The 288,358-nt window shown below is 40.1% G+C and overlaps 6 protein-coding genes and 1 non-coding gene across 29 annotated transcripts in view; 6 read left to right on the top strand and 1 right to left on the bottom strand.

Moving 5' to 3' along the window:
* The window catches only part of FRMD4B (FERM domain containing 4B), a 373,681-nt gene extending 297,967 nt beyond the window's left edge, over positions 1-75,714 (top strand). For 5 of the 7 annotated variants that reach the window (XM_009445839.5, XM_063806907.1, XM_516575.9 and 2 more), the window contains 16 exons: positions 21,552-21,635; positions 24,328-24,393; positions 27,926-27,983; positions 29,939-30,025; positions 47,517-47,593; positions 49,251-49,389; positions 49,898-50,039; positions 50,926-51,059; positions 51,149-51,268; positions 52,416-52,641; positions 56,344-56,400; positions 58,080-58,227; positions 63,251-63,370; positions 64,263-65,074; positions 69,319-69,451; positions 73,996-75,714. In XM_009445839.5, the coding sequence (XP_009444114.1) occupies positions 21,552-21,635; positions 24,328-24,393; positions 27,926-27,983; positions 29,939-30,025; positions 47,517-47,593; positions 49,251-49,389; positions 49,898-50,039; positions 50,926-51,059; positions 51,149-51,268; positions 52,416-52,641; positions 56,344-56,400; positions 58,080-58,227; positions 63,251-63,370; positions 64,263-65,074; positions 69,319-69,451; positions 73,996-74,116 (2,524 nt within the window). In that variant the 3' untranslated portion in view covers positions 74,117-75,714. The remainder of the gene's footprint in view (positions 1-21,551; positions 21,636-24,327; positions 24,394-27,925; positions 27,984-29,938; positions 30,026-47,516; positions 47,594-49,250; positions 49,390-49,897; positions 50,040-50,925; positions 51,060-51,148; positions 51,269-52,415; positions 52,642-56,343; positions 56,401-58,079; positions 58,228-63,250; positions 63,371-64,262; positions 65,075-69,318; positions 69,452-73,995) is intronic. The other 2 variants (XM_063806908.1, XM_009445838.4) reach the window with 1 other exon arrangement.
* A 47,192-nt stretch (positions 75,715-122,906) lies between these two features.
* LMOD3 (leiomodin 3) lies at positions 122,907-140,667 on the top strand. Of its 3 annotated transcripts, none has more exons than XM_054680791.2 (4): positions 122,907-123,003; positions 123,463-123,779; positions 125,873-127,234; positions 136,807-140,667. In XM_054680791.2, exons 2-4 carry the CDS (start codon positions 123,486-123,488, stop codon positions 136,831-136,833), a joined length of 1,683 nt encoding a protein of 560 aa, XP_054536766.1. In that variant the 5' UTR covers positions 122,907-123,003; positions 123,463-123,485; the 3' UTR covers positions 136,834-140,667. The 3 variants fall into 3 exon arrangements, with proteins under 3 accessions (XP_054536766.1, XP_009444111.2, XP_054536765.1); XM_009445836.5 differs by lacking the exon at positions 122,907-123,003 and adding an exon at positions 123,269-123,368; XM_054680790.2 differs by lacking the exon at positions 122,907-123,003 and having other exon boundaries at positions 123,279-123,779.
* On the bottom strand, positions 139,825-165,462 carry ARL6IP5 (ADP ribosylation factor like GTPase 6 interacting protein 5). Its single transcript, XM_516574.8, has 3 exons — positions 160,706-165,462; positions 143,834-144,051; positions 139,825-141,426 (listed from the first exon to the last, which is right to left on the bottom strand). Exons 1-3 carry the CDS (start codon positions 160,879-160,881, stop codon positions 141,254-141,256), a joined length of 567 nt encoding a protein of 188 aa, XP_516574.2. The 5' UTR covers positions 160,882-165,462; the 3' UTR covers positions 139,825-141,253.
* A 43-nt stretch (positions 165,463-165,505) lies between these two features.
* On the top strand, positions 165,506-191,155 carry UBA3 (ubiquitin like modifier activating enzyme 3). 4 transcript variants are annotated; one of them, XM_516573.5, is made up of 18 exons: positions 165,512-165,601; positions 165,782-165,823; positions 168,011-168,131; positions 170,418-170,498; positions 174,316-174,398; positions 177,923-178,003; positions 181,765-181,808; positions 182,378-182,442; positions 182,744-182,899; positions 183,702-183,804; positions 183,956-184,069; positions 188,574-188,627; positions 189,069-189,105; positions 189,191-189,272; positions 189,602-189,702; positions 189,822-189,885; positions 189,980-190,034; positions 190,360-191,155. In XM_516573.5, the coding sequence occupies exons 1-18, from the start codon at positions 165,582-165,584 to the stop codon at positions 190,446-190,448; spliced, it is 1,392 nt and encodes a 463-aa protein (XP_516573.2). In that variant the 5' UTR covers positions 165,512-165,581; the 3' UTR covers positions 190,449-191,155. The 4 variants fall into 4 exon arrangements, with proteins under 4 accessions (XP_001137269.2, XP_516573.2, XP_009444109.1 ...); XM_001137269.5 differs by lacking the exon at positions 165,782-165,823 and having other exon boundaries at positions 165,506-165,601; XM_009445834.3 differs by lacking the exon at positions 170,418-170,498 and having other exon boundaries at positions 165,533-165,601.
* A 215-nt stretch (positions 191,156-191,370) lies between these two features.
* On the top strand, positions 191,371-228,456 carry TMF1 (TATA element modulatory factor 1). Of its 8 annotated transcripts, none has more exons than XM_063806905.1 (18): positions 191,371-193,943; positions 197,317-198,521; positions 201,287-201,390; positions 201,999-202,125; positions 202,960-203,065; positions 206,180-206,322; positions 206,864-207,030; positions 207,153-207,309; positions 210,766-210,858; positions 212,177-212,333; positions 215,861-216,053; positions 217,565-217,634; positions 217,868-217,960; positions 219,768-219,869; positions 220,153-220,305; positions 221,681-221,806; positions 222,537-222,712; positions 226,210-228,456. In XM_063806905.1, exons 1-17 carry the CDS (start codon positions 193,802-193,804, stop codon positions 222,678-222,680), a joined length of 3,282 nt encoding a protein of 1,093 aa, XP_063662975.1. In that variant the 5' UTR covers positions 191,371-193,801; the 3' UTR covers positions 222,681-222,712; positions 226,210-228,456. The 8 variants fall into 8 exon arrangements, with proteins under 8 accessions (XP_063662975.1, XP_054536762.1, XP_024211324.1 ...); XM_054680787.2 differs by having other exon boundaries at positions 197,317-198,530; XM_024355556.3 differs by lacking the exon at positions 226,210-228,456 and adding an exon at positions 223,879-226,027.
* On the top strand, positions 196,833-196,943 carry MIR3136 (microRNA mir-3136). The gene has a single exon (NR_106649.1). It is a non-coding gene; the product is annotated as a microRNA mir-3136 (primary transcript).
* Positions 228,457-231,916: 3,460 nt separating the features above from the next.
* On the top strand, positions 231,917-271,832 carry EOGT (EGF domain specific O-linked N-acetylglucosamine transferase). Of its 5 annotated transcripts, none has more exons than XM_063805274.1 (18): positions 231,917-232,285; positions 233,060-233,256; positions 233,868-233,923; positions 235,999-236,222; positions 237,331-237,431; positions 238,038-238,146; positions 240,622-240,716; positions 241,373-241,477; positions 244,956-245,062; positions 248,575-248,678; positions 257,637-257,729; positions 258,082-258,153; positions 258,278-258,364; positions 259,146-259,214; positions 263,801-263,862; positions 266,867-266,986; positions 268,214-268,316; positions 268,887-271,832. In XM_063805274.1, exons 4-18 carry the CDS (start codon positions 236,013-236,015, stop codon positions 269,031-269,033), a joined length of 1,584 nt encoding a protein of 527 aa, XP_063661344.1. In that variant the 5' UTR covers positions 231,917-232,285; positions 233,060-233,256; positions 233,868-233,923; positions 235,999-236,012; the 3' UTR covers positions 269,034-271,832. The 5 variants fall into 5 exon arrangements, with proteins under 5 accessions (XP_063661344.1, XP_009444097.1, XP_009444098.1 ...); XM_009445822.5 differs by having other exon boundaries at positions 232,191-232,285; positions 233,060-233,344; XM_009445823.5 differs by lacking the exon at positions 231,917-232,285 and having other exon boundaries at positions 233,140-233,491.
* Positions 271,833-288,358: the final 16,526 nt, after the last annotated feature.

The raw sequence follows: 288,358 nt of genomic DNA, 5'->3' as shown, positions 1-288,358 counted from the left end.
ACCCAGGAGGCAGAGGTTGTGGTGAGCCGAGATCGCACCATTGCACTCCAGCCTGGGCAACAAGAGTGAAACTCTGTCTCAAAAAAAAAAAAAAAAAAAAATTAGCCTGGCACGTTCGCAGATGCCTGTAGTCCCAGCTACTTGGAAGGCTGAAGCGAGATAATTGCTTGAACCCAGGAGGTGGAGGTTGCAGTGAGCCAAGGTGGTGCCACTGCACTCCATCCTGGATGACAGAGTGGGACTCTGTCACAAAAAAAAAAAAAAAAAAAGAAAGAAAATCAGCCAAGGCCAGGTGCAATGGCTCACTTCTGTAATCTCAGCATTTTAGGAGGCGGAGATAGGCGGATCACTTGAGGCCAGGAGTTTGAGACTAGCCTGGCCAACATGGCAAAACCTTGTCTCTACTAAAAATACAAAAGTTATCTGTGCATGGCAGCACACATCTGTAATAACAGCTCCTGGGGAGGCTGAGACACAAGAATCGCTTGAACCTGGAGGTGGAGGTGGAGGTTTGCACTGAGCTAGAGATCGTTCCACTGCACTCCAGCCTGGGCAACAGAGCAAGACTCTGTCTAAAAAAAAAAAAACACACACACACACACACACACACACACACAAAGAAAGTCAGGCAAAATAAAATACCATGAGGCAATGTTGTAGTGGTTAGAGCAAAGACTGTGGAACCAGACAGCCTGATTCAAATGCCAGGTCGGCTACTTATTACCTGTGTAATCTTGAACAAATTACTTAAAATCTCCAAGCCTCAGTTTCCTCATCTGTAAAATGGGACTTACAATTATAATACACACTCCATAGGATTGCTGTGAGGATTAAATGAATTAATATTGCATTTGTAAAGTATTTAAAACAGTTCCTGTAATCCATCTTATTTTACCAAATTGATGGACATGATGGACTCCCCTATTGTTACAAATATTACTTGTTTCCCATATAAATAATGGGAAAAAAGATGTTCATCATGGCCTTATTTATATTAGCTTTTTTCCCCATAAAGCTAATATAAATAATGCTGTGATGAACATCTGTGTGTATTTATTTTTAGTCTTGCTCTGTCATCCAGGCTGGAGTGCAGCTCAGTGCAACCTCCACCTCCCGGGTTCAAGCAGTTCTCCTGCCTCAGCCTCCCAAGTAACTGGGATTACAGGCACATACAACCATGCCCGGCTAATTTTTGTATTTTTAGTAGAGACAAGTTTTCACCATGTTGTCCAGGCTGGTCTCAAACTCTTGACCTCAGTGATCCGCCCACCTCAGCCTCCCAAAATGCTGGGATTTTTGTTTAAACAGAGTCTCGCTCTGTCGCCCAGGCTGAAGTGCAATAGTGCCATCTTGGCTCACTGCAACCTCCACCTCCTGGGTTCAAGAGATTCTCCTTCTTCAACCTCTCAAGCAGCTGGGACTACAGGCATTGAGACTGTGTCTCAAAAAACATGATAAACAAAAAACATTGACCAAAATATGTCCCCAAATACCTTCCTAGGCAAAGTGGCTTTTTCAGTAAAAACAATGACTGAACACCTAATTCTTAAGGCTGCTCTGGTCCACTCCTTGTGAATATCCACCTCTTTCTTGAATTGAGCATTTCCGAAGCTGACCTCACCAACAGCCCAGCCTCCAAACCAGCTCCTCTTCCATTGTCTCCCTTTGAATTACAGCTCCATTCTCTCTTGCATGCTGTCTGAGGATTTCCCCTTTCCTTTCCCATCTTTTTCCCACCTGTCAGACAGATTTCCTTCTGCTGATCAGCACCGCAACTTTCTCAGCCCTCATTCCTTCCCACTCAGCCTGACTGTAAAAGTGTGTGTGTGTGAATTATGTGTTGAGCTAATAATTGGGTATTACAGTGTTACTTTATATATTATTTTTTGAGATGGAATCTCACTCTGTCGCCCAGGCTAGAGTGCAGTGGTGTGAGGTTGCTCACAGCAACCTCTGCCTCCCGGGTTCAAGCAATTCTCCTACCTCAGCCTCCCAAGTAGCTGGAATTACAGATGAGCACCACCATGCCCAACTATTGTTTGTATTTTTAGTAGAGACGGGGTTTCACCACGTTGGCCAGGCTGGTCCCGAACTCCTGGCCTCAGGTGATCTGCCCGTCTAGGCCTCCCAAAGTGCTGGGATTACAAGCGTGAGCCACCATACCTGGCCTACAGCATTATTTTAAATGTACATGTCTGATTTCATTCAGTCTTACCACATTAGCTATTATCTCCATTGAACAAAGTAATAAATGTAAAATTTAAGCCCAAAGAGATTGTTACATTGCTGGTGAGTTCTCAGATCTGTTCTGATTCCACCACACACTACTGCCTGTGCATAACTTCCAGCTACCTTCCTACGACATAGATTTGATCATTGTTTATTTCTAAAAATCTCTTAATTTCTCATTGCACACAGACACCTGCCCACCAACACCAGCACAACCTGGCATTCAAGGCCATACTTGGTTGGCATTACACATTTAATCTCCCATTCTCTGCTGTGCATACTCCTTAGTATCTGCTCATGCCTCTCTTCATTTTTTCTCCGCATAGCCCATGCTATCTGCCTTCATGGCTTTGTTCAAACTCTTCTTCCTAGAATACCTTTAAAAACAGCAATCCTCCCCTTTTTATTTTGTTTCCTGCCATGTTCCCTTCAGAGTATTTTAAGTTAACATTATCATAACCAGTAGGAAACCCTGCTCTCTGAAAGTTAATTAAAATAGTGGAGTGGGGACTTCCATTTTCTTTAAATAGATGACAGTCTAAATTTCCAAGTCAGCCCTTAAACCGCAAAGATAACAGGCTACTTGGGTAACACAACACAGACAAACAGAGAATTCCTGAAAGCTGACACGGCAAGGAGGCAAGGCTTTATCACCCAGCTGCCAGCCACAAATGAGTTTGTAAAAGCAAAGCTTTTTTTTTTTTTTTTTGAGACAGAGTTTCACTCTCGTTGCCCAGGCTGGAGTGCAGTAATGCGATCTCGGCTCACTGCACACTCTGCTATCTGGGTTCAAGCGATTCTCCTGCCTCAGCCTCCCGAGTAACTGGGATTACATGTGCCCACCACCACGCCCGGCTAATTTTTGTATTTTTTAGTAGAGACGGGGTTTCACCATGTTGGCCAGGCTGGTGTTGAACTCCTGACCTCATGATCCACCATCCTCGGCCTCCCAAAGTGCTGGGATTACAGATTACAGGTGTGAGCAACGAGCCCGGCCTTTTTTTTTTTTTTAAGATTTTGAGAGGTGAAAATTACCAAGTAACTATGTGATTAGGGTGCTTCTACTTGTAAGAAAAAGTGAGTGACTACATTTTGCAATTCAGTGCTGGGTCAGAATGAGAGTATATTAACACCCAGCTTCAAGTGGGAAGAGAATATTCACAAGTTACAGCTGTGCTACAAAAAAAAAAAAAAAAAAAAAAAATGCAGCTGTTTCCCATGGGAAAGGAATTTCTTTGGATGCCCTGGAGAGTAGTTAAGGAAGGGAGGATAAAAACACTTTCAAGAAATTTGCCCCTTAGTTATTACACCTCTGGAGCACTTAAAGCTCTAAAATCTAATTTCATTTCCAGAGTCTTTACCGTCAATGATAATAATAAAAATATCATCTCCCATGGGCAAGGCGCTATGCTGAGTACCCACTGGAATCAATAGGAAGGCTGTAGTGAAGAGAGGAGTTTTGGAATTTAACTGCCTGGGTTCAAATCCAGGCCCAGCCTCTTGTTATGTACCTGTGGGTAGTTTGCCTAGCCTCTCTGGAACCATTTCTTTGTCTCAATAAACAATATTTGCCATTGTTACTATTATTAATATGTTTAATCCTCACAGCAACCCTGTGATGGCACTGTCATTGTCCCCATTTTATAGATAGGAAAACTGAGATTTGTAGCTGTTAAGTAGCTTACTATTTAGGTCACATAGCTAGAGAGTGGCAAATTAGGGCTCCAAACCACATGCATTTTACCACTGTTAGAGGTTTCCTTTTTTGTTTTTTGGGGGGTTTTTTTTTTGTTTGTTTGTTTTTTTGAGATGGATCCTCGCTGTGTTGCCCAGGCTGGAGTGCAGTGGTGCAATCGCAGCTCACTGCAAACTCCGCCTCCTGGGTTCAAGCAATTCTTGAAATTAGCCACCATGCCTGGCTAATTTTTTAATTTTTAGTAGAGACGGGGTTTTACCATGTTGGCCAGACTGGTCTCAAACGCCTAAATCTCAGATAATCTGTCAGCCTCGGCTTCCCAAGAGTGCTGGGATTACAGGTGTGAGCGACTGCACCCAACCAGTTTCTTTTTTTGTATCCCAACACAAATTTGTAAGAATCATTACCTTCCTGGCCAGCAGAATAAAGAAGCCTTACTTGACAGAAATGAAACGTTTTTGTCTTATTTCAGGTCGGGCCTTTGATGAATCAACAAAACACTTTTGTGAAAACTCTTGAGAAGTGATTTTCCTCTCTACAATACTTGGTTAAAAGTTAAACAAAGTTTCCCAAGTTCTCTTGGCTAAGTTTTCAATCTGCTCATGAGCGCTATGAATCTCCCAGAAGGGGACACATAAGCAGCATTTTCCACTCTTATTTCAGCCTCTTGCTGGACCACACACTCTACTCTATGAACCATAGAATCAGAGTAGGAGTCAGGCTTCTGCATTTCACAGCTTAAGTATTTTGCATTTCAAAACCCCTTGCATTTCACAGCTTAAAAAAACCTGATGCAACTAAATGAACACCTAATACATCTTTAAAACCCTAAGCCCTTTAAAAACCCTAAGCCCCACCTTAATACATCTTTAGACAGTTACTAACACCACATAGCATCAGTCCTATACAGGAAGTAACTCTCTTGACCCATTTGAGTTCTCAGTTTCTTTCTCCACTGGAGTGGACCAGGCCGTTACACCCATCACAGCTACTTGGTCCTGAAATGAAACTCAGCATACTTGGCCTCTTCAGGTAGCAGCTGGCTGAGACACAGGCATGCGTGGCATTCGGTAGGAATAGAAAGCAGCATGACATGAACTACTTCCACTTCTCAAAGTGCAAACCATCCAGAGTCTACAGGAGCTGTGAGACGGCATTGTCGAGGGAGAATTCTACATTCCCCCACTGATAAGCATTTCCAGGCCTTTTGGTTTGTTTCTGGAAACACACTAAGTGATAACATAACACATAACAATACAGTCTTCTTATCTGTGTTCAGATGGCTAATGCGGTTAATCCATTTTTTTGTGTGATCAGGAAAGACACATTGAATCACACATACAGGAAGAAGGATTAAAGAGTTGGGGCTTCAAGTTGACCATAAATAATTTTTCACTTGTCTAGTAGGAAGTTTCCCAGAAGAGAAACACATTTCTTTGACTTTCCATTCTTTTGTAGGAAAACATTATCTGCATTGATTTTCTTTTACGTGTTCTTTTTTTTTTTTTTTTTTTTTTTTTGAGACAGAGTCTTGCTCTGTCGTCCAGGCTGGAGTGTGCAGTGGCGCTATCTTGGCTCACTGCAACCTCCGCCTCCCGGGTTCAAGCAATTCTCCTGCCTCAGCCTCCCAAGTAGCTGGGACTACAGGCACATGCCACCACGCCCGACTAATTTTTTGTATTTTTAGTAGAGATGGGTTCTCACCGTGTTAGCCAGAATGGTCTCGATCTTCTGACCTTGTGTTCCACCCTCCTCGGCCTCCCAAAATTACAGGCATGAGCAATCATGCCTGGCCTATGTATCCTTTTTCTAACTCTAGATTTAAGAATAAATTTTTTTAAATTGTAGTAAAATATACATAAAATTTATCATCTCAACCATTTTTAAGAATAGAGTTTGGTAGTGTTAAGTAATGTTTATGTTGGGTGTGTGTGTGTGTGTGTGTGTGTGTGTGTGTGTGTGTGTGTTTGAGACAGAGTCTTGCTCTGTCGCCCAGGCTGGAGTGCAAGTGGCATGATCTCGGCTCACTGCAACCTCCGCCTCCTGGGTTCAAGCGATTCTCCTGCCTCAGCCTCCTGAATAGCTGGGATTACAGGCACGCACAACCACACCTGGCTAATTTTTTGTATTTTTAGTAGAGACAAGGTTTAACCATGTTGGCCAGGCTGGTCTCGAACTCCTGAGGCAATCCACCCGCCTCAGCTTCCCAAAGTGCTGGGATTACAGGCGTGAGCCACCACGCCTGGACATGTTTATGTTGTACGGCCAATCTCCAGAACTTTTTCATCTTGGAAAAACAGAAACTCTGCACCCATTAAACAGCTCCCCATTCACTCCTCCCGCAGTCCATGGCCACCACCATTCTGCTTTCTGTCTCTATGAATTTAACAGGAGAGAAATAAAATATTTTTATTCTAAATATTTGTAGATTTTCATGTTAACCTGCTTCCCAACCTAAGTCATTCTTATGGATGATATTTCTTCTACCCATTATTAAGAGAGTTAAAGGTTCAAAGTAGACATGATCGGAGTCCTCAGGGAGCTGGCTGACGTTTAGAAAAATCTTTCATCACATTTTCATTCTCATTAGGAATTCCTTAGACCTAAAAACAGATAGCTTGACAGTTGATCCCCATCAAGCATGCAGATGGGCAGAGTAATTGTCCCCTGTTACAAGTTAGGCCACAGACAAAAATGTAATGACAAAGGAATTCTAGCTGAGAGGACACTGCACTTCCCAGAACACAAGCAGGTTTCCTGCTACAGGATGCATCTTTGGTAGAATGCTGAGAAAATAAAAGGCTGACACCATTCCTGTGGATCAGTCACGATGTTGGAAAAGTGAGTTTCTAGGCTGAACTTCCACTGGTTGCCAATAGACTCTGTCAAACCAAGCCCCAAACTGCTCACAACTCGGAACTTGACAAGTTACTTTCAAAATTCTTTTCCCAGGCAGTTTATTATAAACCCTTAGAGTTGCCAGATTTAGCAAATAAAAATATAGGATGCCCAGTTAAATTGGAATTTCAGATGAACAACGAGCAATTTTTTAGTATAAGTATGTCCAATATATTAAATCTGCCAACTCTAACCTAGATCACCCCTTTAGGATTCTTCTCAATAGTAATAATCTACCACCAGCCTGGGCAGAGAGTGGTAGGAATAAAGTGTTTGGTAAAATCTTTGGTTTATTATGCTACCTTCAGAAAGGAAGGAACATTTTTGTTGTTGTTGTTTTGAGGCAGGATTTTTCTCTGTTATCCTGGCTGGAGTGCAGTGGCATGATCATGGATCACTGCAGATCATGTGCCCCCTGGGCATAAGTGATCTTCCCATGTCAGCCTCCCGAGTAGCTGGGACTACAGGTGTGTACCCCACGTCTGGCTAATTTTTGTATTTTCCATAGAGATGAGATTTCACCGTGTTGCCTAGGCTGATCTCAAATTCCTGGGCTCAAGCAGTTTGCCCACCTCAGTCTCCAAAAGTGCCTGGATTACAGGCGTGAGCTACCACACCTGGCCAGGAAGGAACATATTTATTGAACATAGGCAAGTGCCTTCATTGCATTCTATTGTAATATACCCAAGAATCCTATGCAGCAGGTCACTATTCGTATTTTTATAATATGGAAACGCAGGCTCACAAAGGTTAGTATATCTAAGACCACAAAACTCCTAGGAACAGGGAGACCTGGGACTGAATGCAGTTCTAAAGGCCAAACCTTATTACTGCAAATCATAGGCCTAGAGCTGATTGGTTGGTTGGTATTTTTGATTTTTTCCTAGGTATGTACTGGCTGCCTGTGTACTAGCTCTAGTAAAATGATGGGCAGCTAGGTGATCTTTCTAAATCTCAGTTTCCTTATCTGTAAATTAGAGCACCAACATCTTGGGTGCTATGAAGACTAAATGAGTTTGTGTAAGTAAAATGCATCCTAGGCACTTGTCACACACAGCAAGTGCCTAGGATGGCCACCTTAAGAGCCCAAAGTGGATGGGTGCTGTGGCTCACGCCTGTAATCCTGGCACTTTAGGAGGCCAACACCAGCCAATTGCCTGAGCTCAGGAGTTTGAGGCCAACCTGGGCAACATGGTGAAACCCTGTCTCTAGTAAAAATACAAAAAATTAGCCGAGCATGGTGGTGTGTGCCTGTAATCCCAGCTACTCAGGAGGCTGAGGCAGGAGAATCACTTGAACCCAGGAGGCAGAGGTTGCAGTCAGCCGAGATCGCGCCACTGCACTCCAGCCTGGATGACAGAGCGAGACTCTGTCTCAGTAAATGAATACATAAATAAAAGCCCAAAGAATATCTTTTATCATCCTATGAAAGAGGAGCTGAGAGGTCTGAGGAAGCTGGGGACCAGAGATGGTGTAGAAATGCATGCTCGCACCTGAACCCCCGTGAAGGCGCTAGAAATGCATGAAGCCTAGAAATGCGTGCTCACACCTAAACCCCCATGAAGGCCTTCTTTGCATGCTCACACCTGTAGCCCTGTGAAGGAGCTTCTTAGGATGAAGGATGGGCCAACAACTTCCCACCTCTCACAGAAACAGTGGGAGGCATCCCTAGATTTGGCCAGAGGCCAGGAGAAAGGCTTATATAATTCTTTCAGTTCTCACTTTTCACTCTATAAATAGCTGCAACCTGACTTGGTTTAAGGTCTGATCAAGAAAGGTTTAAATCAAGAAAGGTTTAAAGGTAGGGAGGAAATTCCAAAAATGAAAGACCCTGTGGCTTAGGAGGGGAGGAGAGCAAGGGCTGGCACAGCCAGCTGGGTGTTTCCTTTCCCAGCCCCTCCCTCCTCTTCCGTTCCTCCCTAGCTTTCCAATTCTCTCCTCTTCCTCTTCCTCCTCTTGTGCTCCGGCCTGCAGTTGTCCAGAGAACAAACCTCTGGTCCTTTAGATCTGTTGCCACCTACTGTGGGAACTTTGGTAAGTTTTCAACTTTCAGTGGGTCTTGTTTCTCTCATCTGTGCATTTAGGGGTTGGACCAAATGAATTCACCTCGCTTACCTGGCTAGGTGGAGCTGCTCTCTTTTAAGTTTAGTCTGGATGGGTAGAAAGTGAAAAGGGCGTTTTCTTTTAGCTGTTATGCAGTTAGCTCAGTCTGTAATCAGTTTTTCGGAACTAATTTGCAATAATCAGGAGTGGCATTAGGCATTGAGTGAACTTGAGCTCTAGCTTTCTGCCTTTGCATATGATTGACTGTGAATGAAAGTGTCAGCTTGTTTTTTCTTTTCTTCATCCCATCCCAGGCCTTAGTATCCCCTAACAGTAACAGAGATAACTCATCCAGGGTAGAGATCTTACTCTGAGCTTTTTGAATCAGTATAAAAAGTAGGGCTTCAGGAATACCTTGTGTGGTTTAAGGAGCTTTAATTGATATATTGGACTTCTCACCTGTAGCAGTTTGCAACTCCCTGTTTTAAGGTTCTGCCGAAAATGACTGGAGTCTGGTTTTGCAGCTCATGTAAAAGTGTTCTTCAAAAACTAAATTTGGGGCCGGGCACGGTGGCTCATGCATGTAATCCCAGCACTTTGGGAGGCCAAGGCGAGCGGATCATTTGAGGTCAGAAGTTCCAGACCAGCCTGGCCAACATGGTGAAACTCCATCTCTACTAAACATATAAAAATTACCCGGGCATCGTGGCAGGTGCCTATAGTCCCAGCTACTCAGGAGGCTGAGGCAGGAGGATCTGTTGAACCCAGGAGGCAGAGCTTGCAGTGAGCTGAGATTGTGCCACTGCACTCCAGCCTGGGCAACAGAGGGAGACTCCATCTCGGAAAAAAAAAAAAAAACCCAAAACAATAACAACAACAACAAAACCCTAAATTTGGTGTCCTCACTACTAAGGGACAACTAGGCTATGGTTTTTGTTTGGTTTGTTCTGGTTTGGTGTGGTTCAAGAAACACTGCTAACACATTAAGTCTTGTTATCTATGTTCAGATCCTTGATGTGGTTAATCCAGTTTGATCTAGTTTAAAAAGGCAGACTGTCATCACCTAAGCAATACATATTTTGGTGGAATTAATCAGTGGCTACCATAATGATAAATGCTGAAGCCTCAAAGTTAAAATCTTTCCTCTGCTCCTTCCCTATTCCCTGTCCCCTCTTCCTAGAATCCTGGAGGAGTAAGGCAAAGTTGTTAAAGCACAGGTTTGGAGTCGTATTTGCTTTGTGAGTTTAAATTGCTTAATCTCCCTTAACTCTGTTTTCACATCCATGAAATAGGGACACTGATGTTAATAGCATAATATGCCTGTAGAGAAAGGGGTTAGCCCACTCTCTGCCACCTGGTAATACCCAGTGAGACAGCTGTTGTCCCTTAGAAGTATTTCTTTTTTTTTTTTCTTTTCTTTTTTTAAATTTGATATGGAGTCTCACTCTGTTGTCCAGGCTGGAGTACAGTGGCATGGTCTGGGCTCACTGCAACCTCCGCCTCCCAGGCTCAAGCGATTCTTCTGCGTCAGCCTCCTGAGTAGCTGGGATTACAGGCACCCGCCACCACACCCAGCTGATTTTTGTATTTTTAATAGAGACAGGGTTTCACCTCAAAGCCAGGCTGGTCTTGAACTCTTGACTTCAGGTGATCCACCCACCTCTGCCTCCCAAAGTGCTGGGATTACAGGCATGAGCCACTGCGCCTGGCCCTTTAGAAGTATTTCTTTTGGGGGATTAGATAACAGCACTCATGTTTTGTCACTGCTAGGTCAGGTCACTTGCTAGAGTCTCCTAAAACAAACCTCCTGAGCTGTCCACTGAAAAGCTTTGCTTAGGCTCCCTGACCATCTCTACAATTTAAGGAGTTGATTACAGTTTCTTTCTTGAAAATATTATTATTATTATTATTATTATTATTATTTGAGACAGGGTCTCGCTCTGTCACCCAGGCTGGAGTGCAGTGGCATGAGATTGGCTCACTGTAAACTCCGCCTCCTGGGTTCAAGCAATTCTCCTGCCTCAGCCTCCTGAGTAGCTGGGACTACAGGCACACACCACCACACCCGGCTAATTTTTTGTATTTTTAGTAGAGGTGGGGTTCCACCATGTTGGCCAGGCTGGTCTGGAACTCTTGACCTCAAGTGATCCGCCCGCCTCAGCCTCCCAAAGTGCTGGGATTACAGGCATGAGCCACCACACCTAGCCAAAATCTCTGTTTTATGTTGTGTTTATCCTATTGCAGTGGTTCTTAAGCCCTTTGTTAAAAGCAGATTGCTGAGCCCCACCCTCAGCCTTTCTGATCCAGTAGGTCTGGGGTGGAGCCTGAGATTTGCCTTTCCAGAAAGTCATCCGATAATGTTGATGCTGCTGGTCAGGGTACGAGGGTACAATGATAATCACTGTTTTCTTTTGTTTGTCACCTTTAATATTGCTTTACCTAGGAATCAGTAGAGAGAAACTTACTGTTAGAAATTTCTAGTTGTTAAGTCCAGCAGATAATACGCTGAATTCATGGTTGAAGGCCAGGTTCTACAAATAACTGAAAGAAACATGATATTCTTTTTCAATAAAGGGCAATTTGAAGGCAAGCTAGCCAGTGAAAAGCTCTTAAACTGCTAATCACCCAGGTCTTGGTCAGTGCCAGTAGATTAGTTGAGGAAATTGGTGTTTGTTAATAGTAACCAAGATCCTTTTTAATAATTACTTGTTTATGCAATCTGTCATCCTTCAATAGAAGATCCAGCTCAAATGGTTTGATTAATAGTTAAGTTGGCACCTGTTACACCTATTTAACAGACATTTAATACACTTTTTTTTTTTTTTTTTTTTTGAGACAGGGTCTCACTCTGTCACCCAGGCTGGAGGGCAGTGGCATGATCTCAGCTCACTGCAGCCTCCACCTCCCAGTGCAAGCAATTCTCCTGCCTCAGCCTCCTGAGTAACTGGGACTACACGCATGCGCCACCAGGCCCAGCTAATTTTTGTATTTTAAGTAGAGGCGGAGTTTCACCATTTGGCCAGGCTGGTCTGGAACTCCTGACCTCAAGTAATCTGCTCGCCCCAGCCTCCCTAAATGTTGGGATTACAGACATGAGCTACTAGGCCCGGCCTAAATAAACTTTTGTAGCTGCTATGATCACTAATCCTGTCCCATTCGTTCAGTGTAGTTCAGAACCTTGATGGGTCATCACAGGTTTCTAGTAAGCATAGACAAAGAAATGACTTCTCATCAAGGCCTATACAAGGCAACACCAGAAGACTGGCAAATGTTTCCAATTAGCTCCATTCCTAATAACAGTAAATCTTTGGTTTGCATGGGACACAGTACTAGACAGAGTTCTCGGCTGTGATGACTTGCCCAAATCCTGGGAGGCCCCTGTCATGATCTTTTAATTTCTCATGATATATAAGCTGTATGGTACATATACACTTAATAACAGGCTTTAGACTTTACTGAGTGTTCAAATAGGCACCTAACTATGGCATTTTTACATCCACATACACATTTTCTGAAATAAGGATTTTGAGTTACAATTATGTGTGGGTGAAAAAAGAACTCCAGACCCAAGTTAATCTTTTTTTTTTTTTTTTTTTTTTTGAGACAGGGTCTCACTCTGTCACCCAGGCTGGAGTGCGGTAGGCGAGTGTGGCTCATTGCAGCCTCGAACTCCCGGCCTCAGGTGATTCTCCCACCTCATCCTTCCAAGTAGCTGGGACTACAGGCGTGTGCCACCCCACCCAACTAATTTTTCTGTATTGTTCATAGAGACGAGGCTTCACCATGTTGGCCAGGCTGGTCTCGAACTCCTGGGCTCAAGTGATCCATCTCGCCTCCCAAAGTGCTGGGATTACAGGTGTAAGCCACTGCACCCAGCCCCAAGTTAACTTTCTAAACAGCTTAGGTTTAGAAAGTGAGGCTTCTGTAGCTGTTGCCATTTGGATATTATATTTAATATACATTTTTTATGCACCTTTGGTTTGGGTTTCAGGTAAGGAAGCGCTTTGCTTGGAGAAGAAAAGTGAAATGTGGAGCTGGTATGGTGGTTCATGCCTGTAATCCCAGTACTTTGAGAAGCCAAGATGGGAGGATCACTTGAGCCCAAGGGTTTGAAACCTGCCTGGGCAACAAAGGGAGACCTCATCCCTACCAAAAAAAAAAAAAAAAAAAGTGAAATTTGCAACTTTGGGGCTTGGGCATTTTTTTTTTTTAAGCTGTTCTACAAATGGAGGATGCCCCCACACCAAGCATAGACAGCAAGGGTCTTAGTTTTCTCTAGGAAGTACTAGCATGCCCAGTGTGCTAACTGCCTGCACTCCCTTCTACGCCAGTCTCTGATAGCAGGTGGCTGATTGTTGCTGTGTGCAAGCCCACAATTAGCCACAAGCAGGTGCACCCATTTGCTGGGGGTGGCTTTTTCCACACAAGTGCTCCAGCACACACAAAGAGTAGCCTCAGTTTTGCCAGCCATGTGGCTTTCTCAAAAATGAGTGAGGTTGGCACATTCCGTCAGGGTACTTGGGGTCAGTAAAGAAAAACAGGCTGTGAAAGGGGGCTTCAGAATGACCAAAGGAATTGTTGCCTGAGAAATAGTTGTAGTAGCTAAATAGAGGGTCATGGGCAGCTTCCTTCTGGAAAGTTATCGAAATAGGAATCTGGAATGCCTAAGGGAAGAGTTCAGCCTAGATAATCAGATAAAATGCAAGCATGTTCTTCATTGTGACATCTGAATTCCTGCTGAAATTATGGAGAGAAGCAATTTCTGGTTTGGTCACTGAGAAGTAGCAAGTGATGTAGATTTATGGGCATTCTCTCTGGCTAGGACCCGGAGAAACCAGTCCCTCATGGCAATTCTGGTCAAGTGCATCTTTAAAATAACATATCCGTTGCCATTAGGGTCAGGAATGTCCAGTCAGTTTGAGTGTATTTATTGCTGGTGAAAGGCAGAGACATCCCGATTGAGGCTTGTTCACCTCCCCTACTACTTTAGGGCCCTCCCTCTGAACTCTGAGGTTGATCCTGACTCATAAATCATGCCTCCTGCCCAGCCGGCCAGGGAGGGGCCTTCTGTGCAGAAGCCAGACCTGGCTGCTCCTACAAGCTCCATAGATCCCTTGCAGCCTCAGGCTCCCAGACAAACTCCCCAGGAGGGTGAACAAATAAGCACTCAGCTACTGCCAGTCCACTCAAACGTGAAATCCTGTTTGATCCTAAACTCTGAAAATGATCGAGCTTAACCTTCTATAATAATATGCCAGTGTTTCTAACACTCCAGTGGATTCATTTTTGGTTTAGTAGGTTCTAACCTCTTACGTTACCATTGCAGCACCTCCCCATAACAGGGCAGTGAGCTTGAACTTCCGCTTTCCCCACATCCACTCAACTGGCCATACTTGATTCCATTTTTGTTGTGAATTATATCACATAGAATAATGCGTAAAACATGTATATTGGTATAAAGAACAAATTAGAAGGATGCAGCTGGGCCGGGCACAGTGGCTCACGCCTGTAATCCCAGCACTTTGGGAGGTGGAGGCGGGCAGATCACCTGAGGTCACGAGTTCAAGAACAGCCTGGCCAACATGGCGAAACCCCGTCTCTACTAAAAATACAAAAATTAGCTGGGCATGGTAGCACATACCTGTAGTCCCACCTACTGGGAGGGCTGAGGAAGGAGAATCGTTTAAACCCAAGAGGCGGAGGTTGCAGTTAGCCAAGATAGTGCCACTGCAGTCCAGCCTGGGTGACAGAGTCTCGGAGAAAAAAAAAAGGAGAAAAAAAGGATGCAGCAATACAACCACAGCCAGTGAGGAATGTTGCCAGGACCCCAGAAGCCTCCTGCCCCCCATTGTATATTGTACTTTCCTACCTCCAATAAAATTCCCTCTTTCCTCATGGGCATTCTGACTCTATGGTAAATATTTTCTTGTCTTTGTTTTGTTAAGCCTATAGCACCCAGTATTTCCGGGCTGTCTCCCATCCAAGAACTAACCAGCCCCAACCTTACTTAGCTTCCTAGATGAGATGAGATCGGGTGCTTGTCTTTCCTCATAGTTTTATCACCTATGTGTGATTCTTTCTAGTTTCATTTTGTTTGTTTTGGACCTTTTATGTACTTGAAGTAGTGATTGTGTTTCTTATTTGGGGTCTTGTATCTTTGCTCAATATGTGTGACATTCATGATGTGTGTAGCTATTGTCTGTTTTCTTTGCTGCATGGTATTCTATTACATGAATACATTACAGTTTAAGCATTTATACTGTTATGGGATATTTGAGTTGTTCTTTTGTGTGAACAATGTTAGTGTAAATTTTTTTTTTTTTTTGAGGCAGAGTCTTGCTCTGTTGCCCAGGCTGGGGTGCGATGATGCGATCTCAACTCACTGCAACCTCCGCCTGCCGGGTTCAAGCGATTCTCCTGCCTCAACCTCCCAAGTAGCTGGGATTACAGGTGCCCACCACTATGCCTGGCTAATTTTTATATATTTTTTAATAGAGGTGGGGTTTCACCGTGTTGGTCAGACTGGTCTCAAACTCCTGACCTCAGGTGATCCACCCACCTCGGCCTCCCAAAGTGCTGGAATTACATGTGTGAGCCACCACGCCTGGCCCTAAATCTTACTCTTGTATATAAGTTTCTCTAGGGAATATACCTAGCAGAGGATTACTGGGTTATAGGGTATGCAAATTTCCAAAATGATTGTACCGATTGACACTCTTACTAGTAATGGATGAGAGTTCCTATTGCACTTCATCTCCATATAAACTAGATCTTGTTGGAGTTTTAAAGTTTGATAGTCGCCGGACGCGGTGGCTCATGCCTGTAATCCCAGCACTTTGGGAGGCCGAGGCAGGTGGATCACAAGGTCAGGAGTTCAAGATCAGCCTGGCCAACTTGGTGAAACCCCATCTCTACTAAAAATACAAAAAAATTAGCCAGGCGTGTCGGAGGGCGCCTGTAATCCCAGCTACTCGGGAAGCTGAGGCAGAGAATTGCTTGAACCTGGGAGGCAGAGGTTGCAGTGAGCCAGCATCGCGCCACTGCACTCCAGCCTGGGTGACAGAGCGAGACTCCATATAAAAAAAAAAAAAAAAAGTGGCCGGGCACGGTGGCTCGCTCCTGTAATCCCAGCACTTTGGGAGGCCGAGGCGAGTGGATCACGAGGTCAGGAGATCGAGACCATCCTGGCTAACACGGTGAAACCCGTCTCTACTAAAAATATAAAAAATTAGCTGGGCGTAGTGGCGGGCACCTGTAGTCCCAGCTACTCGGGAGGCTGAGGCAGGAGAATGGCGTGAACCCCGGAGGTGGAGCTTGCAGTGAGCCGAGATTGCGCCACTGCATTCCAGCCTGGGTGACAGAGCCAGACTCCGTCTCAAAAAAAAAAAAAAAAAAAAAAAAAGTTTGATAGTCTGGCCGGGTGCGGTCTATCTCTTGATCATGAGGTCAAGAGATAGAGACCTTCCTGGCCAACATGGTGAAACCCTGTCTCTACTGAAAATACAAAAAGTAGCTGGGCATGGTGGCGTACACCTGTAGTCCCAGCTACTCCGGAGGCTGAGGCAGGAGAATCACTTGAACCCGGGTCCTTGTTTAGGACCAAACAAGATCGCACGACTGCACTGCAGCCTGGTGACAGAGTGAGACTCCGTTGTGTACTGGTAATTAATTGAGGATTTAATTTGCATTTCCTTGATAACTTATGAAGATGAACACTTTTTTCTGTTGGCCATTTGGAATTCTACTTCTATACACGGCTTGTTGAAGAGTTTAACCCATTTTTCTGCCAAGCTATCTGTGTCAGTCATCTTTCGATTATTCTGCTGGCTTTCTCTTTTAGTGTTATAGTCACGTCCACAGCTCAACCACTTCAAATATCGGTGATGGCTTGGTGGAAAATTCCTATATTAAACAGGTTCTTACAGGAAAGTGATGTTATATATTCACAAGGGATATTTTGCAATAGTACAAATGACCAGATTTGGAGGATTAACAGGAGCCTTTTCTAACGTGAAGAAATAAGGCCATGTTCTTCCCTGAAAATGTAATTTTGGGGGGCTGGCCATGGTGGCTCGTGTCTGTAATCCCAGCACTTTGGGAAGCTAAGGCAGGAGGATTGCTGGAGGCCAGGAGTTTGAGATCAGCCAGGTCAACATAGTGAGACCCCATCTCTATGAAAAATTAAAAAATTAGCCAGACATGGTGGCACGCAGCTGTGATTCTAGCTACTTGGGAGGCTGAGGGGGGAGGATCACTTGAGCCCTGGAGGTTGAGGCTGCAGTGAGCCATGATTGAGCCACTGCACTCCAGCCTGGGCAACAGAACAAGACCCAGCCTCAAAAAAAAAAACAAAAAACAAAAAAACGTGATTTTGAGGGATAGTCAAGATTCCACAAGTAGCGAGACAAGTAATTTGCCTAAATTACTTGTCTCCTTTAATCAATCACTATTGACAATTTGCAGTTAGCAAATTATCTGATTATCTGAAACTAGAAACCAAGAAACTGAGAAGGCATCTTCTCTCCATTCTTTTTTTTTTTTTTTTTTTTTTTTTTTAAATAAGAGAGTCTCACTCTGTTGCCCAGGCTGTAATATATTGGTGCAATCATAACTCACTAGAGCCTTGAACTCCTGGACTCCAGTGGTCCACTTCAGCCTCCCAAGTAGCTGAAACCACAGGCACATGCCATGACACCTGGCTAATTTTTAAAAAATTTCTTGTAGAAACAAGGTCTCACTGTGTTGCCCAGGTCGGTCTCCAACTCCTGGGCTCAAGAGATCCTCCCAGCTCAGTCTCCCAAAGTGTTGGGATTATAGGCATGAGCCACCATGCCCAGCGAGCTCTGACTTATGTGAAGAGAAATTAACTAAAGTTTTGATCTCTATCACACACAGTCAAATCTGTATCTTATATGAAACATGGGCAATGTTCTCCTCTCTTCAGAGTTCACACCATATCTCAGTGTCCCCAGGTCTGATGGTGAGTTTGACTTACGTTTCTCAGCTCGCTTACCCAGTTGATTTTCTAATGCCTGTCTCACTTGGCCCCAAGATATTTGCATCTGAGATGTCTAATATTCAGAGTAACATAAGAGAAAAATTCTGTAAGTCTAAAAGATATGCTTTGTAGAGTATTAGGGTAGAATTTTCAGCATTCTTATCATTGAAGGCAGGGTTTCTCAATCTCAGCACTATTGACATTTTGGGCAGGATCATCCTTTGTTGTTGAGGGCTGTCCTGTGCAATATAGGAACTACCCAGTAGAAGCCAGTAACACCTCCTTCCTCAGTTGTGACTATCAAAAATGCTTTCAAACATTGCTAAACGTCCCCTGAGGGGCAAAATTGCCCACGTTGAGAATCACTAATCTAAAGTATATTTCTTTCTTCTTTTTTCTTAATAAACATTTTTTGGAGCAGTTTTAGATTTACAGAAGAACTGAATGAAAGTACAGAGAGTTCTTTTATACCCCCTCTCCCCACCCCCACTGTTTCCCCTATTATTAACATCTTGCATTAGTGTGGTACATTTGTTGCAAAAGTCTATAGTCAAATTAGGGTTCACTCTGTGTTGTACAGTTCTACAGGTTTTGTCAAATGCATAATGTCATATATCCACCATTACAGTATCATACGGAATAGTTTCAGTGCCCTAAAAATCTTCTGTGCTCCATCTTTTTAAGAATACTTTTTTTCTTTCTTTCTTTCTTTTTCTTTTCTTTTTTTTTTTTGAGACAAAGTCTCACTCTTGTCCCCCAGGCTGGAGTGCAATGGCGCGATCTCGGCTCACTGCAACTTCCGCCTCCTGGGTTCAAGTGATTCTCCTGCCTCAGCCTCCTGAGTAGCTGGGATTACAGGTGTCTGCCACCACAGCCAGCTAATTTTTGTATTTTTAGTAGAGACGGGGTTTCACATGTTGGTCAGGCTGGTCTTGAACTCCTGACCTCAGGTGATCCCCCTGCCTTGGCCTCCCAAAGCGCTGGGATTATAGGCTAAGCCACTGCACCCGGTTAAGAATAGTTTTTTTCAAGGTATTCTAAACTCTCCTTAAAATGATCCTAATCCACTTCCCTATTAACGCACATTTTACTTGCTTCTCAGTGATTGATTAGTACTCAAAAAAGGTCTTAATGAATGAATATTCATCATTATCTCAGATACTGGCTCATGATTAACCTATAGTAATTTATTGATTTATTCAGCCAGAATTTCTAAACAAATAACATCTTATAACTGGAGTAGATTCTGATTGTGTATAGTTCAAATTACTCTTGAAAATCGCTGGGAAAATTATATGCTGAAGACTAAACTTCATCTTTCAATAAATCCAACACAGGTGGTATTTTTCTCCAGTTGAAACACACAGCTATTTCTTTAGGCACTAGATATAAAGATTGCTTGAGTTTAGCAGACATGTATTAAATGCCTGAATGCTGGAAAAATCTCAGTGTCGTGAGATACTTGTGCTTTGAGGGACATAGGACTAAGGACAACAGCTTCAAGTCACCTGTTTTGTACTTACTCTCAACCATGAGCTTATTGAATGGAATGACAGATAAAATTTCTCCCTCACTTCTTTCCCTATTCTCCTTTCCCTTTTGGCTGACTGCATTTGTATGAGTTAAAAACAATTCTATCATATGACACTCGTTCTACATATTTTTGTTAACTGAATAAATAAATTTATGATAAATAGCAACTTCTGATCTAGTGAGGTCTCCATTGCCACAGAATTAACTGTAATCCAAGTAAGTGAATGCTAGGCTGGGTTCTTGAAACATAGCCTGTGGTTCACCTGGATCCAGAAATAACAACATGCATGTGGTCGATGGGGATGATTTCATAACACGATGTTGTCCTGAATTTATCATTTTTGAATATATGCATGCATTTGCCCTTCATTAAAAAAACTCACAATTTAGAAGTAAAGGTATCTGACAGTTTTAGGTTTGAAAAAAAAAAAAAAAGTAAATGTGGTATGCCAGACAGAACATAAGAGAGATTATTAAGAAAAATAAATATACTGGGAGTTGACAGTTGACCTTTAATACGAATGAATTGGATTGTGGTATATTTTGATTTTCAGGAAGCACAAACCAGTTTCCCAAGATTGTCAGTGTGGTTAAGCCATAACTCTCAGATTTCAAATGAATAGAGAGATTTATTCTTACGTAAGAACAGGAGCCAAGTGACTTTTTATTTCCTGTAGTAATTTGGAAAGCTAGATCTTTCACCTGTAGGAAAGGCCACAACCCTGGCTTTGAAATGTAATAGCAACAAGGAATGGTTCAGTGTTTGGCCCTCCAGCTGGGGGGCTCGTCTACTTAAATAGATAATAATAGTATCTACTGCATGGGAATGCTTGTGGTGAGCCTTACATGAGGTAAATAATGCCCAAGAAGTGTGTTGCATGGTATCTGGCACTTGGGAGCCTTTCATCGAAGAGTAGCTAGTGGTAAAGATAGGAAGAAGTGGAAGGTAGGAAGAGTTAGCATTATGCTGTTTGATGAACACCAGTTTCATCAGAATTTTGAGTAGCTACCCTCTAATAGGCTTTAGATAATCATGTTCATTCCCTCATAGATTATGTCCTTAAATACTCAGAGTATTTTCTCTCATAACCAACTATGACTGGGTAGTATTACGTGTTCTCCCTCTTTTTTTTTTTTTTTTTTTTTTTTTTGAGACGGAGTCTTGCTCTGTCGCCAAGGCTGGAGTGCAGTGGCGTGATCTCGGCTCACTGCAAGCTGCGCTTCCCAGGTTCATGCCATTCTCCAGCCTCAGCCTCCCAAGTAGCTGGGACTATAGGCACCCACCACCAAACCTGGCTATTTTTTTTTTTTTTTTTTTTTTTTTTGTATTTTTAGTAGAGACAGGGTTTCACCGTGTTAGCCAGGATGGTCTCAATCTCCTGACCTCATGATCTGCCCGCCTTGGCCTCCCAAAGTGCTGGGATTACAGGCGTAAGCCACTGTGTCCGGCCTGTTCTCCCTTTTTTAAAGTTCTGTAAAGACCACAACTTTCTCTTGACAACTAGAATTTTGCCATTTTATAATTAGATAATAGCTAACCTTACATGAGGTACATTTTAGTTCACTTAATGTGACTTAAGAGATACCTTGGGTTTCATTAGAAACACGTTTTCCAGTCATCTTCTATTCAAGAGATTTCTACAGGTGGTTGAGTTGGTCTGCTATATTTCAGAGCGTTGTAAGGAAGTAACAGAAGAGTAATATAAAAGACTACATAAACCTTTTCATTGCAATGATATCTATTATGAAAAATTGTTGATGCTATGTGAATGGTTTCATGATAACCAGTATTCCACCATGATGAATATTATGTAGCCACTAAAGATGATTAGTAAGATACTGTAGGAACATAGAGAAAGTGGATAATGAAATGCGAAGAATATTCTGTAAAAATACAACGTGAAAAATGTACAATTATAATCATAGTTATGTGTAAAATAGACATGTGCAGAAAATATTATAAACTTCAACATCTCCTCATATAACTCAGTTGTTAAATTTGGGGGCTGCTTCTAGTTAGAGTCCATAACCATGTATATGTTGGCTCCAACATGCTGTAAATAGTTATTTTTTTTATCTCATTCATTTGGTGACCAGCTTGCATAATTTTTTGGATAACAGTACCTGACATTACCATATTCCATTTCTTTTTAGTGATGAAAATGCCAGGAAAGATTTAAAGACATTACCAGCCTTTCCAACCAAAACTCTTCAGGAGCATCCATCCCTTGCCTACTGGTAAGCCAAATCCACATAACAGGTGACTCATTTTCATAGCCTCCATTCAGAACTACATGCTTTTCAGGGCATTAAAAGAAATATAAGTGAGAAAAATATCAAATTGCCAATCAATTGTATAAAGTAACCATAGGTAGACCTTGATCCTTTCAGTGAAAGGATCTACTCAAAGCTTACTGGAGATCATTGTACCAAGATGTGTCTTGCAGTCATTTGCAAAGAGCAGCTGGCTGATGTTTCTTTCAAGTGTGTGAAATGTCTGTAGAGTATGCTCCTAGGTGAATATATAATATTCAATATATGTGCATTCACTGTGTAATGCAGCTTTAATCTAGCAGAATGCAATATAAGTGTTATAAAATACAGATTTCCTTGGATCAGAGTTTTTCATAATGACCAGAGGTTTCTACTACAGCTAGATATTGTATATATTGAGTTGGTTTAGTTGTTTGTACTTTAATGAATCCATAGTATCTATTTTCATCCCATATTTTTTTTCTAAATTACGTTTTCCCTTAAAATACTTACATTCTTGTTAAATGTATTCTCCTTGGTTTCAGTCTGAATCCTCAAGATGGTTTTTCTTTCCACTAAAATGTTACAAATAAAGATTACAAAATAGATATTCAATATTGAGACATTTAGTATGAAGTTGGAAGTATATTCCCAAATATATAGTGAAAGTAAGTACTGAGGCTACATAGCATCTTGACTCTGGAAACTTCTAGCCATGTCATTTTCGAGTGATAGTTTTTTGTTTGTTTGTTTTGTTTTTTTGAGACAGAGTCTTGTTCTGTCGCCTAGGCTGGAGTGCAGTAGCATGAACTCGGCTCACTGCAACCTGGTTCAAGTGATTCTTGTGCCTCAGCTTCCCGAGTAGCGAGGATTACAGGCACCCTCCACCAGGCTCGGCTAATTTTTGTATTTTTAGTAGAGTCGGGGTTTCACCATGTTGATCAGGCTGGTCTCAAACTCCTGCCCTCAGGCAATCTACCCGCCTTGACCTCCCAAAATGCTGGGATTACAGGTGTGAGCCACCGGGCCCGACCAAGCGCGATAGTTTTATCTATTTTTATTTTATTTTATTTTTTGAGACGGAGTCTCCCCCTGTCGCCCAGGCTGGAATATAATGGCACAATCTCCGCTCACTGCAACCTCTGCCTCCTAGGTTCAAGCAATTCTCCTGCTTCAGTCTCCCAAATAGCTGGGATTACAGGCACACGGTACGATGCCCAGCTAATGTTTTGTATCTTCAGTAGAGAAGGTGTTTCACCATGTTGGCCAGGCTGGTCTCGAACTCCTGACCTCGTGATCCGCCTGCCTCGGCCTCCCAAAGTGCTGAGATTACAGACGTGAGCCACTGCACCCAGCCTTGATAGTTTTTTAATTTAAAAAAAAGACATTACTAATGAGAACTAGTCATATGGAGATAGAAATACTTCATCTTCTAGGTTATACTTGAGATTTCCTTTCCAGTCAACAGGTTTTACTCTAGGGCAATAAAAGGGTTTTCTCCTAAAGCAACATGTCTGTAAATGGTGATAGTAGAGTATTTTAGATTGCACACAGACTCAGAAGCAGTTTAAATTCTTGTAAAATCTTTCTGAATCATTCAATGAGAAAGTCTTTAATGCCTAACACTTGCTGATCTCCCTGTTTTAACCAAAGAGAGGATAGGCCTTAGGCTCAAAATTTCTTCAATAATGTTCTACAGCTAACATTTGATATCATTATTTTATGTGTATTATATTCCATCCAATTATGGCAAAAGATCATTTCCCATTTGAGAAATTGATATTGTTTCCTTTTCTAGTAAATTAAGTTTTTTGTTTGTTTTTTGTTTTTGTGATAGAGTTTCGCTCTTGTTGCCCAGGCTGGAGTGCAAGGCGCAAGCTCGGCTCACTGCAGCCTCCACCTCCTGGGTTCAAGTGATTCTCGTGCCTCAGCCTCCTAAGTAGCTGGGATTACAGGCATGCGCCACCACAACCAGCTAATTTTGTATTTTTAGTAGAGACGACATTTCACCATGTTGGCCAGGCTGGCCTCAAACTCCTGGCCTCAGGTGATCTGCCTGCCTCAACTTCCCAAAGTGTTGGGAATACAGGTATGAGCCACTGCGCTTTAAGTCTTTTTTTTTTTTTTTTTTTTGAGATGGATTTTCACTCTTGTCACCTAGAATGGAGTGCAATGGCTCAATCTCGGCTCACTGCTATCTCCACCTCCCAGGTTCAAGCAGTTCTCCTGCCTCAGCCTCCTGAGTAGCTGGGACTACAGGCACATGCCACAACACTCAGCTAATTTTTTGTATTTTTAGTAGAGATGGGGTTTCACTGTGTTAGCCAGAATGGTCTCAATCTCCTGACCTCGTGATCCCCTCAGCCTCCTAAAGTGCTGGGATTACAGGCATGAGCCACCACGCCTGGCTGTGCACTTTAAGTTTTAAAGGTAGTAATATATATATTATATAAATATGCTACATAAAACATAAGTTAAAGATGATAATGGAGGCAGTCAAATGTCTGAAGTTCAGGAATCCATCTCCTACAGAAACAAAAGCCAAGCTCTATCTACCAAACAAGTTGGTGAAGGCTTTCTCTCTCAAGTTTCCTGACAGCCACCTGATACTGTGGAAACTGTGCCTGTACCTCAGATAATCATGCATTGCAATCCTTCTCATTTCTTTGTTTTACAGTGAGGACAGGGTAATTGAGCATTATTTGAAAATCAAAGGTCTCACTCGAGGTCAAGCTGTGGTTCAGTAAGTATCTTTCCTTTTGCTTAGATATAATTTTAATATCTCTCATTTGAAGGTGTCACTTGAAATGATTTCTGTTGTGTAGTTTTTGTGAACATAGTCCTTATCTGGTTAGAAATATCTTACTGTGAATTAGAAAATGTCTTTGGTCATTCTATACATTGGTGTCACCAACTCAGATACCTACCAGTGTCAGGCAGGTAAAAAAATGAGAAATGTAGGCCAGATGTAGGGCAATAGAGAATGGTGGGGACTGTGGTAAACAGGTGAGCTTTCATCCTGAGTAGAGGCAAGGTTACTCAGCTTTAGAATTCAGGCATAATGTTGCCAGATCCTTTGTTTTCCAGGAGAAGCTGGAAATTCAGATTTTTAAATCTTATCTCATTGGGAAGTAATTTAAAGAAAATTTAATGCAATGTTAGCCAAATAAAACCTATCTAGAAGCCATGTTTTGTCCCCCAGTTTGTGATTCGAATTTGAGTCGAGTGTATAGTATATTGGTGTTAGATAGTCTGTTTCTTCATGCTACTAAGAACAAGCCATTGTAATGTATTTCTACGTTTTGTGACTTATAGAGTTACCACCCATTATTAAGAACAGGCCAGCACAGTGGCTCATGCCTGTAATCCCAGCATTTTGGTAGGCTGAGGAGGGCGGATCACTTGAGATCAGAGGTTCGATGCCAGCCTGGCCAACATGGTGAAACCCCATCTCCACTAAAAATACAAAAATTAGCCAGGCATGTTGGCAACCACCTGTAATACCAGCTACTCGAGAAGCTGAGGCAGGAGAATTGCTTAAACCAGGGAGGCAGATGTTGCAGTGAGCCGTGATTGCACCATTGCACTCCAGCCAGGTGACAATAAAGAAACTCTGTCTCAAAAAAAAAAAAAATTGCTACACTAAACTTTTAAAATTATTTCTATGCCTGTGAAAACTGAAATAAGGACTTGGAGATTGTAGATTTTCCTCACACTCCTACTTCTTTGCTCTAATCTCTCTTTTTGAGACAGAGTCTTGCTCTGTCACCCAGGCTGGAGTGCAGTGATGCGATCTCATCTCACTGCAATTGCCACCTCCTGGGTTCAAGCGATTTTCGTGCCTCAGGCTCCTGAGTAGCTGGGATGATACAGGCGCATGCCACCATGCCCAGCTAATTTATGTAGTTTTAGTAGAGACAGGGTTTCCCCATGTTGGCCTGGCTGATCTCAAACTCTTGACCTCAAATGATCTGCCCAACTCGGCCTCCCAAAATGCTGGGATTATAGACATGGGCCACTGTGCCCAGCCTCTAATCTTGTTTTTATCAAAACACACCTTCTGTTGTCTTTGCAGCAGAAATCAGAAGTTAGCATCTTGAAATTGGATCCTTGACATTTTAATTCATTGTGCCTGTTTTCTGAACTGAAAAGTAAAAAGAAGTAGTGACAATTTCCATTAAGGGTATTAAGGTAAACGAGTGAGTACAGTCATGTACCATTTCTGTACACATATACAATGGTGGGCCCATAGGATTATAATGCCATATTGTTACTGTATCTTTTCTATGCTTAGATACTCAAATACTTACCATTGTATTCCATATTGTTACTGTATCTTTTCTATGCTTAGATACTCAAATACTTACCATTGTATTATAATTGCCTACAGTATTTCAGCCCAGTAACATGCTGTACAGGTTGGTAGCCTAGGAGCAATAGGCCATACCATACAGCCTAACTGTGTAGTAGGCTCTACCATCCAGGTTTGTGTAAGTGCACTCTATGATGTGTGCACAAGGACAGAATCACCCAACAACACAATTCTCAGAATGTATCTTCATTGTTAAGCAATGTGTGACTGTATATTACAAAGTTCCCATGCTTAAGACATGGAATCAACCCAAATGCCCATCAATGATAGACTGGATAAGAAAATATGGTATATACACACCATGGAATACTATGTAGCCATACAAAGGAATGAGATCATGTCCTTTGCAGGGACATGTATGAAGCTGGAAGCCATTATCCTCAGCAAACTAATGCAGGAACAGAAAACCAAACACCACTTGTTCTCACTTATCAGCAGGAGCTGAACAATGAGAACACATGGAGACAGGGAGGAGAACAACACTTACTGGCCTGTCAGGAGAGGGCTGGGGTGGGAGAGAGCATTAGGGAAAAGTGCTAGTGGATGCTGGCCCTAATCTCTAGGTGATGGTTTGTTAGGTACAGCAAATCACTGTGGCATACATTTACCTATGTAACAAACCTGCACATCCTGCACATGTGCCCTGGAAACTAAAAAACAATTAAAAAAAAAAAGTACCCATGCTTAAATGCAGAGTCTTATTCTTTCTCCTGATCATTATTGTGTGGCTTCATCTAAGAGACGGTTTCATTTGGTAGCTAAGGCTCTAGGATGTGGAGTCTGACTCATTTTGTTAGAATTCTGGCTGTGCAGTTTAGTTGCTGCATGACCTTGACACATTTAACCTCTTATATTCATTTGCATGCGGGCCATTTACTTTTAAAAAATATGTCAAATTATTCATTACACTTCCTGGAGAAATTGATCATCAAAATGTCATTAAAAAGTCTACTTGCGTTAAAACAGGAGCCTCAGTTCCTTGAGGGCAGAGAGGAAGCGTTACAAAATTTAGTCCACCCCAAAGCCTTAAAGGTGTACAATAAACACTACTGAATTAAAAATAGCAAGTAGTGGCATCGTCGCTTTAATTTTTATTTTGGGGGGACTTTTTTTTTTTTTGACAGATTCTCACTCTGTCACCCAGGCTGGAGTGCAATAGTGCAATCTCGGCTCACTGCAACCTCCACCTCCCGAATTCAAGCAATTCTCCTGCCTCAGCCTCCCATATAGCTGGGATTACAGGTGTCCGCCACCACACCCAGCTAATTTTTTTGTATTTTTAGTAGAGATGAGGTTTCAGCATGTTGGCCAGGCTGGTCTTGAACTCCTGACCTCAGGTGATTCACCCGCCTCGGCCTCCCAAAGTGCTGGGATTACAGGCGTAAGCCACTGCGCCCAGCCTGGGGGGACATATTTTTTAAGTCAGGTTTACATACCCATAATTCATAGTTTTAAAGTATATATTTCTAGGAGTTTTGACAGATGTTTCTAGTTATTTAACCTCTACCACAAGCAATATATGGCATAGCTTTATTGTTTAACTTATGAGTATGACCCAAAAGTTGGTGCCCATAGCTTGCATCATTAGGGGCTTACTTTAAAAAATACTTGCAAATGGAGTTTATAATATGGTACATTCCTAATCCATAAACATTTGAATGTGTGGAAAGTAACATTTTCTATAGCTTTATGAAATTGAGGTTCTATTAGCATTTTCCTGACATTTGGATAAGCTAAAATATATTACTCCCCAAAATGGTTTATTCTGTTTCTACTTGAGTGAAACATATTAATTATTCTTATAATAAGGAAAGTAGAAACGTGGTGTTTCTTTAAATCACTTTTCCCAAAAGGGTCCTCTAACTATTTTAATAAGATTGTGATACATATTTATTTTCCATAGGTATATGAAAATAGTAGAAGCTCTACCGACTTACGGTGTCCATTATTATGCAGTAAAGGTAAGTAATTTTACATGACAAAGCTTTCATGATGATTGAGAGTTATTGCACAATACCAGCTTTTTTCATACTATATAAAAGGCTGATTATATCTTGCCATTTGTAGCAAATTATAAAGTACATTATTTTTGCAAAATACTTGCTACGTTAAAATGTTTTTCCAAGACCTCTCTTCATCCTAAAATGTTCAGATCATTCTCTTTCGAAACACCTCTGCTTGCTGATTGGTCTTTTTTCCAGTTGGTCACCTTTCTAGCACTACCAGATCTTCATTTGAGAGTGCTTTTGTTTGAAAATTATGCAGTCTCCAGCGTTATTTCAACAGCTTCATAAAATTCTGAAATTTTTACAGGATTTGCAATACCATGTTTTAATCAGTGTATTACATACACTGTATTTTCAGATGTTTTATAAGCAGGGAGAGATTGACAAATATGAAAAGTATTTTCAGATATTTATAAGCAGGGAGAGATTGACATATTTTGAGATGATGAGATGAAAGTGTTAAGGGTATCTTGTTTGGAAGAGAAATAATTTTATAATTGATCAGTTCTTGATTGACTTTTAATGTTATGATAATGTTCATATCTCTATACAATTCAAAATGATGGGGAATTAGAAAATTTACATAATGAGAATACCTGTGCTAAAAATCGGTACCAATTTAACTTTTTTTGTTGTTTGTTTTTGAGATGGAGTCTAGCTCTATTGCCCAGGCTGGAGTGCAGTGGCGTGATCTCAGCTCACTGCAACCTCTGTCTCCCGGGTTTGATCAATTCTCCTGCCTCAGCCCACAGAGTAGCTGGGATTACAGGCATGCACCACCACAGCTGGCTCATTTTTTGTATTTTTAGTGGAGATGGGGTTTCACCATGTTGGCCAGGCTGGTCTTGAACTCCTGACCTCAGGTGATCCACCTGCCTCAGGCTCCCAAAGTGCTGGGATTACAGGCATGAACCACCACGCCTGGCCTCCAATTTAACTTTAATTTCTACTGACTCTGGTGTGCATATAGGTATCTGTCTAAGCCTAAATTTTCCTTTTCCTGTGTCAGTATATTCTTTGCTTTGGCAAAACATAAAAGATAAATTTATGAAAACAATATTACTCACCTCCCCATATGTACCTCAAACCAATTATTCAAACATCCTGTCATTGAATTGTACAGTTCTCCAAAAGGGTTTTCGATATTCCCATGTTCATTGTTAATTGTTTTATAAACATCAGGAATTGGAACCACTTTTCTCATCTTTGTAATTCTTTGGAAACGTCCCCAACCTTTTATAACTGGTTACTAATTAAGAGGCAAAGAGCTTTTTTTTTTTTTAATGGATAACTGGCTTTTTACTGGATTAATTCTTAGTTGAATTACTTACATTTTATTTATTTTCTCCAACTGTTTAATCAAAACAGTAATGCTTTACTCTTTTTGATGGTATTAACAGTCCTGGACTATTTCAACTTAAAGATTTTATTTGAAGAAACTCCAAGTAGGTGTTTTAATAACAAGTTAGGTTTTTAAATGTTTTGTTTATCAAGACAGCTTTATTTTGACTTGCTGATACTTGTTAAGAGGTGAAATTGCCAGGTGTGGTGGCTCACACCTGTAATCCCAGCACTTTGGGAGGCTGAGGTGGGTGGATCATGAGGTCAGGAGATCAAGACCATCCTAGCCAACATAGTGAAACCCCGTCTCTACTAAAATACAAAAAAATTAGCCAGGCATGGTGGTGCACACCTGTAATCCCAGCTGCTAGGGAGGCTGAGGCAGGGGAATTGCTCAAACCCAGAGGCAGAGATTGCAGTGAGCCGAGATCATGCCACTGCACTCCAGCCTGGTGACAGAATGAGACTCCGTCTCAAAAAAAAAAAAAAGAGGTGAAATTGGTAAATTTTATTCACTTCTAGAAGAGTTAACAGCTAGGTCTTGGTTCTCATGCTTTTTCATCTTCTAGGATAAGCAAGGACTTCCTTGGTGGCTTGGAATAAGCTATAAGGGAATTGGCCAATATGATATACAAGACAAGGTGAAGCCTCGGAAGGTAAGTGTGGATCACTTTAGGAGAACTTTGAACTGTTCAAAAGATGTTAATCACAACATAGTTGAAAAGCACACACCATTAGGTTGTTGGGGTTTTTTTGGTTTTTTTTGAGATGGAGTCTCGCTTTGTCGCCCAAGCTGGAGTGCAGTGGGCTGATAGTGGCTCACTGCAACCTCCGCCTCCTGGGTTCAAGCGAGTCTCCTGCCTCAGCCTCCCAAGTAGCTGGGATTACAGGCACACGCCACCACACCCGGCTAATTTTTGTACTTTTAGTAGAGACGGGGTATTGCCATGTTGGCCAGGCTGGTCTCAAACTTCTGACCTCAAGTGATCTGCCCACCTTGGCCTCCCGAAATGCTGGGATTATAGGCGTGAGCCACAAGCACACACCATTAGGTTTCTATTTTATGTTAGTATGAACAGGATGATGCCATTTATTTTATAAATTTTATATGTACATTTATGCATATACATATTTGAATTGGATGGTAGACATATAAATGAATAATAAAGACATGACCCAAAAGTTTTGGTGCTAGTGATCTCTCAATGATGCAGGTATAAGTCATCTTTCTTCTGCTGCTATTATCTCTGTTTCACCATTTTCTGCAGTGAACATGTCTGCTTTTTGTAGAGAAAAATCAGTTGTGTGCTATTTATTAAAGGGTCACAGGCCAGGCATGGTGACTCCTGTCTGTAATCCCAGCACTTTGGGAGGCCAAGGTGGGTGGATCAGGAGGTCAGGAATTTGAGACCAGCCTGGCCAACAAGGTGTAACCCCGGCTCTACTAAAAATACAAAAATTAGCCACGTGTAGTGGCAGGCATCTGTAATCCTAGCTACTCGGGAGGCTGAGGCACGAGCATTGCTTGAATCTGGGAGGCAGAGGTTGCAGTGAGACAAGATTGTGCCACCGCACTCCAGCCTGGGCAACAGAGAGAGACTCCATCTCAAAAAAAAAAAAAAAAGAGGGTCACAATCTATCAGATTTGGATTTCCAGGGTTAAGTAACTAACATTAATGTCCATTTAAAATTTTATTATGAAGCTGTTTTTTTTAAAAAATTCATTATTAGCTGGGTGCGGTAGCTCACACCTGTAATCCCAGCACTTTGGGAGGCTGAGTCGGGTGGGTTGCCTGAGCTCAGGAGTTTGAGATCAGCCAAGGCAACAAGGTGAAACCCCGTCTCTACTAAAATACAAAAAATGAGCTGGGCATAGCGGCATGCGCGTATAGTCCCAGCTCCTCGGGATGCTGAGGCAGGAAAATTGCTTGAACCTGGGAGGCAGAGGTTGCAGTGAGCCGAGATCACGCCACTGCACTTCAGCCTGGGCGACAGGGTGAGACTTCATCTCAAAAAAAAAAAAATTCATTATTATTATTATTTTTTGAGATGGAGTCTCGCTGTGTTCCCTTGGCTGGAGTGCAGTGGCCTGATCACAGGTCACTGCAGCCTCGATTTCCCTGGCTCAAGCAATCCTTCCACCTCAGCCTCCCAAGTAGCTTGGACTACAGGCACATGCCACCATGCCCAGATAATTTTTAGAAAGTTTTTTGCAGAGACAAAGTCTGACTATTTTTCCCAGACTGGTCTTGAACTCCTGGGCTCAAGCGATCTTCCCACCTTAGCCTCTCAAAGTGCTGGGATTACAGGCACGAGCCACTGTGCTCAGCTGAATCTGCTTCTCTTGATCCAAGCTCAAGTGTACAACACGTTTTTGCCCATATTAGAGTTGAAGAATCCATATAGATCACCATGCAGCTGCTCTTGGCTTCCTTTGGTATGACAGTGACATCAAGACTGACTCATGCTGCCCTGGTTGGTTTTGCCACTCTCCCTGTGCCATCCTGCCATCACTGAAAGCACAGGAGTAAAACAATGGCCTCTAATAACAGACCATGGTCAGCTACCTGCATTATCACAACCTGACATCACAGCCTTAAATAACTCCTGTAATTTCCGTCTGTCTCTTGCTTTAATGTGTGTTAGAAAAACAGCCATTCTCTTTATAAAACAGCCCTATAATCATACGTACTCTTCATCTTCTAAGTGTCCATGCAGCTTGAATCATTGCACACAGTCTTCCATGAGTTATGAAAATAAATAAAACCCCCTCTTTTCCCCATTTTATGGTTGTGAAACTGACACAGATAACACAAAAGGGTAGATTGGGGAAAGCCATATCCCCTCTGCCACCCACCTCCAATACTGATCCAGCTTTCCTGGATCAGGCTAGTAGGGCGTTGAGGCTTCTTACTAGAAATTATTGATAAGGCCGAGGGTGGTGGCTCATGCCTGTAATCCCAGTGCTTTTGGAGGTCAAGATGGGAGGACTACTTAAGGCCAGGAGTTCAAGACCAGCCTGAGCAATGTGACAAGACCCCATCTCTACAAAAAAAAAAGAAAAAGAAAACTTAACAAATTAGCCAGGCATGGTGGCAAATGCCTGTAGTCCCAGTTATACAGGAGGCTGAGGTAGAAGGATCACTTGAGCCTGGGAGGTTGAGGCTGCAATGAACTATGATCATGTCACTGCACTCCGGCCTGGGTGACAGAGCAAAACCTTGTGTCAGAAAAAAATAAATAAATAAATCAATGAAAACAACAGCGCATCATTCAACAAGCAGTAGAGGACAATGAGAGAGCATGTTTGTAATCATACTGTTAACATTTTTATTCTATAAGCTCTGTGACCAAGATCAATTTAAGGAATACTTAATTAATTTCCAGGAGGAGTATAAGTACTCTTGTTCCTGCTTGTATTTCAAAATTGACTTCTAAAACCTAATTTCTAATCAATAATATTAGAAATGAAGGATACCCAATTTTTTCAAATATTTTTTAAAATCAATTTTATTTATTGTTAGCTTTTTTTTTTTTTTTTACCCAGAGTAAGAAATACTCATGAGGGCAAGGAAGAAAAAATGGCAGCAAACACTACAAAAAAATGCTTTAGGGGAGAAAGGCTTCTGCAGTCCCCATTTTTCCTCCATGACAACCAGCAACTGTTAAAAAAATGGTACCAGTTCATTTAGATTTTGTCAGCGTATATTCTAAGCATTTACAAAGACAGAGAAATCTAATATATACAGTGTTTCATACCTTGCTATATTTCTCTAGCTCACTTATAAACCGATTTCTTTTCACTTTTTTAAAGCTGCCTAGTGCTTCATGATGTGGAAATACATAATTTATTTAACCACTTCACTTTTGATGGACATCATACTTGTTTCCATTTGTAGGAGTGGAGAGAGTTTGCAGAGCATTAAAAAAAAACCCACTCAAACAAATACCTTACCCTAGTTTATCTATTTTGCAAGACCAAAATGCTGTCTATCATGTTTTCTTAAGGTAGACCTCACTTGTATTGAGATTTTTTTGCTAACTTATTTCTCTTCTGAATTTTACTTAAGAAATAACACTCAGGAGTCTTACTGGTTTCTCTGAATCTTCCATGTAAAATATTAGGGCAACTCACAAGTAATTTATTAGCTAATGTGGCTTGATAAGATTGAGCTTCCAGCAGAATGTAAATGCATCCGCTAACAGCAACCAGGCTTTGTCCCAAAACAGTAGTGAATCAGAATCTGCACAGTAAATATTGCAGTTAATTTCCTCTCCTGTACTTATGACTCACAGGCCTTTCTTTACGTTCACAGTTTCATACAAATTGGCAAATATTTCTTGACACTGATCATAACCAGGTTTGCTTGTTCATTCCAGAGTCTAGAAAAGGGTCAGAAGCTACTTCCTTTTTTGGATTTGCAGGGTTTTTTTATTTCATTTCCAAAACATGCCACTCCATTTTTAAAAAGACCCTACACAGTCCATCTTTTGTTATCGCTTTTTTTCTTTTTCTTTTTCTTTTTTTTTTTTTTTTTTTTGAGACGGGGTTTCGCTCTGTTGCCCAGGCTGGAGTGCAATGGCACGATCTTGGCTCACTGCAACCTCCACCTCCTGGGTTCAAGTGATTCTCCTACCTCAGCCTCCTGAGAAGCTGGGATTACAGGTGCCTGCCACCATGCCTGGCTAATTTTTGTATTTTTAGTAGAGCCAGGTTTTCACCATGCTGGCCAAGCTGGTCTCGAACTCCTGACCTCAGGCAATCCACCCGCCTTGGGCCTCCCAAAGTGCTGGGATTACAGGCGTGAGCCACCATGCCCGGCCCATGTTATCACTTTCTTGCCTTCTCTTTCTCCATTTTTTTTTGGGGGGGTGTCTACTCTGTGCCATTGTTTATTTCTTCCTTTCTTCTTTTGTTAAAATCTGACAATGGATTTTGCTTCCATATATTTATTTTTTATGTCCAGACAATGTAAGGATTGAGGCTGTTTTACAAGTCCCTCTCCTGGCCTAGTTTGCACAAATGAAAGAATGCATAATTTAAAGGACCATGAGCACAGCCTTCTATTAAAGGAGGATCATGCTTCAGCTGTTTGTGTGGACCTGTGCAGGCTGCAAGTTTACCAATGGACCAGCAGGAATGAAGGTCAAATTGGCAAACTCTAATGAAACAAAGGCTATAATGAGAGGCCTTAAGGTGCTCAGCCTCTTGAGCCACATCCCGTCTTGTTACAATTATGTGGCTTAAAAGCAGGCCAGAAGAAGGGAAATTTACTGAGAATAAGTACTAAGAATAAGAAAACTGATGCTAAAAGGCTGTTTTGAAAAGGAGTTGTTCCAAGATCTCCCAGCAGTGACCTTCAGACCTTTCTGTATCAGTTATCACCTGTGAATGTTAAGGGCAGGGAGGCATTTGTTTGACCTCCCAGGGCATCCAGCAGATGCTCTTCAAGTCTTTTATTTATATGGCTTTTTTTTGCCAGTCTGGGGTGCCAACAAGTTGTTTTCAACCAGTGTGTAGTGTAGTACAGTGATGCAGGGAAAGAGTTTGGGAGACATCTCAACCTCTGTCCCTGGTGTCTATTTACTGTGCCACCTTGAGCATGTTGTTTAATCTGTCTTTAAAAGTGGTTTTCTCATCTGCACAAGGGTATTGCCACCAACTGTGTAGGGTGGTTGTAAGACCTAGAGGACAAATTTAGCACTATGGCTGATACGCCATCATCATTAGTAGTAGTGAGAGGACAGACAATAAAAGAGTATGGGAAATATTCTTGGATCACTGGTTAGAGAGGGACACAACGTTGCTACAAGCCCACAGCTTTAGTGTACTAAGAATCTACTCTCAAATTTTCTTTCTTTTCTTTCTTTTTTTTTTTTTGAGATGGCATTTCACTCACTCTTGTTGCCCCGGCTGGAGTGCAATGGCACGAGCTCAGCTCAGCTCACTGCAACCCCTGCTTCCCGGGTTCAAGCAATTCTCCTGCCTCAGCCTCCCAAGTAGCTGGGATTACAGGCATGCGCCACCATGCCTGGCTAATTTTGTATTTTTAGCAGAGATGGAGTTTCACCATGTTGATCAGGCTGGTCTCGAACTCCTGACCTCAGGTGATCCACCCGCCTGAGCCTCCCAAAGTTCTGGGAATAGAGATGTGTGCCACCACACCCGGCCTCCACCCTCAAATTTTCTGTTTTCGGAGATGTGTGAGCACTTCTTTCACCTCCTAATTCATTAAGCATCATGCCTGAAGGTGTGACGCAAATTAAAGGAAAAATTTTTAATCCAAAATTACAAACCACAAACATTCAGGGTATTAAAAATTAAGACAATAAGCAGCTTTACTTTTTAATCCTCCCTTTGTGTATGAATATGTCATTGCAAACTCTTAGAGAATGTGAAAACGTACCAGAACTCAACTGAATTCCAAATGGTAAGACATTTGGACTTAGAGACTGATGAAGTTTCACTTAAAGAAAAAAAAAAAGCAGCCTTGTGTTCCTTCTAAGTATTTATTGTTCAGTATTTCAAGGAAAAATGTCTGTTCTTCATAAAGAAGCAGACAGTGGGTCAGAGACTGAGCCAAGTATTAGTCTATGTCATGACAGATTTGTATCCCCTCGGCAAATACTTCCCCTGGAAAACCAGAGCCTGTCAGATGGCAGAGATAAAATGACATACTGTCAAGGTGTCCATAGTGGGACAAAATGCTTTTCAAGATAAGTATCTTTTTGCCTTATATCATGCCAAGAAAGACTTGAGGTGAACTTCATCACCACAGGGCATGTGAAGGTGGGAAAAGTTTCTTAGCTTTCTGTTTCTGTCTCTATATGTATTGGAATTCCCAAATCCCTAAAGCCAAATGAATTAAGTAACAAGCACAAAGGTCTTCCTGTTTTCTTCTCATACAACTACAAGGTTATTTTATTTAAAGACAGTGACTTGGTTATTTCTTTAAGCACAGCTATCTTGAGCATTTCTAAGCTCTTCTTTCCACCATGACCGTACCACCTTGGACCTAGATTAGAAGCTACTTCTGACACTGCTGAAATTCTAGATGAGATTAACTGTAGGAGAATGGAACATGGGTTGTTCTCTTTCTACATTAATGCCAAATAAAGCATGGTATGGAAGAAAATAATTGGATTTTAGAATGTCAACCAGAGACTGGTCCATCCTGTTTATAAAGTGTGTATCTAAGCTTTAACCACACCAGTAATCAATCTGATTGTTAAAACCTTCTGCAGAGTCAGTGGGAGGAGAACTCCCATCCTACAGCATGGATTTGAAATAAGAACCAGTTCTGCATTTCCACTTACCAGCTGGCTGACTCATAGCTGTCACTCAACCTTTCTGGGCCTTCATTTTTTTCAGCTATCAAATTGAGATAACTCTTGTCTGCTGTCCACCTCACAGATCATTGTGAGGACCCAATGAGTTAGTGAGTTATTTCACTGAGTGGGTTATTTTCCCCTCCACACCATACTTTAATTTATAGAAAGTGTATTGTACAGCATGGTCTTTCTCTTCCCCTCCCATAGTTGATCGCAATTAGAATTTTAAGCAGTTCTCGTAAAACATGGAACTTTTAGAAAATTGGTTAGGTATTGGTGAAGAAGATGGAAAGAGGGAGGCCTAGGCAGGCTCCTCTGTCATTTGGAAAGTACCAACTCTGAGTGCAAGGGCAGCTGGGTGGTATTGTCTCTAGGTGGGTGGCCCTGGGCAAAGCTTTAACTCAAGATGTTCTTTTTTTTTTTTTTTTTTTTTGAGATGGAGTCTCGCTCTGTTGCCCAGGCTGGAGTGCAGTGGCGTGATCTTGGCTCACTGCAACCTCCACCTCCCAGGTTTAAGCCATTCTTCTGCCTCAGCCTCCTGAGTAGCTGGGACTACAGGCGCACGCCACCACGCCCCGCTAATTTTTGTATTTTTAGTAGAGATGGGGTTTCACCACGTTGGCCAGGCTGGCCTCGAACCCCTGACCTCCTGATCCGCCTGCCTCAGCCTCCCAAAGTGCTGGGATTACAGGTGTGAGCCATCATGCCTGGCATAACTCAAGATGTTCTATTACTAAAAATAAGGAAAAATAGATCCTGGGGGAGATCAGTAGTTTCTGTCACACTGTATTTGTTTCCTTTGAAGTCTTTGGAGGGATGGTTGGTGAGAAACAAGTAAGCAAAGAAATAAAGACATAAATTTGTAATTATCTTTGATGGAAACAAATGAGATGGGGGACAGTAATAGGATGCAGGGAGGGGACATTTGGTGTGTTCAGGGAAAGCCTCTCTGAGGAAGGTGATGTTTAACCTGAGACCCGAAGGGCAAAGCTCATAAAGAACGGTATGCCTTGTTCTCATCAAAGAACAGGGTATGCCGATGGGAAGGAGATAAGCATGTTATAAAACCAGGAGATGGCCGGTTGCAGTGGCTCAGCCTGTAATCCCAGCACTTTGGGAAGCCGACGTAGGCGGATCACTTGAGGTCTGGAGTACCAGACCAGCCTGGCCAACATGGTGAAACCCCATCTCTACTAAAAATACAAAAATTAGGCCAGGCGTGCTGGCTCATGCCTATAATCCCAGCACTTTGGGAGGCCGAGGTGGGTAGATCACCTGAGGTCAGGAGTTGGAGACCAGCCTGGCCAACATGGTGAAACCCTGTCTCTACTAAAATACAAAAAATTAGCCGGGTGTGGTGGTGGGTGCCTGTAATCTCAGCTACTCAGGAGGCTGAGGCAGGAGAATTGCTTGAACCCGGGAGGTGGAGGTTGCAGTGAGCCAGGATCACACCATTGCACTCTAGCCTGGGTGACAGAGTGAGACTCTGTCTAAAAAAATAAATAAAATAAAAATAAAAATACAAAAATTAGCCAGACATGGTGGCGGGTGCCCATAATCCCAGCTACTTGGGAGGCTGAGGCAGGAGAATTGCTTGAACCCAGGAAGCGGAAGTTACAGTGAGCCAAGATGGCGCCACTGCACACCACTGTAGCTGGAGCTTACGGAGTTCCGTGTAGAAATGGAAGATGCTGCTAGAAGAAAAGGAAGTGGCTGCCGGACAGGCAGAACCATCAGATGTCCATTGTTTTTTCTTTTTTTTTGTTTTGAGATGGAGTCTCACTCTGTCACCAGGCTGGAGTGCATTGGCCCGATCTTGGCTCACGGCAACCTCTGCTTCCCAAGTTCAAGTGATTCTCCTGCCTCAGCCTCCTGAGTAGCTGGGAGTATAGGCACGTCCCACCACGCCCAGCTAATTTTTGTATTTTTAGTAGAGACAGGGTTTCACCATGTTGGCCAAGATGGTTTCGATCTCTTGACCTCGTGATCCACCCGCCTCGGCCTCCCAAAGTGCTGGGATTACAGGCGTGAGCCACGGTGCGTGATTGTCCATTGTTTTTTCTATTCCTTTACATGTCTAAGCATTTACCACGTGGTTGAACTGTTGGCACATGAAGAAAAATGAAAGATAGCTCATAAATAGGATTGACTAGTCTGAATGCAGGGAAAAGCAATTAGTACATAAAGCACTGTAAAAAATAGTTCTATGAAGAGGCATAAACAGTAAAGATTTATTTTCTTTCTTTCTGTCTTTCTTTTTTTTTAAAGACACAGGTTCTAACTCTGTTGCCTAGGCTGGAGTGCAGAGTCATAATGATAGTTCACTGCAGCCTCAAACTCCTCAGTTCAAGCAATCCTCCCACCTTAGCCTCTCAAGTAGCTAGGACTATAGGCATGTGCCATTGTGTCCCACTAATTTTTTAAATTCTGTTATGGAGACAGGGTCTCACTATGTTGCCCAAGCTGGTCTTGAACTCATGGCCTCAAGTGATCCTCCCACCTCAGCCTCCCAAAGTGCTGGGATTATAAGCGTGAGCCATTGTGCTTGTCCAAAGTTTCTTTATTATATACTTGTGACCAATGATTGGCTGGTTTGGGACTTTTTTTTGGTAGCAAGGCTTCACTGATAAGCTAAAGTTGTCAAATTCATCTATCTTTACATTTCTAACCATAGAGTGCCATGTACCTGATTTTATGCTCCCCTCCACCAAAAAAAATGTATTAAGCCCAATGCATTTACAGGGGCCCTGAATGAATACTTTATATTCTTTGTCTCATTTAAGAAAAAAGCCACAATCCCTGCCATCAAGTACCTGCCAATCTATCTGGAAAGAAAGAATGTATTCAAAATTAGGTATTTTATTGAAAATATTTAAAAACCAGACTAGGTACAAAACCACAAGAAGGGATACCAGTTGTAAATATCCATAACAGTTATACAGGTGCCCAGAGCAGTAGCTCAGCCCTGGTGGCATCAAATACATCAGTGAGCACGCTAACGAGAATCTTAACAGGAAGTCATTACATCAGCTCTGGAAGGTTAGAGATTCGGCCACAGAGGAAACTTGGGTGTGATGACATCCTTTTAGGTGTTCTCGTTTTTACGTTATACATTTCCCAATACCCAGAACTTCTTCGTCTAAACTTTTCTGAAAATACTCAAGAGTTTTACTCCTTGCATTTAAGATATGGGTTTTTGTTTTGTTTTGTTTTTTTGAGACGGAGCGTCACTCTGTCACCCAGGCTGGAGTGCAGTGGCACGATCTCAGCTCACTGCAACCTCTGCCTCCTGTGTTCAAGCAATTTTCCTGCCTCAGCCTCCCGAGTAGCTGGGACTACAGGTGCATGTCACCACGCCTGGCTAATTTTTGTATTTTTAGCAGAGATGGGGTTTTACCATTGGTCAGGCTGGTCTCGAACTCCTGACTTTAGGCAATCCACCCACCCCGGCCTCCCAAAGTACTGGAATTACAGGTGTGAGCCACCACACCTGGCCAAGATATGGTGTTTTATTTGTAAGGTTATGAGATCATATTTGAAACATTCACTACCACAGCGTATACCATTTGGGTACTTTTATGAGATTTTAGTTCAGCACAGCTGACTCTTCTAGTCTGGTCAATTGTAAGGCCCTCTAGTGGGTAGCATTTGCATATGTAAAGCAATGTGAACAGGCATAGTTGAAAGAAATAGAACTCCAGAATTAATTGTTTCAGAGTAAAAATTGTTATATCCTTCATCAGCACATTTCACCTACCAAAGCCTAGTTATATCACCAAATATTATCCTGTAAGTCAGGGTTTCCCAATCTCAGCACCATAGACATTTAGGGCCATATAGTTCTCTGTTGTGGGGGGCATCATATTCTGTGCACTGTAAGATGTTGGCAGCATCCCTGGTCTCTACTCTCTAGATGCTAGTAGCATCCTCCCCTCCAGTGTGTTAACCAAAAATGTCTCCAAGCATCACCACATGTCCTGAGGTTGATGGTTGGGAGGAGTGGGAGGGGTGCAAAAATCACCACAGGTTGAGAATCACTAAGAAGAATTAAAGGGACTCAGGCTGGGCATGGTGGCTCATGCCTATAATCCCAGCACTTTAGGAAGCCAAGGCGGAAGGATTCCTTGAGCCCAGGAGTTCAAGACCAGCCTGGGCAACACAGGAAGACCCCATCTCTACAAGAAATTAAAAAATTAGCCTCCAATGAAATACCCCCAATGAAATAAACAGAAATATAGTCAGGTGTGGTAGCATGTACCTGTTGTCCCAGCTACTCAGAAGGTCGAGATCAGAGGATCGCGAGCCCGAGAAGTCGAGGCTGCTGCAGTGAGCCGTGATCATGCCACTGTACTCCAGCCTAGGTGACAGACCAAGACCCTATCTCATACAAAAAAAAAAAAAAAAAAAAAAGGTGGGGGGGGACTCAGTCCTATCCCGCAAATGGCTGCTGTAATTGCTTTCTTTTTTATTTGAGGAAGAAATAAGAATTACTCTTTTTTTCTCTTTTTCTTTTTTTTTTTTTTTTTTTTGTTAAAAACATAACAGATACCCATATAGCACTCTTCCCAGATAAGAAAGGCAGGATGACATGCTGTGGTTATACCTTGAGGATCTTGGAGCCTGGCAGTATTTATGTATCAATATCTGCCCCTATTTCGCTGTGTGACCTTGGTCAATTTACTTTAACCTCTCTGAGCCTCAGTTTTCTCTTCTGCATAGTGAGACTAAAATAGTACTGCCCCATGTGGTTGTTGGGAAGATGCCATAAGATAATAGATGCAACATCTTAGTGCTCCAGCTGAGCACTTAGTTTATGCCAGCTGGCACTGTTGGTGTTAACTGCGTATTTGTTGTATGACTGTCACTTCGACAGCCTGTACCCTCCTTGAGGGCAGAGACTTTGTCTCAGTCACATAAACATTTGATGGAAAGAAGGTAGATCAATTGGGCTTTATAGAAGCCTATAATTCTGTGAAATTCCAGAAAGTACTAACAGTATATGTATCACATGTAATCTTTCAAAATGAAAAAAGAATAAATCAATAATATAGTGATTTTGTTTGGCTTCACGTAGTAATAGCAGGGGGATCCCCCACCGTGTGAGTCGTTGATGTATAGTCATACCCTGCAGCTGTGACTGTCTCAAATGTAGTCATTTCCAGGCGAATTTGCAGTTAAATGATTAACCTATAGGTACTATGAGTTGCCATTAAAAAGCCAAGCCTCTCCTGATGTCTTTCCTGTCCTGGCCTATTGTGAAGCCTTTAGGTGGCATCTACCTTCAATTCATCAAGATTTAAAAAGACAGTTTGACCCTTTTTGTCCAAGGCTTTCCCAGGGTCTTTCATGCCCCTGGGAAGGTCCTCCTAGCACGTGGCAGGTGCATACTTCTCAGCATTTTTGTACATGCTGGGACACATTCCTCCTTTCCTGGGTACCTGGGGCAGGAGGGAGTTTGCTTTGTCTGCCTGTGGGGCATGCCGTGACCAGCCCCTCCCTCCCCATTTATGTCCTCCATGATACAGAAACGGTGAGCAAATTTCCTACCTAGAGGGTGTATCAGGAAACCCCCAATGAAATAAACAGAAATAGAGCAGCCAGTTTTTATAAAGCCTGAAACTCACAGAATTGGAAGTCTGAGTGACACAGATGTGTTAACAGAATAACCCAATTGTTTCTCAACAATGGAAAGATGTGGGGTCCAGAGAGCAGTTTTTGCTTTTGTTTCTGCTATTAAGTGACTGCCCTCCATGTGATAAAATTGGAGAGGTGAACTGAGAGTTCTTCATTACAAATACAGCTGACTTTATTGCTTACTGAATTTTGATACTGAGCCAGGCATTGGGCTGAGTGCTTCACAAACATAGTTTCCCTGATCCCTTCCGACAACTCTCTGAGGTGGATGTTGGTGGTCCCATTTTACAGATGCAGACACTGAGATTCAGGAAAGTTAAGCAGCTTGCCAAATACAACACAGCTAGAAGTGGCAGTACCAGAATGCTAACCAAGGCAATCTGACTTGGTTCACTTGGCTCTTGTGAGCCCCACAATGGAAGGGCTCTGTCCGTTACTTGCTGACAAGAACAAGACCTCAAACATACACGGCACTCAAGAAATATCTGTTGATGGAAAAGACATGGATAAATGACTCTCAAAGCTACTGAAATACATATCTGAAATATAAGGACCATGTCTCCTAAAGGTCCCTCTGCTTTTCCTTATAGTATTTTTCTTTCTTTCTTTCTTTTTTTTTTTTTTTTTTGCTAAAGTTTGACAGTACCCTCAGATATTTAGGAACCATTATAATAGTGGGGTGGGACAGGGAGCAGGTGATTTCTTGTAGTTCTTTAAGTCTATAAAAGTGAGTGGAATCTAACTAAATATTGATTATAGATTTCAATAAAGTGGCTTAAATATTCAACACATTCATTTCATTAAATAAAGTGTAATCATCTGCAGCAAATTATTCTAAAACCATCAACACTTTTTTTTTTTTTTTTACTTCATCTTAGGGTTAAGGGAATTTCTTGTGATTACAATATTTTATACAGTTCACTTTCAAAATACAGCTTGATTCCACCATGATTTTCTGTGTCAGTTTTAAATTTTTGTCACTTTGTTTTTTTAAGATAAGGTTTGTAACCTTAAGACATTCTCCTCCTGTTGTAATTTCTTGATTATCTCTTTGTTAATGTTATTTATGCTGCTCCTCTTTTAATATTTTATCTTTCTATTTACTTTTGCAATTGCAAAGTAATCCCAGATATTATTCTTCAGTCACTCTCTACATCCTTCTTTTGATATCAAAGGGCACAACTAGTGATTCAAGATGAGTGTAGAGCAGAAAGAAATCTGGAAGACCTAATTTACAGTTTTATTTTCACCTTACAACTATTTCCCTTTCATCACTAGCAGCATAGATTTTGTCTAAAAACAACATAGTGTTCAAACTCGTAGCTTCTAGTAGGTGCCACACAGACAATTATAAATACTCATTAATGATTATTATCATGCTTATATAATGATCACTTTAGAAAACATTCTAGTTCCATACTCTTAATTGTATTGCAAGACAAATAAAGCTCCTCTTTTTTTTTTTTTTTTTTTTTAAGTCTCTAATAGTGAAAATTTTGGCTTGGGCAAAATACATTTTTCTGTTTTAATATGAAAATTACAAGTGTATGTGTATATACACATGCATATATTTTATATATACACACACACACATATATGTCATAGTCCTACCCTATGTGGACACCAATATTGTCCAAATAATAGAAAATGGGAAGCATACTTAGCTTCCTTGTATCTTCCTTTAAACTTTGATTTCTTTCCTCAAATACAGACCATTGGTCTGAAATCCCTTCATGACTTTTCTTTTTTTTGAGACGGATTTTCGCTCTTGTCGCCAAGGTTGGAGTGCAGTGGTGCGATCTCGGCTCACTGCAACCTCCGCCTACCTGGTTCAAGTGATGCTCCTGCCTCAGTCTCCCAAATAGCTGGGAGCATAGACTCTCGCACCATACCCGGCTAATTTTTGTATTTTTAGTAGACACGGGGTTTCACCATGTTGTTCAGGCTGGTCCCGAACTCCTGACCTCAGGTGATCCACCCGCCTCGGCCTCTCAGAATGCTGGGATTGCAGGCATGAGCCACTGCGCCCGGCCAACCCACCACGCCCAGCCCCTCTCTTGATTTTGACCAGAGGGTGCCTTTTATTTATCTTCTAAGATAAACACTGGAGAAAGGGAGGAGAATGAACACCGTTCAACTGCCTGCCCTGTGCCAGGTGCTGTCTGAGGCAAGGTGCATGAGCTATCTTTCAGCAAATGAATTCACCTCAGCTCCATTGCCGTTTGTAGAGCTGCATCCTGGCCCTCGGGTATGAAGAGTCCAGAAATAAAAAACACAGTAGGAGAATAATTTCAGCAATTTCAAAAGAAAAACCAGCTTATATCCAGCTGCCAGCTAGATAAAGTACCACTACAATTAGAAATATTTTCCTAGCAACTTCAAACATTGAAAACAATTAAAATGGTAATAATATTTAATGTTTAAAACAGGGAACTCCCAACTGATTAGATGGTGAAAATCTCACTCTTGTATAAAACAGACCAACCTATATTCATTTTATATATATAAACTTTTATTATTTTAATTTTGAGAAATTCCAAGAGTCCTAAAAATATGACAATACCTGTAAAACCACTTAAATAGCTGTTACTAATATTTTGTCATTTTTCATCCTATTTTTATTAATAAAAGAAAACATTACTAATGATATTCAAGTTTCTATACAACGTACCCCCCATACCATCTGCCCCCAGAAGTAATCACTGAATTTTGTATCATTCCAATCCACATTTATATTATTATATGCACATATATGAAATCATACTTTGCACAAACTTTTAAGATTTCAGGCGGGGGAATGAACTGCTCTCTGCCTTTCATGCTTTAAACCCAGTCTTGTTCCCATAACCTTGTGCAAACCCAGTTACAATCCAGTTATTTCAAATTCTCTAAGCTGAAGTCCTTCGCCTTTTAAGTAGAGTTTTTGCTTGCAGGGAGCGTATTTGCTCTCAATGCAGGGACAGGCTGAATGGAGTCCAAAGCGCTAGGGTTTCACATTTGTAAGTGATAAGAGGGGGAGGTGGTGACTTTCAGAGATCATGTTTCAAGTCCAGCCCTGGTTTTTATGTGTGTGGGAATGGACGCAAAGGAAAACACAGCTGAGCTGCATTGTAACTCTTCCTGTAGAACCTGTTCATGTCCAGGGTGAGTAAACTAGGGTAGAAATGTCTTCCTAAAACAGCCTCCGGTGAAATTCGTCCTTGGATTCAAAGCAACTTACTTCCTAGGAAGAATCAGGCAAATCCCAACTGCCCTCCATTTTAGACAGGTCTCTTTTCTGGGAAAATCTGCCACTGAGAACTTTGCCCTCCTCTCACTGATGGGAGGAAGGAGTAGAATTAGGGAGGTGTCACTCAGGAGAGTTGCTGATGTCAGTAGTGTGTCAGCCGTGGGAGGCTCAGTTTGTGAAATTGAGTTACACCTAAGTGTCTTATGAAACTCAGTTCAGAACTCACCGGAGCTGCCGTCTGGGAGGGGGGAGGTCGGAAGAACCCTGAGGTTTTCCCTCACATTTCTGTCCCATTTTTGGAACCTCTGGATTTAAAGAAATGAAAACCTCAAGTTTGTGGAGATTTTAAGAAATGGGTATGTAACTTTATACTTTTATTAATTCTTCTTTGAACCTGAGTGAGTGTTATAGTTACAGACAGCTATGTGTGCGGACCACGGAGGGCTGTGTTTTTAGGGTGTGCTGGTTTATTTCACTGTTTGGAATTGGGGGGTCCAGTCTGAACACTTCTTTCCCATGCCTGCCTATGTATAGAAACCTTCAGCTCATTTTGTTCCTTTACATGATGAGGTTTACATGTCTGTGAAAAGCCTGGGTTCCCGTATGTCAGGAAATGGTTTTGCTGATAGTGCATTGCAGAGAAGTGCTTATTGTATAGACTATTAAAAATAATCTTTTAAGATTCTTTGAACGTAATTTTAAAATCCAGCCAAAGTCTAATTATATAATGAAACCTCTCTGCTGTTATTTCCCTAATCAAGTCTGGGGGCAGAGAAGAGGAATTTGACCACGAAGTCCAAGTTGACAGGACAAACCAAGGCTCAGGATAGTACAATGTCTTATAAAGAGCTTAGGAAGCAGCCCAGAAAACATAGCAAGGCATCCTCAATTCTGTGAATGAGCTGCTTTCTATCAAATTATTTGGTTTTCAAATGCACATTGCTAGTAAAGTTTGTTCCTCCCAATCAAACTGACGGCACTGAGTGCGGCAACAGAGTATCAGTAGTGTGTATATCAGAGTGTACAGACACTGGGAGCTAGCTATGTTCAAAAACGAGGTTCTAGCTCAGAAACCAAGAAGAGGCTCTGGTGTTCCCTCCTACCCCTTCTCTGCCCCCAATTACTGGTGCTAGGTTTCTGTGGCATTCAGGGGAACTCTCTTCATAGGTAGGAAAGTGGTATCTCAGAGAATCACCCCTGCATGGGGGTTCCGTTTTACTTTCACTTTGCATTCTTTTGAAATTCAATCTCTGATGTTATTGAAATATCCCTTTGAATATCTTTCCATTTAACTATGAAATCAACATCTTTGAGAAGGCTGGTGCTTACTGGAATCTGTGCAGATTTCCTTATTATATAGTTGAGTCAGAGGAAAAATAGTGTACATGTTCTTCCACAGATGGTTGGTTTTATTGTTCAAGGAAGATTTATTGGTGATGTGAATCTTGTTTTTTTTGAGACGGAGTCTCGCTCTGTCGCCCAGGCTGGAGTGCAGTGGCGCGATCTGGGCTCACTGCAACCTCCGCCTCCCGGGTTCACGCCATTCTCCTGCCTCAGCCTCCCGAGTAGCTGGGACTACAGGCACCCACCACCACGCCCGGCTAATTTTTTTGTATTTTTAGTAGAGAAAAGGTTTCACCGTGTTAGCGAGGATGGTCTCGATCTCCTGATCTCGTGATCCGCCTGCCTCGGCCTCCCAAAGTGCTGGGATTACAGGCGTGAGCCACCGCGCCCGGCCGAGGTGAATCTTAATAGTTAAAGATTGCTGCCAGAAGAAGGAATAAAATGGTTTCAGGTCATAGTTGATTTGTAAAAAGGATGAATCACATATTCATGTTTCATCGTATCAGTGTACCTTCTTGGAGCTTATAATTGTTTGATTATTAAGCTGATTTATAGACTTAGTAAAAATAAGAATAAATAACACTTCCTGGCTTTTCTGTTTTCTTTAGTTATTCCAATGGAAACAGCTGGAGAACTTATATTTCCGTGAGAAAAAATTTGCTGTTGAAGTTCATGATCCACGAAGGTGAGGATCAAAGACTTTTCTCTGTATGACCCAGTTACTATACAAATAACGCTGCTATCAACATTTGTGTACAAGTTTTTATATGAACATATGTTTTCATTTCTCTTGGGTATATACCTAGGAATGGAATTGCTGGGTCAAATGGTAACTATCTTTAACCCTTTGAGGAATGGCAAGGCTGCTTTTCAAAGTGCTGCACCATTTTACATCCCAAGCAGCAGTATATGTGGTTCCAATGCCGACACATCCTCACCGACCCTTGTTATTTTTAGTTTTGTGTGCATGTATAGTTTATGCCATCCTAGTGGGTTGAAGTGGTACCTTCTTGTGGTTTTGATTTGCACTTCCCTCATGACTAATGATGGCTGAGCATCTTTTCATGTGCTGCTTAGCTATTCCTATATCTTTAGTAGAGAAATGTCTATTCAGATCTTTTGCTCATTTAAAATGTTGGTGTTCTTGGTCATTTAAAAAAAAAAAAAAAGCCAAATTACCAACATGAACTGAAGTCAGGATGTGGGTTCTCAAATATCTTAGGAGAAATCCCGCCCCACTCCGCCCGCCCCCAACTGCCAGACAGAGTCTTACTCTGTCATCCAGACTGCAGTGCAGTGGCGCAATCTTTGCTCACTGCAACCTCCACCTCCCAGGTTCAGGTGATGCTCATGCCTCAACCTCCCAAGTAGCTGGGAGTACAGGCATGCACCACCACGCCAAGCTAATTTTGTATTTTTAGTAGAGACGGGCTTTCACCATGTTGGCCAGGCTGGTCTCAAACTCCTGACCTCAGGTGATCCGCCTGTCTCCGCCTCCCAAAGTGCTGAGCCGTGGCACCTGGCCTTAAGAGAAATTCTTAATCAGTCCTTAGTGGGTACTTTTCAGTCCCAAGATGGTTATGGATGTTTAGAGGCCAGAGGGATGGGAGGAAATACCTGTGATAAAAAGGTGACCTGAAGAGATAAGCCAAATTCCTACAAAGAACATTAGTACCACGTCACACACACACAGTCTGTCTGCCTCTTGCCTGTTCTCTCTTTCTTTCTCTCTGTCTCTCTCTCTTTCACTTCCCCTCCCTCCCTTCTCCCCGCTCCCCCTCTCCCCTCTCCCTCCTCTTCTCTCCTCCCCGTCCCCTTTCCTCTTTCCATCTGGTGTACAAGCAGCACTCTGGACAGTTTTGGACTTGCATATTTTCAGCCATTATCATTAAGTGCATTCTCTGATAATGTCAGAGCCGGCCAAATCTACCTAGATCTGAAATGCTCTTTTACCTTGAATTAGGTGCTCATCCCACACTTGGTTGCTGTTTCTTTAAAATCTTATCCCATTTATTCCTTACCACTTGTGATGGCTACACATCCTTAGAGTTTCTAACTAAATGTTTTTGTATAATCTCTAATTTGACTGATTCTTTATCAGCTTTTGAGTTCATGTGTATGTGTTTTTAAACATGCTGTTTATCCAGAAAGAGATTACTTAGGTCTGAATTGTTTTGTTGTAAAAGGAGAAAATCAGAAACTTGGTCCCCATTTGCATAAGAGTTTTTGCAACAGAAGACAGGTAAGAGGAACATGCCTTGTTACAATGCTGCTCGCAGGGTACATTTTGCATCATGCTGGGCCAGAGGGGAATTATTTGAGTGCTTTCTTTAATCTTTCAGGATTTCAGTTTCAAGAAGAACCTTTGGGCAAAGTGGCCTGTTTGTGCAAACATGGTATGCTAACTCTTCTCTCATCAAGTCCATTTGGGTAATGGCGATTAGTCAGCATCAGTTTTACTTGGACCGGAAGCAAAGCAAAGTAAGTAACTGGCATGATTTCTATAGGGACAGATTCCCCTTTTGCATTCTGTTCAGAAGATAAGCCTTCTCACAAAAGATGCAAGCACATATATTTTTGCTCTCTGAGATTTTTTTGCGTTTAACTCCCAACTATTTCAGTTTTTTTATATGTTTAAATGATGGGCAATATATAAGCTGCTTTAAAAGTTGTCAGACTGGCCAACTTTTTGGCATGCACGTTTGTATATACTAGTGACACTGCTGGCGGTGATGTTGCCGGTGACACTTCAAAGTTAGTAACTGAACCACACCATGAGAAAATCATGTATAGTTATTAAAACATTTTAACTACTTGTGGGGTTTTTGTTTTGTTTTGTTTTGTTTTTTGGTCTGAAGAATGCCACTTGAATATGTGAAAATTCTAAATTATCCTCTGTGCTGCTATTTTTATTGTATGTTAACTTAATTGTTTCATTAATTTGAAGTATGTTTGAGTTAATTCTGTTTCATTGTTGTATGCCTCTTAGGCAAAAATTCCTTCAGCCAGGAGTTTAGATGAGATTGCAATGGATTTGACAGAGACAGGAACACAAAGGGCCTCCAAGCTGGTGACACTGGAGGCGAAAAGTCAGTTCATCATGGCAAGCAATGGCAGTTTAATCTCCTCAGGTAACATCTTGGGATTAGAGAACGTGCAAGCCATCTTTATTTCGTTTGTTTTTTCGGTCATAAACCACTTCGAAATTCATCTTTTAATCCATTATTTTGGGAATAAATAAGTATGTCAATAAATATGTATGCAACAGCTTTGAATAAAATTTTAAGGCTAATTTTTTAAAGAATATGTAGAAAGTCAAATTATAAATAGGTTGTGCATGTCATATGAGATGCAAGGATGGTGAGTACCAAGGTGTGGCTTGAAAGAACATTTTCCACAGCAGCTGCTTTTTCCAGCATTTAGTTTTTGACACAGATAATTGTCTAATTCTCCATGCAATATAAAATGCTATACAAACATGATTACAAGCATACCCCTCAAATGTGGTAGCTTCCCCTAAGCCCTTCCTCTGTAAAAATTCTGGAATCTCTTATCATTAAGTATATGTAACTTTACTAAAATGATTCATCCCACCTAAATCTCACTGTCAACTTGTGACTCTGAAGCATGACCTTCCTTCACACTGATTTTTCTTTTCCTTGCTTGCTTACTTTTTAAAAGAACGCTTGAAACAACTCTTCAAGGACCATCTTACCTTCTCTTCTGCTCAGAAAAATGAAATTTTTCTTTGGGTGTGTCTGGGACGTTAAGCATTTTATCATTACCCCCAAAATGACTGAGCCAGGATGCAAAAAGGCACATTTTATTACCAGGTTCTGTTTGATGCCCAGAAGAATGAGAAAATGTTTTCCAATTTCCTTTTATTATGTTGAGAAACAAGGAGAAAAGAAATAAACTACCATTTAATAGCAGCTTTAGCTTAAAACTCCTTTGTCCCTTAGAAAGGAAGGAAACATCCCTTGTATAAACCTTCCCTGCCCTTCCCTCATCCCCTAGGTTCTCAAGACTCAGAAGTTAGTGAAGAGCAAAAGAGAGAAAAAATCCTTGAACTAAAGAAGAAGGAGAAACTATTACAAGAAAAACTTCTGAAAAAAGTTGAGGAGCTTAAGAAGATCTGTCTGCGGGAGGCTGTGAGTCTGCTTTTTGGGGCTCATCAAATTGTGTTTAACAACTTTGGCCAGTGTCAATTATCTGCTCTTGATTCTGTCCTGTTTCACAGGAGCTCACAGGCAAAATGCCAAAGGAGTATCCCCTGAACATAGGCGAGAAGCCTCCTCAGGTCAGAAGACGTGTGGGTACTGCGTTCAAATTAGATGACAACTTGCTGCCGAGTGAAGAAGTATGAACAACGCCTCTGAGCCTTTCAATTAATCATAAGACAGGAAAGCTGTCTGAGTGTAGTGGACTTTTTCCTTTGGTTTTTGAGTCTCTGCTGTATGTTATCTCACCAGTACAGATGGATCGTGTTGACCAAATTGAACTCTTTCTTTCATGCCCACTCCAGTCAAAATTGAGTTACTTCTCACTACTTTACTCCCCAAATCATAGGCATTCAGTGAACTCCAAATGTTTCTCATTTGAGAGTCAGTATTATAAGAATTAAGAACTCCAGCATTAGGTTCGTTTACTTAAAACTAAATATAGCCTTTGTCAAATAATTTAGCCTCTCTAAAGTCTCATTTCTCAGGCCTCAGTTTTCCTCATCTGTAAAATGGGGGTAATGATTGGACTTCCCTCCAAGGGATCCAATGAGTATTAAATGAGATAATACATGCACAGCACTGAGCTACAATCAAGTTAAAATATTTGTTAGCCAATATAGAATGTATAATACTTTCTCATTTGCATGTCATCAGCCAATATAACCATATCTATGTTTCTTGTAGAAATTTGACCATCTTAGCTTTAGAAAATTGTATCTGTTTTCATCTTTGGAAATCTTTGCTATTTACTGAGTGCTCACTGTGTACCCGTCTCTGAGCTAAGCAATGCACATATACTATCTCATTTAATCCTCATCCTACTTCATAAGGTAGGTGTTATCTTCATTTTACAAATGAAAAAAACTGAAGCATTAAAAGATGAAGCTGTGTATCCAGGGTCATGCAACCGGGAATTACCAGGAAGAAGATCAAACCCAAATTTATCTGTCTCTAAAGCTATGCATATAAATATAATCTTCTGCATCCATGAGCTTTGAGTTGAGAATATATCTGTGAAAACTGTGATCTTCTCCCAACCAACTGAATGAATGAAAGGCCATTCCCTTCCTTGAAAAGGGAAGAGGTTTGGACTAATGAGAAGTTGAAGTTAAGACGAGTAAAGGAAAGTGTTTGACAAGGATGTCTATGCAGTAAAAGTTGGGAAGATAGTGTTCTCAAAGAACATCTGATTCAAGAAAGTGCACAGGAAGTTTTATTACACAATGCATGTAAGAGTTGATCATATGTGTCCATAAAAATAAAACTATCATTGTATAAATGCAGGATCCTGCTTTGCAAGAACTGGAGAGTAATTTTCTAATACAACAAAAGCTGGTGGAAGCTGCAAAGAAACTTGCCAATGAGCCAGACCTTTGTAAAACTGTGAAGAAAAAGCGAAAGCAAGATTACACAGATGCGATGAAAAAGCTTCAGGAGATTGAAAATTCAATAAACGAATACCGAATTAGGTGTGGAAAGAAACCCAGCCAGAAAGCAACAGTGTTACCAGGTTAGTAATAAGTAAGGTTTTTTTTTGAGTCCCCTACTCAATACTTCACGGTATGTAGCATTTCCAAACCAGTTACCAGTTGATGAGAGATAGAAGGAAGAACCAGGTGATCAAAACTAAGTTTTCTTTTTTATTTGGAGACAGAGTTTCACTCTTGTTGCCCAGGCTGGAGTGCAATGGGGCAATCTCAGCTCACTGCAAACTCCACCTCCCGGGTTCAAGTGATTGTCCTCCCTCAGCCTCCCAAGTAGCTGGGGTTACAGGCATGTGCCACCACACCTAGCTAATTTTGTATTTTTGGTAGAGATAGGCTTTCACCATCTTGGTCAGGCTGGTCTCAAACACCTGATCTCAGGTGATCCACCCTCCTCAGCCTCGCAAAGTGCTGGCATTACAGGCATGAGCCACTGCGCCTGACAAACTAAGTTTCTTAGGATAAAAATTGTTTGGAATTTCAGTTTTATAAGTATGTAAACTTGATTTAAAATTTCTGTGATTCGTGAAGGCTATTTAAAGATATGGGCAGCACAAGCATGGTGCCCCACACCTATAATCCCAGCACTTTGGGAGGCTGAGGTGAGCGGATCACTTGAGCTAAGGAATTTGAGACCACCCTGGGAAGCGTGGTGAAACCCCGTCTCTTCAAAAAATATTTTAAAAATTAGCCAGGCATGGTGGTACATACCTGTAGTCCCAGCCACAGGGGAGGCTGAAATGGGAGGATCATTTGAGCCCAGGCAATCGAGGCTGCAGTGAACTATGACTGCACCACTGCACTCCAGCATGGGTGACAGGGCAAGACCCTGCCTCAAAAAAAAAAAAAGTGAGCAAAATTAAAAAATAAAGATATGTGCAAATGGTCATGATATAACATGAAATGCAGAAAAGCCAGATATAAAATTGTTACCACAACATGATCCCAATTTTATAGAAATATGCACACACGAAGACTGGCTGAGAAATATTTCAAAATACTAACAGTTGTGAAATTTCAAGTAACTTAATTTTCTTCTTAATATTCTGTATTTTCCAAGTTCTCAACATTATGTATTTATGACTTTCATTTTCAGAAAAAACGTAAACTGAGAAATCCCAGGTAGATTTAAAGTCCCATTGACCTTACATGTTTATTGGTATGGTTTTCAGCCTGGCGATTGAAATATGATTGTATTTCTTTGATTCTAAGACATTTTTTCCTTTACATTTTAACATCTATGAAATTGGGATAGTTTGGGGTTTTTTTGTTTGTCTGTTTTTGTTTTTGTCTTTTTGAGACAGGAACTCTTTCTGTGGCCCAAGCTGGAGTGCAGTGGTACCATCAAAGCTCACTGCAGCCTCGACTTCCTGGGCTCAGGTGATCCTCCTACCTCAGCCTCCCTAGCAGCTGGGACTATAGGCATGCACCACCATGCCCGGCTAATGTTTTGTAGACATGGGGTTTCACCATGTTGCCCAGGCTGGTCTCAAACTCCTGAGCTCAAGCAATCCTCCCACCTCAGCCTCCCAAACTGCCAGGATTGCAGGTGTGAGCCACCACGCCCAGCCTTGGGTTAGTTCTTAACACACTAGATGGTGTATTACAGTCATACTTGGCAGTACTTTTTTTATTATTTTTTGCTGGTACTCAAAATATTTATCTTAGATTTGATGAAATAAGGTAAGTGAGTTTAGAATATAATTGAGTGTAGAGCATATGATTTACAAAGCAGACATGGCTTTTGGAAAGGGAATGTACAGCATCAACACACAAGTGTTAGTCCACTACAGCTGGAGAATATAGAGTAGCTTTGGTTGAATGTGAAATCCAGGCGGTCTTGGGGGTGGTTAATTTCTGGACCTACAGATATGGGTGATTAGCGTTGTGCTTAACTTCATGGCCATTTGTTATGGCCCATTCATCCTCAAACTGTGCAAAATTCAAATGTTCTCCTTTACAGTGAAAGTATGCCTAACAGCTGACTATACTGGCAACTTGCCTTCAAGGTCCACTGTGTGTCTGATAGAGATAGTTCACTTGTTTCTGATACAGATTAACATTAGAGATTGGTTGGAGAGCTTCCCTTCATAATGGTTTTGAAGTTTACATTGAAGGATTATATTTGCCTAGAACCTCATGCCAAAACACTCAGGTGAATATGGAATGACTTTTTTTGCAAATGCAGATCAACACATCTGAGATACTTTTCTTTACTGAATACGTTTGTTTTTTTGTTTGTTTTTTGTTTTTTTTCTTTTGAGACAGAGCTGTCTCTGCCACCCAGCCTGGAGTGCAGTGGCATGATCTCGGCTCACTGCAACCTCCACCTCCCAGGTTCAAGCAATTCTCCTGCCTCAGCCTCCCAAATAGCTGGGATTACAGGCATACACCATCATGCTTGGCTAATTTTTGTATTTTTCATAGAGACAGGATTTCACTGTGTTGGCCAGGCTGGTCTTAAACTCCTGACCCTCAAGTGATACACCAACCTCGGCCTCTCAAAGTGCTGAGATTACAGGGGTGAGGCACCGCGCCTGGCCACATTATTTAACATTTGATGGATACCAGCAATAGAGTGTTATGGCCATTGCCAACCAGAACACAGTGTCTAGTTAACTAAAGATTTAAGTCTAGCTAACATTTACTGAGCATTTGTCATGTAATGCTGGGAGCTGGGCTAGGGGCTTTACATCCGTTATTCTAACGCCTCACCCCAGCACTACGTGATAGGTACTGTTGTTATCCCCATTGTGGGATTGAGTCAGGTGATACTTAGAGATTAAGTAATTTGCCCAAGGTCTCATAGTCGATAAATGGCAAAACCAAGACTTAAACCTAATTCAGTGGTTCTCAACCGGGGAGGCTGGAAATCCTATAATGCACAGGACAGCTCCCCAGGACAAAGGATTATCCAGTTCAAAATGTCAGTAGTGCCACTGTTGAGAAACCTGTTGAAAAGCTTGGCCAGTCATAGTGGTTCACACCTTTAATCCCAATACTTTGGGAGGCCTAGGTAGGCAGGTCACTTGAGCCCAGGAGTTCAAGACCAGCCTGGCCAAATGGTGATACCTGATCTTTACTAAAAATCCAAAAAGTTAGCCAGGCGTGGTGCTGCATACCTGTAATCTCAGCTACTCAGGAGGCTGAGGCGGGAGGATTGCTTAAGCCCAGGAGGTTGAGGCTGCAGTGAGCCACGATCGCACCATTGCACTCCAGCCTGGGCAACAGAATGAGACTCTGTCCCATAAACAAACAAGAAAAAAAAAAAAAAAGGCCCTTTCTTTCAGGGAGGGGTCAAAAGCCAAGTTATATTAAGAGTAGATTCTCAAATGAGGATTCAAATGTGTTTTATTTAACATTTAGCATTTATGATAAGAATGGCATGATTTTTCTTTCCAGTTTGTTGATCATAAGCACTAAATATATAGGTAAAGTTTTATTCCAGTGTAGAAGAGACACCGAAAACTAGTTTAAAACCAGCACTCCCTTGAAGTCTGTTCCATTTTAAGAAATAATCTAATGTAATATTCGTACAATATGTAAAATGTTTTGATTTTTGTTAGTATATGAGTCCATTCTTACTATGGTAGTTAATTATTCTTAATGCACTGTAATTAATTACTTTTATTTAAATGAAAATGCACTCCATTGAAAATTGTTTCTCTAAGCCCCCTCTAATTGTATAAATGCACAATTATACTAAAGGCAGTTATTTTTATTCACAGAAGACATAATCCCCTCAGAGAGTAGCTCTTTGTCTGACACCACCACCTATGATGATCGTAAGTGGCTCTTCCTTTTTTGGTTTAAAAATGTTAGATATTCTGAAATAATTAAGATAATTGTCTTAGTTAAGTAAGGCCTATTTGTTTTTCTTTTGAGAAAAAGTAGAATAAACTAACTTACATTTATGCAAAATGGTTGGTAAAGGAAGTGTATGATTAACACCTACTCAGGTTAACTCAGCGTTAATAACAGGACCACAAAAATCACATGACCTCAGGGAATCAGAATGCCCTCAGGGGAGTATCTAAGTCTCTCAGTAAGGACTTTAAGGCTCTCTAAAGTGTTTCTTAACTTTTTATTTTGAAGTAATCATAGACTTACGGAGAGTTGTATAATTAATACAAAGATTCCTTCACCCAGCTTTTCCCAATGGTGACATCTTATATATCTGGAGTCTAATATCAAAACCAGGATATTAGATTGTACACGTTATCACTGTATTCATCACAATATGAAATAAAATCATTGTATGTTTTACAATGTGAAATAAACTTTCATATTCTAGATAAAGGAAAGTTTATTTTACTTAGGAAGAAAGGCACAGTTAGACATTGGGCTACCTGTCATTTTGTTGTTTCATAGAGGCAGGCTGTATCGATTGTAATGGCCTGTATTTGTTCAATACATTTCTTGTCTCTCTTTCTCTCTTTTTTTTTTTTTTTTTTTTTTTGAGATGGAGTTTCACTCTTGTTGCCCAGGCTAGAGTGCAATGGTGCGATCTCAGCTCACTGCAACCTCTGCCTCCCAGGTTCAAGCAATTCTCCTGCCTCAGCCTCCCGAGTAGCTGGGATTACAGGCGTTAGGCACCACTCCCGGCTAATTTTTGTATTTTTAGTAGAGATGGGGTTTCACCATGTTGGTCAGGCTAGTCTCGAACTCCTGACCTCAGGTGATCTGCCTGCCTCGGCCTCCCAAAGTGCCAGGATTACAGGCGTGAGCCACCGAGCCCAGCCGTTCAATACATTCCATTATAGAATGGGTTGACTATCAACTAATAGAGTGTTTCTTTGTCATCTCTTGTACTTAATCATGATTGAGTTGGTGATCTCTGTGGTATGACTTGAAGAATTCCAGGAAACCACACCCCCACTGCTTTATCTTACCCAAGTTTTATGGTGCATAAAATTTCACCACTGCAGAATTCTTCATGTGAGGTGATGTTTGGTCATGCTTGCCATCCCTCTTTGAAAATGTAAATATCAGTGGAAAACATAACAAGCCTCTAATGATGCAGCATAAGTCAGTTTCCTTACTTTCAATGACAGGATAAGCCTTTGGCCAAAGAGGCCTAAAAACTTTAAAAGTAAAGGTGAACAAAAATGATCCAGGCCAACTTCCCCTTGGTTCACACTGGGGGTTTTCTTTAATATAGCTTTTTAAAAGCTGCGGTATTACCCATTCCCCTTGAGTGATTTACTCACTCTAAGTGACACCTGTTGGATTTGGCAAAAGATGGTTCAGGTCCCAGAAGAGTGTTCAGTAATTTCGTTTTTTCTGGTGTATAAAATATAAAAATTAACTTCTTGAAAGAGTTATGTTCTTCTAAAAATATCATCTTTGGAAGAACACTTTGTTCACTAAACCTTCTAATTTCTTTTTTGAGGTATTGGCAAGATATTTATTTACCTATTAATTTGCCTACTTATTTTTTCATTCACCCATTTACTTATTATAGCCAGTGATGCCTTCACTCTTCCTGGGCAGCGATCAAGTTCAGTACCTCATTCTCCAAGAATTCTTCCCCCTAAGTCTCTTGGTATTGAGCGAATCCATTTCAGAAAGTCGTCCATCAGTGAACAGTTTGTGGATACCAGGCAGTCCAGGTGAGAGGTCATATCATCAGTAAGGTTAATGCCTCACAGCTAGGAAATTTTTCCTCCAAAATGCAATGTATGGATGATACATTTTCACATGTTTTTATTTATCCTTCCAAAAGATGTTATCTTGTAAAACTGGGGCATAGAAACTAACCCAGTTTGTTGTTCACAGCAAACGAATATACATATATATATATATATATATATATATTTTTTTTTTTTTTGATGTGGAGTTTCGCTCTTGTTGCCCAGGCTGGAGTGCAATGGCGTGATCTCCAGCTCACCGCAACCCCCGCCTCCTGGGTTCAAGCAATTCTCCTGCCTCAGCCTCCCGAGCAGCTGGGATTACAGGCCACCACACCCAGCTAATTTTATATTTTTAGGAGAGACGGGGTTTCTCCATGTTGGTCCGGGTGGTCTCGAACTCCCAACCTCAGGTGATCTGCCTGCCTTGGCCTCCCAAAGTGCTGGGATTACAAGTTTGAGCCACCGTGCCTGGCTGAAAATGTTTTTAAGAAGTCTTTTAAAATGCATTTGACCATTTCCTTGACTTTAAAGTCTATTTGATCTATATTAACTTATAGGGACATTAATTATCATCTGGATTTAGACATAGTGTCCACAGTTCAGTTTTATAGTCACTGGTCTAAGGAAATTGTCGTTAAAGTCCACTCTGCAAAACCAAGTAGCAGGACTGATTTCCAGTCCTACAAATAAACATGGGACTTAAACTCATAATCTGTAAAATAGATAATCCAAGCATTTTCTCAAATATCTCAGGTAAATATTATCAGGGCAATGAGACCAGGTTTTAGAAACATGACAGGCCAGTGGTTCCCAGAACTCGGCTGTATGGATCAATCTTTAAAAAGCAAACAAACAGTTACCAGCTGTTTGCTTTGCCTAAAAAGAAATTTTCAAACAGGCTGAGTGCGGCAGCTCACACCTATAATCCCAGCACTTTGGGAGGCCAAGGTGGGAGGATCACTTGAGCTCAAGAGTTGGAGACCAGTCTGGGCAACCTAATGAAGCCCCATCTCTACAAATTTTATAGACAGAGTCTCTTTGTGTCGCTCAGGCTGGAGTGCAGTGGTGCAATCTCAGCTCACTGTAACCCCTGCCTCTTGGCTTCAGGCAATTCTCCCACCTCAGCCTCCCGAGTAGCTGGAATTACAGGCACGTGCCATCATGCCCGGCTGATTTTTGTATTTTTAATAGAGACACGGTCTCACCATGTTGGCCAGGCTGGTCTTGAACTCCTGACCTCAGGTGATCCACCTGCCTCAGTCTCCCAAAGTGCTGGGATTACAGGCATGAGCCAGTGTGCCCGGCCCAAAATTTCTTTTTTAATTAGCCAGACATGGTGTTGCCTACCTGTAGTCCTAGCTACTTGGGAGACTGAGGCAGGAGGATTGCTTGAGCCCAGGATTTCACAATTGAAGTGAACTATGATCGTGTCACTCCACCCCAGCCTGGGCAACAGAGCAAGATGCTGTCTCAAAAAAAAAAGAAAAAGAAAAAGAAAAAAAAAAGAAATGTTCAAAAAAATAGCACCATGAATCCATGAAAGAAATGACATTTTGATATAAAAAATATATTCACTATCTTTGTGGCAATATTAATCGAATGAAGTTAACATTTCACTTAATGTAATGTTAATTTCATTTTATATTAATTTCATATAACATTTCTATTGAGCACTTACTCTTTTTTTTTTTTCTGAGACAGAGTCTTGCTCTGTCGCCCAGGCTGGAGTGCAGCGGCACCATCTTGGCTCACTGCAACCTTCACCTTTCAGGTTCAAGCAATTCTCCCCCCTCAGCCTTCCAAGTAGCTGGGACTACAGATGCCCGCCACCACACCCGGCAAAATTTTTGTATCTTTAGTAGAGATAGAGTTTCGCCATGTTGGTCAGGCTGGTCTTGAACTCCTGACCTCAGGTGATCCGCCCACTTCGGCCTCCCCAAGTGCTAGGATTACAGGCAGGAGTCACTACAACTGGCCGCTATTGAGTACTTACTGTGTCCCAGATACTGTTTATGTTTTTTCTATGTAATTTATTAACGAACTTAATCTTCACGACAACCCTGATAGTGTTACTACTGTCATTACCCTTTACAGATAAGCACACTGAGGGCCAGGGACCATGAATAACTTCTTTGGGTTCATCAACTAGTAAACATGGGAATCAAGGTTTGAACCTAGGTAGCCTAGAACTTGGCAGGATCCAAAGCTTGTGATCTGATTTCAGTGAACATGTTATACCACATCTCAGCAAAGATGGGAAGTATTTGCTCTACAAGGGCTAAAAATATAAATTAAAAAAATTTAAATAAAGGAAATTATTCTCAAAATCAAGGTAGATTATTAGATTATTCAAGGTGGATAAATTGTGACTTATGAAAATATAACCTCCACATTGCTATGTTTCTTTTTTTTTTTCTTTTCTTTTTTTTTTTTGGAGACAGAGTCTCACTCTGCCACCCAGGCTGGAGTGCAGTGGTGCCATCTCAGCTTACTGCAAGCTCCGCCTCCCAGGTTCACGCCATTCTCCTGCCTCAACCTCCTGAGTAGCTGGGACTACAGGTGCCTGCCACCATACCTGGCTAATTTTTTTGTGTTTTTAGTAGAGACGGTGTTTCATATTAGCCAGGATGGTCTTGATCTCCTGACCTCGTGATCCACCCACCTCAGCCTCCCAAAGTGCTGTGATTACAGGCATGAGCCACCGCGCCAGGTCACATTGTTATATTTCTAATTTGTTAAAGAGCAGTGAAATCTTTATCACATATCGGCCCCAGTTTGTGGATTAGCATTTAGGCACTTTTGCCTGAAATGGTAAGAGATCCAAGGAGCTACAGCCGTGCTAGCCAATTTAATTAAAAGTAAATAAAATTTAAAATTTGGTTCCTCAGTCATGCTAGCCACAGTTCAAATGCTCAGCAGCCACATGTGGCTAGTGGCTATCATATTGGTCAGAACAGACCCAGAACATTTTTGTCATTGCAGAAAGTCCTATTGGATAACATGAGACAAGTGGGCTTCTTATGTTAGGGAAAACAAAGCTATTTCAGCAAAAGGAAGAATTATAGCTGGGAATCATTGTCTTAAAAATTATTATACCCACATCTCCAATCACTTAAGATGGATTTGCTCTTTTATCCAGCAATTTCACTTAGGAATTTTACTACTGAATTAACTAACTACATGTAGGATGCTCATTACAGCATTGCTTACACTACTGGCAAATTGAAAACAAACCACATGTTCAACTAGCTGATTATTTAAATAAATTATGGTAAATCCATACAATAAAATGCTATGCAGTCATTAAAATAACACTGTAGACAAATATTAAGCAACATAAAATGTTAGGTACAACTTAACTTTTTAAAAAGTGAGCATTGAAAAAGAATATATAGTAAATCTCATGTTTTGTTAAAAAATAAATATGTATGTTTATATATAAATACATGCTAATAAGTTTATGTGCTTAGGAAAAATAATCTGAAAACATTTAATGTTGCCTGGCTATGTAAAAGATACCAGATTATACAGGCAGCGGCTCACGCCTGTAATCCCAGCACTTTGGGAGGCTGAGGCAGGCAGATGACTTGACGTCAGGAGTTCGAAAACAGCCTGGCCAACATGGTGAAACCCCATCTCTACTAAAAATACCAAAAAAAAAAAAAACATTAGCCAGGCATGGTGGCGCACACCTGTAATTCCAGCTACTTGGGAGGCTGAGGTGGGAGGATCACTTGAACCCAGGAGCTGGAGGTTGCCGTGAGCTGAGATTGTGCCACTGTCCTCAAGCCTGGATGGCAGAGTGAGACTCCATCTAAAAAAAAGATTATAGACATTTAAATTTTTCTTTTTATCTGTATTTTTAAAGTTTTCCTAATGAACTTAGACTTGCTTTTGTAGTAAGTAAAATTTGATCAAAATTATTTTTAGTTAAAAAAAATTAACTTCAGGCTGGGCGTGGTGGCTCACGCCTGTAATCCCAGCACTTTGGGAGGCCGAGGTGGGCAGATCACAAGGTCAGGAGATCGAGACCATCCTGGCTAACAAGGTGAAACCCTGTCTTTACTAAAACTACAAAAAATTAGCGAGGCGTGGTGGTGGGCACCTGTGGTCCCAGCTACTCGGGAGGCTGAGGCAGGAGAATGGCGTGAACCCAGGAGGCGGAGCTTGCAGTGAGCCAAGATCACGCCACTGCACTCCAGCCTGGGTGACAGAGCAAGACTCAGTCTCAAAAAAAAAAAAAAATTAACTTCAAATTGTGTTGTCACCGTGCTGGGAAGTAGACATAGTGATTTAAAGCTGTTGTTCTTTGTCCAGGGACCAGCAAACAACAGTCCAGTGGCCAAATCCATCCTGCTGCCTGTTTTTGTGCAGCCCGTGAGCTAAGAATGGTTTTTATATTTTTAGGTAGCTGGTGGTGGGGGGATCAAAAGCAATAATATTTTACAACCTGTAAAAATGTTATGAAATTTAGCATCCATAGGTCATTTTCTTGGAACACAGCCACACCCATTCTCTTACATATTATCCATGGCTGCTTTTGCACTGAAAGGGCAGAGCTGAGTAGTCGCTCTAGAGACCATCTGGCCCACAAAGCCAAAAGCTATTTAGTATTCTAGACTGTTTACAAAAAAGGAGTTTGCTGAATTATACATCCATCCCTGTTCACCACGAAGATTTGATCATCTAAGGACTGTTTTGAATGTTCAGGTGCCTACATAAACAGCTCTAGTTGCTTTGAGTCTTTTTATTCAGTGTACTCTTTATTAAAAGTCCTTTTTTCCCCTACATATTTGTGACTCAGAAAGTCAGACCATATATGCTCCCGCTGTTTTAGCGGGTTTTCTTTGTGGTTTAGTGAACCACAAAGACACCCTTCCTATCTTTCTCCCTATTTTCCCTTTCCTTGGGCTTCTAGTAAGTTTTGTATTTGCTTATGACAAATTTGCCAGAGATGTTGAGAGACTCATCATTTCCTGAATTCTTCTTTTTATCACCACAGAGAAATGCTGTCCACACACAGCAGCCCTTACAAAACTCTGGAGAGGCGGCCCCAGGGAGGGCGAAGCATGCCCACCACGCCAGTTCTTACCCGAAATGCCTACAGCAGCAGCCACTTGGAGTAAGAGAGCTTCTTTCTCACTGCTTTAGCTGTCTTGATTTTTGCTTTGAGGTTCTGTCTTGCTTTATTGTGTTTTTTAATCATTTCAAGTGACTTTCTGTAGCAGGACCTTGTTTTATGGTTTTACATTTTCTGCTAACTTATGGTTTCAAATATGTTGGCAAAGAAAATGTATTTGATTTGTTCAAATATACATTAGATTTTTAGTACCTTAATTTCCCCAGTCACATATTACCATTCATTATTCAATGGTAAGGATGAAGTTAGTAACAATAGCAACATTTTGAAATGTTTGAAATGCTGTGCTAAATGTTTTATATTCACTGGATTATTTAGTCCCTACAGCAAGCCTTTTGGGAGGTAGATATTATATATTGTTTTCATCCTCATCTTACAAAGGAGGAAGCAAGATTCAGAGAGGTTAAATATCTGGCCTGAGCTCATACAGCTGGGAAATAGCAGTGCCATGACTCAGCCCAGCCACCTCTGACCTCCACTCGAATGTACCATATCTTCATATCCTCTAGGAAGACAGGACCCTCCAAAGACACGTTGGGTTTTTTGTTTCTGTTTTTGTTTTTGTTTTTTTTTCCAGGCTCTGATGCAAACTGTGCATCCTCAGTCTATGTCTTTCCCTACCCTCAAGGAAGGATTTGACTTGCGCAACTAACAGAACCCGGTTCTTTTCTCATTTTGACCATGGTCAAAATGAACCTACGTGTGAGCCAGTAGATTTGGAGAACAACGGATTCTATTGTGCAGTCAGCTTTGGCAACTCAAAGTCCTATTGTAATTCACGAGCTATTCAGTCACTCAGCATGCTATTCTTTTTTCCTATTTGGGTCCTCCTTTTCTTCTTGGTGTTGAGAAGTTTGCCTTTCTCCTCTTTCAGACCCCAATCTTCATCTCAGCACTGCCGCCAGCGGAGTGGAAGCCTGGAGTCCCAGTCCCACCTGCTCTCCGAGATGGACAGCGATAAGCCATTTTTCTCCCTCTCCAAATCCCAAAGAAGCAGCAGCACAGAAATCCTCGATGACGGGTCTTCTTATACAAGCCAATCAAGCACAGAGTATTACTGTGTGACACCAGTTACCGGCCCCTATTACACCACCCAGACCCTGGACACTCGCACCAGGGGTCGGAGGAGGTCAAAGAAACAGAATGTTTCTACTTCAAATTCAGGAAGCATGCCCAACCTAGCACAAAAGGATAGTTTGAGGAATGGTGTTTACTCAAAGAGTCAGGAGCCACCGTCTTCCAGTTACTACATTGCCGGGTACACACCCTATGCAGAGTGTGACTTTTATTACAGTGGTGGTTATGTCTATGAGAATGACACCGAGGGACAGTATAGTGTCAACCCTTCCTACCGGTCCTCAGCCCACTATGGATATGAGCGCCAGAGGGACTACAGCAGATCCTTTCACGAAGATGAGGTCGACCGGGTACCCCATAACCCATATGCAACTCTCCGGCTGCCAAGGAAGGCTGCTGCAAAATCGGAGCACATCACCAAAAACATCCACAAGGCCTTAGTTGCCGAGCACTTGCGTGGCTGGTACCAGCGGGCCTCTGGGCAGAAGGATCAGGGACACAGCCCGCAGACCAGCTTTGACTCAGACAGGGGATCACAGAGATGCCTGGGGTTTGCTGGGCTGCAAGTACCTTGTTCTCCAAGCAGTCGTGCATCCTCGTACTCTTCAGGTGAGAATACTGTAAAAACACGCGACACCTGGATTTTATTTACATCGTGTTTCCTGCCCACCTAAAACCACCTCACGGATCATGAGACCAGTACTCAAGGTCAAAAGTGGGGCAACCATTCGGTGGAACCCCACAATAAGAATTTCCAACTTAAAAACAGTTCTTTCCAGCTCTCCAAAGAACTCAGTACACATGAGTCTAATGAAGCAAATTGTAGATTCAAATCCAGCAAACATTGATTGAGCATGTACTCTCTGTGCTGCCCTGTTTTAGGGGGTTTTTTTGTTTGTTTTTTTTTTTTGTTTTTTTTTTTGAGATGGAGTCTCGCTCTGTCGCCTAGGCTGGAATGTGTTAGGGGTTTCACTTGCTTTGTCTTTTTAGGATTTACGTTGACAGGCACATCTCTTAAATGTGTTCACGTCATTGAGGCTTGATATTTTAAAAGAATAAACCCTCAGGTAAGCAGAAAACATTAGAATTATACATCCATCCTTGTTCACCACCAAGACTGATCATCTAAGGACTGCTTTGAATGCAAGCCTGGGATTATGCAGGTACTTAGGCAAGTGCCTGCATAAGGCTCGTAAGAATCCTGATAGGAGCTGGCATTGATTAAGCACTGTTCTAAGTAATTTGCTTTTTTTTTTTTTTTTTGTAGAAACAAGGAGGCTTAGGTTGGGTCTTGCTATGTTGCCCAGGCTGGTCTCAAACTCCTGGCCTCAAGCAACCCTCCTGCCTTGGCCTCCCAAAGTGTTGGGATTACATGCGAGAGCCGCAGTGCCTGGCCATGCATATTGTAATTCAGTATTCATATATACCTATGTTGTGGTTGACTTAAGGGATTTTCAAAGATAATTTTGATTAGAGATGTTTCCTTTATACTCTTGATGTTGACTTTGGCCCCTAACTCTGCTAACATTTGTGGAGGACTTCCTGCCTACGCCCAGTTGTGCTAGGTACTTTAAGTAGAGAAATAGAAGATAGGGGAGGCTCTGTGTATGGTTTTATTTATTCAGCAAATGAGCAGCCACATTCAAGATGTGGAGGACCCATTGTTGAACTAGTTCCTGGCCACGATGAGCTCAGAGTCAGCAGCCAGAGGAATGTTTAAAAATTAAGCAATTTTAAAACTCTAAGAAATGAATGAATTCTCAAACTGCCAGAAAAGCTGTAGGTCATGAGTCTCACCTTCTCCCTTATTAACATGACACCTTAGTGAGACATAGTATAAGGATTCCTGAGTCATTGTATAATAGTCAAGTGAAAACTACACCTTTAAAAGTTTCATGTACTTGTTGACGAGGCGTTTCCATGGAGATTTCTATTTGGGTTCAAGTTCTCTCCTATTTGTGCAGGACTTTGGACTTCCACTAGAGCTGTCCTATCTATTACCACATCTAACATATGAAAGGGCTTTGGTAATTATTTCTTATTTATGGCTCTGACCTAGAAAACACCTTTCTTCCTCTTAAAGTTCAAGATGTGAGAAACTTTCACAGGTCAAACCTGGGCAGAACAGGGAGAGTACTACAAGGGAAAAACCAAACGAGGAGGGCTGAGATGCATGTGGATGGTCACTACGGCACAGGGCTGGGGTGGTGCCTGGGGGAAGCAGGTGTTAACTGAGGAAACTCAACATTCCTGGCTGCTAGCTTAGTAAAGGTGAGATGGAGGTAAAGCTTCCTGTTTCAGACCTGGTGTGAGCCTTGCTGACACCAGCAAGATGTGGCCCCACAGACCAAAAGGCATCACTCTTTAAAGAACTGCAGGGGTGGAATCAGTACTCCCAGAATTCCCTGCTGGAATTCCCCTCATTTCTGTCTCCACTTTAAAACTGCAGAAATGTATTACAACAGGCAGGCGTCATTCTCATGGAGTGATAAATTTCCGGTTATTTGCCAGATTAGTCCTGGCATTGTAGTCCCTTCCAGCCACCTGAAGGATCTCTCGGTGACTCAGTTTTAGTAATGGCAACTACCATTTGTTGGCAGCTTACTAGATGCCACGCACATTCAGAACATTACATGCACTCTCCTATTTAATGTATGCAACAGTTCTATATAGTGATTGCTATTGTTATGCTTATTGTTATCATCCTAATTTTGTAGCTTAGGCAACTCTGGCTACAGAGTTTAAATAACCCAAGTTCCAAAGCTACTAAGTGGTGGGATGGGGATTCTGGGGATTCTATCCTAGCTCAGCTCCTTTTTTTTTTTTTCTTTTTTAAAGAGACAGTCTCAGTCTGTCACCCACATTGGAGTGCAGTGATATTATTATACCTCACTCAGTCTCAAACTCCTTGGCTCAATGCGATCCTCCCTCCTCAGCCTCCCAAGTAGCTAGGACTACAAGTACACACCACCATGCCTGGCTAATTTTATTTTTTTGTAGAGACTGGGCCCTGTTTCCCAGGCTGGCCTCTAACCCCTAGCTGCAAGTGATCTTCCCACCTCAGCCTCCCAAAGTGCTGGGATTACAACCATGAGCCATCACACCCAGCCCCACAGCTCTAACATCTTAACCACCAAGGCTTAGAGCCTCTGATTTCAGTTTGGAAATGGCTTGGAAGCTCAAACTCAGAGTGTTGCATCTATTAGTCAACACCTCATGACATCCAGGGCCACAGATGAGTTTTGAAATGCGTTTGTCCCCTAGTGATCACAGGTACTTTGTGTGTATGAGAGAGAAGAGGAGTAGGTCTGAAGCCAGAAACAGGAAATGGAAAAAGGGCAGTGCTGGTTTTTGAGTCTTGAACGAGCATCCTGGCGTTGTGGTTACCTTGTCCATCCTAGGCGTGGAGCAGAACTGGTTTTATAGAGAGGACAACAAACGCCCAGTGATGAGGCATTTGTTGGGCTTCGCTCCCAAATTATGTCCTTGTCTTGTTCCAGTTCAGTTCCTCTGTAGAACTAAATCCCTTCTTCCTGAATTCCTTCCTGTGCTACTTACCACTTCGCCTCTTCCCCCAATCCACACCCCAACACATACACACTTTTTTAAGACAAAAAATAGCCTTGATCTTGCTAGCGGCCAGTGTTGTCTTTGGCTGAGGAATAGTCAAGTCTCAATAAGTCAACTTATGGAACACATTTCCTCCAAGGCCTCTGACAAACCCCGACTCATCACCTTACCTTTATAACACCATAGTGTGAATGGGAAGATTCTCGCAATATATGAGAATTGTTTTCTTGCTTGTCTTTTCAGTTATTTTAAAAATTATTTATGTGTTATTATTATTTTCTTTCTTGGGATAGGATCTCACTTGGTGGCCCAGGCTGTAGTGCAGTGGTGCAAACATGGCTCATTGTAGCCTTGACTTCCCAGGCTTGAGTGATCCTCCCACCTCAGCTTCCCAAGTTGCTGGGACTACAGGTGTGCACCACCATGCCAGGCTAATTTTTGTATTTTTTGCAGAGATGGGGTTTCGCCATGTTGCTGAGGCTAGCCTTGAACTCCTGGGCTCAAGCGATCCTCCCACCTTGACTTCCCAAAGTGCTGGGATTACAGGCTTGTGCCACTGAGCTGACCTAAAATTATTTTTATTTATTTATTTATTTTGAGACAGAGTCTCACTCTGTCACCAAGGCTGGAGTGCAGTGGTGTGATCTTGGTTCACTGCAACTTAAACTTCATGGGCTCAAGTATTTCTCCTGTCTCAGCCTCCTGAGTGGCTGGGATTATAGGCATGCGCCACCATGCCCAGCTAATTTTTGTATTTTTTGGTAGAGACAGGGTTTCACCATGTTGGCCAGGCTGGTCTTGAACTCTTAGCTTCAAGTGGTCCTCCCGCCTCGGCCTCCCAAAGTGCTGGGATTACAGGCATGAGCCACCACACCTGGCCCCAACCTAGATTATTTTTTGAATTGACAAATGTATCTTTCAATTAATCTTATTCTCAATAATAATATTAATAGTTATTTATTGAGTGCTTACTCTGTATCAAGTACAGTGCTAAAGATTTTCATAATTACCTTATTTAATCCTGGCATCATACCTATACAGAATATATTAATATTATTATCCCTACTCTATAGATGAGGAAACTGAGGCTTAAAGAGGATAAACTACCTGCCTAAGGTCACATAGCCCCGAAGTCACTAAATTGGAATAGGAACTCTTATTTCAAACCCTCTTAAATCTCTACTCTGACAAAGCTGATTGCAATGTAACTCTGAATGACCTTAACAATTTTTCGCTTTTAATATTTCCATTAATTTTATCTCTTTTTCCATTTTTATTTCCAGTGTCTTCTACCAATGCTTCCGGGAACTGGAGGACCCAGTTAACCATAGGGCTGTCGGATTACGAGACTCCAGCACATTCTTCTTACACCAGCTGCTATGGCAATGTCTATAATCCTTTACCCTCTCCAAGCAGGTGAGGAAGCAATGCTCGAAAATCCTAGGAGCCTGTTCCAGTTCAAAAGAATTCAGGGATCCTAATTTACAAACGTCAGATAATCTAGTTCAGGGGTTGGCAAACTCTAGCCTGTGGGCCAACTCCAGCTGCCACCTGTTTTGGTAAATAAAGTTTCATTGGAGAATAGCCACCCTCATTCACTTACATGTTCTCTATGGCTGTTTTTGCACTATGAGGGCAGAGCTCAGTAGTTGCACCAAAGCCAAAAATATCTGGCCACCATCAGCCAAAAAGTATCTGGCCTTTAAGAAAAAGTTTGCTAACCCCTAATCTAACTCATTGAAATTTGACCCTGGTCCTCAGTATTACATTGAATTCTTGTATATTTCCTCTGATGTTTACAAAGAACTACTTGCACAGACACCAAAGCCAAAAATATCTGGCCTTTAAGAAAAAGTTTGCTGCCGGGCACGGTGGCTCATGCCTGTAATCCCAGCACTTTGGGAGGCCGAGGCGGGCGGATCATGAGGTCAGGAGATCGAGACCATCCTGGCTAACACAGTGAAACCCCATCTCTACTAAAAATACAAAAAATTAGTTGGGCGTGGTGGCGGGCACCTGTAGTCCCAGCTACTCGGGAGGCTGAAGCAGGAGAATGGCGTGAACCCCGGACGCAGAGCTTGCAATGAACCCAGATCGCGCCAGTGCACTCCAGCCTGGGCGACAGAGCGAGACTCCGTCTCTGTCTCAAAAACAAAACAAAACAAAACAAAACAAAAAGAAAAGAAAAAGTTTGCTAACCCCTCATCTAACGCATTCTGTTCTTTAGTCTGTACATTGAATTCTGAGTCTGAAGCTTTTATTTTTTAAATTATGGTACTTGAAATCCTATTAGTGATATGTCCATTTAAGTCTCTTTTGAAACCTTGCAGGCAAAATCTCTCTACCCCAGGAAAGGCTGTTCATACCAAGGTTCCTTAGACAGTTGGTAGGCTGGATTTCAAACATTTGCTGCGTTTTTTATCTGATCCTACGTTTGTTATGAAGCAACAGACGCAGCCAGCTGTCCTGTTTGTCTGTAAAAGTAGTTCTTTGTAAACATTAGAGGAAATGTAGAAGAGCAATTTGTTAAAATTGATTTTTTTAAAAAATTGCAAACTCTGAATTACTTTTTAAAAAAATTCTTGTTATACACAGGAATTAAGTTTGAAGAGGTCATGTCTCCCTTTTACTTTCCCACAAAAGATAATCCACACCCATGGTACCAAGAAGTAGAGCATTTTCTGCTGTTTTTAGAATGTGTAGTTTTGATTTAAGTCATATTGCTTCAGACACAGACTACATACTAAGTTATACAGACTACAACTTATAAAGGTTTCTATGCTGGTAAATTTGAGAATTTAGCAGTTTCTTATTAAGACACTCACTGTTACAAGCAAATTGGAAATATTCAGCCCCAAATGCCTTTTTTTTTTTCCTCCACATTCAGTGGGAGTTTTTCTTGGCTTGAAATATTAAGCCAATTGTCTCAGCTAAACAAAGGCTATACTCAAAATAGAATTTTAATGAAAATATACTTCAGAGGATGTCAAATAGCTTGGACTTCTGTAAATAATGTTTGAAAATGAGTTAGGAGCAAGAACCAAAATGACTGGCCTAAAATTTGAGCCGAGCCCTTTCAGTTTACTTCTAACCATTTTTTAATAATATATTTGCAAATTATTTTCGTGTTTGTGTAATTTTACTTGCCTTTTTGTTGACTCAGAAATGATTATACAGTTTTTGGTGCATTACTCAGTTCTAATATCCTTAACACTACTGTCATTGGACTCAGGAAGTGTTAAGCATTTTTAGAGAAAATCTGTTTTTACCAAGTCTGCTCATATAGATCAGACAGCCCATGATGGCTTGATAGGGGATCAGAGGGGTCATAACACACAGGAAATTAGAAGCTATTTAAAGATCCCTATTGTGTGTTTGTGTATGCGTGTGCATATGTGAGCTCATGGTGGAAAATTTATAATAAAGAGATAAATAAGTAGGAAATAAATTAGCCATAATTCCACCATCCAGAGATAGCAGCTGTTAACATTTTGGCATATTTTCCACGTTTTTCTCTGTCCATTTAACATGGTTATAATGATATTGTACATACAGTTTTGCGTCTTATGTTGTACATGAAATTCTACATCTCCGTTTTTTAAAAAACTTAACATCATAACATAACCATGTTCCCATGTGTTTTAAAACTCTTTAAACCTTATTTTATATGACCAATATGATATTCCACTCAAATATACCCTACTTTACTTAGCAGCTCCTCATTTTTTGAAGGTTTTTTTGAGAGGCTTTTAGATTTTTCCTTCTTTTTTTTATAAAAGTACTGCAGCTATTTTTTTTTTCTTCCCAAGACGGAGCCTTGTTCTGTTGCCCAGGTTGGAGTGCAGTGACACGATCTCGGCTCACTGCAACCTCTGCCACCCAGGTTCAAGTGATTCTCCTGCCTCAGTCTCCCAAGTAGCTGAGATTACAGGCGCATACCACCACGTCTGGCTAATTTTTGTATTTTTAATGGAGACAGGGTTTTGCCACGTTGGCCAGGCTGGTCTTGAACTCCTGACCTCATGATCCACCCGCCTCAGCCTCCCAAAGTGCTGGGATTACAGGTGTGAGCCACGGCGCCCAGCCCAGTATTGCAGCTGTTAACATCTTTGTCCAAAATATTTGTCTGAATCCCAGATTATTTTCCTAGGATACATTCCAATAAGTAGAGTTAATGGATTAAATTGAAAAGTGTATTTTTTTAAGCTCTTGCCTTCCAGAAAGATTTGCCACTTTGCCTTTCCAGCCACGGAGATACAGAAGTACTTATTTCCATCCATTAGTTTATTTAGGATTCTTTTTAGGATACAGTCTGATCAATTTAACCTATTAACAGGGCAAGGATAATAACAATCATTCATAAAGCTTTATAAACTTGCTCTAAAATTCTGTAAATTGTTTTTATGAAATCATGGTTTTTAAAATAAGAGAGAAATTAGGTTTTACGATAAAGATGAAAAACTAGATTTTCCCGTTAAGCCAAAGATTTGAAATGCATAGCAACATATTAGTGTTTTGTTGTTTTTTTAAATAAAGTGTATATTATTTAAAGATCCTTTGCCCTAGAGTATCCAGGTCTTAAAATTATAGAAAGGTACTAATTTTTACAAATAAAATTTTTTTTCTAGTACAATTGGCATAATTGTCATTAGCATAAACTTTCCAAAGTAGAAATGTTGAAGCTACCTAGTATATAATACAGTCAAATTCTTGGCTCTACTGCTGCCAACTGTATTTTCAAATAACTTTTTTCTTTCACCTCCTATTTTCCATTCCCTTTCTCCTTTCCTATCTAACTCTATTACTAGGCAAAACCAAGGGCTTCTATCCCCAAGAATGGTTGTGTCTCCAGAAGTGAGATCAGTTGTAAATTCTCTTTTGCTAAGTGTAGCCAGCTGTAGTAAGTACAGTACCTCCAATCTGTGTGTTGCTTCTTGCATAGCAGGAGTTTTGCTTGCACTGACTGATGTGTGAAATTATGAAATCTGGCTTTGTTTTTTATGTTACATGAAAACACTAAAAACCTTTATTTCCAAAGCTCTTCTTCCAAAGACTTTAAAAAAAAAATCACCTTTACTAAAATACTTTGGAATGTAAAATAAAAAAGAAATCAACTAACTATCTAATCTCTCTTAACCTACCGTTACAATAATGGGGTTTTGCTTATCGGAATGGTTTGTATGATAGGATGCTCTCATTTGGAATTGCCATCTAAATATGCGTATGATTTTTAAATGTGATGCTGTGTCCTGGGTCACTTCCAATTTATGCCTGACCCATAAACCCTAGGGATATCATATATGTCCCTATGTGCCCCCGCCACCTTCTAAATACATTATTTTGTCCCTGAGGAAAGCATCTAGCATATTCCCTCAATTTGAAGAGTACTTAAAATGTGATTGTCACAATATACTTTTTAAAAAGTTAAAAATATAGCTGTCACACAAATAAAAATGGACATGGGCCGAAGATTTGTTTAACTCATTAATAAGTGAACTAGCAGGATGGTAAAGCTGGTTCAAAGAGACTCCGAGACACTGAAAGAGAGAATGTTGGAAAAGACTACTAAATTAGATACAAAACCAGTTAATGTCCTGTAGGTCAATAAAACTGTAACCATAATCTTTTTTACTAGACAAGTTATTTGTATTTCTTTGAGACAAAAATCTACAAGTTAACATGTAACTTAATACAATCTGGGCCCTGATCAATGAAACACAAGTTAAACAAAGGTATATCTTTCCAGAGAATTAAATAATCCTTTTTATGGGCCTGTTAAACAATGCTCCAGTATGACATTGAAAGAACATGCAGTCACCCTTCTCCTTTCCCTTATCTCTACGTTTTGGGAAATTTTTCTTAACAGTGCTTCCTACTAACTTCTTTAAATGTAGTAGTCTTTGTGCTGTGGGGACAAAAATATGGCCACAAGTAGTAACTTTTCTGGTTTTCTTTAATAGACAATACACAGAAATCAGTCAACTGGATGGTACAGATGGAAACCGGCTGGAAGACAACCTGGAGAGTAGTGAGCAGAGACTCTTTTGGCATGAAGATTCAAAGCCTGGAACATTAGTCTGAACTGCAGTTGGACCTCCTGACCAAGCACTGCGTTCTCACACTAGTGTGCCTTGCAAATTGTATTCGTCTTCCGAGAGGATGTTCGTTTTAGAAACCTAAAGACATCAAAGGTTGAAGAGAAGACTTAGTTGCCCTGGAAGTGAATCAGTGAATCACACACCAAGCCCCACAAAGTCCCTAAAGGAGGATTTGGCCTTTCAAACTCTAGGCACTAACGTAACTGTAGGGTCTGCCCACATGTTGAAGTATTGCCAAGAGAGGACTCAGTGTGAAGCCTTCATCAATAGCAAGCACTTTTTAAGGGAGTAAAAGTTGTTAAAGGCAAACCTCAAAAACATGAAAGGGCATTCAGGATGTACCATGGCAATAAGGACAGGGGAAATCTCAGAGCACAATTCAGCAGGATGAGAGAAGGGGAACCAGAAGCTCCGGAGTCATTGCTCACTTCAGAGTTTGAATTCGTGAGCTGACAAAGAGTAACATGCTCTTTCTACACAGACATGGACAATTTAGACAGTATTGGAAATTACTTGAAGCTGGATTTTCATGAAGTTCTGAATGAGTGTAAATGTTTTTTAGGATACTATAAAGAGTGATGTTTTTCATAAGCACCATAAAATGGGTTCTGGAAAAACTGATTACCGTAGCATCCTGTAATATAACTTATGGTAGCAGATTGGGGAAAATGAAGCAGCCCACTGAATAATTGACAAAGTCTGCTTGGAGAACGTTCTAAGGTACAATATCATGGAGCTCCTTTTTCCTTTCTCCACTAATTGCGTGATGAGCTATTGTTCTGGCTGGTAATTCTCCAACTCGGCTGTCATTTGAAGTGGCAGACTTAATATGGAAAGTTTTTATAATTATGAGTTTGAAAAAGCATTTTAAGATGATACAGAAAGTATCCAAAACAACAGAAAAAAAAAGCCACGTCATTTTAGATGAATTGCGTGCCTTAAAATGGTGAACGTTAGAAAATTAAACAAGTCTGGATTCCACAAGTAGTTCCAAGTCACCAAGTGACAAAAACAAGGTTAACGTTAAAAAAGAAAAACAACAACAACGACAAAAAACTCCAAGCTGCAGTGGATTTAATTATGAGGCTAAAACTACCTCATACTTTCCTTGGAAGAACTAATTAGCTATGGTTTATTGTAGGGTTTTGTTTGTTTGTTTTTTAAAGCAAATGATTTCCATATTCCAGACTGATCTTTTTTGTCATCTTTGCTTCAAAATTACATAAAAGGTGCTCCTTTCCCCCTTCTTTTATACAAGTTTCTTGTTCATATTGTGAATAGAAAAGTTTCTGAACAACTTTTTTGGAACATTTTCTATCTATATTCCAAAGCATGTAATATATACATAAAAACGATTTGTTAAACTGGTCCTTAGTCATTTGTATAATTAGAAATGAAGTTTGGGAAAAAATTTTGGAAAAAAGACAAGCAAAAAAAAAAATAACTTATTCCTTTTTTGCATATTTGTATAGCCTTCTAGAATCAGAAATAACCTTTTTGCATATTCTTTTATTGTTCTGACTTTTCAAGACCTATTATTTTTTTACATAGGTCAATAAACAAAAGGTGTGCTACTGAAAATGTTTACGTTTTCTTCCATTTATGTCAGGGGTTCATGTGAAGCAGGTCGCAGTGCTCTACTTCAAGTAATCATATTGGGCAAGGCTTCGGATTTTTATTTATAGTATTACCGTATTTTATTAATTCCGGGATGTACATTTTTAAATATTTACATTTAAAAACATGGTTCATCTTTTTATTGATGGCATATTCTACTTGAATTGGCAGTTTTTTCTTAATAGTACATTAAAAATAATGCTGTGTCTTACAATAAAGTTGCCTTAGAATTGATGAAATACGGTAGTTTGTCTCACTGAGGATGACTGATGAGAACTTTTAGGTTTTTTAATCTTGGGAATGTTGTTTATTTGTAGCAAGTAATTTATACTAATTTCACAGACTGGCAAACAGGTCTTCTAAATTCAAGAAATTAGTTCTCTGACATCCTTTAATCCTACATAATGTAGAGAAGGGAGTGGAAATGAAATATATTTCCATACAAGTATCTTGCATAAAATAACATTTTTCTGTTCCCGAAATGGTATGGTTACACTTGCAAGCATGCCTTGAAAGGGCAAATATAACTTGGCTCCCAAAGAGGAAAAGAAGGTATAGAAATGGAAGCTCAGGGCCAGGCATAGCGGCTCACACCTGTAATCCCAGCACTTTGGCAGGCCGAAGTGGGAGGATTGCTTGAGCTCAGGAGTTCAAGACCAGCCTGGACAACATGGTGAAACCCCGTCTCTATGAAAATACAAAAATTAGCCAGTCATGGTGATGTGTGCCTGTAATCTCAGCTACTTGGGAGGCTGAGTTGGGAGGATATCTTGAGCCCAGGAGGCGGAGGTTGCAGTGAGCCAGGATCGTGCCACTGCATTCCAGCCTAGGCAATAACAGACCTTGTCTCAAGAAAAAAAAAAAAAAAAAAAAAAGGAAGAAAGAAATGGAAGTTCAGCAATCCTACTGCATGGTTTTCTTCGTCTCTTTTGAGAAACATTTCTCAACTGCATTGGTATTAAACCAATTAAACTACGTTATTTATTAAAAGCCAAAAGTGACAAAAGTACATTATTCAACATGTACGTTTCCTCTTTTTTATTACAAAATACCATGGTTAAATGCAAAACCAAAATAGTACATAACAAAAACATAATCGTGCCCATTAGCCTAACGCTCTCAGATATAATAGTTAATTTATTGTATATTTGTTTGGATTTTTTTCTATGCATATAGTAATTTTTTAAAAGTCCAGCATATTACAAGTACAGTTTTACAACTTAGTTTTTTGTTTGTTTGTTTTGTTTTCTGCCTAATATATCTTGGGCCTCTGTATCAAGACATACTGATTTACCTCATAAAGATATATGTTTAACAAGGTGGATTTTTAAAATTGCCTCACCCTACTAGATGTTTATCTATTTTTCTATATTTGACAAAAATTTTCAAAATTCTTCCTTGTACTCACAACAGCTTAAATATTACAAGAAATAAAGATTCCGGAATTGTTTTAAACTATTAGTTTGGTCTGTTCTTAGGAACAAAGGCTCAGACTAAAGAGTTACTACAAAGGTGAGTCCTTAAAGAGCTTCCAGAACTGGAAGAATGACTTTCTTTGGTACAATAGGCAAGTTTAGATTATTTTCTAGAGTAGTGCTTCTCAAAGTAGTGAAAGACCAATTTTTAAAGATTCCAATCCATTGTGTACCTATAGTTTTATAAAGTAAAAGCAAATTACTAGAGGAGAAAAGCTAATTCAGAAAAAAATTGCTAGATTATTGAAAAAACATAAGAAAATACACATCCCTATGTATTATTAGATTCAGCAGACATAAAACTACTCTGTCAAGTTGGAATCAAAGTTTCTAAACACCAACTCTCAATTTCTGTACTTACCTTGCACCACGTTACAGACCACCCTTTAATAAGTGCTGACTTGGAGTTACGTCAAGGGAGGTACTTCATCCATGCTTATCAAGACAAGACAAACAGTAGTTGTCTCCTGTTATGTCACAGGGCATGGAGATGCAGTCCATTTCCAAAGACAAAATCTTTTGACATGTACACAAAGCCCAGAAGGTAATGAAAAGCTTCACTCCTTTTTCAGCTCAAAAGTTTAGCGAGCCTCTTACGTCCTGTTTCTCTCCTTTCTTCTTCTTTTTTTTTTTTTTAGATGGAGTCTCGCTCTGTGGCCCAGGCTGGAGTGCAGTGGCACGATCTCAGCTCACTACAACCTCTGCCTCCCAGGTTCAAGCAATTCTCCTGCCTCAGCCTCCCTAGTAGCTGAGATTACAGGTGTGCACCACCATACACGGCTAATTTTTGTATTTTTAGTAGAGATGGGTTTCACCATGTTGGCCATGCTGGTGTCGAACTCCTGACCTCAAGTGATCTGCCCTCCTTAGCCTCCCAGAGTGCTGGGATTACATGTGTGAGCCACCAGGCCCGGCCTGTTTCTCTGTTTTCATATGCCCCTCCTCTGGACTTCCCTGGGTCTTTTCTACTACTCTGTATCCCTTCCACCCCCATCCTTGTGCCACCTTGGAGTAGAAAAAAGAAAGTATGTCCTGCTGCAAAAACGAGTTGGCTTTTGTTGAATTCTAGTTCAGTGTGCTCCAGGCTGGTGTGCAAAAGTGCTTTATATGTATTTTCTCATTTAATCCCCACAACAGCCTAATGGGGTGTATAGTGCTAGATAATCTCCATTTTACAGAGAAAGAATCTGAGAATTAGAAAGGTCATGTAATTTACCACTATTAGGAGAAAAGCAGGAAGTAAATCCTGAGTTGGCATACTCCAAATACTAAGCTATGAATTCCTCATTCCGTGAATGCTATCCAGGAACAACTTCTCCATAGGAAGAGTGAAAGTAGCAAACATAACTTTTTAAACGGATTAATGAAAATTGAATGTATACATGCTAAGCCCAGTTCTTCTTGCTCATTGTTACTTCTTAAAGGTAACAGTCCTAATTTTCTTTCATTTACTAGTGGCAGAAGGGCTGAGTTAGGTCTAAATCCAAGCACAGGTCAAAATAACCCTTACCTAGGAAACTACCCAGTTTCAGGTGGTGCCCACTGGGCTGAATTATTGATTGCTAGTGGATCAAGTACATTATTTATTTCTAGTGGATCAAGTACATTTCTTAAATTGTTTTCTAGTCAATAAAATGTCTTACACTAGTAAATATACTTGTTAAAATCACAGATAATGATAATGAACTAAATATTGATCAGTGGCACTGTAAGTATCTATTGATCCTTCCCCATTTTGAATTGTTTAGGGGCAGTGTGATAATGTGAATTGTGAAATGCTCTTCTACAATGCCCTTGAGAAGCCCTCTCAAAATTCAGCCCTATCAGATGTATGGACCTGTGGGCTTCACCTTGATTCTCTTTGGAAAGAGTGCATCTGAGATTAATCTCAGATTGGAATCTGAGCCCACCATCAGAGTGTCCTTATACCACTGTCATCCTTTTCTGCCTTTGATGATTCTGGGAGAATCTGTCACCTCTGCAAAAGAAAATAGGAAGTGTGCGAAAGATCCATTTTGGCAATACTTACCTGATTGCTCTTCTTAACATTAAACACACACACAAACACATTCTATTTCCTTTTGCTTTTGAATATCAGATGCCTTGGCAAGAATGGTGTACTGGGACTAGGAGGGGGATGGGAGTTCACCTAACTTCTGAGTTTCATATAATTTTCTCTTCTTGAATGGTTATAACATTCATGTGAAGTACCCAAGGTTTAAAAGATCTGTGATTTTTCAACTGGAACTGTACCACACCCTGTGGGGCATCTGGAGACATGTTCTGGCTTCTCCTAATGATTTGAAGGGAACGAGGATCATTAAATATACTGCACCTAGGTGTGGTGGCTCATGCCTGTAATCCCAGCACTTTGGGAGGCCAAGGCAGGTGGATCACTTGAGTTCGGGAGTTCAAGACCAGCTTGGCCAACATGGTGAAACCCCATTTCTACTAAAAATACAAAAATTAGCAAGGCGCGGTGGCATGCGCCTGTAATCCCAGCTACTTGGGAGGCTGAGGCAGGAGAATCACTTGAACCCAGGAGGCAGAGGTTGTGGTGAGCCGAGATTATAACACTGCACTCCAGCCTGGGCAACAGAGCGAGACTCTGTCTCAAAAGAAAAAGAAAAACCATGTGTCCAACAAACATTAGGATACCAACTATGTGGCAGTCAGTCACTGTCCTAGTCAGTGGGGATACGATGGTCCCTGCTTTCCTGAAGCTTACAGGCCAATAGGGGAGAAAAAGAAGTAACCTCTCTCAGTAAGTTAACATGACAATCCTATGAAAGCCAAGGGTGGTGAGAGGGGTGGGGAGCTATAGCTGAGATTGTAGGGACACAATGGGCCCTTTTGGAAAGGTGATGCTTAAGCTTAGACTTGAGGATTGGTAAGAGAAGATACAATTAAGCAAAAAGAATAGAAGCTCTCTAGGGTTTAAGAGAATGACATATAACATTCGCCAAGGCTGTAAAGCCAGGAGAAGCTTGGCCAGTTTTAGAAACTAAAAGAATTTGAAGACAGATTATGCCAGGATTAAAGAAATCTATCAAGGTAAGAAGACAGAAAGCTGCCATTTTTTACCTCTCACCATGAACAGTGGGTTACAGGCATGCATTACCCATCTAATTCTCCCTTCAACTGTGCAAGAAAAATGGTCTTATCCCCAGATGAGGATATAAAAAGGGAGGTTCAGAAAGTTTAATATTCCTTTGGTTACATGGCCAAACAGTAAGTAAGTGGTAAAGCTAAAATTCAAACCTATGTCTGTTTGGCTCCACATCTCATGTTATTTTATTTTATTTTTTTTTTGAGACAGAGTCTTGCTCTGTTGCCCAGGCTGGAGTACAATGGCATGATCTCCGCTCAGTGCAACCTCTGCCTCCTGGGTTCAAGCAATTCTCCTGCCTCAGCCTCCCTAGTAGCTGGGATTACAGGCACCTGCCACCACGCCCAGCTAATTTTTGTATTTTTAGTAGAGACGGGGTTTCACCATGTTGGCCAGGCTGGTCTCAAACTCCTGAGCTCGTGACCTGCCTACCTCAGCCTCCCAAAGTGCTGGGATTACAGGCACGAGCCACCACACCTGGCCATCATGTTTTTTATTAACCATAACATTATAAAAATGCAATTGCTCACTAGGTGCAGTGGCTCATGCCTGTAATTCCAGCACTTGGGGAGGCCAAGGTAGGAAAATTGCTTGATCCCAGAAGTTTGAGCCCAGCCTGGGCAACATAGTGAGACCCCATCTATACAAAAAAATTAAAAATGAGCCAGGTATGGTGGTGCACACCTGTAGTTTCAGCTATTTGGGAGGCTGAAGTGGGAGATCATTTGAGCCTAAGAGGTCAGGGATACAGTAAGCCATGATCATGCCTCTGCACTCCAGCCTGAGTGACAGAGCAAATCCCCATCTCAAAAACAAAATAAAACCCAAAAAAGAAAAAAAAAGCAATTGCTCAACAACCACCTCTCTTAAATGGAAATCAATGAAAATGAAAAGGGAAGGGAAGAAGCAACCAAAGTAGGCCTGTGGAGGAAGAAAGAGGGAAGGTCAAAGGGAAGGTTAGAAATCAGACCAGCAGGGTGAAAATAACCAGGGGGAGAAAAAACAGCCTAGGGCAGCCTGCAGCTGGTGGATTTTCAAGCTGTGCAATTGCAACACTCCTGATCAGGGCATGGCTTGAAGATATTCCTGATGCAGGGCCCATTAACACTGACTGGGCTGGAATTACCTGTGCAGACAGGCTGGAGGAAAGGAGCAGTGGTGTTTGTTTAAGGAATGTACTTGGAAGACAGGAGATGTAGTTAACTAGATGAGCATCACAGCACCTGGCCTCTTCTTCCCAACACACACATAACTTCACCAGAGAAACCATTGTCTATGTGACCCTCCTCATTTTCAGAAGAAAATGGCTTCATAAGAAGATCAGGGCTGGGTACAGTGGCCCAAGCCTGTAATTCCAACACTCTGGGAGGCCAAGGCAGGAAGATCGCTTTAGGCCAGGAGTTTGAGACCAGCCTGGGCACTATAGCAAGATCCTGTCTCTACAAAACAATAAAAAGGAGTTGGGAGTGGTGGCATGCCCCTGTAGTCCAAAATACTCTGGAGGCTGAGATGGGAAGATCACCGGTGCCCAGGGATTCAAGGTTACAGTGAGCTATGATCACACCACTGCACTTCAGCCTCGGTGACAAAGTAAAACCCTGTCTCTAAAAAGAAAAAAGGAAAGATTAAGGATTGGAAAGCAATGATGAGAAATATATCATCAAGAATACTGACAGTCCAAGACTGGGAAGGGCATTTCCAGTAGCCCTTCAATTATGATGGAAGAAGCCTTTCAGGGATCTGATAGTGGGTGTCTAAGCAGACATCCCCATCTTTATAAAGTAGTGGTTAAATGTGTAGGCTTTGAAGTCATGCAGACCTGGAGACAGACTGCTGTGCTTGGAATATTTCCTGGCCTTTCTACTGGCTGCTTATATGAACTATGGGAAGTTTCCTGACCTCCCTGGGCCTCAGTTTCCTCTCTAGTATTTATCTCACAAGGATATTGTGTGGGCTGAACAAGATAATGCACCTAACCAGCTCAGCATAACATCAAGTCTCTAGAAGGTATTTCATGATATAAACTATTTCCTGAGGGAGAAAAGGCAGAAGATGTTGTTGAATATTAAGATAATGTTTGGAGGATTTGCACTGCCTTAGTTTAGCCACTGAAATGACAATACTAAACTAACTCATCACTGTTGAGGGCTGATTCACGTCTCAGGCACTGCTGTAGGTACTGGGAACACTTTTTTCTTATTTATTTATTTAGTTTTATTTTATTTTTATTTATTTATTTTTTGAGACAGAGGCTTGCTCTGTTGCCCAGGCTGGAGTGCAGTGGCACAATCTTGGCTCACTGCAACCTCTGCCTCCTGGGTTCAAGTGATACTTCCACTTCAGCTTCCCGAGTAGCTGGAATTACATACATGCACCACCATACCTGGCTAATTTTTGTATTTTTAGTAGTGACGGGGTCTCATCATGTTGGCCAGGCTTGTCTCGAACTCCTGACCTCAAGTGATCCTCCCACCTTGACCTCCCAAAGTGCTGTGATTACAGGCGTGAGCCACCATGCCCGGCCACTTTTTTCTTGTTTAATCCTCACAGCAAGTTTGCAATTATTAATTCCAAACAGAAGCTCAAGAAGGTTAAGTAGTTTGCCCAAGTTACATAGCTAGAAGGTACACAGGCCTGGATTCCAATTCACAAATGTATAAGACAGAAACTTTGTAAAGCATGAATTTGTTCCACTCTGGAGTCCACTGTGCAGGGAGGTTTCACACAGGTCTAACCTGAGGAATCAAACTGATTAAGGCATTTTCCTAACAGTTCAGCTACAGCTCTTCTGCATAGTCAGGACTAGGACAGGCACTTGAGGCTTGTCCTAGGACAGCCCTGCTGCTGGCTCAAAGACAGGTCCCTACCTTTTCTATGTTCATATGAATGCAAACAAGCCAGCCAATAGGACGGTCAGATTTAACAAATGCAAATACAGGAGGCCAATTAAATTTGAAAAACAGCTCCAACCACCAAATTTTTGTAACTTAATTTTTTAAAAAGCTGAATATAGGACATTTAAGGCATCCTGGAAAAAAAATCCATACAGGACACCAAGCAAAATCATTAAAACAGGACATGTCCTGTAGATGCAAGACACCCAGAAAACCTAGTTGCCAGACCCCTGCTCAGGAGTAAGTAGGACAATAATAGATGTTTGAGAAACCCCACACCCTTGGAGATTGTAGGCTGAGCAAATGGGTGTCATATCCTTCCCATCCACAGAGAAGTTGGCCCTGCTTGATCCCAGAGCTTTCTTCAAACTGAAAACCTTCTAGGACAGGCCCAGTTTGGTCTGTAATCTTGCACAGAATATATAGAAACTCCCCTGGAAGAGTTTGAGAAAACTCAAACTCTTGAGAAAACCTGAGAAACCTGAAAAATGCCTGAGAAAACCTTTTCTTTCTTCTTTTTATTTATTTAGAAATGTGTTACAATTTGGACTAAGTGGGCACAGTTTTAAAGGTTCTTAAAACAAACATTTGGGTTCCATCACATCTACATAACATTGGTCAAGAATCCATCCATCCATCAAATCTATTTGCAGCCAATCAAAATCTCAGTCCTTTAGGACTCTATTAAAATCCAGCGATCAACCTGTAGCCAAGGAGCTGAATATTCATAGAGAAAATCACATAAGCAAGCGGATTTATTTTATTTTAGAGTCATGATCACCATCTCACACGGACACTCAACGCTGCTATATTTCTCATAAATGTGCACTTCCATGTCACACAACTATTTGAGAAACCCTTTTCTAAAAGTAGTTTTTCTCTGGCCTAGAATTCTGGAGCTTGGTCAATGAGGACATCTAGAGGCCTATCTGGGTTAATGCAGGCAGGAGTGGCTGAGTCTGAATTCATACTTTAATTCAACACGAGGTGTACAAACAAGTTTCAGCAGCCCTGCAGAAAAAAACAAACAAAACTTAATTTCTAATGCCCAACAACTCCATTTACTAGCTATGTCTTCTAGGGGAAGTAGCTTAAATTTTTAAAAATGTCACTTTTTATAAAGTGGAAATAATCGTAACAATCTCATAGAATTTTAAGGATTCAATAAAATGATGTACTTCAGGAGCTTAGCACAGTTCCTGGGACAAAGTGAGCCCTTATAAATGTTTGTTGTCCTTATTGTTTCTAATGGGATACTACAAGGAAATGGAATATAAGAGGGTTAATAACATTTTTCATTTAAATATTAATTAAATTAAATACAAACATTAAATATTAATATTTAACAGTCATTGAGTGCCAAGGCCAGGCTTAGGGTTAAATGAGTGAGGTACCTGCCGAAGTGCAAATTTTAAGAGTGCACCCAAAAACGTGGTTGACAAGATAAATAATATTTCAATGCAGTCTTTTGAAAAAATCCAACTTCACGCAATTTTTTCCCATGATTAAAATAATGTCACCCCAGCACAGTATCTCACACCTGTAATCCCAGCACTTTGGGAGGCTGAGGTGAGTGAATTGCTTGAGTCTAGGAGTTTGAGATCAGCCTGGGCAACATGGTGAAACCCCGTCTCTACAAAAAAACACAAAATTTAGCTGGGTGTGGTGATGTGCGCGTATGATCCCAGCTACTCAGGATGCTGGGGAAGGATCACTTGAGCCTGGGAGGTTGAGGCTGTAGTCAGCCGAAATCGTGCCACTGCACCCCAGCCTGGGTGATAGAGCCAGATCTTGTCTCAAAAATAAATAAAATGGAAAAAAGTCAAAATTTTATATAAATACGAGTTCAGTATTACCGATTTTTCCTTTTGCTTCAGACTCCAATATGACTCAGAACTGCACTGCACTGAGTTAACACTTCATCTTAAATAACCAGAGGAGATATCTTTCTCCCATCTGTAAAATAGACGCCCATTTTACAGATGGGAGGGGGAAAGCAAGCCTGGAGGAACTGCTCAGACACACTGCCCAAGGTCACATGATCAAGTAGAGGGTCAGAAATCAAGCCCAAATCAGAATAATTCTAAAGCTCATTCTTTCCCCTTTCTCTCTCACACATACCTGTCCTTCATCATGTGACTTAGGCTACAGTTTTTCTATTCCAGGGTGTAATTTTACCAGTGCTGTAATTAGATTTGCCAGGTGAGCAGATAAAAATTTAAAATGCCCAGTTAATGTTAAGCTGTGCTGGCGATGACATTTTCCCTGAATTAAATGTTAGAAAGATATCGTCACACTGCATTCTCAATTCCTTTGTTGTAGAGCATTCTCTGAACTATCAACCACAAAATCATAGTTGGATCTGATTTTTGACCTGACATCAAATGCTGCCTTTGTGGTTAACAGACTATCTAAAGCTTAACTAAATTACTGAGGTGGGGCTATCAACAAGCCATATGTAACAGTGTTTTTCACCGTGTTATATATAATAACACAGTGGTCAGTCTGCATAATCCAGAGATCTAACTGATGAAGATCAGCTTTCCTTCTGTAGTTTAAAAAGTTTAGGCATGGGCTGGGTGTGATGGCTCACACCTGTAATCCCAGCACTATGGGAGGCCGAGGTGGGCGGATCACCTGAGGTCAGGAGTTCGAGACCAGCCTGACCAACATGGGGAAACCCCATCTCTACTAAAAACACAAAATTAGCAGGACATGGTGGTACATGCGTGTAATCCCAGCTACTCGGGAGGCTGAGGCAGGAGAATTGCTTAAACCCAGGAGACGGAGTTTGCAGTGAGCGGGGATCACACCATTGCACTCCAGCTTGGGCAACAAGAGTGAAACTCCATCTCAAAAAGACTAACAAACAAAAAAATTAGGCATGCTTTCCATGGTGCATCCTACCCTTGTAATAAGATTCAGCTTCGATATCAGGAAGCAGAAGATGGAATGAAGGTTTTCCTTGGAAAAAAGCATGGATTCAAATGCATCGCATTCTAGTAATGTTTATTGATAAAAGAGTAAAATGTTCAGGCATTTATGCTTACATTGCTTCTCCTTTTTCTTCAACCATTATGCCAAGGTTACTTTTTTTTTTTTTTCTGAGACAAAGTCTGGCTCTGTCACCCAGGCTGGAGTGGTGCAATGGCACGATCTCGGCTCACTGCAACCTCCACCTCCCGGGTTCAAGCAATTCTCCTGCCTCAGCCTCCGGAGTAGCTGGGATTACAGGCATCTGCCACCATGGCCAGCTAATTTTTGTATTTTTAGTACAGACAGCGTTTCACCATTTTGGCCAGGCTGGGTTCAAACTGCTGACCTCAGGTGATCCACCCACCTTGGCCTCCCAAAGTGCTAGGATTACAGGCCTGAGCCACCCCACCCAGCCAAGGTTACTGTGTTTCAAGATAACTAGATGTAACAAATGAAACATATCTGAGTTACTTCAAAATAGATTGTTTGCTTTAATTCTTAGAAAAATAAAAAATAAAATTCCCAGTTAAATTTGACTTTGGGATAGTAGCTGGGACCACAGGCACACATCACCAAATCATTGTTAGGATTCGTAATGTCCCATGCATGTCTTTATTTTATCTGACAGTCTATCCTCCCCTGCCTCATCACCCAGGCGACCAGACATTTTAATAAACAGAGCTCACGATTTCAAAATGTTATGGATCTGCTGGATCAGGCCTGCCATTTCTGTGCTGAGCACAGATCAGAAATAGTAAATGGCTCTAACAGAGTAACAAGGGCCAAAGAAATATTGAAAACTGGCTTGGTATCTATGTAGGCTTAAAAGCAAAGGGACAGTGTGAGCTTCATTTGGCTTTCCCAAATCCCCTTTCTGGCCTTTGCTGAGATGCTTTGGTATGAGAAATTACAAGCCTGACTTAGAATAAAATACAGAAAATTCTTTAGGTGCACTGTGTTGTTTGGCCTGCAAATGTTATTTGTTATTTTTTAGGATCTCCAGCTCCTGGCAACGTAAATTATTTTGTTGGCAGAACAATATTCTGAACCCCAATGATTTGCTTCCATTCACAGAGCAATGAAAATGATTGAGAATGTGTGAAATTCATTCTTTAAAAATACTAGTGATCATGCTGCCCAACTGAAGCTGAAACATTAGCAAGGTTCAACTCCTTGGAGTTCAGTGAATGGAATATATTGTCAACAATTGTTTCTTCTAATAATGTTGCTCCATGCAGATTAAAAGAGGGAAACATTTCAAGGCTAGCCTGAACTTTAGCTATTATTTAAGAAAAAAATTGAGAAATTAGTTTTTTTTTGGGGGGGACGAGGGGGTTGTTTGTTTGTTTTTTTGAGACAGAGTCTCACTCCGTTGCCCAAGCTGAGGTGCAGAGGTGTGATCTCGGCTCACTGCAACATCCGCTTCCCAGATTCGAGCAATTCTCCGCATCAGCCTCCTGAGTAGCTGGGATTACAGGCGTGCAACACCACGCCTGGCTAATTTTTGTATTTTTAGTAGAGATGGGGGTCTCACCATGTTCGTCAGCTGGTCTCAAACTCCCAGCCTCAAGTGATCCACCCGTCTCAGCCTCCCAAAGTGCTGGGATTACAGGTGTGAGCCACCACATCTGGCCTCAACTTTTATTTTAGATGCAGGGAGTACATGTGCAAGCTTGTTACATGGGTATATTGTGTGATGCTGAGTTTTGGGGGAAAATTGATCCTGCCACCCAGGTAGTGAGCATAGTATCCAACAGTTATTCAACAGTTGCCCCCCCTTTCTCCCTCCCTCCTCCCATCCTCTAATAGTCCCCAATATCTATTGTTGCCATCTTGATGTCCATGTGTACCCAGTGTTTAGCTCCCCTTTCTAGGTAACAACATGCAGTATTTGGTTTTCCATTCCTGCATTAATTTGCTTAGGATAATGACCTCCAGCTGCATCCATGTTGCTGCAAAGGACTTGGTTTTGATCTTTTTTATATTGGCATAGTATTCCATGGTGTATATGTACCACATTTTCTTTTTCCAATCCACTGTTGAAGGGCACCTAGGCTGATTCCGTGTCTTTGTTATTGTGAATAGTGCTGCGATGAACAGACAAGTGCATGTGTCTTTTCTGTAGAGCAATATATTTTCTTTTGGGTATATACCCAGTAACAGGACTGCTGGATTGAATGGTAAGTCTGCTTTAAGTTTTTTGAGAATCAATTTCTGATTCACACCCTGCCTATCCATCTAGTGAAACTTTCCTAGCTCCCTCTCAAATAAATACATTCTCCCCAGAGCACAGCCTACCACTTTACATGGTCTACCAATTTCAGGATTTCTGGGATCTGTGTGTGAGTTCCTTTCCTAGTAGACTTCTCTCCTACGCTGCAAGCTCTTAGAAGTCAGGGCCCATGTGTTATCTATATATGTGTTCCACACAGAATTTAAAACCTACTTCCCTTTCCAGCAAGTGCTTATGGAATTGTGTAGTATATATATACTGCGTTAGTTTGCTAGGGCTGTAAACAAAGAACCATAAACTGGGTGACTTAAACAACAGAAATGTATGATCTCACAGTTCTAGGGTCTGAGATCAAAGTATTGGCAGGGTCGGTTCTTCTGAAAACGTGAGGGAGAATCTGCTCCATGCTTCTCTGTGCCAGTTCCTGGTGTTTTGCTGGCAATCTTTGGTGTTCTTTGGCTTTTGTAAAAGCATCACCCGATCTTTATCATCATCTTCACATGGTGGTCTCCCTGTGTGGGTCTCAGTGTTCTTTTTTTTTTTTTTTTGTAAAGACACAGCCATATAAAGATACAACCTGGCTCATGCCTGTAATCCCAACACTTTGGGAGGCCAAGGCGGGTGGATCACCTGAGGTCAGGAGATCGAGACAAGCCTGGCCAACATGGAGAAACCTTGTCTCTACTAAAATTACAAAAAATTAGCCAGGAGTGGTGGCATGCATTTGTAGTCCCAGCTACTCAGGAGGCTGAGGCAGGAGAATCGCTTGAACCCAGGAGGTTGAGGTTGCAGTGAGCCAAGATGGTGCCACTGTACTCCAGCGTGGGCGACAGAGCAAGACTCAGTCTCAAAAAAAAAAAAAAAAAAAAAAAAAAAAAAAAAAAAAAAAAAAAAAAAACCTAATTGGTTTAGGGCTCATCCTAATGACTTCACTTTAATGTGATTATATCTATAAAAACCTAATTTCCAAATAAGGTCACATTCTGAGATACCGGGGTTAGGAATCCAACAGATCTTTTGGGGGGACACAAATCAACTATAATACACACCAAATGAAAGGAAAAGTTGTCCAAATCTGAAGGCAATTTAGAATTCTGAAATAAAATTATGCACTAACAGACACAGACACAGAGAGAAAATGAGTCATTTGACTATGGATGCAGCTATTGGAGTGACACATCCACAAGCCAAGGATGCAAGGATTGTCAGAAGCCACCGAAAACTAGGAAAGAGAGGCGTGGAGCATGTTTTTCTTTTTAGCTTCTAGAAGGGATCAACCCTGCCCACATCTTGATTTTGAACTTCTGGCCCCAAAATGCTGAGAGAATAAATTTCTCTTTCATCTCTCTCTCTCTCTCTCTATCGAGAGAGACTAACATGTTCTGATTGTTTTAAAAATCTCTACTCAGCAGAGATTCTTGAGGGGAAGGACTCGGGGAGGTAAAGTCTTATTCAAAATTACCCTGAATAATGACATTGAAGTAATGATAGCTCTACTAGATCAGGATATTGACTGTTGAGAACAGAGTATTAATCAGATGTTCTCTCTTTTTCTGTTTTCGTAATAGCATTTCTCAGGTTTTATTATAATTCTGTAGCCCAGTGTTTGTCAACATGGAGCTCTCCAGTCACTCAGTCACCTGCCCCAGAAATGGCTGTTAAAAATGAAGATTCCTGACCCCTTCCCCACACCCACAGGATCAGAATTTCTGAGCTAGGAATGCTGGGGCCTTGCACATGAGCAGGTGTCTCTGGTGACTCTACTGCATGCCGAGAACCCCTGATGTAGCTCCCTGCTGCTCAGAGTGTGGTACAAGGACCAGCTGTAAGCACCCCCGGGAGCTGCTTAGAAAGGCAGTGTTCCAGGTCCCAGCCAGGACTACCAAATCACAATCTTCACCTGCACAGGATCCTCAGCTGATGCTTAGGCACATTAAAGTCTGAGAAGCCCTGCTCTAATACCTTTCCCTCACGCCACACTAAAGTAGGAGAGTAATTGTTAAGAAGGCACGCTCACTCCCCACTCCTGTCTCCACAGAGGGACTGAAGCTAGACCAGTGTATGTTATATCCATCTAAGAAGACTTTTTAAAAACATATTGTAATTGGCCCACCCTACAATGTGCCAACTAAATAAGAATATTCATGGCAGGTGTGGTAGCTCAAACCTGGAATCCCAGAACTCTGGGAGGCTGAGGAGGGAGGATTGCTTGAGGCCAGAACTTTGAGACCAGCCTGGGCAACATGGAGAAACCCCATCTCTGAAAAAAAAAAAAAAATTAGCCTGGCATGGTGGTGCATGCCTGTAGTCCCAGCTACTCCAGAGGCTGAGGTGGGAAGATAGCTTGAGACCAGGAGGTTGAGGCTGTAGTGAGCCATGATTGTGCCACTGCACTCCAGCCTGGGTGACAGAGTGAGACCTTGTCTCAAAATAAATAATAATAATAATATATATGAGGGTGAACCCAATTATTGATTTTTTTTCGTTCCCAGGTGATACTTTAATAATATGCAGTGTGAGGCAGGAGAACCGCAGAGCTCTCTCTGGCCCCTCCCCGCCTCTTCCCCTTGTTAGAGAATCCTCTTCTGCCTATTTCAATCAGCCTGGCTGCAGAGAGGACGCATTTTCTTGAGCTCCCCAGCCCTGGGGTTAACTGAGCTTGGTGGTTCCTACCAACAAGAATGCTGAGAGAGCCCTGCCATTGTCTGGAGCTGCTTGTGAAATTCCAGGTAGTGTCGGTGAACCCCAACCCTTCACCTGGGGACCCTGGGAACATGGAGATCCTGACGTACCAGGTCTGGAATACAGACAAGGCCCAGGGCATGCTGGCGAGGAGTGGGCTTCTAAACTGTCCCACAGACCTTGCTTTTAGCTGCTCTTCATGCTATATATACTTTGGACTCCTATGTGACATCTCTGTCCTTTTTCTGAAGTTGGGTGGAAAGAGGGGTATTATTTATTGGGGAAACCATAAAATTTCAGTAACCTAACTTGTTCCCACCTTTTTTCACAAATACTAATAAAGTGGCTATATAGTCAATCTAGGGGCCAACTCCAGGTGACAGTGATTCCTCTTCCTGTTAGAACTGGCCTCCCACAAACCCAAGGGATCCCACTCTCCTGGCCAAATCTTGAAGTTGGTAGAACACAGGAGCTCTAGAGTCAGGCCGTGTGGCCAAAGACCAGCTTTTGCACTCATTAACAACTGGGCTTCTCTAAACCTCAGTTTTCTCCCCTCACTTCAAAGCGTTAACTTGCAGATTAAAGGAGATAATGTGTATGAGATGCATAGCCCAGGGAAAGTCCAGTTGTTAACATTCATTACGTGCTAGCGGTGGTGATAGTGATTTTGCTCTTTCTTGACCTGATACCCCTGGATGTCGTGGATGGATCCAGGAGTGGTAGATGCCTGACCCAAACTGGGGCAATCATGTCCCCTCTTGGAAATCTGAAATTGGGAAGTGAAAGTTTCAGAGACTGGGTTGTTATCAAAATAGCTGCATTTGAATCTTGCTACTCAAATTGCTGTCAGGGTCAGTGGCGTCAACATCACCTGGGGGCTTGTTACATTATATATAATCCCAGACCTATTGAATAATGATGTGCCTGTTTAACAAGGTCTCCAGGTGATTCGTATGCAGTTACAGCTCGAGACTCACTTAGAGGAAAGTCTATGATCTTCTTGGAAGGCAGTCATTGCTTCCTTTGCATCCTCACACCTGCATGTACAAATACAGTTTTTTATAAAATACCCCCAACCAGTATCTTCTTTTCTTTATGCTTCAGCTAGCTCTAGTTGGTTTCTACTATTTTCCAGTCCTAAATCTCAATAGCACTGCAGGTTATATCCAAGAAAACTTGAGGGATGCTGTTGCTTTTCCATTGTCTTCTACAATGAAGATGAATCTAGAATCAGAGGAGAAGTTAGGTTCTAAAGTCAGCCCGTAAGGTGAAAATCGTGTCTTGTTAAAATTGTGCCAGAAAATCTATTAGATATGTGCTACATTAAAAAGCGATATGCCCTCTTTCATTAAGTCCAGCACAACTGACTTTGGAATACGTTGATTCTTCATTTGAGTCCCAGATGAAAAAGACTTTCTTTCATGAACATGTTATATGAAAAGTACATATTTTTAAACCCTGGACTCATGCTCTTGTGCAACATCACACAATGGAAAGTATGAAAATCCATGTGCATTTCCCAGGTCACATCAACTCTGGGACATAAACTCATTGAGTGAAATGGCAACCAGGATCACTTGTACAGTTTAGTTATTTTTCTGTCTCTCTCTCTCTGTCTGTTTCTCTCTCTCTGTCTCTAGCATGTAGAGTTGACTTTTTACAAATGTGAGCATGTTATGACTCTAGGTATATTTGTTCTTAAACTTTTTGTATATGTAGCATGCTCTCCAATTCTAGCATTTTTGGCAACCACTAAAATGTATCAAAAGCTCTATGCATTGTGACAAACCAGAAATGATTACCACGTGGCCACTGCTGCAGCACAATGATGCTCACCTCTAAAAGCAGCCACAGTTATCCCTCTCTTGGCTTGTTTTCCGATTTGATGTTTATGACTCCTCTCCCTTCTCCCAGCAATTGTATCCCATGTTTCGCCATGTCATTATAACAGACATCAACATCGAACAGGTTTCACTATAAACTATGCATGCCCTCAGTCATAGCAAATGTAAGTTGTAGATACTGATCAAAATTTGGTGACACACTTGTAATATGTTTAGGTTTCCAGCCCGTAGAAATTAATAAAGGCTCTCTACAATAGTAAACAAGCCAGCAAGGTGCTGAAGCAACTGGAATGAGGTGCTCAACACCTCACCCGTATGCATCTTCCAACACTGTCTTTCCAAGATGTCGGTGGCTCTAAATCACTTCTCTACTTAAAAATGCCACAGCATAGATGAACCTTGAAAATGTTTTGCAAAATGAAATAAAACAAATACAGAAGAACAAATGCTGTAGGATTCACTTACATGAAACATCTAAAATAGGCAAATTCAGCCAGGCATGGTGGCAAACACCTTTAATACTAGCACTTTGGGAGGCTGAGGAGGAAGGATCGCTTTAGTGCAAGAGTTCAAGACAAGTCTGGGCAATATGGGGAGATCTCATCTCTGCAAAAAATTTTAAAAATTAGCCAGGCATGATGGCACATTCCTGTAGCCCCAGATACTTCAGAGGTTAAGGTGGGAGGATCACTTGAGTCCAGGAGGTCAAGGCTGCAGTGAGCTGTGATTGTGCCACTGCACTACAGGCTGGGAGACAGCGCAAAACCCTGTCTCCAAAGGAAAAAAAAACAAAAAGCAAATTAATGGAGACAAAAAGTGGGTTAGAGGTTACTAGGGACTCAGGGAAGAGGGAGAATAGGGAGTTACTGCTCTGGGGTGATGAAAAAGTTTTGGAAAAAGATTGTGGTGATGGTTGGATTATACTGTGAGTGTAATTAGTGTACAGAATTATATATTTAAAAATGGTTAAAATGGCAAATTTTATGTAAGACATATTTTACTGCAATTTTTTAATTGGAAAAAAATGGTTCTTTACTGTCTAGATCACCAGGCCTGAATACTTAAAGTCTCCATATTCTAGCCCACCTTACTGCTTAATGTCCAAGGACCACAGTCCACCCCATCGAAAACTCTCCTCTTGTCTCCAACACAGCCATGCCCATGTAAGTGTGTTCAAACGCATCACGTATTCATTCTTATTTCCTTGGTTTGTCACATGTTGTTTGTTTGCTTATTAAATGTCTATTGATTACCTATAATGTGCTAAGCAGTGGGAATACCACAGTCTCAGACACAGGCTCCATCTCCTCGGAGTTTACAGCTTAGTCAAGGACTAGGTCACACAGATAGGTAATTGTAACATAGCACAAAGTGATATGATTAGGGACACAATAGACATCTGGGCGTGGGAAACCAGTAGGTGAAGTCAAGGAAGGGAACTCTGACTCTGTGCGTGTGTATGCACATGCTCAAGGTTGCTATTATCTTGTTAAATATGATAAAAAGGAGATGTACAATCATGAGTGGTTTAACGATAGGAATACAATCTGAGAAATTAGGTGATTTTGAGCATCATAGAGTGTACTGGGAGGTTAAGGCTACAGTGAGCCATGATATTGCCCCTGCACTCCAGCATGGGCAACAGAGCAAAATCCCATCTTAAAAAAAAGAGTGTGTTTATACAAACCTAAGTAGGATAGCCTACTACACAACAAGGCTATGTGGTATAGCCTGTTGCTTCTAGGCTACCAACCTGTACAGCATGTTACTGTCCTGAATACTACAGGTAAAAGTAACACAATGATAAGTAGTTGTGTATCTAAACATAAAAGGTACAGTAAAAATATATAAACAATGAAAAAAGTAAAATATAGGAACTGAACACCTGTATAGTGAATTTATCATAAATGGAACTTACAGGACTAGAAGTTGCTCTAGGTAAGTCTGTGAGTCATGAAAGAATGTGAAGACCTAGAACATTATTGAACATTGCTGTAGACTTTATAAATACTGTACACTTAGACTATACAAAATTTATTTTAAAAATTTTTCTTCAATAATCTTACCTTATTGTAACCTATTTCAAAACATTTTATTTTTAACTTTTTAACTCTTATAATAACATTTAGCTTAAAACACCCTATAGTTAGAGTTTTGCTCTTGTCGCCGAGACTGGAGTGCAATGGCACGATCTTGGCTTACTGCAACCTGTGCCTCCCAGGTTCAAGCGATTCTCTTGCGTCAGCCTCCTGAGTAGCTGGGATTACAGGTGCCCACCACCACGCCTGGATAATTTTTTTGTATTTTTAGTAAAGACGGGGTTTCACCATGTTGGTCAGGCGGGTCTCGAACTCCTGACCCTCCAGTGATCCACCTGCCTCGGCCTCCCAAAGTGCTGGGATTACAGGTGTGAGCCACCACACCTGGCCAATTTTTTTTATATTTTATATCTTTATATTTAAATGTTTTCATTTTTCTATTACTCTTTAACCTTTCCTTTTTAAAACAAAGACATGGACACAAACAAAGACACAACACACGTATTAGCCTAGGACTGCACAAGGTCAGGATCATCAATATCACTGTCTTCCACCTCCACATCTTGTCCCACTGGAAGGTCTTCAAAGGCAGTAACACACATGGACTTGTCATCTCCCATGACAACAATGCCTTCTGGAACACCTCTTGAAGGACCTGCCTCAGGCTGTTTTACAGTTAACTTTTTAAAAAATAAGTAGAAGGCATGTACCCTAAAATAATGATAAAAAGAATAATAATTTACTATTACTATGTAATTATTATACTATTACTATAGTAATTACTATGCTTACATAAACCAGTAACATACTCATTTATTATCATTATCCAGTATTATGTACTGTACAAAATTGTGTATGCTATACTTTTACATGATTAGCAGCACAATAGATTTGTTTAAACCAGCATCACCACAAACAAGGATAATGCGTTGCATTGTGATATGACAGTTATGATGTCACTAGGTGTTAGGAATATTTCAGCTCCATTATAATGTTACAGGACTACTGTGGTACATGTTTTACACTGAAACAGTTTTAGGCCATGCACGATTGTATTACTTTTGTAATTACCACCAAGTGTCAGGCAATAGCGGGCAGTAGCTTTCCAAGAGCAAAGTCAGCAGGGAGCAGTTGGTGGTAGTCACATTACAGGTCACCAGCCAAATACAGGTTTCCTGTCTGGGAACCTTAAGGATCATCCTTCCTCTAATAGAGTTCTATGCTGCTGTAATCCAAGTACATCACACTAAAATGATTGTGATTTTCTTAAAATCTGAAGGAAAGGATGATTTAAGATTAGGGAAGAGCATGTACATGTTGCTTGGTCTGCAGGGTTTTTTTTTTTTTCCTTCTGTTTTAGGGGCTGGAGGTGAGTTCTGGAAATTAAATAGTTCAAATTGGGAGACGAAAAAAAGCCAATGTGTATGGTCCATCTGAGGCAGGCCTAAGATTGCATGAAAACATTGTTACTGTAGTTAATTGCTACTGTATGTTACTGCAGTTAAAAGGTTGTACTGAAAAAATTGTTACTATAGTTATTTGAAGGTTATGTGGAATTGTGAAAAAAAGAAAGGCTCTGGAGTCACATTCTCACACTGTAGCCTTATTAGTAGAAATTAATAACAAGACCTACCGGGCTCAGCGGTGGCTCACACCTGTAGTCCCAGCACTCTGGGAGGCCAAGGCAGGTGGATCACTTGAGGTCAGGAGTTCAAGACCAGCCTGGCCAACACGGTGAAACCCCAGCTCTACTAAAAATACAAAAATTAGCCGGGTGTGGTTGCTCATGCCTGTAGTCCCAGCTATTCAGGAGGCTGAGGCAGGAGAATCGCTTGAACCCAGGAGGCAGAGGTTGCAGTGATCTGAGATCACAGCACTGTACCCCAACAGAGCAAAACTCTGTCTCAAAAACAAAACAAAACAAAAAACAATCAAGACCTAACAGTATTTACATTGCCATCATGTACTTTAGTTCTGCATGTGTTATCTCATTTAATCCTCACAACATGCTCATGAGGTAGGTACTATTATTACTCCCATTTTGTAGATAAATAAACTGATGCTTTATTAGGTTACATGTTCAAGGGCATTTTCTGCATCCTTAAAATGGTAACGAGGAGTTGATTTTTTGTCATGAGAAGTAGACAGGGAAAACATGCACAGTACCTCACAGAGCAGATGATTTACACTTGCTGGTTCCTCTCCCTGGGTTTATGCCATTGGGCCACTTTGGAAATGAACCCAGTTTCTTAATGGTCCCCTTTGGTTACTTAAGTAAACTTTTAGCCAAATTATCCTTTGGCTAAAGTCCCATTTGGAAAAGCCTCATGGAACTCGCATCATTAATAAACTTAAAATTCTGGTTCCAGCTAACACGAGCACTTTGATCATCAAATGATAATTTATAGATTTGATATATAAATAATGCTAGACTGGCAATGACGGTGCAATCGACTCTTCACAAGCTGTTGGCTTGACATCCAGTATAGATCTGGCACGGTTTCAACAGGGTAAGGTTTGGGCTAGAGATCTGGCAAGAATCTCAAGGGATATCAACATCTTTAGCCTAGCGTCTGTGTTGGGGAGTATCAAAAGATACCATGCATAGACTAGCAAGATAATCAGATAAACATTGGAAAAGAAAGAAAATAGTTCCAAACTAGATTCTGATCAACAATATATTTGTAACAGGTAGAACTATGGCTCAATTCTAGCTCTCTGCTCTCATGCATTCATTAGTGATATCAGTAAAGCAACTACTATCCCTTTGAAGATAATATGTGAAAAGGAGCCTACATGCAAATTTAAATCAATGAACATTTATGAATGGTCATTCTCTGACACAGGCTATTCTTGAATCAAAAATGAAGCCAATCTGGGAAGATTAAATGTGTGTGCATGCTGGCCTTCTAAATTTGTATCCAATATAGTGAGAAGACAACAGTAGTGCAGTTGATCCAAAAGAATCTAAATAGGCCAAGTGCGGTGGCTCACGCCTGTAATCCCTGCACTTTGGGAGATTGAGGCAGGAGGATGGCATGAGCCCCAGTAGTTTGAGACCAGTCTGGGCAACATGGTGAAATCCCATCTCTACAAAAAAATGCAAAAAATATGCAGGCATAGTGGTGTGCACCTGTAGTCTAAGCTACTCGGGAGGTTGAGGTAGGAGGATGTGGACGATGTGGAGGGGCTGCAGTGAGCCATGATCACACCACTGCACTCCAGACTGGGTGACAAAGTGATACCCTGTCTAAAACACACACACACACACACACACACACACACACACACACAAAATAATCTATACAGAATCTCTGTTTGGCTTTACAAATATGATTTTAAGCATCATATTCTACTTTTTTATTTATTTTTCTTTTTTTCATATCCCCAGAGATGGTCAGGAATACCTCTACTTTTAAAAATTTGTTTTTACTTTTTTAGAGACAGGGTCTTGCTCTGTCACCCAGGCTAGAGTGCAGCAGCATGATTATAGCTCACTGTAGCCTTGAACTCCTGGACTCAGGCAATCCTCCTGCCTTGGTCTCCTGATGTGCTTGGATGACAGGTGCAAGCCACCATGCCCAGCCTTTACTTTTACTTATGATTGGCTTTAGTAAAGAAGTATAGTCATGGGCTGCATAATAATGTTTCAGTCAATGATGGACCATACATGGATGGTGGTTCTCATAAGATTATAATACTGCATTTTTACTGTGCAAGTTCTATGTTTAGATACACAAATGCTTACCATTGTGTTGCAGTTGCCTACAGTGTTTAAGACAGACACATGCTATGCGGGTTTGCAGCCTAGGAGCAATAGGCTCTACCTTATAGCCTAAGTATACACCATCTAAAAACATCATAGAGTGCATAAGGGCACTCTATGATGTTCACACAATGAAATCTCTTAAGGACACATTTCTCAGAATATATCCCTGTCGTTAATAATAGCATGACTGTAAATGATGTTAAATTCCTTGGGCACATACTGCTGTTTGTTTTAAACAAATAGTTCTATAATGGCAGTCATAACTGTTCTCATAATTTTGAATTCTAAAGTCCCTTGCAAGGGCCCTGGTCTCTCTGGCTGTAGGATATTTTTTCCTGACATATTTATTTTTGTTTCTATGCTGTAGGAAAAGTTAAATTTCCAAATCTAAGCAAGAAAATAGCATGTGATCAGTTGTACTCTCAGATACAGATGTTAGGGAAATAAGCAACTAGGCCTGTCTGCAAACAGGTATTATGCAAACTGCTTACTGTTTCAATAAACAGCCAAATTGATCTCAGGATTACATCCAAGAAAAAGAGAATTTTTGGTTTTTAATATTATTTTTAAAAGATTAAGAACTAATTTCACTAATTTCAGGTTTATAGTACAGGTACCAAATTAATTTTTTCTTAAAAATATATGTGCATACCATATACTAGGCATTGTACCAGTGAAACAAATTGAGGACATTGTTCCTCGCCTCTGAGAAGCTTACAAACAAGTGGGAACTGTAAGAATAAATACATTACAGTAAGATGTGCATAATAAAGAAGATGTTAAAGTAATGTGGGCAACTTGGTAAACTTGTTTGTTCCCTCATATTGCAAAAATGAGAAGAATGCATCACCTGCATTTTTATTGGCACAGTTTTAAATAAAATGGTTGAAATTTTTTAAAAAAAGATATAGATGTTAGGGGAAATCTTCTCACGTATGGGCCTTTGCCCAAGGCTGCTTTGTATTTGGGGGATATGTACTAGGGATACTCTTCTACACTTTCTACTCATTATTTCCTTTAGAATCTCGGCATTTTGGATCAGATGCTTCTTTGCTGTGAGGGAGTGTCTTGTGCATTATGGAATATTTAGCACCATCCCTGGCCTCACCTTTTAGATGCCAATAGCACTCCCCCAAGTTGTGACAACTGAAAATGTCCCTAGCCATTACCAAGTGCCCCTCTGTGGGGTGAGGGTGGGGGGCAAACTTTCCTTTCCTCAATGGAGAGCCACTGCTGTAAGAGGTGTAGTTGCTAACCTGATTGTCAACAATCTGACTTCCATAGTGACAATCTGGCCTCTATTAGGCCATATTTCACTGGTGGGGCAGTTACTGTGTTAGAGAGCTCTTGACCTCTCTTTTGCTTTTCTGAAGCCTCTTAAGTCACAGAGGCTGATAATATAAATGCTAAAAAGCACTAGGTTTAACCTAACCAGGATCTAATTCCAGCTTCAGCACTTATTAGCTATATAACCTGGTTAAATTCCTCCCTTTCTCTAAGCCTTAGCTTCTGAAACTGTCAAATGGGAATAATAATAGTACTCATCTGTGGCAGCTGCAGCTCATTCCATACTCAATATTTGTACCATCCTTCTTCCATAGTAAAACCCTCAATTTTGTTTGGGTGGCAATGTGCCCAGGTTAGGGTTGCCAGATTTAGAAATAAAAGTATAGGGTTTCCAGTTAAATTTTATTTTAAATAAACCATGAATAATTTTTCAGTAAAAGTATGTCCCATTTACTAAAGAGTTATTATTTATTTGAAATTCAAATTTAACTGGGTATTATGTATTTTATCTGGTGACCCTAGCTCAGTTAAAAATACTTCCCTCCCCAGGCTCCCTTTGCAGCCAGAAAAGAACCCATGACCTGGGTCTGGCCGATGAGATATAAGTAAAAATGTCCTGGGGACACTAATTGTTTTCCTGATAGACTCAGTTAGAATGTGGCTTTTGCTCTTTGCCCCTCCTCCTTTTTTCTGCCTGGAGTGTGAGTGTGGTACCCACAGCTGCAGGAGGTCTTTCCAGCATGAGCGGAGAGCTTGCAGGAGGCTGGGTTGCTAACGACTTCCCTGCTGAGCAGCTGTAACTTCTCTTTTCAATAGAAACCTGTATGGTTAAGTCACTGATGTTTGGGTTTTCTGCCACCTGCCTGTGCTGGATATTCTGCTTGCCCCTCCAGATCCAGTTCTGCCTGTGCCCTTGTGCTACGTTGCAAGGGGAAGCTGCCTTGAACCACATCAAAGGGCCATTGCCCTCTGATTTCCAAAGGGATTTGGTCAATGGGAGGAACTAGCCAGAAACAGGAGAGAGAAAGAGAGAGGCTGGAGAATAGATCCCTCTAGCTCCCGCCTTCTCAGCTATGGGGCAGTAGCTGTATTCCTCTACCCAAAGCCACACCTCTGGACAGATGGCCCTCTGCTATAGCTGCATCTCTTTCCCTGGGTTCCACAGACCTCCTGCCTCCTGCCCTCAGGTCTAGAGGGGTAAGAACCTCTCCATGCCCCAACCCCTATGTCACCTAGACAGTTACCCTTATCCCTGCTCCCACCTCTGCCTTGAAGGTAACACCGATTTCCCAGGGGGATTCTGACTCTTATGCCACCCATACAATTTTTAACTGATAAACTTCCTCAGAGGGGTTTTGGAATTACCAAGTGAGATGATGACATCGAGCCTAGCACTGTGCCTTGTGCCTGCTGCATAGTAAACTCTCAAGAAGTGTACTATTATTTGTAAGGAGATGCGGTAAAATCAGTAAGCTAATTCAAGGGCTCTCTTAGGGCCTGCCCTGCCTGCTCATTCTTTCCCTCTCCTTTGACTGTTCTCTTCCCTTGCCCATCTCTCCTTCCCCACTTCTCTTTCCTCCACCCCTAGCCAACAGACAGATCCCAGATGCTCATGTTCCATGATGTAGATTCTATGAGAGAAAGAAGAAGGACTCACTTTGTCCTTGAGCCTGAGCCAGGTCTGAGGATTTGCCATAGGGTGCAGTGGTCTCACCTAACAGTGAATAAACTTGCACTTTGCCTTTGGCTTTTGCTGTTGGTCTCTGTATATATACTCTATGGATCAGAACTTTAAAAGGGAGAAGGAGTGAATAGTATCCCAAAGCCCTAATAATAGTTGCAAAGAACAAAACCTAGTATGTTAATAAACGGTTTTAATTGCATTTGAATATAGGTTTCATCTCAGACACTGACTTGATTGATAGTGGCTGCCTACTGTGAGGCTCTGTGAAGGATTCTAAGGTTGCTCCTGGGCATAGAGAGAGTATTATGATTGATTAGTAATGTCTGCCATGAGCATGATGTAAGAGAGTGGTAATAGAAGTGCCAGGTATTTATCATTCCCGATCTGTAACATGAGCCTCAGCCAGTGGTAGTAGTTGTAATTTTCTGCTGGGTCATGCTGTAACATGGCCTTGGCTGGGTATTCAGATGGCTTGGTATAAATTGGGTAGTTCCACTGTTTATTTATCTTACCTAAGGCAAGAACAAATTTTGCGCTAATTAAAATTGTATTTTAATTTAAATAACTGACTAATAAATTATATACATGTATTTGGCCTCTCAAGAGAAGTGTGACTTTTTTACATACTATCTAATGCCAAGAAAGATGGAAAATCTATTAGAATAAATGCAAGAGATAGATTTACTTTAAATTAAATATTTGAGTAATTTTTTTTCGTGAAACTTTGGAATGCTATATTCATTTTTGAAACATACATTTTGGAAAAAAGAAAGATCACAATCATAGAAATCATACTTGCTGTTACACATAAATAGCCTCAAAAATTATTTTAGTAAAAACTGTAGTAGAATATCTCTTCCCAAATTAGTGCCTACACTAACATTCAACTACTGTGTCCCCGTAGCCTTGCCTCTTTCCTTGAGCCTCTCACTTTTATTCCTCTAGTTGCTGGGTGTTTGTTTTTATAACGGCAACATCTGACCCTCTATAATCCCCAGATTACATTTCAGTGGATGGCCTTGGACAGAGACAGATAAATATTTTTTTTCAATTTTAGAAGTCTCCATCATACCTAGAAGTATTTTTTAAAGGGAGGCCAGTTTGTGTTACATGGAAATGTTTGCTGAGCAAAGTCAGGGAATGTTTAGCAACCAAAGACAATAAGCAATGATTAAATCGATCATTTAGTGATGATTATCAGGAAAAAAACAACAGCAGCAGAAATCAATGGTGTGAAATTTGTTTTGAAGCACTTAGCATGATGCACTTTCATTAATTTAAAAATAGAACCCAGGAAGTATGTCAAATACCTAAGGAATGATGTTTGTCACAGGATTAGGGAGACAGTGACGTTAAAAAAAAAGATGATGGTGGGGTGGCCACAAATAAATCTCTCATTCTAATTCTCTCAGTAGTTTTGCGATTGTTTCTCCTTTCTGAGTGGGTTAAATGTCTAAACTCCTGGAAGAAAAGAGGTGTTTTCAAATATGAAATTCAGAAGATAGTAGGAACTGCTTTGCTAAAAAGTGTTTATGGCCCAGTGAAATGGTTTGCTGAGAAATGAAATATGAACCAGTGAAACTGATTAGCTCTGAAATAATCCTGCATATTGGCTATGCCTTAAAAACTGAGGAAAAAGAATGGACTCTAACTCATTTCTGATCATATGTGGCATTTTCTCACCTCTAGTACCGTGATTTTTATTTATAATAACAACAGCTCACAAGGTGAATTAATTGTGACTTTTGCAGTTTGAAGACCAGCTACAGTATGGTTGGCTGTTTTGGACTATGATTGGTTATTTTTGGCTCAAGTTGTTTAAAAGATGTCATACAACCTCCAGCAGCCTCGCTATGTAAACTGACACTCTGGTTGCTTTCCAGGCTGCGTACAATTGCAAGGTGATGAGATCTGTGTCCTGATGGAGTGGGAGGTGAAATTCCCTGTGTATGTTCTGTTGCTTGGTAGAAACTCTGAGAAAGGCCAGTTTCTTCAGGGTAGATAAGGGGACATATGAGTCGTGGCTTTTTTGTGTGTTCCTATTGACCTTGTAAATTTATCAAATTATTTTTGCTACTCATATCTTCCATTTCTTCCTAAGTGGCTAATTCATTCACTTAGCCAAAATATTTGGTTATCTTCTATGTGCACTGAACAATGTGAATACATAAAGAACAGATATAGCCTTTGTCTTTATAAAGTTGTTTGATGCTTGAGACATTGGTAAATCTTTTGTTAAAAGAATATTAGGAATAACCAAGTAAACTTTAGATCATTTTACTAAGTTATCTTTCATCTATTAGAATGTCATTTCTCCTCCCTTCTACATAATGTAGAAAAGGAAAAAAATGTCAACTGAAGACATTGCCATTGAGAAAACTAACTACTGGCGTATCTTGCTGACTTAGTCTGTTTTGTGCTGTTATAAAAGAATACTTGAGACTGGGTGATTTATAATAAATAGAAATTTATTTGGCTCATGGTTCTGGAGGCTGAGAAGTCCAATCTTGAGGGGCTACATCTGGTGAGGACCTCTTTGTTGCATTATAACATGGCGGAAGGCATCACATGGCAAGAGAGATCAAGATAGAGCCAAGCTCACTTTTATAACAAACCCACTCTCAAGATGACAAATCCATTCCTACAATAACAACAAGAACCCATTCATGAGAGCAGAGCCCTCATGACCTTATCACCTCTCAAAGGTGCCATCTCTCAACACTGTTACACTGGGAATTAAGTTTCCAACACATGAACTTTAGAGGACACATGGAAATTTTAGCACCTGTACATCACTTACTAAAAATCACTATAGTCAAGTCTTCAGTAAGGAGATAATTAGCATTCACAATAGTCTAACAGTTAACTCAAATGCAAAGGTGGGCACACATAGAAACCATCAAACAGGTGAGAAAACTAACATTGTAAAAGGAAGACAACAAAATCATGAAATGGAAGAACTAACGTATGAGGAAATCGAGTTAATCAGAGAAGTCCTTTTATCTAAGAAATCGTACAATATGACATGTGTTTTAATAAAAGTAGCACAGGTTATTGAGAGTTTAAAGAGAAAATACCTCACACAGGGAAAGAATAGAAAAGGCTTCTTGGAGGAGGTGCTAAAAGCTGCTTTTCAAAATTTAGATTGGGGTCAGCCAGGAAAATATGGCACCAATGATATTCTAGTGCAAATGTATAAACAAGGGAGGGTAAGACAGATAACCTTATAGGAAATATAAAGGGATCAGGAGTCCTGATCCTGAAATAGTCTAAATTAATAATGATGCCTTGCATTTGGACAGTTCTTCACAATTTTCTAAGTGCTTTCACAGACACTCCCACTTGGTTCCAACAACAACCTGTTGGATATACACATTCGACAACATTTAACAGAGGAGGAAGCTCCATTTTGAGAGGGTAAGTGATTTGCTTGTGGAATCACATCTTGTAAGAGGCAGGCTTTAGGCTACTGGTGCCCAACTAAGTGGTTTGTCTACTACTTTATGGCTGCCTCCACTTTGCATTTATTGGCAGAATATAAAGTGCCATGTATTATGCCAGCTAGGCAAGTACAGAACAGAAAGAGAAAGAGATGGAGAAGGCAACTCCTGGGATGCTCTAAAGAAAATATGACTTTTGGCCAGGCACAGTGGCTCACGCCTGTAATCCCAGCACTTTGGGAGGCTGAGGCCAGTGGATCACTTGAGGCCAGGAGTTCAGGACCAGCCTGGCCAAAATGGTGAAACCCCCGTATCTACTAAAAATACAAAATTAGCCGGGCATGGTGGTGCATGCCTGTAGTCCCAGCTACTCTGGAGGCTGAGGCACGAAAACAGCTTGAACCCAGGAGGTAGAGGTTGCAGTGAACCAAAATTGTGCTACTGCACTCCAACCTGGGCAACAGAGCGAGACTCCAACAAAAAGAAGGAAAGAGAGAAAGAGAGGAAGGAAGGAAAGAAGGAAGGAAGGAGGGAGGCAGGGAAAGAGAGAAAATGTGACTTTTATCTTTGAGCTTAGAGCTTTCACCTGAGTTCTGGAAAAAAGTGCAATGTAAAGGACTTAAACTTTAATATGGAAAAGTTTGTCAATTTGAACTTAATTTTGGGAAGAGCTTAGGCACAGAAGAAAATATTCGGTTTTAATATCTTAATTTTTATATTGCTATTTTGCTTGTATGCTTTAATGTTTTATAAGCTAGGATTAATGTGTTCAATAATGTGATTGCTGTGATATTTTTCTACAAAGAATCGATAAGGTGATTATAAATTTAGCACGCATGTAGGAGACATGTTGTATTTTTGTCAACCCAGCAGCTATTCCTTCTTCTCCTGTGTTGTGTTGAACCCCTATGTACTCCATTGGGGATGGCATTAGGTTCCAGAGACTGAAGAAGAGACCCAGAGCCAGCAAAAGAGACATGTGGTTTTACTGTGGGGTTACATAGAGGGGAGAGAGTCCAGTGGTGGTGGGCTGGACAGGAGGACCACACAGCCCAGTGGCAGCAGACTGGGCAGTTTAACCTCAACCACTTACAAAAGGCATGCAGTTTATATAGCATTTTTACTTAGCATCCTTTCCCTAGCAACCTCCACCTGGAAACTTACATTTAACCCAAAACTTGGGGCCTTGATCCCCTGTACAGCCAGTATTCCATGGGACTGGGCAGGGGCTCAGATGTTCCTCATAGACAAGGAATAAATCTCCAGGTCAGCCACTTCCAGATTTCCTAGCTCAGAACATGCATTCAGGTGTGTCTGCCGTACAGGGTCATTCTCAGGGTATGCTTAACTTATTGCTATCAAGTGTGTTTACCATACATCCTAAGAACAGCACATCAATAAGTTTTAGAGTACCAGATGGTGCTCTAAGATCTTCCCCAATAGATAGGAGTGTTTGTGGAGCAGCCAGTCATGGTGTCCTAGCTAAGCCAATCAGATGCCTATTTGCTGGAATGTGAGTTTTAAACTGTGAAATTTGAAGGCTGAGATAGTAGGAATTTATTCATCTCTATAAGGCATGTAGAAGTCACCCTCCGACTAGTTCCTGCTAACTAGGTTCCTGGTGCCCTGTGTGTCCTACCACCAAAATACATCCAGAAGCAATCCACTTTTCACCTTTGCTGTTGTGACCTCTCTAGTACATGTTGCCACCTCTGTCTTCTGGATTTTCACAGTAACTTCTTAAATGTCTCCCTCCTTCCACTTTTGTCCTCACAAAATCCATTCTCTTCATGCAGTCATGGGGATTTTTTTAAAACACAAATCATCCAGGCATGGTGGTGCACACCTGTGTTCCCAGCTACACAGGAGACTGAGGCAGGAGGATCGCTTGAGCATGGGAGGTTGAGGCTATAATGAGTCATGTTTATACCAGCACACTACAGCCTGGGTGTGAGAGTGTGAGACCCTGTCTCAAAAATAAATTAATAAATAACTTTAAAACTCATTTCATTCCCTTGGAATTCTCTTCAGTAGCTTTCAATTGCGTTTAGAATAGAGAATAAACCTGATAAAATTGTAAAGTCCACAAGGCTTTACAATTAGACACTGCCTACCTTCCCAAACCTGCTACATATCACCCTAAACCTTATTCATGAACCTGCAATCACAATGGAAAGAGGGAGAGGATAGGGGTGGGAGGGAAAATAATCATCATCTTGGGAGACTACAAATTATTTCAATAAAAACTTGACCTTAGTAAATGAAAATTTATTACCATTTATTCATTCATTCACTCAACACATCAGTTTTGAGTCCCTCTTCATGTTTTCTAGGCACTGGGGATAACAAAGTAAATGAGGCAGATATACCTCCTGATCTTACATAGCTTGTATTCTAATGAAGAACAGCCTGATTGAAAATATTTTACAGAATCCTCCATAGTCTAAAGGCAGCTCTCAGAGAGGCATTGTGTAGATGGTTGGATGAAATGGCAGAACCATTTGGATAAGTGCACGTCTAAAGACTATAGAAGGGAATAGGCATATTTAGATGTGTAAACTCTGGTATATTCATTTTTTTAAATCGTGTTCATCAGCAATTTGTGGTCATGTTTCATATACAAGTATAGGTATCAGTAATTTTATATTCATAAGAAAGAAACATTCATGGAGAAATACTTCTCCCTTAAAATTAAAGAAAACATTCTAAGTCAAATTTAATTTCTCTTAAATGACAATTTGACTCATCTTTAGAAAAAGAGAAAATGTAAAAAGCATTTTAAGATCATACCAGCTAAGTGTGGTGGCTCATACCTGTAATCCTAGTACTTTGGGAGGCCAAAGCAGGAGGATCACTTGGGCCCAGGAGCTTGAGACCAACCTGGGCAACATAGCAAGACCTCATCTCTACAAAAAATAAAAAATGAAAATAGCCAGGTGTGTTGGCGCTTACCCATAGTTCTAGCTACTTGGGAGGCTGATGTGGGAGGATTGCTTCAGCCCAGGAGGTCAAGGCTGCAGTGGGCTATAATTGTGCATTGCACTCCAGCCTGGGTGACAGAGTGAGACCCTGCCTCAAAAAAAGGGGGGAAAAAAACTTGCAGATGTTTCCTTGTGGGAAGAAAAAGATTATACCATAGTCTAGGAAGCAAATATGAGTAGTTAGACAATCTGATTGTTAGATCTTCCCTAACAAAGATAGCCACAGGCTTCTGCAAAGTGAGATTTGCCCACATGATCAAGAAGATTGGAAATGATCTTAACAGGAAAAAAATACAGCATTTAAATAAAAAGGGCATGGAGGAAAAACATGCAACATGTTAATAATGTTTACCTGTTGTGATTTCAATTTATTTTTTTCTGCTTATCTGTATTTTTTATTTTTCTGTGATGAACATGTATGATATATACTTAAAGCCAAGTTATTTTAAAGAGAGAATTAACTTGTTTCCAGTGACCATATTCTTCAGCCATCTCTTTGGAAAAGGACCAAAGAGGAGGCTTGTTTGTACTTTAGTGAGATTTGATAAAATTCTTGAAACATTGCATATGGTTTCAGGTTACTCTTCTAAAGTTTCTGGAAGCTCTGGCCTTTTCTCCAATGTCCTGAATGCTTCTTGAGTAACAGAATTGTGCTATCTAAATTTCTCCTTGCATTTCAATCAACTGAAGTGCCCTTTGCCTTTGTCCTCTGGTGTTCCATGTCACCAATGCTGCATTTCTTTTTTCCACTTGTAAATAGCCTATATATATATTTTTTGCTTCACCTTTTGGTTTAGAATGTATGTATACATTGAGGCAAAATTTACACTGAACAAAATGCTCACATCTTAAATGTAAAAACAGATTATTTTTGAGAAATGTATTCACTTATGTAACCAACACCCCAATAAGATGTAGCTACCACCCCAGAATGTTCCCTGGTGCCAATTTTCCAGTCAATCTACACTCCTCATAAGCAACTACTCTTAATTTCTAATTTCATGGCTTCACTTTGCCTGCTCTTTTTTTCATGATCACAGCTTACTGCAGCTTCAACCTCCTGGGCTTGAGCAATTCTCCTGCCTCAGCCTTCCATGTAGCTGAGACTACAAGGCACACGCCACTGCCCCAGGCCAATTTTTCTGTTTTTTGTAGAGATGGAGTCTATTTTGCCTCACCTGGTCTTGAACTCCCGGGCTCTAGTCATTCTCCTGCCTCAGCCTCACAAAGTGCTGGGATTTTAGGCGTGAGCCATTGCGCCCAGCCTCACTTTGCCTGCTCTTGATTTTCACAGAAATGGAATCTTACTGCATGTATACTTCTGTCTAGCTTCTCTGACTCAATCTGTTTTTATTTTTATAGCAAAAATCTGTTTTTATTGCTGAGTAGTCAGTCTTCCTTTGTATCCCTATAGCATAATTTGTTTATTCATTCTTCTGTTGATGGACTTAATACCATCAATTTTTAAAAAAATTTCAATTCTAAAAAAATTCAGAAAAAATGACTAGAAGGGTATATAATAAATACTAGTAGTCATATCATGCAGCTTTGTCAATCTAATTATTTGCTTTAAATATTTTTTAATATTCATCTTTTTTGATATTTTAAAAATTGTGGTTAAAAAACCCTATATAACATAAAATTTACCATCTTAATCATTTTTAAGTGTACATTTTAGTAGTGTTAAGTACATTCACGTGGTTGTGCAGTGGATCTCCAGAACTTTCTCATCCGGCAAAACTGAAACTCTGTCCCCATTAAACAACAACTCCCGATTCCCTCCCTGCCCAAGCCCTGGTAATCTCTATCCTACTTCCCATCTCTATGAATTTCACTACTCTGGGTCCTTCATATAAGTGAAATCATAGAGTGGTTGTCTTTTTGTGACTGACTTATTTTACTTAGTGTCCTCAAGCTGCATCCGTGTTGTAGCATGTGACAGAATTCTCTTTTTAAGTCTGAATAATATTCCATTACATGTATGTAGCACATTTTTTGTTTCCTTTTATCTGTTGACAGACGTTTGGGTGGCTTCCATCTCTTGGTTTTTGTGAATAATGTTGCTACGAACATAAGTGTGCATGTGTGAGACCCCGCTTTCAGTTCTTTAGGATGTATACCCAGCGGTGGAGTTGTCAGACCATGTGATAATTTTATTTTTAACTTTTTGAGAATTGCCGTGCTGTTTTCCATAGTGGCTGCACCATTTTATATTCTCACTAACAGTGCTCAATTTTTATTATTATTATTTTTTTTTGAGGTGGAGTCTTACTGTGTCACCCAGGCTGGGATGCAATGGTGTGATCTCTGCTCACTGCAACCTCCATCTCCCAGGTTCAAGTGATTATCCTGCCTCAGCTTTCTGAGTAGCTAGGATTACAGGCGCCCGCCACCACGCCTGGCTGATTTTTGTGTTTTTAGTAGAGACAGGGTTTTGTCATGTTGGCCAGGCTGGTCTAGAACCCCTGACCTTAAGTGATCCATCTGCCTTGGCTTCCCAAAGCGTTGGGATTAGAGGTGTGAGCTACCATGCCCGGCCTCAAACATTTGTTTTAAGGAAATGAAATATTGCAGTTATAGTTGGGCCCTTGATTCCCTCTTCCTTTGACTCTACTCTTTCTCTGCCCAGAGAGGCCACTGCACTGAACTTGGAGCTTTTCTTGCCCAGACATGTGTTTATATTACTCTACTGAATTTTTGCATTTATTATGAGGTATAAGACCTCCCCTTAAATCCCCCAAAAGCTGTTGTCACTCAGATTTTTGTTATTCTGTAGATAATGTCTTTTCTCTCTGGTAGTTTATCTCAAATTCTGTAGTTTTACTACAAGAATTGTCCAGGTATGGCCAGGTGCAAATTTTTTTTTAAACTGCAGTTGGTTTAAGATGTTTTCAATTTTATTTTGCTCAGTATTCAGAAAATACTTTCACTCTAAGGACTTAGGTCTGTCTTCAGTTCTGGAAAATTAGCAATAATTCTCTTTACATATTGCTTCTTCAACATTGCCTCCAATCTCTTATTCTGGAATTCTTATTTCAAACATGTGGGAGCCTTAGAATCATTCTCTATGCCTCAATCAACCTTTCAACCTTTTGGCTCCCCTCCGCATTCTGGACATCTCAGTTCTGTGTCCCAATTCAAAATCTCACTCATTTTTCATTCATTGCATGGTTTATCTCAATAACTATATTGTTTAATTCTAATATCTTAAATTTATTTTTTCATATTTACCTATTCGTACATTAAAATTATACTTTATCTTAACATGTTAAAATGATTAAAGTTCATCTAAGTCTATAAGTTGGTTTATTCTAAAGTGAAACAATATTCAAAATACTGATTTTGTTCATTATAGGGTTATTCCCCTACGTAATTTGACTCCCTGACTCACCTACTTTTTGTCGTTTTCTTAAAATTTTTTTCTCTCTATTCTTAAGTTTTCTTTCCTTTAAAGAGGAGAAAGCAGAGGAGTCTTCTAGCCCTCCTACTGTGCTAATGCCAGTACATAACGTCCTACATTTCAATAACATTAAATGGCCCACATAAAGATATTACCTCTATATCAACACACTTAAAATATAGTTGAAGGTTTTTCTGATCATAAAATCCTATCTACATTAGCAAAATAGTCAAATGACTTGGGAATATTTAAGAAGAAAACAAAGATCACTGTTTCATATTGATATGGATTCTGTCAGATTTTTTTCTGTGCTTATATACAACATATACGTACATGGAATATGTTTTTATGGTTTTAAAATTTTGTAACAAAACATGCCACTTAATAGCAAGCATTTTTCACTTAATAAATTACAGACACCATTCCATAACTCTATGTCAATTTTTAAATTAGGTTTTGTGGCATTAGTTTGCAGAAATAAGATCAGAACCCATTGCTGGGCATTTAGGTTATTTTCAGCATTGTCCCATGAACAATGCTATGAATGCACTTTTAAATTCCTCAAGTTGTGAGGATCATTCAAAATAAAATATTTTACCTAAATATATTTATTTACTCTTGCTTTTAAGAAAATATGGTTAAAAAATATACATAAAATAGGCCAGGTGCAGCGGCTTACGCCTGTAATCCCAACACTTTGGGAGGCCAAGGCAGGCGGAGGTCAGGAGTTCATGACCAGGCTGGCCAACATGGAAAAACCCCGTCTCTACTAAAAATACAAAAATTAGCTGGGTGTGGTGACACGCGCCTGTAATCCCAGCTACTAGGGAGGCTGAGGTAGGAGAATCTCTCAAACCTGGGAGGCAGAAGTTGCAGTGACCCGAGATTGTGCCACTGCACTCCAACCTGGGAGACAGAGTGAGACTCCATCTCAAAAACAAAATGTGTGTATATATATATATATACACACACACACACACACACATATACACATATACATATATATATACACACAAAATAAAATTACCAAATAATCATTTTTAAGAGTACAGTTCAGTGGGTGGCTTTAAGTACATTCACACTGTGATGTAACCACCCTGGCTTTGAATTAATTGTAAATTCCCATTAATTCCACAGATTGATTGAAGAAATCAATTTGTGCAGTAAAACGTGTTGGGGACAACATTCAGGAAATCATAGATTTGCTAGTTTAAAAACATTTTTGTATCTTTGTCTTTGGTAAGGTGGACTCTTGTCAAAGTAGTTGGGAAATGTGTTATCTTTGAGATACTCAAAAAGAAAGACTTGATATTTGCCTGCAGTTTTTACTAATGTCAAAGAAAAATATGAATGGATTTTTATTAGTTCTCACACTGCTATAAAGAGCTACCTGAGACTAGGTAATTTATGAAGAAAAGAGGTTTAATTGACTCACAGTTTCCCAGGCTGTACAGGAAGCATGCCTGGGAGGCCTCAGGAAACTTACAATCATGGCGGAAGGTGAAGGGGAAGCAAGAACATATTACTATGGCAGAGCAGGGTGGGGGCTGGGGGGAATTGCCATGCACTTTCAAACCAGATCTCTTGAGAACTCACTCACTATCACAAGAACAGCAAGGGATAAGTTTGCCCCATGATTCATTCACCTTCCACCAGGCCCCTCCTTAGACACGTGGAGATTACAATTCGAGATGAGATTTGGGTGGGGACACAGCCAAACCATATCAGGGTTATTTTAAAGATGCCAGAGAGTTAAGAGTTACAGTATTTTGTTCTGCAAATCTGATCAGACCCACATTTATTTTTCACCTGTTTTAGTAGGCTGCTCATAGCCCAGGTTAGTAGGAAAATTAAAGCAGTTATTCTGAAATCAACTTAAAGATTATTTGCAGTTATTTTCTGTGCTTTAAAATGTAAGCAGCATTTATTTGTTCTATGGAAATACAAAAATGGTTTGATCGCAAAATAAAAATCATTGGTAATTCCTCCAGCTGGATTGTAACATTTTAGAGTATTTCCTTCCAATCTTTTTTTCTATGCAAGCACATAATATATATTGTTTTCTTGACTTCATTTGACTTAGATCAACATTCACAAAATGTGTTCTAAGGAATAGTAGTCATAATATGTCCCATAGAATAAAGCTTTTTTTTGTGGTCATCAGTTCAAAAAAGGCTATTTTTCTCGGTTTAGAAATTCATAATTCTCATTGGCATGTTTAAGTCTTTTTGGTTAAGTAAGCTCTCTAGCTTGTGTGTGTGTGTGTGTGTGTGTGTGAGAGAGAGAGAGAGAGAGAGAGAGACAGGGTCTTACTTTGTCAACCAGGCTGGCGTGCAAGTGGCTCGATCACAGCTCACTGCAATCCCACCCACCGGGCTCAGGTGATCCTCCCACCTCAACCTCGAAGGTAGCTGGGTCTACAGGCATGTCCCACCACACCTGGCTAATTTTTTTGTAGAGAGGGGGTTTTGCCATGTTGCCAGAACTGGTCTCGAACTCCTAGGCTCAAGTAGTCTGCCCGTCTTGTCCTCCTAAAGTGCTGGGAAGACAGGTGTGGGCCACCACACCTGGCCTTTCTAGCTTTCTTGAACCCAACATTCTCCCGACTGATTTGATCCAATAATAATATTTACAGCCAATGTCTCAACATTCTCAATAGGTGTCTGATGACAGTAGCATTTCTGCTGCTGATTACTCAAATTCTGCCAGACTTCACCATTTTTTATTTGTACCAACAAGAGCAATTGATTCCTGTGCTTTGTAATTCCAGCCTTTTAGGTATGTGAGTGCCATGTCTGCTACACTGAGGAAGCAATAGAGGACACTGATTAAGAGCCTTGACTTTTAGAGACCGTCTTCAGTTCAAATGCCTATGCCTCAGCTTTAGTATCTATGAAAGAAGGTTAACAAAAATATCCATCTTTCAGCCGTGTGCAGTGGCTCGCACCTGTAATCCCAGCACTTTGGGAGGCTGAGGTGGGCGGATCACCTGAGGTCAGGAGTTCGAGACCAGCCTGGCCAATATGGTGAAACCCCGTCTCTACAAAAATACAAAAATTAGCCAAGCATGATGGCAGGCGCCTGTAATCCCAGCTATTTGTGAGGCTGGGGCAGGAGAATCGCTTGAACCTGGGAGGCGGAGGTTGCAGTGAGCCAAGATTGCACCATTGCATTCTAGCCTGGGTGACTGAGTGACAGTCCATCTCAAAAAAAAAAATCCGTATTTTAAGGTTGTTGTGTGAAGAAATCGATATGTCATATATAAAGCACTTATCACAAGCTTAGCAATGTTAAGTGATCAATAAATGTTAGCAGTGAAACTGTAAAATTAACAGCACCACTAGTAGCAGCAGCAGGAGGAATGTCATAATGATGTTAATAATTGTAGCAACAGCAGCAGTAGCAGCAGCAATAGCTGTGGTAACAGTTGCAGTTGGTAACAGTTCCAGTTCAGTAGCAGAGGTTGTAATAATAATAGTACCAGTAGTGGTGGTGATGATAGCAGTAATGGTATTAGCAGTACTATTTAGTATAATAGCTATATTAGTAGCACTGAAGCAACATCCTAACACACTTCAGAAATACATAGAATTGATCTACCTGTGAAACTAAACCAAACAACAGGTGCTGGAGAGGATGTGGAGAAATAGGAACACTTTGACACTGTTGGTGGGACTGTAAACTAGTTCAACCATTGTGGAAGACAGTGTGGCGATTCCTCAGGGATCTAGAACTAGAAATACCATTTGACCCAGCCATCCCCCATTACTGGGTATGTTCCCAAAGGACTATAAATCGTGCTGCTATAAAGACACATGCACACGTATGTTTATTGCGGCACTATTCACAATAGCAAAGACTTGGAACCAACCCAAATGTCCAACAATGTTAGACTGGATTCAGAAAACATGGCACATATACACCATGGAATACTATGTAGCCATAAAAAATGATGAGTTCATGTCCTTTGTAGGGACATGGATGAAATTGGAAATCATCATTCTCAGTAAACTATCACAAGGACAAAAAACCAAACACCGCATATTCTCACTCATAGGTGGGAATTGAACAATGAGAACACATGGACACAGGAAGGGGAACATCACACTCTGGGGATTGTTGTGGGATGGGGGGAGGGGGGAGGGATAGCTTTAGGAGGTATACCTAATGCTAAATGACGAGTTAATGGGTGCAGCACACCAGTATGGCCCATGTATACATATGTAATTAACCTGCACATTGTGCACATGTACCCTAAAACTTAAAGTATAATAATAATAAAATTTAAAAAATAAAAAATAAAACCAATTTAATTTAAGAATTTTTGAGATGGCTTACAAAAAAATTAAGGTAAAGTAATATATAACCTCTTGTAATTCAAGCTATCCTGGGGGCTGGTGGAGGCAAGGCAGTCTGGGTGTCTTAACTTTAGAGAAGCACTTGCCTCATACATTTCAGAGCCCATCCTGAGGCCTTGCAGCTATGGGTCAGGGAAATTTGAGGAGAGAGCTAGGCATTTATATTACACTCACAAAATCTTCAGGCAATTTGCAGCCAGTGGGCAGAACCTTGGTGATCCAGATGGAATTGCACAAGAGAATAGCATACCACAAACAGGACAGAACTGATTTATTTAGTGACATTTGGAAACCATTTATAGTTGTGTCAATTTATAGCCAGTGGTTTGAAGCTGAAGAAAGAGATGGGATGACTTATCCACAGCCTTCACATCCTGAGTGAATGTAGAATGGAAAAATAAGTGGATACAAGAAAGAAGTGCTTCCTCTTATCAGAACTTTTCATAAATGTATTAACCTTTAAACATTTTTATGCATATATTATATGTGCTGTTTTAGAAAAAGTAAAATGGAAAAGTCACTGATTTTTCAGTCATGGACAAATATTTGTGAGATATCAGGCACTTTCTAGGAAGAAAAGAGTGAAACAATTTACTTGTGAAAGTATAGTAATGTTTACTAAGAGTTTACAATGGATTGTCACTTAGTTTTTTTTAAAAATCCTATAAAGTAGGTATGTTTATTATCTCATATTTACAGATGAAGTAACCGAGAAGGGAGAGATTGACTTGACCAAAATGGCACAGTTAGGATGGGGCAGAGTTGGTATCTGAAACCAGACATCCTGAATCTGAAGCCTCTGGGTTTAACCACTGAATTAAACTGCTTTTCCACTGTTCAAACAGAGCCAACGAGACACAGTTGGGAGAAGGAACTTCCTAGGTTTCCCAGTCAGTGGCACAACCAGGATTTGGATCCAGTCTGACTCCCAAGTCTTATGTTCGAAGCATCTTGCTTTATTGACTTCAAGTTATTATTTCAGGTTTTCAGATATGAAGACCAAATGAAGCAGATGTCAGATGTTTTGAAATGCCCACTATTTTGCACAGTTTGGATATTTCTGTGGTTAAAAAATTAAGAGATTAGCTGCACAAAAATTATATCACTGAATACTATGCTAGGCTTTACTGAGGACATGATAAAGAAGGTCAACTTTGTTTTCACAGAGTTACAGTCCCTAGGGGAAAGATTGATTAGTGAAATGGCAATGACAACACCATGGGGGCAAGTGCCCAGCTCTAGGCAAGGACATCAGAGCAATACCAAGCCCAGTTTTCAGGTCCAGGAGGGCTTCCTGGAGGAGGTAACTTCAGAACTGGAACAAGCCGCACAAAACTTGGGCATGACAGGGAGTTTCACCCCTTGGGGTCCTCAAGTTGGTTGTGTTTGAAACAGCATGAGATAGGGACTGAGAAACACAATTGGGAAAGGAAGCAGAGTCTAGATCTTGAGGCCATGTCAGGAAATTAGGATTCATCCTTAGGCTATAGAAAATCATTGAAGGGACTTAAGTGGGAGAGTATATTAGGACTCCTTCAAGCTGCAAGTCACAAAAAATCCTAATTGAACTTGAGCAAAAAATGAGGAAATCTGCAGGCTGGTACAAGAAAAGAGACAGTTGTTTTTTCAAAGTACAAAACAGTATTCAGGCCAGGTATGGTGGCTCATGCCTGTAATTCTAGCACTTTGGGAGGTTGAGGCAGACAGATTGCTTGAGCTCAGGAGTTTGAGACCAGCCCGGGCAACATGGCAAAAACCCATCTCTACTAAGAAAAAAAAAGTTAACCTGGAGTGGTGGCTTGTGCCTGTAGTCTGAGCTACCTGTGGTGCTGATGAAGGAGGATCCCTTGAGTCTGGAAAGCCAAGGCTGCAGTGAGCCATGTTTGTGCTATTGCACTCCAGCCTGGGTGACAACGTGAGACCTTGTCTCAAAAACAAAATAAAACAAAACAAAAACAGTATTCAGTGGAAACTCTCCCTCTTAAACTTGTCTTCTAGCCCCCCACTTCCCCTCCCCACTCCAGGTAACCTTACTTCAGGAATATAACCATTATTGTGTATCCTGCTAGGACTATTCTATGCATCTTCAAGCATATGTGTGTGTGTGTGTGTGTGTATATATAATTTTTCTACATAAATATGTTATTACTATGAACTAATGTTAATCTTTCACCAGAGATCAGTTAACATGCATGTAACTCTTTTTTCTAGTTTATTTTAAAATATTAGAATTTCTCAGTTGTAGATTTAGCCAGAAATTATTATTAATTGGCATGAGCTTTTTCTCTATTATTAAAATTTAGTATACTCCTTGCAGGGGGTGGGTGTGTGAAGCAGGGGGTATGGGGATGTGGCAAAACACTGTAATCACTGAAGATCAGAGCTGTAGAAAGAAACATTGGTGTTTCCTCAGCACACTATAAGCCTTATTTGTGACGACAAAACAAAACACCCAGGGCCTCTGAGATCATCTAAACACTGAAAGAGCCTTGAGTGTTAAGAGCTGTCAGGAGACTGGGGTCTTCACTTATCTCCTGATTTTATTCTTGCCTGTTCCCTAACCCTTCCAGTCCATTTTCCAGCCAGCAGCAAAAGTGTCTTTTAGAAATGTAAATCATCTGTTAGTCCTGTGCTTCAAACCCTCCAATGGTTTCCAGTGACACTTAGAATGAAATCCGACTCACTCCAGGTCATAAAGACTTATCTGATCTAGCCCCTGCCTAGGTCCCTGTCCTCATCTCCTCCTTGGACAACAGAGTCCAGTTATGTGAGTGTCACCTTGCGTCACTGCCTAGAAAAGCCCAAGATCTTGCCTGTCTAAAGGACTTTGCACTTGGTTCCCTCTGCATAGATTGCTGTTCCCTCCTATCCTATGGTTGATTTCATTCATTAGGTGTTACCACCTCAGACAGGCTTTTCCTAACTTTCCTAACCAAGGTAGGTCTCCCCTGTGATTATCTAAAATGTAGTGTTCATCTCCTTTCACAGCTTTTAATGCAACCAGCAATTATTTACTTGTCTTCATCACTGGAAAGTGACTTTGTCTCAACCACTCTTGTATTCCTAGTGCCTAGCACAGCATATCGCACAACTAGGCACTTGGCAAATACTGCTGAATAAATGAATGAGTGCAATGTGTCTTAAGCTCACTGAGCCTGATCTATAAAATGAGTGGCTTGCAGTAGCTCTGTGACTCTCACACTTATTTACGCATCAGGATCACCTGGAGCGCTTTCACAAAATACAGATTCCTGGGCCCAGACCTGAGTTGCTTCTGGGTGGGGTCCAGAGAGACAATATACTTAATAACTTCCCCTGAAGACTCTTGATTCAAAACCAGATGATCTGTGATGCCCTATCTGGCTCTAATATTCTGTCGATTATCCTGCAGCTAGCTACATTCTTTTGGTATCATAGCTGGATTCTGATGTGAGAAGCTGTTGAGGTGGCAGCACTGGAACATCATTAAGAGAAAGCACAACTAAATCATCTCTGTGTCAAATGAGGCTAATTACACCAGCAAAACCCTCCCTGTCAGCATATGGATAAAATGCACAGTAGAAGCAGCTGGGAGAGATTTACCCACTGCCTACGCTCATTCAGCAAGATGCAAGTCAGATGAAGGAGCACTCCTTACAGAAATTCCTAAATCAGCTTGATCATCAAAAGCATTTTGATCACATTAAAATAAGTGGAATTCATCAGAAGAGAATTTGAATCTAAAAGCTTACAAGCCACCTTTCAGATCATTTTCTTGGGGGAGCTTCATATTTATATGCAAATGGTGTTTTTCTATTTTCTTTATACATAATTCCACCTAAAAGTCTCTCAGTTCCTTTCTGTAAAAGCAACAAGATTTTGAAAGCTCTTTTGTTTATTGCCATTAATATAACGGTTTCTATCTTGAAAATGGTTTTTAAAATGTAGTACATGTAAATGTACTGCATTATGTAAACATACTGCATTTTATCATTGCCTGTGTTTTTCTTTAAATATTTCTGCAGTTATCCATGAGTTATGAGAATAATACTGTTTAACATTTATTGAGGGTTACTCTGTGCCATGTACCATCCTACCACATATATCTATGGATATAGATATAATAAAACCTCATATATATGTATAAAACCTCATTTAATTTTCTCAATAATTGCATATGGTAGACATTATTATCAGATATGGGCTAAGTTGCTCAGTATCACCTAAGTTAGGAAGGGAGCTGACCCTGAAATCCAGGTATACTGACTCCAGAGGCTGCTCTTTAATATTCAGCTCTGTATTTCCCAAAATATGAATTATTTAAGATTGGGGAGGGTTGGGTTAAAAAACTAGTTTCTTTAGTGTAGAATTTCTCAGAGTTTCTCAAAGCTAATTGTGCTTTACAAATATCTAAAACACAAATGCAGAATATAACATTTCCCAAGCCTCCCTGAACAAAATTGATTTTGTTGTTCTTGTTTTGTTTTGGTTTTGTTTTGACTGAATCTCTTTAGATAATTGTTCTGCAAAGAAAACTCTATGAAATGATGGTCCACAAATCAGTGGTCTACAAAGTGGTCTACCTCCCTGCCCACCAAGGCTCAACTCTTCCCCCTTTTACAGGGACTAAAAGGAAGACCTGGCCAGGCATGGTGGCTCACGCCTGTAATCCAGCACTTTGGAAGGCCGAGGTGGGCAGCTCACCTGAGGTCAGGAGTTCAAGACCAGCCTGGCCAACATGGTGAAAACCCATCTCTACTAAAAATACAAAAATTAGCCGGGTGTCATGGTACACACCTGTAGTCTCAACTACTGGGGAGGCTGAAGCACAAGAATCACTTGAACCCAGGAGGCAGAGTGCGCAGTGAGCCGAGATCATACCACCGTACTCCAGCCTGGGCAATAGAGTGAGACTCAGTCTCAAAAAAAAAAAAAAAAAAGAAGAAGAAGAAGAGAAGACCTGATAGGCGAGAGGCCAGGGATAAGTTGCCAGTACATACCTGTGTCCTTTGAAAATTCTCATTCAAATAAATTGGAAATACCTTTCTGGGGCATTAATTACATATGAAAAGCCTTTCAACCTGGAGTGCTCAAGATAAAACACTAGGGTAGGAAGAAAATATTATAACTTTCATTTCAAACTCACACTTGATTTGTTTTTTTTTCTTCCTTTTTCACAAATTTTGTCAATAAAATATCCTTGGACAGATACACAAGAAACTAAAATCCTTGGATACTTTTGGAGAAAGGAATGGGGGTGTCTCAAGTTTCAAACTTACATATATATGAAATGTTGGAATGGTAACATGTATATCTGTTTGTTTGTTTTTATTTATTTTGAGATGGAGTCTTGCTCTGCCACCCAGGCTGGAATGCAGTTGTGTGATCTCAGCTCACTGCAGCCTCTGCCTCCCGGGTTCAGGTGATTCTCTGCCTCAGCTTCCCGGGTAGCTGGGGCTACAGGTGCCTGCTACCACGCCTGGCTAATTTTTGTATTTTTAGTAGAGAGAGAGTTTTGCTATATTGGCCAGGCTGGTCTTGAACTCCTGACCTCAGGTGATCTGCCCGCCTCGGCCTCCCAAAGTGCTGGGATTACAGGCATGAGCACGGCGCCCGGCCAACATGTATAGTATTTGTAAATATTTAATATCAGTAGCTTGGAGATGGGTCCTAGTAGGTTGGTGCAAAACTAATTGTGATTTTTGCTGTTACTTTAATCTACATATAAAAGGTATTTAATTTCTTCATATTCTTTGACCTAGCAATTTCACTTTTTAGAATTTGTTCAATTTACTCTAAAGAAGTAAACTTGTGTGTTTATAAACTATTTAGCTATGGGGATATTTATTAAAGAACTATTTGTGCTTGTGAGAATTGAAAACATTCTAAATATCCAACAATTGAGGATTGGTTATACAAATTATGGTACATCCATATAAAGAATCCTAACAGGGGGCAATAAAAAATTGTTTAGTAGTAGAGTACACAGTTGCCTAGAAAAAAAGAATCCTGACTTTCTCAGTCAAAAAAACAGATGAGAAAAAATGATAGAGTTTGTATGCCTAAAAGAAAAGACTGGAATGAAAAAACTGAAATGTTAATAGTTCACAGTGAGGTAAGGGGAAGATTTTGTTCTGTGCCTTTCTATGTTATCCTAACTCTTGTACAATGAATGTATATTTCGGAATAAGAATATATTTACGAGCCAGGCACGGTGGCTCACGCCTTTAATCCCAGAACTTTGGGACGCCGAGGCAGGTGGATTGGTTGAACTCAGAAATTCGAGACCAGCCTGAGCAATATGGCAAAACCCTGTCTCTACAAAAAATACAACAATTAGCTGGGTGTAGTGGTGCATGCCTGTGGTCCCAGCTTGATCCTGGGAGGCAGAGGTTGCAGTGAGCTGAGATCGCAGCACTGCCCTCCAGCCTGGGTGACAGAGCCAGACCCTGTCTTAAATATATATATAATAAAACTTGTATATTATATATTCTTGTACCCTTTGTCACACAAATAATGGCATGTAAAACACACTGTTTTGTACTTTGCTATATTGTGTAACCTTGTACACATGTTGTTTCACCCATGTAGGAGTATATCTGTAGGACACATTTCTCAAAGTGGAATTGCTGGGTCAAAGGAAATGGGCATTTGTAATTTGGACAAATGTTGCATATTGCCCCCTTCAGGGTTTGAAAACAAAATCTTCTCATAGTTTCTTTTAGTATATTAGTGGTCTGGATTTCTTTTTTAACACTTCAGTTTAGATCCATTTTCATTGATATTGGCTTAATGGATACTTAATAAGAAAAGCAAATAATTTAAAATATTAAACTCACTTATAGTGGAAATCCAAGTGCTGGTTGTCCACATCTGTTAGATCACAGGATCTAGATGCAAACAGGACATCTTGCAAAGGTTCGGCTTACACAGAGGATGAATGACATAGCAAGACCTCTGTTCCACTGTGCACCACTTTATTTACTTCCACACTCACCTTGTAGGGAAGAGGCAGACCCTAAGAGTTTGATTTCTACCTTCAAGTGAATTCTTTACTTCAGAAACAACTCAGGTTGCTGGTTGGATTTCCCTTCTGAAATATTGTAAGTTGCTTTAATATTTAAATAAAAACAAGTGGAATCTCCTGGAGTATTGGGGTATGTAGGTATGAGCTGCATGAATTTGTGTATGGCAATATGATGGCATATAGGAAGATAATTAATTTTATTCCTGCAGAGATTCTGTAGTCTCTGCTAGTCTCTGGCGAACATAGCAGCTGTACTGAAATGTCAGATGGATTTGCACAGCTGACTCAAGTTGCCGAAAAGAGAGCAGCATAGTAGTTCCATAAATTGACCCAATCCAGCCAAGCCCTGCTTAATATAGATCCGGCAAGAGCTTAGCTGTGATCACTCCTAGCTGCTCAGCAAACCACTGAGGTTCCTGGGAAAAAAAAAATATCTCAAGGGTGTGTTAACTTGGGACACTGGTTAACTGGGGGACCTTCTTGAGGCTTTTTTCCTTCTTTTTAAAAATCATCTTCGATTATTCTTCTTTTCTAGTAAAATAACATTTAGAAAAAATAATGTCGGAGCACAGCAGAAATTCAGATCAAGAAGAACTTCTCGATGAGGAGATTAATGAAGATGAAATCCTGGCCAACTTGTCTGCTGAAGAACTGAAAGAACTGCAGTCGGAAATGGAAGTCATGGCCCCTGACCCCAGCCTTCCCGTGGGAATGATTCAGAAAGATCAAACTGACAAGCCACCCACAGGAAACTTCAATCATAAATCTCTTGTTGATTATATGTATTGGGAAAAGGCATCCAGGCGCATGTTGGAAGACGAACGAGTTCCTGTCACCTTTGTGAAATCCGAGGTAACCAGAGATTTGTGTACAACCGAGAAATGGCTGCCTGGGATGGGCTGTTAGGTCTCTCTGTTGTAACTGTGATTTCTCAAGACTCCAGGGTTTGGTTCTGCTTTGTTTTTGCCATATCTAGATTAAACCATAATATTTAATCCTACTCTGACTGGAACTTTCTGAAACACTTACATTTATATTTACAAGGGGAAAATTGGGTAATTTCTTGCAAATGTCTCTTTTTAAAAATTGCTGTCGGGTTTGCTGTGTCAGAAAGCCTGTGTTCTATTGCCACGATACTTAGTGACTTAACTCATAAACCAGAGGCAGTTGTCCTTACCTCTCTCTTTCTTTTTTATTGCAGGCCCCTTTGAGAAACTAATGACAGCTCTGTAGCCTCTCTCTCTGGCACATCCAAACATACGCAGTGTTTCGCACACAGTGTCAAACATTTCAGTCCTCCTGAAGTCTGGCTACACACCCTGCAGTTAAACCAAGTCGAATAACCAGAAAATGTCTTATATTATTACTATGTATTGGCTGTCAGTGATGACATTTAGAAATCGATGGCTATTAAGTGGTTTTGAAGCTAGTTCTTCACTTTCTAAAACCTGAAAGCTAGAATTGTTGACTCTGCAAACTTACTGTGCATGAGCATAATTTTTTTTTATGTTCCACTTGAAAATGCCTTAACAAAAAGAGGACAGAGATGCCTCCTAGGTAAAGTCTCTTTAGGTTATGCCTGTTGACAAAGATACGTCTTGTTAAATTATTCTTAAGCTGGCTGTAATTAAGGAAAGTTGTCAATTGGTTTTACAGTCAGTAGAGTTTAAACATATGCTAAGATTAAGAAAAGAAACAGCTGGATTGATCAGGTTAGAGTTCAAGGTACAATTTGCAGATTTTTTACAACTGGAGATCAATGGATGAAAAGCCAATTCTATGTGAATGCCAGTTTCAGGGGGTAAAAACGAGTACTTGCAACATTTTTTCCTTCCTCTGGTATAACTTGAACAGCTTGATGGTTGGCTCCCCCTTCTGGTCAAGGTGAGAAATGCAGTGGTGAAGACTTCAGGTGGTTAAGGTGACTTGGCACTGTCTCTTCTGACCTATGTTATGAGCATGAAATTTTTGCTCAAATGAACCTGTGTCTCAACTTGCTATACTGGCTTTCAAAATGATATCTATGAGGCCCACAAATTGCATAGAAAAGCATTATAATTGATGTGCAAGAATCTAATACATATTATTGATAAAAGGCCCATTTTATTTCCCAGACTAAGCAATTATTTCTCAATGTCTGCATAATCCTGTTTCATCTTACAGCTGGCCCTGGTTCCTAGGCACTTTCTTTCAAAAGAAATTGGGATAGTAAACTTGTCCCAGACAGAGTACCATGGCAGTTTTCAAAGAACTGAAAAAATAGAATCAAAATTGAGGTTTTAAATATATATATGTATATGTGTATATATATATATATGTATATGTATATGTGTATATATATGTATATATATGTATATGTATATATATATTCAAAATCAAAATTGAGGTTTTTAAATATATATATATTCCAAAATGTCACACGTATCTAATTTCCCATACATTATGTTATGTTCTCAGAGGAAGTTCATGTACATTCTATACTAGATTAGTAGACATTGTAGGGATGTTAATTTTAGGGCAATAATGTCCTTATTCTAATATATTTATAATATCATATTTATAATATACTGGAATAATAAGGACATTATTGCCCTAACTCAGGACTGTTGGGTACTAGATGCCTATTTGGTAGATACAAAATCAAAGCTTCAGTGTATCGATGAACAATTCTATGAGGTTTTCAAAACAATTTTTAACTGCTTCTGAAATTAAACACCATTAAAAAGTATGGAATATTAAAATTAATAAGGTTTCCTTTTAATACTCATTTTAATTTATGGGATAGGATAACCACCCATTTTTAGCAATCAGCTATTTAAATAAGGATTATTTAAAATAGCAACCAGCTCTTTTAAATAAGCATTTTTGTTATCTCCACTAGCTGATGCTCTACTTCATATTTCTTCTCTGCTATGTATTCTAACCCTCATAAACCTCTCTTGTAGGAAAAGACTCAAGAAGAGCATGAAGAAATAGACAAACGTAATAAAAATATGGCCCAGTATTTAAAAGAAAAGCTCAATAATGAAATAGTTGCAAATAAAAGAGAATCAAAGGGCAGCAGCAATATCCAAGAAACAGATGAAGAAGATGAAGAAGAAGAAGATGATGATGATGACGACGAAGGAGAAGATGATGGTGAAGAGAGTGAAGAAACGAACAGAGAAGAGGAAGGCAAAGCAAAGGAACAAATTAGAAATTGTGAGAACAACTGCCAGCAGGTAACTGACAAAGCATTCAAAGAACAGAGAGACAGACCAGAGGCCCAAGAACAAAGTGAGAAAAAAATATCAAAATTAGATCCTAAGAAGTTAGCTCTAGACACCAGCTTTTTGAAGGTAAGTGCAAGGCCTTCAGGAAACCAGACAGACCTGGATGGGAGCTTGAGGAGAGTTAGGAAAAATGATCCTGACATGAAGGAACTCAACCTGAACAACATTGAAAACATCCCCAAAGAAATGTTACTGGACTTTGTCAATGCAATGAAGAAAAACAAGCACATCAAAACATTCAGTTTAGCCAATGTGGGTGCAGATGAGAATGTAGCATTTGCCTTGGCTAACATGTTGCGTGAAAATAGAAGCATCACCACTCTCAACATCGAGTCCAATTTCATCACAGGTAAAGGGATTGTGGCCATCATGAGGTGTCTCCAGTTTAATGAGACGCTAACTGAGCTTCGGTTTCACAATCAGAGGCACATGTTGGGTCACCATGCTGAAATGGAAATAGCCAGGCTTTTGAAGGCAAACAACACTCTCCTGAAGATGGGCTACCATTTTGAGCTTCCGGGTCCCAGAATGGTGGTCACTAATCTGCTCACCAGGAATCAGGATAAACAAAGGCAGAAACGACAGGAAGAGCAAAAACAGCAGCAACTCAAGGAACAGAAGAAGCTGATAGCCATGTTAGAGAATGGGTTGGGGCTGCCCCCTGGGATGTGGGAGCTGTTGGGAGGACCCATGCCAGATTCCAGAATGCAGGAATTCTTCCAGCCACCGCCACCTCGGCCTCCCAACCCCCAAAATGTCCCCTTTAGTCAACGCAGTGAAATGATGAAAAAGCCATCGCAGGCCCCGAAGTACAGGACAGACCCTGACTCCTTCCGGGTGGTGAAGCTGAAGAGAATCCAGCGCAAATCTCGGATGCCGGAAGCCAGAGAACCACCCGAGAAAACCAACCTCAAAGATGTCATCAAAACGCTCAAGCCAGTGCCGAGAAACAGGCCACCCCCATTGGTGGAAATCACTCCCAGAGATCAGCTGCTAAACGACATTCGTCACAGCAATGTCGCCTATCTTAAACCTGTAAGTAGAAGGAGGGAGAAATGGTGACTGAGCACTCTCCATAGTAAATGCATCCCAACTTTATTCCCTATCTGTTTTAACATAAGGGGATACTCACTAATTGAGACCAACTGGGGGAAGCCAATGAGCATTACCAATAGAACTAAATTACTGCTATCCCTAAGGATGTACACCTTTAGCACCCCATCTCTAGGTACGCCTATATGACTTCTGTAACAATGATATTAGCAGCTAACATTTAGGGAGCATTTACTATAGGCTGGAGTTGTTATATGAATTAACTCATGTAATCATCTTACTAACCCTATAAGCTAGGTACTGTTATTCTCCCCATTTAATAAAAAGGATACTGAGGCTTAGAGAATTTAATAACATGTGGAGGAGACACAGCTAGGAAGTGGTAGAGCTGACATTGAAACCCGGTTCTGAGTCTAGAGTCAAGCTTTAATTCACCTCTTCTTCTGACCTCTTCAAATGCGTATTCAAAAGAACACCATTCCAGCCACAATGGAGCTGACACTCAGAGATCCCTAGGAACCTACAGTGAGGAATAAATAAGAATGAGGCCAGGCCGGGCGCATTGGCTCACGCCTGTAATCCCAGCACTTTGGGAGGCCAAAGCAGGTGGATCACAAGGTCAAGAGATCGAGATCATTCTGGCCAACATGGTGAAACCCCATCTCTACTAAAAATACAAAAATTATCTGGGCATGGTGGCGGGCACCTGTAGTCCCAGCTACTCAGGACGCTGAGGCAGGAGAGTCACTTGAACTTGGGAGGCGGATGGTGCAGTGAGCGGAGATTGCACCACTGTACTCCAGCCTGGTGACAGAGCGAGACTCCATCTAAAAACAAAAAACAAAATAAAAAAACACCCAAATTGGGCCAGTTGTTTGTAGATAATGGAATGCTTCCAAAATGCATAGAAACACTTCTTTTTAGTAGATGAAGAGAGACTGTCCGAAATTGCATTTGTATTGCTCACTTTTTAGGCAGATAAATGTTGAACTTCAGGTTGGTGTCACCGTGAATTCATGGAGTTTTAAAATCACTATTTCAATTTAACATTTACCATGATCCACGATTACTGCCAAGTGGAAAAGTTATTTTCCTTGCAACTTAAGTTGCAGAAATGAAGATGTTTTGGTCATTATTATGATGGCGTTTATTGAGGTTGAAAGATGTGTTCAGAGGCCGCAGGTGATTGATAATTAACTATATTATTTAAAAATCTCCTGTAATATAGCCACGAGATTATGTTGGCAGAATAGTCTGTATATTATTTTGTTACACAGATTCATGTTTTTTCAAAATGTGTTGAATTTTTATGCATGCTTGCTCTTTTTCTGCTTTAAAGAGCTTGATATTCTGAAATAATTGCTAGTCTTTCACATATGTATGGTCCTTATTCCCAACTCCTAGAATGGAGAATTATCAATAGCCCATTCTTCTAAATCAAAGCTGACTTTCATCTATGATTTAGAGAGGCTCTGATTCTTCCTGGAGCAGTGGCCAGGGTGAGAACGCTGGAGGTCACATGAGGTCAGACAATGGTTCTTTGCCTGCCCTTGGGCACAACATCAAGACTTTCTGCACCTGCTCTTCTCTGGACAGCCAGAACTCCCCTAGGAATGAATTGGGGTATTGTTTGAGAGAAACTAGTTCTACCACTTTTCCAGTAACTAGTCATTGGCAAAGAATATTCAAGCCACCTTGGTGGCTGTACATTCAGAAAAGAGCAGTCTGAAAAGAATGATGAGACGTCTTTTGAAAAAATCTGTGCTAAAGGTGGCATGTAAGTTCGGAGTAGAAGAGGGAATGAAGTTCAAAAGAGCATCTGAACCAACTCCCTGACTTCTGAGTGCTCTGCTGAGCAAATCCATTTTTCCTGGGTCAATTCCATTCTATCCATTCACTTATTTGTTAATCTAACCAATATATATGTCAGGCAGATGAGAAGGATTGGGGATATAGTGGTAAGTCAGGTTCAGTCTCGACCGCACACAGAGCTTACAGCGTAGGTTTAATTTTTCACCCCTCTGCCTTTTACTCAACTGAGAACACCACAGTTTTGGGTCTAGAGTCTAGGACAAAAGACATTAAAATAAATTCATGATGATAATTGCAAGAATAAAACACCCCACCAAGCACTGCATTTTTCATATTTTAATCAATTCAAAACTACTACCAATTTTAAGTGTATTTGGTGGTGGTGTTTTAAAAAAATAATTCAAGAAAAACATGCCGCAAAGTGAACTCTGACATGCTTTTTGAATGACAATCTTGCATATCACCCTCGGTTTTGAAAGGGCTTCATTTATTCTGAAGGATTGGCAATTTCTCCTGCCTTCAGTTGCCTGGCTTGGCCTGTGACAGATCTGTTTGCATGTGTCTCAGTTACAAAATGTCACACAACTTCATCTATTTGGTCCTGGAAAACACTCGGCAAGAAAAATATGAAAATGCCTCCTTGCACTAATGAAAATTTGCTTCACTAATATCAGATTGCTTCCCAGCACTCTGTTTCTGTGCCTTTCTGCATGTACTATAAATTTCTGCTTTAAAGCCAAAACATAGTATAATCTTTTAAAAGATATTTTAATTTTTTTCTTTTGTTTTGAGGTCATTTTAGACTTACAGAAGGTCAAAAGTAGTACAAAGAATTCTTGCATACCCGTCTCACTTTACCACATTTGCTTACTTATCTTTCTTTAAAAGCTATTTTAAGAGGCAATACATCTGTGTGTGTAGTATCAACAGGGCACATGACTCAATGGAGGTAATAATAGTATAAGTAGCTATGATGTGTTCACACTTGGGTCTCCAGCCAACTATTGTAAAACACCATCGATTTTAAGATGCATTCTGATTTCAGAGCTGTTGAAATGTCCCAAAATATACATCTTAGACTCAAAGTACAGTAAACACTATAAACGGTAATGTCACAAAATCCCAGCAGAAAGGGATAGTTTTAGCCAATCAAGTGAGACAAGACAATGTTCACTTGATAGAGGTGAAATGAAGGGTTTTGGGGATTTGGGACAGATGCCCTCCAAATCCCTGGATTTTCAAGAATGAGGTTAAAATTAAAACACAGTTTTGAAACCTTGTGGGGTTCTCTGTGTGTGTGTGATGTTACTAAAGAGAACATTATTCAGAAACAAATTTTTTTCTTAGAAAAGTTTTGTGTGTGTGTGTGTTTTTGAGGCAGGATCTCACTCTATCACCCAGGCTGGAGTGCAGTAGCTCAATTATGGCTCACTGCAGCCTCAACCTCCAGGGCTCAAGTGATCCTCCCACCTCAGACTCCTGAGTAGCTGGGACCGCAAATGCGTGCCACCACGCACAGCTAATTTTTTTTTGTTTTTTAATTTGTAGGGATGAGATCTCACTATGTTGCCCTGGCTGGTCTCAAATTCTTGAGCTCAAGTGATCCTTCCGCTTCAGCCTCCCAAAGTGGCGGGATTACAGGCATCAGCCACCATGCTCGACAGAAAAATTTTTTAAAATTGTAGTTACTGGCTGGGAGCGGTGGTTCATACCTGTAATCTCAACAGTTTGGGAGGCCAAGGCAGAAGGATTGCTTGAGCCCAGGAATTCAAGACCAACATGAGCAACAAAACAAAGTGAGATCCTGTTTCTACAAAACATTTTTAAAAGTTAGCCTGGTGTGATGGCATGCACCTGTGGTACCAGCTACACAAGAGGCTGAGGCAGGAGGATCACTTGAGCTCAGGAAGTCAAGGCTGCAGTGAGCCATGTTTGTGCCACTGCACTACAGCCTGGGCAACAGAGTGAGACCCTGTGTGAAAAATAAAAGTAGTTATTTTCCTTATAGATTTGGAAATATTACTTTTGTATTTGATAGAGCACATGTATTTTAAAATTCTTTTTTAGGCTGGGTGTGGTGGCTCACACCTGTAATCCCAGCACTTTGGGAGGTCGATCACTTGAGGCCAGGAGTTTGAGACCAACCTGGCCAACGTGGTGAAAACCCATCTCTACTAAAAGTACAAAAATATTCAGGTGTGGTGGCGCTCGCCTGTAATCCCAGCTACTTGGGAGGCTGAGGTATGAGAATCACTAGAACCTGGGAGGTGGAGTTTGCAGTGAGCCAAGATGGTGCCACTGCACTCCAGCCTGGGCGACAGAGCGAGATTCTGTCTCAAAAATTTTAAATTAAAGCTTATTCTCTCCCTACCCCACGCTTCTGGCCTGGGATACCTGAAATGAAGTTGCTGGCAAAAAATAAAGGAAAATCCATATACTTGCTTTGCTCAAATGCTTCCTCCTCTGAGAAATTACCCATTCAATTCAGTTTAAAAGAAGTTTACTCCATGGGCCAGGTATTGAAAACTGGTAAAGCATGAGGTCAGATCTGGTAAAGCATGAGGTAAAGCAGGCCCACTTTATTTGGCTTGGGTATCATTGTGTAAGTTTTTGAATGTCACATGCAAAAAAATCCAGATATCTAGCACCACTTGGAACATCAGATCTGGCCACACTGCACTTGCATGGAAAAAATTAGCTGTTTCTATGCATTGGTTTCATCCTTGAGAATGCTCATGGACCCTCTAGTTTTTCTCTTTTGCCCTTACTGCTTTGTACCTGGCATGCTTCACTCATTTACATGACTTATCTGGCTTCTGTAGAATTTTTTTATTATGCTCTTGTTGTTTTTAGCTATGTTTTTAAAAATCTTTGTTTTATCTAACAAACTGAATTTATTGGATAATGACTAAATCATTTCCCTATGAGTTAATAAAGCTGAGTCGTATGATAACACAAAGACATTAGGCTGGTATAGGCCTATCCCTCCCTAACAAATGTGTGATATTCTTTCATCTTCAAAAATCTTGTGGTCTGCTCACTCCTACCATCTCAAATGAGTATTTGTACTTTTCACTGAGATAAAATCCCATTTGCAGCAACTGTCTAATTCCCTGAGGCCAGCTGCATTTTGTATCATATCCAAGCTTCTGTGCCATTCACGCAAGATAACTATTTTAACATTCACTCAATTTCACTTCAGGCTTACTCATGTATATCTGGACTGCTCCCATCCAGTTGGCTAAAGCCGTTGCTAAATTCTCCTCCAGAAAGACTTCAGTATAATAATATCATGGGCCGCCTTAGTACATCAAAAGACTCCATGACACATTAGGGGTTGTTATGATTACAGAACTGAAGTTTACAAACCCTTCAGTATTCATCTTCATCACTGGCCATTTCTTCTTTGCCTCATTTATGAGATCTTCTTTCTCTTTAGCCAGATTCTCTAGATTCTCTCCTTTTGTACTTTTCTCCTCTTTCCCATCACATAATGGGAAATTTTCTCCTCTTTCTCTTGTCACATAATCTAGAACAATTCCCAAATCTCCCTTTCCCTTTAGATCACTCAGGGTTTTCTTAGCACATTCAATCTGTCCCCAAACCAAGCTGCTCATTTTTAGGCCTAGTGGTTGTTTCTGGTTCCCAGTTTTCTGTCTTATCTCCATTCTGTCACGCATTCAGGTCTGAAACTCCAGGGTTACCTTCTACTTCTTTTTTTTCCTTCGACCCCTCCTCCACCGTTTTTAGGACCTCCAATAAAGAAACCAGGATGATCTATAAGAGCCAAGGCCAAACATAGATCATAGCTTTGGAAATGTTACGATTCTAATGAAGGGAGCCTCCATAGGAAGAAAGCAATGTAACATTTCAAGCTCATCAAGAGCACGTATAATCCAGGAATTATATAAACCAGAATTGCTTGCCTTTGATGTGTAGTGGGAAAAAAGGTTTTTTATACACTTTTCTAAAGTCCATATAGTGATTCTCAAATGTTATTGTGGATCAAAATCACCTAAAGGGCTAAATACAGATTACTGAGTCCACTGACAGAGTCTCTGATTCAGTAGGTCTTGGATGGGGCCTAAATATTTGCATTTCTGACAAATTCCCTGGTAATGCTGCTGCTGCTTATTCTGGGACCACATTTGACAATCACGACTCGGTGACATCTATGGTAAACCATGTCTGCTGCTATCTTCCCTGAAGGGCCTTGCTTTCTTGCCTCCGTACCACCCTTTGCCTCAAATTACCTTTTCTTCTATGTCTGTTAGAATCTATCCAATTTCCAAGGCTTGACTCAAATGCTACTTCTTACAACAAAACGTCAGGGGTACTCTGCCTGTGTATTTCCATTACCTTTTTTGTCCACACCTCTTTTATAGCACCTCCCACATTCTGCTTCAGGTTGACAGCCCTTCTGGCCACAGTGGTGGAAAGACTTTGAGCCTTACAGGATTCTGAGTTCTTCAAAGCAGGTCTTGCTCATCTCTGTCCTGGACATCCACTGAGGTGTTGGTCCAGAGCAGGAACTTAATACAGGTAGACCAAATTAAATAGCCTGTGCTGAAACCAACTTTCCCACCCGCTCTGCCTCCAAGCCTCTGAGTGTATGCGTATGTGTGCACTGTGTGATGCTAGACACACACACACACACAAGCACACTAGACATACTTTCTTTGAAAACCAGCAAGCAAAGGGGAAAAAGGCTCCCTACCAATAACACAAGTTGATTTTCTTCTGTTTGTAAGTTTTACATTTTTATGACATCATATCTAGCTATTTTTATGATTTCTACCTTTTGTATTCTGCTTAGAAATGGCCTCTTTGAAAATGATTAAAACGTGTGCCTGCCTTTTCTTGCAACTTTTATAGTTTTTGGTTTTTAAAAAATATTTGATATTATGGATAGATTAAAGGGTTAATTTTTAAAGTCAGTAGAAAGCAAGAAGGCTATTTCATTATTTCTTTTCCAAATAGTTAACCAGTGATCATTTAGTGACTCATTCCTCTTTTCCCCAGTGATCTCAACTACCAGCTTGGTCATATTTTAAAGTAAATATGTGTCTGGGTTTACTATTCTGGGTCAGTGCCACATTTTCTTTTTAAAATATTATTCTGGGCTGGGCATGGTGGCTCACACCTGTAATACCAGTACTTTGGGAGGCCAAGGCAAGAGGATCACTTGAGTCCAGGAGGGCCTGGCTGCTTTGAGTTATCATTGCACCACTGCGCTCCAGCCTGGGTGACAGTGAGATCCTCATCTCTCTAAATAATTAAAAAATTTTTAAATTTAAAATATTATTTTGGAACTCTTCCATGCATATATAAACAAATACAGGGAATAACTTATATAAAATGCTTCTTTTTCCATTCCATAATACAAAGAACACAGTGTTTTAACTATTTATTGCAGCTTTACAGTTATTTTAAATACCTGACTCATGGTTTCTCTTAACTACTGGTGTTCTCCATGGGAGAGCCCTGCCGGGTGCAGTCATACCCCTCTCTTCTCAAAGTTTGGCACAAGGGAGGTAGAGGGTCAGAAGCCATGGAAGTCCCCTTGGCTTGAAGGCTGGCAGGCAGCAGCACATCAAAGGTCCTCTCTGGTGGGCAGAATATTGGAAAAACATTCCTAGCCAAAGATCGTGGGCTGAGAACTTGCTGCAAGAGGAGCCATAGCAGATGACCAAAATGGTTCATCACACTGGCAGGTGGACATTAGCAATACAGGGAGAAACATTCCTAGTCATTGTTATACAAATGTCCAGGGGACACTGGGCATCTTCAGTGTCCTCTGGAAGGTACATACATGATGGATGAGTTGATGAGTTACTTTCCTAAGATACAATGACACTTGAAACCCTTTAAAATCTTGCTTTGTCCTTAAGGTTTTCCTATGAGGCAGAAGTATGAAGTGGGTTTGCAGTGTTGGACTTCTGTTGTTGTTTTATAATTTTTTTTTTTGTCTTGGGGGATGCTTTAAATGTATATATATATATATATATATTTTTTTTTTTTTTTTTTTTGAGATGGTGTCTCTGTTGCCCAGGCTGGAGTGCAGTGGTGGGATCCCAGCTCAAGGCAACCTCCGCCTCCCAGGTTCAAGCAATTTTCCCGCATCAGCTCCCTGAGTAGCTGGGATTACAGGCACGTGCCACCACGCCCAGCTAATTTTTGTATTTTTAGTAAAGACAGGGTTTCACCCTGTTGGCCAGGCTTGTCTTGAACTCCTGACCTCAGGAGAACCGCCCACCTCGGCCTCCCAAAGTGCTGGAATTACAGGCGTCAGCCACTGCGCCCAGCCTTGTTATAAAACTCTTCTAAGAAAATCAGGTGGCTGGGTACGGTGGCTCACACCTGTAATCCCAGCACTCTGGGAGGCCAAGGTGGGCGGAGCACCTGAGGTCAGGAGTTCATGACAAGCCTGGCCAACATGGTGAAACCCCGTCTCTACTAAAAATACAAAAATTAGCTGGGCATGGTGGCATGCACCTGTAGTCCCAGCTACTTGGGAGTCTGAGGCAGGAGAATCGCTTGAACCCGGGAGGCAGAGGTTGCCTTGAGCCGGGATCATGCCACTCCACTCCAGCCTGGGTGACAGAGTAAGACTTTGTCTAAAAAAAATATAATAAAAATCCTAACAAGGTGAGATGGGTCTCACTTTGTTGTTCAAGCTGGTCTCGAACTCCTGGCCACAAGTGATTCTCCCATCTCAATCTCCTGAGTAGCCAGGATTACAGGTGCATGCCCCCTTGCCTGGCTTATATTTCATGTTTAAATATTTCTGACCATCAGATTAGGAGTGTGCTTCAAAGAGGAAAGACATGTTTTAAAAAGAACATATATTTTATATTCTTATAGTGATATTTTTACAGGCAGTGTATAATAATGAGCACTGAAATCAGGCAGACCTGGTTCAAATCCTGCTCTGCCACTTCCTAGCTGTATGATCTTAGGCAAGTTATTGTCTTCTCTGAGCCATTTCTCTCCTTACAAGGCTTTTGTAGGATGTAATGAGATACTGTTTTAAAAATAAGTGTTAGGCCGGGTGCTCATGCCTGTAATCTCAGCACTTTGAGAGTCCGAAGCAAGTGAATCACTTGAGGCCAGGAGTTTGAGACCAGCCAGGCCAACATGGTGAAACCCTGTCTCTACTAAAAATACAAAAATTAGCTGGGCATTGGTGGCACATGCCTGTAATCCAAGCTACTTGGGAGGCTGAGGCAGGAGAATCGCTTGAACCCGGGAGTTGGAGGTTGCAGTGAGCCAAGATGGTGTCACTGCACTCCAGCCTGGAAGACAGACTGAGACTCCATCTCAAAAAAAAAAAAAAAAAAAAAAGTGTTAACATGGATTACTCACTTGAATAATAGCCTTGTGAATTAGATACTGTTATTATCATTTTACAGCTGAGAAAACTGATGCCCAACACCACATAACTACTACATGCTAGTGCCAGTCTTTGAACCCAGGCCAACTTAGGCACCCGCCCTCTTATTTCCATGATGTACTTTGCCATGTGCTCAAAGCCCTTGGAACCGTCCCTGGCATTAGTAAATGTCTAATAAATGGTGGCTGTGGTTATGATTGTTGTTTTATCTTGATTTTGGGGGTGCTTTGGCCAGAATTTCAAACCTATTCTGTATCTTTTAAGGCATGTAAATTTTGTAAATTTTGCTGCAAAGCTCTTAAATTTCCAGGATTAATTTCCCCCGTTTCCTCAAATGCTTAAATCGCAGGTGCAACTGCCAAAAGAACTGGCGTAAGAGGCAACAGAGCCATCTAGAAGAACAAGAAATGGAAATAGTGACTCTTGGATTACAGCATGGAGACTATGTCAGCAGCAATACTTTAGGATCCACGTGGCAGAACTGGAAACAATGCTACCATCTGATAAGGGTATTTGTAAAAGGCAGAATGTTTGGGCCATGAAGAAGTAGGGGCTGAAGAGGAAGGTGGAAGGAGATAAAATATAATATTTAGAGGCAATATTTTCTACTTGCAATCAATTTGAGTGACTCAGGTGAAATTTAGAGTCATATTTCCAGAAGCAGAAGTTAAAGAAAATTTTTTAAACATTTGCTTTATTATTGTTTTCTTCTGGTAAATAATAAATATAACAGAAGTGTTAACTATTGTATTCCCATTTTTTTCTCCTTCCATCTCTTCTGCGGTAATTCATCACATAGTATCTTAAAGGGAACAAATAATGTTTCATCCTATGGAAGTGTGAAGGATGAATTGAGCTCCTGGCCCTTCTGATGCTTTGAAATGAAAGGATTGTTCCTTAGAGCTTCTCTGCAGAATCAGTGGAGATTTTCAGTTTCCCACCCTGCCTGGCTTTCTCTCTTGGTGACTCCCTTGGTGTTTTGGAGTATTCTTTCTATAGGGGTACCTGTGAGGGGCAGAACACGTAAGCCACAGAACATGGTGAAAACTAAGTGTCACTAGGAAAAGTAATGGGAAAGTAAACCCTGCATATATGAAAACTTCCTGGCAGCAAGTTTTCATATATAGAGGGACAATGGGAGACAGCATGCTGTTTTTATAGAAAAGAAGTTTTACATAATATAGTTATTGACAAGCTTTTGGTTTTGGCTAAATACACACACACACACACACACACTCATATATGTTTACTCTGTTAAGTCTAATTTGATTTTATCACTCTCAAACATATTTTAAAGGAAACTTGCTTACAGGAAGGATTAAACTTGAACTACTTATCCTATTCTTTAAGGCACTCCATTGCCTGGCCCCAATTTACTAATCCTGTCTTATTTCCCACAAATCCTTTATACTCTACTTGATGAAACATCCTTGTGCACACCCTTGTGCCTTTGCTCGCATTATTCCTTCCAAGAGACTTCCCTCCTGTTCTCCATTAATGAACGTCCTACCCAGTCTTCAACTCCCGGGTCAGATCCTGTGTCCTCCATAAAAAATTTTCCAGACAACTCCAATCTGTCCTTCTTCCAAGTTCCTAGAGGCCTTCATTATTCATTCTAGCCACTAGGTGCATAGAATTTGAGATTTTTGTAATAATAGAAGTAGTGTGAACCCTAGAAATTAGAAAATCAAGCTTTGGGCCAGGTGCGGTGGCTCATGCCTGTAATCCCAGCACTATGGGAGGCCAGGGAGGGCGGATCTCCAGAGGTCAGGAGTTCGAGACCAGCCTGGCCAACATGGTGAAACCCCATCTCTATTAAAAATACAAAAATTAGCTGGGCATGATGGCAGGCACCTGTAATCCCAGCGACTCGGGAGGCTGAGGCAGGAGAATTGCTTGAACTGGGGAGGCAGAGGTTGCAGTGAGACAAGATCATGTCACTGTACTCCAGCCTGGGTGACAGAGTGATACTCCATCTCAAAAAAAAAAAAAAAAAAAAAAGCTTTGGTGCCTTTTCTCTCTTCTTTACCTGAGTAAATAATTGGCGCCTGCCTTCTTTCTCCTTTTATGTTATCATAAGTGGCAGGTATCAAACCAAACAGGCTAGGGGAGAATAGGTCTAATTGTGACAAACTTAAAAACAACACATTATTTGGAAAGACAAGCCATGGGAAAGAAATACGGTGTTTCTATTTTTTTAAGATAATTTAGTATGTACAAAAGTATCCAAATTTAAATATAGTTTTCAATGGCTGATAGTTTTGTTTTCTCACTCTTCAATATTTCTAGAAAACATCCTTGCATACAAAGCAGGATAGCTAAGAAAGGGCTGTAACAAAAAAAACTTCAAGTGTCTAGCACATACTACATCTAAGAGGCTAAACTCTGATAGGAAAAGCACTTTAAACATAATTAAAAGCTTAATGTAAATTAGTAGTTGAAATTCTAGGCCGGTGTGGTGGCTCATGCCTGTAATCCCAGCACTGTAGGAGGCCGAGGTGGGTGAATCACATGAGGTCAGGAGTTCAAGACCAGCCTGACCAACATGGTGAAACCCCATTTCTCCTAAAAAAAAAAAAAAAAAAAATACAAAATTAGCCAGGCATGGTAGCTCATGCCTGTAATCCCAGCTACTTGGGAGGCAGGAGAATCACCTGAACATGGGAGGTGGAGGTTGCAGTGAGCTGAGATTGCACCATTGCACTCCAGCCTGGGCAACAAGAGCGAAACCTCATCTCAAAAAAAAAAAAAAAAAAAAATTCTAGAAAGCCCCTATGCATTTGTTTGTATAGCCACAGTATTATTAAAGTCAGGAATTTCAAAATGCACTGTAAGAGGGTTTTTATCTTAGATATATACAAGAAGAAAAGATGATCCAATTTCATAGCTTATGGCCTCAATACACAGGTTTTGCCAAAAGAGGTGAAGCAGTTCACATTATGCTTTTTCTACCACCCAACCCTAAAGATCTTAGTTGCAGATTTTAGCTTGTTTTTAAATGTAATCATAATTTACAACATTTATATGTTACATTTTTCTATTATTACCTTTCCAGAATTGACTACTGGCCATTAGTAATTACAGGTATCTTTTTTTTTTATTAGTTTCTCCAAATTTATTGGATTTTATCGGCAGAATTCACCTTGTAGAAAATGGAATGGGCTAACATGTATATAAGACTCATGCCAGGTTTAAAAATAGGATCCCACTGGAATTGTTTTATTCTGGCTGCAAGTTAATAAAGTATTCAAGCTTTACTAAACAGTATTTGAAACAGCTGAAGTGTTTGCTTCACTGTTTATAGGGTCGTCGCCAAGTTTCTCAGGTATTTAAGACAGATGTGCATTAAATAAAGTCTCACCAAAAAAACCTTTAATCAATTTTATTCTTCATATGTGGGTAAGGGTACAGATTCTAGACCATGTCTGTGAAGTCACGGTGATATCACTGTGCTAAAGATCATGGCTGTAGGTTGGCTGAGAATTTAAAATGCAAGAAAAATCAGAAGCAGCACATCATTGCTTCTTATTCTAGGACATACAGAGAGTTTCTTCAGTAAGTACCACTCCAGTTGTCTTCACAATTTAATGCTACAGAAACCTAAATGTTTCTACTTCAGCTACGAAATCATTCAATTGGCAGGCAAAACATTTTTTATCACCTATTTATAAAAACATGAGAAAGGGAGGAAAAATAATAGAATGTATAAACTCATGCTATCATAATTCTAATGTCTAGCTATAAAGGCATATGGTTGTAACAATTGCTATCTGAAATTTTTTATTAGCTGCAGTAGCTGCATTCCATTTTCATTACCATTTTTTAAAGTCTTTTCGCTTGGTCATCTAAAGACGTTTTTCAAATTTCAAAAGATCAGCTATTATTGTCCTCCTTGTGCCCCTAAGGAATTAATAAAATGCACATTCATTTCCTTCTTTCTAAATGTTCCAGTTAAAAACGAAACAATGCAAAAATGGCAAACATTTTCTTGGACCATTTTTTTCACTGTAACAACAAAAAATGTGCAAGGTAAATAGAACTCAAGTTTTGTTTTATTTTTTGTCTGTTTGTTTTTTAATAAGTCCGTCCAGAATAATACAGGTTACATAGCTGTAACCATCTTAAGGAAAATGACATTAAGTTTGCAACAAATACCTGCTGGTGAAAACACATTACTAGCATTTCAAAAATTTACAAAAATGTAACAAAATATCCTAAACAGCTATCTTTATATTTGTAAACGAAGTATGAACAACTGGCTTAACCAGTTTCCACTGCACATCAAACAGGTGGCAAAGTGATAGAGATCATCTTTGATTTTTAAGAGAATAATAAAAACTAATTTATATCTCACACATTACAATTCTAGGGGATTAGGAACAGGCTAACACATGATGTCATCTACTTTAACAGCCTTTTCATTTACTCGTATTGTCTTGATACTTTACAATGATTTTTTTTTTCCTATAAGATAATCGTATTGTTGCTGTAAAAGCCGTAATTCTTTTATTTTTTTTATTCCCTTAAAGAAATCGTGTGATCCATTTCCCATTAGATTTCATAAACACACGTGAAATTTCAGACACAATAGGAGAGTGGTGGTTTTCTTTCGGTTTCTGAGGTCTTCTCTCTGAAACATCAGAGCTGATAATAGTTCGGCCTATACATGCATGCTGCCATAGATAATTGGGTGGTACGTGCACCTCCTATTTCAAAAACGCAAGCAGAAAGTAGGTCTGGACAAGGGCAAGCTGCAACTCAATTTCTGCTGCAACCCTATCTCAGGTAAGTTATGTTTATTCCTTCACTTTGCTGATATAGTCAGTGAGTCTGTTGATGCCTTCTTCCTGCTGTTCTAGGGCATCCAGGACAATGCCCATCGGTGTCCTCTTCAAACCTATTCCTTCCATTTTATTCTCCAGTTTGTTCTTGAGGTTCCGAAGTCTCAACGATGCATGGATAAACATCACTGCAGAGAAGGGACACCTGGTTAACACCAAAGCAACAATTCTCTTTTGCCATATCAATATTACACTCCCTCTCTTCACACTATTAGTAAACTGCCTTAGTTAGCCACAGTCCAGTCTGCTTCTCGAATTGATGCAAGCTTTCAAATGGCTCCTTGGACTTTATGTAAAGCTCTCCATCAAGTCATAGATAGTTTTTTTTCTGCATTAAAGGAAAATGCTGTATTCAACAGGAAGGACCATTATCTGGAAGCCACACCCTTTCCTTCACACACTGATATCATCACCTTGCAGATGCTACTTAAATGTCCTGAAATTCAGAGTGAATCAACGGGATTCCATCCTACTTAAAAATCAACTTACCCGAGGCTTTCCAGAAAAGAACTCTTGCTGGATTCGGCATTATCTGTATCTTGTTCCCTGCAGGAGCACGTGAGTAAAGTCCACTTTTAAAGTGCCTCCCAGAGGCTTTACCCAAAGTGTTGGGTATAGAATTCTAGATGTAAAAATCTAAGGGCTTTACAGAGTTTCTATAGCCTACCGTTCCCCAAACTTGCTTGATTATTTTACCACAGATTCCCTATCCCCTTTCCTGGACCTCCTCCACCTGAGCCTTAAAGAGACAGGCCTGGGAATCTGTATTTTAAACAGGTAACCCTCTCTCCGTATGATCTATACCAGTGGTTTTACAACTTCCATGTACATTCAAATCACCTGGAGAGCCTGTTAAATAAGCAAATTCCTGGTCTCCATCACCCCAAATTCAGACTGTTACAACTGAGGGAAGGCTCCAGAATTCATTATTTTAATAATCACTCCAGATGATTCTGATGTAGGTGGATCTTGGACCCTTATTTTGAAAAACCCTGATGTGGATTCATCTGGAGGATCTCAACCTAGACCACCCATTAGAAATAGTTGATGAGCTTTCTAAAAACCTAACATCCTTGGGTACCACTGTTGACCCACAAAATAAAGATGTGGCTGGGAAATGTATATTTTTAAAAAGTATCCTGAATGCTTCTCACAATTATCAGTTTGGGAATCACTTATCTAATCTCCTTACTTTAGAGATGAGTGAACTACAGCCCATATAGGATGACTGGTCCAAATCACATGCTGGTTTCCAGCAGGTCTAAGAATAGAAATCAGGACTCTTAACTGTCTACCTCTGATACATTTCGTTACACTGGCCTGTCTCAGGTTCTGATGTGGAAAGGTATTAAAATTAGCAAGCTGTTTGATTAAATAGTATCATTGAAATACTAAGCGTTAAGCACCTACAGAAAACCTGAAGAAAATTCCAAAAATGTCTGAATTTGTTGGCTCAGATATTTTATCCAATAGGGTATGGGATGTATCCATAAATATTCTGGACTTAATCTAACAAAGCCCTAAACAAGCAAATAATTTCATTTAGTGGAATAAGTGCACATGTCAAATGTTATTGAAAGTTAAAGGGATGTGCCTGTCACTTAATATACTAGAATTTTAATCAGATTTCTGCTGATTAGGCTGGGATTTTATTTCTTGTCTATTTCAGGCTTCAAGTGTTTGGAGTCTTAGTAAATAATTCATGTAAAACTTAGAGAATATCTAGATCTCTTCACCAGAATCTGAGTATTTAGTACCTATATTCTGAGCCAATTATTCCTATAGACTTACCAAACTTTTAACACTAGTTATGATCTCCTGAGCAAGTGGAGAATAAATAGTCTACTTCCAAATAATAAATACATTCATTCCTGTGTCAGGACAATAGGAATGGCACTTAAAAATTGAGAATAGACTCTCTTATTAGACAAATCTGGAGTCTAGTGCAGGTTATGCCACATTCCTGCTGTATGACCTGGGATTTGTCTTTGTTCTGTTTACTGTTGTGTCCCCATAAGAATGTATGACACACAGCTGGGCGAAGTGGCTCACGCCTGTAATCCCAGCACTTGGGGAGTCCAAGGAAGCTAGATCACTCAAGCTTGGGAGTCCAAGATCAGCCTGGGCAACATAGTAAAACCCCCGTCTCTACCCAAAACACAAAAAATTAGCTGGGTGTGCACCTGTGGTCCCAGCTATTCAGGAGGCAGAGGTTGCAGTAAGCCGAGATAACACCACAGCATGGGTGACAGAGTAGACCCCATCTCAACAACAACAAAAGAATGTATGACACATAGCAGATGCCCCAACAAATATTTGTGGAATTAATGAACTATAAGGCCTTGACCTCATAGTTCTTGACCTCAGTTCTGTGTTATCTGGGTCTAGTTGGATAACAAGTAGAAAGCTGTTTTAGAAAATTCTGACACTTTTGCTGACATGCCAACACATATAAGAAATGGGTTATGGAATTCCCGTTGGATAATTGCTTCTACATTTTTTTGATGATGGAAGAAAAAACTCAAGTTCACTTACACAGCAAAGGAAAAGTAATGCCAAACACAAAGACCATGACTCCTCCAAACATGGATATAAGGAAATAGCTCGCCAACATGACCACCATAACGAACGTCGTGGGGTAGCGCTTCTTCATCCGGCGAAGGACGTCTTTATTGTGGGCTGCCCACACAAACCCTGTGAACACCAGCACCACCACGATTCCTCCCAGGATCATGTTGAAGGGACTCAGAAACCTGAAATATGAGGAAGAAAAAATGAGGGGTGACTAGTTCAGCAATAGAAGTAGCAAAAGGAGAAAGAGGAGTAAAAACAATTATTGAGAACTTACTAATACTTTAATACTTTATCTAAATTGTCTCATTTGATTTCTCATAACCTTATAAAGGAGATGATACTATTAGTTCATTTCTCAAATGAAGAAGCTAAGGCTCAGAGGTTAGAAAATGGTGGGGAAGGCCAGGAATGGTAGTTCACACCTATAATCCCAGCACTTTCAGAGGCCGAGGTGGGAGGATCACTTGAGCCCAGGGGTTCAAGACCAACCCAGGCAACATGGCAAAACCCATCTCTACAAAAATATGAAAATTAGCCAGGTGTGGTGGCACACACCTGTGTTCCCAGCTACTCAGGAGGCTGAGGTGGGAGGATCGCTTGAACCTGGGAGGTTGAGTCTCCAGTGAGCCAAGATTCCCCCACTGCACTCCTGGCTGGGTGACAGAGTGAGACCTTATCTCATTAAAAAAAAAAAAAAAAAAAAAAAAAAAAAAAAAGGTGGAGCTGAGATCACACCCAGGCAGTTCCCATCAAAGTATCTCGTTAGAGGTCCACAATTTTGAAGACTAAAACTTCTTTTGAAGGTACTATGTTTAGCTTCCTTACATCCTGGGCTCTAGTACACAGTAGGTTGTGTTTTCTTAGCTCTAAAGGTTTATTTAAATCCTCAAAGAAGCTCATGATGGATGAATGTAGAATACAGGCCACATAATGGCCTCCATGGGCTAGATCTAGTCTACAGTCACATTTTTGTTTGGCCTGTACAGTGTTTTAAAAAACTTTTACTTGAAACCCATGTGTTAAAAAAAAAATCCATAAAACTTGGGATTTCTTGTTCTCCTGGAACAAGAAAATCTAACAGTGCTAGGCCCACTTTCCCACACGTCAACAGCTGGCTTGAGTGCCTTCTCATTCAGACAGAATAAACAGTCTCCATTGAGCCCCAGTCCACACTGCTCTCTACTGCATCATGGACACAGAGGCCCAAAGTGAGGTGCTATTAATCACTGTTTTTCTTTCTTTTTTTTTTTTTTTATTTGAGACAGAGTCTTGCTCTGTCACCCAGGCTGGAGTGCAGTGGCGCAATCTTGGCTCACTGCAACCTCTGCCTCCTGGGTTCAAGCAATTCTTGTGCCTCAGCCTCCCGAGTAACTGGGATTACAGGTACATGCCACCAAGCCCAGCTAATTTTTTTGTATTTTCAGTACAGGTGGGATTTTGCCATGTTGGCCAGGCTGGTCTTGAACTCCTGGCGTCAAGTGATCTGCCCAGCTCGGCCTCCCAAAGTGCTAGGATTACAGGCATGAGCCACACCATGCCCAGTCTAATCATTGTTTTTCTAATAGCTGGCCTGAATCGCTCTCTTACATAACCTGCCTGCCCCATGGAGGCATTTGAGTTTATGACTCCTCACATAGAGAGTTCATTATCAGTGTTTTAAAATGCCCAAAGTATCATTAGCAGATAAGTTACCAATGCAGATTTTCAAGCACACAGTTCCAGATTCATTCTTATATAAGCCAAATGTTTAGTATGTAATAGCAATTACACTACTATTGATAATGGAGGAAACACATTATGTAGAAGAAATTTATGCCAGGCATGGTGGCACACACCTGTAATCCTAGCACTTTGGGAGGCCTAGGTGGGTGGATCACCTGAGGTCAAGAGTTCAAGGCCAGCCTGGCCAACATGGTGGCACCTCATCTCTACTAAAAATATAAAAATTAGCTGGGCGTGGTGGTACATGCCTGTAATCCCAGCTACTTGGGAGGCTGAGGCAGGAGAATCACTTGAACTCAGAAGGTGGAGGTTGCAGTGAGCTGAGATCACGCCATTGCACTCCAGCCTGGGCAACAAGAGCAAAACTCTGTCTCAATAATGATAATAATAAGAAGAAATTTAGACAAAGTTTTGGGCATTATAGTCGCCCACCCCAATCCACTGTGTATACAAAACCCTTAACAAGACGTCTGTGGTGGGCTGGTACAATGAGTTACTTAACTTTTTACCCTAGATGCTAATGAGGTCTTTACTTGGGAAGGACACAGACGATAGTGTGTTTTCCTCATGCCCTGAATAGTAACATTGCTGATTTGAAATGAGGGATGGGGGAAGACGGGATAAGGGAGGGTGATGCCAAGAGCTTACTTTCTCTGAAATGGAAGAGATGAAGAACTCATGCTCATATTGGGATTCATATTCAGGATAAGTACAATTCTTTTTCAAAAATCCCTTTAAATTTTAGCTCTGTTTCTGCCTACTGAAACATAAAAGGAATCTTGAACATTTTAAAATTAAGAGTAAAAGCTTTTCACACCTGAATGGGTGAAATTAAGGGATAAAATCAATGTCAAACTGCTTTGAAAAAGCTAAAAATTTCTATTAAGATGCACAAAGTTAAACAGTGGTAAGAGTAGTTGCATATAATTTTTTTTTGTTTTTTTGAGATGGAGTTTCACTCATTGCCCAGGCTGGAGTACAATGGCGCGATCTCGGCTCACTGCAACCTCTGCCTCCCGGGTTCAAGCAATTCTCCTGCCTCAGCCTCCCTACTAGCTGGGATTACAGGCACCCGCCAACATGCCCAGCTAATTTTTGTATTTTTAGTAAAGATGGGGTTTCACACCATGTTGGCCAGGCTGGTCTCGAACTCCTGACCTCATGTGATCCACCCCCCCCCCTCAGCCTCCCAAAGTGCTATTACAGGCATGAGCCACCACACCCAGCCAGTTGTACATAATTTAAAACTAAACTCTACAATGATAAGTTGCTAATTTCATTCAAAATCCTTGCAAATACTTGTATCCTTCAAGCCAATAAATCCCCTCCGCAGAATATAGTCTAAGGAATTAAACAAAAACGCAAAGATTGAGTTGTAACAGTATTGATATTAGTGGTATTTATGATTAAAAACTTTCAGAAATGACCTATATGGCCAACAATACCAATAGCTGTGGTATTGTATACACAGCTATTTTTAAAACATTGAAGTGCATTTAATAATATGGGAAGACATTATATATTGAGTGGGTAAAAGCAATTGTAATACATAATGCATTGTCTGTTAGGTAGATTTATCATATAAGTTAGATAGCTCAGAAGTAGAAGTTTCTAGGCTGAGTACAGTGGCTCAAGCCTGTAATCCCAGCACTTTGGGGGGGCCAAGGTGGGTGGATCTTTTGAAGTCAGGAGTTTGAGACCAGCCTGGCCAACGTGGTGAAACCCCACCTCTACTAAAAATACAAAAATTAGCTGGGCCTGGGCTGGGCATGGTGGCTCATGTTTGTAATCCCAGCACTTTGGGAGGCTGAGGCGGGCAGATCACCTGAGGTCAGGAGTTCAAGACCAGCCTGGCCTACATGGTAAAACCCTGTCTCTACTAAAAATACAAAAAATTAGTTGGGCTTGGTGGCGGGAGCCTGTAATCTCAGCTACTCGAAGGCTGAGGCAGGAGAATTGCTTGAACCTGGGAGGCGGAGGTTGTAGTGAGCCGAGATGGTGCCATTGCACTCCAGCCTGGGCAACAAGAGCAAAACTATGTCTCAAAAAAAAAAAAAAAAAAAAAGCCAAGTATGGTGGCAGGCACCTGTAGTCCCAGTTACTTGGTAGGCTGAGGCAGGAGAATCACTTGAACCCGGGGGGCAGAGGGTGCAGTGAGCCGAGATTGCGCCACTGCACTCCAGCCTGGGTGACAGAGTGAGACTCTGTTTCCAAAAAAAAAGAAACAGAAATTTCTATAATTAGTATATTATTTCATAATCAGAAATAAAATGAATATATAAAAAAGGAAATACAAAAACATAAAAGCAGCTGCTCTCCAACCCACAACCGCCGCTTGGCACAGACCAACCACAAAAGTCCATCTCTACTTGTCCCATCTCGCCAACAACATTAATGGAATTTCAGTTCATGAACCACAGCGAAGCTGTTCCTTCTCCAATCCAAATCCTGGTTTTCTGCTCATCCTCCAGATCCTCTTGTGCCAGTCTATAGCACCCCAGTGCCCCAACCTTCCCCAATACCCAGCACATGTGCTATTCTCTCTGCCCTCTTCCCCTCCCTCTTGGTTCTGTGTTACCTGGGTCTACTTGGCCTCTCTGCACTTTCTTTCTGTTTTATTTTATCTGGATTATGCCCTGTCTTCTGAGACAACCCCGGAATTGGTCTGGGAAAGAAAAAATTCCCTTATACGCCTGAGGAAGGAAAGAATCTGATGAGTCAAAACCACAATCCCCTTCAGCAGGTTGTAGAGAGTGGAGAGTGAATGAAGAGGCCTTGAAACTCTTATAGATTAATATTATCTAATTCCCAGCATCACAAAAGATTCTAAGCCAGTGTGGTAGCTCATGTCTGTAATCCCAGCACTCTGGGAAGCCGAGGTGGCGGATGCATCGCTTGAGCCCAGGAGTTTGAGACCATCCTAGGCAACATGGCGAAACCCCATCTCCCCAGAAAAAAAAAAAAAACACCCCACAAAAATTAGCCAGGTGTGGCAGCACACACCTATAGTCCCCACTACTTGGAAAGCTGAGGTAGGAGGGTCACCCGAGCTCAGAGGTCAAGGCTGCAGTGAGCTGTGATGGTGCCACTATACTCTAGCCTGGGTAACAGAGTGAGATCCTGTCTCAATTAAAAAATAAAAAGATACTTAGAGAAATTGAAAAATTATACCAAAGACTACAGTATAGTAGGATAAGGGGAGTTTATTTCCATTTGCTTATTTTTATTTTCATATTTTTTTCAATGGCCATGTATTCCTTGATGAATAAAAAAAATTGGTATTTAAAAATGAACAAATGAAATTGGGGAAAGGCTCCTGAATGTAAAAAACCCTTTTACAAAGCCTTGACTTTGACCTATAACCTACCCAAATGTTTCTTCTGAGCCGTAAAGAAAAACAAAGATCGCCAGGTACAGTGGCTCACACCTGTAATCCCAGCACTTTGGGAGGCTGAGGCAGGTGGATCACAAGGTCAGGAGATCAAGACCATCCTGGTCAACATGGTGAAACCCCGTCTCTACTAAAAGTACAAAACTTAGCCTGGCTTGGTGGCATGTGCCTGTAATCCCAACTACTTGGGAGGCTGAGGCAGGAGAATTGCTTGAACCCGGGAGGCGGAGGCTGCAGTGAGCCGAGATTGTGCCACTGCACTCCAGCCTGGGTGACAGAGCGAGATTCCGTCTCAAAAAAAAAAAAAAAAAAGCAAAGCAAAACAAAGATCAAATCAACACAAAGAACTCAAATGCAGCATTGAAATTTAAGGAAATTCCTTTGCATACCCTGCAAGTAGGAGTGGGTTGGCTGGCAGCAAAGCATCAGAGGGCTCCTACTCAGTTCATTCTGGAATACTTATTAAAATAATAATTCATGAAGTGAAGCATATAACAAAATTCATGTCAAGCTGTTTTTTATTTTCCCCTAGACAAGTAAAATACATATTTAGGTTGAGTGCCTAAAGTCCAGGACAAGGAACAATGAAAAATCCAGGCCTAACTCAAGCAATTCCAAATTTGCTTTCACCTGTTCTGGTTGCTCATGTCCAAGAGAAAAGAACAGAGCTTGAAGTTCTATAGAACTGGTTTTAGTTCATAACCTGCCCAACAACAGTCTATAATTAGAAAGCAAGCAAGTTTCCAAGCTGGAAAAAAACTAACGAAGTTACTCTGAGCACAAATGATTTTCTTCTGTATCTGATAAAATGTATACCACTCCAATGCCCTGGCACTTACCTGTATTTGGAACAAAAGACAGACAGACAGACAGACAGACAGACACACACACACACCCTCTACAGATTAACAGAAATTCTCAGAAATTTGGGAACCAGTTCTTGCCTGAGATGCTTTTTAGTCAACAGTTGGGCTGTTTATCACAGCAATCACGACAAACCCCAAAGACTTTTAGGACAAAACTTTCCATAAACATGCCACCCATCTTTCATGTAGACAGCTGCCTCTGTGGTCTGCTGGGTGGAGTTTCACTTACTGATAGTCCTAGAGTAAGAAAGAGGGCTGGGTGCGGTGGATCATAACTGTAATCCCAGAACTTTGGGAGGCTGAGGTGGGTGGATCAGCTGAAGCTAGGAGTTTGAGACCAGCCTGGCCAACATGGCGAAACCCCATCTCTACTAAAAACATAAAAATTAGCTGGGCGTGGTGGCGCATGCCTGTAATCCCAGCTGTTCAGGAGGCTGAGACACGAGAATCACTTGAACCTGGGAGGTGGAGGTTGAAGTGAGCTGAGATTGTGCCACTCCAGCGTGGGTGACAGAGCCAGGCTCCGTCTCAAAAAAAAAAAAAAAAAGAACGAGGGATGGTGAGAAAGAAGGGAGAAACAGCAGGACCTAGTTTTGCAACTCAAAAACCGTTATGTTTTTCTATTGTGAAATTAAAAATATATTAATACATATGTTTGTATATATTTTAATTATATATATTTAAAATATGAACATGTATTACCCAATTCCAATAAATAATTAATAAATCTTTCCCTATAATAGTTACACATTCTAGAGCAGTCATTTATGGTTATAAAAAGGTTTAGAATCCCATCACAGAAATTTTGTAGCAGTCTTCAAAGATGAATCAGTCTAGTCCAATTATACAGATAACTAAATTGAGGCCCAGAGAAGAAACATATCCAAAGGGATCCAGGAGAGAAACAAGAAAACAAGGGTGCCAGTTGTGGCAGCAACTCACAGTAGAACCCATTCTGTCATGTTAACCGGCTTTAAGGATTTCCCCCACACTCTAAGTAACCTACTATAACCAAGGATCATCCTGGAAAATCCCTCTGCACTCTCATTTCTCTCTGAAACAAGGTGGCTATTAGTGGGTGTGGATACAGGTCCTAAACTTGCCAACGTGATTCAGTAGCTATATCTATAGTTTTACCACAAGTTACTGAAAGGGGAAAAAAAAAATCTCACAAAATTTTAGAGCTAGGAAGGATCTTGCTAACCCACCTCATTTTACACGTAAGCAAGCTAAAGAATATACAAGTTAATAAATTTGTCCAAGGCCACCAAGTGCAAAGTTGGCAATAAAAGTTTGCCATAACAGAAATCCTCGGATCAACTCAAGGCCACATTTGGTGACTCCTGTCAGGCTGCAAGGCCAAAAAGAACCACCAAAGAGGCAGCAAAATATTTCCTGAGGAGTACAGGCAGCTTTGCACTGAGTTCCAATTTTCTAGCCGAAAAAGCTATTTTCGAAGTGTGGTTTCTGAGGAAGGCTGACTCACCAAAAAAGTGGGGAACAATATACTCACGGTGGACTTCTCTAAACTGGCGATGTTTCTCTGTGGTCCTTAATCAGCCAGAGGGATCACTGCAAATATGAACCCACCCAACCATTTTCTTGCTTCTCATTGTTCTTAAACTAAAAACAGAATTCTTTAAACATTCTACAAGGCTTCGCAGGGTCTGGCCCCTGCCTGCCTCTGCAGCCAGGGCCACTGTATATAGGTGTGGAGTTGGTGCCTGGCTGAGGGGGTAAGTGGGGCCTGGAATCCAGGTCACACACTCCAGAAGCCAAGGCCAAAATTTGGCTTTGGCTGTAACTGCTAGGAGAGGAAGAAGTGCCTTAGTAATTAGCATGAGGGGACTCTCAGGGCTAGCAGCTGGCCTACCTGCCAGGTTTGTCACACCATCTCCTGATTGCACCCCCATCCACTCAGGGTTTCTATCTACCCCAGAACTCACCTTGCCTTTTGCCATCTCAGGGTGAGGTGAATCAGGCAGAGAGGATACTTTGCACACAGGCCTCACTCCACCCTCCTTCAAGTCTTAGCTCAGCCAGCCTTTCCTCAGTCTCTCTGACCAGAGCACAGCTCCATATGCCTTTCCTTTTCTTTTTTCAAGAAAGGTTCTTCCTCTGTCACTCAAGCTGGATTATGATGGCATGGTCATAGCTCACTGCAGCCTCTTTCTCCCACACTCAAGTGACCTTCCTCAGCCTTCTGAGTAGCTGAAACTACAGACTACAGGTGAGTGCCAGCTTGCCTGGCTAATTTTTAATTTTTTTCTTTTCTTTTTTTTTTTTTTTTTTTGAGACAGAATCTCGCTCTGTCGGCAGGCTGAAGTGCAGTGACACAATCTTGGCTCGCTGCAACCTCTGACTCCCTGGTTCAAACAATTCTCCTGCCTCAGCCTCTCCAGTAGCTGGGATTAAAGCATGCGCCACCACACCCAGCTAATTTTTGTATTTTTAGTAGAGACGATGTTTCACCATGTTGGCCAGGCTGGTCTCGAACTCCTGACCTCAAGTGATCTGCCTGCCTCAGGTTCCCAAAGTGGAGAGCTGTTTTTGACTATGGGCATAAATGTGGGCTTTGGACACAAATTCATCTTGAGTAAATGAGAACAGTGTCTCCTTGGCCTAAGGATCATGGAATAAAGGAGACTGTACAGTAGGTAAAACTGAACAGGAGCCTGTCTCTTTTGTTACAGAAAGGTCATAGTGAGATTTTCCTAACCAACTGAATTAGGAAGGCCTAGAGGATTTATTGCATTCTTGCCATTCCCTAAATATTTACTGTATCCTGTGTAATTTGGCACAAATTAAACACTCGCATCCAAACCAACCATTGTCTTTTTAACAGTTGGCATGTTAAAAGTGTTCATACTAAGACATGCCTTAGGAACCTCCAGATTTTCTTTTGTTTTTAATAAACAACAGGTTGGACTCGGATTAGAAACCATAAATCTGACGCTTCCCACAGTGACGGAGCTTCAAATAATAGTTGTGTACAAAGCTCTGATTAGACTTCATAAAACCCTTTTTAACTTTTCATTATGGAAAACTAACATATACATAGGTAGAGAGAATAATGTATAATGAATCTTCATGTATGCTCATCACTGCTTTCAACAATTAGCAACCCATGGTTACTCTTAACAACCAATACTTTTTGGGGAACAGAAGTGGAAAGATATTTGTTTACAAACTGTTCTTCTTGAATGATTTTAGAAAATTAAAAAAAAAAAAAGGCTGGGTACAGTGGCTCACACCTGTAATCCCAGCACTTTGAGAGGCTGAGGTGGGGGGATAACTTGAGGCTAGGAGTTCGACACCAGCCTGGCCAACGTGGTGAAACCCCGTCTCTACTTAAAAATACAAAAATTAGCCAGGCATAATTGTGTGTGCCTGTAATCACTTAAAAATACAAAAATTAGCCAGGCATAGTTGTGCGTGCCTGTAATCCCAGCTACTTGGAGGCTAAGGCAGGAGAATCGCTTGAACCTGGGAGGCAGAGGTTGTAGTGAGCCAAGATCCTGCCATGGCATCCAGCTTGGGCGATGCAGAGAGACTCTGTCTTAACAAAACAAAACAAACAAAAGCTACTGAGAACTGTCACATGGCAAATTCTTACAGAGCTGTGGAGAGAAGACAGGGGCTGGACAAATGCTAACGAGCTTGGTAACACAGACTTCCTTCTCACAAGTTTCCTGTCTATTTACCCCTCACTAACCCCCAATTTCTGCATTCTTTTTGTTCCTCTGAGACAAGGAGAAGCTGCACCAATGAGATATGAAGCAGATTAGAAGAAGCAGGGCTTTCTGCCTTCCAGGTGTCTCCTTTAGCAAATTGCATAACGAGAAGGAAGGCCAGGAAATCCTATCATGTATCAATGATGAATGCTTGCAAACCTGAAGTTGTTAGCCTGAAGGTTTTGCCTAAAATTACAGGGCTTGAAGGCATTCTCAGAAACAGGAAGCCACGCTCATTTCAAGAGACAGAGGATGGTATTAAGGGTGAAGGCATTCTCAGAAACAGGAAGCCACGCTCATTTCAAGAGACAGAGGATGGTATTAAGGGTTAAGTTTTCTGAAGCTGAGTGATAAGGATAGAATTCATTTGTCCAAAAAATAAAAAATACAAAATTTCCAATATTGATGCTTAATTAGATATTAAGTGGGTAGGTCAAGAACGGGTCTTGACCTTTTTGAACTGGATTTCCTGTACAGAGCTCTCTGTCCCTAAGCTGATTGAGAGCTTCTCCTTTCTAAGACAGGGGGCCAGGAATCCAAAATACACTCATTTATTTGCACACTTACCTAGAATCATTGTAAATCCTTACCTAGGGAAAGGAAACAGAAACTACCAACCAAAGGCCAAAAGTAGCAGGCAACATTGAAAAAAAAAAAAAAAAAAAAGCTGGACGGAGAGGGGAGAGAAGTTCAGATAAACAAAGTTACATAAATAGTATCAAAGGTGTGCCAGGCATACCTCTCGCCTGTCATCCCAGCACTTTCGGAGACCAAGGCAGGAGGATTGCTTGAGCCCAGGAGTTCGAAACCAGCCTGGGCAACATGGCAAAAACCCTTCTCTACAAAAAAAAATACAACAATTAGCCAGGCTGGTGGCACATGCCTATAGTCCCAGCTACTTAGGATGCTGAGGCAGGAGGATCACCTGAGCCCAGGGAGGTAGAGGCTGTAGTGAGCCATGACTGCGCCACCATACTCCAGCCTGGGCAATAGAGTGAAACCCTGTCTCAAAATATATATATATATATACACATATACACACACACACGTACATACACACACATATACACACATACACTGTCAGAGGTTATTTAATGAAAAACAATCCTTATTAAAGATTTATATTTACTTATTTATTTTTTACACGGGGTCTCACTCTGTTACCCAGGCTGTAGTGCAGTGGCGTGCGTTCTTGGCTCATTGCAACCTCCGCCTCCCACGCTCAAAAGATCCTCCCACCTCAGCCTCCCAAGTAGCTGGGACCACAGATGCATGCCACCACGCCAGGCTAATTTTTTCTATTTTTGGTAGAGATGGGGTTTCGCCATGTTGCCCGGGCTGGTCTTAAACTCCTGAGCTTAGGTGATCTACCCGCCTCGGCCTCCCAAAGGGCTGGGATCACAGGTGTGAGCCATCATGTCCAGCCTAGATAAAGATTTTGAGATTAAAATGTTACTGTGTGTTGACAGACCTCTTAAAGTTCTGTATTCAGAAGAAACACATAAGCCATCAGAGGAAGACAGGTGCCAGCCTCAAATGCAAATAAATGGGCATGGAAGGGCAGGAGAATTCTGGGAGGATTTGGGAAGGCTGGTGGAGTTGTACTCCTGACTGTATCCTCAGGGCCTAGACAGTGTCTGCCACATGGTAGGTGCTCAGTATTTGTTCAGTGGAATAGAAGGATCTGAGCTGTGGGTTAGGATAGTAAAATTTAAAAAACCTTTCTCCTGTCTACATACTCAATGCCTCCCCTATTCCCAACACCTGAGAGATTTGGAATTTGGAATAATAATGTACAGGGGAGATCAGGTAAGTCAGGTTGAGAAGGATGTGTTTATGTAGGTGTGTATTTCTGTACACTTGCTATACTTGTATACAAATTAGTTATCATGTGTTCAGTGTGGTCTTGCTGCCTTTCCGTGAAGGCAGGAATCACAGCTGTCCTATTCTTCACTATCTCCTAGCAGTGTCTGAGAAGTTGGTAAGTGCTTCATACTCTTTGTTAATTGAATGAATGAAGCAACACAAATAAGAGTAATGTTGTAGAACTGGTGTTGAAGCTGACTAATCTCAAAAACATTTCCACTTGCTTTAGTATAAACAGACTGCAACTCATTCTATCTGCAATCATTTCAATAGATTCTGATCCAGAGCCTCCCAGGGTTGCCTTACGCTTTTTTTCCTCTACCAACTGGAAACTTGGTTCTTCATCTTTACAGCATTTAAAGGTACAAACAATATGAACATTTCATAATACCAGATGCTGGGAGCCACAGGCCTAGAACATATTACAGAGCCACCAAGCCACGTTCATTTTGAAAAGATTACATTAATGCTGTTTTCAAACTTATAATTACCAGCCTTCCAGAAACTCCTTACCATCTTGAGTAACTGAAAGCATAAAGTGGCAGCTGTCAATTCCACCCTCCTGCAACATCTCCATAGGCCAAATGATCAGGCCACATGGTGAGGAGTTACTTCAGCTGAGAAATCATGGGCTCATTCCTTCAGCAGCTACATGGTTCTATCTAAAGGGGGAGGCACAAATGTATATACATAAGAATACATGCAGCTCTCTTGCTGGAGAAGCAGCAGAGGCATTTTTATATGTTGCAAATTCTGTGTGTGGTTGGTGATTCTGAGGCCACACCAGAAAATATGAGTTCTAATGGCAGAAAATAATTTTTTTTTTTTTTTTTTTTAGACAGGGTTTCACTATGTTGCCCAGGCTAGTCTTAAACTCCTGGCCTTGAGCAATCCTCCCATCTCTGCCTCCCGAAGTGTTGGGATTACAGGTGTGAGCCACTATACCCATCCAGGAAAGAACTTTTCAGAATAAGACAGCAATAGCATTGCAAATGTTGTAAGAGTCAGGGATGCAGTTGAATTTGGTTAATCAAGAGCTTTAGAAAATTTGCAATATGGCTTAATGGAAAAAATATTTCACTTCCCATTATTAGCAGCTTTAGTTCCAATTAGCCTGTGACCTCGAGCTTTTACATTTCAGAAGTTACGGGGTTCAAGAGGATCAGTATTTCTCCTAGGGGTGTATAATCACAATCACTTAGGAAGTTACAGAAAAAGAAAAAAACAACAGATGCCTGGACCCTGCCAAGAACTATACATTTTGAATCACGGAAGGTGACACCTGGGCATATAGGTATATTTATTTAAATTTTCTTTTGAGCCAGACCAATCCAGTGCCTCTCAGATTTTAATGTACCTATGAATCATCTGAGACTTTTGTTAAAATGTAGATTCTAACCCAGTAGGTCTGAAATGGGGCCTGAGATGCTTCACTTCTGACAAGCTCTCAGGCGAAAGATGCTGCTGTTCCATGGCTCACACACTGAACAGAGTTCTCCAGCTCAAATCATTTGGCATTCCATTAAGCACAAAGAAGTTTTCATCCACAACTAGAATGTATCACACGCTTAGTACTTAAATTGCAAGTGTCATTAGGTGTTGCCTTTTTTTTCACTTTGAAGATCAAGGTAGAGACTTCTATTGTTGTGTGTGATGTGAAAAGAATATCTTAATCCCAAAACGTCTCACATCAAGGATGCAGAAGGTAAGCTATGGCAACTTCGATCTTAGACACTTTTCCTTCTTGATGTAAAGGATCCAAAGGCATTTCCAGCAAAACGCAAGTTTCCTAGCCTGTTATTCATGCTATTCCTTTTAAATAATTCAATCTCTTCTGATCAGAAGTTTAAACACAGATTTATCTCTATCCTAATCCCTCTTAATCTCCGTCTTGGTATGGGCAGTTTTTTCCAGTGTTTCTGGATCTAGATAGTATTTGCTATGTTCTTCCCTCACCCTTCCTGAAATCTTGAAGAGGAGGCCCTCTCTATCCTCATCTAAGCCAGTTTCCAACATTGGAGAGCTGAGGCTAGAGCACTCCTACGATGCCCTTGAGGCTCTCCTCACCAGCAGGGGATGGAACCATTGTTGAACACTCTTTTATCCAGGTCACATTTTCACATATACTCTACCAAGATATTCTAAGAAACTAGAGAGAAGTCTGTGGAGGATCCAGATGAACAGCTGCCAGCACTGCTCTGACCTACCCATCTACTAGCATCACCGAAAGAGGATAGTTCTCTTTAGAATGAGAAGTGTTCTGGAATCAAGGACGCTCCCTAACTCTGAAGATGTTTGGTTTCTTCCTCGTGACTCATAGGAAGACAGAACAGTAGTTAAGAGCACAAGCATAAGTTTGTGACTTTGAGTAAATCATTTAACCTCTCTGAGCCTCAGGTTTAATAATAAAAAAAAAGTAACAGTTTTTTAAAATTGGGTTCTATGACATAATGCAGGTAAAATACTTTGCAAGGTACCTGACACACAGAGCACTCAATAAATCTTTATTTATATTATTAAATGATAAAGAAAGAAAAGAGAACAACTGGTGGAAAAAACTACTGACTGTGCTTATAGTTGCATAGAAAACAGTTAGGGGTTATATACCAAACTTTTACCGAAGTATGAAGGAAATTTCACATTTTATCCACATAATTTTCAAATCAACCTTTACTACTAGCCTGTATCTTTTGTAAGTTTTTAAAAATAAGGATAAGTTTTAAAAACTTCATGGCTACTTTTCACTTTTTCACTTCAAAATTTTCATTGACAACCAACAACTCTTATTTGAAAGGAAAATGAGGAGGGCCAACACCCCTAAACTACCTGAGTTAGTGGCCTAAGGCACAATACTGAGGGAGCTATATTTAGTCAAAGGGCTGGCTGGCCCCTGGCCTTCACAGTGAAAAATGGATTCTATCAAAAGCAGCAAGGCTGTCTGAGCTTGTGCCTGGTCTGGGCAGCACACATGTCTGAAGAAAATAGACTTTTTTTTTTTTTTAATTATTGGTCTGTGTCAAACTTTGCCCCACATCTAAGTTACCTCAAGAAAATACCTCCATAACTAGATCACCAGATAAGATGCCCTCCTGCTTCTTTGCAAAGAGAAAGAAAAAAACAAAAATTGATGCAAACCTATTTACTACTTATTTTGTTTTAAAGACTTTTTTGGCCAGGCACGGTAGCCCCCGCCTGCAATCTCAGTGTTTTGGGAGCCAAGGTGGAAGGATGGCTTGAGCCCAGAAGTCAAGACCAGCCTGGGCAACATAGTGAGACCCCATCTCTAAAAAAAATTAGCCAGGCTTTGTGGCACGCACCTGGGGTCCCAGTCACTTGGGAGACTGAGGTAGGTGGATTGCTTGAGCCCAGGAGGTTGAGGCTGTAGTGAGTTGTGATCACAGTACTGCACTCCAGCCTGGGCAACAGAACAAGACCTTGTCTCAAAAGTAAATAAATAATAAAAATGTTTAAAAAGAAATTTTTGGCCGGGCACAGAGGCTCACGCCTGTAATCCCAGCACTTTGGGAGGCTGAGGCGGGCAGATCACCTGGCCAACATGGTGAAACCTTGTCTCTACTAAAAATACAAAAATTAGCTACGCATGGTGGTACGTGCCTGTAATCCCAGCTACTCTGGAGGCCGAGGCACGAGAATTACTTGAATCCGGGAGGCAAAGGTTGTACTGAGACGAGATCACGCCACTGCACTCCAGCCTGGGCGACAGAATGAGGCTCAGTCTCAAAAAAAAAAAAAAAGAAATTTTTTAGTGTTCCAGGAAAGCAGCCTGAAGCACAGAGCTGAGGGAAGGTTCAGAAGGCAGCTGCCTCAGGCCTTGGGCCTGCCCCGCCCTGCCCTGAATAACTTGTACCTTGGCTGCCACACTAGTTCCGAGTCCACTCAGAGCCTGTGCCCTCTATACACCAAGCCATTCCCAGAATGCAATTCCTTAAGAATTCCTTAAGCAATGCAGAAGAAGGATCTGTGCGATTGTGTATAGAGTCCCACATGTGGGCTTCCACCTCTGCATGGGGGTGATTGCTGTGTACCATACTCGGAAACTGTGAAGTCTCCCCCTCTCCTCTGTGCTGTGTGTTTGCTCCTTTAGCTTCTCAACAACTGCCAGGAGCCCCTGGGCCAGAATTCAAGTCTGATTCATCTTGGTGTGCTTGGAGCTTGGCATGGGGCCAGGCACAGAGAGGTGGCTCAATGTATAAGCCAATTAACTGCGAGCCAACTGAAGAAGCCACCCTGTTCACCCTTTCCCACACCCTTCAAGTGCAAATTTCTCCCTTTTCTCCCAAGCCAGCTTGCTGCTTCTTCCCTCTACGTCTGCCCTGAAATAGAAATGTCAGACATTTAAGTGCAAGTGAGTCCTTTATAAAGTCTGAGGGTGGCTTTTTCTTTAAAGATGTGTAGGAGATAATCAGCAAGATTGAGAATATCACCACCCATCCTGCATAAGCGAGAGAAGCATTTCTTAAAGGGTGAACTAGAAGGAAAGGTGGTTTCTAGGAAAGCAGGTGTACATGCAGTCTCAACACAGGATACTTTGTTAAGTATCAGGTATTGAAAAGGCCTTCTGATACACTGAAACCTCAGGCTAGGAAGCGAAGACAGAGAAAGTGACCACGCCTGGCCACTGCTGGAAGAAAATGCCAGAAGGCCATCTTCCCAGAGTCATGGCAGCCTTTACCCCACAATGGGAGATGCGCCACCAGGAGACACCCCCCCTTTTGATCCCAAGCTCAGCTTTACTGTACGGTGTGGCAGGCATTAGGCAGAGAAAGCAGCAAAGTGCGTCGCCACTTGGTTGCCCTTTTTACACTAGCCCGGGTCCACACCCTGCCGCCCCAGCCAGCTCCAGGGTAGGGTTACACCACTTTCCTTTTTCTTCTTATTTTTAAAAGACGAGGGCGCTACAAATATCTTTCCAGCAAGAGCCCGATCCTGGCACGGGGGCGGGGGCAGGGGGGTGGGGGAACTCTCATTTTTCTTCCCCGCGGCTGGCAAATTTCCCCCGTCCTCTTTCCCCTAGGGCACCCCTCAAGTCTCAGCCCTTGGTGCAGAAAATGGGGCCCCAGGTTACTGCGGCCTCGCCCTGCAAACAAGTTTCCACTGGCTTGGCCGCTTGCAGAATTGCCAGGGCAGGCGCTGAGCGTGGTCAGAGAGCGTCTCTACATCCCGGGATCTTGCACCCCGAGGCCCCTCCGTGCTCGCCCCGGATCAGTGTCCCGGGTAGGGGGACCCCACTTACCCCACAATGGAAATCATCATGGCAGCCACCACCAGGTAGTTGGTCTGGTAATAGAGCAGGTTGCTCACCACGCGGTTGTTCCATTTGGAAATGTCCCTGAAGTCCGGCCGGGCAAAGCGATCGGAACCCGGGAAGAAATCGTCCCAGGCGCGGAGTGGGGCGATATTAACGTCCATGTTCTCAGCTTTGCGTTCTTCGCCTCCAGAATCTGGCGGCGGCGGCGGCGGCGGCGGCAACCGATCAGCTGAGCTGAGTTGAAGAGTTGACAGCGGCTCCGTCTCGGTCGGCTTTGCGGTTGGCAGACAGCAGAGCAAAGGAAATTGGGAGTGGGCGGGCGTGTTTGCTCCTCTTTACTTCTTCATTGGCTCTTGGTTGGGTACAGGAAAACAGGAACCTCCAGACAGAACAAGGGACTGAGTGCAGAATAGAGACGAAATGACAGAAAGCAACTAGCGGAAATCCCCTGTCTGAAGGGAGGTGGCAATGCCTTCTCTAGCAGCAGAGAAGCTGCCTCCTTCGAAATACCTTTTTTGAAGGTTTACCTAGGAGTGTGTTCTCTGACTTAGAGAAAAATTTTGGCAGCTGTGCAGATGCCAATCTAAGTGAAATGAAATGGAAGGCGACTACAGTGTTAATGGAGAATGAGCTGCTTTTGAAAACTAAGTCTTACTAACCTCTACACATCTGAATGCAATTCCCATGTTTTCTGTGTTTCACCATGAGTCACTATGTGTGAAATCAGATTGGCAAAACGGGAAAGAAGGTCATGTAGAACAGAAGGGCTGGTCTGTTTTTTTCACTTCTCTTCTTTGTTCTCCACCTCTGTTCTCTCTAGGCTAAATTGTTGGACTGCTATGCCATTCTGATAAAGTAGGCACTCTGGCCACTTCAGTCCTGAGCTGGGCATGTTGCTTACATTTTAAAGCAAACAGTTGTCTGCAGTGAACTAGTTGTTCTGCATCCAGCATTTTCTGGGCAGAAATATGCATTCCACTTCAAAAGTTTTCTTAGTTTTATTGCAATATTTGGTGACAGCTTTCACTGAGGGACCACAATATATTCATAGATAACGTGATGTTTTGTATCCCAGCCCAAAGACCTGGCAAAAGAAGTATTCGTTGTCAATTCTCTTCTAAGCTTCCAAGGGTCATCTTTTTTCAGTTAAGGGGCTGATTGGCACAATGCATGAGAAAAAAGTAGTTTGTTTAATTGTATAATGTAATAGGTAGAATTCTAAGGTGAAGATTTCTAAGATAACAGAGTCTCTAAGCCCCTAAGTGGCTTAGACAAGGTGAATTCACTCTACTCAGATCACCAATTTTTGAAAACTTGGAAAGTAATGAAATATACTAATGCAAAGTCTAGAAAACATAATTTAATTTTCCTTATTAATTCAGAAGACAGTTAAGGAGCTTACAGCGACTCTAAGAAATTACTACTACTACTGGTGTTTAGGAAAATTTGGTGATTGCATGGAATTAGTGCTAAGATATATCTTATGTGCTGCTTTTTGAAAAAAGTTTAAAATGTGAAAATATTCCTGAGTGCTCACGTTTTCTTGATTCTGGAAAAATGGGATGGTGTGAAGTCAGAGAAAGCAAAATTAGAGTCCCAGCTCCTTCCTCTCTCGCAGGTGACTTTGGAGAAACTACTTAATCTCTCCCAGCCTCGGTGTCTTCATGTGTAAAGTGGGGATAATGGAACATCTGCCACATAGACGAGGATAAGTGAAGGAATGTATAGGAAATGCTTAGTGTATAATAAAGGTTCACAGTTATATGTTACTATTATTGTTATTAGCAATAGGATAGCCCACGATTCTTGTCTGCTATTAATAGTGCTTTAATCTGATTTGTTTTCTATGCTTTCATTATAAACATCTACTGACTTTTCTCTACCTTGCTCCAACTTTATTGTTGTGGATGTATCTGGGTAGGGGGAAAAGGTTGAGAATATTCAGTACAATGCCAGCAAGTATTTCGAGTTCTTTTGAGGCTCTGTGAAAGCACTGTGGGTTTTTTTTTTCTTTTCTTTTCTTTTTTTTTTAAAGAGGAGAAAAATGTAATCCTGCTCTGCCTTCAAAACTTCTGCAATCCAGTGGAAACACTAGTTAAATATGAGACAGTAAGAGGAGTGCTAAATAGAGATGCACTGAGCCTCAGTGCTCAGTTACAGGAAGTCAGAGGGTGTGGAGGAATTCCCCAGGGCTTCAGAATGTCAAGAGGCAGCACTGTGGGCAAGCTGAGTAAATCATCTTAGTCAAGATGAGAGTGGGAACTCCAGTGGGGCCCCACACTGTTGGTGAGATTTATGAGTATTAGAAGCTATAACTAAGAACTTTATCTTCCAACTGCTCAGAACTGCATGACCAAAAGCTGTCAAGAGTGTATTAGTAACAATATGATTACTCCTTGATCACAGGCAATTGATACCCAAGAAAGAATTAAACCTCTTTAGAGGTTTAAACATAAATAAAGAAATTCTGAAAAGACAGAGAAAGCTGTTTATAGCATGATTCCCTTCTGTCTCCCTCCCAAAATGTTAACCCTGTTTCTCTCTTTGGGGTATGGGAGATTTTTTTTTCTCTAAATATTTCTACCTTTGTTAAATTATTTTAAATAAAAATGAACATGTAATGAGTCATTACTTTTTTCCAGTAACTGTTTGAAATGCTATTAGTAGCAGCTCTTTGTTAGTGTTCATTCCGGGGAGGGAGGGGTCAGATTCACTGTAGAGGTCTTTCTGGAGCTTTAATTTATTATTATTTTTAGAGACAGGGTCTCGCTATTTTGCCCAGGCTGGTTTTAAACTCCTGGGCTCAAACAGTCCTCCCACCTCAGCCTCCCAAGTAGCCGGGATTACAGGTGTGGGAAGCCGAGCCCTGCTTGATGGGGCTTTTACAATGGGACTGGTGTGTCTAGATAGGACCATTCAGACTATCTGTCTGTTTAAAAACCATAGCAGATAGTCTAATTGTTTATGATATGTTCCATTTGAAGTAAAATAAATCTGTTGAAGGTTTTGCTTCCATGTCTCTGTTGCTTTCATTCCTGGCAAGGGCAGATGGCTATTTCTAATCCGTCAATCAATCTAAGCCAGTGAGAGTGCCTGGTGTCATTTATCAAAATACCACCATGGTGAGTCAGGCTGTTAGTCTCAAAGCAAGCAGATGCAGGGCCAGATACCTTTGCAGACTTCTTCATCGGCTAGCTGTACTCTATCCCTAGGCCTCAGTTTCCTCCCCTGTGAAATGGGTGAGACTGGACTAGGTGGCCTTTAAGGTGACTGCTGCTTTTCACTATCTGAGAGGGTTGTAATGCTCACTACCACTAATCAAAGGGTATCCAGTATTGTTGGGGGTTCAGGCTACAGGAGCCCATTTTGATAAGCACTGAGGTTAAATCCTCAGTGAAACCATCTGTGGAGTTGTCTGGGCAAGAAAAAGTAGTTTCATAGTTGACGCTGAGACATGTGATGCAGAAGGAGGCTGGTATCTCTTGATAGGGACTGTGAACCCTATTCCCACGCTCACTGCCTGGCATTGACTTTCAGCTCAGTGAATGCTATTGAACTGAACCTAATTGGAGGACCATAAAGGACAAGCTTTCCTTAAGGTTCACTGAAAACTAGGACAAGAGGAGGTTAAATATCACAGTGTAGTAACAGCAGCTACATTTACTGAGTACCCATCAGGCTTTATGTACTCCATTTCAGTGGCCCGCAAACTTTACCAGTGGAGAATCACCCCAGGCTTTGCAGAAGGCTGAAGGCGGGGGGGGGGGCGGTGGGGAGCGTGGTGGGGGCGGTGAGGGGTGAAAATTTGTGTTAAAAAAAACTTCCCAAGTGATGTTGATCACAAACTGTATTTTGAGAGCCACTCTGGATTTTACTTAATTATCAGTCTCACAAGGTGAATAGTGTTATGCCCACTTTATAAATGAAGAAATAGAAGTGTCTAAGGGTTTCGTAGCTCACAACTGAGAAGAATTTAAAATCATTTACTTTTGATTCCAAATATCATTCTTGTCCCACTCCATAGAAGGAGATGTGTGTGTACGGGTATATACATACATTTTTGAACATGATCATTTCCCTCTATCCAGCCATCCAGATTCACAGTGTATATTTGTATTTCTGACTCTAGAAGAAAATAATTGAAACTTTTATCACAATTTATCTTTAGGTGATAGGATTATGGGTGTTCTCAGTTATTCTTTGATTTTTGTGATTGTTTTCCTTTATACTTTTTTCTTTGTATCTAAATATACACATTTATCTCAGGAAAAAAGTTTTAATAAATCATTTTGTTTCCGCTGAACTTATCTAACAGAATGTGACATGAAAATATTAATGCTGATTTGTTCAAAGAAAATAATAATCTCCCACCCCACCAATGTAAACGGATTTAGATAAATTTATTATTCAAGTGAGTACTTATAAAGGCAAAGACTTTGGAACCATCCTGAAAAGCAGAAAGTGAAAATTTCCTTGATCTTTGCCCCCAGAGGAAAGCTCTGGCATACTGGGATGGTTCTTCACGAATTTTTCATAGAATATACCAATATTTTATATAATTACGTATTAACATATAGTTTGTGTAAACGCATAATGTATTGTCTACATTTTCACGCTGCAGAGCAACATTATGCACGGTATAAGATTCACCTAATTAAGCGTAGGTAATTAAGATTATAATTACAGGGCAAGGCTTTAAAGCCCATGGGAGCCCAGCCGCAGTCAACCTCGCCCCTCCCTGCCGGCTGTGTTTCTGGCCTCGCCCCTCCCCGCTTCGCCAGCCCCGCCCCTCCCCTCTTTGCCAGTCCCGCTCCTCCCCGCCCTGCCGCGCGTGGGCACCTGGGAAGAGGCGGAGAACAATATGGCGGATGGCGAGGAGCCGTAAGTACCGGGGTTCTGCAGACGCGCCGGGCTGGGCTGGGTTGTGAGAGAGCGCGGCGGTGGGCGGTTGCCGCCGCCACCCGGGGTCCCCACACCCCCCGCCCCGTCCCCTCGCCCCCCTCCCCTCGCGGCGCCCAGTGTGTAGCGCGATGCTGACCCTTCTTTTATTCTCTCTTTTAGGGAGAAGAAAAGAAGGAGAATAGAGGAGCTGCTGGCTGAGAAGTTAGTGCTGCCGGGAGGCCGGGGCCCTCTCCGGGGACCCCCGCCTCCCCCCACCCCAGGCCTAGGGGACCAGCCGCAGCGGGCCCGGGGGGCTGGGAGGGGGACACCCGGAGCGCAGGCCGCGCTGCCTCATCCCCTGATCCCCGCCCCGCAGCCCCGGGGGCCTGGCGGGCCGCTCCCGGTATCTGCCCGGTGCGGGCGTCGGGGCCAGGCTGCACTGCCCCAGCTCCTGCAGGGGCCCTCCGGGGTGCTTGACGTAAAGGTCTTGAGGAAGGACCCTTGTGCACTCCTCTTCCTCCATCCCAAATTGTCAGAGCAGTGACCCTGTGAAAAGGCAATCTACCTTAAACACACAGGAAAAGGACACAAGACCGTTTTGTGGCCTTTTGAAACACTGAGACAGTAGTACTAATTGCAAACTTTTAATGATAACTCTACATGTCAGGTATTGTACTAAGCACTCCAGTCATTTTGGCAGAATAATTGGCTCTTAAAAGATCTTGAAAGAGGTTGTTGACCTCAAACAGCCTATTTATCCCTTTTACTACACACCCTATTTCTTATCAGATGCTTAATTCTATGCTGGTGAGACAGATTTAATCGAAGTGTTTTCTAACCTGGCCAGCGCCACATAATTTACTCCCCTCCCTGCCTGGGCAGGGAAAAAATACTCTTGCATTGGTTATGGTGAGTTTGTAAATTTCCGTGCCAATTCCCAGTAGCAGTGCTTTGATCTTTATGTGTGTCCCTCAGTTGAATTTCAGCTGCAAGAGGACCGGGATGACAAACTTAATTTCACATTCTTTCCTGCCTTTTATTTCCCTCCCACTTTTACATGAAATCACAATTAAACATTCTTACCATATCCCACGTACTGTACTGAGTCTTCTATGTGATTATCTATATCCTCATGGCTGAAAGAAGTAGCTATGAACGGCCTACAGATGAGGTTTATGTCTATTAAGTAATCTGCTCAAGGTCACAGTGCTGTTAATTGCGGAACCCAACACAACTCTGACATCAAAACCTATGGTTTTTATTGCTAGGCAATACTTCTTGGTCCCTTTTGTAAAAATTGGATATTACTAATATATTTGACGGTAGAAACTGTGGGGTTATAGGAAATTAGAAAATTAATCACAACCAAACGTGAATCTTAACTAAGTATAAAATAGATGCATTTTGTAGAGGAGTCCCACCTTATTCTGTTGTATGTTCTAAAAGGTTTCTAGATGTCTATCTGTGGCGTAATTGTAACCTGAAACTTTGTGTTTAGTGGCAAGAAAAGCCGTCCCACAGCATTAAGAGATTCTTTAAAAAATTAAGACCTCTGCCAGGTTCGGTGGCTCATGCCTGTAATCCCAGCACTTGGGAGGCCGAGGTGGACGGATTACTTGAGCTCAGGAGTTTCAGACCAGCTTGTGCAACATGGCGAAACCCGTCTCTACTAAAAATACAAAAATTAGCTGGGTATGGTGGCATGTACCTGTAGGCACAGCTACTTGGGAGGCTGAGGCAGGAGAATCACTTGAGCCCAGGAGGGCAAGGCTGCAGTGAGCTGCAGTCACACCACTGCACTCCAGCCTGGGCAACACAGTGAGACTCTGTCACAAAAAAAAAAAAAAAAGAAAAAGAAAAAATAACCTTATTTCTGAGAAAAGCATGTGAAAATTCCTCTCATCAAAATGATTTTTAGATTACACCTTTGGAAAGGACACATAAATATTAAATTTGCATCAGACATATAAGCATCAGAATTCTGAAAGTGTGACTTTTTTTCTCTGTTGTATCTCATATTTCCTAATGCAAGTGTGATGAAACAACAGATTGAGGAAGCTTGCAGTGTTTTTTTTGTAAATACCAAATGTAGAGAAGTCAATTTCTCACATAATAGACCAATATCCTAAGTTGAACCTTGGATTGCTTTAGGAAACCAAAAACATGTAGACTGATTTATTTCATCCATTGGGTGAAATAAAAATAGAAACGTGCAGTTCTTAACTTTAAATGAATTGTATAATAGGCAAGAAAAAATTTCAAAGCATAAACATAATCACATTGAATATTTTCCTTTTTATTTGAGCAGGTCTGGTGTGGTTACCTTTTCATTTGGGGATACCATAATAGTTGTAGGTGTGGTTTTTTTCATACTGATCTTTGCAGCTGAATTTACTGTGTTCTGTGCAGAATGGCTGTTGATGGTGGGTGTGGGGACACTGGAGACTGGGAAGGTCGCTGGAACCATGTAAAGAAGTTCCTCGAGCGATCTGGACCCTTCACACACCCTGATTTCGAACCGAGCACTGAAGTGAGAAACATTTATTTTTAAATAACTGCTCTAATAGTTTTATGTTTCAAAACTAATAGAATGCTTCTTTTTTAATTTGCTCTTACAATGAAAATACTAATAAAATTGTTTTGTGAAACTAAATTTTTCTTAAAATATGAGATTGAATATTCACAACTGATTTTGTTTGAATGACTATTTGAGTCTTAACATTTCTCATGTAATATAAGTTGAAAATTTTTGTGAGAAAAATCTAACTTCATGACCTCATGTAAAAATTTAAAATGCTTTCTGAAACATACTCCCCTTTTGTAGTGCTACTGTGAGAAATTAATTTTGATAGGAATATAGGTGTGCTTATTTAAATTTTGAAATTTAGTTGGAATGAACATCTTAGCTTTGAGTATAATTAATTGCATGTTAAGAATTATGTAAGTACTAAATAATAGAGGCGTAGAATTTTGGACTGATAGTGTCTGACTTAAGGCAAGTGTTCAATTATATGTCACTTTTTTTTATTACAGGGTAGGGAAAAGTATAGCACATCTTTATGTGCTTTTGTATTTATAAAAAGATAGTATTTTGAAATAGAAATATTGTGTTACTCCCATAAATTAACGTGCAAACTCTTGGTTTGGCCCAGTGTCTCATGTGAATAACTTTCTCCTTTAATGCTGGGCAGAACTGAAAGCATTAAAAATAAAAAAAAAAGAAAAAAAGAATTGAAAGTATTAATTCTGTCTTTCTTTAGATAACACACCATATTTTCTTGTGCTTCTAAATTTTTTTTTTTGCCTGATAATTTAAGATTGTTACTTCTGTTAAATGATTGTATTTCTGCTGATAAGGAATTTTCTAAGAGTTTTATATGTTTTTGTGTTATCTCATGTTTTGTGAGTTTCGCTCACTTTATTCAAAAGGAGATGTTGGCCAGGTAAGGTGGCTCACGCCTGTAATCCCAGCACTTTGGGAGGTCAAGGCGGGAGGATCACTTGAGCCCAAGAGTTCCAGACCACCCTGGGCAACATAGACAGAACCCATCTCTAAGAAAAAAAAAAAAAAAAAAGAAAAGAAAAAAAAATTAGCTGGGCATGATGATACATGTCTTTGTTTTCAGCTACTCAGGAGGTTGAGGTGGGAGGATTGCTTGACTGCACCTGGAGGTGGAGGCTGCAGGGAGCTCTGATCATGCCACTGCACTCCAGCCTGGGTGACACAGTGAGACCCTGTCTCAAAAAGGAAAAAAAAAAAGCAGCTGTTACTCTTTCCCCTTCCACCTGCCGCAGGTGGAGTTTCGCTTTTGTTGCCCAGGCTGGAATGCAATGGTGTGATCTTGGCTCATGGTAACCTCTGCCTCCCAGGATCAAGTGATTCTCCTGCCTCAGCCTCCCAAGTAGCTGGGATGACAGGCGCCCACCACCACACCTGGCTAATTTTTTATATTTTTAGTAGAGACAGGGTTTCACCATGTTGGTCAGGCTGGTCTTTCCTGACCTCAGGTGATCCACCCACCTCGGCCTCCCAAAGTGCTGGGATTACAGGTGTGAGCCACAGTGCCCAGCCCTGTTACTCTTTTTACCTTATTGTTTTACTCCTTTAAACACTTTGGGCAGTGCTTGATCCTCTGTTTTTTAAATTTTTAAACTTTTATATTTTTAGGAAGTCAGTTAACTGAATTTGATGTTCTCTATCCCTTTGCAAAAATTAAAAAACAAATTAGAGATAGTTTTCCTTGTTAAAAGTACCCTTTAACTTTCATACAATAAAAGGCAATTTAAAAACATTAATGGCCGGACGCGGCAGCTCATGCCTGTAATCCAAGAAACTTTGGGAGGCTGAGGCGGGCGGATCACTTGAGGTCAGGAGTTCAAGGCCAGTCTGGCCCACATGGTGAAACCCCGTCTCTACTAAAAATAAAAAATTAGCCAGGTGTGGTAGTGCACACCTATAATCCCAGCTACTCGAGAAGCTGAGGCAGGAGAATCACCTGAATCTGGGAGGCGGAGGTTGCAGTGAGCCGAGATCCCATCACTCACTCCAGCCTGTGTGACAAGAGTGAGACTCCGTCTCAAAAAAAAAAAAAAAAAGAAAAATTAACATTGAAACTTCCTGAAATCATTAGAGTTTTAGAATTCCTGGTTCAATAGAATTCATAAATTTCAAATAATTGAGCAAATACAAAGTCTCCTCTTTATCCTAGTGTCATTTTTTCCTGGAAACATCAGAAACTATTTTAAAGTTTGTTGCTTTATTTATAGTCTTTGCGGTTATCACCCAGCTTTTAATATGCCTTTCCATTCTTTACAGTCTCTCCAGTTCTTGTTAGATACATGTAAAGTTCTAGTCATTGGAGCTGGCGGCTTAGGATGTGAGCTCCTGAAAAATCTGGTAATATATATACATATATATATAAATATTTTTTTCTTCTTTGTGATAAGTAAACCTTACTTATCTGTCATACTAGGGAATTTCTCGTGATTCTTAACCTTTTCTCTTGAGCCTTTGTTAGATAAGTTTAGCATGCCAAATTCCAAACAGTAATTAAAATGGTAGAACTTTGGAACTTTTTAAATTCTAAAGCTCTCAGCTATAAAGTTATTGATAAAATTTCATACTTCAGTTTTCTTCTCTGATCTTTAACAAACAACTTTTGGTGCTTCCTCTGGCAAAACGCTCCTAACTTCAATGAAGTAAATAACAAAACTGGTAATTCATATTTTAATGTATAGTTTCAAATAATTTATTATTTCTTTTGCTTCCCCAAATAACCCAGCTAGGTGGGTAAGGCATTACCCCATTTTATATAGAGGGAGACATTGAGGTTTAGAGATGTTGACTGAGTTGCTGAAGTTTTTGTGGATTATAGCGATGTGCCTGGAACTGAATCCAGGTCATCAGTTCTTAGTTAAGTGTTCTTTTTCAGTGAACCATTAGGTCATTTTATGACCTAATAAGACGATTGTGGACACCTAAGGTTTGGGAAAGCTAAACCTTTACTGAACTTATTTGCATATATTTAGAAATAAATTAAGTATATAATTTGATTTAATTAATTGGTTTCCTTGACTTTTTCTAATCACAAAGTCGCTTTCTATAAATTTTAATGAGTTTATGTAACACAAATGAGTAGAGGCAGAATTGGTTTAGAGTTGTATGCTAGGCTTCTCATTGCTGTGTAGAAAAGTGGAAATGCTGGAATAGACTCTTTAGAAAATAAAGCAGGTCACAGCCAGATGGAGGACCCAAATAATTGGCCAAGGGGGTTAAAGTTTAAATATAAACATAGCCACATTAATTTTGTTAAGAAACACTAATGTCGCTTGAGTGAAGTTGTAAAAACTTAAATATACTTCACTGTATTTAATGTCTTGCTGGGTTCTGTGGGGATTATATGTCATCATGGTCTCTGTCTTCAATCAATCTGAAGTTTCATTGGGGAGATAAATCTCACATGAAATAAATAGTAGTATGCATGATACACTCTGTGGTGGGATACCAAAATGACAGTACCGTATCAAACATAAATACTCCAGCAGTGTGAGAACCAAAGACTTATAGAAGGAAAGGGTTTATGGAGGATGGGCATTGGTTTTTGTTAGGTATTATAAATGTACAAGTTTCCTAAAGCTTATTAAATTTTGAAGCCATTATTTGCAAATGTGACATTTACTAATTTTAAGTGTAAAATAATTGAAGATTAGATCTGAAGATTAGTCACCAAGCAACTTTAAGGAGTGGCCCCTTCTTTATTGCATTATAGTAATCTTTTACGCAAAAGAAGAAAACTAAGGGTTTTCAATTTTACTCCTTGTTTTGCTTATTTAATTCATTGTAAGCCCCCTAAAGGCTCATTCTAACAAAAAAGAATATGATACTAGACTGGGCATGGTGGCTCACACCTGTAATCCCAGCACTTTGGGAGGCCGAGGCAGGCGGATCACAAGGTCAGGAGATCGAGACCATCCTGACTAACACAGTGAAACCCCGTCTTTACTAAAAAATACAGAAAACAAAAAATTAGCCGGGCGTAGTGGCAGGTGCCTGTAGTCCCAGCTACTCGGGAGGCTGAGGCGAGAGAATGGCGTGAACCCAGGAGGCAGAGCTTGCAGTGAGCCGAGATCACGCCACTGCACTCCAGCCTGGGCAACAGAGCGAGTATTATATTATATAATATTAGTAAAAAGATACTAATATTACTGATTGAGCAAATATTTATTGAGCCACCATCCCATATGCCAAGCACCATTTTAGATGCTGAAGATACAGCATTGAACAAATACAGAGAGATGTTTGCGTTGGTGGGACTCACATTTTAGTTGAATGAAAAAGTAAGTATATAGTATGTCAGATGGTGTGAGGGGAAAAGGTTTACAAAAAGGTGCTATTGAGTACCAAGGTGAGCAAATGAGCCATACAGTTATCTGTAGGAAGAATATTCTAGTTAGAGAGAATAACAGGTACAAAGCTGTGAAGTGGAGCACTCCTGTTTGTTCAAGGACTGCAAGGAGGCTATCATCGCTAGAGCAGAAGTGGGTTGGGGGAGCAGTTTTGGAGACCATATCAGACAGATAATGGGAGATGGAGGGGCTTGGAGTGGATATCACAAAAGACTTTGGAGGTTACTGTAAGTGCTCTCGCTTTTACTCTGAGTCATGAAGTCATTGGAGAGATTTATGCAATGAGAGACTTGATTGGCTTTTCACCTGGGTTACTGAGGCTGGTGCATTGAGAATAGACTAAGGGAAGAGCAGAGAGGGGGAAGAAACAGAGAGACTAATTAGATTATTATAGTCCTCTAGACAAGAGACAACGTGACTTGAAACAGGATGGTAGCATTGGATGTGGTGACAGGTGGTCAGATTATGGATATATTTTGAAGATGGAATCAACAGGATTAGCTGATGGATTGGTGGTGTGCTGTGAGAGAAAGGAATCGAGGATGATACAACAAGGTTTTTGCTCTAGGGGCGGGCACCTGGAAAGATGGAGTTACTGCAATGAGGAAATTACTGCAATGGGGAAGATCTGGAAAAGAACAGATTTGGTTGTTGTGGTGAGCAAGGGTGATCAAGTTTGGTTTTGGAAACTGTTAAGTCTGAGATGTCTGCTAGATGGTCTATATCTTACAAGATGGTCTGAGATCACCAGAACAAAGCACAAGGCTACTCCGAATTCTGGCCAGTAAAGTAGGAAGAAAACTGAATGAACTGGGAACCAATTTTTAAAAAGTGTTCAAATTCTCGTGAGTGTGGTGACCAACTGAAGAACATGTTTTAGGGTGGAGGAAGTGACCCACCCAGCCTAATACCTCAGAAAGGTAAGGTCAGATAGACTGAGAATTGGTCACTGGAGTTAGCAACACGGAGGTTATTGGTGAACTTGACAAGTACAGTTTCTGTGGAGTTTGAGAACAGTCAGGACTTTGAAAGCACAAATATGGATAAGTCTTGAAGATCTCTTGGTATATAGGGGGACAGAAAAATGAGGAAATTATTGTCAAGTTATTTGATCATTGAAGTAAACTGACCAAGACCAGAAAAGTTAGTTATTGAGACTTATTTTTTTCAGTTTTTTGCATCTGCTGGTAAATTTGAATGTGGTTGTACTGTTTAGAATGCATGGCATTATTATGGAAACCTAACAGGTTTTTTGTTTTTTGCCTTTCCCTGCTTTTTAAATTGCATGCTCTTGACTCAATATCTTTTAAGATACTCCTTTTACATGTACAGCCTACCTATGTGTGTGTTTTTATAATATATGTCTTATAATAGTTACCATTTCTGAATCGTGGCATGCTTAATATTAAGTAAACTAAAATAAAGCTTGTAGAATTGCTTTTAACAATATTTTGAAAAAATAATAGCAAGCATAGTAAAATTAAAGTATCCATCAATAGCAGCAAAGCAACAAATTTTACAAATGTGTTTATGGAATTATATATATATGTAAAATAGTTTCAATCCATAGAAATTTTGAGTTGTTCTCTTTTGGTTATAGATTATTTGAAACTGAGTGATTGTACACTTTTGACCTGTTCAAGAACTCTGAATTTTATATACCTTGCAAGACTCTTTCAGCCATCGAATACAAATTACACAGAATTTATTACTGAGAATTTGTAGACTTAAGACTACATTGAAAACAAATATTACGTTTTTAAATGTGAGGAAACTTCTGCTTAATTGGATTGTTTTTATTCCCACAGGCCTTGTCTGGTTTTAGACAGATTCATGTTATAGATATGGACACTATAGATGTTTCCAATCTAAATAGGCAGTTTTTATTTAGGTAAGTTTTAATATCTTAGCGGTTTTCTTTTTTTAAGCTCTGATAATCATTTGAACTTGTACATTGCAGTTTAATAATTTTTAAAAATGACTTGAGAGGATAATACTAATTTTATTTTAAAAAACAAAAACTACCATTCCCATTGTAGGTAAAGTTTTGTAAGAAAATTTCGGGCATCTTGGTGATAGTAGTTATGTAAACAAATACATGTTTTTGTTTTTTCGAAGAAGTCTCCTTCCAAAGGTTTATGTGATTTTTGGGAATATCCTCAGGTTAACTGTGCTCTGAAGAAAGGAAAGAACGGTAGCTCTTCCTCCAGTTGATGTCAGAAGAGAATACTCGCTGGAGTATTAGGCCCTAGTGAGAGATTGGCAGGGATTTGTGAGCCAAGGTTTGAATGGTGACTGGAGCAATAAAGTTGGGAAAGAGTTTGAGCTTTTCCTACAAGGGGAAAGAAAATGGAAAGTCGAGGAGAGAAAAACCAGAACCAACTGGAATGGAACAAAGAGGGATGGTTACCTTAGGCATATATGGAATATAGAGAACATCAAGGAGTGATTTGTTAAAGATGAGTTTAAGAAGAGAAGTAGAGGCCAGGCATGGTGGCTTATGCCTGTAATCCCAACACTGGGAGGCTGAGGTGAGAAGATTGCTTGAGCCCAGGAGATCCAGACCAGCCTGGGCAACAAAGGGAGATTTCGTCTCTACAAAAAAATTAAAAAATTAGCCGGGTGTGCACCTATGGTCCCTGCTGCATGGGAAGCTGAGGTAGGAGGATCGTTTGAGCCCAGGATCTCGAGGCTGCAGTGAACTGTGTTCATGCCACTGTACTCCAGCCTGGGCAACAGAGCGAGACCCTGTCTCAAAAACAAAAACAAAAACAAAACAACCCAAAAAACAAAAACTGAAGTAGACCATGTATCCAGACATGAAGAAATGTTCATTCATGAATTTAGTATGTAATATTGAGGGGTTTGAGTAGTTTAGGTAAAAGTGTGTATTTGTTAGTCAAAGATACACAGAGATAAGGACTTTTTTTTTCTCTCTCTAGTTAGGAAGTTTGCATCTGTTACTGACAGTGCTCAAATTGTTCTGGGTATATAGGATAAAGTTGAGCTAGCAAAAAAGGTAACATTAAATTTTTGGATAGGCATAAAACCTCTACATTATCTTTGTGGAAGATCTTAATGGGACTGAAGTATGGATTAAAATAAGTTAATGAAGTGTTGTAATTGCAATGTGACCCTTAATGTTTAACTTTTAAGCTTTATTTTTTGTTTATTTTTTAACCTTTGAAATTTCCCTTCTCTATAGCAAAGTTTGTGGACTCTGTCCAGCTTGTCGAATTTTGAGTTGTGAATTCTCTGAAAAAGATACCACTGAATTGATTTGTTATTGATACAGGCCATACCCTTTAATTTGTGGCTAAAATGGTTGAAGATGATAATAATGATATGTAGCAAGTACTTCTAAACTATCCATATTATTCCATTTAATCTCAGCAACCTCAGGGTAGATTCTTGTGTTCAAGGTTAAATAATTTGGGCAGAGTGTCCTGCAAGGATGATGTGTGTGAAAGGACATTTTATTGAGGTGGAGCAATCTGATTGTTTCATCCTGGAATGGTAAATTAACAAACAGTTCCCAGAAACCATCTAGGAGTTCTTTTGTTTGGGCTGTGCCATAAAAGCACATAGAATATATTACTTAAAATAATCTTAGAAGTCTACTTTATCCCTTTTACAAACCTAAAGAGCTTTCTGTGTGTGGAGCCATTGAATGCAATACTGAAATTAAGTTCTTTGATTTATAACAGGGCCTTTTTTATGTAAGTTAGTACAAAGTGAAGATAAAACATTTACCAAAAGTTTTGAATCAAAAAAGAACAGTGCTTTATTGGAGAGAAAAAAAATTGGCCTGGCATGGTGGCTCATGCCTGTAATCACAGCACATTGGGAGGCTAAGGTGGGCGGATCACTTGAGGTCAGAAGTTCGAGACCAGCCTGGCCAACATGGTGAAACCCTGTGTCTACTAAAAATACAAAAATTAGCCAGGCGTAGTGACTCATGCCCGTAGTCCCAGCACTCTGGAGGCTGAGACAGGAGAATTGTTTGAATCTGGGAGGCAGAGGTTACAGTGAGCCGAGATTGTGCCACTGCACTCCAGCGTGGGTGACAGAGCGAGACTCTGTCTCAAACAAAAAAAAAAAAAGAAAAAAAAAAGAAAAATTGACATGCTAAAGTGTTTTTCTTTGAAATTTCAGATTTTTTTCTAATAAGCACACGATTTATTATTTTCATTTATTTTAAAAGTATTTACTGTGTGCTAGGTAGGAAGGAATATGAAAAGAGTAAGAACATGGTCACTTTCATCCAAATAATAGTCTAGTGGGTATGATAGACGTGTATGTAGCAAATATGTTATGAAAAAAGTAATAATGTTCTTATTATATGCATGGAATGATTTCTCTGAGGAGAATATGGAAATATTAGGAAAGAAAATACCATTTGTATAGAACTTAGAGGAGGAAATTCATATCCTTTCCTATCTATATGTGTGGTTATTGTTTTAAGAGTGACCTTTTGAGGCTTTATATATTCAGCTTCTGTGATGTAATAGTAACATTTGCAATTTTAGCTGACACTTTTGGTATTATTCTTTCTTTAAAAACTTGGTGCCGGGCATGGTGGCTCATGCCTGTAATCCCAGCATTTTGGGAGGCTGAGGCGGGCAGATCACCTGAGGTCAGGAGTTCGAGACCAGCCTGACCAACATGGCAAAACTAAAAATACAAAAACTAGCTGGTTGTGGTGGCAGGCACCTATAATCTCACCTACCTAGAGACTGAGGCATGAGAATTGCTTGAACCTGGGAGGCGGAGGTTGCAGTGAGCCGAGATCGCACCACTGCACTGCAGCCTGGGTGACAGAGTGAGTGAGACTCCGTCTCAAAAAGAAAAAAGAAAAAAACATGGTTACAGCCTCTTTTTTTTTTTTCCATTTTATATACGGTCCAGTGAAATTTTTTTTTTCTTTTTCATGCAGCTTCTTAGGGGACACAAAATTTGCTGCTTAATCAGCACACACAGGAAGAAGGGGTTAAATGAAGGTTCTTGCATCCCAAGGATGAATCTTATTGTGTATATTTCAGCCAAGACCTGTGGAGTAACACCATAAGGTTCTGAGCTCTAAGAGTGGGATAATTTTTTACAGTGGAAAGTGGCCAGGAATCATAGCATTATTATGCTTTATCTGGGAGGAAGAACACTGTTCAGATTTTCTCTTAATTAAAGCAATACTTAATTAGACTTATGTTAATTTGGACCATTAGCAAGGGTTGACATTTAAGGTTAAATGACCGTTTACCAAAATTTATTACTGAAATCAAAATACTTAGGCAAAAATATTCCTTCTAAATTTCCTATAAGTAAACTTACTGTGAATTTACTTTTATGTTTGAAAATAAGTTATGTAGATCATATAGATTTATAATATGAATTATAATTTAAATATTTTTCCTGTAGGCCTAAAGATATTGGAAGACCTAAGGCTGAAGTTGCTGCAGAATTTCTAAATGACAGAGTTCCTAATTGCAATGTAGTTCCGTATCCTTTTGACAAAAAGAAAATTACTTAATTTTTAAAAGCTTTTTTCCTTTATTATAAGAGATATTTAACAGAGAGTACAGATAAGCAAGAGGGAAAAAAAATCAGCAGTAGTAACTTTATTACTGAGATAACTGCTGGTAACATTTTGCTATCTATTCTTCCAGTCTTTTCTGTATGGTTATATAAATATTTTTTGGGCCCTGATTTTTAACTTAAGTTTATAAAGCCTGTTTCATCATCTACTTTATTTTGCATTATTGCCCTTAATTTCAGTATCAATTACATATCTCCTTTACTAGAGTGTAAATTCCTAGGCTGGATCCAATTAATCTTTGTTTCTTTATAGTAGCAGACAGAGTAGACAGTCAATATAGTATTAGCCAAATGGAAGGTACATCACAGTAAATTTATTTTTACAAGAAATATGTTTTTAAAAAGGAGTATTTACACTGTAGCTTGAATTTAGATCTGGAGAACTTTTGGCATTTTATAGAAAGTCAGAAGATGTGATTTCTATGTAGAAAGTCCCACAGAATACAAAATCAACATACCGGTGAACTTGTGAAAGTTAATGTAAAATACAATGCCATTTACAACTGCTTACAAAGAAAAATAAATACTTAGATGTAAACTACAAGATAAGTAAGAGATTTATATAGTGAAAAACTACAAAATGCTGATGAAAGAAATCAAAGAAAATCTAAATAAATGGAGAGATAGTCCATCTTCAAAGATTGGAAGATTAAATATAGTAAAGATGTCATTTCTCCCTAAATTTGTATACATATATACCATAGTTTCTATTAAAATCCCAGCAAAATTGTCAATATAGACGATCTTCTAAAATTTATATAGAAAAGCAAAGGAATACCTACTACAATTCTGAAAAAGAAAGTGGGAGGAATCACTATCCAAATTCTAGACTTATATAGCTATAGTAATCCAGACTCAGTGGTGTTACCAGAGGGATACATAGATGACTAGAACAGAATAGGGAAGCCAGAAATAGCCCCATATAAGTATGGCCAATTTGTTTTTGATAAAGGTGCAAAACAGTTCCAATGGAAGAAGCATAGTCTTCAACAAATCGTACTGGAGCAATTTCATATCCATAGTTAAAAGATGAATTTTGACCTAAACATACAAAATTAACTCAAAATGGATTATAGGTGTAAATATAAAATATAAAATGAGCCAGGCGTGGTGGCTCATGCCTGTAATCCCAGCACTTTGGGAGGCCGAGGTGGGTGGATCACTTGAGGTCAGGAGTTCGAGACCAGCCTGGCCAACATGGTGAAACCCCGTCTCTACTAAGAATACAAAAATTAGCCGGGCACAGTGGCTCCCAGCTACTCAGGAGGCTGAGGTGGGAGAATCGCTTGAACCTAGGAGGCTGAGGTTGCAGTGAGCTGAAATTGCGCTACTGCACCCCAGCCTGGGCGACAGAGCAAGGCTCCATCTCAAAAAAACAAAAAAAACCCACAAAAAACCATAAAACGATAGAACTTTAGGGTTTGGTGGAGAGTGCTTAGGCCACGTCAAAAGCAAGACCTGTAAAAGGTGGGGTATGGTGGTGCAGATCACTGAGGAAGCAGTGAGCTTTTATCATACCACTACAGAGTCCTGGCTGCTTGGGAGGCTAAGGTGGGAGGATTGCTTGAGACTAGGAGTTTGAAGCTATAGTAGGCTGTGGTCATACTGTGAATAGCCACTGCATTCCAGCCTGGGCAATGTAGTGAGACATCATCTCTAAAAAATTAAAATAATTTTTTGTAAAAGCATGAGCCATAAAAGGAAAAAATTGATACACTGAACTTCATCAAAATTAAAAACTTGCTGTGTGAAAGACCCTCTTAAAGGGATGAAGAAAAGCCACAGACTGGAGAAAACACTTGTAAAGCATCTGATGGAGGACTCATATCTAGAATATATAATGAACTCTAAAAACTCAACAGTAAAACAAAAAAAATTCAATTAGAAAATAGACAAAAGATAGGAAGAGATATTGTACTAAAAAGGATGACGAAAAGCACATGAAAAGATGTTTCACATCAAACTAAGACCACCATGAGCGATACTGTTACACAACTATTAGACTAAAAAAAAAAAGCCAGTCTCAAAAGGTCATATACTGCATGATTCTGTTTATATAATACTCTTGAAATTACAGAATTATAGAGATGGCTGGGTGTGGTGGTTCAGGCCTATAATTCCAGCACTTTGGGAGGCTGAGGCGGGAAGATCACTTGAGCCTGGTTGTTTGAGACCAGCCTAGGCAACAAATGAGACCCTATTTCTGTAAAAACTAGAAAAATTACCCGGGCATGGTGGCACATGCCTGTAGTCCCAGCTACGTGGGAGGCTGAGGCAGGAAGATCAGTTAAGCCCAGGATGTGGAGGCTGCAGAGAGATCTTTATTGTGGTAGAATAGTTATGTGTGTTGCCTGGGGTGGTGGTTACACAAATCTATGTGTGTTTAAATGACAGAATTATAAACACACATTGTACCAATGTTCTGTTCATGGTTTTGGTACTGTACTATAGTAAGATGTAACTGGGAAAGGTGCATGGTACCTACCTATACTATCTGTGCAACTTACTGCAAATCTATATTATTTCAAAATAAAGAGCTTAAAAATGCAAATACAGGCCCCTGTAGGGAAAAAGGAAGAGTTGGTGGGGGTGGGTTGGTTAGTGGGGGGCACTCAGTTTGTCTATCCCCATTATGTGGGTCTGGGAAACTGGGTATTTTCTAGAAATCCAGATTAGATTTCTTAGTCTGGCTCTTGGTTCCCTGATTGCCATTCCTCCACGTTTGCTTTGTTTCTTTTTTGACCTCTTTCTAGCTGTAGCTTCGGTCTCCTGCTTGCCTAGCATTCAAAGGGAATAGAAGTCTGAATGACTGAGGGCTAGAATTGAAATTATTGTTCATAGCTTTATTTGTAGGCAAGAATTAAAAATCTAGAGGAAGCATGTATTGTCCCTTTTTTCTCTGTATTGCTTTTAAAAAATTTATAGTGGACTATTTATCTTAACTTTAGAGAAGTTGCATAATTTATAAATTATTAAACAATTGCTCCATTCATTAGAAAAATTAAAACAAGTTTTTGCACCCATGTGCTATTAAAACATTAAGTGCTATATTGACTCACCCACAATCAGTTTTGAATGGGGTTTCCTTTTTAGCCTCCAGGGATGGGAAGACTGGTAATAGGATTTGGTAGGGTAACTTGAAAACTGAGTTTTCTCCTCCCCACAAAAAATAAAAACAGTAAAATCTTTACCAACTGAAAAAGCTGTTGAAATTTTCTGTATGTTAAAAAAATGAGCTTTGCAGTAACTCTTAAAATCACCTAGCAAAATAGGAACTATAATGTGCATCTTTCCTTCACTAAAACATTTATTGCATCTCTTCTTGATGCTGATGATTGAGGACACACATTCTGCTTTCCTGGGGCTTATGGTTTTATATAAAAACCAAAGCAAAGTAGAAAGTATACCTCCTACCAAGGGCATAAATATAATGATATAGGGGTTCAGGAATGAGAAAAAGTAAGTAGTTAGGGGAGGAATGGCAGAAAAGTTTTGTCAGAAAGGAGAGTTGTGTTCATTTAGTCAGATTCCTTGAATTCCACTGATGTGAACATTGATTACTTATTTCTTGTTGTAAATATATGCAGAGTGTGTTCCTTATGGCATTGTCAAATTCATTTTAGAAATTAAAACTTAGCTGCTTAAGTTCCTTTACTTGTATTCAGACATTTCAACAAGATTCAAGATTTTAACGACACTTTCTATCGACGTAAGTTTTTTACTTGAAATTAATGCTCACTAGATTCTTAGAATTTTTTAGTTGGTAGCTATTCAAATATTGCTAGCTATTTCAAGGCTATTTCTTCACTTGCTTTCCTCTCTCACTGTTGGCTTTTCAGTAATGTTGCTGATAGACTGAAAAGAGAATGCTAGTTTTAGCTGACATGACCAGCTACAATTTTCTATGCTTACCTGAATGAGAGTTCACTCAAGGAATAGGAGCTCTGAGAACGTATGTGGGATTACAGTAAAAAGTGCTTGTGGTTTTTTTGTTGGTTTCTTAGAAAGTGCAAATTGTTTTCTGCAAGTGCTTTTTTTTTTAATTAGTAAACTTTATTTTTTAGGGCAGTTTTATGTTCACAACAAAATTGAACAGAAAATTTTTGAAAACTTGGGTTCTCATAGAGCTTCCTGTTCCCACAAACACACAACCTTCCTAATCAACATCTTGCACCAGAGTGGTACATTTGTTGCAATTGATGAATCTACATTGAAAGATCATCATGCAACTACATATTTAAAAACTAAAGTTTCTTTTTTTTTTTTTTTTTTTTGTAGAATTTCATATTATTGTATGTGGACTGGACTCTATCATCGCCAGAAGATGGATAAATGGCATGCTGGTAAAGACTTTAGTATTGTTATAGTTCTCTGAAGTTCTTGCTGCTGTGCTTCACATCCCCAAAATTAGAATTGATATATTTTTGAAAAATCAGAGTTTAATTTTTAATTAAGTATATTTACTTCATTGTTTATTGCCAGTCATTGGTTTTCAGGTGAAGACACAAATTGTTATTATAATCCCTTGATTTGATACATTGGTATTCAATAGCACAACCGACTCATAGGATTACTTGAAAGCATACTTCTTCTTTTGAATTCTTATCCCCTTCTCCTTTAAAGCCCTTCAAATTGTTTTCCTAGATATCTCTTCTGAATTATGAAGATGGTGTCTTAGATCCAAGCTCCATTGTCCCTTTGATAGATGGGGGGACAGAAGGTTTTAAAGGAAATGCCCGGGTGATTCTGCCTGGAATGACTGCTTGTATCGAATGCACGCTGGAACTTTATCCACCACAGGTAATCAAAAAAGCACCTGCATTTCTTTTATAGTATCTTGGCATGGAATTAGGGATTAATTATTAAGTCTAGTTAATATTTAGAATTTTTAATTAGAAGTAGCCGTATTTTAAAAATTACACTAAGAAGAAAGATAAAATATGAAATTCTGCTCTACTTGAGGAAAGATATGAACCGAGTACATTGTTTTGATACTATTCTGCTTTCATAATTTATTTGTATTTTTTATTTGGGGAGTAGGTATCAAGTAGAACTACAAAGCTGTATATTGATGTCAAGCTGTAATCTATGTGGTTTTCACCTGTATTTATTTCAGGGAAATAAAGATACCAGGGATAAGAATGATCTTTCCAAGGATGGGGCTTTTTGATTTACATATCCACTTTAAAGAACACTTGAAATTTTGAATAATAAATGTAAACAATTTTATGAGTATTCACTTGGGATTCACTTAACTCTGAACTTGCTTTTGTTTTGGTTTGCTTTATACTTAAATATTAGGTAAACATAACAAGGTGTTCATATTTGAGAAAATCTGTTCAGTATTTTTCTTCTCATAGTCTAACAAAGCTTAAATTTTATACCTTGTAAATGTAGGGCAAACCTGTCTTTACTGGCAGGTCAGCCTAAGTGAAGTGACTCAGATAATCTGTATTATAGTTTGAGAGGCATTTTTAATGGTATACAGTATTTTGAGTTGAAACAAATTGTATGAAATTGTTAAGAACTAGATCATAACTGGAAGTTGCATTTTAAAATAATTCATTTAAAATTCACTGAAAAGGACAAACTGTGGTTTTAGGTTAATTTTCCCATGTGCACCATTGCATCTATGCCCAGGCTACCAGAACACTGTATTGAGTATGTAAGGATGTTGCAGTGGCCTAAGGAGCAGCCTTTCGGAGGTAATAAACCTAATTTAATAATCTAGAATTACATAAAATACATATTTTTTCAATATTATTCCTTTGGATAATTTCATTAAAAACATATTGTTTTGTGATTACGTATTCTTGTCTTCTCTCTCTCTCTCTCCCTCTTTTTTTTTTTAAACAGAAGGGGTTCCATTAGATGGAGATGATCCTGAACATATACAATGGATTTTCCAAAAATCCCTAGAGAGAGCATCACAATATAATATTAGGGGTGTTACGTATAGGCTCACTCAAGGTAAATCAGCAAATTGTCATGAATTATGATGTTGGGATGACTTAGGGCTGGGATGCTTTCAGGAGAATAATTGATAAGTGAGTTTAGACAGTACCATCCACTTGAAGTTCAGTAAAGGTACCATGTAATTCATACTACTTATTAGCTAGGGGGAATTTAATAAAATTATTGAATCTTACTTACTTAGGCTATAAGTCATCCAAGTCAAACTGTCCATTTTTATCTTCCACTGAATTCATCATCTCCTAGAGACAGTCTATTTCACATTTGGACAGGACTGTTAGACAAATATTCTATATATTGAACAGAAATTGTCTTCAGGCCAGCTGCGGTGGCTTATACCTGCAATCCTAGCACTTCGGGAGGCCGAGGCAGGCGGATCACCTGAGGTCAGGAGTTCGAGAGCAGTCTGACCAACATGGCAACACCCTGTCTCTACTAAAAATACAAAATTAGCTGGGTGTGGTGGCACATGCCTGTAATCCCAGCTACTCAGGAAGCTGAGGCAGGAGAATCACTTGAACCCAGGAGGCTGAGGTTGCAGTGAGCCTGAGATTGCACCACTGCTTTCCAGCCTGGGCAACAAGAGCAAAACTTCGTCTCAAAATAGAAATCGTCTTTGGTTTGGTCTGACTGTTGTCCCAGTACTGTATACAGTCTAATTCCCTTTTAAGTAATGGCTTTTAACATATTGAGGACAGTGATCACATCCTTTGCAAATTTTTATCAGTGCCATAAACCTCCCTAGTTAGTTCCTTTAACCCTGTATTAGTTCATTTTGCTTTGCTATAAAGGAATATCTGAAACTGGGTAATTTATTCAGGAAAGAGGTTTATTTGGTTCATGGTTCTGCAGGCTGTGTGAGCATGGCAAAAGCATCTGCTTGGCTTCTGGTAAGACCTCAGGAAGCTTTTACTCGTGAAAGCTAAGGGGGATGGCAAGGCATGTCATATGACAAGAGAGGGAGCAAGAGAGAGAGGAGGGAATACCAGGCTTCTTTTAACAACCAGCTCTTGCGTGAACTTAATATCGCAGGGAGGGCACCAAGCCATGCATGTGGGATCTGCCCTAACGGTCCAAACACCTCCCACTAGGCCTCACCTCCAACACTGGGGATCACATTTCAGTATGAGATTTGGAGGGGACAGATATCCAAACTATATCCAACCCTTTGATATGTTGTACAGCTTCAGGTTCTCATGTTGTTTTTCTGTAACCATATTCCAGCTATCCATATTGGTTAACTGGAATATAGTTAGAGAAAACAACTTTTCCTAATTGTTCAGGCCAACATGCAGCATTATGGGACTGGTCTTACTTTAGATAATAGACTTCTGATAACTGATGCAGTCTTAAAGGAGAGCAGGTATTTATGTTGTTGTTTTTTTGTTTACATTGATGCTATACTTTCGATTCTTTGATGTTACTAGCCACTGAAAGCTGGATGTTTTGTCCACATATGCAATTGCTAAGCCACATCTGCCTATTATAAACTTGGCAGTTTGGGGAGTGTCTTTTTTTTTATTTTTTTTCTTAATATCCAAGTATAGGTCCTTACAAATGTATTCTTAAAATTCAACCGTTTTTCTCTCTTTATATGTATTCTGCCAACTTACCTGGTGTTTCTAGCTTCATTTCACCTGTTTTGATAATTATATCCTTTATTTCTTTTTCAAATAATTGATGAAAATTTTTAATAAGACCGAACTCTCTGAGAACAGACATCTGAATCATACTTCTGGCCAGGCCCTTTTAGGTTTATCTCATTCTGTTCATCAGACCTTCTTGGTACTTTGTATTTCTTTATCTTGTTCACAAGGATGTCATGAAAAACCTTTCCAGATCCTTTACTGAAGCCTAGGTATGCTATCTTTTGCATTTTCCTGAGTTGCTAAGTTAGTCATAGTAGCCAAATGAGGCTACTCCAACATGATTTGTCTAGTAACCAGTCATGCTCAATCGTAGTGATCAATGTTTCCAATCTAGTTACAGTTTCCTTTTTTAGAATTTTGCCCAAGATCATTACCAAGTTCACCAGAATGAGCTTTGTCTTCTTTTCGAAAATCTGCCATTTCTCTCCTGTGATTATTTCCTTACATTTACTGATCTAGTAATGTCATTTTAAAATTCCATTTATACTTACTTCTTATTGCCCTCTGCATTCTCCCTACACTGACCTGCTTTGTGTTCCTTGAACACACCAAGTTCTTCTGTACCTTAGAGCTTTAATACTTCCGAGTTCCTACGCCGGGGATGGTGTTTCCTTGGATCCCCTCAGGCTGGCTCCTCATCTCTTAGGTGTCTGCTTAACCAGTTTTCCTAATCATTCAACCTAAAATGACTTCTGAGCCATTCACCATTCTATTTTTTTTGGTAATTGCTCAGAACTGATTAATGGTAGCCTCATTCTCCTATGCAAAGAATATTTCACACTTAAACTATCTTACATCCTTGCCCCAGGACCAGGACCATTGCCATTGCTGTTTACAAACAGCTTTTTCTTCAGGTAATTGCATGGCTGGATCTCTCTCATGGCTTAGGTTTCAGCTCAAGTTATCACCTCTCCAAGGAGGCCTTCCCTGACCATTCTCTCTAATGGACTGCATCCATCATTCTCAGTCTAACACATACCTCGTTTTCTTCATAGAACTCTTCAATATCTGAGGTGTTCCAAGTATTTACTTTTGTGTTATCTCCCCTATCAAAATGAAATCACTATACGAGCAGATACTTTTTTTCATTGTTACCATGCACAACACCTAGAACAGTGTCTGGAGCATGTGTTACACATATTTGCTAATTGTTAGAATTAACAAATGAATTCAGTGTGTTCTAACCAGAAACTGTAAACTCCCCATTTTAATATGTAGTCTCATCCATCCTTCTTTACCTTTTACCAGGGCTTGGTGTGTACTTTCTAGGCTGGTGAATGAGGGCCTCAACAAGGAGTACAGAAGGAGAATTGGAAGTGAAGTTGCACAAGCCAGTGGTTCTATCTATTCTATGATTTTTCCCCTTGTTCTCAGTATAACAGAAAGTTGCCTTTCTGCCCACTCTAGCTTTTTTTGGTCGAAGGGCAGGGGTATGGGTGGCAGGGGTTGGAGAAAGAGGGGAGTCCTCCTCATTTTGGCAATGTTCTTACTGGGCAGTGTCTCTTACACTCTTGACTGTTTGTGTCTACCACTTCCTCCTTTCAGTACATCCTGCTACATGTGGTTCAGTGGAGAGCTTCCAGTTTAACCATCATGCAGTTTATCTCTTTTTAAATTTCCTCTTCTCCAAAACTATAGAGAATCATATGGTCACAGTCAACTTTTTAAAAAAGCTTTCCAGCCTTCGTAACTGTCTTTCTTTCATGTCTTCTTAGCTACTTGCCGTTTTTCCTTAAGTTTTTGAAACCTGACTATACTTGGAGTCTTGGGAACACATCTTACAGTGTTTCCTCACACTGTGAGATAAAATGGCTACTTTTTCTTGAAGTTTTTGTCTTCTAAAATGAACAATTCAAATATAGTTATAAAATGGAGTATTTATTTTGTACTTTTAAAAAATGGTTTAAGGTGAGGCTTTGTTTATTCCTAATAGTGAATAATACTGATGTGAAAAATGTGAGTCCCAGCACTTTGGGAGGCCAGGGCTGGCGGATCACGAGGTCAGGAGATCGAGACCATCGTGGCTAACACGGTGAAACCCCATCTCTACTAAAAATACAAAAAATTAGCCAGGCGTGGTGGCGGGCCCCTGTAGTCCCAGCTACTTGGGAGGCTGAGGCAGGAGAATGGCGTGAACCCGGAAGGCGGAGCTTGCAGTGAGCCGAGATCAGATAGCGACACTGCACTCCAGCCTGGGCGACAGAGCGAGACTCTGTCTCAAAAAAAAAAAAAAAAAAGAAAAATGTAGGGTTGAAGTAGAGAACTGTATTTAATATTTTGTGTAGCCTCGGTTGTAGAGTAAAAGATAATAAAGGGCAGCTTTTCTTTTTTTTGAATGTTTGTGAATCAAGTGACTGAAGCTGTTACAGGAGTAATTAGATAACACTTACTCTTCATGGTGTATCAGTTAATATCTGTGTTCATATGCCAACCCCACCTCTTGCTAAGTATATAGCTGTGGATAAATTACTAAATTTCTCTCAGTCTCACTTTTCTTATGTTTAAAATCAGAGTAATTAACATGAAGATGTTATGAAAATTAAATAATATTTAGTCTTTACATTGTGCCTGGAACATAATACTCTAAATTGTTAACTATTATGATGTTATTGTTTCACCTTTCTATAGCACTTACTTGAGAGAGTTTTCTTTGCTACTGTAGCTTAAGATTCTGAATTTACTACAAAATGATGGGGATGTGAAAGATTGTTTCATGGTTAAATTTATTTTCTGGCTTGAAAGTCTGAAAAATCAAGTTTTAGAAAATGGTATTTAATAATCATGCCTTCTAATTTAAGAGAATTCTTTTATTTTAAAGAAATGACCATATTTTAATTGATATGTTTTTTCAGGGGTAGTAAAAAGAATCATTCCTGCAGTAGCTTCCACAAATGCAGTCATTGCAGGTGAGGAAGAAAAGGCCATCACTTAGTTTATTTTGCTTCCTTTAGTTTTTGACGTTGCTGCAGCTTTTTTGTGTTGTAGGAATTTGATATCTTCTTGGATGGGTTGTGTAACTAAGCTGTCGAAAAAGAACCAGTTATTAGACTTTGCATATTTTTTGTCTTACATTATGTCTTAAGTTATCTGCAGTAAAGAGACGTTTTAGTTCCATATGAAGCAGACCATTTATTAATCTGATAAACAAGAAAAACATGTAGTGTTACTCTATTACATGAATCACACAAAACAAATGTAAAATTTGTTACTGTCTCAGTTTTTAAAAATTGGAATATGTAGTTTTTAATGAAGAGCCAATGTAAATTTATCTGTTCTGATTTATAACTGACTTTTAACATGCCTAATTTCCATTGAGTTAAAGCACCTGTATTTTCTCCCCCCTTCAGCTGTGTGTGCCACTGAGGTTTTTAAAATAGCCACAAGGTAATAGGTTTCATTTTTAATATGCATGTAAATTTATGTTTTGACTTGGTTCAATTATATAAAGATGAACATTTTTTCATTACAGTGCATACATTCCCTTGAATAATTACTTGGTGTTTAATGATGTAGATGGGCTGTATACATACACATTTGAAGCAGAAAGAAAGGTTAGTAGTATTAAGAACACATTTTTGATCATGCATATTTTGATTTTTAAATATTATTGGTTAGAAATTTGAACAAAGTCACCCATACATTTTCTAACTTCCAGAACTCTACTTATTATATATCTTTTGCTTTATAGCCTGAAATAACTCTAAAGCAAAGTAATTTAAAAGAAATGGTCTATTATGAAAAGCAGGCTTTAAAGCATAAAAATTTTTTTTATAGGAAATATGCATGATTATAAAACAACCTGATTTTTATTTTATTGTTCATAAAAGAGACTAATATTGGTGCATGTGCTGCTGTAATTTGTTGTGTATTATGTGTGTAGGAAAACTGCCCAGCTTGTAGCCAGCTTCCTCAAAATATTCAGTTTTCTCCATCAGCTAAACTACAGGAGGTTTTGGATTATCTAACCAATAGTGCTTCTCTGTAAGTATTGTAGATTTTTGTTATGTTGTAAAAATCATTTTTGTGATTTTTGAAACCTTAAAAAAATTATCTTTTGATAAAAATTATGTTTGATACTTCTCTCTCATCATAATCTTTAGGCAAATGAAATCTCCAGCCATCACAGCCACCCTAGAGGGAAAAAATAGAACACTTTACTTACAGGTTATCAATGTGTATTTTAAATTTTTTTCAGAAAATTATATCAAGTTTTATTTTACTTTAATGTGTCTTACATTAAAGTAATTTTGTTTTCTAGTCGGTAACCTCTATTGAAGAACGAACAAGGCCAAATCTCTCCAAAACATTGAAAGGTATTTTAAATAAGGGTATTTACTAATCATTTTCTTTCTTTTCTCTCTTTTTGGTGAAAGTAATCAGTGCTTGTTCTAGATTTCCTCTTAATGCCTTGTATATGGTCAGGTAATAATTACTTACAACTTTAGACATATTAATAGAATTAATTGCTCTTTTAGTAGAATATTTTAAAATCTCTAAGAAATCAAATATTACTTTGATTAAAGAGGATTGGATTTTGATGTTTTTCTAGACCATAATACTCTATAGTTTGTTTACATGTGTATTATCCTTTCTGTTGAGGTTTTTTTGCTTGTATTAATTATATTTTTTCTGTTTTAGAATTGGGGCTTGTTGATGGACAAGAACTGGCGGTTGCTGATGTCACCACCCCACAGACTGTACTATTCAAACTTCATTTTACTTCTTAAGGAAAATCTCCACATAATAGAAAACTCATGGAAATAATATACTTTGTGGATGCTAAGAAGTTGAATCGATGTCATTTTTAGCAATAGTGTTGCCACGATTTGTCTTTTTTTTATATAATGAACCACTCTTTTTTAACTTTGTAACCTTCCCTTGAAGACAGAATTTTGGTGTTGGTGCTTGTAAGCATTTTCATTAATAATATGAGAAATGATTCCTGGAGAGAGAGATTATGAGCAAATGTATTGCTTCTTTTAGAGGAGGAGGCATACAACCTCTTTTGTGTGAATTTTGTTATTATGGTCAAAGAATGCATTCCTAGTTTTCATTTGAGTACCCAAATACACAAAAGGTGTCCCTTTAAGGAAAATAAAGAATTAAGTTTTAAATAACATTACATTTTACAATCTGACATCTGGAGTATATTGAACATAGGCTATTTCTTGATATAATACTCATTTAATTGTGGCCATCCAAATGAATATTATTGCAGAATTTATCTTGTTCATAATGATTTGTAAATGGTGTTATAGCTGAATACCTGTGCATGAAAATGGGCAATATTTTCATCTGTTTACTTGTAGTGCCATAGAGGCCAATATGCACAATATTAACTAATGCCAAGACATGGCTGTTTAAAAAATTTAATGTTCAAACAGTTATCACTGATGCTTTTGCACTATTTATTAATAAAATCATATATTATGTACTTCTTTCACTGAAGTTTTTAAAAGTACATTAAGGGTAATCAGTAGTTCCATGGTAATATAGGAATAATTTTTAAATGTGTAGCAGAGTTATATCAAATTTTTATTGCACTTAAATTAATACTTTTGCTACAGCAATTTCTATAGTAAAAATTTACTGGTTTAATTTAACTTTCTGTATCAATATAATTTTTTTTTTTTTTTTTTTTTTGAGACAGAGTTTCGCTCTTGTTGCCCAGGCTGGAGTGCGATGGTGCAACCTCAGCTCACTGCAACCTCTGCCTCCCCGGTTCAGGCAATTCTCCTGCCTCAGCCTCCGGAGTAACTGGGATTACAGGCGCCTGCCACCATGCACGGCTAATTTTTTGTATTTTTAGTAGGGACAGGGTTTCACCACGTTGGCCAGGCTGGTCTCAAATTCCTGACCTCAGGTGATCCACCCCCCCACTCGGCTTCCCAAAGTGCTGGGATTACAGGCATGAGCCACCATGCCTGACCATGTTTTTGTTTCTTTTAAGTGAATAAAACTTCAAACAAAATTAAGTACAAATACTAAAAAAGTAGGTGCTGGTATTTTAATATGAGAACATGTATGTGTTCTCATTCTTTGTTTTTGACTTAGGATATGGCAGTTTTCTGTTCAAATGTTTTTTGGTTACTTATGTGTCACTGAGTTAAGTTTTCAGTAATCTTTCTAGCTACATATTGACAAATAAGTTTTATTATAAAACCATACGGAATAAATTTATAAGCTCTACCTGAAAAGTTACAGGTGTAGCTTACAATTTTGAAAGTGAAGGAACTAAAATTTAGCACCATATAGGTGCTATAATAATTCTCAAAGTAGCATGGTAAGAAGGTGACTCTCTCTATCTGAGAGCTGAATAAATAGTTTTAGATGGTTTAGGTAGGTCATTTCGCCAAAGCTGTACAATTAGAAGTCTTGGAACTGTAACTGTACAGCTAATTTCAACCCGAATCTGCCCCAAATCTCCTCTGCAGACTACTTAGCTGTTTGAAAGTACTTGAGTTACTTGGTACTACTTGTGTACATGACTAAATTGTTAGTTTTAACATGCAAATTTTTACTGTAGTTAGATAAAATTATTGGAAGATGATTATAACTTCTTAAGGGGTTCAATCTGATTTTTTAAAAGAAAAATAATTCTTTTTTGCAGAGTTCCTTGCAGTGGGGTAAAATATTCAAATATGGGAGGCAGGCATATAAGGTAAATAATCACAGCAGGGAGGGTGTAATAAGATGAGTGATAGGGGTCTGTGGCAAAGTGGAGTGAGTGAAAATTATTTGGTGACCACTCTGGCTGACTATTCCCATGCTTGGTATTCATATTTTTCAAAAGCAGCTGGAAATCTAGATTTTTGAATGAAATCTGGCTTTTAGTTAGGATTTTCTTTAACTTGGGCCCAAACCAAATATAGCTGCAGACTGGATTAGGAAGGCCACCAATTTAAGGTATTTTCCCATGTCCAAATGTTCGAAGAGAATGCACACAGAAAAGGTTATGTTTTAAGTAATATGCACAGTGCACATTGTTAGGATAACAGCTTTAGTGCTTCCTAGGTGTCTTAGTCCATTTGGACTGCTGTAACAAATTGCCATAAACTGGGTGGCTTATAAGCAGTAGCAATTTGTTTCTTAACAGTTCTAGAGGCTGAGAAGTCCAAGATAAGGAGCCGGCAGATTTGGTGTCTGATGAGGGCTGCTATTCTGGCTTAGAGTTGGTGCCTTCTTTCTGTGAGCTCCCTTGGGCCTCTCTTATAAGGGCACTAACCCCATTTATGAGGGCTCCATCATCATCTAATCATCTCCTAAAGGCTCCCCTTAATACTGTCCCATTGGAGATTAGGTTTCAACATAGGAATTTGTGCAGGGGACACCGACAGACCACAGTATTAGGGGTATTTTGACTGCAGCAATGAGTTTACTACTATTTTGAGAGAGAGGTTGTGCTTTATGCACCATGTGTTCCACGAGTTGGACACAGTGTTCATACGTGATCCTGTCTTTTAGGCAAGCCCAAACAAGTGTTTCTCCTTACAATACCAAGTTAATACAGAGCTTATTAAATATTTGAGACAAAGGGCTAAGAGAAGTGTGAGGCCCAATTTCCCTTTGCAATTATTGCTGGCAAGGTGCAAGCTTTTAGCACGTGAACTATTTTCCTGGAAAGCACACACACGAAAACTTGAATATTCCTTCCGGGGAAATCGACCTCTATTGGTAGCCATAGCTTCCCCTTCGCTAAGAACTGCTGTAAGCACGAAATCGACATCAATAGAAACCCTTCCGCGTTCCTCGGTAACTAACGGCAACCCTGCGCTCCCGGATGTGACGTCAACGTTCTTCTGTTCTTCCGTCTGTCGACCGAACTCTGGGCTCGTAGATTTGGTTGCTGTGTACGTGGAAGAAGCAAGCGCATGCGCACATGGGCCCCCTTCGTCTCAGCTGTGCGGGAACGGCCGAGGGTAACATCCCGGGCTCGCAGGAGGCTGTCGGGGTAATGGCCACACGCTGACAGAACCAGCCGAGTGGAAAAGGGGAGCGAAGCCGTTCCTCTGCACCCTTCCCCAGGCCTGAGGCCTTCCCGCTTGGTGCTGCCGCCGCCACTGCCGGCTGAGGAGGGGCGATGAGTTGGTTCAACGCCTCCCAGCTCTCCAGCTTCGCTAAGCAGGCCCTGTCCCAGGCCCAGAAGTCTATTGACAGGGTTCTGGACATCCAGGAAGAGGAGCCGAGCATCTGGGCCGAGACCATTCCGTATGGAGAGCCGGGTAAGAGAGAGAGGAGCGGGGTTCCTGGCTCCCGGAGGCTGCTGTTCTCTTGATGCAGGCAGGTTAAGTGGTGTAGAGAGGGGTCCTTCCTTGCTGAGAGAGTTTTCGGGAAGTAATTTCTCCCCGGCCCGTTCCCTAATGCTGCTTCAGCCTCCAAGTCGGTCTTTGCTGTTTTCCTGAGGGAAAACCCAGATCCAGGTTCCCCCTTGTCTTTGGTCCTGGGTGCCAGGCTTGTGGACTTCGATGACAGGGGACTTGGTTGGTTGGTCTTGCCCTCAAGCTCTCCCTCGACGCAGCTTCCAAGCACAACCTTCCCGAACCTGAACCTCGAATTGCTTCGCGTCTTGGGCACTGTTGGGATCCAAGTTCTGAAGTACGTAAATCATCAGGGAAGGGAAGAACAATCGCTAACATTCAGTGAACATTTCGCGCTTGGTAGCGCGTAATGTGGTTTTATGTTGTTGTTGAGACGGAGTCTCACTCCGTCGCCCAGGCTGGAGTGCAGTGGCGCGATCTCGGCTCACTGCAACCTCCGCCTCCCAGGTTCTAGCGATTCTCCTGCCCCAACCTCCCTAGTAGCTGGGATTACAGGCGCCCACCACCACGCCCGGCTACTTTTTGTATTTTTAGTAGGGACGGGGTTTCACTATGTTGGCCAGGCTGGTCGAACTCCTGACTTAAGGCGATCCACCCACCTCGGCCTCCTAAAGTGCTGGGATTACAGGCGCGAGCCTGTAATGTGCTTTTTTATGGCCTTCTCATCTTCAGAACAACTCCCAGAGAGAGCTTGGTTTATATCCGTGTTTTACATAAGAGGAAAATGAGGCCCAGAATGGCCAAGTAACTTGCTCTAGGTCACACGGCGGAGGAGGATTAGAATGTGCCGGAGGTATTAGCCGGGAAATGTGTGACCCAAGATTTCTGGATTGTATCACATTTTATTTCTGAATAGCCAAGTCTCTCTTTGCAGTTTCATTGAGCTTAATCTTTCAGGGATCTTCATTCAGTTGCTTTTGACTCTTAAGTCTAAGGAACAGTTCAGCATTTGATGTGTGGGGTAAAGATTTGCTGGTGTTGGGGGATGTGAACCTTTGTGTGAAAAAGGATAAGAGATGTACTTGACTACTCCTTTCTGGTTTCTGTTCTTAATTTTACATCATTGAAAAGTCAGGACCTAAATTTGAGGTACCTCAGTTTAAGATATTTTGGTCCATGTGTGTATGTGATGATCCTCTTTACTTTTTACAAGATGTCATATAACCTTGCTGGAGTAACTCTGTTTTTTCATATGTGCCCCAGTTAATTAGAATTACTAAACTTTAGATAAGATAGAATATAGGTTTTATATATAAGGATATTTGTTTTCGGAAAATGCCCATAGTCTTCAGAATGGTATAATTTAGATGGATACCAAATAACCCTGGGATTATATAAAGTATTCTCCAAGAGGCAAAATTAATTCCTGTCATCTTTTGAATGTATTTAAATTAATCAGACATAATCTTGGTTGTTCATTTGCATATTTAATTTTGATTTTCTCTGGTTTGGATATTGTGCAAATGAATGTGTAGAACTATGCCTCCAAACTGAAGTTTTCTACATACTTTTCATCCTAATTGCCTTTGAAGTCATACATATATTTACATATATATATATTTGTTTTTTTGTTTTTTTTTTTTTTGAGACACAGTCTCACTCTGTCATCCAGGCTGGAGTGCAGTGGTGCCATCTCTGTTCACTGCAGATTCTGTCTCCTGGGCTCAAGTGATTCTCGTGCCTCAACCTCCCGAGTAGCTGGGATTGCAGGTTTGCGCCACCACACCTGCCTAATTTTTGTAATTTTAGTAGAGACAGGGTTTTACCATGTTGGCCAGGCTGGTCTTGAACTCTTGACCTCAGGTGGTCCGCCGGCCTCGGCCTCCCAAAGTGCTGAGATTACAAGCGTGAGCCACTGCGCCTGGCCTGAAGTCATATTAAAGGGTAGATTCTACTATAAGGCTTGATAGTTTTTAGAAGCTTTTAGTTACTTGTGCTCTCTCCACCAACTTCTAATTGTGAATATTTTGTGAATATTTTGTTCAGCCACATTTTAATTTGAAAAAGAAAACATTTTTAAAGAAATGCTTTAAATAACGAATATACCATTTTTAAGATCCTGATTATGCCATTTTTAAAAATCAGGATTTTAGTAGTAGCTATTTGTATGACTGATATGATAATTACCTTTTTCCCCAAGAAAACAGTCATTTTCTTCATAGTGCTTTTTTAAAAACCCTAGTGTCAACCACCTCTATGTCAAAGAGCAATAGTTCTTAAAAAAACACACATTTCTGAAATTTATAATGACCTTGTAATTTCTGACATAATTTAGAATTTGAGAACAAAACTTCCTCTTAGAGTGGGCTTGGAGAGTGGGATTTAGAGAATCAGCCTGTGATTAAGTGGATGAAAATGAATTTATTCTCTAGAACTTACCATTCCCATCAGTTTAATATGATCTTCGGGAAAGAACATTTGTCACCATTATCTTGGTTTGAGGCTTTTGTTGTTTTGTTTGTTTACGAGACAGGTTCTCGATCTGTCACCCAGGCTGAAGTGCAGTGGTTCGATCATGGCTCACTGCAGCTTCCACCTCCTGGGCTCAGATGATCCTCCCACCTCAGCCTCCTGAGTAGCTGGGAGCACATATGTGGGCCACCAGGCCCAGCTAATTAAAACAATTTTTTTGTAGGGACAGGGGTCTCACTATGTTGCCCAGGCTTGTCTTGAACTCCTGGACTCAAATGACTCTTCTAGTGTTGGGATTATAGGTGTGAACCTCCATACCCACTGAGTTCAGTTTTTGAGTGTTGCCCTTTGTCTAGCTCATAACTATATTACTGATATTACAAGTAAAAATTAATATGAAACTGACTGAATAGGTAGGGTCATTTTTCTGTGACTGCACATGGCCCTACCTATTCAGTTAGTTCCATATTAGTTTATTTCATATTGATAAGTAAAGCGTGTTATTATGAGATGAATCATAGGTATCTTGAACTTACTGTGGGTTATAAAACATATACTGTTACTTCCTTAATTTGTTGTGGGGAGGAATAACATACTCGCATCTGGTAGTCCAGGCCAGGCCCAGTCTTTTGTCTGTGCTCCTCCTTCCTCTCAGGTGGACCCACACCAGTTTTCTTCTGTAAGTCCCTGTATTAACTTGGAAACTACTTAATGATGTAGTAAGCAAGGAGTTTAGCAGGTGCAAATTACAGGTATTTCATAGGGTATTTTTTCTAAATTTATATTTATACTGATTTATAATGATGATTGAAATATTAATGTAACATATATGTGTTCTTTTTTAATATTTACTTTTTTGTCAAAGGAATAAGTTCCCCTGTCAGTGGCGGATGGGATACTTCAACCTGGGGGTTGAAATCAAACACTGAACCTCAGAGTCCACCAATAGCCTCTCCTAAAGCAATCACAAAGCCAGTTCGGAGGACTGTGGTCGATGAATCTGAAAATTTCTTCAGTGCCTTTCTCTCGCCAACTGATGTCCAGACCATTCAGAAGAGTCCAGTGGTATCAAAACCTCCAGCAAAATCACAACGACCAGAAGAAGAAGTGAAAAGCAGCTTACGTGAATCCTTGCACATTGGACAGTCAAGAACTCCTGAAACAACTGAATCACAAGTAAAAGACTCTTCTTTGTGTGTTTCAGGGGAAACTCTGGCAGCAGGTACTTCATCACCTAAAACTGAAGGCAAGCATGAAGAAACTGTTAATAAAGAATCGGATATGAAGGTGCCAACTGTAAGTTTGAAAGTATCTGAAAGTGTAATTGATGTGAAAACAACTACGGAAAGTATATCTAATACGTCTACGCAGTCTCTCACAGCAGAAACAAAGGACATAGCTTTGGAACCTAAGGAACAAAAACATGAAGACAGGCAGAGCAATACACCTTCTCCTCCTGTTAGTACCTTTTCATCAGGTACTTCTACCACCAGTGATATTGAAGTTTTAGATCATGAAAGTGTAATAAGTGAGAGCTCAGCGAGCTCGAGACAAGAGACTACAGATTCAAAATCAAGTCTTCACTTGATGCAGACATCTTTTCAGCTTCTCTCTGCATCTGCTTGTCCTGAATATAATCGTTTAGATGATTTCCAAAAACTCACTGAGAGTTGCTGTTCATCTGATGCTTTTGAAAGAATAGACTCATTTAGTGTACAGTCATTAGATAGCCGGAGTGTAAGTGAAATCAATTCAGATGATGAATTGTCAGGCAAGGGATATGCTTTAGTGCCTATTATAGTTAATTCTTCAACTCCAAAGTCTAAAACAGTTGAATCTGCTGAAGGAAAATCTGAAGAAGTAAATGAAACATTAGTTATACCCACTGAGGAAGCAGAAATGGAAGAAAGTGGACGAAGTGCAACTCCTGTTAACTGTGAACAGCCTGATATCTTGGTTTCTTCTACACCAATAAATGAAGGACAGACTGTGTTAGACAAGGTGGCTGAGCAGTGTGAACCTGCTGAAAGTCAGCCAGAAGCACTTTCTGAGAAGGAAGATGTTTGCAAGGTAACTCTAGTAAGTGGAAGGGATTTTTAGATGTGCTTTTCGGAGATTAAATCATTTGTTTTAAAAAATACTTTCATTGATGCATAATAATTTATACAGATTTAAAAACGTACGCATTTTGCCATTTCTGTGTAGCATTAAGTACCTTGAAGTTGAACAATTATTAATATAATTTGAAATTTCTCCAAGGCAATTATGGTAGAATAAGTTGATAATTCAATACAGTTAAGCATGAAAGTTTTCATCTTGTATCTTTATTTTTGAGTCCTTATCACTTCAAAATTCTGTTATGCTTATTAGTATGTCAATTTGAAAGGAATATTTTCTTACATTAACATGTATCTTCACCTCCTTTGCAGATAGATGTGCCAAAAAAACTAAATGTTATGGTTTTTCTTGTATCAGAATTTGTTTTTACATGTTTACATTATTTGTAGCAAATATTAAATGATAATTTAAGATTTTAATTATTGGTGCTTTTCTGTTATTAGTATTTTCATTCATATATAAGGAGTATATATCCTTATATTGCTTCAGTTTGTTTTCTGCTTATGTTATTTTTGAGATCTCCTATTGATAGCTATATTTCACATGAACGAGAAAGAGAAATGTCTAAGGAACAAAAGCATTGCTTAGGAGGGACAGATTGCTTCTACCTAATACATGTGAAAGGAAAGTGTTATAAATTCTTTAACATTAAGTCCTAGTTTTGGTTTTTACTGTGACTTTTAGATATACAAATTTAGTTGGATCTGGTATCTTTAATAGACTTCTGAGATGTAGGATGTCTTGAAGAAATGTCCTGTAAGTGCCATGTATTGAATTACTTAATTTTTTTAAAAAGTGCCAGATTCTGTTAATCAGGTTAAATATTCACAAACAAAATGCTGTGCAATAATATTTCAATTAGTAATAGCTATATACTGTAAGATATATAATAGGAGTTTGAATTCTTAGAAACCAGCACTAATTACTATCAGATATTTTTGAATTTCAGTGTATTTAAGAAGGTAAGTGATTTCTAAGTTCATCTAAACCAAACTCAGGTAAGACTTTATTTTTTTGAGTCCAAAAAGGAACCCTTCCTACTCCTTTTATACTCAAGTTTATCACCATTTGAGTAGGACCTAAGGAATTAGACATTCCAAGCATTACTTTTTGTTTAGCTTTATACTGATACATTATGGAGATTTAAAAATTCTTATGGGTTTTCTAAAATTACTTTTAGTGTGGATGGATGTATGTATGAATGAGACAGGGTCTCTCTCTATTGTCCAGGCTAGCGTGCAGTGGTGCGATCGCGGCTCACAGGGTCTCTCTCTGTTGCTCAGGCTGGTGTGCAGTGGTGCGATCATGGCTCACGGCAGCCTTGACCTCCTGGGCTCAAGCAGTCCTCCCACCTAATCCGCTCTAGTAGCTGGGACCATAGGCTTGCACCACGCCTGGCTATTTTTTTGATTTTTAGTAGAGATGAGGTCTCACTATGCTGCCAGGCTGGTCTTGAACTCCTGGGCTCAAGCAGTCTTCCCATCTTGGCCTCCCAAAGTGCTGGGATTATAAGCATGAACCCGTGTCCAGCCCTACTTTTATTTTATTTTATTTATTTATTTTTTGAGACGGAGTCTTGCCCTGTTGCCCAGGCTAGTCTGCCTCCCAGGTTCAAGTGATTCTTCTGCCTCAGCCTCCCAAGTAGCTGGGACTACAGACGTGTGCTACCATGCCTGGCTAATTTTTGTATTTTTTTGTAGAGATGGGGTTTCACCGTGTTGGTCAGGCTGGTCTTGAACTCCTGACCTCAAGTGATCTGCCCTCCTCAGCCTACCAAAGTGCTGGGATTACAGGCATGAGCCACCATGCCCGGCCTCTACTTTTATTTATTTATTTATTTTTACTTTTTGAGATGGAGTTTCACTCTTGTCACCCAGGCTGGAGTGCAAGATCATTGCATAATCTTGGCTCACTGCAACCTCCACCTCCTGGGTTCAAGCGATTCTCCAGCCTCAGCCTCCTGAGTAGCTGGGATTACAGGTGCCTGCCACCATGCCCAGCTAATTTTTGTATTTTCAGTAGAGACTGGGTTTCACCGTGTTGGCCAGGCTGCTCTCAAATTCCTGACCTCAGGTGATCCACCCACCTCAGCCTCCCAAAGTGCTGGGATTACAGGCATGAGCCACCGCGCCTGGCCTACTTTTATTTTTTAAATGCAATATGTCATATTTTAAAAAGGGTATGTGTTTCGGGTAAAGAATAATACAGAAAATAGACACTTGTGTATCCGCCACCTAGCTAAAATATAGAGGCTTTAAATTTCCTCTTTGACCTCTTTTGATTGCATCCATCTCCCTTCTTCTTTTGGTGTGTATGCAGATTATTCCAGATTTTTGCTATTACCAGGAAGCTACATAAAGTATTCTTATACATGTCGCCTAGTGCATTTATGCAAGAATTTTCTCCTCTAAGGTATACCTAAAAGTGAAATTTTCTATATCAAAGAGTATGTAGATCCCCAACTAGATATTGCCTAATTGTTTTCTCAAGGGGTTTCTCAACTTACACTCCCACTAGCTATTTGGTTGTATTTACTTTTACTCTCCTCTCAGCTGCCTAAGAGTTCTTCTTGTTCTGGATCTTCTGTGTTCCTAATACTGTTCTTGATTGTTTTTATGAGATAGAGCTGTTTTCTTTGTTATAGTGATACACCTGCATGTAAAAATGGTCTTTTTTAAAGCTAAGTGTTCTGACTTTTATGTATTCGCCTTATCCAGACAGTTGAATTTCTGAATGAAAAGCTGGAAAAAAGGGAGGCTCAGTTATTATCTCTTAGTAAGGAAAAAGCACTTCTAGAAGAAGCTTTTGATAACCTGAAAGAGTAAGTATTCTGCAAATGTGAATAATGTTACACATTTTCTGGAAGCCTGTATACTTTGTACATATTTAAGAATGTTTTCGAAATTAAAATGTTTTGTAATTTTATCATTATTGAAAGTTGTATAGCTTTCAATTATAACCCTAAAGATTACTTTTCTCTTTTGATTGTCTTTACCCTTTGCCATTGAAGAGAGTCATTTTGCAAAACTGGAAAACTCTTTCCTTTCGTTTTTAGTCTTTTAGTATTAGAGATTTAAAACGTATTTAAAGAAAACTGTTAATAACACAGTTTTGCTATAAGGAGCTGATTGGGAAAATGTGACACTAGAAGATTCAGAATTGAAACATTGTATTTACTCTTCTCTTATTTTTGCATGTCAGATATTGGTGACATTTTCTCTTTCTAACAGGTTTTCTTTGAGGTGTTTTAAAATAAATTTAACAAGGGAAATTTCCTTTTTTTTCTTAAAAGTTAATAGGCCTAAAACTGTTCTATTTTAATAAGGTATATGTCAGAGAAAAGTTATCTTCCTTTTGAGAATTGAACTCATGTATACCTTTGGGATATATAAACACCATCCTCATTCTCAAGTATTATTTTAAATTTAGTGAAATGTTCAGAGTGAAAGAAGAAAGCAGTAGCATTTCTTCCTTGAAAGATGAATTTACTCAAAGAATTGCAGAAGCAGAAAAGAAAGTTCAACTAGCCTGCAAAGAGAGAGATGCTGCTAAAAAGGTAATTGAAATTTAAAGTAATATTAATTAAACTCTATAGAGATATAGATTTTTGAGGAGTGCATTCATCATATTTTGATATTGGAAAAAAGAGAAGTAAGGTGAAAAGGATATCATCTATTAACATTTAAATTGTAGATTTTTGGCCACGTGTGGTGGCTCATGTCTATAATCCCAGCACACTGTGAGGCTGAAGTGGGTGGATCACTTGAGCCCAGGAGTTAGAGAGCAGCCTGGGTAACATGGTGAGACCCTGCCTCTACTAAAAAATACATAAAGTTAGCTGGTCATGCTGGTGTGCGCCTGTGGTCACAGCTACTCAGGAGGCCAAGGAGGGTGGATCGCTTGAGCCCAGGAGTTCAAGACTAGCCTGGGCAACATGGCGAGACCTCATCTCTACAAAAAATACAAAGATTAGCTGGCCATGGTGGTACATGCGTGTGGTCCCAACTACTCGGGAAGCTGAGGTGGGAGGATCACCTGAGCCTGGGAGGTTGAGGCTGTGGTGAGTCGTGATTGTACCACTGCACTCCAGCCCGGGTGACAGAGTAAGACCCTGTCTCGAAAAATAAAAAATGAAAAGGAAAGTTAATTTATTCTCATTTATATTTTCATATTAACACTTGCTTGTATATCTGAATTTAGGTTTTGAATATCATTTTCAAAGTTGTTTTCTTAGTCTTAGTTAACCAAGGTAGTAGATTAACTGAACAAAACTTACAGATTCTTATTGCAAATGTGATTATGGACAGCTTCTTTGGATGGGGGAGAAATGAGAACTGTACTTAGAGTGAAAGTCATTCTTTACGGTATTCACAGATTTCTTTTTTATTAGGAAATCAAAAACATAAAAGAAGAACTTGCCACTAGATTAAATAGTAGTGAAACTGCAGACCTTTTGAAAGAGAAAGATGAGCAGATCCGAGGGTTAATGGAAGAAGGTGCGTATAGTATTTGGTTGACTATGAAAAATACTGTAAGAACAGGAAAAGTACTTGCCACATAACTAGCTGATGCTTCCTAATTAAAAATACTGAAAGCAAGGAGGGTTTGGACGTAAACCATAGAAATAGGTGACAGTTTATGGAAGAATGAGGAATAAGATATATTGAGACAGAGATACGTGTTTCTAGCTTTTGTTTTTTGGAAGTAAAAAGAAAAATAAGTCCCTGTAAAATAGACAGAAATTTGTGCTGCCCTAAGAAAACTTTAAACAGGTCTTAAGAGCCTGTCATTTAAACCAAGACATTCAAAGTGTATAACTCTGGGATTTATGTAATATCTGAATACCTAGCTTGAGTACTGTATGATACTGTCTTTTTCTGACATTTGATAGTGAATTTTTCATTGTATTAATTTTTAAATTATTAAGCACTTTTGTCTCTGAAAAGATTTAAAATAAACAGGGTTGGCTGAGTGTGGTGGCTTATGACTGTAATCTCAGCACTTTGGGAGGCAGAGGTGGGTGGATCATTTAAGGTCAGGAGTTCGAGACAAGCCTGGCCAACATGGTGAAACCCCGTCTCTACTAAAAATACAAAAATTAGCCAGGTGGTGGTGGTGCGTGCCTCTAATCCCAGCTACTCAGGAGGCTGAGGCAGGAGGATTGCTTGAGCCTGGGAGGTGGAGGTTGCAGTGAGCCAAGATCACGCCACTGTACTCCAGCCTGGGCGACAGAGTGAGACTTTGTCTCAAAAAAATAAATAAATAAAATAAAATTAATAGCATTACAGAAATTAAAGATCTATTCATGAAATAAATCATTACAAATGGATACTGAATTAATTTCTTCATGTAATATCCTGGGAGAGAGGAGGCTTTGGAAAACGTGGTCAAGTGAATCTCTCTTTTTATTTCTCTTGTTAATTAAAGTTTTTGTAGTTATAAGAGTAATACTTGCTACTTGTAGAAAGTTTTGAAGTTATAGGAAAGTATATGAATAAAGAGGAAAAGTAGATTATAATCCAATATTATAAGGAACTATTAATTTTTTCTAGTTTTAATGTATTTTTTAATGCATTTTTAAACATATTTAAGATCATATATTTAATTTCCAATCTTCCTTCTCTTACATCTCTCTATGCCGTTAAATGCTTTTTATCATTATTAGTGGCTGTATTAAAGTCCATTATATGGGTATACCATAATATGTTTTACTATTTCTAGTGTTGTACATTTATTTTTATAATGTTAATATTATAGTTAGTGGTAGGATGAATGTTTTTGTGCTTAAATCACTGAACTTAAGTAAATTTCCAGAGAAAGGGTAGCGTTTGAGAACAGTTGGAAGCAGTCATTTCATTTGAAAGTTAGCTTTATCCAACTTTTTCATTTATTCAACTAATATTTATTGAATAGTTAGTATGTCAGATATTATGTTTGATACAATAATAAATATGACACTCTGTCCTTTAGGGGCTTAGTTCAGTGAGAGGGAAATATAGGAACACAGATAATGATAAAACACAATTCTAAGCACTAAAATAGAAAAATGAAGGAACTGTTGTTATAATTATTTTCTCAAGATGTCTTGAAGTCATTAACTGCCTTGCCTTACAATATCAGAGACTGAGGGAAAGGCTAACTGCATGGTTTTCTTATTTTAAAAGAGTTATTTGAAATATTAATATCGAATGTTACTATTTTGTAATTTAGTAATTTTGTCAGAGAATGAACTGATGTCTTCTTTTGCTTAATGAACCTTTTTACAGAGAAAATAGAGCAATTTCACATGGGAGTATTTTATATTCACAGAGTATTTACATTTCACAAAAGGGTATTATATATTGTTTCCGCATGCCCCAGAAAATTTTTTTTTTTTTTTTGAAACAGAGTCTCACTGTGTTGCCCAGGCTGGAGTACAGTGGCATGATCCCGGCTCACTGCAACCTCCGCCTCCCAGGTTCAAGCAATTCTCCTGCCTCAACCTCCCGAATAGCTGAGACTATAGGTACCCGCCACCACGCCTAGCTAGTTTTTGTATTTTTAGTAGAGATGGGGTTTCACCATGTTGGCCAGGCTGGTCTTGAACTCCTGACCTCTGGTGATCCGCCTGCTTCCCAAAAGTGTTGGGATTACAGGCGTGAGCCACTGCACCCGGCCAGTATTTTTAAAACTTAAAGCTAAAGAGCTGTAAAACTCAAAGCTGAAAGCACACTACAATGAATACCTGATTACTTCATCACCTAGATTCATCAGGTGTTAACATCTTGCCACAACTCTTCCATATCTTTCTGCACATACATACACTACCCTTTTGTCAACTCATTTGAAAGGAGGTTACAAATACCATAACATTCTGCTCCTAAATTCTTCAGTCTACATCTCCCAAGGGCAAGTACGTTTTCCTTGACAGGTACATCATAGTCAAACCTAAGAAATCAGCATTAATTCAGAAGTGTAATCCAGCATGTATTTTAATATTAATCCTAGTTGTCTCTAAAAGTGTCTGTTATAATTGATCATTTGTTCTGCCCCAGGATCCAAAGTTTGCCCATTGCATTTGATTGTTATGTCCTTTTAGTCTTCCATCAGTCTAGGACAGTTCTCTCTTCTTTATGTCTTTGAGGACTCTGTAGAGTCTAGGGCACTTGTCCCACAGGATGTCCCACCCATGTTCGGGAATTTGTTACTTTCTTCATGATGAGATTTAAATTAGATTTAGTTCATATTTCTAGTAGGAAATATCTAGGTGATATTGAACAACTATATCACATCAGCAGACACATATTGTCAGGCTGTACTACAATTGGTGATGCCAAAACTGAATGCTTAGTTAAGGAGTTGACTGCCAGATTTTTCTCTTTAAAATTAGTAGGTGATATATGAGAGTGATTCTTTAAGACCGTGTCAATATCCAGTTTCCCAACAACCTTTTACCCAATAATTTTAACATTCATTGATGATTCCTGTCCAAATTAGTTGTAACATTGTGGGTTACAAAATTGTAATTTAAAAAAATTCTATTCTTTTATGTTACTGATTAGATAAAACATTCTATTGAGATTTTTAGGGAATAGTTATCATTTGAGTTTATACTTCTTTACCATCACCAGGAGAAAAACTTTCAAAACAGCAGCTGCACAATTCTAACATCATCAAGAAATTAAGAGCTAAAGACAAGGAGAATGAAAATATGGTTGCAAAGCTGAACAAAAAAGTTAAAGAGCTAGAAGAGGAGTTGCAGCATTTGAAACAGGTGAATAGCAATCATAATTCTCTACATATATATTGTTATTACTTCCTGTATGAACAGTTGGCCATGGTTATGGAGCATTTGAAAAGATTTAATGGGGTATATCACGTAAGAAGGATTTTTCAAACAATAGATAAATGATAAGATTTTTTAGCCGAGTGGGGTGGCTCACGCCTGTAATCCCAACACTTTCGGAGGCTGCGACAGGCAGATCACTTGAGGCCAGGAGTTTGAGACCAGCCTGGCCAACAAGGCGAAACCCTGTCTCTGCTAAAAATATTGCACCAACCTAATACAAAAATTAGCCGGGCGTGGTGGTGCACATCTGTAGTCCCAGCTACTTGGGAGGCTGAGGCACGAAAATTGCCTGAAGCTGAGAGGCAGAGGTTGCAGTGAGCCAGAACATTCCACCCTGGGCAATAGAGCGAGACTTTGTCTCAAAAAAATATATATTTTTCTCCATTATTATAGATTCCTGGAATACAGTTATGTACCATGGTATTATTTCTTGAAAAATACTTTTGTCTGTTTTTATAACATATAGGTCCTTGATGGCAAAGAAGAGGTTGAGAAACAACATAGAGAAAATATTAAAAAACTAAATTCCATGGTAGAATGCCAAGAGAAAGATCTTGGCCATCTTCAGGTAGACATGGATGAACTTGAAGAAAAGAACCGAAGTATTCAGGCTGCCCTGGATAGTGCATACAAGTAAGAAAATGAACAAATATGCAACCCATTTAGAATGAATTAACAGAGTAGGATGTTGAAGAAATACTTTTTCTATTATCTGATCACTGGCAACATTTATAAACTCAATCTAATTTTTTAAGAGAACTTACTGATCTTCACAAAGCCAATGCTGCAAAGGATAGTGAGGCACAGGAGGCTGCTCTGAGCCGTGAAATGAAAGCTAAAGAAGAACTTTCTGCAGCATTAGAGAAGGCCCAAGAAGAAGCCCGTCAGCAGCAAGAAACATTAGCCATTCAAGTAAGCAATGGATGATGAATTAGAGTAGTTTTAAAAATATTTGTTTATGCTTCTACAAATTAAACAATTAGCTGGTTTGAATCAAACAATGTAGTGATACATGTGTTAGATTTCAGAGTACTGGATTCTGCTAAATTTAACCAGTTGTGTTTTTTAAAACTGTTAAAGTAATGCTTATGTGATACCAGTATTGTTTAATTTTTTTGAGTTTTAGACCCATTTGAGAGTATTATAAAAGCTAGGAACCCTCTTACAAGAGAAGAGCAAAAATGCACATACATATTGCATATAATTTTGAGAGAATCCATTTAACTCCTGAGCTCATTCATAACATCTGTGGGAGTCCAAGGACCTCAGATGAAGTAGGAAAAACAAAATTTGTGAGGCTTTGTCTTATCAAATCATCAGTTGATGAGCATATGGGTTATTTATACTTTGTGATTATTATCAATAATGCTGCTTTAAATATCCATGCACAAATTTTTGTGTGAACATATATTTTAAGTTCTCCTAGATATATATCCTTAGGTCATATGGTAACTCTATATATTTAACTTTTTGAGGAACTGGCAAACTTTTCCACAGTGGCTGCATTACTTACATTCCCACCAGCAATAGGTGAGGGTTTCAGTTTCTCCACATCCTTGCCAAGATTTATTATTATCTGTTTTTAAAAGTATAGCCTTTTTAGTGTGTGTGAAGTGGTAACTGAGTATGGTGTTGATTTGCATTTTTTTTTTTTCAATTTATATATATTTTTTGAGACAGAGTCTCACTCTTGCCAGACTGGAGCGCAGTGGCACAATCTCAGCTCACTGCAACCTCCGCCTCCCGGATTCAAGCAATTCTCCTGCCTCAGCCTCCTGAGTAGCTGGGACTACAGGCAGGTGCTACCATGCCTGGCTAATTTTCTTTTTTTGTGAGACAGAGTTTCGCTCTTGTTGCCCAGGCTGGAGTGCAATGGCGCAATCTCGGCTCATTGCAACCTCCACCTCCCAGGTGCAAGTGATTCTCCTGCTTCAGCCTCCTGAGTAGCTGGGATTACAGGTGCCCACCACCATGCCCGGCTAATTTTTGTTTTTCTTTAGTAGAGAGGAGGCTTCACCATGTTGGCCAGGCTGGTGTTGAACTCCTGACCTCTGGTGATCCACCCACCTCCGCCTCCCAAAGTGCTTGGATCACAGGCGTGAGCCACCATGCCTGGCCACCCTGCTAATTTTTTTTTGTATTTTTAGTAGAGACGGGGTTTCAACGTGTTAGCCAGGATGGTCTCAATCTCCTGACCTCGTGATCCGCCTGCCTTGGCCTCCCAAAGTGCGGGGATTACAGGCGTGAGCCACTACGCCTGGCTGATTTGCATTCTCTTAATGACTAATGATGTTGGATGTCTTTTCATTTGCTTATTGGCCATTTATGTATCTTCTTGGGAGAAATTAATTAAAATATTCAAATCCTTTACACATTTTTAAATTGGGCGGTTTGTCTTTTTATTGTTATTATGAGTTCTTTGTATAATCTGCATACTAGACCTTTATCAGATATAGGATTTGTCAATATTTTGTGCCTCTCTGTGGGTTGTCTTTCTTTTTCTTGATAGTGTCCTTTGATGCCAAAAGTTTTTAATTTTAACAAAGTCTAGCTTATCTATGTTGTCTTTTGTTATTTGTGCTTTTGGCATCATATTTAAGAAACCATTGCTTAATCCAAGTTTATGCAGATTTTCATCAGTTTTCTTCTAAGAGTTTTGTAGTCTTAGCTCTCACATTTAGGTCTTTTGCATGTGGATATCCAGTTGTTGCAGGACCAGTTGTTGAGAAAACTATTTTTATTGACTCCTATGCCCTTTTGATTTAATTTTAAATTTTGTATATGTAAAACATTTACATGATTCCAAAGTGAGAGCAAAATCTATTCAGACATTTACTTCCAATTTAGCTGCTCCCCATTTCCTCTCTTTGCCTGTAGGTAACCATTTTATTAGAGTTTGGCTTATCTTTTCAGTGTTTCTATTGGCAAAATGCAAGAAAATATATGTATCTATATATTTACATGTTCTGCATACATACACATTCGCTTATACACCTATTTCTGTCTCCTACATCCTTTTTACATAAATGACAGTTTATTATTCACACTGTTTTATAACCTGTTTTATTTTCTTAGTAAAATATCCTGATGATCACTCTAGTAAAACATAGAGGTTTTAAAAAAATATCTTTTTACAGTTTTATAATACTTCATTAGGTGAAGGATTTTCAGCTCTTTCTTATTGATAGATTATACACCTATTTCTATCTCCTACATCCTTTTTACGTAAATGATAGTTTATTATTTATACTGTTTTATAACTTGTTTTATTTACTTAGTAAAATATCCTGATGATCACTCTAGTAAAACATAGAGGTTTTTAAAAAATATCTCTTTACAGTTTTATAATACTTTATTAGGTGAAGTATTTTCAGCTATTTCTTATTGATGGATATTTGGGTTATTTTCAGTATTTTGCTATTATAAGTCATGCCATGGTCCATATATCCTTTGTGTTTCTGCTACTCTATTACTGGGATAGATAAAATATCAGTAATTTAAATTTAAAATACGTTAGAATAATAATAATACAGAAAAATTGGGGGAATGGGAGATAGAGCATATATGAGTTACCATGCATAAATCCATCACTTTTTCCAAGTACTGTCAGTTTTGTGTGTTAGTGTTTTATTCTATTCCCATATATGTTTTTCATAATTGATGTCTTACATGTTATTTTATAGTTTTTCCATTTAATAGTATATTAGAAATTTTTTTTACATGTTTTATACATTTATTGTAATTTTTAATGGTTATATTCATGTTGTATCGACATTTGCAACTATAGATTACTAGTGATGGAGATTTAGAATATTTCCAGTTTTGTTTTTGCTAGCCTATTTAATACTGTAGGGGATATCCCTGTGTATTTACGTATCTGCTTTCTTAGAGTAAATTCCCAAGACTAGGATGGCCCGGTGAAAGATGTGAGAAGTTTGATGATTCTTTAAACATATTATAATGTTTTCCAAAAAGGCTATGGTAGTTTATAATGTATGCTCCTGCATATGAGTGGAGCCCCCAGCTTTTATAATCCGTATAGCACCTATCACTTTCTGTGTGATGTGGCAAATATTTATGGACGCACTGTCTTTTCTCCAATATTGTATGGTAATGGCTATGCCTTATACATATTTGTTTGCGTTTCTTTGCCTTAACAGAATGCTTTTCTAAGTAAACATTGAATATACACACAGTTTTGGAATTGCTTGATGAATGAGAGATGTGATAATCATATGTAAAAGTTCATTGGAGAGTATGAAATAGTATACATGAACAATGTTGACACAACACAAAATACGTAGTTAGTGGGAAGTTATAGATAATACTGTACCATTGTTTGTGAATGTATTGTTTCTCCTCCTACAGGTGGGGGACCTTAGGCTTGCATTGCAGCGTACAGAACAAGCAGGTGCCAGAAAGGAGGATTATTTACGCCATGAGATCGGTGAACTTCAGCAGGTACTGTCACAGTTTTCCGAAACACAAATCCAAGAAGTATGTGTTTTTCTAGAAATAAAAGAATTCCTCAGTGGGATAATGTTCATGGAATTGAGAGGATTACTGTCACACTTAGCATTTGCTGAATTTTTGTGGCTTGTGTGAATAAATCAGAGTGGGCACCTTAAAAATTATACAAGGAAATTCCTTATTTTGTTTTATAGAAAATAATGTTGTGATAGATTTGTTATATGTATTCAGTATTGCTTTTCCATTTGTAATCGCTTATTAGTGATTGTCAGTCTTTGATTACTGTGGGACAGGTAATAGTTCCCGGTTTCTATGCCTCTGTTAATTTTCAGTCATTTATAACATGCAGAGGAAAAGGGAGAGAAAATACAATTTAGGTTGATTTTTCAGTTTTTATAAATACTTAGAAATATTTGGATGAGGAGGCAACTACTAAGAGGTTTGGATGAACTCTTTTTTAACCTTCAGGTAATTGAAGACTATCTTAGAAACGCTTTTTAAAGAAGCACTTATTTATTTATTTATTTAATTTCTTTATTTTGAGACAGAGTCTTGCTCTGTTGCCCAGGCAGGAGTGCAGTGGCACAATCTTGGCTCACTGCACCCTCTGCCTCCTGGGTTCAAGCGATTCTCCTGCCTCAGCCTCCCGAGTAGCTGGGATTACAGGCGTGCACCACCATGTCCAGCTAATTTTTGTATTTTTAGTAGAGATGAGGTTTCACCATGTTGGCCAGGCTGGTCTTGAACTCCTGACTTCAGGTGATCCACCCACCTCAGCCTCCCAAAGTGCTGGGATTACACACATGAGCCACCGTGCCTGGCCAAAGAAGTACTTATTTAGATACTGTATTACACAATCTAACTCTATTGGAAGGATTGAACAGTTAGAAAAATAATTAAGGGCTGGGCATGGTGGTTCATGCCTATAATCCCAATGCTTTGGGAGGCTGAGGCAGTCAGATTGCCTGCTCAGGAGTTCGAGGCCAGCCTGAGCAACATGATGAAACCTCGTCTCTACAAAAAAATACAAAAATTAGCCAGGTGTGGTGGCGTGTACCTGTAGTCCCAGCTGGGAGGATCGCTTGAGCCTAGGAGGTTGAGGCTACAGTGAGCCAAGATTGTGCCACTGCACTCCAGCCTGGGTGACAGAGCGGGACCCCGTTTCTAAAATTAATAATAATAATTAAAAAGCAAATTATTTTCTCTTGGAAAAATAATTTTCCAGGAACCTCTCAAAGTTCAGGTTTGCTAGTGTTTTTAATGTTTTTATTGCTGTCATTGGTAATGACTTAAGAATTTCATGATTCAGAGACTCCAGGAAGCAGAGAATCGAAACCAGGAACTGAGTCAAAGTGTTTCATCAACAACAAGACCATTGCTTCGACAAATAGAAAATTTGCAAGCAACCCTGGGATCCCAGACATCGTCGTGGGAGAAATTAGAGAAGAATCTTTCTGATAGGCTTGGTAACTGCTTTAGTTTTTATGCTCGATGCAGAAGCTCTTCCATCTTGTTTATAGAATTAGAATAATGGTATGAAATTGAAATTCATTTGATCTGATAGTTACATTTTGTGTCTAATATGTAGATTTTTACATTTTCTCTTTTTCTACATGTATTTTTAATACCTTTATTATGTCTCTTTCAAACCATTTTTTCCCATTACACAATGGTATCAGATACTGGCTAAAGTACTTCCATGTCATTCTTTCATTCAGTTCTTTTTTTTTTTTTTTTTTTGAGATGGAGTCTCACTCTGTCACTGAGGCTGGAGTGCAGTGGCGCGATCTCGGCTCACTGCAAGCTCCGCCTCCCAGGTTCACACAATTCTCCTGCCTCAGCCTCCTGAGTAGCTGGGATTACAGGCATCTGCCACCATGCCTGGCTAATTTTTTGTATTTTTAGTAGACTGCTGCGCTCGATTTTTTTTTCTTGTCCATTGCTAAATCTGACCCCTTTGTAGCTTGTCTGCAGTAGTGTGGGAGGTAGAGATCATATAAGATTCTCATCACTGGTAGAATTCCAAGAGCGAAAATAGGTCTAAGGAGAGTCAAGATCGACCTTAGAAGAGACATACTAGGGAGTCTTAAGATTCCATATTCTGGTAGGGCGCGGTGGCTCACACCTGTAATCCTAGCACTTTGGGAGGCCGAGGCAGGTGGATCACTTGAGGCCAGGAGTTCAAGACCAGCCTGGCCAACATGATGAGACCCCCGTCTCTACCAAAAATACAAAAATCAGCTGGGTGTCATGGCGCATGCCTGTAATCCCAGCTATTTGGGAGGCTGAGGCAAAGAATCACTTGAACCTGGGAAGCAGAGGCTGCAGTGAGCTGAGATTGCGCTACAGCACTCCAGCCTGGGTGACAGAGCGAGACTCCATCTCAAAAAAAAAAAAAAGATTCCATATTCTGCTTCTTTACAGTCATGCCCTAGGTTGCCCTTCTGTGATGTTAATAAAAAGAAAAGTATTATTCTAAAATGTTTCCCTTCAAGCACAGACAGGTAGTGTATGTATATTATAGGTATCCCAGAAGCTAGCAAATTCATGAAAAATTCATGTATGCCTTCTACGCCTGACACTAACTGTAATTTGAGAAATCACAGTGTAGTGATAAAATCAGACCTAAATATGAGTCAGGAGACATGGACTCAGGGTATTCTGTTTTGAATCATCCAGCAAAACAGTGTGGAACAAGTCACTTATATTGTTCCAACTATCTCTGTGCTATTCCTTGTGAATCGGGGGGGTGAACTAGATTAGTGACTTTCAAATAGTATTCAGTGGACTCTTAGATACCTTTGGGGCTGCTGTCATGGTGAGAGGGAAGCTTGATAAATAAGAGGCTGGGCTTCTCTAGCTGCTTTAATGAAAATAGGGCCTCCTTTGTCTATCTTTTTTTATTGGAGTTCCATGAAAGATTTGGTCTAGAAAAAGATTCATTTACTTAAAAAAATGAACTGAACTAGATAAACCTTCATATATATTTAAATTTATAGGTATAAGTGTTAGGTCTGTCGTTTATCTCTGACAGCTTTTGAGAGCAATGTGCTATGAAATATGAGACATCTGAAAATGATATCTTTTGAAATAAATATTTAGCAATAAATGAATGCTAGAAACTGGTACTTTTGTGGTTTTTAGACTGAAGTCTACATACCCTCAGCAATGTGTGGTATTGTGCTAGCATATAGGCAAAGCCACAGGGCAAACATACCAAGGAATGCTATTAAAAAGACCATAGCTATGCTGTGGAGCAGAGTGTAAAATGTGAAATAGAGGTATTACTAGCTCTACTTTGGTGGAGAAAAAATACGAGAATTCTTACCTATGTTAAATCTCAGAATCTTACCCATTGCTCTTTTTTTCAATTGAAAATTTTTATTGATATAATGTAGATTCATGTGCAGTTATAAGAAATAATATAGAAAGGTCCTTTGCACACATTGCCTAATATCTCCAAGTATTAAAATCTTACAAAATTAACGTATAATATCACAACCATGGTATTGACATTGATACAATGTACTGACTTTATTCAGATTTCCAAAGTTTTATTGGTACTCATTTGTGTATGTGTGTGTGTGTGTATTAAGTTCTAAACAACTATACCACATATCCATTACCATAGTCAAGATATTGAACAGTTCCAACACTATTGAGTCCTTCCTGTTAGCTTTTTTCTTTTTTTCTTAGCTGAAGATAATCACTCTTAATGTTACCCTTTTGGAAACACACCTACCACTCTCTCAACCCTTCCTCCCTTGTCCCAAATCTCTGGCAATCACTAATCTGTCCTCTGTTTCTAAAATTCTGTCATTTCAAAAATGTTACATAAATAAAATTATACAGTGTATGACATTTTGGGTTTGGCTTTTTTCACTCAGTGTAATTCCCAGGAAGAGGTTCACACAGTTGTTTTTGTATCGGTAGTTTAGTCTTTTTATTGCTGAGTGTTATTCCATAGTATGTACCATGTATATTTAACCATTCACTGCACAAGGGACATCCAGGCTGATTCCAAGCTCTGGCTATTACAGATAAAGCTACTGTGAATATTCATGTACAGGTTTTAGTGTGAACCTAAGTTTTCATTTCTCTGGATAAATGCCCAAGTGTGCAATTGCCAGGTCATGTTTAGTGTTTTTAAGAAAATGCCAAACTGTTTACAAAGTGGCTGTGTAAGAGTAATCTAGTTTCTTCACACCCTTGCCAACATTTTGTGTCGTCCCTGTTTTTTCTTTTAGTTACTCAGACAGCATGTAGTGATATCTCATTATGATTTTAATTTGTATTTTTTCCCTAATGGCTAATGTTATTGAACATCATTTTATGTCCTTATTTTCCATTTGTACATTCTCTATGGTGAAATTTCTGTCTATGTCTTTTACCCATTTTCTAACTAGATTGTTATATATTCCTGATACTAATCCTAGATATATGGTTTGCATTTATTTGCTCTCACTCTGTAGTTTGCCTTTTCATCCTCTTCACATAGATTTAAAAGTTGAAAATTTTGAAGCAGTTTGTCAGTTTTTCTTTCTATGGCTCTTGCTTTTTGTGTCAAATCTGCCTTGTTCTAGATCCTGAAGACTTTCTCCTCTGGTTTTTCCTAAAAGTTTTATAGTTTCATGTTTTACATATAAGTCTATGATCCATTTTGAGTTAATTTTCGTGAATGATGTGATGTGTAGGCTTTTTGGTTTTTTTGCATATAGCTGTCCAATTGCTCCAGGACCATTTGGTGATCCACTACTCTTTTAATGCATGACTCCATTTTGAAATTAAAATACTTTTGGAAAAGAGTGATAAAGCAGGTATAAGTTAAGATTGGTTCATTTGTCTCAGTAGACAGTCCTGCCTTAGGCAATAAATAGTTATCAGTTTTAAGTGTGGCTACTTGCATCATTAAATGTTTGAAATCAGAATTGACTTGGTATTTTGGTCTCTGGGCTGTATGTGTATGTGATTTTTTTTTCTGTCCTGTAATCAGGTGAATCCCAGACCTTGCTGGCAGCAGCAGTTGAGAGAGAACGTGCAGCTACAGAAGAACTCCTTGCTAACAAAATTCAGATGTCTTCCATGGAGTCACAGAATTCTCTTTTAAGACAGGAAAACAGTAGATTTCAAGCCCAGCTAGAATCAGAGAAAAATAGGCTGTGTAAACTGGAGGATGAGAACAATAGGTGAGCATGGTTTCTGAGTGATATTTTTGGTAGTTCCATGACATCCTAAAGCACTTTTTAAAAGTATGTTGTTGGGCCGGGCGCCGTGGCTCACGCCTGTAATCCCAGCACATTGGGAGGCCAAGGCGGGCGGATCACTTGAGGTCAGGAGGTGGAGACCAGCCTGGCCAACATGGCGAAACCTACTCTCTCCTAAAAATAAAATTAGCCAGGTGTGATGGTGTGCGCCTGTAATCCCAGCAGCTCGGAGGCTGAGGCATGAGAATCGCTTACACCCGGGAGGCGGAAGTTGCAGTGAGCCAAGATCCCACCACTGCACTCCAGCCTGGGTGACAGAGTGAGACTCGGTCTCAAAAAAAAAATAAATTAAATAAGTAAATAAACAAAGTATGTTGTTGGCTTTTAGCTTCAGGGTACCAAGAACTAAATGTAATCACTTTTAGCATTTAAAGTTAGGGTTATTAGTAATAGGATATTATGGCCGGGTGCTGTGGCTCACGCCTGTTATCCAGCACTTTGGGAGGCTGAGGCAGGTGGATCACCTGAGGTTAGGAGTTCAAGACCAGCCTGGCCAACATAAACCCTGTGTCTACTAAAAATACAAAAATTAGCCAGGCATGGTGGCAGACGCCTGTAATTCCAGCTACTTGGGAGGCTGAGGCAGGAGAATTGCTTGAACCTGGGAGGCAGAGGTTGCAGTGAGATTGCACCATTGCACCCCAGCCCGGGCAGCAGAGCGAGACTCCGTCTCCAAAAATAATAATAATAATAAAGTAATAGGATATTATAACAAGAAGATAGTACTGGGATTCATTGTCATGTAGATTGTTGAGATTGTGTGGCATGTTTTGTATTTATTTTTTTTTCCAGGGAAAGGATTTGTACCTTTAATCAGATTTTTTAAAGGGGCCTATAACACCACAAAATAGTTTTGAGACTACTCTTTGGAGTTACTTTTATATTACAAGGATTTTAGTAGCATAATTTAAGTCTTTTCTAAATAAATTTCTGGGTTCTTGGAAACCATGGGGTGTAAAATCCATCTATCCGAGATTATATTAAGGCAATGGTTAGTATTTTTTACCCTCTGTTCTTCCTTGGAAATTTTACTTTTTAAAAAAATGTCAAGTAAAAATGATTTCTAAAGTAAAATATCTGAACTTTTAGAAACATTTTCATAGAACTCCCTAATAAGCTTTGTGGAATCTGAGCATATTATAGGATGATGGTACTCAAAATTATTTTTATAAAGTCTCTTTTTAAATGAAATCTTAACCCAGAGCACCAATAAATAAAATGCACAGAAGTGGAGCTTTTTCACTTTTGGTTTGGTTTCTGAGTGAAACTCAGATGGGATCTGGAACACACTGTTGGAAAATCACTGATGTCAAGCTGGTAATAAAAATGATTTCTCAATATGTAGCTGGAGTTAATAAAGTACTGAGTTTTTAATAGTCTATACTATCATATTTTTCATTTTCTGTTTTTTTAAATTCTGCCTTGTTTAATAGGTACCAGGTTGAATTAGAAAACCTAAAAGATGAATATGTAAGAACACTTGAAGAGACGAGGAAAGAAAAGGTATTTCTCTTCGTGACCACTCACCTCTTAGGGCATACGTTAGAGAATGGTTGGGGATGGCAGCAAATTAATGAGATAACAAGATGAAATGGGTGATGCCACTGCTTTTGGAACTTGGTCTTTAGTAGGAAAACAAATATGAGTTTATACTTTATGCTTCTAACTTTGAGATTGACTTATCATGGCATGAATTACTATCACAGAAATTGTCTAACTTTATTTCTCTCTATTAGACATTGTTGAATAGTCAGTTAGAAATGGAAAGAATGAAAGTTGAACAAGAAAGGAAGAAAGCCATTTTTACTCAAGAAACAATAAAAGAAAAGGTATTGAATTTTGTTTTTGTTTGTTTGTGGTGTAACCATTTAGTAGATGCTGCGATTAATCATTGCTTTTTAATTTTAGCTATGCTTTATAACAAGCTTGTCCAACCTGTGGCCCTGGTTGGCATGTGGCCCAGGATGATTTTGAATGAAGCCCAACACAAATTTGCAAACTTTCTTAAATCATCATGAGATTTTTTTCTTTTTTTTTTTTTTTTTTTTTTTTTAGTTCATCAGCTATTGTTAGTATATTTTATGTGTGGCCCAAGACAATTCTTGTTCTTCAAATGAGGCCCAGGGAACCAAAAGATTGGACATCCCTGCTTTATAAGTATCATTTTTTTAATGTCTAAAATCAACATAGTGATGAATTCTAGTATTATAATCAGTGTCCTGCTCAGAGTGGACCCAAAGTAATTTTGAGTTTATCCAAAGAGATCTATGATTTCTAGGACTTGAAATATAAAACCTCTTGCCCTTTTTTAAAATGAATTTAATTGTCTGTCACTGAAACCAGCGCACATCATTTGGTCTATAGGCACTTAAGGAGTAAGTCTGGCTTGTTTTCTTTCTGGTTAATGAGGGTAATTTTTCTGAAATGAGTTTTGTGAGGCTGAGCATGGGGACTCACATCTGTAATCCCAGCACTTTGAGAGGCTGAGGTAGGTGGATCAATTGAGGCTAAGAGTTCAAGACCAGCCTGGCCAACATGGCAAAACCCCATCTCTACTAAAAATACAAAAATTAGCCGGGCATGGTGGCATGTGCCTGTAATCCCAGCTACTCGGGAGGCAGAGGTGGGAGAATTGCTTGAACCCGGGAGGCGGAGGCTGCAGTGAGCCGAGATCGCATCACTGCATTCCAGCCTGGGCAACAGATCGAGACTCTTTCTCAAAAAAATAAAAAATAAATAAATAAATAAAAATGAGTTTTCTGTATTGAAAGAATTACCGTGTACTTGGAGTTAGCATAACATATTTAAACTACCGATAGGTAAATTTAAATTACCTATTGAATTTATTTGGAATTTTAAGAATACATTAAAAATAAAATGGATAAGCCAGAAATTTTATGATTTGTAACACTCATTAGTAATTTTATGTTACAGAAATAGGTTTAATTGATAGTATATTGTATAATATGAAGCTTAACAGAAACATTCTTATTCTATTATAAAAACCCAACAAATTACATTGTTGTAATAAATGGGTCCTGTGATGATCTAACCAAGTCTAGCTACAGTTTTAATTAGTAAATATTGTACTTTTTGTTTGTTTGTTTGTTTTTGAGACTGAGTTTTACTCTTATTGCCCAGGCTGGAGTGTAGTGGTGCTATCTCAGCTCACTGCCACCTCCACCGCTATCTTGGCTCACCGCAACCTCACCTCCCAGGTTCAAGCGATTCTGCCTCAGCCTCCCGAGTAGCTGGGATTACAGGCATGCGCCACCACACCCAGCTAATTTTGTATTTTTAGTAGAGACGAGGTTTTTCCATGTTGGTCAAGTTGGTCTTGATCTCCCAACCTCAGGTGATCCACCCTCCTTGGCCTCCCAAAGTGCTGGGATTACAGGCATAAGCCACCATGCCTGGCCAAATATTGTATTTTTGACTTAAGAAGCCATTTTATGGGGAAATTAGAATGAATCTTAAAAAAGTTTTTTTTCTTCTTTTGATTGTATTGAATTCCTTTGTAGTGTGGCTTTTTTAAAAGACTGAATCTTTGTTCTCATTAACCCTAGGAAATGTTCTTGCTTTCTCTGCTTATCTCTTTGCTCTTTAATATGAACAGAATTTTTTTTACTCCCTAAGGAACGCAAGCCATTTTCTGTTTCTAGCACTCCCACCATGTCACGCTCAAGTTCAATAAGTGGTGTTGATATGGCAGGACTACAGACATCTTTTCTATCTCAGGTGATGTTTTATTTTTTATATGTGCTTAGTTCTTAGAATAATAATAAAGGAAATATGCAAATGGCAATATTGTCTGTCATCATGACCTTGCCATTCTATGGGTAATTCATCTGAATACTTGTGGAGGAGTGCTAATTTTAGTGAGAGGAAACACGTGAATGATTTTCTGCCTTTGAGAAGACATTTAAAGCAAAAATTGACAGAACCATTTTTGTTCGAACCTGGTAATGGAAGACAAGCTATGATAACTGAGTAACTGTGTAAACTTTCTTAATTAACATAGGATGAGTCTCATGATCACTCATTTGGACCAATGCCTATATCAGCAAATGGAAGCAATCTTTATGATGCTGTAAGGATGGGAGCAGGATCAAGCATAATTGAAAACCTACAGTCTCAGCTAAAGCTAAGGGAAGGGGAAATTACTCATTTACAGGTATTGGAAAAATTAAATTTGCTATAGAAGTAAATGAAGTTTTGAGGCCTAATAAATAGCACCCTTCATTTCCATCTGAATTCTGAGCAAATTGAGAAACAAGATGACATAGTGGCATGTGAAGCCCAAAATGTATCACATATATCAATGATAAAGGCTGAAAAGAGAAATTAGCTAAGGATAACAGCCAACTGAACCTGCTAATTGCCAGAATTAGGCAGATTCTGCTGATCTGTCACAGGAAATGCGGGGCTGGAGCAGGCCTCCCATGTTTTACAACCTGCCTACATAAGACATAAGCATCTAGGAGCAGAGAATCCCTCTTCCTTTCAAGCAGCTCTTTCCCAACAGAATAAAGGGAAGTCGCTGAGCTGTGAATGCCTGTTCTATTCAGATTTACCTCTTAGATAAGTTGTTCCAGCTACTCCGGGAAGGAGGGGTAAAGGGGATGAGATGTTTGAACTGTAACACCCTGTACATGGGAGGAAACAACATGAGTTGTTGAGGGAGCATCCTTCCATCTTACCTTTTTGGCTTTTAAAAAACTTTATGCAGTCAGAAATATTGAAATGTTTTACAGGTTTGAGCATCCCAGCTCTGAAATCTGAAATGCCCCCAAATCCAAAACTTTGAGTGCTGACATGCTGCTCAAAGGAAAAGCTCAATTGAGCATTTTGGATTTCCAGATTTGGGATGCTCAACCAGTAAGTACATAATGCAATTATTCCATAATCTGAAAAAAAAAAAAAAGAAATTTGAAACATTCCTGGTCTCAAGCATTTTGAATCAGGATACCTCTTTTCAGTGTTAAACACAATACACTCAGAAGTAGGTAAAAATTCAACTCCCATTATATACTTTTAGTTATATGAAAATATTACTGTATTAAAGAACTTGAATTGGCAAAAAGTAGATCAGACTAATCTGAATCCCAGATGTTTGTATAGCTGGTATGCTATACAGGGACCTAATTAATTTCTTTGGTAGTGATGAAAGCCTCTGTCGATACAATCTACACAGGTGGGGCTACGTTAAAGCATATTTTTATTTCTCTGGGTTCTTGTAGTAATTTAGAATAACTGAAATATATGTCATTTCCTTAGATTAGAAAAATATATGGTTGAATGTTTTCAAACAAATAATTGGATTTATCTCTGTTGCACAGTAAACCTTATAAATGGTATACCTCTCAGGAAAGTTGGGACCGTTTTTCTGCCACTGTTTCCTTTACTTAAGAAAGAGCTAGCTCAAGGTTATATGTTGACATGTCTATTTCAAAAAAAAAACCCACACACACATTAAATATTTTTATATTACTGGGAGTATTAAAAAAGGTATGTTTTGATTTAAACTATTTTGTGGTAATGCTTCTCAGCTAGAAATTGGCAATCTAGAAAAAACTCGATCAATAATGGCTGAAGAACTAGTTAAATTAACAAATCAAAATGATGAACTTGAAGAGAAGGTGAAGGAGATACCCAAACTTAGAACTCAGCTAAGAGTAAGTATTCTTCACCTAAGGATGAGTCTAAGATATTTTAGTTCATTTACGTTAAATCTCATGTTTTTAATTTATAGTATGTGTTAGTGATTTATTTGAAAATTAAAGAGTATTAATATTTGAGCAAAGAAGTTTAAAAATGAATCTTTTCTCTTGCGTGTATCTTTACATATTTAAAGTAATTTTCACAATCATGTTTAGTCCCAGTATAGGAAAAGAACTAGATTTCATTTGGCTACACTTCATTTATAACATTGAACTTTGTATGATCTTAGTAATATTTTGTTGATTGTTGTTATATGTATCATCACAATTGTCTCATCTGGATGTTAGAAGACACTGTTAAGCCATAAGTGAGAATATGTTTTCTTTTGATCTTTCCTGTGGGCTAAATGCCGGGTAATACTTACACCACCATGGAACAAAGAGACTAAATTTTATATCAAGTGTGCTTACGTTAATGGGAGAGAAGTCATATATGGGGAGAATTGTAGATTTAGTGGAGACATAGGGTAAAATTGATAGCCATCTAGCTTGGTTTTTTTCTTTAATTCCTTTTTTTGCTATTTAGTTCAACATAGACTGAAGTGTGAGTTTAATTTTTAAAAGAGATGAGTATATACTTTTATTTAAATTGTAAGTGTTTTCATTGTTGACTCCTATGGCAATATAAATATTAAAGATGTTCTGTGTAGTTATTTTAAAAATTGTAAACAAATACATTTTTCAGGATTTGGATCAAAGGTACAACACTATTCTGCAGATGTATGGAGAAAAAGCAGAAGAGGCAGAAGAACTTCGATTAGATCTCGAAGATGTAAAAAATATGTACAAAACTCAAATAGATGAACTTTTAAGACAAAGGCTCAGTTAACTTGTGAAAATTGAATTCCCATCAAACTGAATGTAAGCATTTAATATCTAAACATTTAATGTGGACTTCCAATAAATTCTTTTATAGAATTAGAAAGTGGGATTTACTGTAGAGTGTAAAAATTTTTTTAAAATTGTTTTACTCTATGTAGTAATATTTACAGTTAAATTATTTTGTGCAATATTTGAACTTTATTTTTGAAACTATTCTTTAAAGATTTATTTTTTAAAGCATTCATTTTTTTCCCTTGAATAGCACAGAGATTTATTACTTTATCCTCATATCAATATGGCTAGAGAAGAAGAATGGTGTTCATATATGTATTGTAGATATACAACTAGTTGTATCTATAATTTGTAAGTGTTTATATATATATTAAGAACATTTGAAGAGTAATGTTAACATACTGAAACTTTGAAATCTTTCACATTTAAAGTTTCAACATATCTTAATTACTGCTCATGAAAATGTACATTAAGTGTTAAAGTAAAAAATTATTAAATCTGTGGCTATTAAATTTTAAACTAATTTTTTCCTTTAAAAGTAAGAGTCACACTGACACTGTCTGAAATTTAAAGAGTGAATGATTTAAACTTAAAAAAAATTTTGATCTGAAAATTTATTTCACCCAGCTTTCACAATTAAGTCTGTATAAAATGTGGTACCTTTTGGTACCTATCCAGAGAAACCTGTACATATTCAATGTTATCTAGATGTGATTGGATAATGGAGAAAATTTATTTATAATGATTTTGCAATGGCATCAATAACATTTAAATGATTTTGAAGAAGTATTATTTTACTACCCTATAAAATGAATCGAAAATAATAAAGTTCTTAACATAATTTACTCTTTAAAAATTACCTGTTCATATTTTGTAAACCCATATTTTTAGCACATTAAAAATGAATGTTTGATATTACAGAATATTCATAACAAAATGGAAGAATTATGGGAATTAACTTGAATTTGGCATTTTTAATTCTGTGATTTATCATTTTATTTTTTCTTGAAATTTCAAACACAAGGAAAGCATGGAATAGCTTTTAAAAGTAGCTATGCCTTCTTCCAAATGTTATTTTATTCAAAAAGGTAACCAGGTTGTGTTTTAAACCTGCGAAATATTGTGATGCATTTTATTACTGAAAGTTATTTAACTGCCTTTACTTGCACATAAAAACTCTCATTTACGGCCAGGTGCTGTGGCTCATGCCTGTAATCCCAGCACTTTGGGAGGCCAAGGCGGGCAGATCACCTGATGTCAGGAGTTCAAGACCAGCATGGCCAACAGTTTGGTGAAACCCCATCTCTACTAAAAATACAAAAATTAGCCTGGTGTGGTGGTGTGCGCCTGTAATCCTAGCTACTCGGAAGGCTGAGGCAGGAGCATTGCTTGAACCTGGGAGGTGGAGGTTACAATGAGCCAAGATTGCGCCACTGCACTCCAGCATGGGTGACAGAGAAAGACTCCGTCTCAAAAAAAAAAACAACAAACTCTTATATAATTTTTAGTTAAAATTAAAACACTAGTACTTCAGAATATAGATACAAGTACACCATCTTGAAGAATTTGGAGTTTTTCAGGGCAATTCAAATGACCTCATTTTTTGTTCTTTTTGTATTCCAGACAGTGTTTCTGTCATTGGATCTCTGATTGGTAGTGTTAATAAATATTCTTTCAGTGTGAGCCAGATTCATAAAATTAATTTTCTTCATTTTAGTAGTAAAAAGTAGTCTAATAGCTTTTTGTCAGCTTGATTTTTGTGTGTGTGTAATATTCAAGGGCAGAATGACAGGACAGATAAGCAATAAGAAATGTATAGAATTAGAAAATATAGTAGTTCCCTCTTACCCATGGGACATACGTTCCAAGACCCCCAGTGAACGTCTGAAACCATGGATAGTATAGACACCTCTATACACTGTTTTTTCCTATACATATATACCTATGATAAAGTTCTATTTATAAATCAGGGACAGCAAGAGATAAACAATAACTGCAAATAGAAGAATTATAACAGTGCACTGTAATAAAAGTGATGTAAATGTGATATGTCTGTCTCTTTCTCTCAAAATATCTTATTGTACTGTACTCACCTGTAATCAGACTGTGGTTGACCGTGAGTAACCGAAACCACAGAAAGCAAAATCGTGGATAAGGGGAGACTACTCTATATGAAACTTAAGTTACAAAATTCTCTGAAGCATTTGAAACTAGATGTTTTGGAATTATAAAATAGTCCATTTAAAATATCCACTAGTAGGAAAAAACTTCATTTGCAGAGAAAAGATTGCAATAAAACTCATTCCTAAACTTTTCAATTTTATAAAATTAAACATTCTTTTTTTATCCTTATTAACAATTTCTAGTTACATAGTTTCTAGTTACATATTACCATATATTACTCTTTATCTACAAATAAATAGCTGATATTCACACTGATCATATTTTGATTGTTAAACACTTGGATCTCTCAATACTTCTGTAAGTTAAAGTGAACTTAAACAGTTTCTTGAAAAACTCCAGTAGGTGGCAGAATACCTATTGAATATTCGTTGCTATACTTTGCTGTTTGTCATTAAAACATCTCTACCCATATTCTTGCAAAATAATATTTATATTTTAATGGATAGGAAAATGATTTGCAATTAGATGTTTCCATTCTTGAAAGAAAAAAGCTGCAAATAACATTTTCAAGAATATAAAAAAATGAGTAAACAAAGGGAAGGTTGTTTGGTCATTTATAGACAATTAAGCACAGACTGTAGATGTCCTTCCAATTCTTGGGAGGCTAAACTGAGTCTACCATTTCTTACATTTCTTTTACCTATTTTTTGAGAATTGCCAGTTGTACAGTGTTTAGCATGTGGAATGTACCAAATATATCTATGTTGTGACTTAAGATATTCTAAATGTGGATAACTTCTGACCTAGGAAACATGAAGTTTGTAGTGAAGTAAGTGAAAAGAATGTTCAGGAAATTTTTTTTCTCCATCTCTTCAGTTGGCATTTATTGAGAGTTTTATTTGAATGCTTATTAAAAGTATATGATTTATAGTATTTAGAAAATAGAAGAAAAAAGAAAACTGTAGATGTTTTATCTTGTTTTAATACTGTATGTTTAGTACGTATACATTTATGTTCTAGTGTATCAAAATTTTTCATTTTCATTAAAAATCCAATTTTCCATATTCTAGGTCCATTTTAAACCATGAAAACTTTAATCACATATTTTGTAAAGGGCTGAAAGTATGATTTAAACTATAGATTGATATATTTTAATTCTAAATGAAAGGTAATGTAAATAAGCATGGATCTGATTGAATAAAGATTTTAAAATAGTAATAGTGTATTTCATTTTTAACAAAATTTATAGTGGTCAATAGCAATGAATGAAGAATGAATATTGTTTTATGAAAATATAACTTGTTTACATTTGAGATTAATATTTTAAGAAAATGAAGCCCTAATTTTCTATAAGTTACATTATTAGTATTAAGTGTAGTTTTTTTTTTTTTTTTTGACAGAGTCTCACTCTGTTGCCCGGGCTGGAGTGCAGTGGTGTGATCTCAGCTTACTGCAGCCTCTGCCTCCCAGGTTCAAGTGATCCTCCTGCCTTAGCCTCCCAAGTAGCTGGGATTACAGGTGCACACCAGCACATCCGGCTAATTTTTGTATTTTTAGTAGAGATGGGTTTCACCATGTTGGCCAGGCTGGTTTCAAACTCAAGTGACCTGCCCACCTTGGCCTCCCAAAGTGCTGGGATTATAGGCATAAGCCACTGCGCCCGGCCCTAAGTTCATTATCTTCTAATGAAGATATGTTTTCGGAAAACACAGTGCTAAGAATTTACTTATAACTAGCTGGTAACTACTGTAAGGATAGTTTGTGTCAGTTTTTAATCTTAAGCAATATCAAGACATTCTTCTAAAAGTCTTATGTTTCTGTATTCAAGTAATAACAACAGTTAAAATAAGTTATCCTCTATTTCTGAGTTCATATTGCTTGGATTAAGCTCTGTAACCTTTAAAGTACTTTTAATCTGTTGCCTTTATACATATGCATTTTACCTTTTAGCAAATTAAGATCTTTTTGTAAGAAAGACTGGAAATGAAATGTATTTCTCCTTAGTACTTAAATACCTTTTCTCAAAACAAAACAAAAAAACTCAAAATGCTTCAGTAATTCACAAATACGGTAAAGAGAATTTACTCTTAGAACTGTCTGGAATTTCCCACACTGCCCTACTCCCAAGTAGGCTAAATTTAATATTTAGAATCGCAAATAACATTAAACAAGAAGGTAATGGCAGGTTTTTCTGTTTGTTTAATATTAAACATTCTTCTTGCTTTTACAGGTATAGGCACAGCATGGTAGATAGAGGTATTCCTTCCGTTTTTATAAAATGCCATTCTGATTTGTCTGTTTTAAAATTACAATCTTAATTTCTAAAAATATATATTGTTCAAAAATCTGTGGTCAGGTTGGTAATAGGAAATATAGTCTTTTCTTCTTTTTTCTTTTTTTGGGAAACATAGTCTTATTTTGTTCCAAACACTGTGTAAGGAATTCACTTATGTAGGATTATAATCCCATAATCATTGTTCTGAAATCCACAAAGCTCTAAAAACCATATATATTTTAATACATTTGCTGTTAAATCTACTTTGGTGGTAAAGCCTGCACTGCACTGACATAGGGCTATGTATAGTCTTTAACTCATTTGGTGTGAATACTCATACATTTTGCTGCAGAAATACTGTGTGAGATTATGGGGTACTCACCCAGGACTCAATGGGGGGGGGGTATTAAGTTAAACGATGGGCATATCTATTCTATTTTTTAAAGTTCAGGCACACACAGGGACCCAAGGATTTTGGAAAAGGAAGTGTGTACCCACACTTTATCATCAAGTCAACCTTTTAAAATGGATGCCATTATCACCCCCATTTTAAAAAATAAAGATTAAGTAAATTGCTCAAGGTCATATGGCAAATAAGTGGCAAAGCTGGGATTCTAATTTGTGCAGTTTGGCTCCAGAGTCTATGATTTCAATAATTAATTATATGGTGCTACTTTTCCTACTGCTTTTCTGTAAAATCATAAGCATATAGATCAGTTACAGCCAAAATTTATTCATTAAAAATGTCAACACCTTTTAATTATGGTCTAACAGTTGGATGAGAGAACCAGTATACTACATTCTGCTGATATTGTTAGCAATTTACTCATTGTAATTTGTTGGATTTGTCTCAAATTTTTTAAGCCATGCATTCTTCCATCTCTGTCTCCCTTTTTCTTAATTCTTGCAATTTCGATGAAGTTTCTTATTTGTAGAAAAAACTAGGTCATTTGTCCTATAGTTTCCCTCCATCTGGATGTTGATTTCTTACCTTTTGTTAGTGTGTTCCGCCTCCTGTGTTTAAATCTAAAGGCAATTATTTTTCAACAAAAATACTTCATCAGGTGGAAGTGTATTCTTCCAGCAGGAGACAGATAATTCCTGATGGTTTCTCAGTTGTGAATAAAGAAATAATTGATGATCACTTCTTAAATCTATTAGTTCACAGAGCTTGTGGAGTGATATTGTCATTTCTTTTTCATTTAGTAGTTGGAATGTTTCCATAAAAAATTTACTTCAGTTATTTTGTTATTTGCATCATAATTCATACAGGAAAGACAGTATAAATATTCCTGATTCTTTCCCTTTGTTTACCAGTTTTCAGAATAAGAGTTGGTTTCCTTCTGTCATTAAAAATGAACAGTGATACCTTTTTGGCTTGCATGTTTGGTTGATTGGTCGTGTCTGATATAATTATTTAAATGTATCTGTCCTTCATCCAATTACAGTTACCTTTATTTATGTTTTAAATCATCCTATCTTTGGCCAGTAGGAAGGTTTTCAAGGTGGATCCTGAGTCCTTTTGATATGACCCTAATAGCCTTTTGATTGCTTTGCTGCTTCCTGATGTAAGATGTTGCAGGCTTATCTTGTACATTTCCTGCTCCAGACCCAAGATCATCCATTGTTCTATGGAGTCAGTGTTTCTTTTAATGGGAAATGGTTTGTAGAGATCACAGTGTGAGCGCAAGGGGGTGCTTCTTCCTACTGGGTAGCTTGTCTCTAGGCCTTTTCAATGGAGCACGTAGGAGAGATGTGTTTTTAAAGATTAACCATACTGTTAATCATACTGAGGCCTCCAACTGAAATTCAGAACTACAGGATGTTTATATAGCCTGATTAAGCTTTCATATTTCTATCTCATGTCAAAAATTTCAGCTTCAAAGGTACCATCATAATTACTTCAACTTGGTGTATCCCATAATACCAATATTGCCACCAACAATTTGGTTACGGAATGCAGTCTACAAAAGAGTTTTTTTGTACTTTAGTCCTGAGAATACATCCCACTAAGTATATACAAATTAAGTTTTAAAGTCACTTGGGATAGCTCCTCTGGGTGATATGCCACAATTGGAAAACATTTAGGTTCATTTAGTTTCATTTTACTTTCAAGGATTGCTTTTTAAAAACAGAATTTTGCTTTATAATGTAACATATTTACATGACTTCAAAGTCATGTCTTCACGCTGGGCGTGGTGGCTCACGCCTGTAATCCAAGCAGTTTGGGAGGCTGAGGTGGGCGGATCACTTGAGGTCAGGAGTTCGAGACCAGCCTGGCCAATACAGTGAAACCCCGTCTCTACTAAAAATATAAATATTTGTCAGGCGTGGTGGCGCATGCCTGTAATCGCAGTTACTCAGGAGTCTGAGGGAGAAGAATTGCTTGAACCCAGGAGATGGAGGTTGCAGTGAGCCAAGATTGCACCATTGTACTCCAGCCTGGGCAAAAGAGTAAGACTCTGTCACACACACACACACACACACACACACACACCAAAAAACAAAGTCATGTCTTCTTTGTTCCTTATACCCCTCCTCTTCCCTCCTTGCCCATACAGTCATTTTAAATGTTAATCTACTTGTAAAATAATAATTAGTAAATATATATGTGTATACACATGTATACACACATATTCCTCTTAGAAAAATGGTATTTACATATTACATATCCTTTTCCCACTCAATATTCTGTAGTGTACAGAGATATTTCTCAATTCCTTTTTATGCATGCATAGTTTTACATTGTATGGATAAACCATAGTTTATTCAACCAGCCTTCTATTGGTAGACACTTGAGTTTTATGTCAGCTCAAAGAAAATTTAAATTCTAACATTGGTATTTTGGAGAGAAATTCTATTTGAGAATGGCTGTTACAGTAAGAGAGACTCAATCTCATGTTCAGGTTTATCATATCTGGTTTCCTGTAAGTCTGAATGACCATTCAATATGTAGGTGTTTAAAATAGCACCACATAGCCAGGCGTGGTGGCTCACACCTGTAATCCCAGCACTTTAGGATGCCGAGGCTGGAAGATCACTTGAGGCCCGGAGTTGGAAACAAGTGCTGGGAACATAACAAGAACCTGTTTCTACAAATAAAATAAAATAAAATAAAATAGTACCATGCACATGTCATACTGATTTTAATCTTTTTGTATGTGACAAAAATAGGATGGTAGCAAGTAGGCTGAGGAAGCTTTTTTTTTTTTTTTTATGAGACAGGGTCTCACTGTGGCCCAGGCTAGAGTGCAGTGTCTCAATCATGGCTCACTGCAGCCTCAACCTCACTGGGCTCAAGCGATCATCCTGAGTAGCTGGGACTACTGGCATGAGCCACAGGGCCGGGCTTGAGGAAGCATTTTAAAAAATTACTGTCATTAGTGTGGGATGGTGAAGTATGCAAAGTATAAAATAATAGAGCAGTAATTCTGTTATAGGAAAGGGGTCCCAATCCAGACTCCAAGAGAGGGTTCTTGGATCTCGAGCAAGAAAGAATTCAGGGCAAAGTGTAAGCAAGTTTGTTAAGAAAGTAAAGGAAAAAAAAAAGAAAGTAAAGGAAGAAAAGAATGGCTACTCCATAGACAAAGCAGCCCTGAGTGCTGCTGGTTGCCCATTTTTATGGTTATTTCTTGATGATATGCTAAACAGGTGGATTATTCATGCCTCCCCTTTTAAGACCATATAGGGTAACTTCCTGACATTGCCATGGCATTCGTAAACTGTCATGGCGCTGATGGGAGTATAGTAGTAAGGACTACCAGAGGTCTCTTTCATGGCCATCTTGGTTTTGGTGGGATTTAGCCGGCTTATTTACTGCAACCTGTTTTATCAACAAGGTCTTTATGACCTGTATCTTGTGCCGACCTCCTATCTCATTCTGCGACTTAGAATGCCTTAACGGCCTGGGAATGCAGCCCAGTAGGTTTCAGCCTCATTTTACTCAGCTCCTATTTAAGATGGAGTTGCTCTGGTTCACATGCCTCTTGACAGTTCCCTTAGAGGCAAAATCTTTTCAATAAAAAGAATAAATTAATACTGTAAAGTGCTTTAAAACAATGTTTGGCACATGTTAAACACCACATGTTCTTGCTGTTATTATTTGAAAAAAATTCCAGGTAAGATTCCTAATTCAGCAGGTCACTAATGGAACTTTTAACAATTCTTAAACAACATTACTTTTAAAAATTACGTAAAAAGCATGTAAGCCTTTGGAAACAAACTTGTTTCCTTATGATCATATTATTTAACTTCTGGTGACTTGATTCATTTGAGCATGTTTATTTTGAAGTCATCACCTTCATATAATCAGTTCAACTTTAGTCACTATTTAATGATCAACTCTACTGTGCTGTAGATGGAATACTAGGCCTGGGGGAGCTTAGAGGAAAAGACAGTGGGGGATGGGAGTTCAAATAATTATAAGCAGTAATAAAGTAAATTAACAAAACCATAAAAATTAAACTCCACAGAGTAGCATTTGAACTTGATGAGTTTACGGATAGGTAAAACTATACTGCTTTTAAAATGTGTGTGGACTCCAAAGTATCCTCACCATCACAAAGTGTATTCGGTGAACGATGTTCAGTCCCCAAATTTGGAAGTTAGGGCGGCAACTTCTGCTTGAAATAAGACAAAAGTAAAAATCCACCTCAGTGCAACGCAGAAGACACGAAGAGTCAGGTTTTCTACCCACCCCGTCCTAACATCCTCTGAGCGCTTTAACGCTCTCGCTCAAGGAGGCGCGGGCTGCTGCGATGGAGATGGGTGTCCGGCGCCGGCACGTGCCGTCGGTCTTTCCGGCCCTGGTGAGGGAGCTGGCGGACTCGCGCGAACGTTCGCGGGAGAACGCCAGGAAGGGCAGATGGTTCCTCGACTCTGAGCCCCTCCCTGCTGCGCTCGCCGGGTCGAGGGCGCTCGCCGGGTCGAGGCCGCTCGCCGGGCTGAAGCCGCTCCGAGCGTCGGGCCCCGCGCCCTGGCCCTCCTGGGTGTAGTCCCGGTCCTGCCTCTGCGGGGCCCGAGCCCGCCCACGGCGCCGTCTGGCCAAGGTGTCCCAGCTGCTCCTTGGCGCCCCCTGGCCCAGCTCCCGCGCCCGAGGTTTCCGGTGAGCGGCAGTAGCCGGTTATGACGACTCCCTCCTCTGGAACAGCCGCCGTCTCCTCCGCCTCCTCCTCGGTAGTTCACGGCTGCCCCGGCTCCAGGTGGGACTTCCCCGCAATCTGCGGAGCCTTCCCCCGCTCTCCTTCCCGCCGCCGCAGCGCTCTGCGCTGCTCTTGCCCGGGTGGTACCCGCTCCCGGCGCGGCTTCCCGGAGGGCTATAGCCTACGCACGCACTCCGCCCGCGCCTTCCCATTCCCTGCGGGCCGGGAGGCGGGCGTCGGAAGCCGATCCTGGCCCTCCCCGGCCCCGGGCGCCCGGCCCCTTCCCAGCGCCCGGAGCGCAGGCGGGCCCCGGGCCCTAGCCGCTTTGACCAGGTTTCCAGCCGGGGCGGAGCCGCTCCCCGGGGCCCCTCCCAGGCGCGCTGGGGACCCGGGGCGCCGCGGTGCACGGTGGCGGGCGGCCCCGGGAGATCTCCGACCCCGAAGCAATCCCTGGCGGCGCCCGGGGTCCGGAACCCCAGCGCGGCGTCTCAGCCGCGGCGGGGCGCTCGCCACTGACCCCTCAGCCCTTGGCCGGGACTGACGTTCAAGCGGACAGCTGGGCTCTGCCGGGACTGACGTTCAAGCGGCAGCCGAGCACTTCCTGAGCCCTGCCTGGCACCCGCCGAGAGGCTTTTTGGCACAAGTAGGGGCCAGCCGTTGAGGTGTCATTCGGAGTCTCACGTGTTGAACTTTCCATTTGCCCACTGCCTTCTTTAAACTTTTCCAAGCTCTCTCGCTCTGCGACATTGCCCCATTTCGCCCGCTGTGTCAACCCCAGGTTTTGCCTCCTATCCATCATCTTTCAGATGTTTCCCTTTTTTCCTTCCTCATTAGGCCTGTGGAAATCGAATCAAGGGTTTCTGGAGTGGAGTGATTCCAGCTGCTTTGAGCTGAAGGAAAAGTAGCCTGGCCAGTAAAGCGTCCGTGTGCTGGAGGAGTGCAGCCACCCATCCCGGCGGGCCTTGCAGGACGACCGACACCAGGAAGGCTTTGTGCCAGGCCCAGCAGCCACCCCCAGCCGCCTTATGCAAGTGGGTACATGCCCTCGCCAGACGCCAGCTTTCTGATCTGCGTCTTTAGATTTTTTCCATCGCCTAAGCGTTACTTCTCCACTGATCGGTGAGTTTAGTGATGGCCAGAGCTCGCTGGAGGACAATGGACTTGGATAACCAAAGGTCAGGGCTTGGTCATAACAATGACTTTATTACCGGGAAGGACGAGTCAAAAAATAGGAAGGCCTGGGAACCCTCAGGCTCGCCACTCTAGGTGGGTAGCCCTGTGATTCAGCCAGTGGGATTACTGCTGTGAGAATGGGAAAGTTGTTTGCTTCTGGGAATGTTTGATCCACTAAGTATCCTGTTGGCCAGTTCCAGTGGATGCCTGTAGAAAGTGGGCCACCTCCTCCTGTTCCCCATTGGAATCTGGTCCTAGTTGCTGTGTTGGGGGTGGTGCCTGTGAACTCGAGTATAGCAGTGTGGTATTCATTAAGGAAAAGAAAGCGCACCACCGGCCAGGCCTTCTGGCTGAGAGTTATCACGTTACATTATTTTCTTTCTTAATATTTCCTTTAATTCACAACATCATCTGAATGATCAGGTTTACTTTAGCATCCTTTTAAGGTAATATGTTTCATTTCTGACAGGTTTTAGAGACCTGAAACATCACAGAAGCTTCTGAGTGGTTCTGAAGATTCAAGAGGTATATATTTTTATTACAAGTAGAGTCATTGTTACTATTAATATGTGTTTTTAAATTTTTATAAAACTGCTGTCAACTCATTCTTGGATAAAAGCTCCAAGTGAAAATGTTATTATAATTCAGATCAGATTTACAGCAGATAACACCATACTCTTGAGGGCCGCCAAAGTGAAAAACCACAATACTTAACTACTCCAAGGGGGGAAAATGGGGGAAAAAGGATTCCTTTTTGGTGTCCCCACTGTTCACTTAGAATTCCATGGCCTTGGAACTTGAGGTTTGATGGAACATAGCAGTCAATTTCCTTTTCTTCTTTCTTTCTTTCTTTTTTTTTTTTTGAGACAGAGTCTCCCTCGCATTGCCCAGGCTGGAGTGCAGTGGCGAGATCACGACTCACTGCAGCCTTGACTTCCCAGGCTAAAGTGATCCTCCCACTTCAGCTGGGACTACAGCTGATTTTTTGTATTCTTAGCAGAGACCGGGTTTCATCACGTTGCCCAAGCTGGTCTCGAACTCAGGGACTCAAGCAATCTGCCAGTCTTGGCCTCCCAAAGTGCTGCTATTACAGGCCTGCAGTCTGTTTCTAAAGGTTCCATCTTCACAGCCCATAATCAATGAAGACTGATTTCGAAAGTTGGGTTTTCCGGTATGACCCAGGAAACAGCATTCCTAGCTGATGAACATCCAGTGTGTATTAAGACTCTGTCATCCAGTGGAAAGAGCACTTAAAAAAAAAAAAAAAAAAGAACAAAGATCCCACTAAAGTGACCTGAGAATGGCAGGATCATTGTCTGGGATATATAGGAGAAATCTGGTCCAAGAGATTTAACACTTACTGGGTGAATTAGAAGTGCAGTGAGGTTTCTGACCATTATCACTGTTCACAATGTAAAGGCATGATGGGAGAGCTTAAGGACACAGTCTTTGAGGCAGACTGCTTAGTGTCCTGGAGTTTCTAAGTCTTAGCTATTATAGCTGATTATTATACCTACTAGCATGTAAGCTTCACAAGGGCAATGAGTTTAGTTCGTGACTGCACCTTCATTGCTGTATCCTGAGTACAGAAGCACTCCTGGAACATTGTCTGTGCTCATACCTTGATTATGATTACAATTTTTTATTCAGCAGACACACACTTGCTCAGAGCCATCCCACTCCCTTTGCTCTCTCACAGATACTTTTCCCCTCCTCATCATTCAGATCTCAGCTTTAATGTTATTTAGGCCCCTTCTCTGCCCCACATGGCTTTAAACTTTTATTTAATAAACATTTCCATAGCATTTAGCATGTGCCAGATAGTTTTCTAAACACTTTACCAATAACTAACTCATTTAACTCATGACAGCTCTATGATGAAGGTTTATTATTATTTCCATTTTACAGATGGGAAAGCTTAGGTGCAGAAAGGTTAAGTAACTTGTTCCAGGTCTTACAGCTGGGAAGCTGCAGATTTGCGATTCAAATCCAGGTGGTTAAGCTTTAAATGTTCACCATGCTATGTTGTCTATCATATTACTTTATTTAGTTTCAGGTATCACTAAACTGGATCCTATCAAGCCCTTCCATAATTTTTGTAAGTTAAAAAGTTTTATTGGAACACAGCCTCATCCATTCTTTTATAATAGACCATGGCTGCTTTTTTGGACAGAGGCATTGTTGCGTAGTTGCCACAGAGATCTTATGTCTGGCAAAGCCAAAAATATTTACTGCTTCTCCTTTACAGGAAAAGTTTGCTGGCCCCTAGTTGGTTTGATTCACAGGCCCAGTCATCAGCTGAAGTTGTTTATTTGATTGCTTGTTTATGACAGTTGTAGAAGGTTTAAAGGCACCATGAGAGCAAGGCTCTTTCTTGTTTAGTTCACCTCTGTATACCCATTTGCTAACGTGGTGCCTGGCACCAAGCAAGTGCTCAAAAAAAATTGAATAAAGGATCATTATTCAGTGGGATAGCAAAGTGCTTTGTAATTATACTTAGCCCTTGACCCTTCGTTGTTTTGTTGTTGTTGTTGTTGTCGTTGTTGTTTTGGCTTTTAAAGGAAATTTGTTAACAAAGTTGTCTTCATTTTGATCTCTAGGTTTGCAGGTTGCTATGTTAATGTTGTTTGTCTTTGGAGTCTTACTTCATGAAGTCTCACTGAGTGGTCAGAATGAAGCTCCTCCTAATACTCACAGCATTCCAGGCGAACCTCTGTATAACTATGCCAGCATCCGCTTGCCAGAGGAGCACATTCCCTTCTTTTTGCACAACAATAGGCATATTGCCACTGTCTGTAGGAAAGACTCTCTTTGTCCATATAAGGTAGGTATTATTTCTTTTCTCCTTATTTTTATGAGGATGCAATTTCAGCTGGCTTACAGGTTCTGCTTTATAACCTGAAACTGAAGGCAGAATTCTAATTTTCGGTTGTCACTGTATAAGTTAATCATTGTTTCATATAATACTTCTAAGGGACTAAACTGCTTAAAATTATGTCCCATTCATAAGAGAGAAATTTAAAATCTAAATCACTTCTAAAACAAATAAGTAGCCAATACTATTTGTAAACTCTGTAAAGAAGCAATTAGATTTTATGCAGGAAAGAACATCTTGTTAAAAGTAACTAAAGAATTTCACACCTCTTCTTTCTTAAACGGCACATGAGAGGATCGGTTAGCACTTAATTTCAGTAATAACACCTCAGCCTCTGTCTCCACATAATTAAGCCTGTTACTGTGGCTTTCTTTTTGTTTTAGAGGAGTTGGAAAGGCCTCAAATAGGAGCCCATTAAGACATCTCACAGGGCCCCAGAGATCAAAGCTGGGCATTGTGAGACACTTCCTTTCCCATGGTGCTGGCACAGGAAGCATATGGAAAAGCAGACTTGGGAATCAGACCAGCATTGCTCCTGGGGCCTTGCAGAAGAGCATTCTCAACTCCTTGGCCAGCAGCAGCTGGGTGGTTCCCAAGGGTGGCAGAGTTGTCCATGTGTTGTGGGGTCTCTGCTGATCTTGATTGCTAAGTGAAGTTGCTGATTGATTCACTTTAGCTGTGATTCCTTTGGTAGCACAAATTCCAGTTTGTATGTCTTTTAGGGACTGATTTTAGAATCCGCTTGCTCACTGAGAAAGGTGGTTTCTTAAGCTACTTCAAGAAATTCAAATTCAAGTGGTCTTTGAGCATCTAGGTAAAGCCCAGACTTTCGGTTAGGGGACCGATATGGTGGGGGTGATGAGTAAGGAGGGTTGTTAAGAACCTTGAGACTGCTCTTTTTAGAATTAACTGTAAGTTTTAAATTTATTGTTATAAGAATACATATTATAAATGTAAATGTGAATGCTCTATAATGATTTATTTTCTTAATGGAAAAATCTAAGAGTCTTCTCTAAATGTCAGAAGAAGGGAAATCAATGTAAATTTTATGTTCTAGAAACACCTAGAGAAGCTAAAGTACTGCTGGGGTTATGAGAAATCCTGCAAACCAGAGTTCAGGTTTGGTTACCCAGTTTGCAGCTATGTCGACATGGGATGGTAAGTTTCCATATGGAATACCCTCTTCAAGTCTTCCTCTTTCTATACAGTGTATGTTGATGCCCTAATTTCCAGCTAGATTCTTTTGGTTTTAGATAGTAATTCATTTAGATATTAATTTGCTTGCACAGTCATGAATTCAACTTGACTATTTCATACTGGGATAGGAATATCTGTCATTTCCTCTGCCAGAGGGAGAAACAGCCAGGACCATAGATAATTTTTTCCCCCCGTGTATACTAAGAAGATAAATGGATGGTTTCTTCTTGATTCTTCCTGGGAGAATTAAGTATAATTAGTACTTCCAATACATGCAATGTTAATGAGGTAAAGAAAATATAGTAATTAAGAATGCATCATTGTCTTCAGTTTCAGGTGATAACTTCATACATGTCTGTTATGTATTTTATGATAAAGGAATAATTCTGTGAATAACTTAGTTTCGTAACTTTATGTAGTGAGGCGTAGTTTTGGAAAAACTATGATAATATACTGTAACAAAATTAAAATAATAAGGAACCTCTAGCATTTTAACCTTTAGAATGAAAATTCAAGGTCCAAAAAAGTAAAAAGAAAAAAACACAGAATATTTTTATTTGCAAATAGGACGGACACTCTTGAGTCAGCTGAGGACATATTTTGGAAACAAGCTGACTTTGGATATGCCAGAGAGAGGCTGGAGGAGATGCATGTGCTCTGTCAGCCTAAGGAAACGGTGGGTATTTTGCTCCTTACTAAATAAACTTGTTTATTTAATTTTAATTTTATTTATTTTTGATACGGAGTTTCTGTCTATTGCCCTGGCTGGAGTGCAGTGGCGCGATCCCAGCTCACTGCAACCTCTGCCTCCCAGGTTCAAGGAATTCTCCTGCCTCAGCTTCCTGAGTAGCTGAGATTACAGGCGCGTGCCACCCCCCCCCACTAATTTTTATATTTTTAGTAAAGGTGGGGTTTCGCCATGTTGCCAGGCTGATCGCGAACTCCTGACCTCAAGGGATCCACCCACCTCAGCCTCCCAAAGTGCTGGGATTACAGGCGTGAGCCACTGTGCCCAACTAAGCTATTTTATTTTTATTACTTATTATTGATTTTTAATATTTATCATTTAGCTTGTAATGTAGAAACAAGATAGACGGCACTGTGAAAGGAATTCCTCACTCTCACTTAGTTACTGGCATAGAATTTTATGTAACTTCCTCAAATAGGTTGTTTTCTTTCCTTTGGAAACCCTGTCCTCCTTATCCCACATTTATTAGATAGTCATATTTTAAGACAGTCGAAATATTTTTAGGTTTAGAATCATTCCCCCAAACATGTGCTAATGAAGAGAAATTGATAAACTGCGTCTTTACAGATTCATTCTCAGATAGTTTGGGACAGATGATATAACACCACCATACTGCTCTATATTTGCCCAGAGCTTTACAGTTTGCAGAAAGCTTTTCTGTGTGTTATCTCGTTTGATGCTTATAAGCGTTATAGCAGATACTGCTGATGCCACTTTATCAGTATGGAAAACAGGGTCCTCAGAGGAGTTAAGCAACTTCTCCAAGACTGCACAGCTACCTTTTAAAATTAATTACACATCTAGGATTAAAATGCAGGTTTTTTTCCAGTTTACTTTCAACCATACCATATCGTACCTCAGTGGATCAGATAAACACGTTGTCAAGAGGTGGTTTGGGGTAGTAAATACAAGAGCAGGCTCTCAACTACAATTCAGATCCTGAGTCTTAGACAAGGCACTTAGGCTTTCCTTGTTTCAATTTCCTCTGCCTTAAAGCCATGCCCATTATGTAGCATAGGTAAGGAAGAAATGAGGTTCTGCAGATAAAAATGCTCAGTGCAGCAGGGCCTGGTTCCCAGCCAAGGGCTCAGCATTATTTTTTAAAGGTTGATGAAGTTGTAAGCACTTACGATTAAGGTACACTGTTCAATGATCCTGAACCCTGAGTCTCTGACATCTCAGGGGTCTCCGATCTCCAACCACACTGGAGAACTAAAAAAATTTTTTAATTTACTCACATTCAAAAACTGAGTATGTACTTTATAGAGCTATTGGAGGGTGTCACTTAATAGAGCTTTGAGCATTCTAGCAAGGTGAATGAGGCCTCAGGATGTGAGGCATGCCATTAAACTGCACGGCCACAGGGTGTCTTTAACAGAGTTCTGTTCTGTCTTGCACATTTGGCTCAAGTCTAGCTGTTCACATGGAAAGGGCAAGATAATAATGACAACCCCTATCTTGCACTCCTCTTTCAAGGTGGCTTGTAGAATGTTCTTTTGACTAAGATTTACCTTGATTTGCTTTGTGCTAGCAGAGTATGATCCTTGTCTTAGTTGTTTGGGCTGTTATAACAAAATACCATAGACTGGGTAGCTTCTAAACAATATCATCACATTGGGGGTTAGAATTTCAACATATGAATTTGGCAGAGACACGGACATTCAGTCCATTGCAATCTTTTACCAACTACAGACTCCAAAACACCATGCAGGTCAAGATTGAGACTTTGTGTTCATTGGGAGTTTTGGGAAAAACAATTAAAATGGCATTTAAATCTATAAATAAAACCCAGAGCAGATAAAAGTTTTTGAAGTTCTGAGCATAACCCAGATTGGTTGAAATAGAATCAGGCTCTGGTAGCTGACTCTGCAACTCCTTTCTTCAATTATTTAGAAAATATTGCCCTCATGTTGCTGTTGAGACAGAGGCTCCCACAAGCTTTACGGTTTGCAGAAAGCACCTCTTATTAAAACTGGCAAACTTCCCTCCCTGCTTTTAATGTCTCTTACATGTGCATTTTTCCTTGTTTCTTTTGGCTTTTGGAAGCTGCTTTTTCATATAGCTGTGGGGGTAGTAGTACTGGATCTGGGTACTTTTTTTTTTCTTTTAAAGGGGACTGAACTGAGCCACATATACAGCTCTTGGCTTTAAAATTTGAGGTGACAGATCGTTTGGGAGTTCTCCATGGTAACTTAAAAGTGGGAAACTGGCAAAAGTATGCTTGGCCAGGGTCTGCTGGGAAGGAGAAAATATCCTTCAGCAGATGCAGTCTTTGGAGAGCTTTCCTTGTCATGTTGTGTGGTTTGAATGTGAGGGTATCCGTGCTGTCAACGTGTCTAGCAAGTCTGGATGAGTCTTTGCTGTGTTAATACTCAGAGTCATTCTTTTTTGCTCAACCTTCAGAGTGACTCAAGTCTGGTGTGTTCCCGTTATCTTCAGTACTGCAGAGCAACCAATCTCTACCTTGATTTAAGAAACATCAAGAGAAATCATGACAGGTACTTTAGTGGTTAATGTTAACATCTAGTATAAATTCTGAAATATTTTCAGATCCAGGGATTTTTTTTTTTTTTTTTGAGACAGGGTCTTGCTCTGTTGCCCAGGCTGGAGTGCAACGGTGTAATCATGGCTCACTGCAGCTGTGACCTCCCAAACCCAAGTGATCCTCCCACTTGAGCCTCTCAAGTAGCTGGGATACAGAAGCGCACCGCCAGGCTTGGCTAATTTTTTAATTTTTGAAGAGGTGGGGTCTTCTAACGTTGCCCAGGCGGGTCTCAAACTCCTGAGTTCAGGTGATCCTCTCACCTCAGCCTCCCAAAGTGCTGGGATTATAGGTGTGAGCCACCAAGCCTTGCTGAAGGGGTATATCTTGAATTTGTTTTTGATGATATGGCAGAGGGGTTGGGGAATGGGTGGGGGATGGATGACTCAGACAGGCCATGAGTTAATCGCATTGCAAAGTTGGGTTGTGGATACATTAGGGTCCTGATATGATTCTGTTACTTTCATATACACTTGAAATTTTCTATTATAAATAGTTAAATTCTTTTAAAAAATTCAGTTTGGAAGTTGGTAATCCACTTTAGTTACAACCCACGTGCTTGGGTCATGAAGACATTTTCTGAACTTAACTTAATGTTTTGTTATACACCAGATTTATGGAGGACTTTTTCCAGAGTGGTGAAATTGGAGGGCACTGTAAACTTGACATCCGTACATTGATGTCTGAAGGTCAGCGCAAAAGCCCTCTGCAGTCATGGTAAGATATTTTTAACGTATCTGTTTCGGAAATATTTGCCTTTATTTACGGCACTTGCAGATATTAATGGAGACTCTCAAATGGAAAATGTTACTTCATTTGTACATAATTTGGCATGAGCTTCTGGGAAGTGACGGAAACTGAGTGAATCCCTCAGTTGCATCTGAATTAAGTATGTGTTTATAATAGTAGATACAGTACTTACTGTTTGCTAATGAAAGAAAAAAATCAGCTTAAAAATCCATTTTTATTAACTCACAATTGCCAAGTTTTATTCACTTACAAAGTCACATAGGTTACTTACATAATGTTAATTTTTGAGGTCAAACGTCCATGCCAAGGCCAGGAATGGTGGCTCATGCCTATAATCTCAGCACTTTGGAAGGCCAAGGTAGAAGTATTACTTGAACCCAGGAGTTCAAGGCCAGCCTGGGCAATATGATGAGACCTCAAATCTAAAAAATAAAAATGTGTTTTGGGGAACCCATTTAAAAAACAATACACATATATTAAAATATGTAAAAGCATACAGAAAAAGGTACAGTTTGGATTGTGAAAAAGTGAACCCACCCATGTAACTTTTACCCAGGTCCAAAAATAGAACATTGTCAGCACCTCAGTCTCCCTCCCAGGCTCTACCCCCATCCCCCTCTCCAAAGGTAAATGCTACTCTGACTGTTAACATCATTGGCCAGCTTTTTGAATTTAAAAAGTTTGTATTTTAAAATAATTTTAGACTCATAGAAGTTTAAAAATAGTATGTATTATACCCAAGACTGACTAACTTACAAAGGAAAGAGGTTTAATGGACTCATGGTTCCACATGGCTGGGGAGGCCTCACAATCATGGTAGAAGGCAAAGGAGGAACAAAGGCATGTCTTACATGACAGCAGACAAGAGAGCGTGTGCAGAGGGAACTGCCCTTTATAAAACCATCAGATCTTGAGAACAGCGCAGGAAAAACCCACCCCCATGATTCAGTTACCTCCCACCGGGTGCCTCCCATGATGGGAGCTACAGTTCAAGATGAGATCTGGGTGGAGACACAGCCAAACCATATCATACTACAAGGAGAACTTGTACATTGTCTAATTCCCTGAGCTTCCTCTAATGATAATATCTCATATAACCATGGCACAATGATCACAACCATGAAATTGACATTGGTACAGTAGTATTAACTTGTGCAGGTTTTACCAGCAATTACCTGCACTCATTAAAATTTTATCACGTGTGTAGGTGCGGGTATGTAGGTAGGGAGAGAGAGGGGGAGGAGGACGGGGAGGGCGACCACCACAATCAGGCTGCAGAATTGTTCCATCATCCCAAAGAAACTCTCCTGCTACTCCTGTATAGTCACATAGGTTACTTACATAATGTTAATTTGTAAGGTCAAATGTCCATACCAAGGCAAGGAATGGCGGCTCATGCCTATAATCACAGCACTTTGGGAGGCCAAGGCAGAAGTATTACTTGAAGCCAGGAGTTCAAGACCAGCCTGAGCAACATGATGAGATCTCATCTCTAAAAAAGAAAAATAAAAAATAAAAATAAATTAGCTGGGCGAGATGGCATGCCCCTGTAATCCTAGCTACTTGGGAGGCTGAGGCGGGAGGATTGCTTGAGCTCAGGAGGTCAAGGCTGCAGTGAGCTATGATTGCACCACTGCACTCCAGCCTGGGCGATGGAGCAAGACCCTGTCTCAAAAAAAAAAAAAAAGAAATTCATGCCGAGCAAACCTTTTTTTTTTTTTTTCCTTAAAGAGGCCTCACTGCCTGGCTGCAGATCATTCAGAATAATGATCTACCATACATTTATCTGGGATTTTGCAGTCTGCAATGCAATGTCTCAAGTCACTTAGCAGACTTTTACAAGAGGTAGTTTCTATATTCAAGTGGGCTTTTTGATTCCTGGTACTTTCTGATATTTGATTCCACATGGTAGTTGCTCAGGGCATAATTGTATTAGTTACTTATTGCTGTGTGACAGGTTATTCCAAAGTGTACCCTAGGGTATATTTATATTTATTACGTATTGTTGTATAACAAATCACTCTAAAATTTAGCAGCTTAAAATACAAACATTTATTATCTCACAGTACTTCTGAGGGTCAGGGTTTGGGAGCAGCTTGGCTGAGTTGGCCAGGGCTGTAGCCATCTCTAGACTCAACCTGGGCCTGGAGAATCTGCTGCTAAACTCACTCAGGTTGTTGTAAGCCTCGGCTCCTTTTGGCCAGGGACTTCAGTGTTGATCATATGGGCCTCTCCCTACTGCTGCTCACAGTGTGGCTACTGGCTTTCCCAGGAGCACATGGTCTGAGGGAGTACATGCTCTGAGATGGAAGCCACAGTACTTTATAGCTTAATCCCAGAAGTGACCTACCATCCGTTCTGCTGTATTCTGCCCGTTAGGAGTGAGTCACTGAGTCCAGCCCACTCTTAAAGGGAGGGAATTAACTTCCTCCTCTTGAAGGGAGAGATATTAAAGAGTTTGTAGACCTATGTTTGTAACCACCACACTATTTTGGCATTGTGTTTTAAGAGGATCTATTTGATATTTGTTTTACATGAGGTATGATCTTAAGGAAGAGGTACAGACGATCTTTGTGTTAACTCTAAATATCTCACAGTTTCACATGCTTGGGATTGTCTTCTTTTGTTTGGAAGAAAATTGTGCTATGTGGCTTCCAAAGATGTTTTCCAAGAGATAAATTTCCTTTCTTCTGGGACAGTTAGCTGTCTCTGCTGTCTTTCTGAGGCACTGGGTGATTCTTGGAATGCTGTCTCTCAGAATCCAAGAAGTCTGTCAAGAGTTTCTCTCGCTCATTGTTCTCATTGAGCCTCGTTGGGAAATCTTTTGAGTCTTCTCATTTTACTGGTAGGCTATTTAGCCAACCCAATATATAAATATCTTCTTTGTGTGGTAAGTTCCCAATCTAACTATATTGCACATAAGACTGAATTTTAAAATCATTTTTGTTCCTTGTCATTTTTTTTTCTTGAGACGGAGTCTTGCTCTGTCCCCAGGCTGGAGTGTAGTGGCGTGATCTCGGCTCACTGCAACCTCTGCCTCCCAGATTCAAGCAATTCTCCTGCTTCAGCCTCCTGAATATGGCTGGGACTACAGGCACTCGCCACTACGCCCAGCTAATTTTTATATTTTTAGTAGAGATGGGGTTTCACCGTGTTGGCCAGGATGGTCTTAATCTCCTGACCTCGTGATCTGACTACCTCTGCCTCCCAAAATGCTGGGATTACAGGTGTGAGCCACTGCGCCCGGTCTGTTCCTTGTCTTAACATTAAAATTGATATCAACCTATATAATATGTCAGTAAGTTTTAGAAGTTACAGGTGTCCATAGGAGTGTCTGTACCATTTAGAGGTAAAATCTGCCTAATGAACAGTTCCTAAGTTACAATGTTGTAATAGGAAGTTTGGGAGAATCAGTTTGAAGTCATGTCCCAATTCATAATTTCAGGTTTGCTGAGCTACAAAGCTATACTCAGCTCAACTTCAGACCTATAGAAGATGCTAAATGTGACATTGTCATTGAAAAACCAACATATTTCATGAAATTAGATGCAGGTGAGAAATTACTTTGTCTGTTATTTGTGTATTTGTTAATGAGATATTATTCCTTTTTTTGGATGCAGTAATTCTCTATGAATTTTTTGGAAGCAGTATGACAAACAGTAGATTTGTTTTTTTTTTGCTTTCTTCTCTGAAGAAGTAGTTGAACTAGTTTGAACTTCCCATTATTTTATAACTTTGGCATTTTAGAAGAAACTTTCACATTTATATCAAAGGACTTAACCAAAATCAAAGGATGAGAGATGAAGGCATATTTATGCCTTTTGTAACTAAATTTACCTCATCTGGTTTCTCTAATCACTTGGTTTAGATTGTCTTTCATTAAGATGTTTAAAATCAAAAGCTAAGCCGGGTGCGGTGGCTCATACCTGTAATCCCAGCACTTTGGGAGGCCGAGGCAGGCAGATCACGAGGTCGGAGATCGAGACCATCCTGGCCAACATGTTGAAACCTCGTCTCTACTAAAAAAAAACACAAAAAATTAGCTGGGCGTGGTGGCGGGCACCTATAGTCCCAGCTACTCGGGAGGTTGAAGCGGGGGAATCGCTTGAACCCAGGAGGCGGAGGTTGCAGTGAGCCAAGATCGTGCCGCTGCACTCCAGCCTGGTGACAGAGCAAGACTCCGTCTTAAAAAAAATAAATAATAAAAAAATCAAAAGCCATGTGTATAGTATGGGTGGGAAAGAAGTGTCCACGACCTGTGCTGACAAACTTTCTGTATCATTTCCATGACTAAAGTGAACTTAAAATTCTTCTGGAAGTTACCAGTGTAATTTATTCTTGAAATAAAATTAAAATTATTTTATCATTTATACTTATAGCCTCTTTCTCAGCTTGCAAGCAGAGCTTTAACTTTGCGAACTAGTTACACTGGGGAGGAGAAACACAGATAGTACTATGTTATCTCTTTCGTTATGAGAGACAGGGATTGCTATGCTAGATCATATCAAAATTCATGAGAGGTTGGGTTTACAGTGAAATATAGAGAGCCTCTGTCACAAATATTTCAGAATTAGTATAATTTATTGATCATAGTTTTAATGTGCTCTGCCTTCTGAAGTCATAGTTCTTATATTACAAAGTATTAAATTCAGAAATCAGACAAGTTTAGGTTTTTGAAATAAGAGCAAGTAAAAATGCTATGTTCCAGGTTTTGACTTGTTTTTAAAACATGCAAATTAAAAAGGGGCAAAGAAAACACTGATCCGCCTGTGAAAGTGGCAAATATGTGTGAGCTATTAAATTTATGCAGATACTTATACAATAAAGTATATAAAGTGAGAATAATAGGCTATAGTAGACATGTCTCATTTCTTTCCTATATTCATAACTCTACTTTTTTCTTCTAATTTATGCTGTCTTCCAATTTTACTTTTCTTTCTTTAGAGACAGGTCTTGCTCTATTGCCCAGGCTGGAGTACAGTGGCATGATCACAGCTCATTGCAGCCTCAACTTCCTGGGCTCAAGTGATTCTCCCACCTTGGCCTCCCAAGTAGCTGGGACTACAGACATATGCACCACCATGCCTGGCTAATTTTTAACATATGTTTTGTAGAGATGGGGTCTCATGGGTTGCTCAGGCTGGTCTTGAACTCCTGGGCTCAAGTGATCCCCCTGCCTTGGCCTCCCAAAGTTCTGGGATTACAGGTGTGAGTAACTGTGCCTGGTTCAGTTTTCCTTTTCATGTTAACTTGTACCTTAGGGAAATGAACATTCTACAGATCAGGACTCATTAGGGGGCACATTTCTCAAGGATGGAGCTTATGTTTTCTTCTCTGTTTATAAATTCTTGCAACCCCAAGCACTGATTTGTGCTTGCTGCATTCCTCAGTAACTGTTAGGAACTCACTAAATGTTACGTGAAAGAGCTCATGTGTGCTCTATGGCTAACCTGGGAAAAGAGGATAGATTCTGATAGAACTTTATTTTTCTTGTTAATTTGAAAATATATTCTTTGCCAAGATTTTTCTGGGTGAAAAAATTAGCCCTTCCAAACAATCAGCTAAGATACCAGGCTGAAAAAAACAGAGTATTTTTATACTGTTATTTCTGGCACACAATGTTATTATTCACTGTAGGAATGAAGTCAGAATATTTTATGATTTCTGCGTTTGAGAGTCCCTGTTTTTCTTGTACTCAGCATTTTCCCACCTTTAAAAGGCATGCTGTAAGTGTCAGTTCTTGGAATTTCATCCCATTTAGATTTGTATATTTCCAGGATGAATACTGGGTCCTGCATACCTAAGTGGAGAGGGTGCACATTCTGTTTCTTTTTAATGAATGGCATGTGAACTTACAAATAGTGGTACCCACAACCGTCTCCACTCTGTCTGACCTAGTGGGATCCAGCTAGTCTTCATTCAGGTCTTCCTATGTGACTGGCACTGGGATGGGTACTTTAAGATGTATTATCTTTGGGTTTCTCATAATAAAGCTGGCACTTAGGTAACTATTTCCCATTTCTATAGAGAAGCTAAAGCTTAGGGACTTTATAAACTCATCTAAGAATGTTGCGCATGCTTGGCTGTGCTGGAATTCAACTTCTTCTTTCTCTAGAATTGCTTCTCTTTCAATCAGAACACAAGACATTCACTTCTTTTATATGATAGTTGGTTAATGTTTTTCCAGGAATGATACATGTAATGATTAAATAGGGAAAAAAGAGACAGGAATGAAAATTACCAAAATGTTAGTTGCCATCATTGCCAGTACTTCCCTGATGAACAGATGTTGCTTAATTGATTTTTTTTTTCTGGTTTTTTGTTTGTTTGTTTGTTTTTGAGACAGAGTCTCACTGTGTTGCTCAGACTGGATGGAGTGCAGTGGTGTGATCTTGGTTCACTGCAGCCTCCACCTCCCAGGTTCAGGCAAATTCTCCTGCCTCAGCCTCCTGAGTGGCTAACCACGCCTGCCTAATTTTTGTATTTTTAGTAGAGATGGGATTTCACTGTGTTGGCCAGGCTGTTCTCAAACTCCTGATCTCAAGTGATTGGCCTGCCTCAGCCTCCCAAAGTGCTGTGATTACAAGTGTGAGCCACTGTGCCTGGCCCCTTAATTGACTTTAAAAAATAACTGATCAAGCTAGGCATGGTGGCACATGCCACCATAGCAAGACCCCACCCCGATTAAAAAAATAAATAAAGTCAGAAGAAATAATGAGTTGTCTTCATGGCCCTGTAGTTCTACTCAGTTTTGAGTTAAATAGACCTACCTTGTTTTTTTCTGGGAACTTAATGATCACTTGTTACTTGGGACATATGGGAAAATGCATTCCTGATTTTAAATAACCAATTTTAGAGTGACTTTTGAAACCCAGGCAGCCCATAAATTGAGGACTACCTATGTATCTAGATCATTTCATGTTTGGAAAAACAAAACAGTTATTTTTTTCCCCATTTATTTAAACTAAAATTCTCTTAAACTGTAAATAGATGGAATAGAATAAAACTTGCTTGATCATGTGCTCTTTGGTGTTAATTAATGTAGTTTCATTTTCCAACACTAGGTGTTAACATGTATCACCACTTCTGTGATTTCATCAATCTTTATATTACTCAGCACGTTAATAACTCATTCAGTACTGACGTGTACATCGTGATGTGGGACACCGTAAGTAAGAATGTGCTCTCTGCTTCAGTACTGTCTTCCCCTTGTATCAGTGTGTGACTCTGATGTTGTGAAACAGAATTTTCAAAGACACATATATTTCAACATGCACAGCTGCACATAATGTGGATGGGTGCGAATGTATCTGTACATATATGTGTTGACATGTGCATATACGTATAGGCAGATAGGTATGTATGTGTCTACCTTCATTCTTTGAATTTTAGAATGAGGCAGTGAGGAAGGTTTCTTTCTCTTTCTGGGTGGGTGGAGCTCCAAAGGCCAGAGATTCAGTGACTTTGGCTCAGTGTTCCTCTGGGACACACATATGAAAGACTGCCATTCAGCAGGGCGTGGTGGCTCACGCCTATAATCACAGCACTTTGGGAGGCCGAGGCAGGTGGATCATTTGAGGCCAGGAGTTCGAGACCAGCCTGGCCAACATGGTGAAATCTTGTTTCTACTAAAAATACAGAAATTAGCCAGATAAGGTGGCAGACACATGTTGTCCCAGCTACTCAGGAGGCTGTGGTCGGAGAATCACTTGAACCTGGGAGGTGGAGGTTGCATTGAGCCGAGATCGTGCCACTGCACTGCAACCTGGGTGACAGAGCAAGACTCTGTCTCAAAAAAAAAAAAAGGCTGTCATTCACTCAACCTCTATAACCTATGTTGGAAGTGCTTGCCTCTGTTTACTGTTTGGCCTTTTGCATTTACTGTCTGCCTTTGCTTAATAGCAGCTTCCTTGTTACTGTGTCATTTGTGCTGAATTATGCTGTGTGTTTCAGCTCACTGTATAGGGCAGGTCTTAGGCATGCACATAAATGCATGTGTTGAGTGACACCTGCTATTTATTTGTTTTTAGTGCAATCTTTTTTTCCTTCTCTCTCTTTGCCTGCCTTTTCCCTGCTTCTTCCCATATCTGGCCCCTCCACTTGCTGAGGAAACCCCAAGATGTGCCCCAGAATCTTCAGCTCTGAAATGAGATAATGAGATAATGACATTTACCTAGGTGTCATTTTGAGAATGAACCGTGTAGTGTGTGAACAGTCACCATGCCTGGTACACAGTACTTGTGCTCTGAATGTTAACTGTGACAATTACAATAAGGAGAATAAATGGTTTGTAGTGTACATGAGAGAGGCTGTCTAAACTGGGAAGTTGGAACACCCACCAAGGGGTCATATAAGGTTCCACTCAACATTCTGACTCACGACACTCATATGCTCGGCTCTTGGTGTGAGTCTATTCAGGATGACATTGCAGGGGAACCACAGCTTGCTGGCAGGGCAGCCTCAGGTGTTTCTTCCAGAGGGAGTGCTAGCAGTTCACACAGCACAGCTCAGGTGCAAGGAGACAAGATTCGCCTGGGGCAGGTACAGGCGATGCCTTGGCTTAAGAGCCTCATATCCTGTAGGGGCCAACATCTCCTGACACAGCTGTGTTGGCATAGTCCCCAGGATCCCTGAAAGAGACATGCCTGGTTCCAGGAGTCAGTGTACTCAGGGAATCCGAAACATGGCTTTCCCAGTCCAGATGCAGTTTACCCATCAGGCATCTTTTTAGATCAGAAGCAGTGTTGCCTAGGCACACGGTTGACACAAGCTGCCCTCATTTGCAGAGAACCGACTTAGCTAGTTAACAGGAGGTCAAATTCTCATGCAGAAGGAGAGACAGTTTTGCCGACCCTTAATTTCACTGATAAGAGGCTTGTAGTAGAGCTGTGTAAAAAGGTTTTCAGGATCACTGCTCCCTAGACTTTGAGTTAGATTTGAAGTCTGATGAGACTATAATTCTTGGCATGTTAATGCTTTATTTTCCGTCTATATGCATTTACATTTTCCTCTTGTATTTCAGTTTTGCTGCCACCACAGTTTCATTTCTTGGAAATGTTTTGTGAGCAAAGGGAACAACAGTCCCTTTCTTTTCTTCTTTTTGTATCAGTGAAGTCAGGCCACACTCACCAGCCATTACAAGCCCTAAATTATTAACTCAGGGTTGTTTTGCCCTTTTTAAACAAAACTATTTTTAAATTTTGTAATTAACATAAATTATGTTACTTCATTTCATGCTTATGACCCCCATGGACTTGAGTTTTCATTAGCTTATTTTACAGTCAAGAGGCCGAGGCCTGAGCAGCAGGTGAGTGTTCTAAGATAATGCAGTTAGCGAGGGCAGAACCAAAGTTTCCATCCAGGCATCCTGACCCCAGACCTTTGCTCAGACACCACGGTGCTCTGTCGTCTTCTTAAAGTCCTCTGAAGAGGACTCTACCTAAGTTGCCAAACAGAATTTTATCAGATGACAGAAATTTATCAGATGGCTTCCAGAAGCTTCCTTGTACCTGTTGCATGCTTTTCCACATCTTCCTCAAATGGGCTAAGTATAACTTAGTCACATTAGCTCACTGTAAGTGAGCCAGCTCCTACAACCCTCCCCTTCTCTGTGGCTGCTGGAGTAGGATGCACGGCCACCATGAAGACCCCAGGTTACTCAGTCAGCTGAGCATGAGACATGAGGGCAGTCTGACCTCAGCTTTGGCACAGTTAAGCAGGATGGGTGTAGCCCAGCAGGGTGGCCGCCTGGTGTTACCTCCTTCCTTTGCCACTCCATGTGCATCCATTTTAAACCCGGACGCTTGGTCAAAGAAGCCATTTACTAAGCCAGGTTCTCAGGACAGGCAATTCTGCCAGATTGCTCCAGAATTCAGGCCCACAGGGTAGGTTGGATGGGGATGGCGCTAAGTAAGGGTTTGTGTGGCTGCTGTTTCCCTTTTGTTGGTAAGGACTTAAATTAAGTATCACTGTGACCTGCAGGCTAACTATGACATGAATCCCTCCCAGTGGATGGTGTTGCCAGAGTCCTGATGGTCTTGGATGAGCAGTTTGCCCAGGGAAGAGCAGGGAGGTAACTGTGACTGCAGTTCACATCTTGGTGATATTTTCCAACCTGTCATCACAAGGAAGCCTATGGGGCCTTTCCCTCTCCTCCTTGAAAAGCTCTGCAGTTTACTCCCTTCAGCATGTGGCATCTTCAGTGGGATGGGCAAGGCCACCAACCTGCAAACATGCATAGAGGGACCCATCTTCAGATGCCTCTCTGGGCACAGCAGGGTTGCTCTTATCAAACAGAATGAATAAAAGGAGAAATTACGGCAGGCTTTCCGCATTTGCTTGTGCTGAGTAGTAGTATAGCTTTATGATTACTTTTTTTCTGTTTGTTTTTGAGACAGAGTCTTGCTTGTCACCCAGGCTCAAGTGCACTGTCGCGATCTTGGCTCACTGCAACCTCCGCTTCCCAGGTTCAAGCGATTCTCCTGCCTCGGCCTCCCTAGTAGCTGGGATGACAGTGTGTGCTATCACGCCTGGCTAATTTTTATATTTTTAGTAGAGACAGGGTTTCACCGTGTTGACCAGGCTGGTTTCGAACTCCTGACCATAGGTGATCCGCCTGCCTCGGCCTCCCAAAGTGCTGGGATTACAGATGTGAGCCACTGTGTCCAGCCATGATTACTTTTTTAATTATGAAAGTAATACCTGATTATAATGAGTTCAAACAACACAGAAGTATGTGAAGTTTTTAAAAAAGTCTCCTTCTTCCTCTCCAATTTCCTGTTCCCCCAAGGGTAACTGCATTTAACGTGTGTGAGTCCCTTGCAGGACTCTCTTTATTTTAATAAGTGCAAATATGTCACCCAGGCTAAAGTCCAGGAATATGATCCTAGCTCACTGCAGCCTTGCTCTCCTGGGCTCAGGTGATCTTCCTGCCTCAGCCTCCCAAGTAGCTAGGACTATATGTGCATGCCACCATACCTGGCTATTCTTTTCCATATATATGTTATATATGTGTTATGACAATATAATCATAACATATGTGCGTGTGCGTATATATAATATATATTACTGTCTTCTGATTTGACATCTGGCTAATTTTTAAATTTATTTTCTGTAGAGACAAGATCTCGTTATGGTACCCAGATTGGTCCTTGATATGGTTTGGCTGTGTCCCCACCAAATTTCAGCTTGAATTGTATCTCCCAGAATTCCCACATGTTGTGGGAGGGACCCAGGTGGAGGTAATTGAATCCTGGGGGCCAGTCTTTCCTGTGCTATTCTTGTGATAGTGAGTAAGTCTCATGAGATCTGATGGGTTTATCTAGGGTTTCCACTTTTGCTTCTTCCTCATTTTCCCTTGCTGCCACCATGTAAGAAGTGCCTTTACCTCCCACCATGATTCTGAGGACTCCCCAGCCATGTGGAACTGTAAGTCCAGTTAAACCTCTTTTTCTTCCCAGTCTCGGGTGTATCTTTATCAGCAGACTGAAAATGGACTAATACAGTAAATTGGTACCAGTAGAGTGGGGTGTTGCTGAAAAGATACCCGAAAGTGTGGAGGTGACTTTGGAACTGGGTAACAAGCAGCAATTGGAACAGTTTGAAGGGCTCAGAAGACGACAGGAAAATGTGGGAAAGTTTGCAGCTTCCTAGAGACTTGTTGAATAGCTTTGCCCAAAATGCTGATAGTGATATGGACAATAAAATCCAGGCTGAGGTGGTCTCAGATAGAGATGAGGAACCTGTTGGGAACTGGAGCAAAGGTGACTCTTGTTATGTTTTAGCAAAGAGAGTGGCAGCATTTTGCCATGCCCTAGAGATTTGTGGAACTTTGAACTTGAGAGAGATGATTTAGGGTATTTGGCAGAAGAAATTTCTAAGCAGGAAAGTATTCAAAAGGTGATTTGGGTGCTGTGAAAGACACTCAGTTTTAAAAGGGAAACAGAGCATCAAAGTTCAGAAAATTTGCAGCCTGATTGCAATAGAAAATAAAAACCAACTTTCTGGGGAGAATTTCAAGTCAGCTGCAGAAATTTGCATAAATAGCAAGGAGCCTAATGTTAATTCCCAAGACCATGAGGAAAATGTCTTCAAGCCATATCAGAAACCTTCGTGGCGGCCGCTTCCCATCACAGGCCTGGAGACCCAGGAGGAAAAAGTGGTTTTGTGGGCTGGGCCCAGGGTCCCCATGCTGTATGCAGCCTAGGGACTTGGGGCCTTGTGTCCTAGCTGCTCCAGCCATGGCTGGAAGGGGCCAATGTACAGCTCAGGCTGTGGCTTCAGAGGGTGGAAGCCCCAAGCCTTGGCAGCTTCCATGTGGTGTTGAGCCTGCGGTGCACAGAAGTCAAGAATTGAGGTTTGGGAACCTCCACCTAGATTTCAGAAGATGTATGGAAACACCTAGATGCCCAGGCAGAAGTTTGCTGCAGGTGCGGGGCTCTCATGAAGAACCTCTGCTAAGGCAGTGTGGAAGGGAAATGTGGGGTTGGAGCCCCCAAACAGAGTCCTTAGTGGGGTGCTGCCTAGTGGAGCTGTGAGAAGAGGGCCGTCATCCTCCAGACCCCAGAATGGTAGATCCACTGACAGCTTGAACTGTGCACCTGGAAGAGCCGCAGCCACTCAACGCCAGCCCGTGAAAGCAGCCAGAAGGGAGGCTGTACCCTGCAAAACCACAGGGGCAGAGCTGCCCAAGACTGTGGGAACCCACCTCATGCTTCAGCATAACCTGGATGTGAGACCTGGAGTCAAAGGAGATCATTTTGGAGCTTTAAAGTTTGACTGCCATGCAGGATTTCGGACTTGCATGGGCCCTGTAACCCCTTTGTTTTGGCCAATTTCTCCCATTTGGAACGGCTGTAATTACCCAATACCTGTATCCCCATCGTTTCTAGGAAGTAACTAGCTTGCTTTTGGTTTTACAGACTCATAGGTGGAAGGGACTTGCCTTGTCTCAGATGAGACTTTGGACTGTGGACTTTTGGGTTAATGCTGAAATGAGTTAAGACTTTTGGGGGACTGTTGGGAAGGCATGGTTTGTTTTGAAATGTGAGGACATGAGATTTAGAGAGCCCTGGGCAGAATGATATGGTTTGGCTGTGTCCCCACCAAATCTCAACTTGAATTGCATCTCCTAGAATTCCCACATCTTATGGGAGGGACCCAAGGGGAGGTAATTGAATCATGAGTGCCAGTCTTTCCTATGCTATTCTCATGATAGTGAATAAGTCTCATGAGATCTGATGGGTTTATCAGGGTTTTCCACTTTTGCTTCTTCCTCATTTTCTCTTGCCGCTGCCATGTAAGAAGTGTCTTTCACCTCCCGCCATGGTTCTGAGGCCTCCCCAGCCATGTGGAACTGTAAGTCCAGTTAAACTTCTTTTTCTTCCCAGTCTCAGGTATGTCTTTATCAGCAGTGTGAAAACTGGCTAATACAGTCTTGAACTCCTGGCCTCAAGTGATCCTCCCACCTCAGCCTCCCAAAGCACTGGGATTACAGCCATGAGCCTGGCCAATATGTTTATATTCTTATGGAAATTATATTCTCTGTCTCATATTGCCACCTTAGTATTATCTCTGGAATGTCTTTTTAAGTCAGTACCTTTAGGGCTATCCTTGCTTTAGATGTTATGTGGTATTCTGTTTAATGGATGTTTTGGAAGTTGGATGCATGCATCGGTGCATGTATTCATTTCCCACTCCACCCCCCATCGCATTTAGTTTTGTTTCCAGTTCTGTGCTATTTACGGAAATGTGACTGTAAACACATATGTCCTTTCAATATACCTATATCTTCACATGCTCATCCTAGCATTTCTGTAGGACAGATTCCTATAATTGGAATTTCTAAGTCATAGATTATGTGCATGTTTAAATTTGAGACACACTAAAGGAAATTTTATGTCATCTTGAAGACTATCCAAATACTCTTCAACAAGAGTATAGGAAGAAGCCCCTCCTTCCCAAATGGTGGATAATTTGGACTTGGGAAACATGGAAAAGAAGCTTTTGGAGGTGTTCTTATTCAATAATGTATGACTTCCCTGAGGAAGGATCAGTCAGGATTACTGTATTTTATTATTAAAATTTCCTTTCAAACATATTTTATTTTATCTGAAATATTTTATCTCAGGAAACCATCTAGAATCACTTCTTTTAATTGCCCTTTATTTATTATTGAGCCAGAACAGGGACATTTCATTTTAGATGGTGTTGAGAAGGGCCTTTATTAGAATGGCATTGGAGGAACATGGAAACAAGGCTTTTTTTTTTTTCACATCTAACAGATCTCAATAACTTTGAAATAACTGTAATATGTGCAACATAAAATTTTCAAAATCTGAGAAAAGAATGCTATAAAAAAAGACATGAACATAATGTATAACTGTAGAGCTTGAATGTAGTGCTACAATGCATATTTCTGATTTCTATTGGCTGAATTTTTCAACCTAAGTGAAACCGTTTAAGAATTAATTGATCTTCTTAGCTAATGGAGCTCATAATCAACTACTTTTCAAAAAATAAATCAGGCTGGGTGTGGTTTCCGTAATCTCAGCACTTTAGGAGGCCGAGGTAGGCGGAGCACTTGAGCTCAGGAGTTTGAGACCAGACTGGCCAATATGGTGAAACCCCGTCTCTATCAAAAGATACAAAAATTAGCCGGGTGTGGTGGCATGCGCCTGTAATCCCAGCTACTCGGGAGGCTGGGGCAGGAGAATTGCTTGAACTTGGGAGGTGGAGGTTGCAGTGAGCCCAGATTACGACATTGAACTCTAGCCTGGGCAACAGGGTGAGACTCAGTCTCAAAAAAAAAAAAAAAAAAAAAAAAGAAGCATGTGGTAATTATACTGGAAAGAACTAATTCCTGCTGAGAGGCAGCTGTCAGATGGAACTGGCAGTGCAGGCTGGGTTGAATACCAGCTCTATAACTCAGCTGCTTCGCAATGTAGGCAAATGACTTAAAATTGTGTCTCAGTTTCCTCATCTGCAAAATAGGGAAAATGATATTATCAACTCATTAGGCTTGTGGGTGGCTTAATGTACATTAATAATATCAAGTGCCCAAAAACAGTGCCTGGAACACAGGAAGTATGTAAGATGCTATTATTATTATATAAAGTTGTTGTTGACACCATTAATATTAATGGGAAATTACCACTTTTTATTCACTAGTCAATGGGTGGGGGGACATTTCATTTTATTTTATTAGAGACAAGGTCTTGCTCTGTTGCCCAGGCTGGAGTATATGGCATGATCATAGCTCACTGCAGCCTTAAACTTCAAGGCTCAAGTGATCCTCCCACTTTGTCTCCCAAAGCGCTGGAATTACAAGCATGAGCCACTGTGACCAGCCTATATTTTTAATGTTAAACCTTTCTTTTTTTTTTTTTTTTTTTTTGAGATGGAGTTGCGCTCTTGTTGCCCAGGCTGGAGTGCAATGGCATGATCTCGGCTTACTGCAACCCCCGCCTCCCAGGTTCAAGTGATTCTCCTGTCTCAGCCTCCCGAGTAGCTGGGATTACAAGCACGTGCCACCATGCCCGGCTAATTTTTGTATTTTTAGTAGAGATGGGGTTTCATCATATTGGTCAGGCTGGTCTCAAACTCCTGACCTCAGGTGATCTGCCCGCCTCGGCCTCCCAAAGTGCTGGGATTACAGCTGTGAGCCACCGCACCCAGCCAGTGTTAAAACTTTGAACCCATTTTCTTGCTCTGAAATTTTTTTCCAAAGTATTTTTCATTCACCCTGATGGTTTTTGCACACTGAGCATAAGAGTGTGTGTAAACGGTGGCATAGTGTGTGTTGTGTGTATCTATAATTTGGATAAGATGTTCACAGGAAAAAGCCCTGAACTACAAAGATGTGAGAATAAAAGAAGTTAAGGTAGAAAAATGAAACACTATTGATGGCTAAGAGTATAATTGTGATAATTATTTCTGATGATATTTCATCAAATTAGGCATTTGCTCTGGCCCAAGATGAAGATCCATTTTGCTTGTATGGATTTTATGAACTTGCGTAGGATTGTTAGTTTTTAACACAGGCAAATTCAGGTATTTTGTTGCATCTTTGAAAAGTCACGTTATATCCTTTTATTGCCCTAAAACCTTGTTTTGTTTCTACTTTCAGAGTTCTTACGGATATGGTGACCTATTCTCCGACACATGGAATGCATTTACTGATTATGACGTTATACATTTGAAAACTTATGATTCCAAAAGGGTACTGGAAATTTTCCTGAAATGTCTGTGAATATTTCTTGAGTGCAGATGACTCACTCATAAAATAAACATTTATTATGAGTTCCTATTAGCCATTACCACTGATTTCTGAATTTCTGAATTTCTTTTATAATTAGAATCCTCAGTGTTGTTAATCATGCAGCCTTTGAAAACTTTTTTCTATAATCTTTCCAAAAATATGAATTCTGTTCTCTTTGAATGAAATAGTGTGCTATTCAAGCAATGCAAAATGGAGATTAATTAAAATCTATTTTTCAAAATTATACGTGCTATTTTTGGTGTGAAGGGTGCAAATTACATCTTCTTGTCTTTTAATGTATCTTTGTTCTTAGGTATGTTTTAAAGAAGCTGTTTTTTCATTACTCCCCCGCATGAGGTATGGGCTGTTCTATAATACTCCTCTGGTAAGCACATTGTCTACCATTAGCATTCATATTTACAGACATAACATTTATACATAACTTCACAGTATCTTAAATTACAATACAGAAGTATTCATTGTAATATGAACCAGTGTTTTTATTTTAGATATCTGGCTGTCAAAATACTGGACTATTCAGGGCATTTGCCCAGCATGTACTACACAGACTAAACATCACACAAGAAGGACCTAAGGTAATGGATACACTGTGGATTCTGAGGTGGGCTTGAGTTTTCTTCCCTAATAAAAATCAATACCACCTTTTCAGGAACAGAAATAATCAGGAGACCATGTTTTTGTGTTAACATTTTCTGGGGAGGCCAAGGCAGGTGGATCACTTGAGTCCAGGATTTCAAGACCAGCCTGGCCAACATGGCGAAACCCCATCTCCGCAAAAAAATACAAAAATTAGCTGGACGAGGTGGCATGTGCCTGTAGTCCCAGCTACTCAGGAGGCTGGAGCATGAGAATCGCTTGAACCCAGGAGGCAGAGGCTGCAGTGAGCAAGATCATGTCACTGCACTCCCGCCTGGGCGACAGAGCAAGACTGTCCCAAAACAAAACCCAAAAACATTTTCTGACCTGGAGTCATCTGAAACCAGGTGTCAAAAACCTATAAAAGAGAAGCTAAGGGATATTACAAGAATGTGCTTTCTCCTGTCCTTCTTTCCCCCTTCATTGGTTATATCTCCCTCACCTCCTCAAATGTTCATGTAACATACACAACCCCTGCCAAAAAATTCACCCACCCAACCAAACAGACAATGTAATGAACTGGTTTTTGCCTTCAGTGGTTGAAGTGGATACATTTTTATTCCCTGAGAGTGGTGAAGGAATCAAGCTAAAAAAGAAGAGTTCTATTAATGTATCCTGGTTGAGTTTCATCTCTTTGTGAAAATCACATTTTAGGTTCAGATGTTCATTCATCTACCCAGGCATATGCAGTGTTATTTTACTGTTTCATTTTGATTACAGGATGGAAAAATTCGAGTCACCATTCTTGCACGGAGCACAGAATACCGGAAAATCCTAAACCAAAATGAGGTTAGTTTTTGGTGTGCATGTTTAATGCCTTCATATTCAATTCATAAAGCAAATTGTGTTTTATTTTTTTCACATTACGTTAAAAGCTTTGGTTTAAAACTTAGTTTTGAGAAAAGTTTGATGGCCTATGCCCAGTTTATTTATTAGATTTGAATTTCTAGTGAGATTCACCAAACCACCCATAGACAAACTAGCTTTGCCTTATAGTAAATTTCATCTGCATCAACTCAGCATGGAAAAAGCTGTCAGAATCTTGCCTTGACTGCAGTAGAGGGCATCCGGACAGACAAGTAGCAAAAATGTTAGACTTTCTTTTGCATAGTTGATGCAAAAGATGGTTGAGGCCATTAATCCTGTGGTATCAGCAGCAGATTCAGTTGGAAGAATCTCTGTCCTCTTACATGACCATGTCTTAGAAACTGCATTTTCAGCATCCTTACTCATTTCAGTAGCACCAACTCATAAATTACATTTAACCTCAATGAGATCACCATGCAAGGCCACTACCTACAACATCATGGCCTGAAGATAGCCTCTCAGTAGTAAGAATTTATTCTACAATAGTTAATTGAGCACCTGCTATGTGTCAGGCCATGTTCTAGGCCCTGGAGATAGAGTAGAGCAAAGACGGGGAAGGTGCCTGACCTCATGGAGCTTACACCGTAGAGGTGAGAGACAGATAAGAAGTAAGTGAAAACGTCAATAAGTACGGTGATGTCAGGCAGTGGTAAGTGCTTAGAAGGATGAACCAGGGTGATGTCGTAGAGACTGGGGATGTGGATGGAAGGGGGTTTGTACTCACACGAGGGCATTCAAAGACCTAATCAGAGAGGAATCTAGCAAGGGAGAGAGCCTCCCGGGCAGAGTCAAATGTATCCTAGTGGACTGAGCTTTCAGTATTCTAGAAACAGAATACCAATATGACGGTAGCATCTTGAGAGAGGTGGGGCGATATCGAAGAAGTCAGGCATGGTTCAGGGGGCCACAGATCGTATCAGCCTCCTAGACCTTGGAGGGAGAGGGATTTTATTCCAGTGTAGGGGAAAGCCATTGTGAAGTTTTAAAGCAGGGCGTTGTTGGTAGAATAATGTCTCTTCCTGCTCCTCCCAAAGGATGTCCACATCCAAATCCCTGGAATCTGTGAACAGGTTAGGTTACATGGCATAGGGAAAGTAAGGTTGCAGATGGAATTAAGGTCCCCAACCAACTGGCCTTAAAGTAAGAAGATTATCTTGGATCATCCACGTGAGCCCAGTATAATCACAAATGGGCCTTAAACTCCATCTGCTAGAGAACTTTTGCCTCGACCTGGACAGCTCTTTTCTTCACTGGATTCTTCTCACTGATCAAATCAGAGTTCATAATTTCCTTAAAAGTGGGAGAGGGAGATATAAGGGAAATGGGGCCAGAGAGATGCCATGTTGCTGGCTTCGAAGATGGAGGGGGCAGGCCTATGAGTCATGGAGTGTGGAGGGCTTCTAGAAGCTGGAAACGGTAAGGCAGTGGGTTCTTTCCTGGAGTCTGCAGGAGGAACACAGCCCTGCTAACACCCTGGTGTTAGTTCAGTGAGACCCACGTCAGGCTCCCATCCTGCAGAACTGTAAGGGGATAAATTGTGTTGTGTTAAGCTGCTAAATTTGTGGCAGTTTGTTACAGCAGCAGATAGAAAACAAATACAGAGGGAGAGACATGAATTGACATTTATTTTTAAGTCATTCTGCAAGGAGATTGATCAGAAGTTGTTATTGTGGCCCAGGGGAGAGTGTTTAGCCAAAGTGATGACAGTAGAGATGACATGGTAGATGGATTCAAGACATATTTTGGAGATAGGACCTATGATACTTACTTTTGGAATGTAAAAGTACATTCACATTAGAGAAGGCCAGGAAAGGTATCAAGGATCAGGTGTGACTTGAGGCTTTTAACTTGAGCAGATAAGTGGAAACAAACTGGAAAATATTTAGTAAGAGGAAAGTTGGGAAGGGGAGGTGGTGTGTGTCATGTTTTGATGGGTAAAATATTTTACACAGACTAATTTGGCTGCCTAACAGGCTGATCAGAATTATGTAATTAACATCTCTTCCTGAGACCCATATGGATTACAGAGGACATGAACATATGGCATAATGAGGTGTTAATTGTAAGCTCTGTGGATAGAAGAAATGAGCAGTGTGTGTGTTTGTATGTGTGTGTTTAAAGACCTAGAAATAAGAACGTATCAAATAGTGCAATGTTGGGAATACAAATGGGAAGCCTCACTAGCCAACAGATCAACAGTATATATTGGTATAGACCATACATATTGAGTGCAGTTGGGGGTCAAGCATATTATTGTGTGCTCCGTTTGTACATTGTGCCCCCCAACCCTCCCAGCAAACCCATGAGGTAGGTATTGTATTATTATCCTCTATTCTAGACAAGGACACTGAGGCTCAGTGGTTAAAAAACATGCCTAAGGTCACCTGGCTGGTGATTAGAGTAACGGGGGCGTGAGTCAAGGTAGTCAGGGACTGAAACTGCTTTCTTAGCCAGAGTGTGCTACTACTAAAACAGCAAATAGATTTCAGAGAAGGCAGAATCTACCTCTGGCCCCAGTCCATCAGGAAGGGGCAGGCTGAGGAACAACATCAGGCCACTGCAGAGAAGTCCAGTAGAAAGGTATAGTGCTGGTAGATGCTTTAGTGCATGTGTGAGGTTTTCAGATCCAGTCATGCGCATTGCCCAGATGATGGCACCCAAAGGCGAAATTTGATCATTCAGCCCCCAACTCCAAGCCAAAGAGCACCCAACTGGCTGCTTCTTTCCTGAGGATTGGATGTTACTAGAAAGGCAGCTCCTGGGAAGAGAAGAAAGCACCTTTGGCTATACTTTGATTAATAAATAAGTATTTATTAATCAACCCAAATGGCCTCATTAAATCATGGCTTGTGGAATCCTGCCCAACTTTAGGGTTTGAATAGCCATCGGAAGGGATAGGGCCACCTTTCTCATGCAACTAGAAGTCACGAAAAAGGGCATGCTTGCCCTCAGACCGTCAGCACACATGATTCCTTTTATGTGGGCAATCTCGTTAAAAGACCAAGGCTTATGCCATCTGCCATCTCTCCTGTAAAACAGAATTCTAATCTTCTTACCCCGTCAACTCTTTATAAAAGTTCAGTGGCTGTCTGGAGAGAGAAATTTCCATGTTATGACTGTGTGCGCGCGCGCGCGTGTGTGTGTGTGTGAGTGTGAGAGAGAGAGAGAGAGAGAGATGGGAGGGGATTAAATGTTGGTCACTGCTTGTTGCTTTCTGTAAGCAGGACAATAGAGTGCACTGGTTAAGAACACAGGTTCTGGGGTCAGAAGACCTAGATTTATTTTTGGCTGTGCATTTGGGAGCTGTGAGATCCTGGGAAAGTTATTTCACTTCTCTGAGCCTATCTTGTCTAATTTGTAAAGTGGGCATAGTACTAATACTTACTTGGTATGATATTTGGTATTTTTTTTTTTTTTTTAGACAGAGTTTTGCTCTTGTTGCCCAGGCTGGATGCAGTGGCACGATCTCGGCTCACTGCAGCCTCCATCTCTCGGGTTCAAGTGATTCTCCTCTCTTAGCCTCCCGAGTAGCTAGGATTACAGGCATGTGCCACCACACCCAGCTAATTTTGTATTTTTAGTAGAGACGGGGTTTCACCATGTTGGTCAGGTTGGTCTCGAACTCCTGACCTCAGGTGATCCGCCCGCCTCGGCCTCCCAAAGTGCTGGGATTACAGGCATGAGCCACTGCGCCCAGCCACTGGTGTGATTCTTACGAGGATTAAGTGAAGTAAACCTAACGACACTCTTAGAAATGCCAGCACCATTTACATGCCCCATCAATGATACTTGCAACTGTTGATGTTGCTGTTGCAGTGCAGTGCATGCCACAAGGCAACATGAGACAGTTGCAGAAATTTCTGAATGGTGGTGATCCCCCGTGGCCTAATTGTGAGGGACAGAGAACCATGACTATATTTTTGATAATAGATTAACAATGCTTTGTTACTTTCTGTTTGCTAGAAGAATAATTGTTTTTCTATGTAGAAGTACTGAAAATGTTTTTCTGCCAAGACCTTAGTATTTTCAGAGGTTGAGGTTCAAAGCACTAGTGTTGTCTGAAATGAGATAATGGATGGGGCAAAAACTCTTAAGGTAAAGTCTAGAACATTTTGGGCATTCTGGTGCCCCAAAATGTGTGTTGAAAGTTGAGGGAATAATAAGCAAATGGTAATAACAACAGTTAATGGTTAGCTATTTCTGTGCCTAGCACTTTACTTCCCTGAATTGTCTTCTCCTTTCAGCCTCACAACAACACAGTGCATTGGTATCTGAGGGAGGTAGAGTCGTGTGTTCACAGGTGGGGCCTGGATATGAACTTAATGACAGTTCAGAACTATTGACCTGAATGATATTTACTTATTTTCTTTTTATTTGTTGTTGTTGTTACCAAATGATATTTAATATCTGAAATAGTATATGCAAAAAAAGAAATTTTAGGACTCATAAAGGAAAAACAGAAGTGAAAGAAGGAAAAGAAATGCTAAATGTTTCTCTTTTTTTCCCAGCTTGTAAATGCACTGAAAACAGTATCTACATTTGAAGTCCAGATTGTTGATTACAAGTATAGGTAAGTAATAGCCAATCTCAGCAGACACTGTCAGCTTTTGCTTGGATGAGGTCAAGGGGGCTAGAAAGCGTTTTTCCAGTGGGAGCCATTGGCATTTGTAGGCCCAGAAGGGACAAGTAGACACTACAGATGAATGAAATGGGCAGGTGAAGGCCCTGGTAACAAGGGCAGTTACTCTTTGGCTTTCTGGGGCCTGATGTTGTCACTCCATCTCCTTATTCAAAAGAAGTGATGAATTCAGATTTTCATTTAAAATTTCAGAATTTTTTGTTTGTTTGTTTGTTTATTTGTTTTTGAGACAGAATCTTGCTCTGTCACCCAGGCTGGAGTGCAGTGGTGCCATCTCAGCTCACTGCAACCTCCACCTCCTGGGTTCAAGTAATTCTCCTGCCTCTGCCTCCCGAGTAGCTGGGACTACAGGCGTGTGCCACCATATCCGGCTAATTTTTGTATTTTTTGTAGAGACGAGGTTTCACCATATTGGCCAGGCTGGTCTTGAAGTCGTGACCTCAAGTGATCTGCCTGCCTCTGCCTCCCAAAGTGCTGTGATTACAGGCATGAGCCACCACACCCGGCCTAAAATTTCATAATTTTAAAAAATTGGCAGACTGGCCGCGGTGGCTCACGCCTGTAATCCTAGCACTTTGGGAGACTGAGATGGGCGGATTGCCTGGGCTCAGGAGTTCAAGACCAACGTGGGCAACATGGTGCAACCCCATCTCTACTAAAAAATACAAAAAATTAGCCAAGTGTGGCAGCGTGTGCCTGTAGTCCTAGCTGTTCAGGATGCTGAGGCAGGAGAATGGCTTGAACCCAGGAGGTAGAAGTTGAAGGGAGCTGACATTGCACCATTGCACTCCAGCCTGTGTGACAGTACGAGGCTGTGTCTCAAAAAAAAAAAATTGGCAACTAGTTCAAAATTTAGGTGTTATAAAATTTATCAAATATTTGATAACATTATCAAATGTTTGATAACAAAAAAGTTATCAAAATTTAGATGTTATAAACCTAATTTGCCCTGCCTCCTGCCAGATTTCAACATCTGACTGAAAATTATTTATATGGGGATAATTTGAGGGTCAGAATAACATGAAATTTTAAAAAATCTTACCAAATATTTACATTTCTTTTAAAACTCTTAACACAACTAAAAGGCTTAGAAAGACAGAATATGCCTATTATTCACAGTTTAGGTAATTCCTGTTGCTAGAATTACATCTTCCTGGTAAAAGTAGTACATGTTTCTGGTTGAAAAGTCAAGCAGTATAGAAAAGATCAAAAGGAAAAGTGAAAACTTCTGTCTCCATGTCCACCTACAGTCACAGCTGTGTTTCCCTCCAGTTAAAAGAAGTATACATATCCCAGCATGTGGGTATCTAATATAGATACACTTAATTTCAGAGAATGTTGGCATGGGAGCTTTGCACTTCATTCATCATACATTAGTTCATTTGTGCAATAAATCTCTACTGGGGACCCATGAGCTGGTCACCAGTCTCAGCAGTAGGAATCCCATTATGGCGGATAGCATAGCCCTGGTCTTGAGGATCTCAGACACTGAATAGAGATAAATAGCAATTGTAAAAACAGCTACTATTTATCGAAATGTACTTTTATGCTTACTTGCTTTATCTCATCTCATGCTTTCAACAGTCTTCTGAGTTGGCCCAGCTAGTCCCATTTTACAGATTATGTAAAATCTGCTGCGCTGAAGAAATGTTGTGTCAGTGTTGCTTGAAGAAATGAGTGAGCCGAGATGGGGCCCCCACATCAGTCCCAAAACCATTCACCTAGATGAGGCTGGGAAGAAATGGAAAGAACTGGGCAGGGCACCTCTGAGGCTGTATCATTGACTGGCTTTTAAGGATATGTTGTAGTTTCTCAGATAAGCAAGAATGATAATGAATTCGTACCTTGCCAGTCTGCAGGAAATATTAGTAACATGTTGGCATGGGGATTGGTGAGTGCTGACCACAGGCGTTTCCACAACTGGCAGTGCAGGGGTGTGTTCACCTGGGTGAATGGCCGTCCTTCCCTTGGCATCAGTTCACATTCCCGGAGAAACTGAAGCACATGTTCTCGTTGTGATACACATACACATGGAGCTGTCTTCTTTTTCCTATGCGGAGTTTTTGTTGTTAGCTGGTGTAAAAGGGAATTCAGCTTCCCTTCGTAGATCCAAAATAATCTTGATCATTTGTTTTTCTTTACTTTGGGTAAAGTGGGGCTGGGAGATCTCATTTCTTTCTGTTTATTCAGAGTGTCACCCTTATTCCAGCATTTCTCCCTAGCCTCACCTCAGTGAATTGTTTGGGGACTGATTTTTGGTTCAAAGTTTACACACTGGTTAGTGTCTTGGATTTAGAGAACACTTGTACAGTCCTAACATGCATAAAATTGTGGATTTGTCTGTTCCAAAGGCAGGATAATGCCCTGGTGGTATCTGAGATCATTTTGGAGGTACCCAGAGGGCATTATAAAAACTTAAATCACACAAGGAGAAATGTTTCTTTTTAAAAAGTGCTTCTATTGTCCTAAGGAAATAGTTTTTAATTTAGTGCTAGTGTGTCACAACATCTCTTTAACACTTGCCAATTTCTCTTTTTCATGAAGAAAGAGCAGGCCTCAGGCTCTGAGCTTTGTATTGCAATAGTATCTACCTCGATTTGAACACTACTTAGTTTGATTATATCAATTTTTACAGTTTTGTTGATGTCATATGTCACTGCTTTTCCATTTAAGACAGATATTAAAGTTTCCTTTAAAAAAAGTACTTAAACCTAAAAGGATAGGTGAACTTACTTAGAAAATATGTTAAATTGTTAAGAAATTTATTAATTACTAGAGCGCACTTGAAATTGGCAAAAATGCTTCTTAAAAATGGAATGTGGTTTAAAATGGGCAATACACTTTTATAAATATCCTTACTGTGAATCATGAACTAACTCAACCTAATACTTCTCTCTTCTCCCCATCTCTCTCATGTTATTCTGTATGTTCACAGAGAACTTGGGTTTTTAGATCAACTAAGGATCACACACAACACGGACATATTTATTGGAATGCATGGAGCTGGTCTGACCCATTTACTTTTCCTTCCAGACTGGGCTGCTGTATTTGAACTGTAAGTGTTGGGAGGCAGTTTTACACTGAAGCAACTGATAATGCTTTTTATGCATGCTAAAGCTTTCATTCTGAGCATCAAAAGGCTTAATATTTAATCATTCAAAAAGAGAAGTCACATCATATAGACATCTGGGAAAAAAAAGGCCTGAAGCTAAAAATACAAAGTCTGCAGCCTGCCATTGCACTTAGTAAGCCAACTACCCCTTCATCTTCCCATCCCGAGCATGATATGGAAGATGTGAATCTGTGGTTTCCTTATTCTGAGTTTGTTCCTGCATACCTCCCAAACTCTGAGCGTCTTCTTGCAAACAGTGTAGTTATTGTGTTAAAAGAAAGCATTTATGTCTCATGCACGACATAGCTTCAAAACACAAGCCAACCACTAAACTTAGTGCTTGCTGATCCCATACACAGGGACTGAGGCCCTTGGGTGTTAATGATTTGCCCAGGGCATACTTTTAACTCAGTGGTTGGTTTATGGAGACATGGCCTTCCCTCTCATAATAATTCTGCTGTTGGCACTGTGCTCCATTTTAGTTCTTGAGACACTAATAGCAGTTACTGTTACCTGTTTCCCCCCATTATGTCTAAATATCTGGGTTCTGTGGTTTCATTTTAAAAATGATTTGACTCTGTATTTAAATAGGCTATTTAGGAAAAAAGTTGTCATGAACTTCCAATGCCCTGCAAAACATTTCAAAAATATATATGATATATGTAGAGAAATAGCCAAATAATGGATTCTATCTCTGTCATTTCTCTTATAGAGAGAGAAGGAAGGATGGAAGAAAGGAGAGAGAAGAGAGAGAAATGTAACTGAGAAAACTCAAGCCTTATGGTCTAATGGACCTGGGTTCTGCTTTTGCATCCTTCACTATTTAGTTATATGACCTTGAAAGTGTTACCTATCCCCCTTGCCACGTTCATACATTTAAAGACAGAGGTATTATAAGGTCATGTCAAGTACACAGGCAGCAGGCCCTATTGAATAAGGTCAATTCCCTCCATTCCATGACCCTATTTTGTTTTTTAAAAGTTAAGTTCATTTAGTTCAGAGAATATTTTTACATTCTCTTCCTCAGTCTTGTTTACTGTCTTCCTCAGTCTTGTTTACAACCTTTTGCAAGGACATATTTGGGAGCTGCATTTTATTTTCGCAGAGAGTTGTTGATTTGGCAAAAACCTTGGACAAAAGCCTCATGTTGTGACACCCTTGTGTGCTTAGGTACAACTGTGAAGATGAACGCTGTTACTTAGACTTGGCCAGGCTGAGAGGCGTTCACTACATCACTTGGCGACGGCAGAACAAAGTCTTTCCTCAGGATAAGGTAAAGTTCAATCACAAAACTTACCTTGCTTCATTTTTAATTGGTTTAAAGTATCCAATTATTGATATGAAAAATGGTTATTGAACTTGAGTGCTGCAAAAATAAACTGTTCTCTGGAATACTGAATTGTTTTATTTTATATTTGCAAATAGGAGAAAAAGGGGAATTAAGCAACCTATATCTTTAATGTTACAAAGGCAGCTTCGTGAAATTTGGGCTTAGAAAGATCTATTAGATTATATATAGAGACGGGATCAACAAGCAACAGCCCTGTGGGCAAATCCAGCCCATGACATGTTTTTGTAAAGAAAGCACAGTCATGCCTGTCTGTTTATGCACTGTCTCTAGTTGTTTGTGCACTTCAATGACAGAGTGGAGTAACTGTGACTGAGACCTTAGAGTCAGCAGAGCTGAAAATATTTATCATCTGGCCCTTATCAGGAAAAGTTTGCTGGTCTCTGATGTAGAACATAAATTAGTTGCTTTAGCCAAAGTAACATAATTTTCCTGCTGTAGAGAAAACCATGCCCTCAGTGAGTTATGGATTCGTGTTTTGGTTTATTTTCACAGGGCCACCATCCAACCCTGGGGGAGCACCCGAAGTTCACCAACTACTCTTTCGATGTAGAAGAATTTATGTATCTTGTCCTTCAGGCTGCAGACCACGTATTGCAACACCCAAAGTGGCCATTTAAGAAGAAACATGATGAGCTATAAATATGCTGAGTCTGTTTGCAAAAAGAGAGTGTTTAAACACTCCAACACCCAGACTTAGAATTAAATCAGTAAAGCAATCTGTTATTTCCTATCCCCGAATTACCTTTTCTATGCCAAAACATACCTTCAGGATATTGTTATGTGTTTTATAGATGTTAAGTGTTTCATGTGGTTTTTGTGTCATTGCTATTTATCAATAGCAATAATTTTGCACTGAAAACTTTTTATAGTTCAAAATTTAAGCATGGACTCCCCAGTATACTTTAACTTTCTTTCTTTCTTTTTTTTTTTGGAGACAGAGTCTCACTGTCACCCAGGCTGGAGTGCAATGGCATGATCTCAGTTTATGCAACTTCTGCCTCCCAGGTTCAAGCGATTCTTTTGCCTCAGACACCTGAGTAGCTGGGATTACAGCCTGCACCACCACGCCTGGCTAATTTTTTGTTGTTGTTGTTGAGATACAGTTTCACTCTGTCACCCAGGCTGGAGTGCAGTGGCATGATCTCAGCTCACTGCAACCTCTGCCTTCTGGGTTCAAGTGATTCTTGTGCCTCAGCCTCCCAAGTAGCTGGGATTACAGGCGTGCACCACCACACCCAGTTAATTTTTGTATTTTTGATAGAGACGGGGTTTCACCATGTTGGCCAGGCTGGTCTCGAACTCTGGGTTCAAGAAATCCTCCCACCTTGGCCTCCCAAAGTGCTGGGATTACAGGTGTGAGCCACCACGCATGGCCCTGAACTTTCTCTTTTTAGGAATACCAAAGTTTTCAGCTTTTTCAGCTTTAGAATTTGTAAATATTTTTGTAGAATATCATATGACTGTAATTCCAGAGTGTTCCAACTTGTTTATGATATATTTGGGTAAATTTACAACTGTTCTTTTATTTGCCATAATCTGGTTATAACACTGTTTGTGGTAGGAAAGGAAAACATGCAAAACATACACACACACACACGCAGAGTTGTGATTCTCAGTACCAAGCTATAGGACCATGTTATAGATCAGCGTTTAGTCACCTCCAGGTTATATGCATCAAGAACCTGAATAAATCATGCCACTATATTAGTTTATATTACATGTTTCATATTTAAATCATGTTTTCCTAAAATGTAGCAACTACATGTGATAAAAGCAAATTAGAACATTCTGTAGGACTGTTTTGCATACCTTCTGTCTGGTTTCCACTGATTCCTTCTTAGCCATGGAGAGCATTTGTGATTAATTAATTTATATATGAAATAATGGTTTCCATTTTATGCGAGTATTTGTAACTGCATATACCAGTGCGTGTGCATCTACCTCTGTCAGCATGAAAGTATTCCATTCTTTAATTTCAAAAACTTCAAATTAGCCTCATGAAGAGAATTTTTCCCTGTGAGAAGTAAGACCAAGAAAAAACAAACTGAAGACATGTGACTTATTCAATGAAAGTGAAAAAGAAGCTCTAAAAAAGTGTCATTGATTAAAAAGAATATCTGGAATGTAGCTCCACTCTTTGAGTGGGATTCATTTCTTACTGCTTATGAACTTTCAATTTAGTAGTCAGAAACCATGGATTTATTTTACTGCACAATGTGAAGTTTACATTTTATTAACACTTGAGTAGTCTGATTTAGAGACTAGTTACTTCTATTTTTTAAAATAATGGAGTAGCAAATTACAGAATAGCTAAATAATTTTTAAAAAATATTTTACAGTTGTAAAAAATATCCACCAGAAAAATGACACACAAAACAAAATATCTGGACCTTTACAGAAGATGTTTGCTGACCCCCACTTTAAAGGATTGGAACAGTCTTCTTCAATTGAGGAATATTTATTAAAATACCTGTAAAGAAAATAGTGAATCACTGTAGCAATGGCTTTGATTCAGACCTTAAAATCACATAAGAAGAATTACAACATGTTACGGATTTTTAAGTGGCAGGTATTGTAACTGTTTTTTTTGTGCAAAATACTGAGTAACCACTGGGAAAATATTTCAGATGAAAGGGATGACAAAAGCATGTTGCACTTTGCATCAGCAAGGCATTGACTTCTGAAAAAATGATCTGAAAAAAAAGTTTCACCGTTTGTCTTCTTACCTCATTTTAAGAAGCATGTGAAAATGGGATGCTGTAGACTAGTGAGAATTTCAGAAATTGAGAACAATTTCATAATAAAACGGCTATATTTGAAGAGAGAATGCATTTTATATAAACAGGAAAATACATTTGACACTTTATGGAATTTTATGAGACTTTGTGGGAACAGAAGTTCTTCAAATTGTAAAATGTAAAGATTGCTCTTTTTATTAAGTCTTTAACAGGGATGTATTTCATTGTATGTTTTGGGTATGGCTTTGGAATAAATCATTTTATATTTTCTTTGAATATCAGAACCATTTTTAAGGTTTTCTGTGTCTGAATGTTTCTGTGCTTCCTTTTTGGCAATCTGGTAGCTCTTAGATTATAAAAATTAAGTACCTCTCTGATGAAGAATTCAGTTTGATCAAAAATACCTTTTATTTAGCAGTTTATTACATGATGCTTCTGTAAATGTTATATTGTATAATCGTTACCAAAATGACATAAGAATTATGGTTCCTGTTTTTCATGTGAAGAATGCTTCCCTGAAGATCACAAGCCTTCTGATTCCACGTTCACAGTCTTCCATTTGTTTAGGGAAGTCTTCCATTCCACTTTAGGGACGTTATGGGACTTCGCTGAAGATCACAAGCCTTCTTCTGATTCCACGTTCACAGTCTTCCATTCGTTTATTTACTTGTTCATTCAATAAATATTGATCGGGCTGCAACTTTGTATCAGTTACTATTCTAAGTTCTGGGAATATAGCAAACAAAAGAATAGATAAAAGTTATTGCCCTCATGGAGCTTACTTTCTGATGGAGACAGACATTAAACAGCATAATGGAGCTTACGTTGTGATGGAGACAGTCATTAAACAACATAATGGAGCTTACGTTCTGATGGAGACAGTCATTAAACAACATAATGGAGCTTACATTCTGGTGGAGACAGACGTTAAATAACATCAATAAGATGTACCGTGTGCCACATCGTGATACATGCTATGGAGAAAACCAAAGAAAGGGATGTGGAGTCTGGGGTGGGGTGGAGTCCTGCACACTTAAGTAGGGGGTCAGGGAAGCCTTCATTGACTCAAGACTAGGAGGAGGTGAGGGATGGAGTTATGCAGATAACGACAAGGAGCATTCCAAGAAGCTAGAAGAACATGTGCAAAGACCCCAAGGCAGAAGCATGCCTGGTATGTTTGAGGAACAGCAAGGAAGCCAGTGTGGCTGGTGTGATCAAGGGCAGAGGAGTAGGAGGCAAAGTCAAGAGATAATGCAACAAGGGTGTAGATGGCAAGGTTCTGATGAGATGGAAGCCATTGAAGGGATCTGAGTAAAGTAGTAAAGACCTGCCTTATCTCTAGCACACTAACTCTAGCTGTTACGCTGAGAATAGGGTGTGGAGGGGTGTCTTAGGAAAACAGATTCTGGGATGGAGATTTGAATGCAGATAGTTTTTGGGGGGAAGGTTCTCACGATCAACACCTGTGAGGATGTAAGGGGTCCAGGCTTGGGCAGAGGGAGAAATTGAGGGGCAATGCCAGGTGAGGCTTCAGCGGGGTGCTGTAGGGCTGGAGTGGCCTTTCAGTGAGGTCCCCAAATGAGGCAAGAAATGCACGTAAGTTCAAATAGGGGCCATCCCAGAGAGGGGTGGGGCCTTAGCAAGGCCACTCCCTTCAGCTGAGGGCAAGGCCTGGTGAGGAGCTCAGCTGTGACCCATCAGCAGCCAAATTTCAAGCAATCTGGGGACTGAGTGCTTCAGTCTGAAGGGGATCTCAGCGGCACATTCACTAGCGGGTGAGGTGGTGCTGAGGTGCCGTTTAGCTTGTCTTACTCTCCCTCCTGCTTCCTGTCAACTGAAAGTTGGATCTAAAGTCTCCTTAAGATTCAGATTGAATGTCTATTTTTAAAGAATACTTATAGTTGATACCGTGTACTGCTGACTGAATATTTTAGGCTTTGTGGGCCACATATGGTCTCTGCTGCGTATTGTTATTTGTTGCCCTCCTCCTGCAATCTTTTAAAAATGTAAAAACCGTTCTAAGATGTTTAAATAGAGGTTAAGGAACTTGCCCAAAGTCACACAGCCAGTAGCAGAAGGATTTGGATATAGGGCTTTCTTGGTGAAGGAATTTTGAGTTAGATAGGGATGTTTACATGTGATGCAGGAAGGAAGGAGGTCTGGGAGGAAGAAAGGGAGGGAGGAGGGAAGGGAGGGAAAGAAGAAGGAAGGGAAAGAGAAAGGAGAAATTAGTTGGGGGATATAGAACATGGAAAAAACAGTCCTGGAGTTGGGCCTTTTCTTGCCGTTAAAAAACGAATCTTTTGTTTTGTTTTTTAGTTTGTTTTCCGACAGGTCTCTCTCTGTCACCCAGTTTGGAGAGCAGCAGCGCAATCATAGGTCACCGTAGCCTCAAACTCTCGGGCTCAAGTGATCTTCCTGCCTCAGCTTCCTAACTAGCTGGGACTACAGGCGTGCACCACCAGGCCCGGATAATTTTTCATATTTTGTTGAGATAGAGTCTCACTATGTTGCCCAAGCTGGTCTCAAACTCTGAGCTTAAGAGATCCTCTGGTCTCAGCCTCCCAAAATGCTTGGATTACAGGTGTGAGCCACCACTCTTGGCCCAAAATAGTTCTTTTTTGAAACCTAGTCAGTAGAGAGAAAATATGGAAAATAACTTGCTTTTTCTAAACTAGGAGCATATACACAAATCAACTCAGGTATGATTGCCCTGGGGAAAGCAATTGTTTAAAATAACCTACTCCCAAGCAAGGGCTGTTGCCAGAATACTTTAATACCTTGTTCTCTTTCAGCTTACTGGGGCATGTCAAAAGATGTTATAACCATTCTTGTCAAAACAGAAGAAGTGGGTTAGAGCAGTTTGCTCACTGTTTGTTTCTCCCTGGCTGTGTGCCCTTGCCTTGGCTGGTAGTGCACAGGACCACAAGGTGGCAGTCAAGCCCTTCCAAATGGCCTCTTGGGTGGTCTGAAGCCCGTGTCTGAATCTCATTGTAGATTCCAGGCACCCGAGAGTTAGGAGTAAGGCCTTGCTTCTGAGTGTGATGGATTTTGTTATTCCTGATTTGAAGGAAGGTGGGAAAATGATAACGGACCGTTTTCAGGTTTAAGTGTGGAATTGCTTAGCTGCCGCCAATAGCTGGATCCTGTATAGTATCTCCTGATCATCTTGTGGGAAGAGCACTTGGTCCCCAGAAGATTATTTCTAGTGACAGAAGCTGCTTAGGGGAATGCATTCTTTTTGACTTGGTAGAGAATTTGATGAAGACTCTAGCTCTATTTAGGATCTATAGATGGCACATGAACTCTTCAGTTCTTCTTCAGAGCAAATTTCTTTATGTTGGTCTTCTAGGTTATATTTTCTTACTTGTAGATTGGTGGTAATATACATTAGGCAGCGTTCATATAAGGATAAAATAAAAGAATAATGTCACACTTATTTAGTGCCTGGCACAAAACATGTTTAGTAAATGCTATTATTGTACTATAACATATAGAGTTATCATTTAAAGGTCTAATACCTGGGGAGCATTTAAATTCTGATCTCCAGACCTCTCCTCAGACCAAGTAAATCAGAATACCTAGCGGCACAGTCTGGCTGATTATATTTTGTTAAATGTCCCCAGGTGGTTCTGATGTACAGGGGTTGGGAACTGCTGTTCTGGAGACACTGATGAAGCTGGTGGCAATAGACAGTTCATGAGGTCTAAGCCAGAATTTGCCAAAGTATCTTCCACTGAGTGTCCATAAGATGTTCCACAAAAAATGGGTTACAGCTGGGCGTGGTGGCTCATGCCTGTAATCCCAGCAGTTTGGGAGGCTGAGGCAGGCTGATCACGAGGTCAAGAGATCGAGACCATCCTGGCCAATATGGTGAAACCCCGTCTCTACTAAAAATACAAAAATTAGCTGGGCATGGTGGCATGCACCTGTAGTCCCAACCGCTTGGGAGGCTGAGGCAGGAAAATCGCTTGAACTTGGGAGGCAGAGGTTGCAGTGAGCTGAGATCCCGCCACTGCACTGCAGCCTGGCAACAGAGTGAGACTCGGTCTCTAAATAAATAAATAGTTATTTGATAAATGCTTCCTTAAGTCAATTTAAAGCAAGTTTATTGCAGGACTTCTCAGCACCTTTGATGTATGTGCATTGTGAATCTCTAAACAGGAAGATGTCATATGCACTGTATGCAAGTTTATTTGACCATGGAATCTTTTCTTCAAGAGGTATGGGGATTGGTGTTGCAAGAATCCCACTGCAGGCAGGCTACCCTAAGCATTTGCCATGGCTAAAGCCGCCTTCTGGGGAAAGGGGGACCAGGCAGTGCCTTCACCATGCAGTTGTTCTGGCCAGTTGCATCTTATTTGTTGAGTTAAATCAACTATGATACCTGGTTCTTGTTAATTGGACCAGGAATCAACAGCTGAGCTAAAGTCTATTCAATCAAGAGGCTGCGAGATAAACGGTAAATAAATGACCCATCCAGAGCCATTCTGCTGGGGACATTTGAAGGTGAGGTGCAAAGAGAATGCCAAAGTTCCTGGGACAAAGACACCAGATCTGAGCTACTGGGGCTCCTCCTCTATGGGGTACAATTATGAGTCACTTTCCAGTTATCCATGAAGCCACTAGTACATTTAGGTTATGGATTGGATTAGCTCATCCTTACAATCTGGAAGAACTTCACTGCTACAGCAATGCCAACACTGCAGGTATTATTCTCCCCATACTACACCATGGAGATGCAAGCAAACTAAGGTTGAGGGATTTGGACCTTTGTTGTCTTACTCCAAGTTGAATGCCAGCCAGTTACATCACTGTGTTGTTGCCTCTCAAGGTGAGGTCATTCAATCAGCAGGACAAGAGTAGGTAAAAAGTAATTGTAGTTTCCAGAGAAATCTGGAGAGTAAATGGCAAGGACACAATTCAGCTGAAGTGTCTCCTGTCTTGGGTGGAAATCCAAGTTGGGTACAGTGTTAAGTAAAGGTGCCAGCAAAATCAGGCCAGTTTGATATAAGGCCATTGGATGAGGAATCAGCAGGTAGGGGATGAAGTTTAAGGTGACTGTTGCAAGTCCCAGAAGAAAACCCGAAGTTAAAGTGGTATAGACATGTGACTAGTGAAGCAGGTGACTAGTGAAATGAGAGTAGTACTAGGGACACAATGAACAGACCTAAGGCAAGGCAGGGAAAGGCCAGGATTAACATTTGAAAGCCAGCTAAAATAAGGCAGGATAAGGAGGAAAATGGAAAAACTAAGGAAACAAGTAAACATCGTCCATAGCAACCCTTCAAACACTTAAGGCACGTGGAAAATGGGGAGAAAAGAAAGCAAGTACTTATTCACAGCAAGGGCAATTCTACATTGATGGGAAAATGTAAATCCTCTAGAAAAATATCTTTGTCTACATATCGTTTTTCAAATATTCAAGTGATATTCAGCAATGTGCTGGGAGAGAGTTTACACACGAGGCTTTTAGAAGTGTTTATGGTTCACCTTGCAGAAATGAGACTGAGAGGTTTTCTTCCAGTTGCTACAACTGCTTTTCTGTAAAATTAGAAGTAAGATGTGATGATGGAGCATCTCATAGTACATTATTACCGGATTCTGAGATGGAATTTTGGTTTTCCCTCTCAGGTATCTCTATGCAAATAAATCGCCTTCAGAAATCGCTTTGTTATTCTATCATATTTACTTTTTACTAGATTATATGTTACTGGAGAGTCTTGCTCTTGCTATTCAGATAGCAGTCTATTGGAAAGAAGAGTTTTATGGTGGAAGCTACGTGGTGCAAGCAATAAATCTAGAGGACAAGGGGATAAAAGTCATACCCATAGAAAGGTGCCCATTCTTTGATGGTTTTGCTTTTAAAGTAGTGAAAAGGGCCATAGCTGGGAAATATACTCTCCTTCTCTTGGTCTTTCTTCTTCTTCTTCCTTTCTTCCTCCTCCTTCTTTTTAATTCTAATAGCATTTAAAAGTCTGTGGTGTAAAAGTCTGCTTTCCTGTTGGAACTTGATAGCACCCATCAGCCAGGAATCCTGCAGAAATGACTTGACTAGTTGCTTCTTAGGTAACAGCATCTTGTCCAAGTGAAGACCCCTGTGGTAAGACATCGTAGCAGAATTTGGATTTGCTCTGTTGGGATCTGCACCTGACCCTTGGAAGAGAACCCAAGTTAGCCTGAAGATAACACCCGCTTCACCCACTGAGACTTCTTGACATCCACCGAGAGTCTTCCATACGGTAGTGATGTTTGGCAAGTGCATGCAGATGACATCTTGACAGAAATTAGAGGGGTTTTGCAGACTCATGAGGAGTGGCAGTGTGGGAGACGGGTGAAAGTATAGGCTCTGGCCTCAAATGCACCCCGTGCTGCTACTTTTTGCATGTACACCTAAGGCAAACCTCATAAGTTCACTGAGCCTCAGCTTTCTCATCTGTAAATAGAGGGTATTAAGGGACCCAACCTCATCAGGTGGTTGTGAGGAGCTATTTGTTCATTCCAGGTATGAGGCACTCTGCTGAGAACACAATGGTAAGGAATAGGGGAGACTGATATTAGTCAGGTAATCACGCAAGTGAGAGTATGTAAGGATAAAGGGAGAGAAGTACCCTGAAGGGAAAGAACATGTTGCTAAAAGGAAAACCTTAGCCACATTAAATTTAACAGAGTTTAATTGAGCAAAGGATGTTTGGGAATCAGGCAGTCTCCGGAGCCAGAGTAGGCTCAGAGAGACTCCAGTGCAGCCACATGGGGGAAGATTTATGGACAGAAAAAGGAAAGTGATAGACAGAAAGCCAAAGTGAGGTAAAGAAACAACCAGATTAGTTATAGCCTGGTGTTTGCCTTGTTTTAACATGGTTTGAACAGTTGGCCCCCTTCGATTGCCCCTGTGATTGGCACAAGAGTAGGCTACAATTTGTTTACACCTCCATCTAGGATACAGTTTCCCATCTACGTAGAAACCTTTAGGCTGAACTTTAAATATGTGAGAAGGCAGCTTTAGACTAAACTTTTTTTTTGAGACAGGGTCTCCCTGTGTCACCCAGGCTGGAGTACAGTAGCACAATCACTGCTCACTGAAGCCTCTACCTCCTGGGCTCATGTGATCTCCCATCTCAGTCTCCCAAGTAGCTGGTACTACAGGCATGTGCCACCAAGCCCGGCTAATTTATTTTCTGTTATTGGTGGAGATGTGGTTTCACCATGTCGCCCAGGCTGGTCTTGAACTTCTGGACTCAAGCCATCTGCCTGCCTCGACCTCCCAAAGTGCTGGGATTACAGGTGTGAGCCATCATGCCCAGTCTAGGCTAAACTCAACAATGTTCCTGACCAGGAGAAACACTTTAGACTGAGGGGTAGAGTAGTCAGGGGAGCTTCTTCCCAGGGAAATGTAAGAAAGCACAATTAATGCCTGGCACCTGGCAAGGCCTCAATAAACAGTAAGGCAGCAGGGAGAGGAGGAAGAGCAGGAAGAAGATGCAGACATATAGGAAGCCAAGGCCATGTGCCCATGTACCCCAGAGAAACCTTTGTGTAGGTGCCAAACTTTAATCTGAGATGCCATGATGCCAATGGCCACTGAGGTCTACAACCCCAGAATGTTTGGCCCTGTGATGGGTTGACAGTCTGAGAGGTAGACCCTCAGTGAGAAGGGTGAGACCAGATGGCAAATGATGCCCCCCTGGGAAAACTGGCAGATGCTCCAGGGCTGCAGGACTGGAACTTTTGCCTTGTGGTAGTTTTATCAACATCATCTGAGAACTTCACTAACTAAAAAGGCTCTGGTCTGCCAACCTTCCTCCCCAGGCCTCAGCATTCTCAGCTTTTCAGTGAGGAGTTTGGACACGTTATCTGAGCTCTAACTATCTTGTCTAGACTTCTGCTCATCAAGTCTATGATGAAATGACAAATTAAATGTGGATATATACAAATATATGCACATGTGTGAACTCATGTTATATAAAATAGCCACTTCCTGGCTCTGATGGAAAAATGGTTCTTCTGTGCCTTATCCTAAAGTCTTTATATAAAATGCATGTGTTCTTAACCCCGTGTTAGTGGGGGGATTATTCATCTACTTGTATTTAGAGATGGGCTGAGACAGAAAGAAATACTCACATAATCCAGTGTTTTCAATTATAGTAGGAAAATGACTACCAAGAGAGGGGAAACGAAAACTGCCCTTTTTTTTTTTTTGAAATAACAAAATTAAGAAAATTAATTGCTGTTTAGTGGAGGGGGAGGGGAACTCCTGAAGCAGGTGTTATTACTATAATACTCACTACTCAGGTGAATGTGGTAGAGAAAGCCCCTACCTGGAAACCAGAGAAGGCCCTACCTGGAAACCAGAGTTTTTTTTTTTTTTTTTTTTTTGTAATTATATTTTAAGTTCTAGGGTACATGTGGACAACGTGCAGGTTTGTTACATAGGTATACATGTGCCATGTTGGTTTGCTGCACCCATTAACTCGTCATTTACTTTAGGTATTTCTCCTAATGCTATCCCTTCCCCTGCCCCCCACCCCATGACAGGCCCCAGCGTGTGATGTTCCCCACCCTGTGTCCAAGTGTTCTCATTGTTCAATTCCCATCTATAAGTGAGAACATGCGGTGTTTGGTTTTCTGTCCTTGTGATACTTTGCTCAGAATGATGGTTTCCAGCTGTGTCCATGTCCCTGCAAAGGACATGAACTCATCCTTTTTTATGGCTGCATAGTATTCCATAGTGTATATGTGCCACATTTTCTTAATCCAGTCTATCATTGATGGACATTTGGGTTAGTTCCAAGTCTTTGCTATTGTGAATAGTGCCACAATAAACATACATGTGCCTGTGTCTTTATAGCAGCAGGATTTATAATCCTTTGGGTATATACCCAGTAATGGGATGGCTGGGTCAAATGGTATTTCTGGTTCTAGATCCCTGAGGAATCGCCACACTGACTTCCACAATGGTTGCACTAGTTTACACTCCCACCAACAGTGTAAAAGCGTTTCCATTTCTCCATATCCTCTCCAGCATCTGTTGTTTCCTGACTTTAATGATCGCCATTCTACCTGGTGTGAGATGGTATCTCATTGTGGTTTTGATTTGCATTTCTCTGATGATCAGTGATGATTAGCATTTTTTCATGTGTCTGTTGGCTGCATAAATGTCTTTTTTTGAGAAGTGTCTGTTCACATCCTTTGCCCACTTTCTGATGGGGTTGTTTGATTTTTCCTTGTACATTTGTTTAAGTTCTTTGTAGATTCTGGATATTAGCCCTTTATCAGATGGGTAGATTGCAAAAATTTTCTCCCGTTCTGTAGGTTGCCTGTTCACTCTGATGGTAGTTTCTTTTGCTGTGCAGAAGCTTTTTAGTTTAATTAGATCCCATTTGTCTATTTTGGCTTTTGTTGCCATTGCTTTTGGTGTTTTAGTTATGAAGTCCTTGCCTATGCCTATGTCCTGAATGGTATTGCCTAGAGGAAACCAGAGTCTTAATGAAGGTCCAAGACTCCCTTTTAAATGCAGGAAAAAAAGTTATTTACACAAATGGTAAGTGCCTAATGCATTAATGCCTAGCTCTGTGGATTGTGACTTCTGTCAGTATTAAGCATTTTGTAGCTCCAGTTCTTAATGTTACTAGGGGCTCTGGACAAGTTTGCTCAGTGGGTCTTACAGCCTTCAGGAGACATTCCCTTGGCTACAATAGTTCAGATTTGGCCTACCCTGGAGATGCAGAGAAGGATGATCATGCTTTAGGAGCAGAGTATAACTTGGGTGTGTGTATATGACCCATTCTAAGGGAAATGGCCCCATGGCTTTGATATGAGTACCTTCTTTTTGTCTTTCTTATCTCTGAGCCAGGGGAGCTGGGCTTCTGAGTTGAGTGCAGTAGCAGCAAATAGCTTCCAAGCCAGAAAAAAAATCAAACCCCAAACCTTTCCCAAGTAAAAAGGCAGAATTCCTGGATGGTGTTTTGTTGCAGTTATGTCGAAATGTGAATGTGGAATTGTATGTTTTCTTGTTTTTCTTTTTTAAGATGGGGTCTCATTCTGTTGCCCAGGCTGGAGTGCAGTGGCATGATCTTGGCTCACTGCAACCTCTGCCTCCTGGGCTGAAGCCATTCTTCCACCTCACCAGCTGGGAATACAATAGGCACACGCCACCATGTGCAGCTAATTTTTTGTATTTTTGGTAGAGATGGGATTTCACCACAGCCCAGGCCAGTCTTGAACTCCTGAGCTCAAGTGATCCACCTGCTTTGGCCTCCCAAAGCGCTGGGATTATAGGCATGAGCCACCAGCGCCCAGTTGGAATGATACGTTTTTAATTATGAGGTGTTATCACATGCACCACAGTCGTGTCTGACCTTAATGATACCTCTGACCTTGCCTCCATTCTTCCCTTCATCCCTAAACCACCATCCTCCTCTTCAGCAGTCCCTGAGCCTGCCCTCATCCTCCTAGCTTTACACACCATGGAAAGAACATTGATGTTATTCATCACCCCTGAAAAATGCTGCATGGAGCCCAAGAGTTACGTGCGATGGTGATGTCAATGGGAACAATTCATTATTCTATCAAGCACTTGGCATGTCAGACAATGAAAAAATATGTGCTTTAGAACTGACAGCTCCAAGTAGTCTTTTCAGCTATCAGCATGCCAAGATCTTGATGGTATAATGAATTTTTCTTTAAACCTATCATTTCATCCTATCAATTTAGTCCTATAGTCTTTTTTTGGGGGGAGGAAGAGGGGGGAAACTAAATTATAGAACTTATCTCAACTAGCAAGCAAAATAACTTTGCACCTGGGAAGAAAAGACTAGAGGTGTGAGAAGTAGAATTAGAAAGAATATTCCTCAGGGATGACATTGAGGTAAATATATATTACAATTCACAGAAGTATGGGAAAAGTCCCTGATTTTTATTTGACTCCTGGGCGTAAAACATAGTTTATTCTCATTGACCACCTGTAGAATTTTCATCCTCATTTTCCATAACAATGCACTGGAAAAATCAGAGACAATTTATTATTCTGTTTACATTGTTATGCAAGCTTGCTGAGCAATATAGTTCCTGATTATTTAGGACATGCAGGTGTTTAGAGTAGTCTTGGATTGGACTTTGAGTTTGGTTGGAAGATCAATTTTTCCCAGTTAATCTCCATATGTAGATAACTTTTCCCACACTTGATGTATGGTTTCCTTACTCTCATGTGGCTAATTACTTCTGTTCATTCTCAAATCTGACCTCTTCAAAGATCTGCACCCATCTCTTCTCCCCTGAGTGTTTTGAGACCAGAGTGAGAAATTCCACAGCTTGCTGGCTTTATGGGGAGTGTTTAGCACGTTGGCATGCATTTCGGGTGACTTCTGAACACGGCACAAAGCATGTTTAGGTTTCAGCTGGTTGCTTTCATCCGAAAATGTCAGCTTTATTTCTAGGAACAGCAGCTGCCACATTTTTTTTTCCAGAATATCTCTGCTGAAATGCTTGATGTAAATGGTTATTTTCATTCCTGTTAAATAATACCTTGTTGCTACAGCAATGGTCATTTTAAATACCATCACAAAATAACAGCGACACCAATTTGTTCTCAGGATTGGGTCCTAATTGTTCATCCATTGTTTGAAAATAGAGAACTGCCTCATTAATCCACTGCAGAATATTAAGCGTTTCATTAAAATATTGCCCAGAAAGGAGAGTTACTTCAAATCCCCTTCGTGTGTCCTTCATAGCCAGCAATATTATCTATTCTGCATTTTTAACTATCAACCTGAAGAAAAATCTGGGCATCCAAGACCTTTTAATTTGTGCTTCAAAGAAAATATTTCTTAATGTTATATAATAAATCAATCATTACTTGCTTAATAATCTTAATGCATGTCTTTGAAGTCAGCAATCCACAAGAGAGGCTGGGATTTTTAAAAATTGACAACTCTCTGGTCATTTGATGTAAACTGTGTTTCATTGATTTGCTGTGAAACTGTACTTGATATTAGCTGCATGTAAAGGCATGAGATCATGAAGAACAATGAAAAATGAAGAGAGATACACACATACACACATATACACATTTTCATATAATTTCTGTAATGCATAGGAAATATGATGTTTTAGTACTTAAGTATTTGAGATGTGTCAGATAATACTAACTCCACTTTAAGTCCAACTTATTTTTGTAACTACTATGTATATAAAATGTATAAAATGGTTTGTATAATCTTGAAATGGCAATTTGCAACTGTATTTTCTATGATTCTATAGATGCATTATTTAAGATGCAAATTTATCCAACTTCTTTCAATCATCTTTTGTTTATTTGCCTTGATTTCTTTTATCTGAAGGCATTTTCAATTTAGACATATTTCATCCTAGGAAGAATATCCTAGTTGCTTGTTATTAATGCTCTGTTTATTAGACCAAAAAAAGAAGCCCTGGATTTTTATTTTATTTTTTAGAAGGGCTTCAGATAACACAGTTGCAGATCCACTGCTACTTTAATGACTAACTGCTGAATTATAGGTTTCCTGATTTGACATGTATTTAGAAAAAGCAACAAAATGCAATTAATCTGATAGTAATAGGAACGGAAGTTAATATTGGCCTGAAGCTAAATTGCTCATTGTAAATATCTAGCCTGAATAATTTACAATCACAAATGCTTACTTCTGGTTCCTAAAAATGTCCCTCAGTTGCTGCCTGTACAACTCAGCTTGTCCCCATTTTTCAGAGAATTCTATCCAGACATTACCAAGGTGTTGTCTTGTTCACTGTAACAGTGACAATGACTTTCTTTGCACTTTCCTGGGTCCTTCTTCTCTTTGCAAATGGAGAGCCCCGAACGGCATCTCAGGGCATGCCGTTGGTGAAGGGCATCTCAGCTCACAGATTGCCTGCTATATGACCTTGGGCAAGACATTGAACCCCCCACTCCCTGGGCCATAGTTTAGGAAGACCTACCTTAAAATAATTGCTGTTAAGGATCAGCAAATAAAACCTGGTCTGTTACAGGAACTCCAAAAAACTCTGGCACTCCGAAAAAGGGAGAGAAAAATGTGCTATAATATTTCACTGGTTTGGTTGGTGAGGGGAGCACATCTCACTTATAACTCCCAGGCTCAGCTTGGGAAATTATCACCAATTGCAGGGTGACTCTTCACTCCTCTCTGCTTCTTTCCCCATTACCTTTTCCATCATTTCTACTCAATAATTAATATGGAAAGGCTTTTCTTTATTGAAACAATGCTCCCAAAAGGTTTTTTACATCTTCTCTAGGTTGTTTCACTTGCCTTTTATCTGAACACTTGAAACACATTTAGACAGAATAGGTTTTATCTGTTATTTTTGTTCCTTTTTATTTCGTGTGTAGCTACTACGTGTAGTAGTATTCCATTATAGAAATATATAAAAATACTGCTAGAAAAAAAATCACCTAAAGGATACCATATTTCTCCATCCAGACTTAAGCTGTGCACACACACCCCTCCACAACACTCCCTTAAACACATACATTTACACAAATTTTACACACATATATGTATGTAGAGGTAACTTCTTTCATGTGAGGCTATATATATGTGGGTGTGTCTTTGTGTATATGTATAATAATATATTCATTAAATGCATATTGTGGATAACCTGTTTACTAACAGGATTTAATGAATACCTCTCCACTACCATACAATTATTTGCATCAACATTTTAAATTTCTGTGGATAATTTCATTAAGCCAATCCCATATTGTTGGACAGTTAGACTCTTTCTATTTACTATTAAAAAAACAACTGCCCTCAATATCCTTGCATAAAAACCTTTGTGCATCTGTCCAGTTACTTCCTTAGGATAAATTCCTAGATATGGCACTACTGGGTTCCAGGGCATGCACACTCTTAGGGATTTGATCACATATTGATAAATTTAAATTTCCATCCAGAAATGTGGCACTTTTTTTTTTTTTTTGAGAGATAGAGTCTCAGTCTGTCACTTAGGTTGGAGTGCAGTGGTGTGATCTCAGCTTACTGCAACCTCTACTTCCCGGGTCCAAGTAATTCTCCTGCCTCAGCCTCCTGAGTAGCTGAGACTACAGGCATGCACCACCATGCCTGGCTAATTTTGATATTTTTAGTAGAGATGGGGTTTCACCATGTCGGTCAGACTGCTCTCGACCTCCTGATGTCAGGTGTTCCTCCCGCCTTGGCCTCCCAAAATGTTGGGATTACAGGCGTGAGCCACTACACCCAGCCAATGTGGCACTTTTAATCTAACCCCTCAGCAGATATGTGAGCATCCAATTACCCCCCCTTATTCACTGGATATTCTAAGTTGATGGACGCAGAGTAGCAGAATAGCTTTTACACAAAATATTGTGTGAAATATGGAAAAGATTTCACATATGGGATCAATCTGGTTTCCTATATTGAAACAATTCTAAATACTCTGGTTAGCAAGGCAAGTTTCAACGCTGATGTACAAGACAAGGATCATGACTGAATAGAAAGTATATCTAGCTCTACAGGGCTGGACCACACACCAGGAACTATTGTTTTTGATTGAATAGATCAAATAAAAGAGCAGTGGCGTACATTATTTAGACAGCTCAGTGGCTGTCACTTCTCAAACTAGGTTAAGTAAAAAGGGCTACACAGGTTAATTAAAAGATAACACCATGCAGTTGGACACAGTGCTTGGGTAATTGTTTCTTCCACTAAGATAAGTACGCAATGCATATCACAGAGGTTTAGAACAACAACAACAAAAAACTTGTGTGACAAAAATGGGACCTTTGTATTTAAAGCTGAAGTGCTCTTCTTATGTTAGATATTTATAACCTAGACACATAATGAAACATTTTCAAAATTATCTACAAACATTGAATAGCAATACTGATCAGTGGACTTAGATTGTTTGTAATTGCATAAAAAAGATGACATTAAAAAACCTTTTTAGGGGCCAGGCACAGTGGATTGCTCTCGTAATCCCAACACTTTGAGAGGCCAAAGTGAGCAGATTGCTTGAGCCCGGGAGTTCGAGACCAGCCTGGGAAACGTGGCAAAACCCCATCTCTACAAAAAATATGAAAAAATTAGCCGGGCATGTTGGCATGACTATAGTCCCAGCTACTCAGGAGGCTGAGCAGGGAGGATCCATGGGCCCAAGAAGTCAAGGCTGCACTGAGCCATGATTGCACCACTGCACTCCAGCCTGGGTGATAGAATGAGATTCTGTCTCAAAACAAAACAAAACAAAAAAATCCCAAAACCTTTTTGTATGGTTAGCTTCCAAGATACGCAAAAGTAGAGTGAATAGTACAATGGGCGCCCACATACCCATCACTCACTCACAAGTCATCAATATATGGTCACTCTTCTTTTATCTATACTCCACTCCCTCCTGCACTGGATTATTTTGAAGGAAATTCTCAATGACATATCATTTTATTCATAAATATTTTAGTGTGTACGAAAAGGTGATTTTGACAGATTGATCCCAGTTTAGTTTTCTGATCCAGCTTTATCAGAATATCTTTGGAAAACATGATTAATTATAGAACCTCAGAAAAATCATTTGACTTCTCTAAGTCTCAGTTTCCTGTTCTGTAAATGAGATACTTAGACATCATAGTGGTGATACAAGGATTATAGGAGATAGTTCAAGATAACATAACATCAAAGTGATGAAAAAATTTAAATAATCTAAATAATCATCATTGCCATTATCATCATTGGAATTCAGATTTTATAGGTAAATGACACAGGAGCATTGGAAAGTGGCGTAATAAGATGTAGGGACTTAACCATAAAAATGAACAATATAATGGCATTCACAGAAACCTGGTTGGAGTTGGAGACCATTATTCTAAGTGAAGTAACTCAGAAATGGAAAACCAAACATCGTATGTTCTTGCTTATAAGTAGGAGCTAAGCTATGAGGATGCAAAGGCATAAGGATGATACAGTGGACTTTGGGGACTCAGGGGGAAGGGCAGGAGGGGGGTGAGGGATAAAAGACTACACTTTAGGTACAGTGTACACTGCTTGGGTGACAGATGCACCAACATCGCAGAAATCACCACTAAAGAACTTTTCCATGCAACCAAACATCACTTGTTCTTCAAGAACTATTGAAATTAAAAAAAAAAACAAAATATCAAAAATTTCAAGCCTGAAAAAAAAAGATGTGGGGGCTTAAGAAGCTGCTGGGAGAGATGAAGATGGAAAATGTGGCAGATGTATTTGAAAAAGATGGGTGAAGTAAGATATACATGATGAAGCAGCATCAGCGCAGACAGCCAACGTTCATGCATGGGGGAGAGTAAGGACGTGAGTGTCTGATGGTGGTGGTCACTTGTCAGTGCTCTGCTTCTAGGCAATAGGATAAGAACTTGGGGAAGTGAAACATCGGTGGAAGATTGACGAGGAAGAGACAGAACTTGAGTTTCACAAATGTTAAATTCTATTAAAGGTCAAATTCTATCATAGTAATAAATACTACTATAATGGAGAAGTTGAGCTATATATGGAAACAATTTTTAAGTCTTGCCTGATGGATCCCCTATTTCCAGAAATGATTGATATCACAAATTTATATGTGACCGATATATTTAAGTCATCTCTTGGAATTTAGTTTTGGGGGGATTTAATTGGTGCTCTATTATGCTAATCTTATCAAATGAAACTGGCTAAATTATTTTGAAATTTTGGATCCTAAATGGCTATTTACACTGGCCACTGGCCACCTCCTTCTTCTTCTTTTTTCTTTTTTACTGATATCAATAACTTTTTAATTCTTCATCAAAAAAATGGCATGCAGAATAATTTCACAATACAGAATGTTTCCAGATGCTTGTATATTTTATGTTCACCAGCAAATTATTTTTATTTGAATATATCAGAAATGGCTCCAGACACTAACTTAAGACAACCCTTGCCTTTTTTGAAAACCTATCTATCCTATGACCAGTTTCAAAAGGACTGAATAGCCACAGAGGATACTTTCATGAATGGCATAAAGGAGTTAATGGCTGCTAACGGGTTAACTGGGGCCATGCCTCTCAGATACCATTTGCAACTAACAAGGACTTCAGGTGCCTTAACTAGAAGGAATGGATAATATGGACATTTTATTGGAAATGCTAGGGAGAGAAATGTGTGGGGCAGGAGGGCATTTGGTGTCTTTAAATCAAATCACACAAGAACAACACTTATAAATCACATTAAGGAGTTTAGATTTTAT

The sequence above is a fragment of the Pan troglodytes genome, chromosome 2 (genome assembly GCF_028858775.2).
Source record: "Pan troglodytes isolate AG18354 chromosome 2, NHGRI_mPanTro3-v2.0_pri, whole genome shotgun sequence".
Classification (NCBI taxonomy): Eukaryota; Metazoa; Chordata; class Mammalia; order Primates; family Hominidae; genus Pan; species Pan troglodytes.
This window is presented reverse-complemented; position numbering and strand designations above follow the sequence as displayed.

Coding starts and splice junctions, on each gene's coding strand:
- EOGT (XM_063805274.1), top strand. CDS start 236,013: ATGTTAATGTTGTTTGTCTTTGGAGTCTTACTTCATGAAGTCTCACTG. Junction 236,223..237,330: donor ACTCTCTTTGTCCATATAAG/GTAGGTATTATT, acceptor TTTATGTTCTAG/AAACACCTAGAGAAGCTAAA. Junction 266,987..268,213: donor TGGGCTGCTGTATTTGAACT/GTAAGTGTTGGG, acceptor TTGTGTGCTTAG/GTACAACTGTGAAGATGAAC.
- ARL6IP5 (XM_516574.8), bottom strand. CDS start 160,881: ATGGACGTTAATATCGCCCCACTCCGCGCCTGGGACGATTTCTTCCCG. Junction 144,052..160,705: donor ATGATGATTTCCATTGTGGG/GTAAGTGGGGTC, acceptor CTCATATTTCAG/GTTTCTGAGTCCCTTCAACA. Junction 141,427..143,833: donor CATTACTTTTCCTTTGCTGT/GTAAGTGAACTT, acceptor CCTTCTCTGCAG/TGATGTTTATCCATGCATCG.
- LMOD3 (XM_054680791.2), top strand. CDS start 123,486: ATGTCGGAGCACAGCAGAAATTCAGATCAAGAAGAACTTCTCGATGAG. Junction 123,780..125,872: donor TCACCTTTGTGAAATCCGAG/GTAACCAGAGAT, acceptor CCTCTCTTGTAG/GAAAAGACTCAAGAAGAGCA. Junction 127,235..136,806: donor ATGTCGCCTATCTTAAACCT/GTAAGTAGAAGG, acceptor CTTAAATCGCAG/GTGCAACTGCCAAAAGAACT.
- UBA3 (XM_516573.5), top strand. CDS start 165,582: ATGGCGGATGGCGAGGAGCC. Junction 178,004..181,764: donor CCTAATTGCAATGTAGTTCC/GTATCCTTTTGA, acceptor ACTTGTATTCAG/ACATTTCAACAAGATTCAAG. Junction 184,070..188,573: donor TACGTATAGGCTCACTCAAG/GTAAATCAGCAA, acceptor ATGTTTTTTCAG/GGGTAGTAAAAAGAATCATT.
- TMF1 (XM_054680787.2), top strand. CDS start 193,802: ATGAGTTGGTTCAACGCCTCCCAGCTCTCCAGCTTCGCTAAGCAGGCC. Junction 207,031..207,152: donor GCCCTGGATAGTGCATACAA/GTAAGAAAATGA, acceptor TAATTTTTTAAG/AGAACTTACTGATCTTCACA. Junction 207,310..210,765: donor AAGAAACATTAGCCATTCAA/GTAAGCAATGGA, acceptor CTCCTCCTACAG/GTGGGGGACCTTAGGCTTGC.